Source organism: Tachyglossus aculeatus, chromosome 4 (assembly GCF_015852505.1).
Source record: "Tachyglossus aculeatus isolate mTacAcu1 chromosome 4, mTacAcu1.pri, whole genome shotgun sequence".
NCBI classification, from domain to species: domain Eukaryota; kingdom Metazoa; phylum Chordata; class Mammalia; order Monotremata; family Tachyglossidae; genus Tachyglossus; species Tachyglossus aculeatus.
This window is the reverse complement of record NC_052069.1, coordinates 104,580,700-104,818,379: the sequence shown is the minus strand read 5'-3', so window position 1 is coordinate 104,818,379 and position 237,680 is coordinate 104,580,700. Positions and strand designations below refer to the sequence as shown.

The following is a 237,680-nucleotide window of genomic DNA, read 5'->3' as shown; positions in this document are numbered from 1 at the left end:
AAATCCATGATCAAGAAGTGGATGGGGGCTTTTAGAGGGAAAGTTGGGGTTGTGTATAGTCAAGAAAAGTTAAATAGATTGATGGGTGATAGGTTCACGTTAGACTGTTAGAGAGAAAGGATAGGGGTATTAGAAGATCCACCCCTAATTTTTTTTTTGGTTTCATAAATGCTTACTATGTGCCAAGCACCATTATAAGCACTGGTGTAGATACAACATAATCAGTTTGGACACAGTCCCTGTCCCAGTGGGATTCACAATCAAAGTGAAATAGATTGATGGGTGATAGGTTCACATTAGACTGTTAAGGAGAAAGGATAGGGGTATTAGAAGATCCACCCCTAATTTTTTTTTTTGGTTTCATAAACACTTACTATGTGCCAAGCACCATTATAAGCACTGGAGTAGATGCAACATAATCAGTTTGGACACAGTCCCTGTCCCATATGGGATTTACAATCTAAATGAGAGAGAAGGATTTAATTCCCATTTTACAGATGAGGAAACTGAGGCATAGAGAAATAGGTGACATACCAAAATCCCACATCAGAGAAGTGGTAGAGCAGGGATTAGAACCCAGGTCCTCTGACTCTCAGGACACGGCTCTTTCCATTAAGCCACGCTCCTTCCCATCTTGGGGGCAGGTGGCAAGGAAGACAACCATTGCACTATTCCTTTGGGGACGGACACTGTTGGGGACCCAAACACTTGCCTGGAAGGACCTCTGGCCTGATCCAGAAAGGCATGCTTAAGGTACTTATGAATCAGTAGAAGGCCAGTAGAGGTAGGATGAAAAAATGAAATTCAAATTTGTAATTTCTAGTTATTGACTGCTAATCTTGCCCAGTCACCCAACCCATTAATGCTTTTCTAGGGAACTCAGACCACTAGGAATCTTCCTCCCACTTGGCTATTGGTGACAGTCCTGCTAGGGAGTGCGGGGGCAAGGGGGGAGGGGTTGTGTTTTAAAATTCAAGCACGCAAGGAATACTACTTAGCAACTCCCGTGGCCTTTTAACAAAGGGTGTGGATCTAAGCCTTTCAGAGTCTGGCTACCTGTTATTGTGGGAAATCCGGTCCTTCCCCTCAGTCCCCTGAAAGATTGAAAGTTGGCTGCACTCCTGCACTTAAAGGCACAGTCAGCAGAGAACCATTAGACCAATGGGAAAAAATAAACAATGCATTGGAATGAAGAGTTGGTCTGTCCTCCTTTCTAAAAGGCCAAAGGGGATTGTTTCAATGTGCAAGGGTATGTCCTCCCCCTGGTCACTCCCTTTCCCCCGGACTCAGGCCTGTTGATTAAGCAACATCTGTCAATCATGCTATTATAGCCAAAGGATCCAGGGCCAGACTGATGTTGCTTCATTTTCTTTCCCTGCACTTGGCCTGATGCTTCAAGAGATTTTTTTTCCACCTTGTCTAGTGAGGAAAATTCAGGACAGGGAGGGTTGTCCATGATTCAGGACTCTGGGGAGTTTGAAAAGACACGTCCAGACGGTTGCCTCCTCTGTACTCTAGGTGTCTGGCTGTTAAAATAGACCAACATTCCAGAGTCTTAGCAATTCGATCAAGCTTGTCGATCGGGTGGTTTGTTCACATCAAAAAAGCCATCACCGTTTTACACGGGTGAACTTGGTTTCTGATCCCAGATGTTCAAAAGCAAGTTTACGCAAGCTCAGGTGATTTTTCTCCTCCATGACTCTCACCCCTTGTTATTCAAATGTCACGATTTTTCCACTTGGTCTTCAGAAAGGGTTTTCCGTACATTAAGCAATAAAAGATGCTATGGGTCACGTCAGGTAAATTGTACTTTCGATGGCAAATCAATTGCTAGTGACCAGACTGTGGTGAGTCTCTGTGTGCAAGGCATGCCAGCAGTTGGCATTTTGGAAGAGCATACGATAGACAGACCTGTAGCAAGTGAAGGTGGATATTTGATGGAAGAACTTACTGGGTCCCACCACTCGCAGTAGGTGGACGGCGGGGTGGTTCCAGCCTACACTGAACTTTCTCTCCTGTTGGGTTTCCTGGATGGGAAAGTGACTAGTCAAAAAGGAGGATGTTGGTAATACGAAAGTTTCTTGGCAGTGGTGTTCTCTTGGGTTGGGAGGGGTGGGGTGGTCACCACTGGACTCAGGGGAAGCCCCTCCTGATGATAAGCCCCGAAGGTCACCCGGCGTTCTGGGATAGTTCGGCTGCAGACCAGCCTCTTCTCATCTAGCAGGGCCAGGTGATGTTCACACAAGTCGATAAGGGAGGCCACTTGCTTGTGAAGGGGTGGTGCCTTGAATTTCCTCTGGGCCAAGTAAAAGAAAGCTTCCACGAAGGCCTGCAGGCACATCCCTGGGAACAGAAGAGAGCTGAGGTTAGAGAAGCAGCTGCAGAGCCCCTGACCGGGCCACGTTACCACCTGGGTGGTGGGAACTACAGCCCTAACCAGAAACATTATGTTTTTAAAGAAATAACCTTTAAAATCAATTATGCCCACTGTCATGAATAGTCCAGCCTCCCCGTCTATCATCAATCGTATTTATTGAGCACTTACTGTATGCAGAGCACTGTACTAAGCGCTTGGGAAGTACAAGTTGGCAACATATAGAGACAGTCCCTACCCAACAGTGGGCTCACAGTCTAAAAGGGGGAGACAGAGAACAAAACCAAACATACTAACAAAATAAAATAGAATAGATATGTACAAGTAAAATAAATAGAGTAACAAATATGTACAAACATATATACATATATACAGGTGCTGTGGGGAAGGGAAGGAGGTAAAATGGGGGGATGGAGAGGGGGATGAGGGGGAGAGGAAGGAAGGGGCTCAGTCTGGGAAGGCCTCCTGGAGTAGGTGAGTAGCTTCCTCTCTAGACTGCCACTTGTCTGCTGTATGATTTTGGGCAAGTAACTTAACATCTCTGTGTTTACCTCATCTGTAAAATGGGGAAGAAATCCTCCTCCCTCCAACTTAGACTGTGAGCTTCATTTGAGACATGGACTGTAACCAACATAATTATCATGTATCTATTTCAGGGCTAAGTATAGTGCCTGACACATAATAATAATAATTATGGCATTTGTGCTTACTATGTGCCAAGCATTATTTCTAGTGCTGGAGTAGATACAATCCCACATGAGGTTCACAGTCTTAATCCCTATTTTACAGATGAGGTAACTCCACGTGAGGTTCACAGTCTTAATCCCCATTTTACAGAAGAGGTAACTGAGGCACAGAGCAGTTAAGTGGCTTGCCCAAGGTTACACAGTAGACAAGTGTATATTTGTGTATATTTGAATATATTTATTACTCTATTTTATTAATAATGTGTATATAGCTATAATTCTATTTATTCTTATGGTACTGACACCTACTTGTTTTGTTGTCTGTATTCCCCTCCTAGATTGTGAGCCCGTTTTTGGGTAGGGACCGTCTCTACATATTGCTGATTTGTACTTCCCAAGAGCGTAGTACAGTGCTCTGCACACAGTAAGCACTCAATAAATATGATTGAATAAATGAATAAAGTGGAGGAGCCAGAAACAGAACTCAAGTCCTCTGACTCCTCTGACTTCTCTTAATAAGCTCTTTACAAGTTCCATTTGAAAATACCATTTATTGATTACCTTGTCAAGTAGGAGAGGAGAGGCTGTTGACCTTACTGTGTCCCAAAAGACCATGTGAAGTTTAGGTACTAATAGTAATTATTATCATTATTACTACTCTATTACTACTACTAATAAATTGCGGCATTTGTTAAGTGCTTACTATGTGCCAACGACTGTATGCTGTGGGAGACACAAGATGATAAAGTGTCCCTCACGGGGCTCACAGTTATTCATTCATTCAATCGTATTTATTGAGCGCTTACTGTGTGCAGAGCACTGTACTAAGTGCTTGGGAAGTACAGGTTGGCAGCATATAGAGACGGTCCCTACCCAACAGTGGGCTCACAGTCTAGAAGTCCTTACAAGGTAGGCTGATCTTCACCTCAGTTTAGCTATGACAGTGCTGGGATTTTATAGGTCACCCCAGGACACTTCGCAAAATTATATGAATGTCATAATTGGGTCTGAATCAAGTAAACAGATCTTCCGATCTTTCCCAGCTGCTCAAATGATTGAATGCCCACATCGAAGTTGGAGCCTACTCGGTACATGGGCAGCCCAGTCCCCAGAATTCTGGGACTAGAATGGAGTTTAGAGTGGAGGGTCCAGAATTCTCCCTATTCTTTCCTCCCTTTCGCCCCACCTTCCACCCCCACCACAAGTCACCGAAAGGGTAGAGGCAAACATGTATATTTTGCCTCACAGTTCTGATGTTCTGGGTTTCCACAACACTAACTTGACCAGCCTGGGATTTAACCCATTTATCCTTATTGGCTGATTATGATGATGGCATTTATTAAGCACTTACTATGTGCAAAGCACGGTTCTAAGTGCTGGGGAGGTTACAAGGTTGTCCCACGTGGGGCTCACAGTCTTCATCCCCATTTTACAGATGAGAGAACTGAGGCACAGAGAAGTTGTGACTTGCCCAAAGTCACACAGCTGACAGTTGGCAGAGCTGGGATTTGAACCCATGACTTCTGACTCCAAAGCCAGTGCTCTTTTCCACTGAGCCACGCTGCTTCAAGTTCTCCAAGCAATGGCTCCACCCACCTCTTCCCCCTTGTTGAGTAGGCCCGGTGAGCAGTAACTGCTCTGTGGGTGTTGACGATGGTGAGGAGGAAGTGGCCTTGGAAGCCCAGAGCACGCAGTGTGGCTCAGTGGAAAGAGCCCGGGCTTGGGAGCCAGAAGTCATGGGTTCTAATCCCAGCTCTCCCACTTGTAAGCTGTGTGACTTTGGGCAAGCCTCAGTGCCCTCATCTGTAAAATGAGGATTAAAACTGTGATCCCGACGTGGGACAACCTGGTATCCCCCCCAGTGCTTAGAACAGTGCTTTGCACATAGTAAGTGCTTAATAAATGCCATCATCATTATTACTATTACTGCCCACCCCATCTCCAGGGGCCTCCTCCAACCCTGCTTCGATGCAGCATGGCCTAGTGGAAAGAACACAGGCCTGGAACCCAGAAGACCTGGGTTGTAATACCAGCTCCACCCCTTGCCCACTGTGTGACTTTGGGCAATTCACTTACCTTCTCTGGGCCTCAGTTTCCTCATCTGTAAAATGGGGATTAAGACTGTGAGCCCCATGTGGAGCAGGGACTGTGTCCAGCCCGATTTGCTTGTATCTACCCCAGTGTTCATACAGTGCTTGGCACATAGTAAGTGTTTAACAAATATAACATTATTATTATTACTATTATTCCTCCCACTTAGTTTGCAAGCCCTTCGTGGGACCTGATTATCTTGTATCTACCCCAGTGATAAGACCAGTGCTTGGCACATAGAAAGCATTTAATAAATATCACAATTATTATCAATTACTATTTAGCAGAAGAGGCCTGAGTGTCTCTTCTGCCAAACTGGCCCTTAGTGGACTGGCTCCGTGGTAATCACCCAGGCTGCTCCCTGGAGATTTCACCCTGCGGCCCTGAGAGGTGATTTTTAAAGGAGTGCTAGAATTTGGACAGGACATTCACCAAGAAAGCTGGAGTGTTTACAAGATGCTTCAATTTGACCCCACAGCCTGGCACTGAAGTCATTGGTCACGGTATCTGCTGATGGTTAGAAGCTGTGAAATTGAACTGCCACAGGATTAGCCTTGCATCCTTAATCCTGGTTACCTCAAAGGAGGAAACTGAAGACTGACAGCTGTCTATATGTTGACTTTGAGGGAAGATTATCTGCCTGAAGGCAGGTGTGGGGGTGGAGGAAAATGGATCCTCCATGGAGACCTAATCCTACTACACACTATGGGGGTGCTGAAATAAACTGCTGTGAGAGGGTGGTATGGCTTATAAGAGAAAACTATCTGGCTCAATCGCCAGTAATAAGGACCTACTGGGTGCAGAATAGTGTACAAACTGCTTGGAAGAGCACACTTGAGTTTGTAGAGATGATGTCTGTACAGGGGAAACAGTAGACATGATCCCTTCCCTCAAGAAGTTTACAATCTAATGGGGGAGACGGACACTAGAGGCAATAATAGAACACAAAGATACATTTATAGGTATGGTTGGGGGGTGGATTTGGGGTGTGTGAGTAGCTAAGTGCTTAGGTAGTGGCTGAAGTGGCCATTGGGATGTAAAATGAGGAGATGAGAAATTAATCAGGGAAGATGTCCTGGAGGAGATGTGCTTTCAGAAAGGCCTTAAAGATAGGAAGAGCAGTGGCCTGACAGGGAAGGGTGTTTCAAGGAGGAGGGAGGGTGTGAGCAAGAGATTGGTTGCAGGAGAGATGTGAGTGAAGCACAGTGAGTAGGTTAGCTTAAGAGGAATGATGCATGTGAGCTAAGGTATAGTAGGAGAATAGAGTAAATGAGGAGGATAGAGAGAGCTGATTAAGTGCATTGAAACAACTGTCAGGAGTTTCTGCTTGGTGCAGAGAGGAATGTGAAACCATCGGAGGTTTTTGAAGACGTGGGGCAGACATGCAGAATGACATTCTAGAAAAGTTATCTGGGCAGCAGAGTGAAATTAGGACTAGAGGGGGGAGAGAGACTGGAGGCAGGGGGATTGCTGAGAAGGCTGATGTGTCTGGGCCAATGTGACGACCACGTGGATGGAGAGGAAGGGGCAAATTAAAGCAGAGAGGCAGCATGGCCTAATGGAAAGAGCACAGTCCTGGGAGTCAGAGGGCCTGGGTTTTAATCCTGGCTCCTCCACTTGTCTGTTGGGTGACAGCGTCACTTTACTTCTCTGGCCTCAGTTTCCCCATCTGCAAAATGAGGATTCATTACCTGTTCTCCCTCTTAAGCTGAGCCCACATAGCACCTAATTATCTTGAATCTATCCCGGTGCTTAGTTCAGTGCTTGGTACATAGTAAGCTCTTAACAAATACCATAATAATAATTGCTATTACTATTATTATGTTATGGAGGAAATACCAAGAGAATTTGGTCGCAAACTGAACTCGGGGGTTGAAAGAGAGAGAGGATTCAGGGAAAAGACCAAAGTTACCAGCATTATCCAGAATATGTTCAAATTGGTGAGTGGGTGAGGGGCAGTGAAGCAGGAAGCCAACTTAGTTGAGGAGCAAGAGGAAGTTGGGGGCCATTAGAAATGTCCAGGTGGGTATTGAAATCTCCAAGGAATGGTGTAAGAAGAGAGAAGGAAGTTAAGAAAGACAAAAAAAAGACATGATTTGGAAGTGAGGAAGAGGGTGGTGGTAGATAAGTCATCTGGGCACTGAAAACCTGTCCTGCCCAAGATGTTCCCAATACTGTAGACAACAACACCGTTCTCCCTGTCTTACAAGCTCACAACATTGGCATTATCCTCGAACCATCTCTCTCATTTGACACACATATTCAGTCCGCTACAAAATCCTGTTGTTCGACAGTCTCAACAATCCACCCCTTCCTCTCCACCCAAACTGCTACCCTACTAATCCAAGCATTTATCCTATCCCATTTTGACTTCAGCATCAGCCTCTTCACTGGCCTTCCTGCCTCCTGTCTCTCCCCTCTCCAAAACAGATTTCACTTTGTTGCCTGGATCATTTATCCAAAAAAAAAAAAAGCTTGGTCTTTGCCTCCACTCTCCTCAAAAACTGCAATGGTTGTCCATCTGTCTCCATAACAAAGAGAAACTCCTTACTATCAGCTTTAAGGCAGTCGATCAGATCTCCCCCTCCTACTTTAAGCTCACTCATCTCCTACAACAATTCAGCCCCTACACTTTGCTCTTCTAATGCCAACTTACTCAATGTGCTTTGATCCTTTCCTTCTTACCATCAACTCCTTGCCCATGACCACTCTCTGGTCTGGATCTCCCTCCCCCTTGGTAAGTGCTTAACAAATATTACCATTATTATTATTATATACCATGGAGTGTATCACTGTAGTAAAGCTCCACAATCACCAAAGGACCTAAAAAAGAAAACATTCTAAGGTGGAAAGTAAGCTCGTTGTAGGCAAAGAATGTGTCTACTAACTCTGTTATATTGTACTTGCCCAAGCACTTAGTACAGTATTCTGCACACAGTAAGCACTCAATAAACATGATTGATTGGTTGATTTATTGAAAGGCATTAGAGAAAGTCTTTAAAGAAGGGGAGAGGAGGAGAAAAGGTATGGAAGTGGTGAAGGCAAAGACAGAGGTGATGGCTGTGGTCGCTGAGAAATTTCAGGGATTTATTCTGTGGTGGATTGGTCCTCCTGCCTTGTCTCTCCGAGTTCCCTTGTGACCTTGTTCTACTAGAAACGGTGGTTTGGTAGAAGCTTAGGAATGAGGACCCGACTGCTCACAACTATCATCTCATGCCTTTTCTCTGTTATTAAATCAATGGATTTTCCCCAATTTTCCAAATATTCACCTGTGCCAGCAGTAGTTGTGCATTTTAACTGCACCATTTCAAAAGCCCCACAGAGGAACCCAGCTCGAGTCTTTACTTGGCCTGCTACCAGCTCTGTGCTCAATCATATTTACTGACTACTTTCTGTGTGCAGAGCACTGTGCTAAGCACTTGGGGGAGTACAATATAACAGTGTTGGTAGACACATTCTGTACCCATAATGAGTCTAGAGGGGGAGACAGACATTGATATAAATACAATTACAGATATGTTCATAAGTGCTATGGGGTTGAGGGAGGGGTGAACAAAGGGTGCATATCCAAGTGCAAAGGTGATGCAGAAGGGAGCGGGATAATTTAAGCACTCCAGGGTATTCACTCCCTCCCCATTCCCACAAAGTTGAAGATAACAGTCGTTTCAGTCCTCAAACACCAGAATCATTGTAGATGGTTCCTAAGAATCATGCTGGTTCAACACCCCTCTGAACTAGGGAAGAGTTGCTGTCGGGCAAAACCAGGTCATCGCCCCTTTGCCATCCGAGGTGAGAGTTTAACCTCTCAGCGGACGCAGGTGGGCTAAGTGAAGACTTGACTATTATTACCACCCTGCTGGGCTGTGCTTCAGGCTGAGAACCAATGTGCAATGGCAGAAGGGCTTGCGGCTTGACATCGCTAAGTGATGGAGATGCCAAATCCTACAATGGATTTATACAACAGCAACATGTGGTCTGCCTTAGCTTTTGCCAAGCTTCCATTTGGGGTGGCAAGGTACTTGGCTGCTGCCGTTGCTATAGCAACATTCGTGCCGGGGGGTCAAGATTGGCTGCCATGTGCTCGTGACTGGCTTCCTTGTCTCACTTGCTACTCCTCTTGACTATAAGCTCATGTCTATCAACTCTGTAGTACTGTACTCTCCCACGCATTTAATAATACTTAACAATTATCGTATTCATTTAGTACAGTGTTCTGCACAGAATAAGTGCTCAACAAATACCAATGATTGATTCTGTTCCTGTCTGTTGCACATTTAATTATCACCTTGGTGCCTGCCCTTCCCTGTTTCTCTAGTGCAGGCCCTCTCTGTTCCTTAGGGTCACTGCCTTAGGATGAGGGAGAGATTTCCGGCAAGTCTTTCTCTCTCTCTCTGCCTGCTCAGCCCCACTGGATGCTCACAGACCCTGGGATGTAACCCCACCTCCTTTCCCAGAGGGAAACTTAACAGCCTTGGAGGATCCCAGGCCCTGCAGAGGGGGTGTGCTGTCACCTAGGGTATCTTCCTCAACCATACTCCTTCCTGTCCAGACGGGCCCCTGCAGGAGGCCAGCCAGGCATCTCTGGAGAGCAGGTTTAAGGATCTTTGGATCACACCATTTTAATAGCTGGTTACAATAACTCCTTTAAAGAGGAGGCGGAACAGGTATGTTAATTCCTGCAGTTTAGATCTTGGAATGATATCCTATTTAATGCCTAATTAGAGACCTGGGAGCTCTGAACTGCTGCCGCATGTGAGGCGGAGGGACCTGATGTAGCTGGGTGGGCTTGAGTCCGGCTGCCAGATAGAGCATGGGCCTGGGAATCAGAAAGACCTGGATCCGCTGCTTGTCTGCTGTGTGACCTTGGACATGTCACTTAATTTCTCTCTGCCTCAGTTTCCTCATCTGTAAAATGGGGATTAAGACTGTGAGCCCTGTGTGGGACGTGGACTATGATTCACCCAATTATCTTGTATCTACCCCAGCACTTTATACAATGACTGGGACATAGTAAGCACTTAATGAATACTACAGTTATTACTTAGGGGTGATGGCTTTAAGACAAGAAATTGAGCACTTCCTCTCGACTTAATTTCATTTTATTGATGGGGTAGGGACGGACGCATCTCTTAAAACATTATGATTCCGGTCTGAAGTACAATTTCTCTAAACTCAGCCTGCAATTGGGGTCATTTCCCAGCTCCTTTGGCAAAGCAGCTTGCAGGGAATGTGCTGGGTTATCTGAGAGCAGCAGCTGCCAGCTCGGGAAATTATTACATCCGTCATGGTGAGCTCTAATGTGAGAGAAAGGGTTCATTCCGGATCCTAATTCCTCTTCCAATAAGTGACCCTCATGCCGAGCATTTAATGAAAAAAGTTAGAAGCTCCTGTTTTACAATTATAGCAACAGCTACTGTGGGGCTTACAGCTAGAAATGGGACCTGTCAAAGCCCGATCACTGCAGACAGGAAATATTCTGCATGGAATAGCAAAGTATTTTCTCTTTTACCTAGAAAACATCTGGCTTCCCTCGTTATTCATCTCGCCCTATACTTCCGGAGTTGGTAACCTGGGGCTTAGAGGTCCACGGGCCAATTTTCCTTTTTTTCTCCTCCTTCTAAGCCCGATTCCTCATGGTCGGCCAGAGTAAGGATTTCAGGCCCAGAGTGAAACTTGTGGGGAGGAAAGACGCAAATTTGCATTGTTGGAGGGAAATGGGATTGAACAATCTTGAATGTAGTTTGCTTAGTGATTCTTAGTTGTGGAGTGAAAAGCCTCTTGGAAAGAAGGAAAATCAGTACTGGTGCTATTTCCAGCCTTATTAACCCTAAGACTGTGGCTATGAGTCATGCCATCTGTTTTTTTCTTTTTTCCCTTTCTCAAACCTTCCAGAGTACAACACAGACAGCTCTCACAGGCAGGCTAGTTCTGCAAGATGGACAGTTGCGAGGTGTGCCTGACCAGGACCAATCATTCATTCACTTAATAAATAATATTTAGTGAGCCCCTACTGTGAACTGAGCCCTGCGCTCGCTGCGGCCTCCATTTAGCTTGACTGCAGGGTTTTTTTTCCATGCAAACAAGTAATTATGCTTTAAAGGGTTCTAACCTTTCACACCCCTTTTGCTTCTCTTGAAGATTTGGGGAGGGCATAATTAAAGCTAGAGAACTGGTCTTTACCTTCAAGGAGCTTATACTCTATGGAAGTGGCCTGACAAACACAAATTGCACACCTTCATTCATTCAATCGTATTTATTAAGCACTTACCATGTGCAGAGCACTAGTGCTTGGGAAAGCACAATACAATAAAAAAGAGTGACATTCCCTGCCCACAACTGAATAAGGGGAAATTCACAGGTGCAACGAATAACAGCAAGAGTTCGAAAGAGTAAATGGAGTGTTCAAATCAAAAAACACCTGTTAGGTGGTGGCTGTTGGCATGGTGTGACTAGTGGAATTTAGATGAGGTATGCCTCCTGAAGGAGCTGGGTTTTCAGGAAGGCTTTGCTGCTATGGCCTGATGGATTTGGAGAGGGAGAGAATTCTTAGCAGGAGGAAAAGCATGGACAGTGTGTAAGAGACAAGATTGAAGAGTGAGGTATGATAAGAAGGTTAGCTTGGAGGAGTCTACAGTGTGAGCTGGAGTGTAGGGGAAGAGAAGATATGTAAGGAGGATGTTGTGGGTAGGGAACGTGTCTGTTTATTGTTACATTGTACTCTCTGAAGTGCTTAGTACAGTGCTCTGTGCTCAGTAAGTGCTCATTAAATTTAATTGAATAAATGAATGAATGAGAGGACTACTGAAGCCAATAATCAAGAGCTTCTGTTTGATATGTAGCAAAATGGGAGGCCATTTGAGGTTTGTGAGGACTGGAGTGATGTGTTCTCAATGGCATTTTAGGAAGTTAGCCCTGGCAGCACACATGTTCTGGAAAGATGTTGACATGTTCAGAAAACTAAATTACAGATGGTGCAAAAAGCCCCAGATTCCTGGGTAGAGTGGACTGGACATACTCATCTAGTTTGATTCATGTGCCCAACTTGTTTCCTAAACAGGACTGTAACCACTTAACTGGGGAGCAATCCTGTTTTCAAAGACCCCAAGAGAAGGAGGTTTCGCCTTGTCTCTGGATGACAGCCACCATGTTGGATCAGACACTGTCTGTGGCTGGGGCATGTCATTAACCCCATTGGGTCAGTTGTTCAAATGTATTTTTACAATTGGATAGAAATGAGGGTGGGCAGTCTTGGTGCTGGTGGACATTATAGTCATGGGGGCCTACCCTCTCAGAGCAGTAACAGCTACAAGCCCCATAGGTTTCCAACTGGACAGGGTGGCAGGAGTGGGGTGCTTGACCACCTGGCCTTTGGGACTGGACTCCAAGCCTCACTTAACCCATCATCAATTGTATTTATTGAGCACTTACTATGTGCAGAGCACTGTACAAAGCACTTGGGAAAGTACAATATAACTGAGTTGGTAGCTATGTTCCCTACCCACAAGGAGCTTACAGTCAAAAGGACCTCTAAAAGGCCTGGAGCAGGGCTGAAAAGAGCTAAGAATTTCCAAATCCTACCTTCCCACAACCATCTCAGTAATTCATTTGGTCCAGCTGCCTTCAGCATTATCTACCTACATGCTCTCCTACTTAAACTCTTATTCCTTCACTTATCTTTCTATTCTCTTGTATCTCCTAACTGTAAAGAATATCTGTGTTGCTTGTTAGACTGAGCCCCTTCCTTCCTCTCCCTCTCATCCCCCTCTCCATCCCCCCATCTTACCTCCTTCCCTTCCCCACAGCACCTGTATACATGTATATATGTTTGTACATATTTATTACTCTATTTATTTATTTATTTATTTTACTTGTACATATCTATTCTATTTATTTTATTTTGTTAGTATGTTTGGTTTTGTCTCCCCCTTTTAGACTGTGAACCCACTGTTGGGTAGGGACTGTCTCTATATGTTGCCAATTTGTACTTCCCAAGCGCTTAGCACAGTGCTTTGCACACAGTAAGCACTCAATAAATACGATTGATGATGATGATGATGATTGTAAACTCTTAGAAGGCAGACTCCTTTGTGTCTTAAACTACTACTGTGGTCTTCCAAGCACTTAGTGCTCTAGACATGATTGGCACTCAAATTTAAATTTTTTTTTAAAGATGGAACCAAAAAGGTCTGGGGCTTTTGAATACATTAGATTTTTGAAGTCTGCTGCCACCCCCAAGCTCTGCCCCTTTCTCACCCTCACCTTTGAAGAGTTAGAAGCAGTGAGGCCTGGTGGAAAGAACGTGGGACTGGGAGCCAGAGGACCTGAGTTCTAATCCCTACTCCACCACTTGTCTGCTATGTGGCACTGAGCAAGTCACTTAACTTTTCTGTGATTGTTACCTCATCTGCAAAATGGGGATTAACACCATGAGTCCCATGAGGGACACTGACTATGTCCAATCTGATTATCTTGTATCTACCTCAGAGCTTAGTCTGGCATGTAGTAAGTGCTTAGCAAATACCATTTAAAAAATGAAAAATTGGCACTTCTTTTTATGGCTTAAGTTCATGGAGGGCTAGCTGCTTCTCACCTCAGGTGGTCATTCCTCTTGTGAGCAGAGGGGTCATTCCAAGACCCATCCAGAGCAATGGGTGATTGATCAATCAATGGTATTTATTAAGTGCTTACTGTGTGCACAGCACTGCTCTAAGCACTTGAGAGAGTACATATAACAGGGTTAGTAGACACACTCCCGGCCCACAGTGAGCTTACAGTTTAGAATGGGGCAGACATTAATATCAATAAATAATGTAAAATATATAATTTATAGATACGTACATTAGTGCTGTAGAGCATGTTTCTTGGGCATGATGGTGGTCTTCCCTAAAACCTGGCCAAGTCCTTCCAGCTCTCATTACATAATCTGAAGCCTAAACTGTCAAAAAAGCCAGCCTCACTTTAGCTCTGTCTGAGGACATAAATTCCAGGCAGCCATTATATTTAAACCATTACTGCAACAAGAAATTACTCTCACCTCTATATGCTTCTGTATGGAGGAATTAATAAGTGTCAGGACTTCAACGTGACCAGACCTTGTAGGGAAATCATTACCGCAGAAGGCTGCACTGCCAAAACTAACAAACAGAATCAGCGGAGCAACTAACTACTTCATCATTTCATTAAGGGAGGCACAATCCAGCTGGTTAGGCCAGGCTGGTAGGCAAGCAGGCAGGCCCCTTCCCAGCCCAAAGGGTGGTTCCAGTCCCATTACGTTCCACACTTTATTCTGCCAGAGTACGGGCCCAAACTGTGTGGGCAGGCAGGGTTTTTCAATGTCTCTATTTGTTGCCAAATTGTACTTTCCAAGCTCACAGTACAGTGGTTTGCACACAGTAAGTGCTCAATAAATACGATTGAATGAATGAATGATGTCACCACTGGCTCCAATGACCTCTGGTTCTGGATTTTTTTAGAAAGTGATGAATGGTTCAGGAAACCCATTCCTAAGCCCAGTGATGCCCCATTGGCAGCCAGGATGTGAAAGTGCCCTCTGCTTAAAAATAACCTATCTGCTCCCCCAAGAATGGGAGGCTAACTGGGGAAGGTGGGGAATTCCCTTTAAAGTTCTCTTTTGTTTCATGAAACTCTCAGGATGCAGTGAGAAGTTGATGAATACTGAAAAGCCAAGGTTCTCCCAGCTCTAACAGATTATAGGTTGCTACTTCTTCCACCCACCCAACCCCTACGTAGTTACCTAGGTTGACGCCTGCAGGGGATCAATCAATTCATCAATCAATGGTATTGAGAGCTTACTCTGTGCAGAGCACTGTACAAAGCGTTTAGCAGAGTACAATAGACAAAACCCCTACCCTCAAGGAGCTTAAAATCTAGTGAGGGAGACTGATGGTAAAATAAATTGCAGATAGGGGACATAGTAGAGAATAAGGATATGTCCATAAGTGCTGAGGAGTTGGTGGTAGAGGCGAGTTTCAACATGCTTAAGAGGTGCAGATCCAAATATATTAGTGACGTAGGAAGGAGAATAGAGTGGGGAGAAAAAAGTTTAGTCAAGGAAGGCTACTTGGAGAAGGTGTACTTTTAGCAGGACTTTGAAGGTCTGTGCGTATGAGTATGGAGGGAGTTACAGCCCAGCGGGAGGACATGGACAAAGGGTCAATGGCAAGAGAGAAGAGATGGAGATACAGTGAGTAGGTTGGCATTAAAGGAGCAAAACTTATTAACTTATAATAATAATAATAATGGCATTTATTAAGCACTTACTATGTGCAAAGCACTGTTCTAAGTGCTGGGGAGGTTACAAGGTGATCAGGTTGTCCCATGTGGGGCTCACAGTCTTAATCCCCATTTTACAGATGAGGTAACTGAGGCCCAGAGAAGTTAAGTGATTTGCCCAAAGTCATACAGCTGACAATAGGCAGAGCTAGGATTTGAACCCATAACCTCTGACTCCAAAACCTGGGCTCTTTCCACTGAACCACGCTGCTTCTCTGTATCTAACCCAATGCTTAGAATGGTGTTTGACCCATAGTAAGCGCTTAACAAATATCATAAGGAAGTGTGTGCACTGTGTTACAGTGGGAGATGAGACAGATTAGGTAGGAACGGTGAGAGCTGATGGAGTGCCTTGAAGGGGATACAGAAACATCTGAGGGTGGGGTAGGGCCCCCAATTGCTAGCAGGGAAATCTCTTTTCTTCAAGGAGAGACCCTGTATGTCAAGCTCTTGCAAGGAAAACCTGTCACTGAGAGCATAGATGGGAGGCAGATCTGTGTCAGAAATAAAGGAGAGCTGTAGGTTTCAACCTGATTTGCATTAAAAATGTCATTTTATTGCACAAATTAGAGGGAAGAGAAATTTTCTTTTATGCCGCAGTTTATTTTTGTCACTGTCAGTGAGAAATTGCAGCCCTGAGGGGCATTAGAATTACCCAAAACATTAACATGCAAATTGCTTTCTTTGGAAAAGGTAATTTTATTACTGCAAAAAAATACTCCTTTTGCTGTGTGCATGCCCAGCTGAGCTGCCATCCTTAGTGTCATTACAAATGGGTCATCCAGGACACACCCTCTGTCTCCTTGAAGAAGCCTAGTTAGGGATCCTGCTTTAGTAGGCATTGTGTGTGTGGGGGGGGGGGGGGGGAGGGGGGGGAGAGGGGAGGTGGACCTGCGCAGAGGGAGTGAAGGGAGGAAGGGTGCTCAGATGGCAGAAAACCATGATTAAAGATGGTTGCTGCTAGGCAAACCTCTCCAAACTCCCTGAGCAAGTTTTCTAGACCCACTGTCTCAAATTCCTCTCCTCTAATTCTCTCCTTGACCCCCTGCAATGTGGCTTCCATCCCCTTCACTCCACAGAAACCACCCTCTCAAAGGTCTTGCCTAATCCAATGGTCTATACTCCATCCTAATCTTCCTCAGCCTCCTTGTTGCCTTTGACAATGTCGACCTCCACTTTCTCTTGGAAAAGTTATCCATTTTGGCTTTGCTGAAACTGTTCTCTACGATCCTCCTCTTATCTCCCTGCTCATTCTCAGTCTCCTTCAGGGGCCCCTCTGCCTCCCAACCCCTAACTGTGGGGGTCCCTCAAGGTTCAGTTCTGAGTCCCCTTCTATTCTCCATCTACACTCACTCCCTTGGAGAACTCATTCACTCCCATGGCTTCAACTACCACCTCTATGCAGATAACATCCAAATCTACATCTCCTGATCTCTCTCCCTCTCTGCAGTTTTGCACTTCCTCCTGCCTTCAGGACATCTCTACTTGGATGTCCTCCCATCACCTCAAGCTTAAGATGTCCAAAACAGAACTCCTTATCTTCCCATCTAAATCCTGTCCTCCTCCTGACTTTCCCATCACAGCACCATCATCCTTCCTGTCTCACAAGTCTTAGTGCTATCCTTTCATTCAGTTGTATTTATTGAGTGCTTACTGTGTGTAGATCACTGTATAAGCACTTGGGAGAATACAATATACAAACAGACACATTCACTGACCACAATGATCCTTGACTCCTCTCATTCAATCCACATATTCAATCCATCACTAAATCCTGTCAGTTCCACCTCACAACATCACTAAAATCCACCCTTTCCTCTCCATCCAAACTGCAGCTGTATTAATACAGTCACTTATCCTCTCCCGCCTGGATTACTGTATCAGTCTCCTTGCTTACCTCCCAGCCTCCAGTTCATTCTTCACTCTTCTGCCAGATCATTTTTCTACAAAAACACTCAGAACATGTTTTCCCACTCTTTCAGAAACTCTAATGGTTGCCCATCCACCTCCGCATCAAACAAAAACTCCTACCATTGGCTTTAAAGCACTCAATCACCTTGCCACCTCCTATCTCACCTTACTACTATCTTACTATGACCCACCCTGTGCACTTCACTCCTCTAATGCTAACCTTCTCACTGTACCTTGATCTAATCTATCTCGCAGCCAACTCCTCACCCATGTCCTGTCTCTGGCCTGGAACACCCTCCCTCCCCAAATGCAACAATTACTCTCCCCCACTTCAAAGCCTTATTGAAGGCACATCTCCTCCAAGAGACCTTCCCTGACTAAGTCCCCCTTTCCTCTTCTCCCTTCAGCGTCACCCTGACTTGCTCCCTTTATTCATCCCCTTCCCAGCCTCACAGCAGTTATGAACGTGGCTGTAAATTATTTATTTATATTGGTGGCAGACTCTCCCTCTCGTCTGTGAGCTCGTTGTTGGCAGGGAACATGTCTGTTTATTGTTATATTGTACTCTCCCAAGCCCTTAGTACAGTGCTCTGCCTGCAGTAAGTGCTCAATAAATACAACTGAATGAATGAATAGGCATTTGCAATGAAAGGGCTCAACAATAGTGACCCAGAGCCAAGTAGCTCAGTAGTACTGGGCTCAGACCTCAACAAGGAGCACAGACAAGATACTGAGGACCAACCATCATTTCCTGGAAAGGTGCCCAGAACTGCAGTGACATCTACCCCTGCCATCATCAGTTGGGTGGAGAACCAGGGAGCAGGGAGTTAGGAGCCTTACTTACTTGTCTGCTCTGTGACCTTGGGCAAATCACTTCATTTTTCTATGACACAGTTACCTTATCTGGAAAAATGGGGATTAAGACTGAGCCCCATTTGGGAAAGGGACGTGTCCAATTCAATTGCCTTCTATCTACCCCAGTGCCTAGTACAGTGCCTGGAACATAGTAAGCACTTAACAAATACCACTATCATCATCATCATTATTATTATTCCTTCAATTTTATTTGAGTGCTTACTGTGTGCAGGGCACTGTACTAAGCACTCGGAAAATACAATTTGGCAACAGATAGAGACAGTCCCTACCCAACAACGGGCTCACAGTCTAGAAGGGAGAGACAGACAACAAAACAAGTAGACAAGTGTCAATACCATCAAAATAAATAAATAGAATTATAGATATTATAAATAGAATTATTCATTTTGTCTTACTGAGCAAGGGAAAGTATGCGCGCTTTCTACCCACTTTGTGCCCATGCTGTGACAGGAGGGAGGGAGCTTGGAACAATCAGTCCTTCAATCATATTTATTGAGCACTGACTGAGAACTGTACTAAGAGCTTGGGAGAGTACAATATAACAAAGTTGGCATGTTCTCTGCCCACAACGAGCTTATAGTCTAGAGGGGGAGACAGACATTAATATAAATGAATTATGGATATGCACCTAAATGGTGTGGAGCTGAGGGAGGGGTGAATAAACAGTGCAAATCTAAGTACAAGGGTGATGCAGAAGAGAGTGGGAGAAGAGGAAAGGAGGGCTTAGGGAAGGCCAGTCAGCCAGATCTCAGGTTGCAGCTGCAATGGGTGCCCCCCACCTCTGCTCCCCATAACACTGCTTTTTGTTTGGTTCAGTAACACCGGCTCCACCATTTGCCAGAAGTTGATTGATGCTCCCCGTGTTCTGTGGCCACAGTGAAATAAGCATTCACTTTAGGGGGGCTGACGGATGCCAGCAGTGGCATCACTAAGGGTGGAAACCATATTCAATCCTCAGAAATGACCTAGCAATCATGGAGATAAAACATCTTGGTGCTGGAGTTGGGGGCATACTTCAAGTGTTTTGGGTTTTTTTAATGGTATTTGTTAAATCCTTACTATGTACTAAGCACTGGGACAGATCACGAGCTAATCAGGTTGAACACAGTTCGGAGCTCACATGAGGCTCACAGTCTTAATCCCCATTTTACAGATGAGGTAACTGAGGCTCTGAGAAGTGAAGTGATTTGTGCAAGCTCCCACAGCAGGCAAGCGGCAAAGATGGAATTTGAACCCAAGTTCCGAGTCCCAGGCCTGTGCTCTTTCCTTTAGACCATGCTGTTTCTCTTCTCTAGGGTTAGTGAAGGACTGTGTCATAAATATGCTAAGGCACTCTAGGGTGTCTGCATTGGCAAGTGAGCGTGAAAATTTGCCTGAGATTCCAGATTCAGCATGGGGGTTGACCTTATGCAATAGTCAAGCCACCAGCGATATTTATTGAGCACTTAATATGTGTAAAACACTGTACTAAGCACTTGGGACTGTATAAGAGATTTGCCTGATACAATCCCTGCCCCCAAGAAGCTTACAATCTTGTAGGGGAGAAAGACAATGAAAGAAGTTATAGAAGGGTATGTACCTAAGTGCTCTGAGGATGGGAGTGTGGTGAATACCAAGTGCTGAGGTGATACGGATGCAGGTGCATAGGTGACACAGAAGGGAGGGAGAACAGGGAGGGGAGATGACGAGACGATAAAAATGATAATTGCGGCGTTTGTTAAACACTTATATGCCAAGCACTATACTAAGTACTGGGCTAGAGGCAAGATAATCAGCTTCCACATGAGGCTTGAATTGTACTTTCCAAGAGCTTAGTACAGTGCTCTGCATACAGAAAGCGCTCAATAAATATGATTAATGAATGAATGAGGCTCACAGTCTAAGTAGGAGGGAGGAGAGTATTGAATCCCCATTTTGCAGCTGAGGGAACTGCAGCACAGAGAAGTTAAGGGTGGCTTGCCCAGGGTTTCACAGCCGACATGGGGTAAACTGTGGCTCAGTGGAAAGAGCCCAGGCTTTGGAGTCAGAGGTCACGTGTTCAAGTCCCAGCTCTGCTAATTGTCAGCTGTGTGACTTTGGGCAAGTCACTTAACTTCTCTGTGCCTCAGTTCCCTCATCTGTAAAATGGGGATTAAGACTGTGAGCCCCACGTGGGACAACCTGATCATCTTGTATCCCCCCAGTGCTTAGAACAGTGCTTTGCACATAGTAAGTGCTTAACAAATACTATCATTGTCTTCTAGACTGTGAGCCTGCTGTTGGGTAGGGACTGTCTCTATATGTTTCCAACTTGTACTTCCCAAGTGCTTAGTACAGTGCTCTGCACACAGTAAGTGCTCAATAAATATGACTGAATGAATGATTAGAACCTAGGTCCTCTGATTCCCAGGCCCTCGCTCTTACCAGTGGGCCAAGCTGTTTCCCATGGAGAGAAATGTGTTAGATGAAATGGGTAGGTACTGTCCATCATAGTTCTTTCATATTGGCTACCTAATGGATTTATTAAAATAAAAATAATTAGTGGTATTTGTTAAGCCCTTACTATGTGCCAAGCACTGTGCTGAGCAATCAGTTGTACTTACTGTGCAGAGCACTCACACTCTGTCTCGCACCTAGAACTCATTCCCCCTTCAAAGTCAACGGACCATCATTCTCCCCATTCTCAAAGCCCTATTGAAAAATCATATCTCCTTAGGAAGCCTTCCCTGACTATCCATCCTGATTATCTTGCGTCTGCTCCAGTGCTCACTGAACCAACCTACTCACTGTACCTGGATCTCATCTATCTCGCTACTGACCACTCGCCCCCATCCTCCCTCTGGCCTGGAATGCCCTCCCTCCTCATATCTGACAGACAAGGACCCTCCCCTGCCTTAAAAAGCCTTACTGAAGGCACATCTCTTCCAAAAAGCCTCCCTTGACTGAGCCCTCCTTTTCTCTTCTCCCACTCCCTTCTGCATTGGCCTGACTTGCTCCCTTTATTCATCTGCCCTCCCAGCCCCACAGCACTTATGTACATATCTGTAATTTATTTATTTATATTAATGTCTGCCTCCCCCTCTGGACTGTAAACTCGCTGTGGGCAGGGAATGTGTTTATTATATTGTGGTCTCCCAAGTACTTAGTATAGTGCTCTGCACACAGTAAGAACTTAATAAATACAACTGACTGAGGAGAGGGGAGATGTGCACAAGACAATTAAAAAAATGACTGAGTGAAGAGTGAATAGAGTGAAGTATGGATTGGAGAGGTGAAAGACTAAAATCCAGGAAGTCTGCGAGGAGCCTGATGCAGGAGTGAAGGTGGGATATGACAAGTGCTTGGACCAACGTTGTAGCAGTTTTGATGGAGTGGAAGGGGTAGAGTCTAGAAATGTTGAGATGGCAGAACCAACAGGATTTAATGAAAGACTAAAGATGTGGGTTGAATGAGAGAGATGAGTCAAGGATAACAGGAAGGTGGTGGGCTTGTGAGATGAGGAGAGTTGTGATAATGTTTACAATGATGGAAAAAGTCAGGGGAGGACAGGGTTTGGTGGGGTGGGGGGAGATGAAAGGCTCTGATTTGGACATGTTAGATTTGAAGTGACATCAGTTGGCAGGGAATGGATCTGTTTACTGCTATACTGTACTCTCCCAAGAGCTTAGTACAGTGCTCTGCACACAGTAAGTGCTCAATAAATGTGATTGACTGACACCCAAGTAGAGATGTTTTGAAGGCAAGAGGAAATGTGAGGCTGCAGAGAGGGAGAAAAGTCAGGCTGGAGAGGTAGATTTGGGAATCATCCACATAAAGATGGTTGTTGAAGCCATGGAAGTGAATGAGTTCCTCAAGGGAGTGGGTGTAGAAGAAAGATAGAAGGGGACCCAAAATTGAGTTTTGAGGGGCTCTCACAGTTAGTGGGTGGAAGGCAGGGGAGCGGTCAGAGACTGAGATGGAGCAGTCAGCAATAGGAGAGTAATAGAATACAGTGTCAGTGAAACCAAAGTTAGATAATATTTTCAGAACAAAGGGGTGGTCCTTAGGGCCAACAGCAACTGAGAGGTCTAGGGGGATTAAGATGGAGTAGAACCCATTAGATTTGGCAAAGAGGAGGACACTGATGACACTGTAGAGGAAAGTTTCCATTTGATGGAGAGGGCAGAAGCCAGATTGCATGGGGTCGAGGTGAAGAGTTTGAGGAGAGGAAGAGGAGGAGGAGGGTATAAATCACTCTTTTTTAGTGTTTTTGTAGGATACACTAGACTGTAAGATCATTACCGGCAGGGACCATATCTATCAACTCTGTAATATTGTACTCTCCCAAGCACTTAGTACAGTGCTCTGCAAGCATAAGTGCTCAATAAATACGATTGTTTGAGGGGGGATACGTGGCCTTGTACAAAGATTCATTTAGGCTAGTCAAGGTCTAAACAGTTGTCTAAAATAAACCTCAATTTATTTTAACAGCTGTTTAAATTATCAGTACTTAGGGAAGACTATTTTGAAATAAAGGCTCAAACAGAGCCAAAAATTACAGTTTTAAGAGTGGTCCCGGCAAGTAAGGAGTCCTCTTACTTCTTCAGAGGCAATTAATTGAACAAAGGTTAAGAATGACTTGATTCTCTAGCTTTTCCCCTTAGACATACAAAAGATTTTGGTGATTTTGTCAGAAGATAAATGGAGGGCTCTGACAATGAACCAAGGTTTGCTAATGTTATTTTAATCCTTTATCAGAAGCAAGAGCTAGTGAGCACAGCAGGACTGTCCGCTTTAAGAACATCAGGTCCAGACTTAACCTGAAATTCCTTGGAACGATGTCCTTGGAAAGATGGATTGCATTTACTTGGACTGTAGTTAAATGTTAGGAAAGTCTCCTACCTATCATTTATTTTAGTGTCTCTCTTCCCCTAGATAGTTAGCTCCTTGAGGGCAGGGATTGTTTCTACTTTATTGTACTCTCCCAAGCGCATAATAATAATAATAATAATAGTAATAATAATAATGGTATTTGTTAAGTGCTTACTATGTGCAAAGCACTGTTCTAAGCATTAGGGAGGTTACAAGGTGATCAGGTTGTCCCATAGGGGGCTCACAGTCTTAATCCCCATTTTACAGATGAAGTAACTGAGGCCCAGAGAACTTAAGTGACTTGCCCAAAGTCACACAGCTGACAGTTGGCAGAGCTGGGATTTGAACCCATGACCTCTGACTTCAAAGCCCGTGCTCTTCCACTGAGCCACGCTGCTTCTCCACTGAGCCATGCTGCTACAGTGCTTAATACACAGTAAGCACTCAAATATCATTGACCGAACATTCAGACATCAAAGACAACATTAAAATCCTCCATTTCTTCTGTGACAGGGCTTGAATAGCACAATAACTTGTAAGAGTGAGCTTTATATATCTACCATCCTCTCTGTTTCACAAGCCCCTAATCTTGTCATTATCTTCAACTCATCTCTCAATCAACCCACATATTCAATGTGTTCATTCTGTCCACAATATTGCTAAAATCCACCCTTTCCTCTCCATCGAAACTACTACCACTTTAATCCAAGCATTTATCCTATTCCACCTTAACTACTGCATCAACCTCCTTGCTGACCTCCCTGCCTTCTGTCCTCCCTACTCCAGTCCATACTTCACTCTGCACCTGGATCATTTTTCTACAAAAACCCTCAGTCCATGTTTCCCCACTCCTCAAGAACCTCCTGTGGTTGCCCACCCACCTCTGCATCAAACTTCTTACTATTGACTTTAAAGCACTCAATCACTTTGCACCCTCTTACCTTACCCTCACTGATCTCCTGCTACAACTCAGCACATTCACTAGACTTCTCTAACCCCAACCTATTCACTGTACCTTCATCTTGTCTATCTCCCCACCAATTCCTCACCCATGTCTTACAACTCCCACCCCCTTCATATTTGACACATTTATTCAAATCACATCACCTTTAAGAGACCTTCCCCAACTAAACCCTCATTTCCCCTACTCCTTCTCTCTTGTGCCACCACTCTTGCACTTGGATTTGTGCAATTTAATCATCCCACCCTCAGCCCCACAGCACTTATGTACACAGCAATAATTTCTTTATATTAATATCCATCTCCCCCTCTAGACTGCAAGCCCTTTATGGGCAGAGAACATTACACTGTTCTTTCTTAGTATAGCACTCTGCACACAGTAAGCTCTCAATTACTTGTTAATTGTGGTATTTGTTAAGTGATTATTATGTGCCAGGCATGGTACTAAGTGCTGGGGTTAATACAAGCTAATCAACTTGGACACAGTCCATGTTCCCCATGAGGCTCTATGGTCTTAATCCCCACTTTACAGATGAGGTAAAAGGCGTAGAAAAGTTAAATGACTTTCCCAAGGTCACACAGCAGACAAATGGCAGAGCCTGGACTGGAACCCTGGACTTTGACTCCCAGGTCTACGGTCTAGGCACTAAGCCACGTTACTTTTCTACGTTCTTGAAATTTCTTGTGCAAAAAAAAAAAGAAAAAGGAGGAAACATCTGTAATTCTGTTCTGCTGAAATCATTGCAGGCACCATACTGTAGTTTCTAACACACAAGTCTATAAGATCTTTTGATGGCTTAGCAAAACTTGGCAGGTGTTTGTCCCGAGTCTGGAAAGACCCCCCGATGGTAAGACCCCCATCTAAGTTTAGAGTCGGAAATGACTTACAAAAACGTGTGTCGACATGAATCATAAGCGTGTTTGACAAAGAGACTAACCGGCTCTCAAACTCCAACCTCTCATTACCATTTCTCACCATGGGGAAAAAGTAATTACATAAAAGGCAGCCTACCCTTTAGAGGGAGCAGAAGGTAAGAGCCTATGCAGAGAGGGAGAAAGAAGGAAAGGGGAAGAAGGAGGGAGCTGGGGTTTGTCAGGTTTCTTGTATTAAAAATAATGTATAAGGAGACTATGCTACGAGCCAAGGGCAATCATAAATAACAGCGCACCTGATTGCAAGATCATCTCAAGGCTTGAAAATGTCACTTATGCCAGACATACTACAATACATTACATGAAGTCGGTCTATTTATGTGCTGGTTCTACATATTTTAAAGGCAGCGGCTGTGGCTCTAATATATGTACGTGTATGGCTTCACTAGGCATTCAGAACAAAAATAACTTTCACTGTTTTAATGTCAGTAACCAAAACACATGTCCATATGGTTCCTTTTCAGAGGAATAAAACACATAAAAGTGAAGTGATCAGGCTACAGGGTGGCAATAAATCAGGGAAAAAGCTGTAAACAGAATCTGGCATCCCCCTGAGTCTGCACTACTTAAATGCAGCATCTGGAAGCCGATCCCCCAAACAGAGCGGCATGAAGCGGAGAAAGGCCCCGGCCGAGCACCCATCAGCTTATGGAGGTCCAGCTTCTCCACGGGGCCACTGCCCTTGGATCTGCCATTTTCCCTTTGGCTCTGGGACCTGACTGATGGACTTTCCCTCAAGCACATGGGGACAGCAGAGAGTTCATAATAATAATTATAATAATAATTGTGGTATTTGGTAAAGTGCTTATGATGATGATGGCATTTGTTAAGCATTTACTATGTGTCAAGCACTGTTCTAAGTGCTGGGGGGGATACAAGGTATTCAGGTTGTCCCACGTGGGGCTCACAGTCTTAATCCCCATTTTACAGATGAGGTAACTGAGGCACAGAGAAGTGACTTGCCCAAAGTCACACAGCTGACAAGTGGCGAGGCTGGGATTAGAACCCATGACCCCTGGCTCCTAAGCCTGTGCTCTTTCCACTGAGCCATGCTGCTTCTCTGGAGTAGATACAAGGTCATCAGGTTCGGCGAAGTCCCTGTCCCACATGGAGCTCACAGTCTTAATCCCCATTTTACAGATGAGGTAACTGAGGCCCAGAGAAGTTAAGTGACCTGCCCAAGGTCACACAGCAGACAAGTGTCAGAGCTGGGATTAGAACTCAGGTCCTTCTGATTCCCAGACTCACACTCTATCCACTACACCACCCTGCTTCTTATGCTCCTACTATATGCCAGGCACTACTCTAAGCACTGGGGTAGATCCAAGATAATCAGGTTGGACATCGTCCCTGTCTCAGATGGGGCTCACAGTCTAAGTAGGAGAATAAACAGGAGAGCTGAGGCACAGGGAAGTTAAGGGATTTGCCCAAGGTAGATAAGAGACAGAGCTGGGATTAGAACCCAGGTCCTTCTGAGTCCCAGGCCCCTGTTCTATCCACTAGGCAATATTGCTTTACTAAAAGTTCATGCCAGCTTTCGTCTGTGGCCTGGATGCCACCTCCCTTATGATGGACCCATTAACTTGCTCTTAAGCTTGGATCAAATGAATGGGCTGCAGGTCAGCGTGTGGCCAGAGTTGGATGGGGGGAAGGAGAGTGGAAGGCCTCACCCAGCCCATTCGAGCTCTGAGAGGCTCTGAGTCTCATCTATGGCAGCCATCAGGAACGTGACAAACCAGGAGCCCAGCAAGGACCTCAAAGGAGGGCTAAAGCATGAATGGTCTGTGCATCTTCCCATTCCGGTTGGCTTCAACTTAATCTATCAATCAGTGATATTTATTGAGCGCTTACTGTGGTCAGAGTGATGTACACAGCAGTTAGGAGAGTACAACAGAATCAGTTGACACGTTCCCTGCCCACAGTGAGCTTCGGGTCTAGATGGCGACACAGACATTAAAATAAATTCACAGATACTTACATAAGTGCTGAGGATGGGGCGAATATCAAATGCTTAAAGGACAGAGGTCTAAATGCCCACGTGACACCGAAGCAAGAGGGAATTGAAGAAATGAGGGCTTAGTCAGGGAAAGCCTCTTGGGGATGTGATTTTAGTAGGGCTTTGAGGGTGGGGAGAATGGTGGACTGTCAAATGAAGGGGAAGGGATTTCCAGGCCAGAGAGATCGATGTGGCCTAGGGATTAGGGGTGAGATGGATGAGATCGAGATACAGTGAGTGGCGTTACAAGAGTTAAGCTGGCAGGTTGAGTTACAGAAGAAGGTCAGTGAGGTAAGGTAGGATGGGGAGAGCTCATTAAGTCCTTTAAAGCCAATGGTAAGGAGTTTCTGTTTGATGCAGAGATGGGTGGGCAACCACTGGAGGTTCTTGAGGAGTAGGGAAACATGGATTGAATGCTTCTAAAGAAAAATGATCTGGGCAAAAGAGAAGGGAGAGACAGGAGGCAGGGAGATCAGTGAGGGGGCTGATGTATTAGTCAACTCCCAAGGAACCCCAAACTGAAGCAGACACTTAGATACATGTCAGCTGCTGCTGCCTGAGCCAGGATCAATCGTGGACTTGTGACCACACAACCACACCTATGCAGACAGCAATGTCTTGTGTCTATGTAAAAAGGCTGCCCCACCCTCAAATCTCTGCAGCAAATAACTGGGTACTTTTGTTTTGTTTTTAAATTGGGGTTTGGAAGGGAGATTCTGAATTTTTCCATGCCTGCTGAGATACAGTCTGTGCAGATTTCATCCTGGTATGTCACAGTGCAGCTATGTCTGTTTCATAGATGAGAAGAGCTAATGAAAGAGGTAGGTAGAAAAAATGCTTCAAATTTCACTAAGCAGCCCAGGCTGACTCCACACTGGGTCAGATTGGTGTTTGCATCTTCTGGCATGCTTGGCTGTTCCCAAACAAATGATCTTTGGCATCTGAGATCATTTTTCCTTCCTTGAGGCTGGGAGAGAATGGGGCTGTCTGTGCTGAGTATAACACAGCCTAATCTTTCCCCAAGAGGTGAAAAAAATCACTGCTTATGGCTGTGGCTATTGTCTCATTTGGTTTGCCACTGTGGTTCCACAGTCCAGAGAAGGCAGGCTCTACTCTGCATAGACAAGTGACTCCAGGAAAGCCTTAAGAGTTGGAGATGCTCAACAAGTGACCCAAACATGTGCTAGATGCACCTACACTTTGTTAGATTTGTTTTCGGTATTTGCCTGAATGCAGTTAGGGAGCTTTAAACCCCTAGTTCAGTTAACAGTGGACTAATTTTGATTTTAATTTATCCTGGAAAATTGACATCTGAAAAGTAAAATGTCACCCTTTACATTTGTTAATAAAGTGACAACTTTGCTGGCAAAAAAAGAATGTGAAGGTTGCATGGGACTTAATTTCACACGTGTGGGGCTTTGATTTGTCTTTTAAACCTACTTTCTCCTTTGCATAAGGCAGACGCAGTTTCAATTAGGTAACTGTCTCCTCCTGCAGGTTTATCTTCATTTATAAAGGCCCTGAATGTAAGAGGCCTATTTAGCTCAGGAAGCACACACAGGTCCCATTATGGTTGACGTAAGTTCTGTGCCTACATCCAGAAAGCAGTGAATCTCATTAGCACTCATAACCATTTGTGGTGTATCCCGGAGGTGAACCCTTCCTGTGGCCATTCAGTATATTATAGTGGATATCAAGGAGACAGAAATAAGTTCTTTACACTGCGGGTTGGTGGGAGGTTGGTGTGTGGAGAGAATATCCACTCCAAAAAGGGATTTTCACAAAGAACAAAGCCCATTCACCACATTGACAGCCTTGTCTGTTCTGCTCCCATTTATCTTTAATATGAATTAAATGCTGGTGAATCAATCAATCAATCCATGGTAATAATTGAGGGCTTCCTGCGTGCAGAGCACTGACTAAGCAGTTGGGAGAGTATAATGTAACAGAGTTGGTAGACAGTCTCTGCCCACAGTGAGTTTGCACTGTAGACTGGAGCAAGCCAAGAATCCTCATAAGCATGATCTGATGCAAACAGGAAGGGTACAAAGCATTTCCTGCATTTAAAACCCTTTATATCCTTCATGACCTTCAAGGGATCTCATTGTTAAATGCCAAAGCTGGAAATAATATCAAAAGATCATTTGTCCCAGTCCCTTTCTCAGGGCAGATAAATGGCAAACCATCCAGGGCAGAGAAGTTCCTCTCCTGTAATTTCCAGTAATCATAAAGCCACCCAACTCCAAGGCTGGAAAGGTCTTCCAGCAGTCATCTGGGTTATCTCCCCACTTTCTCTAACCCAGAGACCTTCAATTCTTTAAGAGAACAGGTGGAATTTTGTCCCCAAACCAGACCAATGGAGACACCTTTCGATGGGCTGCAAGAACAGCCAGTAAATACAGGCCTAAAATGACACTTCCAGGGACCTAGTCAACAGTAATCAACCCTGTCGCATGAGCAACTGAGAGGGCAAAAAGATTCCTCTCTTCCTTCCTCAGGAAAGCAAACACTAGCATTGTCAAACCTAAAAGAACAAGCCAAGCACCAGCTGGTTTTCTGTACCCATGGTACTGGTTCTAGTATTCATGAAGGAACCACGCTCATTTCACCAATCCTGAGAGAGATTTCCTTAAAGAATCTCAAACTAAGCTAATTCCATAACCTTGTTTGGTGATATGCTCTAGATGGTAAGCTCCTTGAAAGAAGGGATTATGTCTTCCAACAATATGGTACTGTCCCAACTTTAGTACGGTGCTCTGCACACAGTAAGCACTCAAATATCATCGATTGGTCCAGTGACTCACTCCCATGACAATGAAAAGTTTTCCCCACTCCCTAATCAATCAATGGCATTTACTGAGCATTTACTGTGTCTCACCTTGATCCCTTCTGCTTCTGTCAGCCCATTTCCTCTCCTTCTGTCCTCAGAGGAAGTGGACCCCAACTCCCTTCTAACTACCTACTGCCAGAGACACTTTTGTCCTGAATCTGCTGGAACACAAACATGTTTTCACTTGTCGTGGGTTAAAGGCCCACTGTCAAGAAGTCAGCAGTAAACAGGGACTCTGGTGGGCTACCCCAGCCCAATCACTCCAAGGGAACAATGAGAGCTTAGGCTAAATGGCCTATTCAGTCAGTCAATCGCATTTCTCGAGCACTTACTCTATGCAGAGCACTGTTCTCAGCATTTAGGAGCGTACAATACAACAGAGTTGGTAGACACATTCCCTGCCCACAGCAAGCTTAAGTCTAGAGGGGGAGACACTTTGAGAAGCAGCGTGGCTTAGTGGAAAGAGCTCGGGCTTTGGAGTCAGACGTCACGGGTTCAAATCCCAGCTCCGCCAATTGTCAGCTGTGTGACTTTGAGCAAGTCACTTAACTTCTCTGTGCCTCAGTTACCTCATCTGTAAAATGGGGATTAAGACTGTGAGCCCCCCTGTGGGACAATCTGATCACCTTGTAACCTCCCTAGTGCTTAGAACTGTGCTTTTCACGTACTAAGTGCTTAATAAATACCATCATTATTATTATTAATGTAAATAAATACATTATGGATATATACATAAGTGCTGAGGAAGGGGTGAATAAATGGTGAAAATCCAATTGTGAGGTTGGAGGTGCAAGAGGAAATGAGGTCTTAATCAGGAGGAAATGTGCCTATTCTGTTGATTCTCCTCAGAGAAGGAGGAGGCTGAAAAATTTCCCGTGATGGGGACGCTATCCAGCAACTAATTTCCACTGGGTCATCAACTGGCCATCCAAACCCACGGTGATCACTTCATTGGCTCCTGGGTGGTATAGCCTCCCCCTGGGCTGTTTCCAGCCTTCTCAGCTAAACGAGGCCCTTCGTGTTCCGTGTCCGGCAACGAGAGTGGTGGGAGAGCTGCCCAGGAAGCATACCTCATGATTCCGCTCATTACAATGGGCTAAAAATAAAGATTTCTTCTCAGTTACTGGGCTTGGTCAGCGAAACCAAAGGCAACACAGACCGAAAGAAGATTACCGCAGGCACCGTTTCAAAAACAGACTATGCAGATTCTGCTTATTCACGGCCATTTAAGATTCAAACAAAACATGAAAAGCTAATCCAGAATTAACAATGGGCCAGATGGTAATGTTTGTTTGAGGAAATAAACATGAAAAATGGCTTCCTACTGTTACTACCGATCAATTTCAGTATTTAATAATTCTCTGCCTCTCCCCGCAAAGTGCAGCCCAAGCCTGTTTTCCTGGGTACTCAACTTTGGAGTTGAATGCTTTATTTCTGCCTTGCTGACACATCAGCAAAAATTTTTAAGAACCAGTTTGCAACACGAGAACTCTTAGGCCTTAAAATGATAATTAATCTGAATACTTACCCTGACAAGAGCTGAATTTAAACCTCTCTCTCTCTCTATTGCCAACAAAGAAGCTGTAACTTAGCTGCCAACTGCAGCACTCTGATAGAAGCACTCACCTTGTTGATCCAGCGAATTGCACCATTCAATGAATTTTGCTCTTGACAAAAGGGTGCATCTGGTAATCATTTTCCTTCAGAGCCAATTAGCCGAGTTAACAGCTGAACTCAACCATGATTCTTGGCTAGAGCAGCCCCTGCCTTCTTTCCTCGTGGAAACCGAGGGAATAGTAGGGGTAAGGCCTAGTCTACACAGGGAGGAGAGGGGAGAAGTCACATCAACAGCCCCAGTGCCTCTGTGTCAGCGAGTCAATAATTGGGGCAATAATTGCAGTATTTGTTAAGCACTTACTATGTACTAACACTGGGGTAAATACAAGACAGCAGTCCCACATAGGACTGATAGTCTTTCAAGTAGGAGGGAGAAGAGACATTGAATCCCCATTTTGCAGATGAGGGAACTAAGGCACAGAGAAGTGAAGTGACTTGCACAAGGGCACACAACAGTTAAGTGGCAGAATTGGGCTTAGAACGCAGGTCCTCTGCCTCCCAGGACCTTGCTGTTTCCACTAGGCTACACAGCTTCTAAGCAGTGAGGTCAGCACTACATTCCAGCCCGTAATGACGAGAGAGATTTGCACCTTGGGAGTCCAGAGTTATGGGATTTCTTTCCATTGCCAGTAGCACACACAGTTCCCTTTCCTCTTCAGCCCTGTCCCAGCCAATTCTGCCCCCCGTGCCCAAATGTCCCCACTGAGAGTGTTTGGAAACCTTTTCTGTTCTAATCCACCCACAATAAAATCTCCCTGTAGCCACAACTGTTGAAACCCTTGTTCCTACTTTGAAACATTTCTGCTACCACTGATATTTCCTCTTGGGGATAAACACTTTCCCTGTTAAGACCATCCCTAGAGAAGTCGCATGGTCTAGTGGATAGGGTCTTGTGCTTGGGAGACAGAAGGACCTGGGTTCTAATGCCACCTCTGCCACATCTGCCATGTGCCCTTGGACAAGTGGATTCACTTCTCTGTGCCTCTGTTACCTCATCTGTAAAATGGGGATTGGCTATGAGCCCCATGTGGGACATGGACTGTGTCCATCATGATTAGCTTGTTTCTACCCCAGTGTTTAGTACAGTGCCTGGCATATAGTAAGCACTTGATGAGAAGCAGCATGGTTCAGTGGAAAGAACACAGGCTTTGGAGTCGGGTCATGGTTTCAAATCCCAGCACTGGCAATTTTCAGCTGTGTGACTTTGGGCAAGTCACTTCTCTGTGCCTCCGTTACCTCATCTGTAAAATGGGGATTAAGACTGCGAGCCCCCCGTGGGACAACCTGATCACCTTGTAACCTCCCCAGTGCCTAGAACAGTGCTTTGCATATAGTAAGCGCTTAATAAATGCCATCATTATTATCATTACCTAAATACTATAAAAAAATCCACCATCCTCTTACAGTGTTTCAAATTTGAAAATGGAACTATGTCAAAAATAGCTGGGATTTTTATTTCACCCCAAACCACCAAGTGGGTGGCCCAGATTGGCCATGAAACAGACCCCATAGATTCAGACCCCTTCCGATCCACTGACATTCCATTAAGGGGGACAAAGCCCTATAGGGAGTTTCTATCACATAATGAGCAACTGTTTGAGATAGTACAAGGTTACAAAACTTCACACTTTGCCTGAGGGATGCAGGATGAGCTCTTCTTCATCAGAACACTCTGAACCTGGGGAGTACAAGAGCAGAAAGAAACCTAGCCCTGGAAAAGCTATCAGAAAGGCTACTTAGAAAAGTACCTTCTCAATGTACCCGCTTTCTGTGGGTCTCCAATCAATCCCACTCACTTCACAGGCCTGGAAGGATTTTGCTGCCTTCCCCTCCAGAACAGGGAGGACCTGAGCTGGACACCAGCTCTGCAGCTCTGTGTAATATCATCAGAATTGATGGTCATAATCTAATTGCAAATCTGGATTTCTACTGGTGATGTCAGAAGCAGGAAAAAAAAACAGGTGGTTCTTCGGAAATCAAATTTCTAGGACGCTAGCAAGCCCAAATGGCTTGTCCTTATAAGTTCTGGCTGTCTGAGCTGGATGCACACTTATGGAGAAAATGGGTAGGTTCTTCACCCAGCACTGCTTTGGCTGAGCAAAAAGCATGAGGAGGCAGGAATGTGAAGCAGATGGATTACCTGAGTCTCGGTGGTCGAGTCCCATGCTGTTCCACCGCCTTGTTATTTCAATATACAGAATATCTACGGAAGCCATTGATAGGCTGCTGCTGCTCAGCCTGCAGTTCCTGTGTAGAGATGGCAGAGGAGAGAGACAGTGTGAGAGCAGAGATTGGAGCAGGACTGGGACATCCCAAGACATAGCAGGGTAAACAAGCACCAGAAAGGATTGCCCCCACCCCACTGGTCCCCTTGCCCACCTCCCTGGGCATGGAGAAGAAGTTCGAAGGATTCAGCACTGTGGTCAGAGACTGGAAGAGCAATAACAATTACTGTTAGTGTGGGATTTGTTAAGTGCTTTCTATGTATCAAGCATTGTACTAAGCGCTGGGGTAGAGACAAGATATTCAGATCAGACCCAATCCCTGCCTCTCTTCAGGCTCAGTCTAATTTAGGAGCAAGAACTAGTGGTTAATCCCCGTTTTACAGATGAGGAAACTGAGGCATAAAGCAGTTAAGTGACTTATCCAACATCTCGAGGCAGAGCCGAGATTAGAACCCAGGTCCTCCAACTCCCAGGCCTCTACTGTTTCCACGAAACCAAGCTTTCCCAAGTCACACTTTCAGCCTGCCCACCCAGAATGCTGGAGACAGAGAACATCTTTTCTCTGCTCCTTCAGCATTCTCTGATCTTAACCAGTGCATAATTTATTATTATTATTACTATTAATAGTAATCATAGTACAGTATTTCTTGAGTGTTTACTATGTGCCAGGCACTGTACTAAACACTGGGGAAGATCCAAGGTAATTGAGTTGGATATAGCCCCAGTCCCTCATAGGGCTCAAGGTCTTAACCCGCATTTTACAGATGAGGTAACTGAGGCACAGAGAAGTGAAGTGATTTTCCCAAGTTCACACAGCAGAAAAGTGACAGAACCAGGATTAGAACCCAGGTCCTTCTGATTCCCAGGCCCATGCTTTATCTATTGGGCCATGCTGCTTTGTAAGTAGAGAAGCAGCGTGGCTCAGTGGAAAGAGCCCGGGCTTTGGAGTCAGAGGCCATGAGTTCAAACCCCAGCTCTGCCAATTGTCAGCTGTGTGACTTTGGGCAAGTCACTTAACTTCTCTGTGCCTCAATTACCTCATCTGTAAAATGGGGATTAAGACTGTGAGCCCCCCGAGGGACAACCTGATCACCTTGTAACCTTCCCAGCGCTTAGAACAGTGCTTTGCACATAGTAAGCACTTAACAAATGCCATTATTATTATTGTTACGGAGGTGCTAGGGCTCAGGTGAGCAGCAGCGGCGCAAGGCTCCAGAGGTGGCGGGATTGTGAACTGCCAAGTACAGGGGCACTGGAGCTCAGCCCTGGCAAGCCCCAACACACGCTAAGCACCACCCCTAACTGAACCACGCTGAACCTTTGCAAGTGAAGAGCACATTTATTGCTGTGCAATAGTCCATGGACCTGTTAGTCTCTGCAGCCTTCTGCACAGGACTCTGGTGCATTTAGGATCGAGGGGGTTTGTGCGATTTGGGTAGAAAGATGTCCAGCAGTAGGCCACATGCATACCATCAGTTAGTTCTGCATCCTAGCAAAATCTTTATCTTGGGCCGCCTTATCCATTCTTCTATGAAAACAAGTCAGACGATCATTAAGTGGTATTTATTGAATGCTTACCATGTGCAGAGTCCTGTTCAAAGTGCTTGGGAAAATACAACAGAGTTGGTAGACACGTTCCCTGCCCACGAGGAGCTTACAGTCTAGATGGAGAGATAAACATTAAAATAAATTATGGATGCAGTAATCAAGGTAGGATGTACAGTGCTTAGTACAGTGCTCTGCACACAGTAAGTGCTCAATAAATATGATTGAATGTGATAAATCCTAGGGTTAACAGGGTAGCAGTTCAGATGGAGAAGAAAGGGAGGATTTTAGTGAAGTTGTGAAGGTTGAACAGACAAGATTTGGTGACAACTGGAGGGAGCCGTGGGGTCAAGGGTGGGCTTTTGTTAGGATAGGGGAGACATGAGCCCATTTGAAAGCAGTGAGGAAAAAGCCTTTGGAGAGTGAACAGTTAAAGATCAATCAGTCAATTGTATTTATGAGCACACTTGGGAGAGCACAATACAACAGAGTTGGCATACACATTCCCTTTCCACGGCGGGCTTAGAGTCTATAAAGGAGGAAACATAAATAAAAATGAGTAAATTATGAATATGAGGTAAGACAGGAGTGATTAAAGAGAGAAAAATTCATGTGTAAGGGCGACACAGAAGGGAGTGGGAGAAAAGGAAATTAGGGCTTAGTCAGGGAAGGCCTCTTGGGGAAGACATACTATCAGAAAGGCTTTGAAGGTGGGGAGAGAGTATCTGTCAGACAAAAAGAGGGAGGTTGTTCAAGGCCAGAGGTTGGTGGTGAGATACACAAGATCGAGGTACAGTGAGTAGGTGGGCACTAAAGAAGTAAAGTGGTGTGGGCTGGGTTGTAGTAGGAAAGCAGCAATGTATGGCAGGAGGGGAAAAGGTGATTGAGTGTTTTAAAGCAGATGGTAAAGAGTTTCTGTTTGATGTGGAGGTGGATGGGCAACCACTGGAGGTTCTTGAGGAGTGGGGAAACATGAACTGACCATTTTTGTAGAAAAATGATCTGGGCAGCAGAGTGAAGTATGGCCTGGAGTGGGGTGAAGCAGGTGGCAGGGAGGTCAGCAAGGAGGCTGATACAGTAATCAAGGCAGGCTAGGATAAGTGCTTGGATTAACGTGGTAGTTTGGATGAAGAAAAGGTGGATTTTAGCAGTGTTGTGAAGGTTGAACTGACAGGATTTAATGGTGGACTGAATATGTGGGTTGAATGGAAGATGAGTTGAGGATAGAGAATTGAAGGGGACCCAAAACTGAATCTTGAGTGACTCCCACAGTTAGAAGGTAGGAGGCAGAGGAGGTGCTTGTGAAAGACACTGAGAATGAATGGCCAGAGGTAGGAGGAGAACCAGGAGAGGTCAGTGTCAGTGAAGCCAAGGTTAGATAATGCAGGAGAAGGGGGTGGTTGATAGTGTCAAAGGCAGCTGAGAAATCATGGAAGATTAGGAGGGAGAAGAAGGTGTTGGATTTAGCAAGGAGGAGATCATTGGTGACTTCTGAGAGGGCATATTCTGTGGAGAGAAGGGTAGAAGCCAGATTGGCGAGGGGGGTCATGGATACAACTGGAGGAGAGGAACTGGAGACAGATGACAGTAAGGGAGGGGACAAGTGCTTTGATAAGGTGCAAAGGTGTGGGGTCAGAGGCACAGGTGAAGGGGTTGGAATTTGAGAGAAGGCAGGAGATCTATTGAGATACTGCTGGGAGAAATGGGAGAGTTGAGGTGAGAGTTGAGAAGGAGCAGGAATTGGAGGCCTGGAGAGGAGCAGCAGAGATTTTAAGGAGGTCACGCCTGATGGTTTCAATTTTCTCAAAAAAGTAGGTGGCCAGGTCACTTGTGACAAGAGATGGGGAAGGCAGGAGAACAGGGCATTTGAGGAGGGAGTTAAATGTCTGAAACAACTGTCTTGGATAATGGGCAATGGGAATCAACAAGGATGGAGAAATAATGTGCCAGGCAGAGGAGATGTAAGTGTTAAAGCAAACAAGATGAACTTAGATGGACCAGATCAGTCTGATATCTGGATTTCTGCCAGTGGCGCTCTGCAGCTTGTGAACTGGAGTAAAGGAAGCTGACTGTAGAGGTGAACCAGGGCTCTTGGTTAGTCAGCCAGTCAATCATATTTATTGAGCACTTACTGTGTGCAGAGCACTGTACTAACTGCATGGGAGAATATATTATAACAATAAACAGACACTGACCAGGAGGTGAGTGGAGTTGAGTAGTGATAGAAGGTGATTAGCAGGAGGGTTCTCAGGGACTGCCATACGGCCAGTCCCCTTTTCCTCAGCTCCCCCTCCCCTGAACTCGCTCCCTTTGCTCTAACCACCCCCACCATAGTACTTGTATACTTGTACACATCTACAATTCTATTTATATTAATGCCTGTTTTACTTGCTTTGATGTGTATATATATCTCTAATTCTATTTATTTATATTGATGCCACTGATGCCTGTTTACTTGTTTTGATGTCTGTCTTCGCCCTTCTAGACTGTGAGCCGTTGTGGGCAGGGATTGTCTCTCTATTGCTGAATTGTACTTTCCACATGCTTAGTACAGTGTTCTGCATACAGTAAGCACTCAATAAATACAATTGAATGAATGGATGGATGCAATCCCCAAAGATCAGTGTAGAGATGGAGAAAGAGGGAAGGAATGTGAGAAAGAGATCAAAATGGTTAAAAAAGTTGGAGGTGGGCCTGACTAGCATCTGGAGAGGATGATAGAGGCAGATGATATGTACTTCAAAGGAAGGGAAAGAGAGGGATGGGGGGAGTGGAATGGTGTGAAAGAGGCATTGGGGAGAGAGAAGGAAGTCAAGTCCTTCTTTCCCAGTGAGTCTGGGAGAGTGGGAGAAGATGTGGCCCCTACTAGAAAGCTTGGCAGGGGAGATAGTGTCATCTGGGGGAACAAGGACTGTCAGGAACAGGTCAAGGATGAAGGGAAAGTTTCCCATTTATTGGAGCAGGATTCCACAGGCCATACTTGGCTGAGGCACTGACTGGAGGGAGGGGAGACTGTAAGATCATTGGGGGCAGGAAATGTGTCTGTTTATTGTTAAACTGAACTCTCCCGAACACCTAGTACAGTGCTCTACACACAGTAAGCGCTCAATAAATATGATTTAATGAATGAATGATTTAGGGGGCATCATGAGGTCAGAGAAGTTTGAGGGTTGTAGGTGAGATTGTCTACAGCAGTAACTGCTTAATCAGGTGGTTCAATGATTAAATAGTTGAATTATATGCAGATCCTTCAGAGTGAAGAGGCTAATGTTCAGGAGTAAACAGAGGGGTTGGCTGATTTAAAGGTAGGCAATTGTTGATATGTAAAAATCTGGGTCATTATAACCAGGGTGTCATTGTCACCAGGGTTTCAGACAGCCACACCCATTCTGTGTTCTCCACTGTGAATTCAGGTCGGGATGCAGGGAGAGGGAAGCTGAAGGAATGGCCACTACTCAGTCACAGCAGTTTGGGAGTGAAATCTGTGTGTCCTGGTGGGCGGATAGGAGGCAGTGGTTCCAATGTTTGATGTCCTCGGCCAGCTGATCTCAGTGGCGTTGAGCAGCTCTCTGTCCCAGGTGATGTTCAATGGTCTGAGCCAGCTAAGGCAACTCGACAGGGAGAGAGATCTCAGTTCTCCAAAACAGAACTCCTCATATCCCTCTCAAACCCTCTCCTTCCCTTGACTTTCCCCAACACTGAAGAGATCACCACCATCCTCTCTATCTCCCAAGCCCGAAGCCTTGATTCATCTCTCTCATTTAACTCACAAGTTCAATTGGTCATCAAATCCTGCTGGTTCAACCTTCATGACAATGCTAAAATCTGTCCTTTGCTCTCCATCCATACTGCTACCACATTAATCCAAACACTATATCCTATCCTGCTGTGACTTCTGCACTCTTCTTGTTGACCTCCCTGCCTCCAGTCTCTCCCCACTTCAGTCCATACTTCACTCTGCTGCCTAGATCATTTTTCTACAAAACCATTCAGTCCATGTTTCCCCACTCCTAAAGAACGTCCAGTGGTTGCTCATCCTCCTCTGCACCAGAAAGAAATTCCTTGCCCTAGGCTTTAAAACACTCAGTCACCTTTACCCCTTCTACCTTACCTCCCTGATTTCCTACTAAAACTGAGCCTGCACATTTCAGTCCTTCAATGCTGAACTATTCACCATACCTTGATTTCATCTACCTAACCACTGACCCCTCGCTGATTTACTGACTCTGGCCTGAAACACCATCTCTCTTCATATCCAACAGAGGATCCTTCTCCCCACCTTCAAAGCTTTATTAAAAGTACATCTCCTCCAAGAGGCTTTCCCTGACTAAACCCTCATTTCCTCTTCTCCCACTCCCATCTATGTCACCCTTGCACTTAAATTTGCACCCTCTATTCATCCCTCTCTCAGTTCTACAGTACTTATCTACATATCCATAATACACTTATTTATGTTAACGTCTGTCTCCCCTTAAAACTGAAAGCTCACTGTGAGCAGGGAATGTGTAGCCTACTCTGTTATACTGTATTCTCCCAAGCACTTAGTACAGTATTCTGCAAACAGAAAGCACTCAATAAATAGGACTGATAGATTGACTGATTTACAGATGAGGTAACTGAGGCACATAAAAGTTAAGTGACTTGCCCTAGTTCCCACAGCAAGCACTTGGCAGGGTCAGGATTAGAACTCAGGTCCTCTAACTCCCAGGCCTGTGCTCTTTTCACTAGACCACACTGCTTTCCATGCCTCACAGGCCACAGCTGCAGGCCTCTGAGCATGGCAGTGCTACATAACTGAGTCTCATTTCCAGTGTGTCAATGCAGGGAGAACTTATCAGCCTTGGATTCCCATCACCTCAGCTTTGACAACATCTCTACGCAGATGATACCCAAATCTACATCTACATCTCCTCCCCTGATCGATCTCCCTCCCTCCCAGCTCACATCTCTTGCTGCCTTCAAGCTATCTCTACTTGGATGTACTCCAGCCACCTCAAACTCAACATGTCTAAGATAGAGCTCCTTATCTTCCCTCTTAAACCCTGTCTCCTCCTAAACTTTCTCTTCACTTTAGATGGCACCACCATAATTCCAGTCTCACGAGTCCATAACCTTGGTGTTATCCTTGACTGTGCTCTCTCATTCAACACACATATCCAATCTGTCACTAAATCCTATTTGTCTCACCTTCACAACATGGCTATAATCCGCCCTTTCCTCACCATGCAAACTGCTACCACATTAATACAGTCACTCATCCTAGCCCACCTAGATTACTGCATCAGCCTCCTTGCTGATCTCCCAACCTCCTGCCTCTCCCCACTCCAGTACATACTTCACACTGTTGCCCAGATCATTTTTCTATAGAAACGATCAGAACATGTCACTCTCCTCCTCAAAAATCTCCAGTGGTTGCCTATCTGCCTCCATATCAAACAAAAGATCCTCTCTATTGGCTTTAGAGCACTCCATCACCTCTCCTTCTCCTACTTCACCTCACTTCTCTCCTTCTTCAACCCAGCCCACATACTTTGTTCCTCTGGTGCTAACATTCTCACCGTACATTGATCTCCGCTGTCTCACCACCAACCCCCGGCTCGCATTCTACCTCTGGCCTGGAACACTCTCCCTCCTCAAATCCACCAGACAATTACTCTCCCCACTTCAAAGCCTTTTGGAAAGCACATCTCCTACAAGAGGCCTTCCCAGACTAAGCCCCACTTTTCATCTCCTGCTCCCTTCTGCATCACCCCAACTTGCTCCCTTTGCTCTTTCCCCCATCTCCCTGCCCCAAAGAACTTAAGTATATATCTGTCATTTTATTTATATTGATGTCTGCTTTTGTATCGATGTCTGTCTCCCCCCATTTAGACTGTGAACTCATTGTGGGCAGGGATTTTCTCTCTTTATTGCTATATTGTACTTTCCCAAGCACTTAGTACAATACTCTGCAAATAGTATGCACTCAATAAATATGATTGAATAAATGAATGAATGAATGAAAGAATCACCTCTATGGCTGCCTTTGGTGTTGATGAAAATTAAATCTCCCACAAAGCCTCTCAGCAATTTTAATTGCTAATTTTCAAAACATCATTAGTGGCAGTTACATATTTTGTTTACTTAGCAGATCTGTGTTCTCAGCCCTGACTGGAAACCTGGTTCTGTGATCTGTGGAGTTTGTTCTGAGGATTAATGGAGTATAAAGAGTAAACCCTAACTGACCGCAGGTGTACAGTCATTTTTTCTGACAGGTAGAAAATAGAAGTGTCAACCCTTCAGCAGGAGCAATAATTTGCCAAAGAGAATTCTCCATTTATTGCTTGGCTGCTAGAACAAATCCCTCCCGTGATACTTGGCAGGTGGATAAGATAGGTTGGGATGAGGTGGAATGGGACCATTCTGATCTAAACTGAGGCACATTTTTCCTCTTTTAATGCTCCCCTTTTCTTGCTCCTTACCTCCTCCAGGCCTCGCCCTTTGGAGGCACTTCACTGGGGCCAGAGACCAAGAAAGGGACACTGATTCAGAGCCTTGGTACTGCTCCCCGTAAGCACTGACTTCTCCCAGGGGCATGAGGCCACAATATTGTTGGGATCCTTCACCTTTTGTTTCCCCATTGCTTTCCCAGTACCCTGTGAGCCACATCATCCTTTTACTGTCACAGCATTGCTAAAATCTGCCTTTTACTCTCCATCCAAACTGCTATCACATTAATATAATCACTCATCCTATCCTGCCTGAATTACTGCATTATCCTCCTTTTTGACCTCTCAGCCTCCTGTCTCTCCCCTGCCTGGATCATTTTTCTACAAAAACATTCAGGACATGTCACCCTGCTTCTCAAAAAATGCCAGTGATTGCCCATCCTCCTCCACATTAAACAAATACTCCTCACCATTGGCTTTAAGCACTCCACCACCTTGCTCCCTCTTACCTTACCTTGCTACTGTCTTTCTACAACATAGTGTGTGTTAGTCCACACACTTCACTCCTCTAGTACTAACCTTCTCACTGTGCCTCAGTCTCGCATATCTCGCTGCTGACCTCTAGCCCACATCCTGACTCTGACCTGGAACACTCTCACTCCTCGAATCCAACAGACAATTACTCTTCCCACCTTCAAAGTCTTATTGAAGGCACATCTCCTCCAAGAGGTCTTCCCAGACTGAGTAGCCCTTTTCCTCTTCTCCCACTCCCTTCTGCATTGCCCTGACTTGCTACTTTTTTTCTTCCCCCTTCCCAGCCCCATAACCCTTACATACATATCTATAATTCATTTATTAATATTGAAGTCTGTCTCCCCCTTTCTAGACTGTAAACTTATGGTGGGCAGGGAATGTGCCTGCTTATTATTGTACTGTACTCTCCCAAGAACTTAGTACAGTGGTCTGCACACAGTCAATGCTCAATAAATACAATTGAATGAATGAATGAAATGGCTTTGTCTCCCTGTTGAGAGTGTAAGCTCTTTGTGACAGGGAATGGGTCACTTTTTTTATTCTGTACTTCTCAGACTTAGTACAGTACAAATCACAAGTGGGTATTCAAATTCTGCTATAACACCCACTATCAATCGATGATATCTGAGTGCTTACTTTTTTATTTTGGTATTTGTTACATGCTTACTATGTATCAAGCACTGTTCTAAACACTGGGGTAGATACAAGGTTGGACACAATCCCTATCCCATATGGAGGGATAACAGGTATCGAATCTCCGTTGTTTTTTTTTTGCAACTGAGGAAACAGGCACAGAGAAGTTAAAAGATGTGCCCAAAGTCACCCAGCAGGTAAGTTGGAGTCAGAATTAGAACTCAGATCCTCTGGCTCCCCAGCATCTGCTTTATCCACTAGGCCACACTGCTAACTGTGTGCCAAGTGCTGTACTAAGTACTTGGAAAAGTACAATAGAGTTCATAGACATGATCCCTGCCCACAAGAACCTTACAGTCTACAGGGGAAGACTGACATTAAAATAAATTACAGATAGGGGTAATACAACCTGTACTACTACTATCTTAAAAGGTCAATCTCTGTCTTTGTTCTGAAGTTCTTAGACTTAACTTAAATACAAAAAAGAGTGTTGGGGATGCAGTACGTGGACATTCTAGACTACAAATAAGTGAAACCACGGAAACTCCAGAGGATAAGCCAAAAGGATCTGCCTGATCCTGAAAAAAATGATTTGGCTGCTGCCAAAGTATGGCAGGAGATAATTGTAAATAATTACAGTTTACTTGGAATGAAAATAACAGTGGAATGTGAAATTAGCCTGCATTCTCTCCTTTTCTTCAAAGAGTTGCTGACATCTCATGGGAAATTCAGAAGCATTTGTTTTCATTTATCAAACCTCCTGCTTACATTATTACTGTCTCCTTCACACACTCCAAGAAATGCCTGAAAAGAGGCTCCCTGGTCTTCTCCAGGGTTTTAGACCATTGTTTCAGACCATGGAAGACAGAAGAATAGGTGGTGCCTGGCCGGTCCACAGCCACATTAGACGACAAGCAGTCTACTCAAATCCTCAGCCCTGTAAATAGCAGGCCGGTGTCTACCCTTACAAATACCAGACAAGATGCCTGTCACAACTTGGGCATGATCCTCAAACATTTCTCTGGCTGGACCACAGAACCTCCTCTCAATTGCTCCAGGGCCACTGTGTCCTGTCCTAGGTCTCTGTGAACTCTAGCATCATTTCTGAGCTTTGGAATTCAGCAATAGGAGCCAAAGTGGAGGGAGGCTGGAGGCTGAAAATTTTGGGACACGTACAAGAATCCAATTCTTTCTCAACAGCAGACAGGTGACCTATCTGCTGAAAGCCAGACTGCCCCGTATAAACCGAACGGATGGCCACCCGAACTGTAAAATGGTAGGAGACAAGCAGTTCGAAAACCCTCTTCCTGGCAAAACTCGATTCCTCTGGATGCCTGAGACCCCTTAGGACAGAGTGGCAAGGAAGGGATGGTCACAGCCAGCAAAGGGTCACACAGAGGCCTGGGACTCCATCCAGCCCAGCCGAGGCCCCAGTTCTTTGTGACACAAAATCAAGCTGGGAATGGGGAGCCAGAGGAGCCACTTCCAGGTTTGCTGTATTTCCCGATCCTCTCTAACCCAACATGGTGAGGGAAGTAGAAGCAGTGTGGCTCAGTGGAAAGAGCCTGGGCTTTGGAGTCAGGGGTCATGGGTTCGAATCCCGGCTCTGCCAATTGTCAGCTGTGTGACCTGCCCAGCCACTTAACTTCTCTGTGCGTCAGTTCCCTTATCTGTAAAATGGGGATTAAGACTGTAAGCCCACCGTGGGACAACCTGATCTCCTTGTAACCTCCCCAGCACTTAGAACAGTGCTTTGCACATAGTCAGTGCTTAATAAATGCCATTAAAAAAAGTACCTTAACCCACCAGTGATTCAAGGGGCCCCCTCAGAGGACAAACCTTCTGAAAGGCTTAGTTCAGTGTTATGCACCCAATAAGTATTCAATAAATGCCACTCATGAATCGATCATTTGGTTGACTGAAAGCAGATCTGCTGGGTCCCTTCCTCCCTCCCTCTTCTTTCTCATGCTAAATGAGGTCTCCTGGAGAGGAGGGCAAGCAGGAAGACAACACAGCTGAAGGCTAAAAGATTAAACGATTCCTAGAACCATGAAGACAGAGGTGCCCTAAAAGCTGACCCTCCAGACAAAGTCACGTCCTCTTCCGGAACAGCTCTGCCAGACACCATTCTGGGCTAGAGAGACTCTGAGTGGCCCATGTAACAATGGCAAAATTGTAAACGATCTCGAGGCACTTGCAAACAGAAAAATAACAATAATTATGGTATTTGTTGAGCAGTTATGTGCCAAGCATGATTCTAAGCACATAGATCTTGTCTATTCTATTGAATTGCCTCTGACCCAAAAAGATGCCATGGCCATCTCTCCCAGAATGTCCCACTTCCATTTGCAGGCACTCTGGTAGTGTACCCACAGAGTTTTCTTGGTAAAAATACAGACATGGTTGCAGATTGCTTTCCACTCACTAACCACTGCCCAAGCTAGGAATGGAATGGATATGCCTCTGCTTGACTCTCACTCCTGCAGTTGAGACTGGTAGAGTACTGGAAACTCTCCAGGTGTGACCTGAGGGGGAAAGCATTTAGATAAGAATAATAATAATTGTGGCATTTGTTAAGTGCTTACTATGTGTCAGGCACTGTACTAAGCGCTGGGGTAGATATAAGATAATTGGGTTGGACACAGTCTCTGTCCCACATGGAGCTCTCATTCTTAATCCCCATTTTACAGATGAGATAACTAAAGCATGGAGAAGTGAAGGGACTTGCCCACGGCCACACAGCAGACAAGTGGCAGAGGCAGAATTAGAACCTAGGTCCTCTGATTCTCAGGCCTATGCTCTATCCACTACTCCATGCTGTTTCTCATCGCTTTATCTCCATATTCATCTGGGCCTGACTCACTTTGACACAGTACCTGTCCCACGTGGGGCTCACTGACTTAATCCCCATTCTACAGATGAGGTAACAGGCACAGAGAAGTTAAGTGACTTTCCCAAGGTCACACAGCAGACGTGGTGGAGCTGGGATTAGAACCCAGGTCCTCTGAGTCCTAGGCCCGTGCTCTCTCTACTAAGCCATGCTGCTATCCTAAGAAGATATTTTTGTTCCTACTGTTAGAATTATAAACTCCTTGCGGTGAGGGGGCCATGTCTTCTAACTGTATTCTCCTCTCTTGTCTGCTTAATATAGTATGCTCTCAATATATACAATCAAATGAATGTTCCCAGTGCATCTCCATCCCCTTAAGGGAGACTCATCTAGGAACTTCTACTTAGGTTGTAGGTTGGCAGACCAAAGTAAGAGCAAAAGTAGATCTAGATTGGTCATTCTCCCACATGCTACTTGGCATTGGCATTTAATCAAAATAACCCCCCCACCAAAATGTCCAGAATGCCTCTCAAAGACATAATCACCTCTCTTTTCTCACTATCCTGGAGTAGGAAAGAAGGGCAGGCATCAAGTAGAGGAAACTGAGGCCCCTAGAGGATGAACCCAAGGTCACAGAATTGATGGCAGAGAGGGATAAGACTTCTGATTCCTGGCCTTGTCCTCTTCCAAATTACAGCAAGTTACCATCCCACATTTCAAAACTCTCTGTTACTCTGGGTTACTACAGTGGTGGTCAGAGTCTTTGTCCTGGGAAACCATTTATTAGCAGACAGGTTCCATGGACAAATTCTGTTTTCCTAAGCAGAGATCTATCCCCACAGATCTGCCATTTCTAGACTTCTATTAGAGTAAAACCTGACCGCTCCATAAAGATCCATTTTAGAGTTATTACATTACTTCTCTTAGAATGTGTTATGCATTTTGCACTGAATGCAATGGCAAAATTAGAGCATGTCTCCCTGCCCCCCATTTCCCCTGTCTCTCTCCACCTCCATCTCCCCCGTTTCAAGCTATAATTTGATGTGGTTTCAGAAGACATGGTCATGTTCCTGTATGGGACATTGAACATGGGGAAGCAGCATGGCATTATTGGAAACAGCCTGGGCCTTGGAGTCATAGGACCTGAGTTCTAATCCCTTTTCTGCCACTTGTTTGCTGGATGACCTTGAGCAAGTCACTTAATTTCTCTGTGCCTTGGTTTCCTCATCTGTAAAATGGGGATTAAATCCTACTATCTCTTACCTAGACTGTGAACCCCATGCGGGACATGGACTGTATCCAACTTGATAACCTTGTCTCTAACTCTAGCACTTAGAACAGTGCTTGGCACACCGTAAGCACTTAAATATCATAATTAATGGAGTACTAAAAAATGAGTTTCCCTTACTGTGATTACTGTAAGATAGCAAGTTCATGTTATAGGGTTTGCTTTAGCTTGTCAAACTACTGGAAATGTAGCGCATAATCCAATTCCCCATGCCTCAAATACTTCCAGTGTTTACTCATTCCTCTCTGTACCAAGCAGGAATTCCTGAGTTCCTGACTTTACGTTACACCATTAGTTCTCTCCCACTTAGTTATTCATTTTCTTCTCTCACTACACTTCAGCTCACACTCACCCTGCCACTCAGGGTCACCTTCTCACTGTATCTCAATCTCATCTCTCCCTCCCCTCACCACTCACATCTTGCCTGAATCTCCCTACTTATTTCAAATCTACCAGACCGCAGCTTTCCCCATCTTCAAATCCCTTTCAAAAAAACCAACTTTAGGAGTCTTTCCCCAATTAATTTTTCTTCTCCCTGGGTTATAGCTTCCCAACTACTACTTAAGCACTTTTGTACATATCAACTTCATCTACTCCCCTATTTTAAGCACATATTCACCTACAAGGAAATGGGATGCAGAGTAGGTGTGAGGGAAGGAAAGAATTCATCTCACCTTCAAAAAAACACATTTCTGAGAAGACAGATCATGAACAACCACAAGAACACTGGGGTTAAATGGAGCTAGAAATCAGAAAAATCAGAAAGGGAAAATGCATTAACAATTAAACAAATCCTGAAGGGGCAAAGACATTTTCTATTGGTTTCTGTAGAAAAATAAATTTGTTAGTGGGTGTTTACATCTTGGCTCTTAAGTAATAGAAAACATATATGTTGAAGAGAAAGACCACCCAACATCATTTAAACATACCCCTCGCCCCCTGCCACCAAAATTAATCATCTTATCAAAAAGAAGAAAAAAGTCCATTTTCTTTCAAAGGAAGCTGTCAAACTGCAGGCATCATCTTTCTACAGATTTCTTTTCCATTTTAAGATTCAAGAGAGGAGGTTTCTCTACTTCCCAGCAGCCGAAAAAGAGGTGTTTAATAAATAATGTGCAAATCTTCAATCCCTACAGAGAGGAGGATATAAAAATACAGCTTCCAAAGTTAAGTCTAGACAAGAGACTCAGACACTTCATTATTTCTCATTTTACTGGGAGAAAAGAAAAATATAATACGGCCAGACTGACATTAGTATAATTCACTCTCAAATTGCTGAGCTATGCAGCCCATTACCAGAGATGGACAATGAAAATAAATTAGACTGGAATGTTTATTTTTGCACTCAGTCCTTTCTAAGGGGGAAGGCAGCAGAGGCCATGACAGGTCAGGATGAAGTTCAATGTATCCTGGTCTACAGCTGTATCTCTAAAATGACTCTGCCCATCCATCCTGAGGACTACGACTCCTGAACGGCACTCTCAGAGAAGGGAATGACAAGTAGTTGTCCTCTGCAATTGGTCTAAATATTCGTTTATAAAAAAGTAGAATTTAAACCAAAATGGCACATGGGGAGAGAAGCCTGTTAGCAAGAGCAACTACTTGTCATTGAATTCATCCAGCAAATAGCTTTAGATATTCAGAAGAAGCTAAAAGCAGAGGAGCTGGGCTCTTTTCTTTTCACAGAGCTACTGCTCTCTCTTGGTGCATTTTGAAAAGGAAAACCTATCATCAGATTGGCAATATTTTCTCCACTTCTCCTCACATTCTTAATTACCAAAGTCATTTAAAAAGGGGGAGGGGAAGAGGAAGAGAGGCATTGTTGGAATCCTTCTGTTGGCATGGTTTGTCCCCCACCTGAAGCTATCAACCTAAACCCTCAGATGTAAGATCATTTCCACCAACACATGCACAGCCCTAGATTAAGAATGCTGACTGCAGGAACTAATAGACTCTTAAGGAACAAAAATAGTTTTTTCATGCAAATGGCTGTAATTATAGAGAACAAAGGCATACGCATTCAGAAAGAAGATCCTGCCTAGACAGATTTGTAACTATGTCTTCCCAACCATTTCCCCCTGGGGAAGTTTCAAACCCTTCTTTTCCAGAATTGCCATCAGTGCCTGCTCATTTTTGACATCCCTCCCCCAATTTCTGATTTCTGAGGACATGCCTTGAGGCAGTAGCCCTTCTCCTTTGTACTCAACATTTCTAAATACCTTCAGGAGTATGTAGTCCAAATTTTCCCACACTTTCCCCTCTCTCCTACCCCTCAGATCCCCATTCTTTTGAGCTAGTAGAATCTTCATTAGTTATAAAGAATTAAGATGACAGCTTCCATATACCACGGAACCTCTATGCTCTGCTCCTGGAATAAAGTCTCTCCATCCCCCCATCTTACCTCCTTCCCTTCCCCACAGCACCTGTATATATGTATATATGTTTGTACATATTTATTACTCTATTTTACTTGTATATGTCTATTCTATTTATTTTATTTTGTTAGTATGTTTGGTTTTGTTCTGTTTCCCCCTTTTAGACTGTGAACCCACTGTTGGATAGGGACTGTCTCTATATGTTGCCAACCTGTACTTCCCAAGCACTTAGTACAGTGCTCTGCACACAGTAAGTGCTCAATAAATACGATTGATTGATTGATTGATTGATTGTCACAGAGGCTTTTGCTAATGAGATGGACTTCCCTGCCAAGAGGAAGCCAACTTTACATGGTCCAGGACACAAGGACAGACAAAACAGAGTGGGGAAGGGAGTAATTTGGGGACAAGTAACATGGTAGTACAGGTCTGAGTGGAAAGTTGAACCCATACTTTGATTCTGGGAGTTAATTTCTCCCTCTGTGAAACTGAGCTATGTTTATTTACCTTTCTTCCCGGAATGTAGTGAGAAAATTTATTTAAGGCTGCTTAAGTCTAAAGGATCCTTTGCTTACTCCTGTTCCACCTCTCACGCCCTATCTGTGGGTTACCCTCAGAGTTCTGTTTGGGGTCCCTTCCTCTTCTCATTTTATACTTGCTCTCTCAGGGAGCTCAGCTACTAAAACCTCTAAGCAGATGACTCCCAGATCGATCTGGCTAGCCCCAACCTGCAATCTTGCATTTCCTGTTGCCCTCAAAGCGCACCCATATGGATGTCCTGACGGCCTCTCCAACTCAATCTGGTCAAAATTGAACTCATCTTCCCTCTGTTCTACTCGATTTTCCTATCACAAGTGACTGTCTCACCTGTCCCGCCGTCGACCCCCGGCCCACGTCCTCCCCCTGGCCTAGAATGCCCTCCCTCCACACATCCACCAAGCTAGCTCTCTTCCTCCCTTCAAAGCCCTAGTGAGAGCTCACCTCCTCCAGGAGGCCTTCCCAGATTGAGCCCTCTCCTTCCTCTTCCCCTCCCCTACCTCCTTCCCCTCCCCACAGCACCTGTATATATGTTTGCACAGATTTATTACTCTATTTTACTTGTACATATTTACTATTCTATTTATTTTGTTAATATGTTGTGTTGTGTTGTCTGTCTCCCCCTTTTAGACTGTGAGCTTGTTATTGGGTAGGGAATGTCTCTATATGTTGCCAACTTGTACTTACGAAGAGCTTAGTACAGTGCTCTGCACACAGTAAGCATTCAATAAATAAAATTGAATGAATGAATGAGTGAATGAAAGTGACAACACCACCATTCTCCCTGTTCCTGATGGGTGCAGCCTCCTCTGTAGACTGTAAGTTCCTTGTGGGCAGGGGTCACGTCTAATCAACCCTATTATATCGTACTTCCCCAGGAGCTTAGTACAGTGCTCAATAAATACCACTGATTGATTGGCATTACCCTTGGTTCCTCATTCAAGTCTCACATCGAGCCCGCTGTTTAATCATGCTGGTTTTTCCTCCCCGGCATTTCCCAGATTTGCTCTTTCCTCTCCATCCAAATGACCACCACCTTGGTCTAGTCTCATCATACCTATGCTTGACTACTCTATCAGCCTCCTCACTGGCCTCCCTGTCTCCAGTCTTTCCTCTTTCCTGTCTATACTTCATTCTACTGCTTGGATTATCTCTTTAAAGTATATCACAAATAAGTCTTTCCACTCCACTTTCAAATTGTCTTTACATCAAAAAGCAGCTCTTTGATTGTTGGCTTTAAGGAACTCCCTCAGCTCTTTCCCTCAGATCTATCCACTCTCTTCTCCCTTCTAAATGCATACTTCCTATTCCTCCCAAGCTCATCTTCTCACAATCCTTTATTCTCAACTATTCTACCTCCAAACCTGGTTCATACACTTCCTCTTGTCTGGAACTTTCTCCACATTCAAATCTGCCAGAATTCAGCTCCCCTCATCTTCCAAACCCTTCTGAAATCCCATCTACTCAGGAGGTTTTCCCCCATTAATTTTTCTTTTCCCTAGATCAAATCTTCTCTTCTATCCTCCCAGGATGTTTGCATCACCTTTAGCACTTTTGAACATTTGTACACACTGTTTTATGTACTCTGGTGTATGACTGCTGCCTCCTCCAATTTATAAGGTATTTTATATGTGTTTCCCCTTTAAGATTGCAATAATAACAATAATAATAATGGCATTTATTAAGCATTTACTATGTGCAAAGCACTATTCTAAGTGCTGGGGAGGTTACAAGGTGATCAGGTTGTCCCATGGGGGCCTCACAGTCTTAATCCCCATTTTACAGATGAGGTAACTGAGGCCCATAGAAGTTAAGTGACTTGCTCAAAGTCACACAGCTGAAAATTGTTGGAGCCGGGATTTGAACCCATGACCTCTGACTCCAAAGCCTGTGCTCTTTCTACTGAACCACACTGCTTCTTGAAGGTAGTTGTCTTCAGTTGTACTCTCTGAAGTGCTTAGTATAGGGCTGTGACCACAGTAGGAGCTTAATATATTCACCGATTATTTAGCAAAATATTTTAAGGAAAAGTTGTGTGTGGCATTGCAGGCTTTGGATATTATAATTCATGAGCAGGAAAGAAATCAGGATGTCATATATAGGATTATCACCTCTCTGATGAGGGTCTGAGCATTCAAGAGTAGACACGGGACAGAAAAGATGCCCAGGGACAGCGTTCTATTTGGAAAATATGGAAGGCCACATTGATTGATTGAAGGATTGATTCTTTGTAGCGATTATCACATTTGATGTAAAGCAGTGCAGCCTAGTGAAAAGAGCACGGGTCTGGAAGTTAGAGGACTGGGGTTATAACCCCGGTTCTGCCACTCACCAGCTGTATGACCTTGGGAAAGTCATTTCACTTCTCTGTGACTCTTTCCTCATTTGTAAAATGGGGGTTCAAAACATGTTCACCTTCCCTCTTATACTGTGAGACCCATGTGGGACAAGGAGTGTGTCCAACAGTATTATCTTGTATCTACCCCCAGCACTTTGTAAGCAGTTTGTAAGCACCTTGTAAGCAGTTAAATACCACAGTTGTTGTTATTATTTAAGAAAGCTAAACATTCCAACACTAACACACTCTTCTGGTGACCCACTTCTACTAACAGTTCAGAAAACTCCAGCAGATATACAAGTCTCGGGACTTCAACCTACCAGGGGATGTGTCATTGTCATATTGTACTCTCCCAAGTGCTTAGTACAGTGCTTTGCACACTAAGTGCTCAATAAATACAACTGAATGAATGAATGAACTCTGGGCCTTGAAAAAGAGGGGTCTTGTCTCACTGAATGCAGAGGTGCAGTCAAGTCTCACCTCACTGACCTGATAAACGTTCGGAAACCCGTCGGTCCCAACTTTGTCGTCCCTTTTATCCCGAGGAATCGGATGAACAAAGCAGCCAATTTGTCCACCAGGCGCAGATAGCTGAACTGTTTCGCATACTTGGGGAAGACTTGCTTGAGGCAGATAGAGGGTAAGTTGGCTTCGGGATCCAGGCTCCTTTCCTGACTCAAATGTTTGGTTAAGTCTGATTCCGGTTCCTCTCTGGTTTCCAGCGCTTTCTTGAAGTGTTGAGAGCTGAAGCACAGAACAGAAGAAACTTCACTTACTATTACTTATGGTGGAGTTACTCAGCAGCTGACATCGATTTGGGGTGCAGACTGTGGGTTTACCTCAGTCCCACTCTCTCCAAAGGAATTCTGTCAGGGGACTTAAAGTTGTCACTGGGATGGTGGCAAGAAGCAAGGAAGGCAATTTTGAGGGAAGTTTGCTTTCGGAAAAAGAGAGAAATTGACCGAATTCTGGGATTGGAGCAATCAATTTTATTTATGAGTGCTTACTACAGAAAGAGCACTGTACAAAGTGCTTGGGAGAGTACACTAGAACAGAATTAGTGGACAAGTCGCCTGTCCATAACGAGCTTACAATAAAGAGGGAAGAACGGGATTGTTTGGATTTAGCAGAGTTCATTTTCACATTCGAGCAAGACACTTGCAGGATTTTAATGGAAGCAACGTGGCTTAATGGAAAGAGCACAGGCTTGGGAGTCAGAGGACATGGGTTCTAATCCTGGCTCTGCCACTTATCTGCTGTGTGACCTTGGGCAAGTCAGTTAGCTTCCCTGTGCCTCACTTACCTCTTCTGTAAAATGGGGATTATGACTGTACGCCCCACATGGGACAACCTGATTACCTTGTATCAAGCCCAGAGCTTAGAACAGTGCTTGGCACAAAGTAAGCAATTAACAAATACCATCATACTTAATATTTTTAATTTTAAAGTGAATTTCAATAAAAATGAAACAAACACTGTGACACCAACCCCAGGGCTGATGAAAGTAAGACCAGGGTAGCTTCCTGCTTCAAATCAGCAGCTCTAAAAAGAGTTTGAATGCATGTATGAAAGAAAGTTTCAAAATATAAATGTTGGACAGTACATCCTAACACTGTTGGATGTCAAGGAAGACAACCCTGGTTCCCCTTTACATCCTTTGATACTGCTAAGGAAACAGAACATTGGGCTGGATGGACCATGGATCTGAGCCAAAGAGGATCTGCTCATAGTCTCATCTTCTCCCTGCTCCCCGAGGGCCACCAAACCTCAACCTTGGATACCCTCTTCATTGAGACAGAACCAGGCAGCCACGCTTCCACCTGAGACCTAAAGTGGTTTGGGAAAACCGGTTATGACTGAGTCAAAGAGGCTGTAAACTCAGCTACCTGTATTCCAACCTCATCAAATTTGGAGAAGAACAGGCCTCTATTGGCTTGTGAAAGAATCCCATTCAAGAAAGGGTACGGTGCTCTGCACACAGTAGGCACTCAAAAAATACCACTGACTGATAGATCCCCTTTCCACTGAATTTTCTCTTCAGTCAGGTCCTTCACAGCATCTATGTGGCTGGAGGAAGTATCACAATAGCTACCAGGAGAAAATCCGATTTTGACCACAATCTCAGCTCAAATGTAAATCTTAAACCACTTTCCACTCAAAGTACAGTCAACAGAGAATTGATCTACCTGGCAATGTCACTGGTGGAGTACTTGCTCTTTTTGTAGCAACCTGAGAAGCCAACTAACTCCTCTGAAGTGTAACTCTCTAGTGTAAATCAAAATTTTTTTGTCATATTAACAATCTCCAATAAACTGACTTCTCCAGAAGACAATCTTCTTCAAAAGCAAGAAATAGCAAAGAGTAAAGCCACTGAAGCAGGTAAGGAAGTTTATTTAAGTTCACAAAAAAGCTTATTTTTTTCAGAAAAAGAAGTTTTTTAAGTTTTCTCTTACAAACTGCATAGAAAGGGGTACTCTGGAGAAGAAATTATTTCCAGGAGCTTGCAGTTTTCTTGAAGCAAAAAAATGGAATTTCTGGCAGCTCACTGAACTTAAGTAAATAAAAATTCCCTTGGTTGTTTCCCTTGGAAACTGAATGTCTTTCCTTTAAAGTGACAGGAAGGATGGTAAAATCTAGATTGCTCCCTGTCTACAGCAGTTGGTGTTTGCATTTTTTGATACTTGAAATGAAGAAATTATAGCTTTTGCATACATTTCCAAATGGCAACTGGTAAGTGGCCCATAGTCCTCTCAAAATGGCATCTACAACTGGAAGAGATAATGTACTCAGCTTTCAAGACATAGAACATTTCAAGTAAATTTGAGTGCTACTGAAAGGAGTCAGGAAGCCTTAACTAGAACAGAATCCTCAATCCTATTTAAAGCAAATACCCAGCCAGTAGAGCAGGACCAACTTCCTGCACAGAGCAAATAACTCAATCTCAAGCCTGCTTGCCATGATGGGAGATGGATAAGGGAGAAGGGCTTTAGATGAGTCTCTGTGCTCTGTTTGGTTAAAGGAGCCCTCTTGTTGATCCAGTAGAAAGAGCAGCGAGTAGAGCAGAAATATGAAGGAGAGGAAGTAGAAGCAGTGAGTAGACAATTTAGCTTAATACAGGGGTCTGTTCACAGGACGTGCTCAGTAAATACAATTGATTGCTCGAACTAGCTCAGAGAGTTTGGAGAGGAGTGGCAAGAGGGTCTTGTCTTATGCTGTCGAGTCGTTTCCGACCCATAGCGACACCATGGACACATCTCTCCCAGAACATCCCGTTCTCCCTCTACAATCGTTCTGATAGTGTATCCATAGTTTTCTTGGTAAAAACATGGAAGTGGTTTAACATTGCCACCTTCCGTGTAGTAAACTCGAGTCTCCATCCTGGACTCTCTCCCATGCTGCTGCTGCCCAGTATGGGTGAGTTTTTACTTGTAATCGATTGCCTTCTATTCACGAGCCACTGGCCAAGCTAGGAATGGAATGGGTAGGCCTTTGCTTGACTCTCCCTCCCATAACCGAGACTGGTAGAGTAGTGGAAACTCTCCAGGTGCGACCCTGGTGTGTGTGTGGCGGGGGGGGGGGGGGGGGGGGCAGGAGGGTAATGGGTGATAACTGGAGGGTGCCGTGAGGTGAAGGGAGGGTTATGTTTTAGGAGAGCGGATAAATAAGCATGTTTGAAAGCAGTGGGGAAGGAGCCATGGTGAAATGAACAGGATGATGAAGAGGAGAGTTGGGTAAACAAGGTACAACAATGGTGTATTAAGACCCACAGTAAACTATAATACTGGGAACTTCAGATACACTTGTGTACCCAAGCATGGATTAATAAGACTCAGTGTCCCCACTGGGGACAGAGAGGAAGCAAACCCAGAACTTCCAGAAAAATCTTGGTAGATAGAGACTGCAAAGTCTATGCCTTTAGATGACATAACAGATCTGGGGATTCCATAGATTTCTGAAATTTCCAGCATATAATCAGTAGCCCTGGGTCCTGTAATTACATGAATCAATAGTTCTTATAGTACAATGATTAGTAATATAATGGATATAGTATTTATAGTACAATGCAGTACAATACCATCAAGAGTATTTATAGTACAAAGATTATAAATATAAATATAACTGGGGCAGACCCAAGATGATCAGATCAAACACAGTCCCTTTTCCACAATCTAAGAGGAAGAGAGAGCAGGTGTCATCCTTATTTTACAGAGGAGGAAACTGAGGCACAGATTTGCCCAAAGTCATACAGAGGCAGAGTAGTAACTAGAACCCAGGCCTCCTGACTGCCAGATTTGGACTCTTTCCACCAGGCCATGCTGTGTCTCTTCAATCGGAAACTACAGAATTTATGGGTATGGCTCAGGCAGGACTCTCCTTCCTCAGTCCAACTTCAGCCTCTTCCAAAGAGCTACTTTGGAGGATAATTCAAGGCTTCAATTAATTAATGGTATTTATTGAGTGTTTACTATGTTCAGAGCACTGCAATAAGCACTAGGGAGAGTACACTACAACAAAATTGGTGGGTGTGATCCCTGCCCACAAGGAGCTTACAGTCTACAGCGATGACAACATGGATAGGGGAAATAATAGAATACATGTGCTCTAGGGCTGGGGTGAGTATCATGGTGCTTAAGGGGTACACAGCCAAGTCTACAGAAGCAGCTTGCCCTAGTAGATAAAACACGAGGCCTGGGAGTAGGAAGGACCTGGGTTCTAATCCCGGCTCTGTCACTAGTATGCTGTGTGACCTTGGATAAGCCACTTCACTTCTCGGTGCTTCAGTTACCTCATCTGTAAAATGGGGATTAACACCACGAGCCCCATGTGGGACAGGGACTGTGTCTGACCCAATTTGCTTGTTCCCACCCCAGCGCTTAGTACAGTGCCTGGCACATAGTAAGTGGTTAAGAAATACCACAAATATCATTATTATTATTAGTATCATTAGAGTCAATGCAGAGCGGAGGGTGAATGGGAGAAATGAGGGCTTAGTCAGGGATTCTTGCACTAGCAAGGCAATTGCCCTCTGGGCCTCCATGATGAATTAACTAAGAACTATGTCAGACAGGTGACAACCTAGAAATAAAGCCTTCAGGTGACAACCTAGAAATAAAAGCCACGTAGTTATCCCCAGTTCCTTCTGTCAACCACATAGATCATTTTTCACTGTATGTAAGCCTCTGAGATCTATATGAAAATGGTTTTATTCCAACAGGGAAAGAGTACATTGAAAAGGTATGTACGGTACTTATAGGAAAGAGAAAACCCAAAAATAGAAACACAGAGATTCTGGTGAAATAGTACCTGGTTGCAGTATGGTGATGATGCTAATCATCAGACCAAAATCTCAGAAATCCCAAGCCCTGTTATGGGAACCAGAGTTTTTATAGACTTAAAAATCTCTCTAGGGCTTGTCTCCTTCTGGAAGATTTGTGTTGTTTCACAACTCCTGCTTGGATGGATGAAACAGAACATATGTCTTAAATTTCTACAAATCCACAAGTAAAATTAAAATTCTAGTTCAAGTTGGCTTGAATTCCTTTTTTCTTTTTTTATGATATTTGTTAAGCACTTCTTATATGCCAGACACTGTACTAAGCACTGCAATAGGCACAAGTTATTCAGGTTGGGCACAGTCCCCATCCCAAATAGGGCACATAGTCTTAATCCTTATTTTACAGATGAGGTAACAGGCACAGAGAAGTGAAGCAACTTGTCCAAGATCACCCAGCAGACAGCAGAGCTGTGATTCTCCCAGGCCCATTCTCTATCCACTAGACCACACTCTGTCTCAGTTCCCTCAGAATACATTATTATTTGGCTTTTCATCCCCTCCTTCAGCCCAGGCCACCAATGCTGCATTCAGAAGAGCCTGAGTTTTCTTTAAAGCCCAACCTCTGTAGCAAATCTTAACAAGCAGTTTGGATTGCACTGGCAGAAGGAATCCAATTTAACAGCAGCCCCTTCAGTTATCTTATCTTTATTCGTTCTCTCCCTCTTCAACTTTGTGATTTCCGCTCCAATCCTACAACTTGCCCAAAGGGAAATGGGGCTTTGTGAATAATGAGAAGTTCACTGCACGGCTTTCAGAGCCAAAGAAGAGGAATGGATAGATAGGTAGGCCACACTACAAATAAACAGATCCAAGGAGAACCATTCTAGCTTTGTCACTTGATAAATCTATGTCATCAGTAGCCTCTCTTGCTTTGACAGGAGAAATCTGCGATTCTGGTACCTGGAGAGAAGCAGGAAGGATGAAAACTGCAAAATACACCATTGTATCTTGCTGCCATAATGATTATTTCAAGCAGATCCCAGGCAGTTTGGAAGGGGAGAGGAAATCACAAGGAGAGTAATTCTGCCTGCCACCCTATTCTCTGCTCTTTGTCCAGCACCAAGTCCAAGCTCTCATTAATCAGGGATCCCTGAAGCTAGTTGGAAGAGCAGAACACACTGCGATGCCATTGCTGGTGCCTTCTGAGGACCTGCCATTCATGGCTGTTTCTTTAGTAAAGCGGTTGTTGTTCATAACAATTTGTTCGAACAGCATCCTTCACCCCATGACACCAAAACTCACATCTTCCGGGAAAGCATCCCAGAACCACCACCGCACCCTCTCAGTATGATGGTTGAAAGCAAATGACGCAAAAATCTGCCAGATCTCTCCTTTCTCCTGCTTCTCTTTATTCTCAACTACCTCCTGCAAAGAGGGCTCCCGTTTAATGTCTTTCTGCATATTTAGGCTGTCAAATCCCTGGGCGGGGATCGTGTGTGTAATTCTACGGCAGGTGCACTGCCCAACATTGTTCAAGTGCCAGGAATTTGGTTTCCTAATAACAGTGCTCGTCCATGCACTGTGCCAATGCTAACTCCAGTGCCTCCCGCCCCCGCAATGGGAGGTGTCATTCAAATTTCACAGATGGAGGAAACCACTGCCCAGAAACTAAGATTTGCTTGTGTTCACTTAGCAAATGAGTGAAGAGTAAGTCCACGGGATCCAGCCCCAGTCTAATGCCCCCGCTCCCATTTTTATGATATTTGTTAAGCTCTTACTATGTGCTAGGCACTGCATAAGTATGCTGGGGTAGCTACAAGCTAATCGGGTTGGACACAGTCCATGTCCCACATGGGGCTTGCAATCTTATTTCCCATTTTACGGATGAGGGAACTAAGGCACAGAGAAGTGAAATGTGTGGTCCAAGTTCACACGGCAGACAAGTGGCAGAGCCAGGATTGGAATCCAGTTCCTTCTGACTCCTAGGCCCGTGGTCTATCCAGTAGGCCATGCTGCTTCTCTGCTTCAGGTTCTGATTCGCAATTAACTGCTGGGAAAGGGTCAGGCTTCTCTCTAAAGTGTCTCATGCCCAGGGTCTTACAGGGTACGTTGGGGGTGGGATACTGGGGTGGGACTCTCCTTGTGAAATCTCAAAACAGACTGTACAGCATAATGCTGCTCCTGTTAAGAGTTGACAAAGTCAAAGATTTCATTTCCCTGCATTATAAGCTCAAATTTCTCTGCTACCCTGTCAGTGTGATTTGACACCCCATGTGTGTGACAGTGTGTGTGTTGGCGCACATATTGCAGCAACTCTCACTGAAGTCTCCTTTTCCCAGCTCCCCCCACAGCTTCCTAGCCCAGAATAAAATCTCCCAAACATAGAGAAAAGCGATCACAAATGAGGAATGGCGTGCCGCCCCCCAAATACCGTGGCTCTGAAAGGTCTACCCCGTTAATCAAAATGTAATTAGGACAGCTTTTTGTGACCATTACATTGGGGTCAGTGTCACTCAGGCATGCGGGTCAAACAGCACACACAGGCCTGGAGACTGCCAAACTTCAGACATTCCCAGCAATACCATTAACGGGCTTCAACTACCCATTCACCCTCTCCTCTCTCTGAACAAACTTCATTTTTGTTTGTGGTAGGAACAGCAGGAGATAAATCATTCGCAGCATGAGCCCAGAGACACCAAGATTTGCCACAGATGGGCTCCACCCAATCCAGCTAATGGCAAGCTCCCACAGTGCTAACCGTCCAGGGTGGGAATTGGATAGCTGCCTGGAAGGAAAGGAGGAAAGCAAGGTCAAATACTGAGTCTGCAGGGGAGAGTCTTTTGCCTTGGGCAAGAGCGAGGGGTCGTTTTTCCCAGCAATATGGCAAATGGGTCCCAGTCAGGAAGTCGGCAAGCCTCAGGGTGCCCCACATGCAGAGATGAAGACAAGCAGTGGACATTATTATGATTTCCTTCCTTCTCTAGATGAGAGCAGCAGGGTGTGGGGTTTCTCTCACCAAAGCATGTGTTTTCATCCTGAGAGTGAGTCGGATTCTAAAACTCCACAGATTCACTTCCTTCTGAGCTGCCCTCCATTTCTCTTTGGGGCATGGATATGAAATTCTGACCAATGCTGGACTTGACGTGAGCTAAGTCTGAACCTGGGAAAAGGAAGGTTTCCTAAGGGCTTTGTCACACAAGTCTGAACCCATTGCTGCAGCAGTGGCCCCGCATGCACAATACCAGGGAGGGGTGGCTTAGGGCCTGCAACAGTCACTTGGATCACAAAGGAACTCTCTTAATGAATCAGCTCCTCCACACATGTTGGCATACAGAACATTTTCTTCAATGAGTCAATCATATTTACTGAGTGTTTGCTGTGTGCAGAGCTCTGTACTAAAAGCTTTGGAGAGTACAATATAACACATTTGGAAGACATGTTCCCTGACCACAATAAGACTAATACTGTTAATGATAGTGACATTTGTTAAGCGCTTACTATATGTCAGACACTGTTCTTAGCACTGGGGTAGATACATGGCAAATCAGGTTGGACACAGTCCCTGTCCCACACGGTGCTCACAGTCTCAATCCCCATTTTACAGATGAGGTAATGGAGGCAATGAGGACTTGCCCAAGGTCCCACAGCAGACAAGTGGTAGATCCAGGCTCTGTCCACTAGACCATGCTGAGGAGACAGGCATTAATATAAAATATGGATATGTACGTAAGTGCTGTGGGGCTGAGGGTGGGGTGAATTCCAACTGTTCAAAGGGTACAGATCCACATGAATACATGACACAGAAGGGAGAGGAAGTTGGGGAAAGAGGGCTTCACTGGGGGAGACCTCTTGGAGGACAAGTGGAGAAGCAGAGTGGCTCAGTGGTAAGAGCCCGGGCTTTGGAGACAGAGGTCATGGGTTCAAATCCCAGCTCTGCCAATTGTCAGCTGTGTGACTTTGGGCAAGTCACTTAACTTCTCTGTGCCTCAGTTACCTCATCTGTAAAATAGGGGATTAAGACTGTGAGCTCCCCGTGGGACAACTTGATCACTTTGTAACCTCCCCAGTGCTTAGAACAGTGCATTGCACATAGTAAGTGCTTAATAAATGATATTACTATTATTATTATTATTATTAAGTGATCTTAACAACACTTTGAATTTTGAGAGCATGATGGTCTGAAATAAATAGAGGAGAGGGAGATCCAGGACAGAGGGAGGATGTGGGAAAGGGGTCAGATATGAGATAGATGAGATCAGGGCACAGTCAGCAAGCCAGAGCTAGAGGAGAGAAGTGTGCAGGCTGGGTTGTAGTAAGAAATCAAGGAGGTAAGGTAGAAGGGGGCAAGGTCACTGAGTGCTATAAAGCCAATGGTAAGGAGTTCTCTTTAATGAGGAGGTGGATGAGCAACCACTGGAGGGATTTGAAGAGTGGGGAAAACATGGACTGAGTAATTTTGTAGAAAAATGATCCAGGCAACCGAGCGAAGTGTGGACTGGAGTGGGGAGAGACAGGAGGCAGGGAGGTCAGTGAGGAGGCTGATGCAGTCTTCAAGGCAGGACAGGGTAAATGCTTGTATTAATGTGGTAGCAGTTTGGGTGGAGAGGAAAGGGCAAATTTTAAAGCAGATAATTGAAGCCATGTAGAGATGGCTTTATACCATCTGTGTAAAGATTATGGCTGAAGTCATGGGAGCATATGAGTTCTCCAAGGGAGCCTTGAGAGATCTCCACTGACAGAGTGTAGGAGGCAGAAGGGGAACCTACAAAAGAGTCTGAGAATAAGCAGCCAGAAAGATAAGAGGAGAACCAGAAGAAGACAGTGTCAGGGAAGCCAAGGTTGGACAAAGTTTCCAGGAGAAAGAGTTGATCCACAGTGTTAAAGGCAAGTGAGAGGCCACTGGGATTAGGATGGAGTAGAGGTCATTGGGTTTGGTGAGAAGGAGATCACTGTTACCTTAGAGAGGCCTGTTTGTGTGGAGCGAAGAGGGGGAAACCACATTGGAGGGGGTCAAGGAGAGAATTGGAGTGGGCAGCTTTGGAGACTGGGTGTAGACTAACTCGCTCGGGGAGTTTGGAGAGGTGGGGAGATAGCTTGAGGGAGCTGTGGGATCAAGGGAGCATTTTTTTAAGGTAGGGGATATGTAAGCATGTTTGAAAGCTGTAGGGGAGGGGTCACTAGAGAGTGAACAGTTGAAGATGGTCTGTTTGAAGTTTGGTGTAAGTGAAGCCAAAATTAGATAATACTTCAGGGAGAAGTGGGGGGTCCACGTGCCGAAGGCAGCTGAGAAGTTAAGGAGGATTAAGATGATGGAGTAGATTTCATTGGATTGGGCAAAAATGAGATCAACATACTTCAACACACTCTGCCCCACAGGGTATTTCCTAAACAGAAACAATGAACCCCAGAGAGAGGGACTTTCTCCTCATTTTAGTTCATCCCAAAGCCTGTAATTTCCTTGCTGTTCTTAATATTTAAACACTCTACAATGCTGTTTGCTCTCCATAGACCCTCCACATCACTTTAGCATAATGTGAGCCAATTTGGGAATGAAAATCCAGCAAAAGCAGGAAGGGTCTCTGCAATACCTCGATTCAGTTCATTTAACACTTCCGCCAATTCACTCGTCTTTCCTAAAAACAAAACTTTCAAAATTGCACTGTGAAAGGCAAATGGCATTTCAGGCTCCATTAAGTGCCTTAGTCTATCAAATTATATGCTGCTCAGTCAGTCGTTCCCCATTGTAAATAGGGTAAAAAATGGAACCTGGGTGTGGTCCAGAAACCGGAGGCATCAGTAGTTCATTTTTCAAGGAGATATTCAAGTCCATCTCCCGGGGCTGCTGCAGCAGAGGTAGGATTGCTCTTTGGTCCAATTCTTCAGAATTCTGTTCTGCTAGAGGTCACTGAGTTTGTTTAGAGGATTGAGAGAGCCACTGACAGCTGCTCTGTGCCTAAAGTCCCTTTCTGGATGACCCTTGGTACTGAGACAAGGAGATCTGGTACCTAACCAAACTTCTCTCGAAGAAGAATAAAAGTCTTCAGGTTTTTCACCTTTCTCCATTAAAAAGATCCTATAAAGTACTATGTGGATTTAAAATGAAAGTTAAACACACCACTGGAAGTAGGGAAGCAGTGTGGCCTAATGGAAGGAGATTGGGCCTGGGAGTCAGAGGACCTGAGTTCTAATCCTGACTCTAACACTTGTCTGCTGTGCGACCTTAGGCAATCACTTAACTTCTCTGTGACTTAGTAACCTCGCCTGTAAAATGGGGAGTAAGACTGAGTCCTATGTGCAACCTGATTATCTTATGTAATAATAATGATGGCATTTGTTAAGCACTTACCATGTGCCAAGCACTGTTCTAAGTGCTGGGGTAGACAGAAGGTACTCAGGTTGTCCCACGTGGGGCTCAGCCTTACTCCCCATTTATAGATGAGGTAACTGAGGCACAGAGAAGTTAAGCAACTTGCCCAAGGTCACCCAGCAGACAAGTGGCAGAGCCAGTATTAGAACTCATGTCCTCTGACTCCCAAGCCCATGCTCTTTCCACTGGGCCATGCTGCTTGTATCTACCTCAACGCTTAGTACAGTGCCTGCTGCATAGTAAGCACTTAAACAGCATTTAAAGAAAAAAAGTTGCATTTTATTCCCCAGATTCATTCATTCAATGGTAAGTATTAAGCACGTACTGTACTGTACAGTGCAAAGTGCTGTACCAAGCGTGTGGGAGAGTACAATATAACAGTAAACAGACACCTTCCCTGCCCACAATGAGAAGCAGCATGGTATAGTGGATAGAGTATGGGACTGGGAGTCAGAAGGTCATGGGTTCTAATCCCAGCTCCTCTGTTGTGTGACCCTGGATAAGTCACTTTACTTCCCTGAGCCTCAGTTACCTCATCTGTAAAATAGGGATTGAGCCTGGGAGACCCACACTGGGACACAGACTGTGTCCAACACAATTTGCTTGTATGAACCCCAGAACTTAGTACAGTTCCTCACATGTAGTAAGCGCTTAACAAATACCGTAATTAGTATTATCATTATGTCATTTAAATTCTAGAGGCTATTCGAGTCTGTATGGAAACCAGAAGCAGGCACTGGGCTATGCTCAGGTATCATCTGAGATAGATATTACTCTCCTGAGTTACATACTCGGGTCAGAGATAAGGGGATATTTGCCCCACACCCCCACTGGAGGTTCCTCCTGCTGGAGAAGCCAAGTGGTCCTCTAAAGCAGAATAATAATAATAATGGTATTTGTTAAGCGCTTACTATGTGCCAAGCACAGAAGCAGCCGGAATCTGTTCCTCGGGTCCAGAAGACCGTCGAGAGCACCTCCAGGAGCTACAGAGAGGAAACCAGCTTCCCTTATTCTCTCTCTGAAGCCGGCATGCCGAAATGCCCCCACTGTTCTGCGCTTTCCTCTCACCTCCCCATCAGACTCCCACAGTGTGAGCCATGCAGGAGTGTGACCTAGTGAAAAGTGTACAAGACTGGACATCCAGACACCCAGGTTCTAATCCCAGCTCCACCATTTGCCCGCTTTGTGGTTTTGGGCAAGTCACTTCACTTCTCTTTGCCTCAGTTTCCCCATCTGTAACACGGGGATTCAATGTCTGTTCTCCCTTCCCTTTGGACTGTGAGCTCCAGGAGGGACTGGTACTGTGCCTGAACTGACTGTACTGACTGCAGTGCTTAGTAAATAGTAAATCCTTAACAGATACCACTACTACTATTACTATTATTCACAGCAAGTCAATGTATGAGGATTAGCAATCTGTACTCTGCTGTCCTTTTTCCCCCAAACAACTCTGCTGTCCTTCTGTTTTTCAGCCACTGACACATTATTCTATCAACCCCTGATCCGACAAGCACTTAGTACAGTGCTCTGCACATGGTAAGCGCTCAATAAATACGATTAAATGAATGGAGGGTGGACCTGGTTTAAGATCAGGTCAGATAGGCTAGGGAAGGAAGGCCAGTGGAGAGGCTTTAATTTGACAAAATGTCTCTTTACAGTTTGGAAAAAAAAAATCAGAGTGCCACAATTTCTCCTAAATTTGGCATTTCCTGGGTACAGTGGAAGGCAGGTCTCCATCTACAGATGATCTTGTCACACAGTGACACGAAGTTGGCTGGAGCAAGCCTTCTTCAGGGCAGCATGGAAAATCTTTGGGCAGTGTGCAAAATAGGTGGGGAGGAAAAGGTAGGGTTTGCATTATAGAGTTGGTAGACAAGATCTCCACTCTCAAGGAATTTACAGTCTATTTCTGTTATACCAAATCATAGTGTGAGATAAGATACCTATCCTCTTTCTCTCTCTGCATATTTGCTTCTTTTCCCCTTCTGCCCTCTGAACTGTAAGTTCATTATGGGCAGGGAGCATGTCTGCTAACTCTATTGTATTGTACCCTCCCAACCGCTTAGTACAGTGCTCTGCACTAAGCGCTCAATGAATACCACTGATTGATTGATTTTTTCCCTCTTAGGTGAGCTAAGACAGGAGAAACTATTGGACTCAGTAACTGCGATGATGATAACAGTTCATTCAATCATATTTATTGAGCATGTACTGTGTGCAGAACACTGTACTAAGCACTTGGGAGAGTACAATACAACACTAGACACATTTCTTGCTAACGTCATCCTGTAATCAGTACAGATTTATGGTAGAGCACTTTGATATCCTCTCAACATATGTGGAAGAAATAGGTATTGTTCTTAACATTTTACAGATGAGGATCAATCCGCTTGGATAGACTCTCACTGTAAATCATGACATGAAGGACAGCTAAACCTATATGGGAAACAAAGGCACAGAGAATCCAAGTGATCTTCTCAAAGACACACAGCTAGACAGAGGCAGTGACAGAGCTAGAAAACAGGCCTCTTGACCCTCAGTCAAAAGCTCTCTCCACAAGACCACCTAACCTCCTATTTTAAACCTAACCTTGTCTTGGTCATATGACCTTGTTATTACCTGGAACTTCAAGATGCCACTGAGAATTACACGAACAATCATCCCCAAAGATGGATGGCACAATCTACCTGCCAGCTGGCTACATATGGAGTTAACCATAGCATGAACGAACTAGATAAAGGACAGGCCCTGGGGATATGACTTTTTCTGGAGGCCTCTCTTCTCCAGAGTGCTACCCCTCCAATGTATTTGCAATTAAACAGTCCTTAGTCTCCAGCCTTCCAAATCTTCCCTGAAGCTGAAGTGGCCAACTGATGGCCCTAGACCAACCTCTAGAGCAAAAACAAACTATCAAAAAAACACTTTTCTTCCATCGTATATTTCAATGACAAGTAGCAACAAAGAGAAAGAAAAGTTCTATAAGGACCAGTACGGGCTCCATTTTTGCTTATCATCATCTTGATTCCAAAACCTAGAAATGAATCATCATGATTTAATGAAGCAGCATGGCCTTGTGGAAAGCCTGTGGGCCTGTGAACAAGATGATCTGGGTTCACTTTATGTTTGGGGGAGCTCAGTTTTCTCATCTGTTCAATGGTATTTAATGACCATTTACCATGTTCAGAGCACTGTACTAGGCCTTGGGAAAAATACAAGTCAAAAGAGTTGGCAGACATGTGGGGACAAGAATAATTAATAATAATTACGGCATTTGTTAAGTGCTTTCTATGAGCCAAGCACTCTACTAAGGGCTTGCTTGGATATAAGCAAATCGGATTGGACACAGTCCCTGTTCCACATGGGGCTCACAGTCTTCATCCTCATTTTACAGATGAGAGCACTGAGACACAGAGAAGTGAAGTGACTTGCCCAAGGTCGCACAGCAGACAAGTGGTGGAGTCGGGATTAGAACCCATGACGTTCTGACTCCCAGGCCTATATTCTATCCACTGCGCCACGCTGCTTCTCATAATGATGATGGCATTTTTGATGGCATTTTTTTAAGCACTTACTATGTGCAAAGTACTGTTCTAAGCGCTGGGGAGGTTACAAGGTGATCAGGTTGCCCCATGGGGAGCTCACAGTCTTCATCCCCATTTTATAGATGAGGTAACTGAGGCCCAGAGAAGTTAAGTGACTTGCCCAAAGTCACACAGCTGACACTTGGCGGGGCCGGGGTTTGAACCCATGACCTCTGACTCCAAAGCCCGGGCTCTTTCCACTGAGCCACGCTGCTTCTCATAAGATGCAGGCGCTCCCTCTATCATAGATTGTGAACCCCAGGTGGGGCAAGGACTTGTCCTATCTGATTTACTTACTAATTACCCTATGGCTTATCATGCACTAAACATCTAAGTAGCATGATTAGAGCTGCTATAATATTGAAAAAAGTCATGGAACTCCAAACATTTAGATCATTAAATAGCTAATAGGTCTACTTGGGTTGAATGAATATGCCAAACATCAATTTGTGATCACTAACCCCATCTTCTGCTTCCCAAAAGAAAAACAGGTAACATGGATGCATCCAAAGTCATCTCCCAGACTATACCATCATTGGTAGATGCATAGACCCTGCAATCACACAAGAGGCCAAGTGATGGACTAACCTTAGACTCATGTGCTTCCAATTTAACCTATCAGTAAAACCGATGCACTGAAAAGCAACATCATTCATTCAATCATATTTATTGAGTGCTTACTGTGTGCAGAGCACTGTACTAAGTGCATGGGAAGTACAAGTTGGCAACATATAGAGATGGTCCCTACCCAGCAGCAGGCTCACAGTCTAGAAGGGGGAGACAGACAACAAAACATATTAACAAGATAAAATAAATAGAATAAATATGTACAAATAAAATAGAGTAATAATACGTACAAACATATATACATATATACAGGTGCTGTGGGGAGGGGAAGGAGGTAAGGCAGGGAGGATGGGGGGGAGGGAAAGAGGAATGAGGGGGCTCAATCTGAGAAAGACTCCTGGAGGAGGTGAGCTCTCAGTAGGGCTTTGAAGGGAGGAAGAGAGCTAGCTTGGCAGATGTGTGGAGGGAGGGCATTCCAGACCAGGGGGAGGATGTGGGCCAGGAGTCGATGGAGGGACAGGCGAGAACGAGATACAGTGAGGAGGTTAGCGGCAGAGGAGAGGAGGGGTGTGGGCTGGGCTGTAGAAAGAGAGAAGGGAGGTGAGGTAGGAGGGGACGGGGTGATGGAGAGCCTTGAAGCCGAGAGTGAGGAGTTTTTGCCTGATGCGTAGGTTGATTGGTAGCCACTGGAGATTTTTGAGGAGGGGAGTAACATGCCCAGAGCGTTTCTGCACAAAGACAACCCGGGCAGCAGCGTGAAGTATAGATTGAAGTGGGGAGAGACAGGAGGATGGGAGATCAGAGAGGAGGCTGATGCAATAAACCAGTCAGGATAGGATGAGAGATTGAACAAGCAGGGTAGCGGTTTGGATGGAGAGGAAAGGGCGGATCTTGGCAATGTTGTGGAGGTGAGACCAGCAGGTTTTGGTGATGGATTGGATGTGAGGGGTGAACGAGAGAGTGGAGTCGAGGATGACACCAAGGTTGTGGGCTTGTGAGACGGGAAGGATGGTAGTGCCGTCAACAGTGATGGGAAAGTCAGGGAGGGAGCAGGGTTTGAGTTGAGTTTTAGAGTTTTTTGAGTTTTAGATGGTGGGGAGACATCCAGATGGAGATGTCCTGAAGGCAGGAAGAGATATGAGCCTGGAAGGAGGGAGAGAGAGCAGGGGCAGAGATGTAGATTTGGGTGTTATCAGCGTAGAGATGATAGTTGAAGCCATGGGAGTGAATGAGTTCACCAAGGGAGTGAGTGCAGAGAACAGAAGGGGACCAAGAACTGACCCTTGAGGAACCCCTACAGTAAGGGGATGGGAGGGGGGCGAGGAGCCCGCAAAAGAGACTGAGAATGAACGGCTGGAGAGATAGGAGGAGAACCAAGAGAGGACAGAGTCTGTGAAGCCAAGGTTGGATAGCGTGTTGAGGAGAAGGGGGTGGTCCACAGTGTCAAAGGCAGCTGTGCCATCCAAAGCAAAGCCAGGAAACACAGAAAAGGGCCTGGATTTAATGGCTTTCCTGTAGAAATTTACAAGCAAGAAAGCCTAATCCTCAGATGTCAGCACATGATTTTCCTCAACATGTGGAACACGAGAGAAATGCCACAGGACTTCAAAAGACACTACAATAATCACCGGCCTCAAGAAGAAAAGTAAGACAGCAGATTATGAAAACTAGACTATAAGCTCCTGGAGGGCTGGCATCACATCTACTAATTCTATTGGACTCTCCCAAGCATTCTATACAGTGCTCTGTACCCTATAGGCATTCAATATGTACTACTGACTGATTGAACCTTACTGCTTTTCACTGTGGGCAACATTTTTGCAGAATCCTTCAGCAAAGGCTACTGAAGAAAATAATCAATAAAGCATAACCTGACTCACAGTATGGCTTAAGACCAAAAGAGAGCATAGCAGAAAGGATCTTCATAGTGCAACAAAAACAGGAAAAGCACAGCGAGTAAACCCCAAGACCTCTGTACTATGTTCATGACTTTACAAGCAGTCTCCATTCTCAACAGACTATGGCTGGGGCTTTGCTGACCATAGATCCTTAGGATACCATGATTTATATATAGGCCACTCCACAACACAGTCATAGGTCAAGTCATTGGAGTCAAAAGTTCCCTGTAGGTTCCTTTAGAGTGAAGCGGGGCTGTTTGGCAAGTCCAGTCCCATTTAATGGATTCTATGCTGCTGTGTTTAAGGTTGCAACGAGAGACCTGGAAGCTGAAGTTAGAACATGCTTTGGATCTTCTGGGAAAATCTTCCAATTCAGGAGGCTGCAAACCCCATCAAAAGTCTTTAAGACTGTAGCTCAGGAACTGTTTTATGGAGGCGACTGTGCTCTAGAAGCCAGATACATACACATGGCCAATATGGCAGTAATTATGAAACTCTCTGTAGACTCAACACAGCACTATGTACTGACAATGAATTTGAAGAAAACCAACTGTGGACCATTCCACACACAACCGAAGATCTTCATTGACAACATAAGAACTAAAGCAGTCACCAAAACCTAATAATAAGGCAGTACGCTGCCCGATGATGTGATAGATCAAGTGGTAGAAGACAGAATTTTTTTTTAAAAAAGGCCAGAACAGCTTTTGGGAGACTGCAAGGCAGAGAATCATGATCCTGAGGAAGCAGGTTCTATGTGAAGTTCAAGGTCTATAAGGCAGTTTTGGTGTCCAATAATGATAACAATAATAATAACAGTATTTGTTACTATTATTAATAATAATTTCATTTATTAAATGCTTACTATGCTCCAGGCACTATACCAAGTGTTGGGTTGGATACAGGCAAATAAGGTTGGACACAGTCCCTGTCCTACATAGGGCTCACATTCTCAATCCCCATTTTACAGATGAGGTAACTGAGGCCCAGAGAAGTGAAGTGACTTGCCCAAAGTCAAACAGCAGATAAGTGGCAGTGCTGGGGGATTAGAACCCATGACCTTCTGACTCTCACGCATTTGCTGTATCCACTATACCATGCCGCTTCTCCAAGTGCTTACCGTGTCAAGCACTGTTCTAAACTTCAGGGTAGGTACACGTTAATCAGCTAGTACACAGTTTCTGTCCCACATAGGGCTCATAGTCTAAGTAAGAGGGAGAACAGGTATTGAATCTCCATTTTACAACTGAGGAAAGTGAGGCACAGAGAAGTTAAGTCATTTGCCCTAGGTCACACTGCTGGCAAGTGGCAGAGCTGGGATTAGAATCCAGGTCCTCTGATTTCCAGGCCCCTTGACCTTTCCACTAGGCCACACTTTTATTTTAATGGCATTTATTAAGTGCTTACTATGTGCAAAGCACTGTTCTAAGGGCTGGGGTGATTACAAGGTAATAATGATCAGATTGTCCCAAGGGGGGCTCACCGTCTTAATCTCCATTTTACAGATGAGGTAACGGGCACAGAGAAGTTAAGTGACTTGCCCAAAGTCACACAGCTGACAATTGGCGGAGCTGGGATTTGAACCCGTGACCTCTGACTCCAAAGCCCGGGCTCTTTCCACTGAGCCACACTTCTTCCCCTGATGGTCTCAGTTATGCTTCCTTACTGGAAAGAGGGCACAACCAGCCTGAACAATGTCAGTGGCATTACCTAATGAATCAAAGCCAATGGCAGGATATGGTTACCAGCCAGGAGCTCCCAGAATGCTATGGTGTTGGTCAATAATAATAATGGCATTTATTAAGCGCTTACTATGTGCAAAGCACTGTTCTAAGCGCTGGGGAGGTTACAAGATGATCAGGTTGTCCCACATGGGGCTCACAGTCTTAATCCCCATTTTACAGATGAGGTAACTGAGGCCCAGAGAAGTGACTTGCCCAAGTCACACAGCTGACAATTGGTGGAGGCAGGATTTGAACCCATGACCTATGACTCCAAAGCCCGTGCTCTTCCCACTGTGCCACGCTGCTTCTCTGCAATACAGTTCTTCTGGGCAGGACATATACAGAGAATGCTGGCAACAGGACAGCCAATCAGCTGCTGGGTGCTGAACTGAAAGGGGGAACACAGATGCTAGCAAAATAACGATTTAGAGACTGAGTGAAGTAACGTCTCAAACAACAGGGGCAATGAACTGTTGGGGGACTATTGCGGCTGATAGACCTGCTTGATGGACAGCAATCAGGAGTACTCTCGCTGAGCCAAGATTTGGTGAAGACTGGGCTTTCAAAATGCAGTGTTGAAAACAGACAGACCCTTTAGAAGACAAATATATCAGCACAGCAGGAAGGGAAAACTGTGCAGAGAAACATGTCACACTTGCACACATGGGTTCTATCTCCCCAGCGGTAGTGTCATCTTTAAAAACAAGTCATATATTACTACACAACTGGATTTCAAAGACAAAAATCTCCCAGACTAATAAATTAGGGTATACATTAGAAATGTTGTTGAGAGAGGTTGTCTAACTTTATTTGTGCTGTTTGAATTCCCTTGACATACTGTTGTTGTCAAAAGCCATTACTGTGTTTAATTTATTTTGTCACTGCCCAATTCCCTAAACAGCCACCCAAACAGCTCAAGGCAGCATGTCTCCTCCCTTCAACATGTTTACTTATCATGGTGCATGTTGCAATCACTTTCTCCCTGGTGCTTCAGGATTTGGCTAAAGGTGCTACAAGGTCAAGTTCCCAATTCTGAAATCCAAAGGCTCTGATTTTGAGCCCACTCAGTGCACTCCCATTTTCTCCTCCTTCTCAGCGTAGGTCATCGAAAAAAAGTACATTCCCCAGTGGGAAATGGAGAAATTACAGCTTTTATTATGCTGATCTTCGGTACTTGTGACTCAAGTTGGTGCACCTCATAAAGTTCAGTTCAAGCGGAGGCTTGCCAAGAACATATCCTTCCTCCTCCCACAGCACTGGGTAAATCGAGTCCTGCCCAGGCAACATGTCCAAAGTCTACTGCCATGCACAGAGGTTGGGGGAGGTGGGGGAGAAACAGGCCACATTCAATCTCAGAGCTAAGAAAAACAGCTAAGTAATCCTGTTGCTCTGATTCCCACCATCATTGTCGTCATCATCACTTTCCAGGGGGAGCCAACGGGAGTGAGTGGCTCAGAACAAGAGGGTTTCCCAAGTTTCCTTTATGTTTGCCTCCCACAATTAGTCCTGCTTTCAATTATTTTCTTGGCCAAGCACTTCTTCAATGCTTGCTGTAGGAAACTGAAGGCTTGTGAGGCTCTTTGAAGTCCCCCTCAAAGTGAAACGTGGTTGTAGCCCTTCAAGTGCAGGTTTTATTCTTTAAAGATCACCTGGGGTGACTAGAGAAACAGCCCTGAGAAGTCGGAATATTTGATTTATGAAACTCCTGGTTAAGGTTTGAGGACAAAGCAAGGGGCACAATGAAGTTTCCTTGCCAAAGAATTTTAAAAGCATCTTCTGAAATGAGAGAAACCCCAACCCCTTCATGGGAAGCAACGTGTAAGGAGCATGGGCCTGGAAGTTAGAGGACCTGGGTTCTAATCCTGGCTCGGCCACTTGTCAGCTGTGTGACCTTGGCCAAGACACAACTTCTCTGTGCCTCAGTTCTCTCATCAGCAAAATGATGATCCGTTCTCCCTCCTAGACTGTGTTCCCCATGTGGGACCTGATTATCTTGTATCTACCTCAGCACTTAATACGGTGCTTGACACATAGTAAGCGCTTAACAAATACCAGAATTATTATTACTATTCATGGCAGTTAAAACTGAGGCTGACATTACACTCCTCTTGTAGCCGTCATCTACCACCCCCCGGCCCCACCTCCAACTTCTTTAATGATTTTGACCCCTTCCTCACCTTCCTTCTCTCCTTTTCCATGCCCACTCTAATCCTCAGAGACTTCAACATCCACATGGATATACCTAGTGACTCCTCTGCCGCCCGCCCTCTATCTCTCCTTGACACTGCCAACCTCTTGCTCCACCCCACCTCGCCCACTCACCAACTTGGTCACACCCTCGACCTCATCATCTCCTACCACTGCACTGTCTCCATCCTCACCAACTCTGAAATCCCTCTCTCTGATCATAACCTTCTCACCTGCCTCCTCACTCACACTCCTTTTCCCTGTAAATCTATATTACTTCCTCTCAGAGACCTCCGCTCTCTTGACCCCATCCATCCTTCTGAGTGCCTAACACCCCACCTCGCCTCCCTTTCCCCTCTACCCAATCTTGATGATTAGATTACTGCTCTCAACTCTACCCTCTCTTCTCAGCTCGACTCACTCGCTCCCCTTTCCTTTCGCCGCTCTCGTATCACTAACCCACAGCCCTGGATCACTGCCACTGTCCACCTCCTTCACTCTTATGCTCGAGCTGCTAAACGCTGCTGGCGAAAGTCAAAACACCATGCCAACCTCGTTCACTTCAAGTTTATCCTTTCCTCCCTTAACTCTACCCTCTCCTCTGCCAGACAAAACTATTTCTCCTCCCTTATTGACACCTATGCCCATCATCCAGGTCAGCTCTTCCGTACATTTAATTTCCTTCTCAGGCCCCCGGTTCCTCCCCCTCCTCCTTCCCTCACCTTCAACGATCTGGCCTCCTACTTCATTAATAAAATTAAATCCATCAGGTCTGAGCTCCCCAAAGTCACTCCCCCCACTTCTCTAACTCCCCATCTCTCAACGCTCTCCCCTACTCTCCCATCCTTCCCAGCAGTATCCTCAGAGATATCCTTCCTCCTCTCAAGTGCTACTCCAGCCAGCTGTGCTTCTGACCCTATTCCCTCTCATTTTATGAAATCTCTCACTCCGTCCCTTCTCCCCTTCTTAACTTCCATCTTCAACCGCTCACTATCCACTGGTTCCTTCCCCTATGCCTTCAAACATGCCCACGTCTCTCCCATCCTAAAAAAACCCTCTCTTGACCCCACCTCACCTTCTAGTTATCACCCTATTTCCCTCCTACCATTCCTTTCCAAACTCCTTGAACGAATCGTCTACATGCACTGCCTCGAATTCCTCAATGCCAACTCTCACCTCGATGCCCTCCAATCTGGCTTCTGTCCCCTACATTCCATGGAAACTGCCCTCTCAAAGGTCACCAATGACCTCCTGCTTGCCAAACCCAACGGCTCCTACTCTATCCTAATCCTCTTTGACCTCTCAGCTGCCTTCGACACTGTGGACCACCCCCTTCTTCTCAACACGCTATCCAACCTTGGCTTCACAGACTCTGTCCTCTCCTGGTTCTCCTCTTCTCTCCGGCCATTCATTCTTAGTCTCTTTTGCGGGTGCCTCCTCCCATCCCCTTACCGTAGGGGTTCCTCAAGGGTCAATTCTTGGTCCCCTTCTGTTCTCTATCTACACTCACTCCCTTGGTGACCTCATTCGCTCCCACAGCTTCAACTATCATCTCTATGCTGATGACACCCAAATCTACATCTCTGCCCCTGCTCTCTCTCCCTCCAGGCTCACATCTCCTCCTGCTTCAGGACATCTCCATCTGGATGTCTGCATGCCATCTAAAACTCCATATGTCCAAGACTGAACTCCTTATCTTCCCTCCCAAACCTTGCCCTCTCCCTGACTTTCCCATCACTGTTGACAGCACTTCAATCCTTCCCATCTCACAAGCCTGCATGCAACCTTGGTCTCATTCTCGACTCTGCTCTCTCATTCACCCCTCACATCCAATCTATCACCAAAACCTGCCGGTCTCACCTCCGCAACATTGCCAAGATCTGCCCTTTCCTCTCCATCCAAACCGCTACCCTGCAGGTTCAATTGCTTATCCTATCCCAACTGGATTACTGCATCAGCCTCCTCTCTGATCATCATCATCCTCCTGTCTCTCCCCACTTCAATCCATACTTTATGCTGCTGCCCGGATTATCTTTGTGCAGAAATGCTCTAGGCTTGTTACTCCCCTCCTCAAAAATCTCCAGTGGCTACCAATCAACCTATGCATCAGGCAAAAACTCCTCAGCTTCAGCTTCAAGGCTCTCCATGACCTCGCCCCCTCCTACCTCACCTCCCTTCTCTCCTTCTACAGCCCAGCCCACACCCTCCACTCCTCTGCCACTAATCTCCTCACTGTGCCTCATTCTCGCCTGTCCTGCTGTCCACCCCTGGCCCACGTCATCCCCCTGGCCTGGAATGCCTTCCCTCCGCAAATCCGCCAAGCTAGCTCTCTTCCTCCCTTCAAAGCCCTACTGAGAGCTCACCTCCTCCAAGAGTTCTTCCCAGACTGAGACCCCTCCTTCCTGTCCCCCTCTTCCCCCTCCCCATCCCCCCCGCCTTACCTCCTTCCCCTCCCCACAGCACCTGTATATATGTATATATGTTTGTACGTATTTATTACTCTATTTTATTTGTACAGATTTATTCTATTTTATTTTGTTAATATGTTTTGTTTTGTTGTCTGTTTCCCCCTTCTAGACTGTGAGCCCACTGTTGGGTCTCTATATGTTGCCAACTTGTACTTCCCAAGTGCTTAGTACAGTGCTCTGCACACAGTAAGCGCTCAATAAATTCGATCGAATGAATTGAATGAATGAATGAACAAACAATATATCGAAAAAGTGTGTAAGGAAGCACAGGGAGGTAGCTGCATTTCCGCTATGATTTCAAGTGAAGAATAAAGAAGCACCTGGGTAGCACAACCAATACTGGACCAAAAAATATACTAGGATAGAGTTAAACTTAATGGTGAGTTTGTCAAAAATAACTGGTATTTGTTAAGTGCTTACTATGTGCCAAGACTGGAGTAGAGAAAAAATAACCAGGTCCCACATGGGGCTCACAGTCTAACTAGAAGGGAGAACAGGTACTGAATCACCATTTTGCAAATGAGGAAACTGGGAAACAGAGAACAATTATAACTGTCGTATTTGTTAAGTGTTTACTGTGTGCCAGGCACTGCACTATGTGCTGGGGTGGATACAAGCAAAATGGGTTGGACAGAGTCCCTGTCCCACATGTGGCTCACAGTTTTAATCCCTGTTCAACAGATGAGGTAACTGAGGCACAGAGAAGTGAAGTGACTTACCCAAAGTCACACAGCTGACAATTGGCAGAGCAGGGATTTGAACCCATGACCTCTGACTAGCAGGTGTGTGCTCTTTCCATTAGGCCATGCTGCTTCCTTTGTCAATGGTGAGGGTCAGAACCATGAAGCCTGGGAAATCTACCATACAACAATGGTGGATAATCATCCCTTTGTTTTCTGGCTTTTTGTTCTTCCTTCTGCTCCCATTATTTATAAACACTTTTTGTCTGTCTCCCTCATTACATTCTAAGTCCTCTGGACAGGGAGCTCCTTTTGGGCCAGGAATGTGTCTACCACCTGTATTGTATTGAACACTTCCAAGCACTTAAACCGTAAGCACTCACTAAATACAACTGAGCTCATTATGGGTAGGGAACTGTCTTCTAATTCTGTTGTACTTTCCCAAGCACTTTGCTCAATCCTCTGCATACAGTAAGTGATCAATAAATACCATTGATTGGTTGAAGTTCTTTAGTGGCTGGAAAGTACCTCTTGCTTCTCTTGTCCTCTAAGCATCTAAGCTTCTAGACTGTGAGCCCGCTGTTGGGTAGGGACTGTCTCTATATGTTGCCAACTTGTACTTCCCAAGTGCTTAGTACAGTGCTCTGCACACAGTAAGCGCTCAATAAATACAACTGACTGACTGAATGAATGAATCTAAATACAACTCCTCACGCTGGGCTTCAAGGCTCTCCATCACCTCGCCCCCTCCTACCTCACCTCCCTTCTCTCCTTCTACAACCCAGCCCGCACCCTCCGCTCCTCCGCCGCTAATCTCCTCACCGTACCTCGTTCTCGCCTGTCCCGCCATCGACCCCCGGCCCAAGTCATCCCCCGGGCCTGGAATGCCCTCCCTCTGCCCATCCGCCAAGCTAGCTCTCTTCCTCCCTTCAAGGCCCTACTGAGAGTTCACCTCCTCCAGGAGGCCTTCCCAGACTGAGCCCCTTCCTTCCTTCCCCCCTCATCCCCCTCTCCATCCCCCCATCTTACTTCCTTCCCTTCCCCACAGCACCTGTATATGTTTGTACATATTTATTACTCTATTTATTTATTTATTTTACTTGTACATATCTATTCTATTTATTTTATTTTGTTAGTATGTTTGGTTTTGTTCTCTGTCTCCCCCTTTTAGACTGTGAGCCCACTGTTGGGTAGGGACTGTCTCTATATGTTGCCAATTTGTACTTCCCAAGCGCTTAGTACAGTGCTCTGCACATAGTAAGCGCTCAATAAATATGATTGATGATGATGATGCAAAGCTTCACACTCAGTGAGTGCTCAAACCATGGCCTAGTGGATAGAGCATGGGACTAGGAGTCAGATGGGCCTAGGTTCTAATCCCAGCTCTGCCACCTGCCTGTTGTGAAACCTTGGCAAATCACAACTTCTTTGTACCTCAGTTACCTCATCTGTATCTTGCATCTTACCTCGTAACAACATCAATCGTATTTATTGAGCGCTTACTATGTGCAGAGCACTGTATCTACCCCAGTGCTTAGAACAGTGCCTGGCATATTCATTCATTCATTCAATCATATTTACTGAGCACTTACTGTGTGCAGAGCACTGTACTAAGCGCTTGGGAAATCCAAGTTGGCAACATATAGTAAGTGCTTAACAAATACCATAAAAGAATAAGTACCATGGATTGACTGATTGATTGACTTAGTCCTGCCAAGGCAACGGGTTGGCGAAAAGCTCCTTTAAGAGCGTTAGAGTCTCGTGAAATTCATCAGAGGGAGAGAGGTGAAATCTTCCAATATTTTTCGATCATTTGTCTTGCCGGTTCATTTCAGTTGTCTTGAGGAATCTCAAATATATTCCATACACTGGTTGTGTTTGCCTTGAGAAATTAAAACTCGGAATCCAAATGCCAAAAGCAAGGAGAAGCGTGAATATGAAGAACGACTGCAAACTCGTGTAAATGCTTTGCCCAGCCTCCTGGAGAGCCTTGCTATTGTCAGTGCCAGGCCGTCTCCTGCTCTGACGAGCCTGTCATGCCGGTTTTCACAACACATCTGTTTAGGGAACAAGACTGTTGTTTCATGCAAGCTCTGGAGATAATAGTATGTTTCTGGTAAATCCACCCCATGACATGTTCACTGAAGCTGAATATTTTGAGATGTGACCGATTTCTTAAGTGGCAGAAGATGATCAAAAACTCCCCCAAACCTATCATACCCAGGCAGCTTTGTGTGTCTCCCTCGCAGGAAATGGCCTGAATCAACACTCTTTCTGCCAGACTGGACCCTAGAGAAGTTAAATTGTCCTCTAAAACTGGAAGGCAACACCTATTTTTTTCTTCTTTTTTTTGGCGGGGGGCAGGGGTGGAGGGAAGGGGACCTTAATTCTTGAAGCTTCATACATATAGATCAAGGCACTTACTTGCCAATCACCTACAATTTCTCATCACCAATTTACTCAACTCCAGTCGGCCACTGTAAATTTGACTAGAAAAGTTTATGCCAACTCATGTACCAATGATCCTTCTGCTACAAATAGAGATGCCATGGATTTCACTCAATCTCAAGCTGATTCAAGAAAACAGAGATGCATTTTCCCCCATAAATAAACATAATGTTCCTTGGCAGGAAGGTGGATGGTTGACCAGATAGACATCCCCTGCCACCCGGCCTGGTTAGGTGGAAGAGCCAAAAATTAGAACCACAGCAGGATTCTTTTTCCTTGCCCCTAGTACATCACGATCAGGGAAAACATGTTCAAGGCTCAGATAGAATAAGGCTCAAATAAGACTGCGGAAGGTCAGAATGAGAAAATTCCTCCCAATTCTCAGGAAGCAACTTCATTAAAACTGGAATCATCATGACTAAGTCAGAGAAACAGATGAGAGAATGCAGTTTCAAGCTTTCTGGTACCCACTTTCAGGCATAGCTAAATATTGTTAAATAACAAAAGAGTCAGTTGAAGGAAGAGGAAATAATTTCAAGTGAAGTGGGCCCTGCACAGAGTAGACAGTTATCCTTTTCCCTGAATTATTCAGGAAGGCCATCTACACAGTGCAGTCTCACTGGAAGATTATATGCACTCCATCAGCGCTGATTGACCCTGACCTTGGGCTATTAGGGAGGCCCCGGGAACAGCAGTGTGAAACACATGAGAAGACCCATTTCTAACTACAAGATAAACATCACTAGAGTACACTTCATTTCCTACACTCTACCAATATTTCCTAGGCAGAAACCTGAAGAAGTTCCCTTTTATACAGATCTCTCACATAAACCTGGATAATGTTTAAATCGCTTAAGTAAATGCAAAGCTGTAATTTGGGGATTTCTTGCATAAAGCATCAACTGCCTGGAGTCTGCTGCTCTTTCTGCTTAGCAAGTGGCAAGGGAGTGATGGAAGCGTGCAAATTAGTTGCCATGTCAACTCATTCTTTTCTGTGCCTCGCTAAGAATGAATGCAGTTCTGAAAGAGGGTGGGGCAGCACCGGCTTCTCACTAACAAGGAACTCTTTCTTGACTCTTAGGTTAAATGTAATGCAGTTTCCCTGGACTGAATCAGACTAATCCCTAAATTAATAATGGTTGAAATGGCCAACTGGTAATGTACCACTAAAATCAGGATGACAGTTCTACTTATAAACCTTGGGCACAGGCTGCAATGACCAGAAGGAAAGAACTAGGGAAGAAGAGCCTGAAAGCCAATTCACTCCTCACTAAATTTCCCCACTCCAACCAGAAGAGACAGAATGCAGGATTTGGAGAAAGCGTTTTTTTGTGGCTTTCTTGGGTTCTGGAGGATACATTGAGCCTAAATTCTTTTCCAGGACCCACCACCTTAATGAGTTTGATTTCTGAGAAGTAATGATATGAATAAAAACTATTTAAAATAACAGATTGACCTACATTTTCTTCTCAGACCCAGACTGGCACTGGAAGAACAGGAACAGGGATGAATGATTGACAAATTTCCATCTCAACAGCTAACACGATAAGGAGCTGCCTGAGAAAAATTCAGGTTGAAACTGACAGCTCAAGGTTCCTGGGCATAATCCATTTTCCTTCCGACTGATTCCACTGGCCAAAGTCCTTCTCTTGTTTGTCTTCTCCCCCGTAGCATGCTGACCTCTTTCACCCATTTTCTCAAGAGGGGATCCCTATCTTTCCCCGTGTTGATATCCTATTCTACTGGTCTAATTTAGACCAACATTCTTGGTTGTCCTTCCTACCATTATGACCCTGTTTACTTGTAACTCTCAGCTTTGTCTTGCAAAAATAACTTCAGTATTTAGGAGATGGACTTTGGGTGCTGGATTTGATCATATTTTGGTAAGCCACTTACCCTCTCTGTGCCTCAGTTCCCTCATCTGTAAAATGGGGAGAAGATATCTGCTTTCCCTCTTAAATTGTGAGCTCCATGTGGGACAGAGATTAATAAGATTATCAGGGAAGCAGCGTAGCCTAGTGGAAAGAGCATGGGCTTGGGTTCCAATCCTGATTCCACCACTTACCTGTTGTGTGACCTTGAGCAAGTCACTTCACTTCTCTGTGCCTGTTATCTCATCTGCAAAATGGGGATTCAATACCTCTGCTCCCTTCTACTTAGAATGTGAGTCTCCTGTGGGACCGGATTGTCTTTTATCTACTGCAGTGTTTAGTACAGTGCTTGGCACATAGTAAAGGCTTAATAAATACCATTATTATTATCATCATTTTATATCTACCCTTTCATTTAACACATAGTAAGTGATTAATGATTATACTGATTATTCTACCTCAAAACTAATAATAGAAGGAAGAAATAGAGTTCTCAACCTACTGATCACATTTCAGCTTGGCATCACATTATACCAGTCATATGGGCTTGAACTGGTGTAAAAGGGAGCATTGTGACCTATTAGAAAGAGCACAAGCCTGAGAGTCAGAGGACCTGGGTGCTTATCCTGCCTGTGACTTTTGCCTGCTGTGTTACCTAGGACAAGTCATTGACATCTCTATGCTTTTGTTTTCTCATCTTTAAAAATGGAGATTCAATACCTGGTCTCCCTCCTAATTAGACTGCAAGCTTGATGTGGAATAGGGAATGTGTCTGATCTGATTATCATCATGTATCTACCCCAATGCTTAGTACAGTGCTTGGCACAGAGTAAGTGCTTATCAAATACCACCATTAGTACAGTATGTTATTTCTGCCCCTTTCATCCTAAAGAATTTCTCCAAGTTGTCAAACTTGACCAACTAACATTCAAACTATTCCTTAAGGGGACTTGGATAAATGGAGCTCCCTCAAGGGTAGAATGGGGAAGAGGCAGCCAGGTAACACTTGGGCTGCAAGAAGGGATTTAGAAAGACAGGAAGGAGATGATCTTAAATGGTCGCACACCAGAATCCTGGGGCTGAGGTTCCAACTTGGGAAAAATGTCATTTGCCATCATTGATATTCAGCATTCAAATGCTTGGCCTTACATTTCAAAGGGAATGGCAAAACCTTATGACATATAGAGAAGCAACATGACTTAGTGGCAAGAGCGTGGGCTTGGGAGTCAGAGGTCATGGGTTCTAATCCCAGCTCCGCTGCTTGTCAGCTGTGTGACTTTGGGCGAGTCACTTCACTTCTCTGGGCCTCAGTTCCCTCATCTGTAAAATGGGGATGAAGACAGTGAGCCCCATGTGGGACAACCTGATTACCTTGTATCTCCCCCAGCGCTTAGAACAGTGCTTGGCACATAGTAAGCTCTTAAGAAATACCAAAATTATTATTATTATTAAAAAGATAGCCACAGATTTCCATTCTTTTGTCTTATCCCTCTACAATACTTATGTCTACTGGCAAAACTATCTGCTAATAGATTTTATCTGTGAGTAAATAAACCCAGAATTAAGAAAAAAACCCAAGCCATCTTGAATCCCATATAGCTTAGTATCACTAAATGTAATGGAAACTGCTCATCTGGAGAATACCTGACTACAGAAAGCTGTGAAAAATGAAGCTTCGATGGTGACACTCTGCCAGAAACTGGTGGAAATCTGTGTTTTCTGTCCATAAAGATATCTGGAAAGCTGAAATCAGAAAGCATAGAGAGGCTATTGTTCACATTATAAGCATCAAATTACTTTAATAAGCTGGTAAGCACCTATTAGCCTATTCTCCTCTGAGGTGTTTCCATCCCCAACTTGTCTTCAGTGCTTTTGGGGCACAAGGAACTCCAAAAATTACTTCCAAGTGAGGAAAAAAAAATCTAGCCAACATCAAAATTTTAATCTTTTGGTCTCTCGCTCAGCTGCTTTTTATGAGGTATTGCTGAACCATGGGAGTAAATAATCAGTTTCGCCTGAAATTTTCTCTAAGCAAAGATTGGCAAAATGATGCCCCTTGAAATTCTTTATTTTAAAAAATTTTCATCCTCTTTCCAAGACAATTTAACCCACACCAGATCCCAGAACTGTGATCACTCTCTCTGGGAGAGACATTTTTTGAGGCTTTTGAAGAAAGCTTTTTTTTTTTGAGGGGCAAAGAAGTGAGAGGAAGTGGCTTCCTTCCCAGATGAGAAGGGGTGGGCAATTCACCCAGATATTTTGTTCACCAATCAAGTAGTCATCAAGAACAGGGAACACAGGACAGTTCTGCCATAGTAGGGTCACCCTTCCTGAGACGTAAAATTCTCAATCTTGGGGCATGGCCCCATGGCTCTTTGGCAAGGGAATATAGAGAGCTGACTTGAGTCAAAAATCCCATTAGCACCTTGACCTGACTAAAACATTGCCAGCAGTAGGACCTAGCAAATCTGCCTTTGATCCCTGCCCAGAACTCCCTCCCTCTTCCAATTCATTCATTCAGTCATATTAATTGAGCTCTTACTATGTGCAAAGCCCTGTACTAAGTGCTTATCCATGTACCCAATCCACCAGGCCCCAGCTTTCCCTATTTTGAAGGCCTCCTGAAAATCTTCCTCTTCAGGGAGGCTCTCTCTAAGTTCAACTTCACAGATGGCTTCCATCCACCTGCACTTAACACATACACATATTCATTTTTTTGCCTTTATTTATCTACATATCCTTTCATACACCTGCTTACGGCAGTTATTATTTCTTCTCCGGTCTTTTGGAAATGGCTTACGTTTGTCAGTCTCCTTCTTTGGATTGTAAACTCCTTGGGAGCAGGAACTGTGTTTCTTATTCAGTTGTAATAAATCCATCAATGCTATTTAGTTAGCATTTACTGTATGCAGAGCACTGCACTCTGTACTGTCCCAGAGCAACTGGGAAAGTACAACACAGTTTGTAGATATGTTCTCTGCCCTCAAAGAGCTTACAGTCTAGAAGGGGAGACTGACATTAATATAAATTACAGATATGTACATAGTTGCTGTGGGGCAAGGGCTTTAAGGTTACAGATCCAAGTGCATAGGCAGTCATTCGTACAGAGCACTTATTGGGTGCAGAGCACTGTACTAAGTGCTTGGGAGAGTACAATACAACAATAAACAGCATGAGAAGCAGCATGGCTTAGTGGAAAGAGCACGGGCTTGGGAGTCAGAGGTCATGGGTTCTAATCCCTGCTCCGCCAATATCAGCTGTGTGACTTTGGGCAAGTCACTTAGCTTCTCTGTGCCTCAGTTACCTCATCTGCAAAATGGGGATTAAAACTGAGCCCCAAATGGGACAACCTGATTAGCCTGTATCTACCCCAGTGCTTAGAACAGTGCTTGGCACATAGTAAGCACTTAAATACCATCATTATTATTATTATTATTATTATTAATTAAAAACAGACATTCCCTGCCCACAACGAGCTTACAGCATAATAGTCAAGCTTATCGTCTAAGCAATGCAGGAGGAAGAGCAAGTAGGGGATATGAGACATTAGTCGGGGAAGGCCTCTTGGAGAAGATGTGATTTTAAAAGGGCTTTGAAAGTGGGAAGAATCACATGTGAATTTGTCAGCTAAGAAGGGAGAGGGAGTTTCAGGTAAGAGGGAGGACTTGGGCAAGGCATCATTGGTGAGATAGACACGATTGAGATTCAGAATGGGTTTTTTTGTTGTTGTTTTTAAATGACACTTGTTAAGTGCTTACTCTGTGCCAGTCCCTGTATTAAAGCACTAGGGTAGATAAGAGCCTAATCATATTGGACATAGTCCATGTCCTACATGGGGCTCACAGTCTTAGTCCCCATTTTACAGATGAGGTCACTGAGGTACAGAGAAGTTAAATGACTTGCCCAAGGTCAAGCAGCAGATGTGGTGGAGCCTGTATTAGAAGCCAGGTTCTTCTAACTCCCAAGTCTGTGCTCTATCCACAAGGCCACGCTGAGTAGGTTGGCTTGGAGTCAAGTATACAGGCTAGGTTTCAGTAAGAAGTTGTACTCCTCCTCCAGCACTTAGTACAGGACTCTGCACACCACACGTTCTCAGTAAATATTATTGATTGACTGTCTTTTCTCCTTCAAATTTCCCTCTGTTTGTGGCTCAAATATTACCTTCCAAGGAGGCAATATTACCCCTCAATCCTTCAGCAAGAACGTATAGATGCTGAGGGGGAATTCCTTCCCAGGTGATAATGGCCTCCCTGAAGAGAATTCCTCTCCTCAGCTTGTTTCAGTGCTTAAATTAGAAATCTTGATATAGTTGAATTCTTTAAACATTTGGCATTTACTCTAAGCAAATATGATAAAATAATAATAATGAATATAAATAATAAATAATGGATAATATAAAAATATTCATTGCAACTTGACACTAAAATCCCACCCTGTTCCATTTCTTGTTAAGATCTCAAATAATTACTATTTATCTCTAACATCTTTGAGGATTCACTTCAGAATTCAACTACCTCATCCATAGCTCTAAATGAGACAGCCTAATTCATGAGACAAACAGCCTTTACTAAATCACTCTAGATTCCAAGTAGAGGGAAAGGTTAAACCAATATTGTAAATGACACCAAGATATCTTGGCATCCTTTGGAACTTTCCCGAGCCAACAATTTATCTTCTTTCTCTCCCGCTCACCTCGTCTCTATACCAGATATTTTTCTGACAAACAACGATCTCCTTCTCTGGATATTTTAAGAATTATTCATTCAATCGTATTTGAATGCTTACTGTGCATAGAGCACTGTACTAGCACTTGGTGGAGTACAATACAACAATAGATTCCCTGCCCAAAGTGAGCTTACAGTCTATAGCAGGGGGAGACAGACAGTAATATAAATTACAGATATGTACCATGTGAGCTTCCTCTCCCATCCAGGTGCTACTAGGGCATAAAATCATGAGCAATGGCACCTTGACTAGACTCACGACCCATTAGTCCCATATTCTGTCACCAACAGCGGAACGAAAGGACACACAGAGGCTGCCATTTTCCACTTAGCTTCTTGTGGGGCGAAGAAACTGAAGCCCAGAGAAGGTGAATGACTTGCCCAAGGTGTGTACGCGAGCACATGCACGCAACACACACACACACACACACACACACACACACACAGGCCTGTAACAATTAACAGAGCTGGAACTTGAATCCCAGTCTGAATAACTTTAGGGGATGATTTGAGCATTGTTCCTTCAAGAGACAGGAGGATGGACTGATTTATCTCTAAGGTTATTTTTACTGCCATTATTCTATGATATAAAGAGTTTGAAATATAAAAGGATCCCCTGGGAGGTTTTTAGCATTCTCTCCCCCAACCTGGTCTGAATATTAGTGAAAATTATGTTTAAGAAGCTATATGAACATGTTTCTATGGTAAATGCATTTTAATGAACCTCAGGGTTGTGTTTGTTAATGTGAAAAGTTGTTATATTGAAATCATCTCAGCTTAGTTTAGGAACACAAGGAAACCCTTCTAGACTGTGAGCCCGTTGTTGGGTAGGGACCGTCTCTATATGATGCTGATTTGTACTTCCCAAGCACTCAGTACAGTGCTCTGCGCACAATAAGCACTCAATAAATACGATTGAATGAATGAATAAACTCCCTAATGAAAATGATATTTTTATCAAAATTAAATTGAACTCTACTTTGTTTTAACTTACTGCTGATACTAACACTAGCAATATAAAAATGAATCCATGAGCATTCTCTGATGCTTTAAAATCAAATTTTAGGAATATCAAGAAAGAAAAACACAAGTTTTGGTAAAACTACTTCATTATCAAAATAACATTTGAAAAATGTGTAAACTGCTTTTCTTTACTCTATGCTGCAAATGTATTAATAGTCACCCAATTAAACTAAATTCTTTTTATAGCAGCCAAGTCTTGTTTTCTAAACAGAATAAATGTAATAAAGGTCAAGTTTGAGGTAGTATTTCTGCTGCTGTAATGAAAAACAAAATGTAATTTATATTCTGATGTCTACCTCCATTGCAATAATTTCTCTAATTCTCCAATTCATGATAGAACTCCATGCCAGAAGGATCAATGGAGAAAATAGTAACTACATGTGAAAAAACAATTTCAATTTTAATAAAGCTTATGGAAATGGGATCTAAGACTTCTTATCTTTTATACATGACCACTAATTTATTAGTATTTTTCCCCATCTGTGAGCTACCCCCTTTTATCCTTGCTGGTCTTAATCTTTATGCAAATAAAGGCTGTTAAGGACAAACAAATTTGCAACCACTAATTAACGGCTTGAAAATCTACAACATTTGATGTACCACACATTTAGGCATTGAGTTGAAAATTAAACTGGGTGGGCCCTGTCTGTTAATATTGTCTCAGATTTCTGCTTCGGTCGGTTTCACATTGGGGTTCTATTACAGGTTAGGATTAAGTAAAATGCTCTCTATTACCCCTCCATCACTTTCTAAAGGAAAAGAAAAGAAAATGTGTTATTTGGGCTTTAAAATCTCCACCCCTTTGTCCTGATTCTCCAAGCAATGCTAGAAATGGAAAAATGAACTTGATTTCTAAGTACCTTGTTGTATGGAATGTAAAATTAGAATGTCAGCTCTTCAAAAGACTTTCCGTGGATTAGGAAAACGCTTTTAATATTACAGGCAGGCTCATGCCTACTCAGTTCTGAGAGGAGATAATGGCGTTCACCCACGCTGGAAATGAAAATGAGAAGTCAGAGGAAACCGAACACTTCCAGAAAGCGGCATATGTCGGGGGCAGCCTTAGATTCTCAGCTGGCAGGCCTGACAAAATCTAGAGGGGTGAACAATTAAAAATCAATCAGGTTGGCTTTGGGGAGAGGAGAAATCTGACTGAAAAGGGGACCCTGACTCAGAGGGAGGCAAGTAGATTAAATTAAACCCACAGAAATGCAGTCCTACTGTTGTCAGCTCCCTCTCAGTATGCTCTAAATTCAAGGCCATTGCTCAGAAATAGTGTAAAATAACAAAGTCCAGAAATAAATAGGCAAAGGCCATTATACGTCTATCTACTCTCAATTTATATCCTAGTCATTACCAACACTTTCATTCGGAAGTAATCTTCTAAGAGTAGGACCTCTTTGAGCTCTAAGATCTTTCCATAATTTTCCCTGTGATCTCTCGCTTGCATTATGTTCTGACATACAGAATGCATTAGCTCTGACCAAATGGATATTAATAAATAACCATGCTGCTCATAATTGATAAAAATAAAAATAGTAAAGGTCTCAAAATTGAGCAATGCAGCCTCTTTCAAATGACATGCTTACTCATTAGCAGGATCTGGACGCCCTAAAGAAACCATTTATTTTTCCACTGAGGAACAAGTAGAATTCCTGATTGAATTTTCAGTAATAAAGTGCTTTCCTGACAAATATTCAAGAAAGGTGAGCGTATCCATCCAGGCCGGGCTGACCCTATACATGAGAGCTATAATTCTATTTGTTCTGATGATTTTGACACCTGTCTACATGTTTTGTTTTGTTGTCTGTCTCCCCCTTCTAGACTGTGAGCCCATTGTTGGGTAGGGACCATCTCTATATGTTGCTGACTTGTACTTCCAAAGCACTTAGTACAGTGCTCTGCACACAGTAAGTTCTCAATAAATGCAACAATGAATGAAGGAGTGAATAAGAGGAAAAGATCCAGAAGGTTCTACAACAGAGGACTCCCCACTCCTCAGGGCCCCACCCAGGGGGAAAAGTCTTTTTCGAGGGGTGGCAATTTCTCACCTGGAACATGGCCAATTTCAGGGGAGGGAGGAGGAAGCCGGGAAGATGGGAAGGAGCGACAGAGACATGAGGAGAATCTATGCTAGGTGTCCAAAGGATATGGGACTCTGGGGTGTTCACACTGGGCAGATGGGATTCATCAAGAGCTCTTAAGTAGCAGTAACAATAGTATGGCTCAGTGGAAAGAGCACAGGCTTTGGAGTCAGAGGTCATGGGTTCATATTCCAGCTCCGCCAATTGTCAGCTTTGTGACTTTGGGCAAGTCACTTAACTTCTCTGGGCCTCAGTTACCTCATCTGTAAAATGGGGATTAAATCTGTGAGCCCTCCGTGGGGCAACCTGATCACTTCGTAACTTCCCCAGCACTTAGAAAAGTACTTTGCACACAGTAAGCACTTAACAAATGCCATCATTATTATTACTATTACTTTTTGAGCATCTGAATGAAATACAACATACTAAGGGCATGGGAAAGCTCAACAGAGCACAAGACTTGTCCCCTACCCACAAGGAGCTCACACTCTAATAGGGAAGACAGACGTAGCAACAGACAAGCGGGGTCATCAAAATGAATAAATCTGAATGTTCAATCATATAAATATAAGTGCTAAGATAGACACCCATATATATGCCTATATATATATATATCCATATATACACCTATTTATATACCTAAATATATGTTCATATGTGTGTTTATATACACCTAATCAGCCAAGTATACAGATGTGTCTAAAAAGGTTCTAATTCTACTCTGCAACTTGTCTGCTATGTGACCTTGGGCAAGTCACTTAACTTCCCAGACTGCACCCCCTATTCCTCTCTTCCTCCCCATACCCCCACTCTGCCCTACCTCCTTCCCTCCCCATAGCACTTGTATATATTTGTACAGATTTATTACTCTATTTTACTTGTACATACTACACTATTTTGTTAATGATGTGCATATAGCTATAATTCTATTTATTCTGACGGTTTTGACATCTGTCTACATGTTTTGTTTTGTTGTCTGTCTCCCCCTTCTAGACTGTGAGCCCATTGTTAGGTAGGGACCGTCTCTATATGTTGTTGACTTGTACTTCCCAAGCACTTAGTACAGTGCTCTGCACACAGTAAGTGCTCAATAAATGACAATGAATGAATGAACTTTTCTGTACCTCAGTTATCTCAGCTGTAAAATGGGAATTGATACTGTGAGTCTTATGTGGAACAGCGAATTACAACCTGATTAGTTTATACCCACCCCAGTGCTTAGTACAGGGCCTGGCACATGGTGAGTAAGCACTTAAATACCATTTAATATGTAAAAGCAAGAAGTGGTTGAAGGGTTGATGAGCGATAAGGATGAGGCATTTATGAGCAAGTTCCTGTTTTTTTATGGTATTTGTTAAATGCTTACTTTGTGTCAAGCACAGTTCTAAGTGCTAGGGTAGACATAAGGTAGGTTGGACACGGTTCCTGTCCCACGTGGAACTCAAAGTCTAAATCAGAGGAGGATTTTATCCCCATTTTACCGATAACAGACACAGAGAAATTAAGTCAACCAGCAGATGAGTGGTGGGGTTGGGATTAAACCCATGTTCTCTGAGTCCCAGGCCCATGCTCTAATAGGCCATGCTACTTCGCATTGCCCCCATTGCCTGAAACTCCCTTCCTTCAAAAATCTGACAATTCACAGCTCTTCCCATTTTCAAAGTCCTTCTGGAAATACACCTCCTCCAAGAGGCCTCTCTTGATTCATTTCTGTTCTTCCCTCTTTATAGGTATCCAACAGCCACCTTATCACTTACAAATTCTCAGTCTTTAAGATGCACTTCAGAACATATTTTATAGACCCCATTACTTAAATCACCTCTCAGGGCCGCATCTGGAGAGTTTCCAGTATTCTGCCAAATCTCGACTATGGGAGGGAGAATCAAGCAGAGGCATATCCATTCCATTCCTAGCTTGGGCAGTGGCTAGTGGGTGGAAGGCAATCTGCTACAATTCAAAATTCACCTGTGCTGGGCAGCAGCAGCATGGGAGAGTGTTGAGGACGGAGACTCGGGTTTACTGTGAGGCAATGGTAAACCACATCTGCATTTTTACCAAGAAAACTACCAGAATGATTGCAGATTGAGGTAGGGCGTTCTGGGAGAGATGTGTCCATGGCATTGCTTTGGGTTGGACAAGACTTGATAGCATAAGACAACAACAATTAAACACTACCTTACGTACATACCCCCACCTTTCCTTCTTCCTCCTATTAGTAATTTATTTTAAATATTTGTCTACCCCACTAAATTGTATGCTCCTTGAGAGCAGAGACAGTGTCTACTAATTCTATTGTACCTCCCCAATGCAGTACTCTGACATCAATCATTCCATAAATGCTACTGATCTATTGATTAGTTGGAGTGGATATAGGCAAGGTGAGAATGGGGCACACTCAAGAGATGGATGGCCTTGGGAAGATCAAATCATGTAGCAGTGAGTTTGGGGAGGCGGGTGAGGGTAACTCCAAATGTGTCTGCCAAATCTATTGGATTGTACTCTCCCAAGCACTTGGTACAGTGCTCTTCACACAGAAAGTGTTCATTAAATACCAATGATTGATAGGTCACAGTTTCTGTTGCTGTTGAACCTTTTGACAAAGTCAATTCTGGTTATTGGCTTCTAACCAAAGAGTATGCCTCAGTGATCAGTGTGAGATTTGCCGTGCTTCCTGGGGTTTCGAAAGTGCTCCAGAACTAATTGTCCTGAGATGGTGGTAGCAAAATGCTGAGACAATCTCAGGCCCACTGGGACAAGTCCTAAGAGCACACCTATCCCAGGGGTAAATCAGCAGGTGCTAGGACCCTGGCACAAGAAACTGTGGCCTAGTGGAGAAAGCATGAGCCTTGGAGTCAGAAATATAATAATCGTGGAATTGTTAAGTGCTTACTCTGTGTCAGGCACTGTACTAAGTGCTGGGGTGGATACAAGCAAATTGGGTTGGACACAGTCCCTGTCCCACGTGGGGCTCACAATCTCGATCCCCATTTTCACAGATGAGGTAACTGAGGCACAGAGAAGTTAAGTGACTTGTCCAAGGTCACTCAGCGGACAAAAATGGCAAAATGGGAAAGGTGAGGGGCTCTAAGCTGGAGCAGCAAGGAGGGAAGAGGAACAGTGGATAGAGTATGAGCCTAGAAGTCAGAGGGACCTGGATTCTAATTCCAGCTCTGCCGATTGCCTACTGTGTGACCTTGGGCAAATCACTTAACTTCTCTGTGCCTCAGTTTCCTCAACTGTAAAATGGGGATACCTGTTCTCCCTCTGATTGAGACTGTGAGTCCCATGAGGGACAGGGACTGTGTCCAACCTGATTAACTTGTCTGTACCCCAATGCTTAGAACAGTGTTTGAAATATAGTAAGCACTTAAATACCATTTTTAAAAACCCAAAAAATTAAGTACCTGACATCAGAGGGATGGAAGCATCATGGTGAGATTTGTGGGGATTTTCTGACATCCAAATTCTTGGTCTGGATTTCACTTCCTTGGACTCTAGTTATATTCATTTGTTGAAATCCCTTAGGAAGTCCCCATCAGTAATTTTTCATGGCACGTACTGAATTTTCTTATGTTCTTATAAGAAGAGAGGACACTAGTCTGTAAATTCTTTGTGGACAGGGATCATATTTACCTACTCCACTGTGTTGGACTCTCTTAGCACTTAGTACAGAGCCCTGCACACAGTAAAAGCTCAATAAATACCATTGATCAACTGGCGGATTAGTCACTCTAATCATAACCATGGGGATGGTTGTTTAGGAAGGTCCCCAAAGGATTCCTCCTAAGAACCAATTGTGTCTGTGAGTCCAAGTATCAAGTTGGTCTGATCTAGTTAAGACACTGGTGTTGGTCTTTTATGGCATTTGTTAAGTGCTTACTATTTGTCAAGCACTGCGCTAAGCACTGTGGTAGATACAAGTTAATCAGATGGGACAAAGTCCCTGTCCCATGTGGGTCTCACAATCTAAACAGGAGAGAGAACAGGTATTTCAACTCCATTTTACAGCTGAGGAAACTGAGGCACAGAGAAGTTAAGTGATTTGCCCAAGGCCACACAGCAGGCGAGTGGTGGAGCTGGGATTAGAACCCAGAGCCTCTAATTCCCAGGCCCATGCTCTTTCAATTATTATGCTTATATATCTTCAATGCATAGCACAGATGAGCTTAGTTTATAAACATAATAAATGAGCCATACCCAAATGCAAACTGGGGCACAAATAGCAAACATTTAACTAGACAGTGTTGGTATTATAAACCTCAGTTTTCCCTTAAAAAAAAAATTGGTGTTGCATATGGCCAAAGCAGAAAATCTTTTAAACACAGTTTGTATATTCAGGAATGTGCAGTCACTGTGCAGGACAAATAGTCAAAGATAAAATCCAAAGCCCGACTTTCAAACGCTAGCCATACAAGTATGCTAAGTCGAATTTCCAAAATCAAAAACAGAAAATGTTTCAGGAAATAAACTATTAATTTCAAAGTGTCCTAAGAGCCTATGCTTATCATTCAAAAGCAAACCCTTTCAAAGGGAATTATTTCTTTCCACCTTAAATTTGATAGAAACTGGGATTCCAAAATGTTTTTCCAAGGATCCCCACAGGTCAGCTGTCACTCGCTCCATTTTCCTATTAACCTGGAAGTCTGCCAGGTCTTCTAGGGCTGCCTGGTGGAAAGTTAGCAAGAAACATTAGTTCAGTAGCAATAATATGTTGGATTTGATGGGCCTGTTTCCCAAAGATTTCAAAACACTCTCTCATCAATCAACAGTATTTATTGAGCACTTACTGTGTGCAGACCACAGTACTAAGTGTTTGGGAGAGCACAATACTCCAGAGAATTAGTAAACATGTTCCTTGCCCACAGTGAGAACAATGCTTTGCACATAGTAAGTGCTTAATAAATGCCATTAAAAAAATTTAGAGGGGAAACTGACAATAAACTACAGTTATGTACATAACCCCTGTGGGGTTGAGTGTAGGATGAATAGTAAGTGCTTAAAGGTGCAGAACCAAGCTCATAGGTGAGGCAGAAGGGAGAGGGAGTAGGTAAATGAAGTCTTAGTCAGGGAAGGCCTCTTGGTGGAGATGTGATTTTAATAAGGCTTTGAAGGCGGAGAGAGTGGTGGACTGTCATATATAAAGGGGGTAGAGGATACTAGGCCAGAGGAAGGATGTGAGCAAGGGGTCAGTGGTGAGATAGATGAAATTGAGGTACAGTAGGTTGGTGTTAAAAGAGCAAACTGGGTCATAGTAGGAAATCAGCAAAGTAAGGTAGGAAGGGGTGAGGTGATTGAGTGCTTTAAAGCCCATGATAAGGCATTTCTGTTTGACGTGGATATGGATGGGCAATGATTGGAGGTTCATGAGGAGTGGGGAGATGTGGACTTAATGTGTCTGTTTATCGTTGTATTGTACTCTCCCAAGCGCTTACTACAGTGCTCTGCACACAGTAAGCACTCAATAAATACTATTGAATGAATGAATTCTTAGAAAAATGATCCATGCAGCAGAGCGAAGTATGATCTGGTGTAGCGAGAGACGGGAGGCAGGGAGGTCAACGAGGAGGCTGATACAATAAGAGAGAGGCAGCTCTGATGATTCCCATTTAACAGACCAAAACATTAGTGGCAGAGGTCAAGAAATTTCTCCCAAGTTCCACAGCGAGTGGTACTGGCAGATGTGTTGGAAGGGAGCCACTTGAATACAACTGATAGAAACAAAAGTAGAAACTAAAGTTTCTATTTTGCTTGGGAAATGCAGGGCTGTATACTTCTGCATCCCTCAGACCAATGTTTGCAGAGACTAATGTTTTATTAGGTAAATAATTTATCATGTAATCACAACCCTGGACTACTTCCTGACCCTAGCACAAGGTACCAGGGGAGGCTATCTTCTCTCCCAGAAGGAACCATAGGAAAGACTGATAAAGTTTAATACTTAGAACAGGACTTGGGACAGAGTAAGCACTTAACGAGTACCATAATTATTAATTATTATTTTAAAGAAGACTGTGACAAAGGAAAAGATTTGAGATACACAATCAGGAAGTCTCAGGCAAAAATTCTTAAGAATGAAGGAGATAAATGGGAGGTCTCACAAGGGACAGGGACTGGGCCCAAGCTCATTTCCTTGTATCCACCCCAGTGCTTAGTACAATGCCTAGCACGTGGTAAGCACTTAATGAATACCACAATTATTATTATTAGGTTACCACAGTGTCTGGATAACTGGCAACCAGTAGTCTCCTGGCAACATGGCTGGGGTAGAGAAAAATCATTCATGCTTTTAACGTCCCTAGATTAATTAGGTAATTGCTTGGCACCACTGCCTGGTTCGCCAAGCAAAATGATTACTGAGCTTCAGCTTGTGAAATATTCTGCCACTTTTTATGGCATTTATTAAGTGCTTACTATGTGCAAAGCACTGTTCTAAGTGCTGGGGAGGTTACAAGGTGATCAGTTTGTCCCATGGGGGGCTCACAGTCTTAATACCCATTTTACAAATGAGGGAACTGAGGCCCAGAGAAGTTAAGTGACTTGCCCAAAGTCACAAAGCTGACAATTGGCAGACGGAATTTGAACCCATGACCTCTGACTCCAAAGCCCGTGCTCTTTCCATTGAGCCACGCTGCTTCTCTAACCTAAAGTACGAGCTTAGAGCAATCACCAGTGGCAGTACTGTTGTACGGAAAAGCTATAAAATGTCAGACTAATGAGATAATAATACTTTTTATTCTAATAGCGGCTTGCCCTAATTTAGTTCTTGAAAAGGATCTTTGCCAACACTATTTTAAAAAGCCCCTGAGAAAGGTCTAACTTTCCTGGACTCTCTTCCTGCTGACTGTAAATGGACTAGATTTTGCATAACTATTAGTGGCCATAACAAACTTGTGATAAAACATTTTCCTGTTACTTGCTCAGTCCTTCTGTTTCTTACCACTACCAGTTCACCCGAGTGTAACTATACTCGTCATTTTATTCTGAGGAGGTGGCTCCATTTATTAAAGTAATTCAAAAAACATCTGCAAGGAGCATTTGAGGTCTTCTCTAATTCTATGACTTTATCATTTTCACCCTTCTTAAACATAGCAGGAAGAATGTTTTGAAAACAGAAGGCCATCTTAGGCTGAAGTATTCATTTTTGGTAAACTGAAGTATTGGCTTCTTTGTGTAAATATTTAACAGTGAGAATTATAGTTTTTTAAGCTACTGAGATGGGAGCAAATAAAATAATTATTTGAGAAATATTTTAATGTTGGATCATGTAGATATAACCTTAAATGATTTTGCTATATTTTTAAACATTTCCTGAATAACACAGATAAGTGCTTCCCGATCTCTGTGAGGTATTATAAAAATGAAATTGTTGCTTTATTGTTGTTCATTCTAAAAATGAAAAATGAAATTGTTGCTTTATTGTTGTTCATTCTAAAAATGAAAAATGAAATTGTTGCTTTATTGTTGTTCATTCTAAAAATGAAAAATGAAATTGTTGCTTTAACCAACTGGTCAGAGGAGCAGCGTGGTCTCATCGATATTGCATAGGCTTGGGAGTAGGAAAGACATGGGTTTAATCCCAGCTCTGCCACTTGTCTTCTGTGTGACCTTAGGTAAGTCATTTAACTCCTCTGTGCTTCAGTTACCTCATCTGTAAAATGGGGATTAAGACTGTGAGCCCCATGTGGGACACGGACTGTATTCAAACTGATTAGCTTGTATCTACCCCAGAGCTAGAGCAGTGCTTCACAAATACCATTATTATCATTATTGGCAAACCAACTTAAGGATATCATTTTCAAATGAAATCATGCTGTTTTTATATTTGGTGTAATATATTTTGTCTTATTTGAGAGCTTAAAATATATTGCTTTATCATTTTAGAATTCTTTATAGGTGTTTTCTACCTCTGATGTAGAATAGAGATTTCAAGCTGTCATGCTTTATCATTCAAAGGGAATCATGTGTTTCTTTTTTTAAAAAAAGAACCTTATAGTGGTACTGTACTGAAGGTTTTGGAAGTTTTGGAAAGGGAAAAAAAAATCTACAGATCTGATTAATACTTCACATGGTTCTGGACATGGTGATTTCCTTCTCTCTTGGAGGACTCCTTCACTCCCAAGGTTTCCACTCATTCATTCAATTCAATCATATTTACTGAGTGCTTAGTGTGTACAAAGCACTGTACCAAGTGCTTAGTTCATCTCTATGCAGATGATTCCCCAATCTACCTCTTCAGCCCTGATCTCTCTCCTTCTCTGCAGTCTCCCATTTCCTCATACCTTCAGGACATCTCTATATGGATGTCCCCCTCTAGACTGAAAGCTCATTATGGGCAGGGAACATGACTACCAACTCTGTTTTATTGTACTCTCCCAAGCATTTAGTACCATGCTCTGCCCAGACTAAGTGCTCAATAAATACGATTGATTAATGTTCCATGGACACCTCAAACGAAACAGAAGTACTCATCTTCCCACCCAAATTCCATCTCCCCAATCTTTCCCATCATTATAAACACCACCTCCATCCTTCCTTGTCTCACAAGGCTGTAACCTTGGCATTATCCTTGACTCATCTCTTCCATTCAACCCAGTCAGGCTGTCACCAAATCCAGTCAGTTCTACCCTTCATAACATTGTTAAAATCTGCCCTTTCCTCTCCATCCAAACTGCTACTACATTGATCCAAGTACTTCTCATAACCCACCTTGACTATCAGGCCAACCTTCATGCTGACCCTTCTCCCTCCTGCCTCTCCCCACTCCAGTCCATGCTTCACTCTGCTGACTACATCATTTTTCTAAAAAAAAAATGTTCAGTCCACATCTCCCCACTCCTCAATAACCTCCCATGGTTGCCCGCTCACCTCTGCATCAAACAGAAATTCCCTATCACAGACTTTAACAGCACCCAATCAGATTTCCTCCTCCTATCTTACCTTGCTGGTTACCTACTATAACCCAGTTTGCTCCTCTGACACCGACCTATTCACTGCTCCTAAATCTTGTCTATCTCACTGCCAACCCCTTGCCTGCATCCTCTCTCTAACCTGGAACTCCTTCCCCTTATTTGCCAGATCTCCACTCTCCCACCTTCAAAGCCTGATTAAAATCCCAACTCCTCCAAGGAGTCCTTTCCAATTAGGCCCTCATGTCCCCTATTCCCTCTCCCTTCTGCATCACCTACACATTTGAATCTGTACCCTTTAAGCCCCCACAGCACTTATGTACATGTCCATAATTTACTCATATTAATGCCTCTTTCTCCCTCTATACTTTAAGCTCCCTGGGGGCAGGGAACTTGTCTAACAACTCGGTTGCATTGTACTCTCCCAAGCGTTTAGTACAGTGTTCTGTCCACAGTACGTGCTCAATAAATACCATTGATTGACAGCTGCAAGTCTTAAGAAAAAACACCTAAAATTCAAAAGCCAGAAATTTGATATAAAATAGGCTTCAACACAATATAAAAACCACTTTGGGTAAAATATTTAACCTATTAGGCAATTTATAGAAAGTGTCCCACAGAACAAAGCCAGCCTTTCCCCTGTGAAAATAAAGAGGTCAGAAAGATCTTTAGCGTCTGTCTTGTGCTCCTCCAACTTTCTCCCCAACCTATATTCCTAGATTTTGAACCCATCGAGGGACAGGGTCTGTGTCTAATTCCTATCTGAAAACTCTCAGTGCTTAAAACGGTGCTCTGAACACTAAGTGGTTCATGAATACTATTACTACTACTATTACTATTTCCATTAGAATGGGCTTGGACCCCACAGCCTCTCAACAATACCTTCTTAGGTGCATAGCTCAGGATTATGGTTTTGGAATGGCTCAACCACTTCACACGGAGGTGGAGGCCAGCGACGATTTATTACCGTAAATGGGTCAGCTACATCCTTTCCCTAAAATAAGATTGGCAGTCCAAACTAAATTATATATTTCACGACTGCCCCCATACATTCATTTCTGTCATACTGTCAGTGTTAAAATTTACAGTCGATATAATCTCTTTGAAGGGGGATCAACTCCTAGAAAATACAAGCTCAGTTTTAAATAGAATTTTAATTTTAATGAAAGCTTCAGGGAATGCTGTTTATGCTGCTCATCTTTCATACCTGGTGATTAAGTTAATTTATACTTAATGGAAAAGGATATTTCTAATCCCCAGACAGGCTCAACATCTGTCTGTGGCTATGTTGTTGGAAGCCTAAAGCTGCTAGTGATTGATGTAATAAAACCTGAAAACCGTAGGCCTGACACCTGAAGGATGTTGGTAAGGGGTGGGAGGGATGGGATTCGCTGGCTCAAGGCTCGTGATTTAAAGCAAGACCATGTCCAAAACACTCCTTTTTGTCCTCCTCTTAAAACTCACATCTGGATTCCCTTCCCAGTGTTGCGTAGGCCAGGTTGGGAGTAAGTAAACAGTGTCCATTAGCAAAGGGTTTACCTAACTGATGTCTGCATGGGGCCATGTCGGAGACTGGACCACCAAGGCTTGGTTGGTTTGCAGCTGGTGACAATGTCTGATCTGAGCACCGGGCAGGGTTGAGAAGATTGCAGCATGGCCTAGTGGATAGAGCACGGGCCTGGGAGTTAGAAGGACCTGGGTTCTAATCCCGGCTCCGCCACTTGTCGGTCGTGTGACCTTGGGTAAGTGACTTCACTTCTCAGAGCCTAAATTACCTCATCTGTAAAATGGGGATTAAAATTGTAAGACCCATGTGGGATAAGGACTGTGTCCAAACCTGATTAGCTTGGACCTATCCCAATGCTTAAGACAGTGTCTGGCACATAGTAAGTGCTTAACAAATACATTTAAAAAAAATTGACCACTGCAGCAGGAGCAGGGGTGATCCCAATTTGGGCTGCTGCAGCTCGAGCTCTGCCAGCTGGGCACAGAAAACTGCCACTGCATACAACTTCAGGAGGGTTGGGAGCCAGGACTTTCTCATTGAGGTACAGAAAGCTGCCACCACTGCTACACCTAGGACTTCAGAAAGGATGGGAGCAGGGGCTCTCCCAGAGTTGGGGCCACAGAGAAATGCCACTGCTGCTGCTCCCACTGCCAGCTCAACCACCACTGCTGCATCCAGGACTGAAGGAGGGGTGGGAGCCAGCGCTCCTTCAGTGGGGCATTTCAATGCATGCAGGAGTCATGGAAGGCAGACCCCAGGCCAGGGTCAGATTGTATCATAAAATTGGGGAAGGGGGGCGGTGGGGCCGTGTTGGGTCATAGTTCAACCCTTTTGAGTAGGGATTGGTAGAACTGATAGGACGCCCAAACAAATGTGTAATCCAGCCAAACACCTCTTAATGCAAACTATACCCCGTTGCAGACCCGATAAAACGTTAGTGAGGAATTAGCCAACGTTCTTCCAACAATGTGTGTCTTCACAATGTCAGAAGAAAGTCACACGCATATACTTATGCAATCATTGGAGTTAATCAACTATGCATACTATAATCTTAAAACAGTGTTTGTCTAGAATGTAACCCCAGTGTTATAGGAGGACTGGGTGTACGTGATAAAATGGGTCACCAATTAGGTCACCGGAGCCGGTACTGGGGAAGAAAAATGGGGAATGGGAAGCGAAAGGACAGGCCTGAAAGCAGACCTGAGCAGACCACAGGTCCACAGAGGCTGGGTCTTAGGCTGAAGGAAAACTGGGGCTAAGGCCAGGAGCATGCTGGGACTGAGGCAGGGGAACAGTCTGGTGCCATGGTGTGGGAGGGGATTGCCTGAATTTGGTTGGGCTGGGATAACACAAAATATGATTCCTTTATAAACTCTGCTTCTTTTCGGGACTTTAAATTTGTGGACAATGAATGTGTCTATCAACAGTGCTCAATTAACCATATTTGTTGAGTGCTTACTGTGTGCAGAGCACTGTTCTAAGTGCTGGGGAGAATATAATACCACAGAGTTGGTAAACAGATTCCCTGCCCACAAGGATCTTACAATCTAGAGGATTGTAAGCTACCATTGATTGATTGGGAGGCAGATGGTGCAGCTCCAGAGACTAGAAAACTGGTTAAGAACAAAAGATGAGTCAGGAGCAGAGGAATGGCCCTCATCACCTTTCTTTGCACTCTGTTTAGAGAGGCTCAGCCAGTTACTTGACCCTAATCAAGAGAAAACTTTCTTTTGGACCTTAACTATCTTGAGATAAACCAGGCAGTTGCTTTCTATAGCCCAAATAGCAAGATCTACTCCATCTGCAAAATGACTCACTTTTCTTTTTTTCAACAAGACCAACACTCCTCTCCAAAAATCCCCAAAAGCTAATAGAAAGAAAATTGCAAGACACTTGGTCCTTCCCCAATTTCCGTGAACCCTAAAACTAAGGGTAAGAACAATTTTCATTGCCTCCCTCTGTTTTCTTGGAACTTTATGAAAAAGTAAAGCAAGCACTGGAATTTTCTCAGCTTGTTCTCAGTCTCCAAATAATGTTTGTAAGAAAGATTGGAAGGAAAATCCCCCTGGCTATTTCTGAGTTACAAGTGTGTGAATGAAATTCAGTTTCTTCTACTTAAATAACAGAGTTGAGACTTTAGGACGCCAGTAACTAAACAATGGAAGTGTTAGACCCTAAACTGGGTTTTTTTTTAATGGCATTTATTAAGTGCTTACTATGTGTCAGGTACTGTTCTAAGCACTGATAATTTGTCCTTAATGAAGCCATGCATTCTTCCATCTCCTCTTACTCCTTGTTTTGCTATTGTATTATTTCAGCTGCTGGACCTGGTTTGCTAATTGTTCAGTGTGGAGGGGTTAAGATAGTTAAGATAAATGCTATCATTTTCAGTGGCTGGTGCATTCCAATTTGCATCTTGACAGCTGTTTCAACATTTATTTTAATAACAGAAAAGGACAAAAATGCATTGAGTTGGGAGTGGAAGGGGTCAAGTGACCAGTCGGTCTAGAGCAAAATGGAATAAGATTTGGTCAAGGAAGAAATGATTGAGTGATTTGCAGCCCAGAAGATAAGATCAAGAAGCTTGAATTGACTGCAGAAGATGATGGGAAGTCAGTGAACAGGCCCATTGAGTGTGCCAATGGGCATTTAAGGGTCAGAGTTAAATTGCATGCTTCCCAAAGGAGAAAAGAAGGCCAAAACTATTTGCCCAAGAAATCCCTGTGGGGATAACAAGCAAATTTTACCTGAGTGCAATGAATCAGGTCCACACGCTTTTATCATCTAAAGCCCATTCCTGAGATTTTTTTTCCAGCCAATAAAATAAATCTTATCGTTCCTCCACATGATCATTTGTCAGAAGAGGTTTGATGCTCACTTGCAAACCTGAATTCCATATAATGAATTGAATAGGAGAATATTGATTTTTTTCCCTAAAGTCTTTGACTAAAACTGCCTCTTTTGCCTCTTTTCATTGCACACCATTTTTCAGGTCCTATCTATTTCTTGTATTTTGGCCAAGACAATTACCCCAGATGATTGAGAGGGGAGAATGAAACTGCTATACTTAGTCATCAACATCAGTGGTATTTATTGAGTGCTTACTATGTCAGAGCACTTGGGAGAGTACAACAGAGCTGGCAGACATGTTCCTTGACCACAGTGAACTTAAAGGAATTTTAATAGATAAATAGCCCCAAAGCCATAATTTCAATTCCAACTTGCTGCCATCACATTTCTGAAAAGAAATTGCAAAAAGAAAATAGAAGCAAGAGGATAGGTACATTTCCAAAGGCCCTTCTCTTTAAAAACACAAACACATATACACACACACACTCTAGCCCTAGCCTGTGCTCAATAGGGGCATTCAACCACTAAAGCCAACCCAACTGGCAAAGACAAGGAGGAACTGTTCCCTGGTATCAGCAGGAAAGGGATACGGTGACTTTCTGGAAAGCAAAGTTTTTTCTTTTTTCCACTTCTTCCCCCCTTAGGCATGTGTGCCCCACTCCACCCTCCGGCATCATCACCACCACCAAAATTCTGTTCTCTCAACCTCCTCTCATTTCTGTTTTCTTCCCATAATGAAATTGCTGCTTCATAGGACATGAACATTTAAGGTCACTTGGCTTTTTTGGGGTTTCCCTCAAGGCTCAAGCCAGAAAGATGACTCACATCAGCTTTAATGTTCCTCTCTTCACTGGTTCTAACTGAATGCGGCCAATAATTTTAAGATGTAAAAGGCTTTAAAGGGCTTAGAGATTCCCTGCTATGGGACTTTACACTTGCTTCAGATCATCCCCCTTTTGACTGACTTTGCTGTTGAGCCACATCTCTGGTTTTCTCTCCACTGTTTTCATTCATGAATTGTTAAGCCACTTAATCTGTGCCAACAAGGTTTGTGTGGTTCAGTGTGAAATTCCTCTATAAACTCTAAGACTCGCCAACAAGCAGAAAGCTTCCTGCTCCTGGGTCGATAAAGAAACCCACAAATTTTCAAATGAAAGTGAGTGAATTTGGGTCTGAAGTTTTACTATAGGGTCTCTCTCCTCTATCAATCTGTTCACTGTGCTTCAATCTTGTCTATCTAGCCAAAAACCCCTTAACCATGTTCTCCCTCTGGACTGGAACTCCCACACTAGACCACCACTCCCTCATCGTGAAAGTCTTCCAAGAGGCCTTACCTGACTAAGCTCTCAATTCCCCTACTCCCTCCCTCATTGCCTATGCACTTGAATTTGTACCAAGCGCTTGCTTTTCACCCCACTCTCAGCCACACAGCAGTTGCGTATATATCCGTAATCTATTTATATTGTCTGTTTTGCCCTACAGACTATAAGCTCCTTGTGGGTGGAGATTGTGGCTACCAACTCTTTCATGTGTCTCAAGCACTTAGTACATTTCTTTGCACACAATAAGCACTCAGTGAATACCATTTATTGATTGAGGCAGGGATCAGGTCTAATTCTACTCTACTTTCCTAAGCACTTGGTACAGTCTTCTGCATGAAGTAGGTGTTCAATACATAGTATTGATTGAAATCGGAACATAACAGGTTTTCAGTGGTAAAGGGAAAAAGCCTATCCTGTCTCTGCAATCCCATGGCGAGCTGGACTGTTTCTCTGTTTCACCTACAGGTCAGCTGGACAGTGACCACACATTTGAGGTCCCAACAATGAAATCCTGGAATTTAAGGTCAATGCTATCCTCCATATCTCTTCAGAAGCAGAAATGAGAGAGAGGAAAATAATTGAAATGTGAAAAAAAAAATAACAGATCTCTATAACCTCCTCTTCACACAACCAGGAATATTAGAACAGTACCTAAGTGGAAAAAAAAGAAAAAGAAAAAATGCTACACACAATGGTTTCCAGGAAAACCACACATATCTTAGAGAAGCAACATGGACTAGTGGATAGAGCACAACCCTGGGAGTCAGAAGGACCTGGGTTTTAATCTCAACTCCACTACTTGTCTTGTGAGCCTGGGCAAGTCACTTTACTTCTCTTTGCATCAGTTACCTTACCTGTAAAATGGGGATTAAGACTGTGAGTCCCCTATGGGACAGGAACTGTATCCAACCTGATTAGCTTGTATATACCCCAGTGCTTTGTACAGTGCCTGGTACATAATAAGCACTTAAATATCATAAAAAACTAATGTTCATGTACTTGGCACATTTGCCCAGAAACAGGAGTTAGGAAAGATATTTTGCATTCAGCAATTCTATTTACATGCTAAGTCCATATTAGACACCTAGCTAATGTTAACAGGGATGGCCTGTGCAGACTGCAATGAACTCACAACCAAGCCCAACTCTGCCATTAGTAGGAAATCCAGCATACTCAGAGTGCATTTCAAGATTTCCCTCTCTCCCCTCATCCCTCTCCTTCTGCCCTACTGCCCTCTTGGAAGCCCCGGAATATTCCTGGTAGAATATTCGTGGTAGAAGGGGGATATGGAGGATTTACCCCTGGCTGCCCAACTCAAGAAACACAAGTCAAAAATGGGGTGGTCAGGGGAGGGACGACTGCAGCAAGCAGTTGGTGCTGCTTCTTTCTCCTGGATCCTGGGGATGGATGACCACTAAACCCTAGCAAGATGATAGGGGACAACATGGGAAGATTTCCCTACTAGTGGCCAGTTTCCTCGTCCAGATTTTTTGGCCCTCTGATGGGGCCAATTCTGCAGTTACAGGATCAATTCCTCTCTAGCTCCCACTCTCTCCTAGCCTTGTAGTTCACTCATTCATTCATTCAACCATATTTATTGAGCGCTTACTGTGTGCAGAGCACTGCACTAAGCGCTTGGGAAGTACAAGTCGGCATCATAACATATGGCAACATTTTGGTTGCCATAGGTGGCCCACCACTATGCCCAGCCTTATGCATGCCCAACATCTGCCCAGGTCAGATAATAATAATAATAATTAATAATAGTAATTGTGGTATTTGTTAAGCACTTACTGTGTGCCAGGTACTAAGTGGTGGGGTAATACAAAGCAAATCAGGTTGGACGCAATCCCTGTCCCATGTGGGACTCACAGTCTTAATCTCCATTTTACAGATGAGCTAACATTCCTTGCTCACAACAAGCTTACAGTTTAGACAGGGAGACAGATGTTAATATAAATAAATTATAGATATGTACATAAGTTCTGCGAGGTTTCACCTAATTCACTTTAATGACTCTCTCCCTCACTAGGTTGCAAGCTCTTTGAGGGCAGGGATCATTTGTTCCCTCTCTACAGTATTGTACTCTCCCAAGAGCTTACTACAGTGTTCTACACATAGCAAGTGCTCAATAAATACCACTGATTTAATCTCCACCCCTGAAGCATTTAGTTACTCACCCCCTATCCTCCACAGCACTTATGCACATATTTTTAAACTCTTGCCTCTCCCCCATCTGTAATTTATTTTAGTTTGTCGCCCTCGTTAGACTGTAACTTCCTTGAGGGTGGAGAACAAGTCTACTACACTGCATTATTCCAAACTCTCAATACAGTACTATTGATCAATTGATCATAAAGCCTAGAAGACTATCAGAGTGGTGGCAACATGGCATTCATTCAATCATATTTATTGAGTGCATACTGTGTGCAGAGAACTGTACTAAGTGCTTGGGAAGTACAAGTTGGTAACATATAGAGATGGTCCCTACCCAATAGCAGGCTCACAGTCTAGAAGGGGGAGACAGACAACAAAACACCACATATTAATAAAATAAAATAAATAGAATAGTAAATATGTACAAGTAAAATAGAGTAATAAATATGTACAAACATAAATACATATATACAGGTGCTGTGGGGAAGGGAAGGAGGTAGGGCAGGGGGATGGGAAGGGGGAGGAGGGGGAAAGGAAGGAGGGAGCTCAGTCTGGGAAGGCCTCCTGGAGGAAGTGAGCTCTCAGTAGGGCTTTGAAGGGAGGAAGAGAGCTAGCTTGGTGGATGTGCGGAGGGAGGGCATTCCAGGCCAGGGGGAGGAAGTGGGCCAGGGGTCGACGGTGGGACAGGCAAGAATGAGGCACAGTGAGGAGGTTAGTGGCAGAGGAGCGGAGGGTGCAGGCTGGGCTATAGGAGGAAAGAAGGGAGGTGAGGTAGAAGGGAGCAAGGTGATGGAGAGCCTTGAAGGTGAGAATGAGGAGTTTTTGCCTGATGTGTAGGTTGATTGGTAGCCACTGGAGATTTTTGAGGAGGGGAGTAACATGCCCAGAGCGTTTCTGGACAAAGACAATCCGCAGCACTGTGAAGTATGGATTGAAGTGGGGAGAGACAAGAGGATGGAGATCGGAGAGGAGGCTGATGCAGTAATCCAGTCGGGATAGGATGAGAGATTGAACCAGCAGGGTAGCGGTTTGGATGGAGAGGAAAGGGCAGATCTTGGCAATGTGCGGAGGTGAGACCGGCAGATTTTGGTGATGGATTGGATGTGAGGGGTGAACGAGAGAGCAGAGTCTAGGGTAACACCAAGTTTGCAGGCTTGTGAGACAGGAAGGATGGTAGTGCCATCAACAGTGATGGGAAAGTCAGGGAGAGGGCAGGGTTTGGGAGGGAAGATAAGGAGTTCAGTCAGACATATTGAGTTTTAGATGGTGGGCAGACATCCAGATGGAGATGTCTTGAAGGCAGGAGGAGACATGAGCCTGAAGGGAGGGAGAGACAGCAGGGGCAGAGATGTAGATTTGGGTATCATCAGCGTAGAGATGATAGTTGAAGCTGTGGGAGCGAATGAGTTCACCAAGGGAGTGAGTGTAGATAGAGAACAGAAGGGGACCAAGAACTGACCCTTGAGGAATCCTTACAGTAAGGGGATGGGAACGGGAGGAGGAGCCCGCAAAAGAGACTGAGAATGAATGGCCAGAGAGATAAGAGGAGAACCAGGAGAGGACAGAGTCTGTGAAGCCAAAGTTGGATATCGTGTTGAGGAGAAGGGGGTGGTGCACAGTGTCGAAGGCAGCTGAGAGGTCGAGGAGGATTAGGATAGAGTAGGAGCCATTGGATTTGGCAAGCAGGAGGTCATTGATGACCTTTGAGAGGCCAGTTTTGGTGGAATGTAGGGGACGGAAGCCAGATTGGAGGGGGTCGAGGAGAGAGTTGGCGTTGAGGAAGTCGAGGCAGCGGGTGTAGATGACTCGTTCAAGGAGTTTGGAAAGGAATGGTAGGAGGGAGATAGGGTAATAACTAGAAAGGGAGGTGGGGTCAAGAGTTGGGTTTTATTTTGGATGGGGGAGACATGGGCATGTTTGAAGGCAGAGGGGAGGCATCAAACTTCAGACCAAATGGGAATAATGTACAACCTTCTGAGTGACTGGATCCTCTATGTATGTAATTTGCACTCACATCTGGACCCACATATTTGTATTTTTTACGTCATTCCATGGTTCCTTTTTTCCACATAGCCTCAACTTCACATGATGATCAAGAATCTGTTGATGGTGAAACCAAAGATAGAGCCCTCGATTCTGTCACTGGCAGGGAAGGAGATGCTTACAAATTTTCAGGGGGACTTAACTTGTAGAAACTCTCTGCTACCTAAGAAGTCTTTAGCTCAATGACTCCATAGAGTCTCCAGAAAAAGCACTTGAGCCATCATCTGTCCACTAGCTCCTCTCTAGACAAAATAAAATCAAAAGAGTCTTTTCCCCCCCGAATTATACAATTATGAATCACCAATCTCATAGCTCAAACCATCCCTGAAAAGGCAAAGAAACTACAATTGCTGCAGAAAATTTTAAATCTGCTGCCCTATTTCATTCCAAGTAGCTAATTTTGTGCACTAAGTTTCTATGTGGGAAAACCTTTGGGAGGATTCAATAATCTAATCCATTCATTCAACTTCATTCTAATATTAATTGGTAATATCAGAGAGTTCAAAGGCCCTATTTTGCAGGAACAATTTGTGATCTACTTTCCTCTGCAAGGTCACATATCTTAGCCCTGCACCTGGCTGGTCTATTTACCATAAAACTGCCTGAGCTATAGTCGCCCTAGTTTTTAAACTTGGTGTGCCTTTCTGGAGAGGGCCAACGTGCTCAGGGGTTGAGAACACATGCTAATGCTGCAAAACCACATTAAACATTTTGAGAGCCACCTGCAGGCAATTCAAACAAGTTCAATTTTCAGAGAAGTGAAAAGAGGGTTACAGGGATAGAATATACCATTTTATTACAAGACTTCTCATTTTTGGCTTACTATGCCCTCAAATCATTTTTCTTCTGAGCCTCTGCCAACTAAGCAAATACTTCTACATGGAAGTATTCGGCCTGCGCTTCAAAGAAAACCACAATAACAACACAGCAGAGTTTGACACTGATTCCATACTTACCTGAAGCATGGGCTAATTCGCTGCGGAAAATGTATCAGAAGTGTATTACCCAATATCAATCAACTAATTATATTTATTGAGCACTTACTGTATGCAGAGAATTGTACTAAGCACTTGGGAGAGTACAACATAACAGAGTTGGTAGACATTCCCTGCAATATGGGATGATTATCTGGTGGTGCCACATACTGCTGAAAGTTCAACCAGAATATAATTATTACAGCCACTTTCAGGTGACTGCAAGTCCCGAGAGAACAGGGACTGCATCTTTTACCTTTTTTTAATGGTATTTGATAAGCACTATGTGCCAGATACTGTTCTAAGCGCTGGGATAGATACAAGCTAATCTGGTTGGACACAGTCCATGTCCTATATGGGGCTCAGAGTCTTAATCCCCACTTTACAGATGAGGCAACTGAGGCACAGAGAAGTGAAGTGACTTGCCCCAAAACTAGGTCCTTCTGACACCCAGGCCCATGCTCTATCCACTTAGCCACTCTGCTTGTTCTCAAGAGTCTAGAGTACTGTTTCATGTAAATAGGCACTAAATATATACAGTAACCATCAGACTATTTCTCCCAGGGTTCTTTTTGCCACCAGAATCCTAGAATGGCTTGCATAGCTTTGTACACTATCCTAATGTCCTGAGGGTGGAAAGGGCAACAAATGCATCAAGGCCCAGCCTGTCATTCTCTTGAAGGATTAAAAGAACAGTAAGAAGAGGAACAGATCAAATTCAGTTGAAAAGCAGGATAATGACCAGCCCCAAATGGAGACTTTGAATCAGGTGGGTAGCCTCAGAGAGGTTGGGTGGCTGGTAGACTGTGAGCCCGTTGTTGGGCAGGGACTGTCTCTATAAGTTGCTGATTTGTACTTCAAGAGCTTAATACAGTGCTCTGCACATAGTAAACACTCAGTAAATGTGATTGAATGAATGAATGTGACACCAGTTGTTGAAGTGAATCTAAGTAAAACCCCACTTTTCCTCATCTCACTCCCTTCTTTGTCACCCTGACTTGCTCCCTTTGCTCTTCCCCCCTCCCAGCCCCACAGCACTTATGCATGTATTTGTAATTTTATTTATTTGGATTGATGTCTGTCTCCCCCACCACCCCACCCACCCCCCCAGACTCTAAGCTCGTTGTAGTCAGGGAATGTCACTTTTTATTGTTGTATTAGACTTTCCCAAGTGCTCAGTACAGTGCTTTGCACACAGTAAGCACTAAATAAATGATTGAATAGATGAATAGTAAAAGCTCAATAAATACAATTGAATGAATGAATGAATAAAGACAAGTGTTGCTGAGGATGTCAAAGTAAAGGCAGGGTCAGTTTTCAAGAACTCTGATTCCTGATTATGGTAGAGACCAGACTCCTCTAGACCTTCCTGAAGTTGCCCTTGAAGAACAGCATGGTACCCACTGGGACTGCCATTAGTTGCAGACTTTATGAGGGCTTTGAAAGTGAGGAGAGCTGTGTCTGTTGGATTAGTTTGGGGGAGTAATGTAAGCAAGGGGACACGGTTGAAAGAGTTGAGAATGAGGACCTTAGGTTAGCTTGGGAAGAATGAAGAAAGAGCTGGAAAGTAATGGATAAAGAGGGCTAATATATAAGATGAGGAGAGGCTTGAAGTTGTTCATGAAGGGTCTTGGCTTGATGCGGAGGGAAATGGGAAGCCAATGGAAGTTTTTGAGGAGACTAGAGAAGGTGAGGTGCAGAGAGACACTTTGAGAAGGTGAGCTGAGGAGCAGTATGTAGTATAGATTTGAGTGGGAACAGGCTGGAGGAAAGGAGATCAGCAAGGAGGCTATGATTGTCTAGCCATGATATGACAAGAGCTCGGGCCAAGGTAGCAGCAGCCTCGGTGGAGAGGAATGAGTGGATATAGGAAATGTTGTGTAGGAAATACTGACAGGATTTAATAGCTTGAGTGAGAGAGTTGAAAGAGTCGAGGATGACCCCAGGGTTGTAGGCTTCTGGGTAAGGGAAGGTAGTGGTGTCAGACAGAAATGGGAAAATTGGGAGGAGAAAAAGATTTAGAAGGGAAGACAAGTGATTCTGTCTATCATTGTCTAGCTCATGTGGCATTTATTAAGCACTATGTACTACGCGCTGGGGTAATAAGATAATAAGGTCAGACGCAGTCTCTTCGACACAAGGGGTTCTCAGAGTAAGAGTGGGGAAAACCAGATACCTTACTCTCAATTTACAGATGAGGGAACTGAGTTACAGAGAAGCTAAGTGACTTGCCCAAGATTACCCAGGAGCCAGTGGCAAAGATGGACTTTAGAAACCAGCTCTCTTGATGTCCACACCAGGGCTCCTTACACTAGGCTACACTGCCTCTCTAGAATGAAGGTACCTAGCTGGTAATGGCCAAGTAATTCCTGAGAAGCAATGTGGTCTAGTGGAAAGAGCACAGGTCTGGGAGTTAAGGAGCCTGGGTTCTAATCCCAGCTCTGCCACTTGCCTGCTACAGGACCTTGGGCAAGCCACTTAACTTCCCTGTGTCTCAGTTCTCTGTAAAATGAGGATGAAATACCTCTTATCCCAGCTTAAGCTGGGAGCCCCTTGTGGGACAGGGACTGTGTCTAATATGTATGTATTGTATCAACCTTAGTGCTTAGTACAGTTTTGGGCACATGATGAACTCATTATTATCATATGCCATACAACATCTTTCATGGTGAGACAGGGACTTTGGTTGTCAAGACAATGCAGGTAGCAAATGTAACAGTATAATCAAGAGAGTGGTATTCATAAATCTCATATTGGTATTTTGGACCAAGCTCAAAAATCATCATAAGTAGCATTATTGTCAAACCTTTGACAGCCTACATGTACATATTAATGAATCAGCCAGTAGACAAGGTGAAACTCCATAAGCTCTGTGGCAATAAGCCATCATACACTAGCTAAAGTCTATGCATTAAGCTGGTTGTAATATGAAAGACCTATCTCTAATGCTTCTATGGGGAAATCCGGTTTAACAGACTTTAAATGTAAGTAGCACAGTTGGCTGGCAGTGCCGAAGAGCCTACTTTTTGTGAAAAGAAAATTGGCTAATGAAATTGTCCAGCTTCAGGAGATCACAAGAATAAGTACTGGTTAGATTTAATAGAAGTAGTAGTAATAGTATGGTACGTATTTAGCACCTACCATGTGCACTATACTAAGAGCCAGGAAAGACAGACAGAGATCTAGGCACAGATGGCTCACCTGGCTATAGTATTTCAGAGGAAGTGAGGAGGAGGATGATCACGCAGTGGCATTTGAGGGCTTAATGTTTCAAGAGTACTGTATTAAACGCTTGGGAGAGTACAATACAAACAGAGTTGGTAACTACTTTCCCTTCTTAAGCACTTTCCATGTGCTACAGACTGGGGTAAATACAAGACATTCAGATTGGATACAGCCCTAGACCCACAGAGGGCTCATAATCTAAGAAGGAGAACCAGTATTTTGTTACTATATCACAGATGATAATAATAACGATGATAATGGCATTTAAGTACTTACTATGTGTCAATCACTGTTCTAAGCATTGAGGTAGATACACAGTCCCCGCCCCACTTAGGGCTCACAGTCTAAGTAGGAGGGGGAACAGGCATGGAATCCACATTTTACAGTTGAGGAAGCTGAGGTAAAAAGTTAAGTGATTTGCCCAAGGTCATGCAGAAGGTAAATGGCAGAACCCAGGTCCCCTGGATCCCAGGCCCATGCTCTTTCCACTAAGCCACTGTTCTGCTGATGAGGAAACTGAGGCACTGAAAGTTTAGGCGACTCTCCTGAGATCACACGGCTATTAAAAGAGTGAATGTGAGTAGGAGCTTGTATAAAGGGAAAACTGTATAAGAATAATTTTAAGAAGATGAGCATATTTAGACCACAGACAACAATGATATTCATCTCAGGGTACAACAAGAAAGTCCCTACAAAGCCACTAGATACCATTTGAGAATTGAGGAGGGTTGGGAGGTATCTGTTACCAAAATGTACTTTTCAAGTGCTTAGTACAGTACTCTGCATATAGAAAGCACTTAATAAATACAATTGAATGAATGAAAGGTGGGCTGAGCTATGGCTTCCCGTCCTGCCTCTAAAGCAACTGTACCCGCTTCTTCCCTAGCGAGGTGGTGCATATGCTTGGAAGAACAGTGTGATAATCACCTCCTTGACATCTAGCTTCATGGCTGGGGATGGACTTACCTTTCCTACTCTTTCCTTCAAATCATGAATCTCTAGTCCATGAATGCATTCAACTCCTTCCTTGATCCTATGGATATTTTTGAGCTGCACAACTTCTGGGAGAACAAATTCTACTTGCTTGCCACCCTCATGTGAAGGACTGTTTCCATTTGTTTGTTTTGAAGTGATACCTCCAAGCTGAGGTAGATGCCCCCTAAATCCTTGAATTGTGGGATTTGATGAATGCCAATTCCATTTTAGCCTTTTCCACAGCTTTTGTGATTTTTGTCTTCCAGATAAACATTCTGCTTCTGTATTACAGTGTTAATGAGACAATTCTCTCCAAAAGAAAGATACAAGCAATCAGTGGAAGGCCAGAGCCTTTCTTTATTGACTTGCATGTAACCTACAGACCTGAGGGTAGGGAACCGTTTCAGATGATTGAGAACTCTGAAAACTATTTCACTGTACTTATCTTCAGAGTTTGGCCTCCACCTTGAGCTTCAACTCAGCAAGAAGAGGATTCAGGAATAAGGTAAAAGATGACCAGGAAAGCCAAGAGATACACGTAATTGAAATGAAACCCAAAAAGAAAGGGGGGGGGGGGGGGTGGAGAAAGAGAAAGAATGGGGCACATCCCATACATTCCCTGAGAATAAGCAACATCTCTGATGGCTAAACATTTTTACTCTCAAGTTGCTTCATGTTATCCAGTTCACCAGACACATCATCTCTAAAATGGCTTCACTTCTGTGACATTCAATTTAAAACTAACAGACTCGCTGGTAAAGACATTTTATCAAAAGCCTCATGGATTTCGCTCCTGGCACAGGTTGAACATCTATGTAGCCATATTCAACCAATCACTTAGTGTCAATGAAAAAAAAGTCACACTAGCCTGCCATTTCCCTTGTTCTATACATCTTACAATTTACCCGTTCAGTGAAAAGAAATCTGAAGTATCTTTTTTCCTTCTCTCTCTTAGGAGGTGAAAATAAAATTTTAATTAGATTAGTTTCTCAAATTAGGATTCAACTCTAATTGGACCAAACAGGTCTCTCTCTTCACATTCTTAACACAGAAATATAGGCTGGAAGTATCTCGAGAGAAAGGGACATCTCATGTTCCAATTACTGCAGGAGGATGCTCCATTTGGGGGCCGATTAATTTCACAGTGCTGAAAACTCCTGCATTTAAAAACCTGCGACACACACCGAATCTTCTCCATTAAAAAATTTAAACGAAACGTGGCTTCTCACCACCTTTCTTGCTTAGGTGGGCTGGTGAGCATTTTCTGCATCCCGAAATATAAGAATAGTCCCTGCTTTCCTAAAATGCTCTCTCTCTTCACCCTTCATAATTTGGAGGTGAGATTTAATTAACTGTTGGAGTAAGAGAGAAGCATTCAGGGAACTTGACATAAAGGATGTGTGTGGGCAACTAAACAAACTGTTTCGGGTGGGCACAATTCCAAGGCAATGGTAAGATGGCAGCCCTGAACAAACCTATAGCCCAGCAACTTAGTGGAACACTTTTTGGTCTCTCAGGCTTTTCCAGGACCAAACAGAATAACACTCACGATATGAATGAAACTGGAGAAAATCTTATTTCCTCCATTTTTGTTAATTCCAGGCCAAATGGCTCCCATTAAAGAAAGACTCCTTTGGAGAAAGAGTCCAATTGTCTCTCCTCATTTTACCTTTTCATGAGCAGCACCCTGGTTGGTGCAAAAAGCTTAAAGGGAGAAAGGAGATATGGTGTCAGCGACCAACTGATGGTGTGGCATGGAATTTGAAATCACCCAAGAGCAATTCTGAACAATAATGATTAAGCCAGAAACAGGAGAAAATAGCAAACATCAGCACTCAGCCAAATGAACAAAATGAAAAATGTAGCCTGAGAAGGTTTTCTCCTCTATGAATAATCATTAAAGATTTTAGATAGGCTTACTCTGTCCTTGCCTTTGAGGCAATTTCGGAATTGTTCTGCTATACTAGGGAAATATCAATTTCATTCCTTTATTAAATGGGCCAAATGGAATAACAGTAATTGGGGGTATAAGTTTTATTAAACAGCAGTAATTTAGTACCATGTGAGAAATAATTTGATTTTTAAAACAGCTGTATTACTTTCCAGATGATCCTCAAACCATAATTTATTTTTCATTGCGTCATGATAGACTCATCATAGGGCAAAGGAGGATCAAGAAAAAATTCTTGGCAATATATCCTTAATTAACCCACTGTGTTTCCTTCTAGGGCTAAATCATTAGTTACATTTTTATGCTGAATATAGAAGTATTTCAGTGATCAGTCAGTCTGGTATTGGGCAGTGAGAATTAGAAAGTGGTAATCCTCAATTTTCTCTGGATCAGAGACCTATTCTTGCAGTAATAAAGAATCACCTAGGGCTTTATCTGATAAAAAGGTGGGGATCCAGTAGGAACTTTTGCAAACCAATCCCAAATGTTCACTAAATTAGTCTTCCTTGTTGAAAGTACCAGGTAACGATATTGTAGTGCGAAAAGCATAGCGCCAAATAAATCTTCCCTTTTGTCATTCAGCCCCATCACTCAGTGGCCTATTTTTAGCTACTGAAAGAGCAAATGTGAGTAGGAGCTTGTATAGAGGGAAAACTGATAAAAGAATAATTTTAAAAAGATGAGCATATTTGGACCACAGACAACAATGATATTCATCTCAGGGTACAACAAGAAAGTCCCTACAAAGCCACTAGATACCATTTGAGAATTGAGGAGGGTTGGGAGGTATCTAAATACTGGAAAGAATTAAAAAAAAAAAAAAGCTTAACATTTCTACCAAAAAAGTCACCGCCAAATTAATCTGAAAACACTTTCAACTGAGAAAGGTATCAGGCTTTGCAAATGTGGAAGTCCTGTTAAGGGTGGTGATCTAACCTGCAGGAATTGTCGGGCTGATAGATGAATTTTGACAGCACAGACTGAGAGCCTTCTCTATATAGTGCACTGCCATAGATGCTTGAGGAACATATGGAAGTAAAATGTGGACATCCTTGCCTTCAAGGATTGTACAATCTAATGGGGGGGAAACAAAAAAGATAAAAGTTTACCCAAATAAGAATCTACCAATGGTATTTATTGAACACTTCCTGTGTGCAGAAGCACCATACTGGGCGCTTGGGAGAGTACAATACCACAGAGTTGACAGATCCGTTCCTGGCCACAAGGAGCTTACAGTCTAGAGTCTACAAGACAGCATACCAGAACAAGGTAGGGAAAATAGATACAAATTATGGACCCAAATGAATAGAGATAAATGCATGAGTGAAGAGATAGCTGATGGGAGAGCATGTCTGTCAGGGGGTTGGTGGGATTAATCAGGGCTTTGTAAGAGAGGAGCATTGTGATTTGGTTAAGTTGAATGGGGATGGTCTTCTAGGGCTGGGCAAAGATTAGGCAATGGGTCAGAGATAGGAGAGTAATGACAGAGGAACAGCTAGGAATTTCCTTGGGAGGAGTAAATATCATAAATTGGGGCACAGTGGTAGAAGAGAGCAGTGAGAGTAAATCTATATTGACTTCTGTTCACATGATCTACCTATTTACCAGGAAACTATGGAGGGAGGAATCACACACAAACACACACACAATTAGATGGGTGCCAAACAATAGTATTAATTGAGCAGCTGCATACAGAGCACTGTACTAATCAATTGGCATCATCTGCATAAAGGTGGTAGTTGGAACTATGGGAGCAGATGTGCTCCCCAAGGGAGTATATGGAGACAAGAAAAGGGGAACCGTACCAGAGCCTCCAGTGACACCCACAGTTTGGGGATGGGAAGCTGAGGAAGGGCTACAGAAAAACACTGAGAAGGATCAACCAGAGAGGTAAGTGGAGATTCAGGAGAGAACTGTGTTAGTAAGACCAAGATTTCATAGTCATCCTAGGAGGGAGTATTGGCAAAAGGGTCATTGTCAACAAGTCAACAGAAGGCCATGCACTATGTAAGTCAGTAACAAAGTACCCTTTTTTTAAAAAATACGCACACTACTGTGGTGCCTCAATTGGAGTACAGTGTGGAGGAAAGGAGAGATCAATGTACTAGACACCAGCTAAATCTGCAAATCCACTGAGGGCAGGGCAAGAGCAAATAAGCTGACACTGCACTGGGGCAAGTTGAACCTAGATACAAGGCAGCCTGTCCTGGAAAAGTCTTTTGAAGGAGAGGCAGAATCTCTCTTTGTTGTGGCCTTTAAAACCATGAGGGATTCTCACCTATCTGGAGTAGTTTAAGAACAGTCAGGCCTGAAGAGGTGGAGTTTGAGTGAATGAACTTCCTCCCATCTCTATAATTGTGATGTTTGGATAAGTTGACCCTAGTCAGATAGCACAATTCCATTCTAGACTGTCTTCTAGATTGTGAGCCCATTGTTGGGTATATGTTGCCAATTTGTACTTCCCAAGTGCTTAGTACAGTGTTCTGTACACAGTAAGCGCTCAATAAATATGATTGAATGAACGAATTCCATGAGGATTTCAATCACCTTGTAAATTAGACTCAGCCTGAAACAGCAAATACTGATTAAGATGCCCAGAGTGGCATGCCTTCGTGCAATCCGTCTGTCGAGCATGGTATGGTATCTCTCTCTCTCTCTCTCTCTCTCTCTCTCTCTCTCCCCAGCCTTTGTGGCTCAACAGCTTAAACTAAGAAAACAAACATTTTGTAGACTTTGTCTTTTTTTCATTCCATTATTGCCCATATTGGTGTAGCTCCAACACAAAATCCCTAACATTTCCTACTTCAAGAACAACAGTACTGACTCACTGAATTTGCTAACTCTCTGTGACTAAGCAGAATGACTCCTGAAACTTAGATTCAAGTGGTCCCCATTGTACACAGTGATTGTTAAATTTTCTCTCACATTTTCATCCATTGTTTGCTCAGGATGGTTCCCAGATCAGATCAGCTCTCTAGTGGTAAAAGCACTTGTCTTAGGGGAGCTATTTTTTTTTTGAGATGAGGTGAACTCTTTATCTCTGACACTTCTTTCTAGAGGGAGAGAAAAATTCAAATGGAAAAACCTCAGCTGTCAGGAACTGTAGTTTGTTTACTTCCCTGGCTGGCAAGAAACAGCAAATGAATTAACTGTCTTTCCTCTACAGTGCTGTAGTGATGTACACCATATCAGCTGTAGTGATGGAGAAAATCTCTTTGAGTTTCTGCATCAAGAAAATGATCCTGTGCCTTACCTAAATAATAGTCCGTTCCACCAGGATAACTGAAATGAGGAAGTTATTTTGCTCGGGTCAGTGCAATCTTATTGGAAGCATTAATTAGTATTGACCTAGCAAACTTGAAGAGGTAGGGATCTACTCAAATGCTAGCTAAGAAACTAAACACCTTCAAGGACCACTGCCTACCGAAGACCCAGGGTTCAATTCTCCTACATCCAATCCTTTGCCTGTGCCCTAAATCCTGCCTGTAAATGTCTCAGACCACAGCTCTCCTCATGTTCAAATCCCTCTGGAAATACCACCTCCTCCAAAAGGCCATCTCTTATTACATTTTCTTCTCCCCAGGTCACATCTTCCAAACTAGATTGCAAATTCTAGGCTGTAAGCTCCTCCTGGGCAGAAATCATACCTACCAATTCAATGTATTGTACTCTCCCTAACATGTAATACAGTGATCTGAGCAGAGTAAGCACTCAATTAAAAAGAAAAAAAATATCAGTCTGTGGTATTGAGTATTTAGTGTGTGCAGAGCACTGTACTAAGTGCTTTGGAGAGTACAACAGAATTGGTAGACACAGTCCATGCCCACAATTCATTTATTCAATCGTATTGAGCGATTACTGTGTGCAGAGCACTGTACTAAGCACTTGGGAAATACAAGTTGGTGACATATAGAGACGGTCCCTACCCAACAATGGGCTCACTGTCTAGAAGGGGGAGACAGACAACAAAACAAAACATGTGGACAGGTGTCGTCAGAATAAATAGAATTAAAGCTAAATGCACATCATTAACAAAATAAACAGAATACTAAATATGTACAAGAAAATAGAGTAATAAATCTGTACAAACATATAAACAGGTGCTGTGGGGAGGGGAAGGAGGTAGGGCAGGGAGTGAGCTTACAGTCTAGAGGGGCACAGGCATTAATATAAAAGTGTCAGTCAATTGTATTTATTGTGCATTTATGTACATAAGTGCTATGGGATTGAGGGTGGGGTGAATACCAAGTGCCCAAATGGTACAGATCCAAGAGCACAGAAGATATAGAAAGGAGAGGGAGTCAAGGAAAAGACAACTTAATCAGGGAAGGCCTATTGGAGATGTGACTTAATAAGGCTTTGGAGGTGGGGAGAGAGGTGGTCTGGTGTATATGGAAGGGGAGGGAGTTCAGGCCTGAAGGAGGACATGGGAGAGGGAGAGTGGTCAATGGAGAGCTTGATGAGATTGGGGCACAGTGAGTAACCTGGCACCACAGGAGCAAGTGTGCAGGCTGGGCTGAATGAAGTAAGGTGGGAAGGGGTAAGATGATTCAGTGTTTTAAAGCCACGGATAAGGAGTTTTAGTTTTTTGTGGAGGTGGATGGGCAACCCCTGGAGGTTCTTGAGGAGTGGGGAAGACATGGACTGAGCTTTTTTTTAGAAAAATGATTCAGGCAGGAGAATGAAGTAGGGAGAGAGACAGGAGGCAGGGAGGAGGCTGATGCAGATAAATACCATTGATTGATTGCTTTATAGACAAAGATCCTTGGGGCAGATCAGGTCTGTTAATTCTATCCCGATTTCCCAAGCACCTAGCACAGTGCTCTGCACACAGTAGGTGTTTAATAGATAGAGAAGAAACATGGCCTAATAGAAAGAGCACAGGCCTGGGAGTCAGAGGACGTGGGTTCAAATCCCCAGTCCACCACTTGCCTGCTGTGTGACCTCAGTTTCCTCAGCTGCAAAATGGGATTCATTACCTGTTCTCCCTCCTACTTAGACTGTGAGCCCCATATGGGACGGGACTGTTTTTGACCTTATTAACTTAAGCACTTAGTACAGTGCTTTGCACACAGTAAGCTCTCAATAAATACAATTGAATGAATGAATGAACTTTTGTCTACTCCATTGCTTAGAAGCTTAACAACTACCATAGTTATAAACATATGTACTATTTTTGGAATACAGCAAGGTTTCCGTGATAAAGGGAAAAATTCTTAGCATTTACAGCTATCCATAGCACTTTTGTAAATACTAATTAACAACTCCACCATTTCAATGGTTTTTTTTAACCTAAATACCTATCCATTCTCATTTTCCTCCTTTATGTAAACTTTGTGTCAATCTCTCCCATTAAGCAATCAATGGTATTTATTGAGTGCTTACCATGTGCAGAGCACTTAAGTTCTTGTGAGAGCACAATGTAACAGAACTAGAGAAGCAGCGTGGCTCAGTGGAAGGAGCATGGGCTTTGGAATCAGAAGTCATGGGTTCAAATTCTGGCTCTGTCATTTGTCAGCTGTGTGACTTTGGGCAAGTCACTTAACTTCTCTGTGCCTCAGTTGCCTCATCTGTAAAATGGGGATTGACTGCGAGCCCCCATGGGACAACCTGATCACCTTGTAACCTCCCCAGCACTTAGAACAGTGCTTTGTGCATAGTAAGTGCTTAATAAATGCCATCATTATTATTATTATTATTAATATCTGTTCCTGCCCTAAACAAGCTTACAGTCTAGAGGAGGAGACAGACATTAATATGAATGAGCAGTTTATAATCTATGACAAAGATATGTACATTAGATTACAAACTCCTTAAAAATAAGGAAGGTGTCATTTACCTCTATTGTATTTTCCCAAGGGTTTAAAGTGGTCTAATAAGACACAAGTGTGATAAATACCATCGATTGAATTCCTGGAAAAATGTCTTGACTAGGAAAAAAAGCAAAGTAATATAATAATAATAATAATTTATTTATTAAGCGCTTACTATGTGCAAAGCATTGTTCTAAGAGCTGGGGACGTTACAAAGTGATCAGGTTGTCCCACGGGGGGCTCACAGTCTTAATCCCCATTTTACAGATGAGGTAACTGAGGCCCAGAGAAGTTAAGTGACTTGCTCAAAGTCACACAGTTGGTAATTGGCAGAGCTGGGATTTGAACCCATGACCTCTGACTCCAAAGCCCTTGCTCTTTCCACTGAACCATGCTGCTTCTCTGCATACACCCATGGTACACCCTGGGTTTGGATACACCAGCCACCGCCAGGCATAGTTAGCAAACAGGCTAGAATGAGGACACCAGGGTGACCCAGGGAAATGCTGAATTTCTGCTGGTGAGACTGGCTGGGACAGTGTAATCTGATCTAATAATAAATTAAAATACTGGTATGTTAATCGCTTACTATGTGCCAGGCAATGTACTAAGCTCTGGGATCATACAAGCAAACTGAGTTGGGCACAGTCCCCATCCCACATAGGGCTCACAGTCTTAATCTCCATTTGACAGATGAGGTCACTGAGGCCCAGAGAAGAGAAGTGACTTGCTGAAGGTCACACAGCAGACTAGTGGTAGAGCCAAAATTAGAACCCAGAGAAGCAGCGTGGTTTAGTGGAAAGAGCATGGGCTTGGGAGTCAAAGGTTGCGGGTTCTAATCCCAGCTCCACCACATGTGATCTGCACAAAAGAATTCAATAAATACCTCTGATTGATTGAAGGGGTGGTGGGTAGGGAGGGCTGGGAAGTGGCAGAAGGCTGCTGGGAGCTAGAGGATGAACCAGCGGGCCCCTGGAGATTGAGCCAACCTCAGGAGGGTAAAATGGGGGAGCTAAGAGGTGGCCTAGAGGAGTTGGGAGCCAGTGGAAGGTAGTCAGGTCCAGATGAGCCCCAAGGAGAGGAGGTGAGGGAAGAGGAGCAGAGGCAACCAGGCCCGGGGAATGGAGGGAGGAGGTCAGGGCCACGTAAAGAGTATAAAGTGACTATGGCTGCCATATCTCAAAGCAAGAGGGTGGCTGACCTCTAAGGGCACAGACTCCTGAGACAGGGCTCCAGGGATGAGGCCAAAGGGCAGGAAGGAGGCAGCAAAAACAGAACAAAGGAGATGGAAGCGGTCTCAATACAGACCCAAATGCAATTAATAAAAAATAGAGGAAACCCAACTCCAGCCCCACCTGCAAGACCCAGTAACTGACAATGACAACAGTAAGGCATCGCAAACAGATTATTGGCTTCCTCTCTCCAGATAGAATCATCCTTCAAATTTGAAGACACCACTGACACTGAAATACTGGTAATAAATGGAATGCTCAAAGTAACAAATCAACCCATGTTCCTCTAGGAACAGGGAAAACTACTTATGGTACAGTGGGCCCATTGCTCACATCCAGGAAGGACCCAAGCAATGACACGATGCAATTGCCAACATCGGATCTCCAACACAACAGTTCCACTTGTTTCTGGATCTTGGGTCTGGGATGGGTTGGGGGGAGCCTGCCTGGAAATTACACTTCTTCCAAAAGTGTCCTCAAACCACGCTCCCTCCCCCTCAAAAATAAAAATAAAATCACAGAACACAGAGAAAGCACTTATAAATCTTCCACAAGGTTGGCCCCACACACTGGTTCATTTCTTTTTGGTATTTGCTGAGCACTTACTAAGTGTTAAGTGCTGGGGTAGATACAAGCTAATCAGTTTGGGCACAGCCCCTATCCCATTCCCATTTTACAGATGAGGTAACAGACACAGAGAAGTGAAGTGACTTGACTGAGGTCACACAGCAGGAAAGTGACAGAACAGGGATTAGAACCCAGGTCTTCTGACTTGCAGGAGGCCTGTGCTCTATCCACTATGCCATGCCGCTTCTCTATTTAAGGGATTCATTTGCTCTGTGGTCCTAGTACATTGTGGGGGGCGGTGGGGAAGTCAAAAGTGTTCCATAATCAGAGGAAATAGTTCTTAAAGTCCTCTATCCAACTATTCTGTTTCCATCATGTGTTTTACATGACAGCAAGTGACAGAGTAATTACTAGCAGGCTGAAACTGTTTCTACCATGAAGTATATGATTTGAGAAAATAATGAAGCTCAGTGAAGGGTATTATTTGAGAAAAAATGAGTGTGGTTCTTTCTACACAGGAATAACGGTATTCTCCCTAATTACCAGTTCTGCTGGATGAATTCCGGATTAGGAGAAAAGCTGTCCACCGTGTATATCTAAATGATCATAATGGAGCCCATAATAAGTACTGAGATTAAAACGGCAACCAAAAAAAATAGGCTTTTGTGTCCCTAACTGTTTTCTGAGAAACAATCCCATTTATTTTCTCCAAACTAATTAACGTTAATAAACCAGGATTCCAATATTTCCTTTTTACACAACATAGAAGCAAATCATTACTGCTAGGAGCAAGGAACACGATTAGCCAAGTGATTTAAAATAAAAAAACCCAAAAAGCAAAACACTGTTTAGCACATATACACCCTAAATGATATACATAACTTCCAATTCAGTACCAATCGAACATTTTGCATTTTATGCCTGATAGTTTTAGATTTTGAATATTTTTCCAATTTAAAAGGGTGCGCTCCATTCCCATATTCTAGGTTTTTCCTAAAGGAAATAGATGACATGCCATGGGATAATTACCATTTGCTAAATACTTCCCATTTCAATCCTCTGCACTTATTACTTATTTAACCATGACATCCTTCCTCCTCCCAACTCCCCTTAAGCATAACATTAGAGGATGAAAAGTTTGTGAAATCTAGAAATCGATTTTCAATTTGAATCCCCAATTGGGGCAATGATCTGCATCGGTAATTATCTTAATTAAACTACTGCTGATGTGAGCAAAGTTGATTCACAACATTCTTGCTCAACTTCATTAAATTGACCATTTAACTGAAGAAATTTCCTTGAGCTCCAATCTCACTCTGACAAAAGCACATGCAATCTATATGGGGTTGGCCTGAGGGGGAAACTGCACATATTTGAATTGAACAGCTCCTATCTAATTGTTACAAACACACAGCAGTACAACTTCCCTTTCTGGCAGGGATATTTCTAAATATAGTGGCAGGTGAGCAAGAAAGGGGTGTCTTCACTTGCTAGCACAGGCAAGAACATTATAGACGAGCTCTGATGCCGCCCCAGATGAGCCATTTTTACCAGTTTTTCCTTTACTCACCACACCAATCTAGAGGCAGCATGCTGACCGCCTTCACAGAACCCAGACATTGAGAAGCAAATGACGTCACATGCATTACATAATTTTGGGTGTGAGACTGTCATTTGCAAAGTTTTATGGAAGTCCATGCAAACCTCTCCTTTAATAATAATAATGATGGCATTTGTTAAGCGCTTACTATGTGCAGAGCACTGTTCTAAGTTCTGGGGGTGGATACAAGGTGATCAAGCTGTCCCCCATGGGGCTCATAGTCTTAACCCCCATTTTACATATGAGGTAACTGAGGCTCAGAGAAGTTAAGTGACTTGCCCAAGGTCACACAGCAGACATGTGGCAGAGCTGGGATTTGAACCCATGACCTCTGACTCCAAAGCCCGTGCCCTTCTCCACTGAGCCACGCTGCTCCCCTTTGCTCCAGAATCAGTGCATTCCCCTCCCAGGACCAGGTAAACATGGGGCATCACTTCCAAACCATGGGGCTCAATAAGAGGAGCCAAAACAGGAAATCTCAGTAAGAAAAAAAAGAGTTTGGTGCCTTGATAAGAGCTGGGGAAAGGGCAGACCGACTGAAAACCAGACTGCCCAATATGACAGTGATTGACCACCTATGCTATCTCTTCAACCTCCCAACAACCCCCTGCCTTCAAATCTGTTGCTCCTCTGCCTCCCACAAAACCTGAAACCTGCCTCTTTCACCTACCAATAGTATATACTGAGCACTTACCATGTGCAGAGCACTATACTAAGCACTTGGGAGAGTAAAATAGAATGGGTGACCCAATCCCCACCCTCACAATTACAATCAAGCATACTTCCTCAAGCACAAGCATACAATCAAGGTTACAATCAAGTATACTTTCCCAAGCACAAAAATACCATAAATACCATAACCATCATGAAAATACCATTAAAAACACAGAATACACTTCTCAACTCACAGTAAGCACTCAGTAAATGCCAGTGATGTATTTTTTTAATATGGTATTTGTTATGCACTTACAATGTGCAAGGCACTGTACTAGGATGGGGTAGATACAAGCTAATCAGGTTGGACACAGTCCATGTCCCACATGGGGCTTACAGTCAATCCTAGTTTTACAGATGAACAAAGAAACAGAGATAGACATTAATAAGATATGCACATGAATACTGTGGAGGAGAGGTGAGAATCAGAGTTCTTGCGGGGTATGGATGCAAGCGCATAAGTGATTCAGAAAGGAAGGAGAATAGGTTGGGGAGATGAGAGAATAGGTCAGGGAAGGCTTCCTGGAGAAAATAGGTTATTAGTGGGGCTTTGAAGATAGGAAAAGTGGTGGTCTGTTGGATATGAGCAGGGAGGGAGCTTCAGGCAGGAGGGAGAGTAGTAACTGTGGTATTTAGGTGCTTCCTATGCACCAAGCACCTTAGGATAATAATGATGGTATTTGTTAAGAGCTTACTATGTGCCAAGCACTATGCCCCCAGTGCTTGGGCCTCACTCAAACTGTAAGTTTATCCCATGGGCCTTTTAAAAAACAAGCTGGTCCACCTCAGCTCTGTGTTGTTTCCCTTCCAGCCCATATCACTGGGACACCTAAAGCACAGGGTTGTGGGGGTGGAACTGGTGCACGGATGTCCGATAGGGGACAACCTTCGTCCTCCCCTTAACCCCACCTCAGATCCCTCCCATTTTTCATTCAATCTTATTTACTGAGTGAGCACTGCACTAAGCACTAAAAAAGTACAATTTGGCAACAAATAGAGAAAATCCCTACCCAACAAAGGGGTTACAGTCTGGTCCACCTACACACGATAGATCTGAGGTTTTCAGGATCCTGCCCAAGGGTGGGATGGTAGGGGAGCCTCAGGACAAAATTTTAAGGGGGGCAAGGTAGAGGTGGAGGAGGGCAGGGCAGATGTAGAAGCACTTTCTTTTTAAATGTTCATCCTGGCAGCAGGTGGTAACCGCAGGTTTATACCTTTGAACAAAACAAACAAAAAGACACCTGGATCACAATGCTGCCTTTGCCTGCAACAGCAAGGGAAAGAAACTCAGCTACTGTGGATCTGCAGAGACTTATAAATGATGCCGAAATGCTCATTCTTTGGGTATGCTGTTAAGAGTGCTCTTCCTTGTTTGTGAAATAAATTGACTGCCCTTCCTGGCTCCCGGATAAACGTGAAGCGTGTTGCTTTTCACCCACTGCTAAAATCCTCACTATAAAAGTGGCTGAGCGATGACAAAATGTAGTAGAGAAATCCATTTATCTGTGACTGTGTTAAATATTCATGCTGCAAGAAAACATATTCATGTTTTCAATAATTAAATGGTTGAAATCAGTAACCTGATAGATTTACTGTTCCCAAATGATGTTATTCTATAACTCCATAGGTTCAAATCAGAAGCCCTCCAACCAGCTGTGCCGTAACACAAAAATCAAACAAATAGCCCTGAAACTCTGCTCTTACTGAGATTGAGTTCATTTTTTACTATTTGCTGCAATTGTCGTGAGCCTCTGAATCAAAATTAAGCATGCATCCAACTGAGGAGATTTTCTGATACCACACAGTAAAAGCATCAAGGAAAAACTCTTAATTCTTCCCTCATCAGAAGATATATTTAAAACGAGTTTGATACCTTGAATGTTAGATTTTATAACCACTTTATTTTGGTTTTAAAGAGCCAACAGTGTAGCATTAAACATGGATTAAGCAGAACACGAATTCATGAAGCTGCCTTGAGTTTCTGGTCTGAAAAAAAGAATATGTAGTCTTTTTGGTTCTGTAGTCACTGATAGTCACATGCAGAATTGCGTTTAGCACCTAGTCTAAGGTTAGTTTTCAATAGGAGTGACAGCCTTCGGAACGAAACCAGTCAGCACTGGATTTACCCTATTCGCTTCTGTTTACCTTAAGCACTTTAATCCTCACCACAGGACTAATGTACCTATCCTTATACTCCATGCTTCCCCTATCTGTAGACTGTAAACTCCTTAAGGGCAGGGACCGTTTCCATCACTCCACTGTACTGTACTCCCCCAAGCATTAAGTACAGTGCTCTGAACAAGGTAAGTACTCAATAATACAATTTGATATGATTTGGTCCTGCATACAAGGCATCCAGAATTGGGGAAAGTGGACAACATCCTAATGGAGACCCCAGAAAGCCCAAGACCACCAGGGATTCCTCAGAGCCAAAACTTGGCAATGGGCAAATTTGGAGATGCTGCCAGCACAAATTCTTTGAGGAACCCATATAGTTTGAATGAAATGAGAGACCCATCAATACCTTTCTTTCCTCACTTCTGGATACCTTGTGTTCCAGGCTAAATGTTAAGTGATCTCTTGCCCTCTAGAGAAAACCCCAATCCCTAAATAATAATAATTATGGTACTTGTTAAGTGCTTACTATGTGCCAAGCACTGTTCTAAGCACTGGAATAGATCCAAAGTCGCTCAGGTTGAACACAGTCTCTGTCCCACATAGGCCTCACACTCTTAATCCCCATTTTTTACAGATGAGGTAACTGAGACCCAAAGAAGAGACTCACCCACACAGCACACATGTGTCAGAGGCAGGATTAGAACCCAGGTCCTTCGGACTCCCGGGCCCGTGCTCTATCCACTAAGCCACACTGCTTCTCTGTTGACAATGGCTCCTCTGGGGCAAAGACCCCAGTGAAAGACGACTCTCACCATCAACTCAGCAGCTGCTCGGAACTAGCCCACGTGGACGCTGCCACAGTGAACGAGGCACGGGACATTTAAATTCTTGCTAAGTAAATTTAGTCAATAAAACCTTTTAAGATCATTCACTTTAGTTGGAAACAAAGCACTTCTTTATTTATTTTACTGTTGTACTGGCAATCCCAAAATGTTCTTGGCTCTCAGGGGATCTACCTACAATAAATTCCACTGAGTCCCTTATACAACTTAATAGTCTTTGTAAATACCTCCCTGTCTCAGTGCCAAAAAAGTCAATGATTCATAATGAGAAAAAAATAAAATTAAGCTACAGAATATTTCAGATCCATTAATTTTTCTTGATAATGAGGCATTTTAGGATGATTTCTAAAACTCACTTTAATTTTTATGCTTCATTTATTTTAATCTAGTAGATAATTAGAGGGAAATCAAATCCATCCCCACAGCAGAAGATTCACCTGTCAAGTATGCAGTTCATTTACAGCTTAGTTTTCTTCACTTTTTTTCTTAAGTGTTCAAACTGTGAAACAGATACTGCTAAACTTTATTTAAATCAATGTCTACTAGGCACTTACCACAAAAAAATTAAAAATCTTTGGATTTTGCACTTTCACTTCTTCCTGAAATGGAATCTTACTTCATTGGCTTTCAGATGTAAAGATTTTCATGCATTCATGAATGTGGCTCGATTAGTGAGTCTTGTTTAGGGGCCATTTTTTTAATGATAATTTGTCACCATCAAGCCAAGCCCAGTATACAAAATGATTGCCTATCATAAATGAAAATGCTCATTTCTTCCAAATTCATTGTTGTAGTTGTATTTTTAAAAAATTAAAGGCACCTTAGCACTAAAATTACATTCTGAGAAATGGTTGCAATTTTTCATGAAGATCACCCCTCCTGCCACTTCACAGTAGGTTTAGGAAAGAGAAGGGGCTGGACCACAGAAGGTGTAAGCAAGTGTGGAGGTAAAAGTTCTGTTCCAAAGCAGCCCCTTCATCTGAGGGCCCCCTCCACAGAAGGAGGGTACCCTGAGTAAATGTGCCATGAAAGCAGCCCACCACAGTGCCGACCAGCCTCAAGAAGGACCCACAACCACTCTATGCCCAAGATTTTCACGCCACTCAGCATTCAATCCCCAGGGACCAACTGGAAGGTCAACCTTACCCTCCTTACTACTCTCCCACCTCTCCTCAGTAGAGGCAGACAAGCTAGACGGCAAGCTCCTTGTGCGCAGGGATTGTGTCTACCAACTCGGTGGTATTGTACTCTCCCATAAACTTAGTACAGTCCTCTGCACACAGTAAATACTACTGATTGACTGATGTGGCCTCAGGAGTCAAGCTGTAGGAAGTAATTAAGTCACTGCCAAGCAAAAATACTTGGTCTGTAAGACCTCGACCAAATCTTTTCCAACCCTACTCAACCACAGAATGGTAATTGCCAAGCCCTTTTTATAAAGCTGAAAGCACATTAAGAAATCAATCCCTTGCCCCATCTACCACACCTTGCTGCGCTCCTACTACAACCCAGCCTGCACACTTTGCCCCTCTAATTCCAACCTACTAACTGTACCCCAGTCTCATCTATCTTGCTGCCAACCTCTCACCCACATCCTGCTTCTGGCCTGAAATGCCCTTCCCCTCCGTATCTGACAATTATTCTCCCCACCTTCAAAGCCTTATTGAAGACATTCTCCTCCAAGAGGCCTTCCTTGATGAAGCCCTCATTTCCCACTTTCTTCTGCGTCAGCCTGATTTGTTCCCGTTACTCACCCCTCATACAGCACTTATGTACATATCTGTAGTTTAATTTATATTAATGTCTGTCTCCCCCTCTTGACTGTGAGCTCATTACGGGCACGGAATGTGTCTACCAACTCAACTGTACTATACTCTCTCAAGCTCTTAGTACAGTGCTCTGCAATGAGTGCTCAGTAAATATGATTGATCAAGATTTAGATGGGAAATCAATCAATCAAGCTCAAGTTTTGCTCTGGTACTTTTCCCTTAGTGGGCACAAAGAGAAAAGGCTGAAAAATTGAGAAGTTTGGAGAAACAGCAAGGCCTAATGGATAGAGCATGGGCCTGGGTGTCAGAAGGACCTGGGTTCTAATCCCAGCCCTGCCATTTGTTTGCTGTGTGACCTTGGGCAAATCAATTCACTTCTCTGTGCCTCATTACCTCATCTGTAAAATGAGGACTAAGACTGTGAGCCCATGTGGGACATGGACTGTGTCCAACTCAATTAGCTTGTATCTAACCCACTGCTTAATACAGTGCATGGCACATAGTAAGCACTTAAGTAGCATTTTTTAAAAAGAGGTATTTAAATCATTTTCTTTTACCATAGGCAGGTCGGCTAATATTGACACTCAACACTCTATAACTAAACCATTGTTCTTGGTGATATTGCATGGTGTATATGTTCTCATTATCCAGACCAAAACATCTGTGTCTCTCCAACAATACACAGATAATTCAGGTCCTGAATTATCCAGATCATTAATGCTAAGGCCCAGCCATGTTATTGGTGATATCATAACATTAAAAAAGTTTGGTTCACTTAGCTAATTTGCCCTTGTAGTTTGGCACATCATATGAGGCTTTAGTCATTCTACTCTTGACTAACATGTCAAGTGAAAGAATGATTTCTGTTCCTAGTCTCAATATTGCCTCACAAGAGACAGGTTAGGACATTTAAAACAAGTTATAATTGAAAGAGCCAACCAAACCTTCAAAGGGTAAACTACTCTAGCTGTACAGTGAACATAAAAATTAAGCAGTCAGAGAGTAACCAAAGAAGACATTTCTAAGTAAATATGTAATCTAATTTCTTCCTGGAAATACTAGGGGGAAGAGAGAAAGCCCACTTACTGAAAACTGCAATTTCTCTGCAATGGCCTATATCTGTACATTTGTTTGCTTTCCATCTGTTGTTAATTTATTCAAAAGCACGCACACCTACCATTGAAGAAAATCTGTTCATGTCTAATGAACTTCAGAAATTATCCAATAAAACCATCTCAGAAAAACTCAGGATCACTATAATTCCAGAAAATTGTTCCATTTCAACAAACTCCTTCCCCAAAGGGAAGATGGGATCAAAGTTTTTACTGTTTATTCAGAACCCGACATACATGAAAATTCTTAGTAGCCAATCTTTTTATATATATATAAAAGACAAATGGGGTTATCCTTTTCAGACTTTCTTTCAAGTCTCTACCCTAAACAGCCCTTCTCTCTTTTTTTTCCATTCATATCATCCCCCAGATTCAGGAAAAATTTATAATTGATCTACAAAAAGTTTAATATGTATCTTGAGGTAAATTATCTTGTATTCTACTTACTTAATGAGCTCCATTACAATAAATGACCTGTAATTCCTTTCCCTCAGCAACTGTAAAAGCAGCAGGAAGATCATGGAGTTAAAGCCCCCTGTCATTCCAGGATATTTGCACAAGAACTCTCAGCATTCCATGGTGCCTAAATAAAAATGTACTGAGCCACCCTCCAGCCTGGACGTAAGCCTCCAAGCATTTAAACTGAACAAGAACAGCTGGAGAGAGAAGCTAGTGCAGGCTAGCCCCACATAGATAGAGAGAGAGCCCTGCACTTTCTAGGATAGAAAAACTACTCAGGCCAAAGCTGTTTTGAGTATAATACCAATCACTCAATTAGTGGCATCAGTTGGGGCATGGTGGGGAGGGATGATTTGGGTGAAGGAGAGAGGGCAAGAAATTGGTGGGTGAGGGGGAGAAAAGAGAGGCAAGAAATTCTATGTAGAGGATGAGGAAGACAAAATATTCTGACATTCATCTGCCTTTGACCATCTCCTTCTACAGCCCAGCCCGCACCCTCTGCTCCTCTGCCGCTAATCTCCTTACCGTACCTCATTCTCGCCTGTCCCACCATCGACCCCCGGCCCACGTCATCCCCCGGGCCTGGAATGCCCTCCCTCTGCCCATCCACCAAGCTAGCTCTCTTCCTCCCTTCAAGGCCCTGCTCACCTCCTCCAGGAGGCCTTCCCAGACTGAGCCCCTTCCTTCCTCTCCCCCTCGTCCCCCTCTCCATCCCCCCATCTTACCTCCTTCCCTTCCCCACAGCACCTGTATATATGTATATATGTTTGTACATATTTATTACTCTATTTATTTATTTATTCTACTTGTACATATCTATTCTATTTATTTTATTTTGTTAGTATGTTTGGTTTTGTTCTCTGTCTCCCCCTTTTAGACTGTGAGCCCACTGTTTGGTAGGGACTGTCTCTATATGTCGCCAATTTGTACTTCCCAGGCGCTTAGTACAGTGCTCTGCACATAGTAAGCCCTCAATAAATACGATTGATGATGTTGATGATGATGATGACAGTGTCAGCCTAGGAAAATTCTACTGGTAAGTAGAGTTTGAAAGAAAGCAAATTCTCCCCAAATAGAGTATTTCTAAACTTACCTTGGTTTCTTTGTTAACCTTTTTACCTATAAAAATATGCTGAATCTTTCACAGGCTGCCAGTCTAATTCAATTTACTAATGTACTGAATTCATGAAAATACAAAGGGCACAAAGTTAACCATTTTCTTCTTTGCTCTTTAAGCATTCAAAGGTTTGAGGTAAGAACGAGTCATCTGGAGTATGACCCAAGTGAACTTTTGGCTCTATGGAAAAAAGCAATTAAATAATGTCCTAGCAATCAGCATTAGAAATGAATAATTGCTTTCCACTTCTAACTCAGATCAGCAGAACAAGAATGATTTCGGCAAAGGTTAATCTCCTTACTCAAACCCTGCTCTCCCTTTCCATCTCTCAGGATCCTGAACAGTCAGATATTTATTTAGATGTGTTCTCCTGATCCACCATTTTGGATCAGGTCATGTCTCTGTTCCCGCAATCCAAAACTTTCTCGAGTAAAGGTATTTTGGGCAGACTATGCCTTTGGGTAAGGATTTTAAAGTTCAAGTAAAACTTAAATTCTGCTTCTTAAAGCACTATAGAGAACACTGCTCACAAAAGACACATATCACTCCATTCTTCAAAAACCCTCCACTGCATCAAGCAAAAACTGCTCATAACCCCACCTTATATATCTGCCCTTTCTCCTGCTATTCCCTAACTCACTCTCTTCCTTCCTGATAAACTAGCTTTCAAACTGTACCTAGCTTTCACAACTCTCCTGCCTCTAACCCCTCACTCACACTGTCTCCCTGCTTGGAATTCCTCCCTCCTTCCCCTCAACCAAGCTCGATAGCTCACACAGCCCTCCCCCTATTCAAAACCTTCACCCTCCATCACGTCTTCCCCAATTAACTCCAAACAGAGAGAAGCAGTGTGGCCTAGTGGAAAGAGCATAGTCCAGAGAATCAGAGGACCTGGGTTCTAATTCTGACACAGCAACTTATCTGCTGTGCAACCTTCAGCAAGTCACTTAACTTGCTTGTGCCTCAGTTACCTCAACTGCAAAATGGGGATTAAGACTGTGAGCCCTATCTGGGACAGGGACTGTGTTGAACCTGATTATCTTGTATCTACCTCAGCACTTATTACAGTGACTAGCACATAGTAAGTGGATAACAAACATGATTAAAAAGGAAAAAAAGTCATATAAATAATTATGGTATTTGCTAAGAACTTCCTATGTGCCAGGCACTGTACTAAGCACTGGGGTGGATACAAGCAAATCTGGTCGGACACAACCCTGTCCCACGTGGGGCTCACAGTCTCAATCCGCATTTTACAGATGTGGTAACTGAGGCACAGAGAAGTGAAGTGACTTGCCCAAGGTCACACAACAGACAAGTGGTGGAGCCAGGATTAGAACCAATGACCTTCTCACTCCCAGGCCCATGCTCTACCACTACAGCATGCTGCTTTTCACTATATCATGCTGCTTCTCATCAGCCAACTCAAGCTCTTATGTACTTATTTATAATCCATCCTCAGAATTTAAGTAAATACATGTATTCTAATGTATATTCAAATACTTTTACGCCTGCCTCCCCCATTAGAGGAAGTACTCTTTGTGGGCAAGTAATGTGTCACTTACTTGTTTTGAACTTCCCTTAAACTTAGTACAGTTAATTGCACTTACTGGGAACTCAAATGCTATTATTGCTACTACTCAATTAAGGCTGGCCATTATATGCTTACAATCTGACATCCTCTATGCCCACAACCAGAAAATAAATGAAACTTTTTTCCATCCTGCAGAGAAAATTAAACATATAAAACACACGCCAACAGGAGAACTCATATTCTTGCTGCCACTGGATTGTATTAAACAATGGACAGGATTGAGGAATCCCTTTCCCTGGGATTTTTGTCAAAGGCTTGGTGCAGAAGGCAGAGTAGATCTTCATCATCACGATTTAGTATCAATATTTAGCTGATATTCTGAGGTGATGTCTAGAGGTCTCTTCTAGTTCAGGTTCCAGCAAAAAACTCCAACGACTGAGACATTTGTCCTTCCTTGCACTCAGCCAGGGTGACATAAGCACCAATTTGAACAACAGGATAATTTAGCAGCAGAATGTAAAAAGGGTGGCACTTTCTCTGAAAAGAGAAAGTGCCCTCCCTCTCAAACTATCAAGTTGTATTTATATGTTAATGTGTTGGAAACAATTTCAACCTCTTTCCCCACATATGATGAATACAATCATCTCTAGGGGAAAAAAACAATAATCAGAGAAAGTGCTTATAAAGTACATCTAGGAAATAGCAAAAACCATGCATTCATTTAAGATGCATACGGTAGAAAAAAGGACTTTTCATTACAAGCGAAGCAACATTCTTGAAGTACTTCAATTTGTTGGTTATCGCTTCTGAGGGCAAAAATAATTGCTGTACATGGTATGTAGACAGGTCAGTCAGTGAGTCAATAAGTCAATAGTATTTATGAAGCACTTAATGTGTGCAGAGCACTGTACTAAGCACTTGGGAGAGTACAATATAAAAATAAACACACACTTCCCCTGCCCACAACAAGCCTACAGTGTAGAGGGGGCACAGACATTAATATAAATAAAACATATTGTAGTAGGGATGAATAAGGGGAGCAAGTCAGAGTGACACAGAAGGAAATGGGAGAAGAAAGGAGGCTTTAGTCAGGGAAGGACTCTTGGAGGAGATGTGTGGTCAATAAGACTTTGAAGAGAGGGAGAGTAACCCCACTTAATAAAGTCAATCATCTGAAAGACAGTAATTTTTCCAAAATAGAGCTGAAAGCCCCTAATTTGATTAACTCACCAGGTTTCATCTTTTTTTTTATTAATCACCAAAGAAAGTAGAACTAGCCCTGTAATCTCTCCAGTAATAAGGAAGTTTTGATTTGTGGGGTCCGTTTATTTGGCAGTTACTCAGAACACATCACATCAATGAGTGTCTACGTACCATTAAAAATTGTATTAGGCTGCTGGTATAGTCAGTTCTGATGGGGTTCAGGTGAAAGAAAACTTTGGCTAGTAAGTGTTCCTCCAGAATCATAGTATAAGGATAATAATAACAATGATGATATTTGTTAAGCACTAACTATATGCCAAGCACTGTTCTAAGCACTGGGGTAATAATAATGATGGTATTTGTTAAGTGCTTACTATGTGCCAAGCACTGGTCTAAGCACTGGGGGGGGGGGATACAAGGTAATCAAGCTGTCCCACGTGGGGCTCACAGTCTTAATCCCCATTTTACAGATGAGGGAATTGAGGCACAGAGAAGTTAAGTGACTTACCCAGAGTCACACAGCTGATAAGTGGTGGAGCCAGGATTAAAACCCATGACCTCTGACTCCCAAGCCCATGCTCTTTCCACTAAGCCATGCTGCTTCTTGACACTCTAGGTGAGAAATAGTCAGCATAGCCAAACCCCAAGACATACATCTCCCTCTAGAATGTAAGCTCCTTATGGGCAGAGTACATATCTACCAACTCTGTAATATTGTACTCTCCCAGGAGTGCAGTGCTCTTCCCATAGTAAGCACTCAATAAATAAAATTGATTGATTGATACATGAGAAACACTTCTTGCAAGGTACTCTCTATTCCAAAGGGATACTGACCAGTGGGGCTGGTGAGCCAGGAAAGGAAACTTTCCTTTCTAAGGCAGGGAACTCTCCAATCTCCAATCTTCAGGAGCAGCAATTGGCTCCCTGGAAGAATAAATGCCTCTCCCACAATATTGATTTATTCCTAGGTAGTTTTTTCTAGACCTAGCCCTACCTGGCCCAATCTCCTCTACACCCTAGGCAAGAGGTGAAGATTCATATCTCACTTTGACTCAGTGACCAAAGAAAATGGTAGAATCAGCTCTTTCCCTCCCCAGGGTGTTGTAATGAGGGCTCCTAAAACTGCCAATATACTGTGATCCTGAAAGATAGGCCTTTCACCACACAGAAGATATCCTGGGGCTATTAACTTGCAAGAGATCTGAAGAGAAAAAAAAATTTTTACAAGCAATTTTATCCAGTTTGTATCCTTCATGGGGGCAAGTAATTCTTCAGGAGCACCCCCCACACATTAAATTAATATGCAAATCTGCCCTCTCCCGATTCGGTGAGCACTCTGGTTGCCTAGAGACAGATACTTTAAATGGCAAATAACATTAGATTATTGGAAATGCAAATCCAGCCCACAGTGTAGTCACTTAGATATTTTCAAAACAAGCCAGAACATGTTTTTTTAATATTCCAAATATCTTAACTTACCTGTTGGAAACATTAGCAGATGCCTAATGATTAAAGCAAATAGTATCCAAATACTTACTGATTATCACTTCTTTTCTTCCTAAGTGGGTCCATTAGGCGGAGAGTATCTCTGATCACAGCCACTTTAACTTCTTCATCTACCAGGCTTGGGACATTTTCAAACACCCCTGGAGAAAGCTTTAATTTACAAATGATTCTGTGTTACAGTGAAGGCAGGGATTCAGGGTCGAACACACACACACACACCCTCCCCCCCCAACCCCCCCCCACCCCACGACATTTCATATTCAAGTTAGGGGTATTCTTTACTTGCAGGTTATGAACTGCTGGCAGAAATTGAAATTACATTTACACAAAATTATTTTTGTAATTGTTTTTACGATGTTCTGGAAAATGGCAATCCTATACAAATGAAAAACCAAAATAAAAGAAAAATGATAGCTATTCATTTCATGTTTATGATTCAGCCACATCAAAATGTCTAAATCATTTTCACATGAGTGCAATTAGCTTATCATCTGGGGCCCAGTAATACATTCATGCCAAACTTGTTGGGCAGATTTAGCATATTTCATAGGTTTCAAGAGTTTGAAAACAACATGAAAGGAAAAGTGTAAAGGGACAGTCTTATAAGGCTTCTCATTGCAAATAAGAGCCCAAGTTCCAAAACATTTTAAAGTCTTTGCTTGCTCACCCACAAAACCCTTGATGAGATGAGGTAAACCTCTTACCTCTTGCTCATGTTCTATTCTCATGCTGGGGTTTGCATTCACTTCAAGGAGCATTGGCTTCAGATTTTTCATTAGCAGAATGTCAAAACCTAAAATCTGGGAGCAGTACACACGATTTAGAATGGTTTTTACCATGTAGGCTAAATTTTCAAGTGCTGACTGTATTGTTATGGATAAGACCAGGTGCTGAAATCAGCTTTGAGCTTGTGCCTTGGAAACAAAAGAATTTCTCCGATTCTCTTGTGAGAGGCGGGCCTGCCCTCAGCCAAGATTTATAAGGACCTCGTTAACATGATGGTCTCTCAGAGAACATTTTGCATAGTCGGTGTCATCTGAAATGTTACAAGTCTATGGCCTCTTTCTTCTTTAACAGATTTTCTATTATGCTAAGTGTCAACACCAATCAATCAAAATACACACACACGCACACACACACACATACACTAATACAATTGCTGCTTTCAGTTTCTCTGAGAGTAGATGCCTATATTTGAGGAGCACAGTCCTTCAAATTCTTGAACCAGAATCAAGGTGCATAACAAAATTATAGCTAAAAATCTTTATGATTCTTTTATATGCCACTCTCAGGGCATTGTTCTTTCGGGGAATTCTGCCCCTCTAGGGCTAATTCTTTCTTTCTGCTCCAATTTCAAACACCAGTTTGGCCCCTGCCAAAATACTTAATTTCCAAATATTTCTCAGATTTCCAGCCTTGAGGAGCAGTATTACATAGTGGAAAGAGCACAGACTTGGGAGTCAGAAGAACTGGGTTCTGATTCCGCCTCTGCAAGTTGCCTGCTGTGTGACCTTGGACAAGTCACTTAACTTCTCTATGCCTCAGTTTCCTCACCTGTAAAATGGGGATTCAACACCTGTTCTCTCTCTTACTTAGGCTATAAACCCCATGTGGCACAGGGACTGTATCTGACCTGATTAATTTATATCTACCCCAGGACTTAGAATAGTGTTTGGCATATAATAATAATAATAATAATGACATTTATGAAGCACTTACTATGTGCAAAGCACTGTTCTAAGTGCTGGGGAGGTTACAAGGTTGTCCCACGGGGGGCTCACAGTCTTTATCTTCATTTTACATATGAGGTCACTGAGGAACAAAGAAGTTAAGTGACTTGCCCAAAGTCACACAGCTGACAACTGGAGGAGGTGGAATTTGAACCCACGACCTCTGACTCCAAAGCCCGTGCTCTTTCCACTGAGCCATGCTGCTTCTCTAAGCACTTAGAAATATAATAATAATAACAAACCAGAGGTTAAGAGAAACCTCAAGCCTCCAAGCACTAAGGAAAAAAGATATGGCTGCCTCATTTCTCTCTCTGGGCCTGTAAGGAAGGATGAGGGAAAAATCCATGTTCTGCTGTCGGTGCCTATTTGCTAGAAAAAATGAATCAGCTTAGATGTACTTGTCTATAGAGCATTTATTGGAGATTTAGACACTAATTATTAAATTGCAGACTCAGTAGAGCTCTTTCTAACTTTAATGATACCATTTGTTAATACAATCACAGGCAGTGTGACTGTTTTCCGGTGACTGACTAAATTACAGTTCTGAAGAGTTCGTTTTAGGATGGAAATTTAGTGAGGCTCTTATCTTTCTCTCTCTCTCTCTCTCTCTCTCGCTCTCTCTCTCTCTCTCTCACACACACACACACACACACACACACACACACACACACACACACACCCCTTTTTCTCTTTTCTCTCCCTTCTGCCCACTTCCACTACAGCTCTTTCATCTCTAAATTTATACCAGATAAAGGTGGAAAATGTAATGTACTACAGATCTTTACTAGTGGATAACAAAAAAAAATTAAAAATGATTACAGCTACAATGAGGTATCTACCTGGATACTTCAGCCAGGCACAGCCTGAGAAACAAGGTGCAAAAATTAGTGTAGAAGTTGAATACTGACTGGGAATTCTCATATTTTTTAACTGCCAAACTAAAGACTTTCCCCTTTCGGGGCCAGCACTGTGCTCACTGAGGAACTGGATAAATATTTGTTGACTGGATTGGACTGGCTTATATTGCCTAGGGAAAAGCAAAAACATTTTTGAAGAAAAGCTCCCAAACCCTGGATTTCTTGAAGGCAATAATGCATACAGTCTTGCCTCAAAGCGTAAATAAGAGGATTTTTGTCTCCATTTTTATGAATACTCTAAATATGCCTTCCAGTACTATTTTAGTACCTGTCTCCCCTGCTAGATTGTAAATTCTCTGAGGCTAGGGATCACATCTACTAATTCTAATGAACTCTCCCAAGCACTTGTTACAGTGATCTGGACAGAGTAGGTGCTCAACAAATACTAGTAATTGGTTGACTGGTTAGTAGTTAAGGCATTTACTTGGTGCATTGCACTGTACTAACTGGGAAATTTCAATAGAAGCATTAGACATGTTCCCTGCCCACAAAAGAACTTATACTCTTACAGGGAAGACAGGCATAAAAATATTTACATAAAGGGTAACTAGAATAAATAAATTGACAGTATTATCAACTATACATAGATGATGGAGGTTATAAATAAATATGCAAGTGCAAGAAGTGGCTGATGAGGGGATGTGATGGGGTACTGGGAGTTAATCAGGGAATAAGTGCTTAGTACAGTGCTCTGCATACAGTAAGTGCTCAATAAATACGATTGAATGAATGAAGGAAGGAAGGCTTTTTGGAGGAGGTAAATTGGTATGAGGGCTTTGAAAGTAGGGAAAGCTGTAGTGCATTGGATTTGGCTTCCCTTCTCCATCTTCACTCAATGCTAGGGGACCTCATCAGAATCTTCTTATTATCACAACCCTGCAATGCTTCTTGTCTCTGAAGCCTGTAATCTTTGTATTGATTCTAGACTGTAAACTCGTTGTGGGCAGGAAAGATGTCTACCAACTCTCTCTCATATTGTACTCTTCCAAGCACCTAGTTCAGTGCTCTGCACATAGTAAGTGCTCAATAAATATCAATGATTGATCGATTGATTTTGGGAGGGAGGGGGTGGAAGCTCAGGCTGGTGGAACAGCGTGAGCAAGAGGATTGAGACAGGAGAGTTGAGAACGAGGTCCCCTAGAAGATTTGCTTGAGAGGAATGAAGGGAGCGAGCTGGAAAGCAATAGGGTAAAAAGGGTGACTATGCAAGATGGGGAGAGTTGGGAGAGCCTTGAAGACAATCATGAGGGGTTTTGGCTCAATGCTTGAAGTCACTGGAGGGTTTTGAAGAGCCACATTTAAAGAAGATGACTTCTGTGACAGCAGAGATCAGGGAGATCATGGGGAGAGGCTGGAGGCAGGAGACTGACAATTATGCTAATACTACAGTCTAGCTGCAAAATGATAAGAACTTGGACCAAGTGGTAGCACTCTGAGTGAAGAGGATTGGGTGGATGTGGGAAATGTTGTGCAGAAAGAAGCAACAGGATTTAGCAGTGGGAGAGTGGGGAGAATGGTGGTGCCATCAACAGAGATTGGCAAGGTGGGAAGAAGAATGCATTTAGGAGAGAAGATGTCATTCAGATTACATTTTTGAACCAACTATTTCTTGCGAAGTGGTGCCATCTTCTCTGAACTCAATCAATTAATTATTGAGCACCTGCTGAGTGGAAAGCACTGTACTGCGCACTTGGAATAATAATAATAATAATAATTCTGGTATTTGGTAAGCACTTACTGTGTGCCAGGTACTGTACTAAGCACTGGGGTGGATACAAGCAAATTGGGTTGGGCACAGTCCCTGTCCCACATGGGGCTCACACTCCTAATTCCATTTTACAGATGAGGAAATGGAGGCACAGAAGTGAACTGACTTGCCCAAAGTCACACAGCAAACCCATCATGTTCCTGCTGGCCAGATAACAGCCAGTATTATCTGGAAGAGTAGTGCAGAAGCAAGATGCTCATTCCCTGCCTTCAAGGAACTTACAATTTGATTACCTATAATAGAAGGTAAAAGGGAATTTGGAATCCTCACACCAAGCTCTAGTGATGCACGGGATATTGGTTCCCCTCAGCTATTCTTTTGATTTTCAAATAGAGTACAAAAAAAGGTAGAGTGATAAACTGAAGCTAATTATTTAATCTCTGAATACCTGAGTGTGGCTGGGTCTGCCCAGGCCAAGTGAAATGAAAAACCATATAGTTATATATGGTTATATGATTTATGATATGATATAGATATGGTTTATGATTTATGACATATGATGGTTATATGATATATTAGTTATGTGATTGATTTGATCAACCCAAACAGGCAATCCAGGCTGCAAAATGTACATTCTAAAACTGAAATGTCCATTTGAGTTGTCTACATGGACTACATTTCCACTCTCTCTATATGAAGTCTCCCTCACTCTAGACTGTAAGCTAATGGTGGGCAGAGAATGTGCCTGTTTACTGTTGTACTGTAATAATAATAATAATGATGATGGCATTTGTTAAACGCTTACTATGTAACTATACCAAGCACTATTCTAAGTGCTGGGGTAGATACAGGGTAATCAGGTTGTCCCACGCAGGGCTCACAGTTTTAATCCCCATTTTACAGATGGGGTAACTGAGACACAGAGAAGTTAAGTGACTTGTCCAAAGTCACACAGCTGATAAGTGGTGGAGCCAGGAATCGAACCCATGACCTCTGACTCCCAAGCCCATTCTCTTTAAACTGAGCCACGCTGCTCTCCCAAGTGCGTAGTACAGTCATATGCACCCAGGATGCACTCAATAAATGTGATCAAATGAATGATTGAATGAATGACTGCTCAACACTGTAGTGCACTTGGACTCTGTAGACCCAATTTGTGAATTTCCAAAAGGTCTCATTGTACCTGAAATTTAAACCCACTAAAATTTTTCTTGTTCCCTTTATAGGGCCAGCTCCCAGAACTGACAAAGTGTCATCCCCTTGGCATCACCCCACTTCAACGCTTACCTGGAAGCACGTTGGTCCAGGCTTTCCCACTGGAATATCAGACTGGTAGAAAACTTTGAGTTCTGGAGTCAAGGCAATGATTGTCTTTATCACCAAGGAAATTATATCAGACCAGACTTTCTTGATGTCAACCCCCTTGGAAGAAAGTCTACAAAGAATGCTGGAGAAGGTCCTTTTGCTCCCTGTGTTTACATTGTCAGAATGAATGAAGTTCCCACTGTGGATGTTCAGGGAATAGTTGGTTAAGTGCATAAATACATGATGCAAGTTTTTGAGGTTAGGCTCCTGATACTGTTCTGTACAAAATCTAGAGAGTCCATCTTTGGCTATATAAATCTCTAATGGTTCTAAAGACTTTAGTAAGACGTACAGTCGAATATCGAACTTCAGCTTGTCGATGAGGAGAGGTTTACAGATGTATTCCTGGACCACAGACGGCCTGCTCTGGAGGTTACCTGTCAGTCTAATATCACTGGGATCATTAATGAGGTAGATTCCGTCCCCTTGACAACCACCATCAGGTTTTACAATGAAAGTGGGCTTCCAAGAGGGGTTCCCATCTTTCACCATTCTCACCTGAAAGACACGAAAGAAGAAAAGAGATTAATAAGGACAGTCATCTCCTTGGCTCTGACAAAGAAACCACTTCACACACAGCAGCCAAAGGAAATGCTTATTTGAAACAAAATGGCAGTTAAGAAGTGAACAGAAGAAAAGTAAAGGGAAAAGGCAGTAGGACACCCTCAGGCATGCCCAAGAATAGGTCCCTGAAATGGGATGGGGAAGAGGTGGCATTTAACACTGATGTCATTTCCAAAAAGTGACCATATAACTGACCTCAAGCATTGTTTTGTAATGCCATGAAACTCATGTCTGTTTCTTTCCAGATTCAATGCACACCCATGTTTAAGGCCCCTAGAGGTTTATTTTTCCAAAAGAGTTGTACTGTGTCTGCCTCATGATTCCTGTTAATATAAAGGGGCACACTCTTTGCAAAGTTCAGCCTACCTGTTTCCCTCACTTTGTATTCCCAGATAGAGAGAAATGGAGGTTTTCTCACATTTTCCAGGGACTCTAAAACTAGTCAGCCAACGTGGACTTTGATGTCTGTATTATCCAACCTTACTCAAATTCACTGTCTCAGTCTTTCCCTTTGGCTGGCAAAACAGTGGATCTTTTTCAAAGGAATTAACTCAAAGATTGAGGGAGCAGACAGAAGACAATGGGAATAATAATGATGGTATTTGTTAGGTGCTTACTATGTGCCAAGCACTGTTCTAAGCATTGGGGTTGATACAAGGGAATCAGGTTATCCCACGTGGAGTTCACAGTCTTAAACTCCATTTTACAGATGAGGCAACTGAGGCACAGAGAAGTTAAGTGACTTGCCCAGTCACATGGCTGACAAGTGGTGGAGCTGGGACTAGAACCCATGATCTCTGATTCCCAAGCCTGTGCTCTTTCCAATAAGCCTCACTGCTTCTCCTAATGTGAAAGCTAGTTTAAAGTTGGGAGCCCTGAAGATAGTGTCAATCTGCATGAGCAGTTCTAACAGTCTCACTTTTCTAACCCAGAGAATGATGTGTCTTTCATCCTCAAAGGTTTGTTTCATTTTGTTGTTAAGGTGCCCACTGACAGCCCTTATGGATACCACGTGGACTCACATGATGTCACTTGCATTACACAGGGCCCACAGGTAATGTAATGATGCCACATGCCCCATTTTGCCAGACCACCAAAACCTAGAGAATTTCTAGGTTTGCCCTGTCCCCACTTTTGCTTGCTGCAGAGTCTTTATATTCCCATCTCAGGTCCCTATGAACACAGACACTCTTCTGAGCTGTACAACTTGATAGTAGGAGCTAAGGCAGAGAGAGGTTGAATACTTAAAATTAAAACACCCAACTTAAAGGCAACCGGTATCATCTGTATAGCAGAGACCACGCTATGTGTGAGCCCATTATTGGGTAGAGACTGTTTCTGTATGTTGCAGATTTGTACTTCCCAAGTGCTTAGTACAGTGTTCTGCACACAGTAAGTGCACAATAAATATGATTGAATGAATGAATAAATTAATATGTGGTCCTCTGGTATATTAAGATGAGGCATCTTAGCACATTGTATTGGCCAGAGGATGTAACTGCTAATTCTGATGTATTGTGCTCGCCCAAGCACTTAGTATAGTCACATAGTGAGCATCCAATAAATACCATAGGTTGATAGATTGATTGATTGAGCACCAAACTGGGGCCTGAATTTTTGCTGTGACAGTTCAAGAGGAAATATATGCTTTGGGCTTTAGCCAATCCTTTTGTCTGTTTGCATTTCTAGCACCTACCAATTCCTTGGGTGCTACCAGATACATCAAGCTTGTAGAAGAGTATTAATAAGGAAGAAATGTCTAATGACTCGCATCAGTTATTTCTCCCTGTCAGCAAGATTCTAGAATGGAATGTCATGAGAAATCAATTTAATTCTACTGGGTCCTGCAATAGAGAAGCCTTTCTTAAAACTGACCTTGAAGTTTATTTGGTTATTTAATATTCATCCAATGCAAACATATGTAAATATCTATATAACATGCTAGACAAAAGGCAATCACAGAACCGAAAATGAGAAATTCAAAGTTTGCCAAGATGGCTGATTTTTCCCACAATGAACATAAGCACTGCTATGCTGAAAATATTAAAGAACCTCTCAAAACCAAAGTTTTCTTCTTTGAACCCATGCCAAATGCCCCAAGAAAATTAGACTTTATGGTCAATAACTACAGTCATTTGGTGAATAATTAAATACTGAACTTCTTGTGATCTTTACAGGAAAATGCCTTCCTTATTATTCTTATTACTACTTCCAAGAATAATAATAACATAGTAAAAATTAATCAAGCTTAAAGTTTTGCTTTATTTCTGGCAGATATGGAGAGAGGTTCTTTTCAAGTATGGGTCAGAATTAGCATTAGAGATTTCCCTTCACTAGTATTGATGATGCTGGAGTTATCTCTACAGAGTCTTTTGGTCATAACAATCAATCATTCAATGGTGTTTACTGAGTGTTTACTGTGTGCAAAGCACTGTACTAAGTGCTTGGAAGAATACATAGAATTGGTAGACATGTTTCCTAGCCTCAACGAGCTTACAGTCTAGAGGGGAGTTTCCTCAAGTGGAAACTCAGAGAGAGACTCTAGTCTGCCAAGTTATTTTCCATGTCGGTTATCTATATTCTGCCACTTTCACCTTGAAAAGGAGGAAGCCACCCTAGCATGTATGTTTATTCTTATTTGAAATTGAGCTCAAGGAATTGCTATATCTATCTATATATATTATATCTATACATGTATTTATATAGATAGATAGATATTTTAAAAAGCAATGTTTAAGTTTTCTCAGACCTAAGTTAAATAGACACGCCATTGCCCTTGACAAGATCTAAGGAGCTGAATGAAGTTTTACACAGTCAGGGAAAGCAGGAGACTCAGCAAGGTGAGCATTTAGTCTGGGGCTTGATTGAATCTTCTATTTGATCAAGCCATGTTGAATCTGAAATCCATTATCTCCTAGAGGAGTCCAGTACGTGGCAGAAAAATTCCAGTTAGTTTAGAAGACTAAACTAACCTCTCTCTCTCTCTCTCATATCTCGTTTGGAGATTCACGGGTAATATAGTTCCCCCTAGTGTACATTAAAACAAAAGCTATGTCTGGAAAAGGGCTGGCTACTCTTTAAGCACACATTTGCTAACAAAAAACACTAATTTTCTTAAATAACACTGCCAAAATAGTTATTTCTGTCCTGGATAAATGTATGCTTGTGCTATAAATGGCACTCTGCTGTTGAAATAGTAGGTCTAGCGTGCAGATTTGCTCAGTAGGTCTGGAAACAAATGATGGTCCTGGGGGACTGAGGAGGGGGGTAGGCTCTTTATTTTTTCAGTTGATAACAACTTGCCGTCTCTCCGGCTGATGGAATGTTATTTGTAGAGCGAACATTACTTTTCATCATCCTGGGAAAGGAGGTGTGACAAATGAGCGAGTGACACTAATCATTTGAAAGCCAATACTGTTTTGATAAGCAAGTCTAGAAGATCAGGGAGTGGTGAGGTGTTTGGATTTGTGATTTATGATGCTAACTGCTGACTGAAGTCAAGCTGGCTGGCAGACCCATATTCAAAGAACCGTAGCTGCTGAAACGTATTATCCTAGAGACACTCAGCAGCCGGAATTCCACACCTTCAAGCCACATGAAATGTTAACTAGCCAAATGTTAAGAAATATTCAGATGAATCTCCTAACCCGACCCTCTTCATGTAACTGCGGCCTCCCTTCGGATCCTTCCCTTAGCTTCTGGTGGGCAGTTTCAACAGTGGCATTAAGAGATGCATTTCTTTCCACCAAATGAATTTGTCAGCAAAGTTCATTCATTCATTCTATCGTATTTATTGAGTGCTTACTGTGTGCAGAGCACTGTACTAAACACTTGGAAAGTACAATTCAGCAACAGAGACAATCCCTCCCCACAACAGGCTCACATGGATGCATCCAAATATTGCAGCTCATTGTGGAAAAATCCAGGTCATTTGAGAAGCAAAGATTAACCCCTACATGAGCCTTCTCAAAAGCTCTTGGCATTCTCCATTTTTCACATCTTATCCTACTTGCATGTTTGCCCTCTTGAATTTACACCTTTTTTTCTCCTTTTTACTCAACAGCCTCTGCCTGAATGAAACCTGCTTGAATTTCCTATACACCCTATATGACCACCCTCCGCTAGACCATAAGTTTCTTACGGGCAGAGATCTTGTCTATTTATGCTTATACTCCCAAGTGCTTAGCACAGTGCTCTGCACACAATAAGACCTCAATCAATGTATATAGATGTCCTTTATATAAAGAACCTGCAGTAGGGTGAACATCCAAAATCTAATGTACATCTAACATCCAAAATGAGTAACTAGTTCTCATCTTATTTTGAATCTTAAATAGTTACAATTTCTTCTTTTTTATGGTATCTGTTAAGTGCTTACTACGTACCAGGCATTGTATTATGCACTGGGGAAGGTAAAAGTTAATCCTGTTGGACACAGCTCAAGTCTCACCTTGGGACTCTCAACCTCAAACCTCATTTTACACATGAGATAACTGAGGGACGGAGAAGTTAAAATACTTGCCTAAGGTCACAAAACAGACAACTGATAGAGCCGCTTAGAACTCAGCTCCTTCTGTCTCACAGGCCCGTGCTCTATCCATTAGGCCAAGCTGCTTCTCTAAAATGAAATTCACCTTGCTTGGCCTTATATCCCAGTGACAGGAGTTGCACTCATCTGTTTGAGGGAGAAACAGATGATTACTGACCAGAAGAATCAAGTCCAAGTCAAGGCCTTTCTCATGATTAAGGTGGTGACCAGCAGGCACTGGTAAAGGTGGGTTCTCCGTCAAATGCCGCATGCCCTGATGCCTTAGCATTCCTCCCTTGCTGCGGGATGTTAATAACCCAGAATGGTAAGAGATTCAAATGCTCTTGTTTCAACTTAAAAAGAGCCTGATTGGCACTCAGACCAAATCGCTTATCCATGAGCAATTTCAAGCAAGTTTAAGAGCAACACTTAGCAGAAAATGTTCTCTGAACCATGAACGAAAATAGTTCTAAACGAACATTCATAATCAAGGTGGCAAATGAAGGTGACTGCCTTCTGTCTGCTGTTCCCCTTTTCCTTTTGGTAATAAAGAGATTTCTTTATGCTTCTCTTTAGTTTTGTTGTTATTTCTTTACACAGTACCCTGGAACATTTGCATGAAAACTGGGTCTCTGCCAAAGACGTTCTCCTGCTCCTTCTGCTAATTGGGCACTTAAAATTACTGTATAGTCTGTGACTTACAATTTGGATTGCTGTGAAGATGATTGCAATGTCTTACAATTGAGCGAAGAGTAGCTCAGAATAGAACTGCTCCTTCCGGTATTCACGCAAACGCCTTTTGTAGCCAAAGATGAGGGATAAAGTGCTGGGGAAAATAATTTATTAGGAATGCATCTAAGGAGTCTTTTCATGGCTAATACAGAAGCTTGCTTTTGGCTTTAATCGCAGAGCCAGCCAGATGTATTAAATAGATTGATATGGGAATTGTGACTTCATGGACGAGTGACACGTCACTATCTTCTCTTCTGATTTGTTATAAGCAGAAATAGCAAAATGAGTTGGCCAATTTTTTTTCTCCTATAGAATCAGTTATTTTAGCATTAAGAAACTTGTAGGCAGGGAATATGTCTTTTATACTGTTGTGCTGTACTTTCCCAAGCACTGAATACAGTTCTCTGTATCAATAAATCAATAAATACGATTGATCGATTACTCTGCATACAGTAAGCACTCAATAAATACGATTAATTGAGTCTTTCCTAATATGGAGCTCTAATACTGGGCAGGACCCAATGTCATGATATAATAGGCTGGTTTAATCTCAAAGACTTGACTAACAGGCAACGTGGCCTAGTGAAAAGACCACATGAGTGGAATCAGGAGTCCTGGGTCCATACCTGGCTCTGCCACTTTCATTCATTCCTTCAGTCGTATTTATTGAGTGCTTACTGTGTGCAGAGCACTGTACTAAGTGCTTGGGAAGTACAAAGTACAAGTCGGCAACATATAGAGACGGTCCCTACTCAACAATGGGCTCGCAGTCTAGAAGGGGGAGACAGACAACAAAATAAAACATGTAGACAGGTGCCACTTGCCTGCTTGTGCCCTTGGGCATATCACTTAACTTCTCTGACCTTCAGTTTCCTCATCCATAAAATGGAAATTTCATGCCTGTTCCCCCTCCCCCTTTGCAGGAAGAGCTCTGGGTTGGGCAGGGACTGTTTCTGATCTGGTTGTACTGTATCTACCCCAGTGCTTAGCACAGTGTTTGGTACATAATAAAAACTTAACAAATGCCACAATCATTATCATTGTTAGGCACAGGACTAATATTGTCTTCTCCCCATGACTTCCCCATCACTGTAGACAGTTCCACCATCCTTCCTGACTCACAAGCCTGTAACCTTGACGTTATCCTTGACTGCTCTTTCATTAAACCCACATAGTCACATATTCAATCTATCACTAAATCTGTCAGTTCAGCATTCATAACACTGCTAAAAATCTTCCCTTTCCACTCCATCCAAGCTGCAACCAGGTTAATTCAAGCACTTATCCCATCCCTCCTTGATTACTGCATCAGTCTCCTTGCCGACCTCCCTACCTCCTTTCTCTCTCCAATCCAACTCCGCTACCCGGATCATTTATCTACAAAAACGTTCAGTCCACATTTCCCCACTCCTCAAGGACCTCCAATGGTTGCCCATCCACCTTGGCATCTAACTGAAACTCCTTACCATCGGCTTTAAGGCACTCAATCACCTTGCTTCATGCTACCTCGCTTTGCTACTCTCCTACTATACCCAGCCTACACACTTAGCTTCTCTCATGCCAGCCTACCTTAATCTCATCTATCTCACCTCTTATCCATGCCCTGCCTCAGACCTGGAATGCCCTCCCTCTTCATATCTTGCAGATATGAAGATATCTTACTCTCCCCACCTTTAAAGCCTTTTTGAAGGCACATCTACTCCAAGAGGTCTGTCTTGACTAAGCCTTCATTTCCTTTTCTCCCACTTCCTTCTGCTTCTCCCTTTATTCACCAGCCCCACAGCACTTATGTACATATCCATAATTTATTTATTTATATTAAGGTCTGTCTCCCTGTATGTGTCTTGTCTATACTGTAGGCTCAACATGGGCAGGGAATGTGTCTGTTATATTGCTATATTGTACTCTCCCAAGCTCTTAATACAGTGCTCTGCACACATTACATGTTCAATAAATATGATTGATTGATTGTAGTTGGTAAAAGGGATGGCTTCTGCAGAGGGAAAAGGATTCTCAACAGGATTTTTTTATAGTATTTGTTAAGCACTTACTATATGTCAAGTACTTATATTCTAAGTGCTGGGGTAGATACAGGATTCGTCTCGCCTAGGATATTTTCCCATAGTGTTTAGGTATAATGCTCCCTTCCCTAATGGAATTCAAAATGCTGTTACCAATCACCTCAGAGATGATGCATTCATTGGCTAATGAGAAAACATACCATTTCTAATGAGAAAACATACCATTTTTCAAACCCAAGACATGCTTCAAGCTGAATTATACTATGAAATCAGAGAAGTGGTGATAATGATGATTTTTTTCCATGTGTTTTAGGTTATAATGCAAAATTCCAGATTGTTGTCAAAACCATTTATTGTATCTAGCTTTCAGCTAACAGCAACCTTATGCTGGTCAAGATTAAACCTTTCTTAGTAAAGAATAAAAAGGCAATTCTTAAATTTACCTTGAATTATAAAGTTTGCAAAACAGGGAAGACATACAAATTATGTCTTGGTTTGACCAATAATTTAGTTCAGCCATTAATTTTGCTTTCCAGACTTGCATTAATATTTCTCCCTTAGGAGACAGGTGAAATTTTCATCAGGCATTTGCTTACCTCCTGTACTTCTAAATAAAGCATAACCTTTACAGCTAAAATCAATTTTCCAATACTGAGGATTTTCCGCTAACAAATTTGCCAAACAATTCTTATCCGTTTTCTGAATTTGCACAACCAAATTAGCCAAAGGAAGAACAGCTGAGATGTGACTTAATGGCTTTCTTTCTTAGGACTCTTCTTTCTTTTTTATTTAACAATACAATAGATGTGGGCAGGGAACATGCCTATCAGCTGATACACTGTACTCTCCCAAGTGCCTAGTATAGTGCTCAGCACACAGTAAGCACTCAATAAAAACCAGTGCTTACTTGATTGATTGAGTCCCTGCCCACAATGAGGTTACAGTCTAGAGGGGGAGGCAGACATTAATATAAATGAGTTATATAACATTGTTATGTACATAATTGCGGTGGGGTGAATATCAATTGCTCAGATCCAGTTGCTTCTACTTTGGGATGTGCCCTTAGGTTTCAAACCACAATTACTACCCCATCCTCCCGGCCCCTCTAAATCTTGCCTAGCTCCTCCCACCCACAAAATCTGCTTCTCAATTTGGGAAGATGAGATTTCTGCCTGGCTGACAGGGGACACTTTCTTCATCCCTGGCCAGCCCAGCATGGACCAAACCTAATGGCCACTGGAAACAAACGTTGTCAATTCCTCCTAATGGTGTTCTCAATATCTGGCCCAGCTAACAACAGCAGGACTTGCTATTCCACCCAGTTCACTTACCACACGAGGGTTCTTTCAAAACCTTGCGGTTAAGGAAAAAGCGCACTGAAGTACTCACCCTTTCTGACTGCTCACATGGGCACACAGGAGGTTTTTTTTTTGACAACATGGCATGCCGAGCCCAACTAGGCTGGTGTTGTTTTCCTAATTCCCTAATTGTATTCTGGCCAAAACACATATTAAAAACATGCTGTGACAGAGCTGAGTGTACCAGTTTCATTACAATTCTGTCTGGAAGGCTACCTGCAGCAAACAGAAATCCAAATTCCCAAGACAACCTAACCAAAAAGTCAGAAGAAAGGGGGCACAGAGTTTATCTCTGTTTTAGGCCTTTGGCCTCCTTTACATCTGCCCCCATTCCATCTTGGACCTGAGCACATAATTGAGAAGGTGCTGAAGGAAGTGCTGTTATGAGGATGTTACCTGATTTTGTTTTGTTTCTCTTTTCAGTTTTTTTTTTTTGGTGCTTACTGTGTGCCAGGAACTGTAACAATAATAATAATAATAATAATGGTATTTGTTAAGTGCTTCCTATGTACCAAGCACTGCTCTAAGTGCTGAACTAAGGGCTTGGGAAGATACAAGGTAATCAGGTTGGACACAGTGCATCTCCTACATGGGGCTCACAGTCTGTATCAACATATTACAGATGTGGTAACTGAGGGATATGGAAGTGAAGTGACTTGCCAAGGTCACACAGCAAGGCAAGGCAAATAGCGGAGCCCTGATTAGAAGCCAGGTCCTCTGGCTCCCAGTCCATGCCACTTCCGTTGTTGAATATCCAGAAGTGGCTCAGTGGAAAAAGCATGGGCTTGGGAGTCAGAGGCCATGGGTTCAAATCCCGGCTCTGCCACTTATCAACTGTGTGACTTGGGGCAAGTCACTTAACTTCTCTGTGCCTCAGTTACCTCATCTGTAAAATGGGGACTAAGACTGTGACTAAGACTGTGGGACAACCTGATCATCTTGTATCCTCCCCAGCACTTAGAACAGTGCTTTGCACATAGTAAGCACTTAACAAATGTCATCATTATTATTATTAGTAGTAGTAGGTTTGGTGTTTTGATTATTTATTTTTAATAGTATTTAATAAGTGCTTACTAGGTGCCAGGCACTATACTAACACTGGGGTAGAAACAAGATAATCAGGTTGAATATAGTCCATGTCCCACATGGAGCCTGCTTTAATCCCCATTTTATAGATGAGGTAACAGACACAGAGAAGTTAAATGTCTTGCCCAAGGTCACACAGCTGACAAATGGCAGATCTGGAATTAGAACCCAGGTATTCTGACTCCCAGGCTCGAGCTCTGTCCACGAGACCACATTGCTTCTCATTTCTTGTTACAAAAAATGGGCCCCAGTTACTGGACAGGGTGGCTAAGAGGAATATTTTGTAGTTGACAGAACCCTGGATCCAAGGAAACTCTAGCCCCTTTCCAACATTTCCAATTTGTCATTAAGGGCAACGTATCACTTGATGTGGATGTAGTAGTGACAGCTTGGGTCATGCCATCATCGCATTGACAGATTTCAGGTTTGAGACTATCGGCTTCATCCGCCCTCTACTTTTGTCAAGAAGCAGGACTTGTGTCACAAATTCAGAATGATTCTGCATTCCCTCCAGACAGACGTGACTGTGAAAATAGGACAAGGCAATGAAATAAGGGAACGTTCTGTTTATTCAGATCATCTGGAAACCACATAAACTCCTTGTGAGCCATGATTGCATCTACCAACTCTATTTTATTGTATTCACCCAAGCACTTAGTGCAGTGCTCTCTGCACACAGTACACACTCAGTAAATAGCATTGATTGATTAATTGGTTAATTAATTCATGATGGTATTTGTAAGTGCTAAGAGCCAAGTACTGTCCTTTGCACTAGGATTGATACAAGTTAATCAGATCCGACACAGTCCCTGTCCCACATGGGGCTCACAGTCTAGAGGTTAGCGAGAACAGGTATTGAATCCCCATTTTCCAGATGAGGAAATTGAGGCACAGAGAAGTGAAGTGACTTTCCTAAGGTCACATGGCAGGCAAGCGGCAGAGTGGGATTAGAACACAGGTCCTCTGATGAATCCCAGTTCTATGATGTTTCAACTACGCCATGCTGCTTCCAGAGAGCAATCCATTCTCAAGCCCTTCTCTGGGCCAGTAGCACGTAGAGTGAAGTTGGGGGCCGAGGGGCAAAAATCAAGGTTCTGATAATGGCCCTGGTAATGTGAAGGAGGGGAAAACCAGTCACCTGGCTATTCCCATATGCCTCTCAGACCCTGGGGCCAGAGAAGCAGTGCAGCCTGGTGGATAGAGCATGGGTCTGGCATTTAGAAGGACCTGGGTTCTAATCCCGGCTCTGCCACTTGTCTGCTGTGTGACCATGGGCATGTCACTTAACTTCTCTGGGCCTCAGTTACCTCATCTGTAAAATGGAGATTAAGACAACGAGCCCTACATGGGACAGGGACTGTGTCCAACCTGATTAACCTGTATCTACCCCAGTGGTTGTTACAATGCCTGGCACACAGAAAGTGCTTTGCAAATACCATTAAAAAAATGATAACTTGCCTCCAAGGAGATGGAGAAAGACTCTGTATCCCATGTCACCATAGAACAGCAACAACATCAGGGTACCCCAAAGTATTCTGCAGTTCCATGGTCAGTTACAATTTCCAGGAAAACCTCAAAGTGTTGACATTTAAGGAATTACTATAAAATGTCTCTGATCTCACTGCAGCTTTAAGATACTGTATATGTGTGTTCCAGTTGTGAGCCTGGAGGGCTGAGTTTTTGAAATGACTCCCGCCGTGAGGCTGGAGGCCAGTTATGTAAGACACTTTGCTTTCTAATATTGTCTCTTTTTTCCCTTGACTCTTTCCTTTTAATCAATTCCCAGATGGAAGAACTCCAGGATTCTTTTATTAACCTTTCATCAAGTGAGCCCAACAAAATTGAATATGGATTATGTGTATTTTTGAAAGGAGAAAATTCAAAAAAGCCCATGGCTTTTGATATGACTTCGGAGGGCTGTGAAGGAGAAGCGTCTATAGTATAATATCTGTATTTCATGAGGTAAATCGACGGATTAAACTACACCCACTTAATGTACGTCTATCAAAAATAATTTCATTTTAGTTCACTTTTTGGGCAGATATTTGTGATTGACTGTCAGGAGAAGATGAAGAAGGAGGGAGGGAGAAAAAGAGGGAGGGAAGGAGGGCATATGTTTGGGTGGGAGGAGGAACAAGAGAAACATTTCATTAGCATTAGATTTGAATCGCGGCATCCTCTTAAACTTGGATATCTACTTAGTCTCTCTCCCATTATAACTACTCCAAAAAGCAATTAGATTGTAAGGAGATTCAGCCGGAAACAGAATTTGAGAGCTTTCTTCATATCTTTTGAAGAGAAGAAGGCTGATGTAGGCAAACCAATTTTCGTAATTTCCCTTTGAAGTAGTAGGAGCCAGCTGAACACAACAATTTCCTTCAAAATGCATAAATGTTGCCCCTTTATCTACTTAACTTAGCTGATATCTTTAATAAGAACTTTTTCAAAACCTTACAACGCAAAGGTTGGGGGGAGAAAAAGCTAACATTTATTGGCTTTGAAGATGCAAGGGTTTCTTCAACAGGGGTCATTTCCTTTTCCTTTAATTTATAATCGGCTACATCCTTAAGGGGATTGAGAAAAGCGGATTAAATAAAGTAGCAGACCTAAAATTTTCCAAAGGCTTGCCGTCACTTCTGGGCCCACATGAGAACATGCAGAGGACAGCTGGGTGTGTAGCCAGCAGTGATTTATCCCAGTACTGGCAACAGTCAAATCACAAAATCCTTCAGGGTACCTAATGGTCTTGGTTTCTATTAAACTCTGGTTTCGTGCCAAAATTAACTCGAAATTCCTGCCATTACTGAGTTTTTATTTTGCACTAAAAAAAGATCCATTTTACTTTATGTAACTTTGCAATGGAGATGCTACAGAGTCCACCTGAACAATTGGCAAAAAATGGGGGCACCTATATTGGACTTCTATCAAAAAAATTGAATGGTAATAATAGTGATGGTATTTGTTAAGTGCTTACTATAAGTCAAACACTGTGCTAAGCACTGGGGTAAATACATGCTAATCAGAATACATGCTAATCAGGTTGGACACAGTCCCTGTTCCACATGGGGCTCACAGTTTAAATCCTCACTTTACAGATGAAATAACTGAAGCCCAGAGAAGTGAAGTGATTTGACCAAGGTCATACAGCAGGCAAGTGGCAGAGCCGGGATTAGAACCCAGATCCTTCTGATTCCCAGGTCTGTGATCTATACTAAGCCATGCTATCTCCCCAAAGATTTGTGAGGTCCCCGCAAAGGGAGACTAAAAGGATTCTGTTCCCCACTTTCCAAAGAGGCAGAGAGAAGGTACAGACAAAGTTCCCATTCCAATTCCCAACTTGGTTAGCTGGAGGGGAGTTTGCCACAGGGTTGCAGGAATAAGAGTTTAAGATACAGTATTTCATCTGCCTTGAGTGTTCCAATCGACCGTTCAGGAAAAGCAGTTCCTCAATACACTTCCTGCTTTGTTTTCATCTTCTTTATCTGCTGTTTCTCTGGCCTAAGGCTTCAGTGACTTAAGTGCTAAAGGAAAATGATTGATTCTTTAAGTTCCTTTCCACTCTGCATCTGAAACCAGGGCAGTGGAAATCTTTCCAAGCACAATTTTAACCACAGCACAGAGGGCTTTCCAGAAGGGCCTAAAAAGGAAAATCTTTGGGAAAAAGAACTAACAAACAAGACACACATGTGCTCTTCCACAAAGAAGTCACTTCTCTAGTTTCAAATGACATCATTTTCCAAGAAAAAAATAGAATTTGAGCTGCTTGGTCAGGGGTTCATGACCAGTGTGATTATCTGTACAGAAGGAGAAGAGGCCAAAGAGATCTAATTTGAAATAAGTACAGCGCTGAAGTCAGGAATCAAGCAATAGTATTTATTGAGTGCTTACTGTGTGCAGAGCACCGTACTAAGTGCTTGGGAGAGTACAATATAAGACACTTTGCTCATGAAACAGGAAAGTTCCTGATTTTTCCTTAGCTGCCTTATTTATTTCTAGACCTACACTTTATTTTTCCATAACTTATTTTATTTATTTTAATATCTGTCTCCCTCTCTAGACTGCAAGCTCTTTGTGGGCAGCGAATATATCTACCAACTCTGTTGTATTGAACTATCCCAAGCATTTAGTACAGTGCTCCATATACACCAAGTACCACTGATTGACTGATTAATATTTAATGGCTTATTTTGACCATCCAGAGTAGTCTGAGACACAATTCACAGTGGTGCATTTGCTGAGAATCAGGAGGGGAACATAGGGAAGTAGAGTGGCTGTTTGTTTTGCCAAAATGGAAACTACACCAGGATTGTTGCCCCTAATTCACTATGTTGAGGTAAAAATCAATCAATCCATCAACCAATGGTATTCATTGAGCACTTACTATGTGCAGAGTACTGTACTAAGCATTTAGGAATATACAATACAATGGAGTTGATAGACACTATCCCTATCCACAAGGAGTTTATTTCGGAGAGATTTTGAACCAGTGTTACTTATCGAGCCCTTACCGTGTGCAGCCCTTACTAAGTGCTTGGAAGAGTACAATATAACAGAGATGGTAGACATTTTCCCTGCCCACAAGGAGCAGGTCATTTTCCTCAATTAGAAACAGCCCCTGGATTAACATAACCCGTTGAGGATGAGCGTAGAAAGTGGAAGCTACATGGGCTGATTCTCCAACCCAATCAATTGCAAAGGTCTGCAATATCACATTTTTGCTTTTTTATCGCTAATTTCTACCGGTCAAAAGTAGAAGTCCTTTCTACATCAAATATATTGTTTGATAACAAAAACAGGACTTTTCTCAAATACACAGACGGGAGAGCATATGCAAAGCTAACTCCAAAGGGTTTTTTGGGGGTTTTTATATTGGCCATCTGCTCTCCCTGGAATGCAATCCTCAAATCTCCAGTCCTAACAAAATTTTCCTTTGGAGAACGCTACTTGTGTAGCCACATCCCCACCTCGTGGTTACATATGGGTGTCGTTTTCATAACTGGAGCCAGAGAAATTTGAAATTTACCCCACTTCTATCCATTCTCCTTAGTCAATTGAAATCGAATGCTAATCTGTGTGAGTTGAATGAGGTCCTATTTCAAAGCACTGCACAGCTTTGCAGGTTTCCCAAATATACAGTACGAAGTATTTAATTAAGGGAATGAGGTATCATTTGAGTTTCTACTCAAAGGGAATCATCACTAAGCTACTTGAAACTCAAATGAACTAATATGATTTAGCGTAAATCCTCAAAACCAGCCTAAAACAAGAACACTTCAATCAACTGAGGGAGGTAAAAATCGTTCCTTATATAAAATACCCACACTTTTACATCAACCTCATTGAGTGGATCATTTGCCCACTATTGGGTAGGGACTGTCTCTATATGTTGCCAACTTGTACTTCCCAAGCGCTTAGTACAGTGCTCTGCACACAGTAAGCGCTCAATAAATACGATTGATGATGATTTAAAGAGGTTCACATATGTACCTTCGCAATCTCAAGAGATGGACTGATGATTTGATCCATTTTCACCTGAGGAAAATTTTGAAAGTCTAACTAAACAGTACGAGACATAATAAAATTAAAACTAAATTAAAATTAAAATTTAATTAAATTAAATTTTTCGAAACTCCCTCCAAAATGATGTACTAGAATTGTGGGATTTTTTTAAAAAAACAGAACGTCAGATTTGGGAAGCAAAGATGTTTGTGAATCAGCGCAGAGCTGAAATCAACCACTTCTCTATGTGAATTGTTTCTGAAATGCCACTTCTCTTTGGGTCAATGCCATACGCTAGTCCACAGGCTGTTGATATACTCAGTCTCCAAACACAGGACTTTCAAACAACGTAATTTGCAATCCACCCTCTAAGAAACACAGCTGTTTTTTGGCGTAACAGCCTGAAAATTCAGTCCTCAACACTCCAAGACTTCATCCACATTCATCTGGCTGATGGTTCATATTCATGTTTGTGGACGAGAATAGCATGACATATGTTCACAAAGAGAAAACAGTATGTCAGTTTCCCTCGAGCACTAGATTTTAAAAAAGAGGAAAAAACAACTCCTCACTCAGGAGACCACGATTATCCACCAAATGGGAAAGCAGGTGCCATCTGGTTGATTCATCTCCCAGACAACAGAACTTCCTTAACCTGACTTGACCCAATATTATAAATGTTTGTTATTTTTCCAACTTCCCTCCCAGCTCAACTGTTGTCATGGAAATAAGTGTAGTGCTGATAAGTTTTCAACCCCTGATTTTAGTGTTGATGTGACAGAAAATCAAAATGGACAGAGATATAATCATTACTGGTTTAAATTCAAATACAGGGAGTAATTACCACATCGTGAGAACCCATTGGAAAAAAAATCAAGTGATGTAGAAAAGCAGATTTGTGGATACACTTGAGATCTGGTCAGTTATAGACTCTCCCCCAGCAAGGAACTTTCCTTTTCAAATTATCACTTCAAGGTCAGTTTTTGTTTTTAATAAGCATTACTTTTTATTACGTTTTATACATTAAAAACAAACCAAAAACAATTTGGCAATACAAATATTAGTTCTCTACATATAATGAGATATGACATGTACACAACACTGTTTAGATCAGGCACCTCGAAGTATACATGACAATTAATTAAAATGACAATAAACATCTCAGACAAAAACTTTCCAACTTGCTCCATTTCACACTCATTCATTCATTCATTCATTCAATCGTATTTATTGAGTGCTTACTGTGTGCAGAGCACTGTACTAAGCGCTTGGGAAGTACAAATAATATATGCATACAGACATATAATGCAAGCATACATTACATATAAAATGCATGCATATATAACATATGCATACATATATAATATATGCATATGTATGTATGTGTGTATATATACGCATATACATATATACACACACACTTTCAAGTGTGAAGGGCCCCAATATACACTTCCACTATGGGAAGTCAACTGTCACTCATCTTCAGAGTGGTTCTAGGACAGATTAAAAAACAGAACATGCTTAATATAAAAATAAAATAGAAGATGCTTTGGAGAGAAAATGCCAAAACCCAATATCCACAGCAATAACAAGGAGAAGGGCAGGTCTGGTCCTATCGTTTTTTGCTCTCTCCATTATTTGGGCAGTAGGGAAAGATATCTACCTGAGCCACAAAGAGCTGGAACTCGTCGGGCAGAATCCACGAACGAGGATAGAAGTTATACTCCTCCGGAAACAGATCCTGCATTATTCTCACTGCGCGGCTCAGAGTGATTTTACGCACCATCTCTGTCATGCCTGAGGAGGAAAAGAAGATTCTATGAGCCTTCAGCAATCGGGGGCACTAGCCACAAAACAAAGTCAGAGCTTTATGATTGAACAGGCAGTGGACAACACCTGACATTAACCATTTTCAAGATGGGAAAAAAAAGTGTTGGTTGACATTTACTGCATGTGCTCAAATTTTGTAAGTCTGACACATCCTTGATAAGCTTTTACAGAACACTGAAGGGAACTGTATTTCTCCTTATCTACCCCATTACCTCAGCGAGGATGTTGTCTCATTATCAGAAACTCCTAGGCACACACTGGGAGCTTCTGACCAATCAACAGTTAACTTCCCTCTCTAGGTCCCACCCCACTCCAGGATCAATCAGTCAATCGATGGTATTTGCTGGGCACTTACTGTGTGCAGATCACTGTACTAAGTGGTAGGGAAAATCCAATATCAACAGTGTTGGTGAGACATGCTCCCTGCCTTCAGGGAGCTCACAGTCTAGATGGCAAAAGGAATAGGGGGGAGAGAGTTAGGGAGCTAGGGCGAGGCTGGAAGAAGGGGCAAGGTTCTCCACAGCCACTCCTCTTCCCCCCGACCTTGTTGTTTTCTTCTTCTCTGAGTCCCATTGGGCCAGGGTCTTTCTCACCACTGCGCTCCTACCAAAGCTGCCACTGCCACTTCCCATCATTTTCCAAGGCCCTTAGCCTTGAAAAATTTAATCGGATTTTAAAACAGGGATTTTTGCCCATCTTACCAGTCTGCTCTTCACTAGCACTTGACAGTAAGGATGAGCCAGAATCATTTTCAGTTTGAATTTTAACTTTGCCTCTTTAGAGATGAATATTTGCCCTCCTTCAATTATGTCTCCCACTACACAAAGACCTGTGATTTCTTAAATTTTTTCACCTAGGAGACTATCTCTTTGCACTCGGATTCCCACTGCATATCAATGAGCAAGGGCAGTTCTTGAAGTACTATAACTTCATCCACTACCTCTCACGAGAGGTACCAAAAGAGGAAGAGATCACCTCGACCCTTTCTGGCTAATTCCCTCATTTCTGGGCCCCAAGACAGATGTGGTGAAAGACACCCAGGGAAAATTGCTTTAACAATCAAAAGGCCTTCACAATTTTATGAGTTTGAGGTGTGCCTGATCCCCCTTCTAAATTCAGGAAGCAAAAAGTGAAGCTAAGCAGCAAAGTATTTTTAACAGATGGAATTTCTTCACTCCTACAGTATGTATACCAGCAGCGGCAATAAATCGGCAGTGAAGGGCTTAGAGAAGGCAATATCCAGGCTCTTAACTCTTGTTTAGAGGGTGATAGGTAAGGATTAAGTAAGAAATAAAGCAGCTTACAAAAGTAGACTAGCCATAACAAGCTGAGCTCTAATATGGACTCCTCAATATTAAAAAAATCCACTGAAGATCCTTCTTGGAGCATTCAGAAGACCAGATCAAAGTTCAATGCACTATAACAAATGGTGGGGTTTTCTTTTCTTTTTAAAGGAAACAAGATGATATTCTGAATTGACAGAATTACACCCGTGCTGGGTCCAAACTAGCTTATAAAATTAAAATAAAATCATACTTTTCTAGGCCAGTTAGGCTATAGTTAGGCAAAGGTTTTTCATTTATTATTCAAGGCTTGCTGTTCAGCTAAAACTTTTGTATTCATAAAGAACATTTTAACTAGTTACTGCGATTTTATAAAAAATATTTAAATGGCTCAGTGACATCAATCAATTGTATTTTTGAGTGGTTACTGTGTGCACAACACTATACTAAACACTTGGGAGAGGATACTATAACAGAGTAAGTAGCCACATTCCCTTCCCACAATGAGCTGGAAACATTCTCTGCACAGCAGACCAACTCTGTCAACATCAGTAACTGTAATAGGATAAAATATCAGTCTATCTTTATAAAGACTCAACTGAAGTTTGGCCACAGTAATTCCTTTTATCTCCTACATTAAGTTGCCCAGAGAAAATCACTAAAATATGGTGCAGAGACACAAGCAAACAAATTAGGTGGCAGGTGCTTACTCGAAAGTTCTCAGTTTATTCAACAAACAAAATGTTTACACTTGCCTGGCAAATCCACTGGAGATACCTGTTAGTGATGTGAAACGTGTCCATTTTAGGGAATGCATTTTTTAGAACGCCTGAATTTGTGGGAGACCTAGAAATTTAGCTTCCAGACAGAATTTCCAATTACTAGACTTCAGGGAGTTTCTGCCTTCAGAAATACCACTGATTGACTAATTCATTCATTCATTCATTCATTCAATTGTATTTATTGAGCACTTACTGTGTGCAGAGCACTGTACTAAGCGCTTGGGAAGTACAAGTTGGCAACATATAGAGACGGTCCCTACCCAACAGTGGGCTCACAGTCTAGGAGGGGAAGACAGACAACAAAACAAAACATATTAACAAGATAAAATACATAGAATAAATATGTACAAATAAAATAGAGTAATAAATACATACAAACATATATACATATATACAGGTGCTGTGGGGAGGGGAAGGAGGTAAGGCGGGGGGACGGGGAGGGGGAGGACAGGGAGAAGAAGGAGGGGGCTCAATCTGGGAAGGCCTCCTGGAGGAGGTGAGCTCTTAGTAGGGCTTTGAAGGGAGGAAGAGAGCTAGCTTGGAGGATGTGCAGAGGGAGGGCATTCCAGGCCAGGGGGATGACGTGGGCCGGGGTTCGACGGCAGGACAGGCGAGAATGAGGCACAGTGAGGAGATTAGCGGCAGAGGAGCAGAGGGTGCAGACTGGGCTGTAGAAGGAGAGATGGGAGGTGAGGTAGGAGGGGGCGAGGTGATGGAGAGCCTTGAAGCCGAGGGTGAGGTGTTTCTGCCTGATGTGTAGGTTGATTGGTAGCCACTGGAGATTTTTGAGGAGGGGAGTAACATGCCCAGAACGTTTCTGCACAAAGACGATCCGGGCAGCGGCGTGAAGTATGGATTGAAGTGGGGAGAGACAGGAGGATGGGAGATCAGAGAGGAGGCTGATGCAGTAATCCAGTCGGGATAGGATGAGAGATTGAATGAGCACGGAAGCGGTTTGGATGGAGAGGAAAGGGCAGATCTTGGCGATGTTGCGGAGGTGAGACCGGCAGGTTTTGGTGACGGATTGGATGTGAGGGGTGAACGAGAGAGCGGAGTCGAGGATGACACCAAGGTTGTGGGCTTGTGAGACGGGAAGGATGGAAGTGCCATTAACAGTGACGGGAAAGTCAGGGAGAGGGCAGGGTTTGGGAGGGAAGATAAGGAGTTCAGTCTTGGACATGTTGAGTTTTGGATGGCGGGCAGACATCCAGATGGAGATGTCCTGAAGGCAGGAGGAGATGCGAGCCTAGAGGGAGGGAGAGAGAGCAGGGGCAGAGGTGTAGATTTGGGTGTCATCAGGGTAAAGTTGATAGTTGAAGCCGCGGGAGAGAATGAGTTCACCAAGGGAGTGACTGTAGATAGAGAACAGAAGGGGACCAAGAATTGACCCTTGAGGAACCCCTATGGAAAGGGGATAGGAGGGGGAGGAGGAACCCGCAAAAGAGACTGAGAATGAATGGCTGGAGAGATAAGAGGAGAACCAGGAGAGGACAGAGTCTGTGAAGCCAAGGTTGGATAGCATGTTGAGGAGAAGGGAGTGGTCCACAGTGTCGAAGGCAGCTGAGAGGTTGAGGAGGATTAGAATAGAGTAGGAGCCGTTGGATTTGGCAAGCAGGAGGTCATTGGTGACCTTTGAGAGGGCAGTTTCCGTGGAATGTAGGGGACAGAAGCCAGATTGGAGGGGGTCAAGGAGAGAGTTGGCGTTGAGGAATTCGAGGCAGTGAGTGTAGACAACTCGTTCAAGGAGTTTGGTAGGAGGGAGATAGGGCGATAACTAGAAGGTGAGCTGGGGTCAAGCGAGGGTTTTTTTAGTATGGGAGACACTTGGGCATGTTTGAAGGCAGAGGGGAAGGAACCAGTGGAGAGTGAGCAGTTGAAGATGGAAGTTAAGGAGGGAGCAAAAGATTTCATAAGATGAAAGGGAATGGGGTCAGAAGCACAGGTGGCCAGACTAGCACTTGAGAGGAGGGAGGAGATCTCCTCTGAGGATACTGCTGGGAAGGATGGGAGAGTACCAGAGAGGGTTGAGAGCCAGGGGGTTGGAGAAGTGGGGGGAGTGACTTTGGGGAGCTCAGACCTGATGGATTTAATTTTATTAATGAAATAGGAGGCCAGATCGTTGGACTGATATCATAGTGGCACTGGGCTTCTATCTGAAGATTTAAGGGGGAGGGCTGCCTGTCATTAGGTGCTAATTAATAGCTCCAAGGACAGAGAAAATTGATGACCCTAAATCTTCACCATCTCCCTCCCAACTTGTGCCTGACTGAAAAGCCTTATCTGAGAATATGAGTGGGACCTAGACCATAAGCTCCTTTTTATTTTATTTTTTTTATGTGGCATTTGTTAATCGCTTACTATGTGTCAGGCACTGTTCTAAGCACTGTGGTAGGTACGAGTCAATCAGGTGGGACATAATCTCTGTCCCATGTGGGGCTCACAGTCCAAAAAGGAGGGAGAACAGGTATTCAATCCCCCTTTTACAGATGAGGCAATGGAGGCACTGAGAAGGGACTTGCCCAAGGGCACACAGCAGGCAGTCGGTGGAAGCGGCATTAGAACCCAGGTCCTCCAACTCCCAGCCCGAGCTCTTTCCACTAGGCAACACTGCTTCCTTGTGGGTCAAAATGTGTCTACTAACTCTGTAATACTGTATTCTCCCAAGTGCTTGGTACGTGGTACTCTGCATACAGTAAGATATATGATTGATTGGTTGATTGACTGCTGGAGATGGGGTAAGCAGGCAGTCACACATTGCTATGAGCCTCCTGGTCCAGCAATAAGCCATCGTTGAATTGGCCTACAATACCATTCCTGCCTTAGGGTTCAAAATGACAGGGGAAACTTCACTGCCAGTGACAACAGAGGCCCTTGATCATGAAGAACTGTTTTAAGAAGGAAGCCAAGTGGTCTTCTTCAGTGTGCTTCTTTGAGAAGCAGCATTGCCTAGTGGATAGAGAACAGGCCTGGGAATCAGAAGAATCTGGGTTCTAATCTTGTCATTTCAATCAAGTCATAATAATTCTAATCAAGTCGTTTCACTTATCTGTGCTTCAGTTTCCTTATCTGTAAAATAGGAATTAAGGCTGCGAGCCCCAACGTGGGACAGAGACTGTGTCCAACCTGATTAGCTTGGAGAAGCAGCATGGCTCAGTGGAAAGAGCACGGGCTTTGGAGTCAGAGGTCATGGGTTCATATCCTGGCACTGCCAATTGTCAGCTGTGTGACTTTGGGCAAGTTACTTAACTTCCCTGGGCCTCAGTTACCTCATCTGTAAAATGGGGATTATGATTGTGAGCCACCCGGGGGACAACCTGATCACCTTGTAACCTCCCCAGCGCTTAGAACAGTGCATTGCACATAGTAAGCGCTTAATAAAAATGCCATTATAATTATATCTACCCCAGGGCCTAGCACACAGTAAGCACATAAATTATCATTATTATTATTATTATTATTAAGTGCCATCAAGTCGTTTCTGATTCATAGCAACTCCATGGATATACTTTCTTCAGAACATCCTGTCCTCCACCGTAATCCACAGCCTTTCTAATGGTTCTTCCATAATACCATATTTTTAAAAATGTGTAACCAGAAGGCAGTGGAAGAAGAGTGGAGGATGTTGATATAGGAAGGAGGTGAGTGCAACCCCTGCCAACAGCGGAACACGAAGAAGTCAGGAGCAAAGTTGCTAACATGGACTTAGGGTTTAATGACTGAGATAAAAGGTCGGTTGGGAGCATGGGACAGGAGCCCCCCGTTAAGAATAAGCCTAACATCTGTGGGCTGAGGAAGCCGCTGAATAACTTCCTCTCCTGTGCCCTCATTTCGGGCTGGGAGAATGGCAGCTCACGAAAAGTGTGAGGTAGGGAGTTCAGGAAGTAACAATTAGGTGAGGAGCGGGCTTGAGTGATTGCCTGATTCTGATCTAAGTCAAGCACCTCGTTCTCCAAGAAGCCGACATCCAGGTCATTTCAACCATTGGACCACTTATCCTGCCTACAGTACCTTTTTCTCTAAATGTATGGGACAGGATTAGGGAATTCACATTTTCCCTTCCTGAGATGAAGCGATGCCTACCCTGGCTGGGTAAATCCACCTGTCCACTGGCTAGCAGGGGAGTCTAGGGAGGAAGAACTTAAGTACATATCTGTAATTTACTTATATTAACATCTGTCTTCCCCTCTAGACTGAAAACCTGTTGTGGGCAGGGAATGTGTCTGTTATACTGTTATATCATACTCTCCCAAGTGCTTAGTAATAATAATAATAATAATAATGGCATTTATTAAGCACTTACTATGTGCAAAACACTGTTCTAAGCACTGGGGAGGTTACAAGGTGATCAGGTTGTCCCACGGGGGGCTCACAGTCTTCATCCCCATTTTACAGATGAGGTAATTGAGGCACAGAGAAGTTAAGTGACTTGCCCAAAGTCACACAGCTGAGAATTGGCAGAGGCAGGATTTGAACCCTTGACCTCTGACTCCAAAACCCGGGCTCTTTCCACTGAGCCACGCTGCTTCTCAGTATAGAGCTCTACACACAGTAAGCACTCAATAAATATGACTGATTGATTGACTGGAAACAGGGCTCTGCGTCATTCAATAGGCAATCAAGGAAAGTGGCATTGCTTCCAGCCTAGAGCTTTCTCAAGGCATCCATCTAATCTGGACCATTTAATTTAATCTGGAGAAGCATCACGGCCAGGAGAAGCAGTGTTGCCTAGTGGGTAGAGCATGGGCCTGGAAATCAGAAGGACCCAGGACCTAATCTCAGCTCCACCACTTGTCTGCTGGGTGACCTTGAGAAAATCACTTAACTTCTCTGTGCCTCTGTAAAATAGGCATGAAGACTGTGAGCCCTTTGTGGGACAGGGACTGTGTCCAACCTGATTAGCTCATATTCATTCATTCATTCATTCAATCGTATTTATTGAGCGCTTACTGTGTGCTGAGCACTGTACTAAGCGCTTGGGAAGCACAAGTTGGCAACACATAGAGACGGTCCCTACCCAACAGTGGGCTCACAGTCTAGAAGAGTCATATCTATCCCAGCGCTTAGTACAGTGTCTGGCACATAGTAAGCTCTCAACAAATACCTTTAAAAAAAGACCATATAGTCATTCGTCTGCCTGTAGGCAGGAGGCCGGGACAAATGTTGTTAAGGTACCTTCAAGCTCTAGGATTCTACGAGTTCCTTTCTCTCCTTTCAGCAAAGCAATTACCCAACTACCGCCTCATTATATCACTAGGCCCTGGGTCTACAAAACCTCTAGTGGTTTGCGTCATGACTGTCTCTGGATTCAACTCCCTCCCAAGGTAGTATCCGAGCAGTAGAGCTCACTCAGGAATTCCAATTAGCGATCCTCAGGGTTGATCCTTAAACACTATCGTGTTTTCTTTTGTGAACTCCGAGACTCGGCAACAAGAACCATTTTTTAAAGTTCAACAGTAACTTTAGGTACCTGGAAACTTGTTCACTTGACCTGAGAAGATATCATTATCATGAAATGAAACTCCATGCCAGTAGATATCGCAAGGCTGGCGGCGGCCGAAAGGAAACTGGAAGAAAAAGATGGGAAAATTACACTTTCAAATCCACCTGGGGCTGCTCCACTGCACTTTGGTTCAGGGAAACTTGTTATAATGAGGGTTTTGAAAGACTTCCATAATAAACTGCATTTACAGTTCATATTTCTGCTAGTCCTCACTTCTCTGTCCTCAATGGTATAACCAAATCCTTGGTCGAATGGACTCCTATGGAGAGGGAGAAATCCCAGAAAATTCAGATTTTTGTGGAATCAGCAGCAGTTGGTACTTCTGTATTTGGAAATACTTTAGAAGCAGTGTTGCCTAATGGGAAGAGCCTGGGCATCAGAGGGCCTGGGTTATAATCCCAGCTCTGCTGGGTGATCTTGGACAAGAAACAACTTCCCCTTGTCTCAATTTCCTCATCTATAAAATGGGAATTCAAATGCCTGTTAGTGTTTCCACTTTCTCTGTGAGCCCTGTGTGTATCTACCGCAGTGCTTAATATAATGCTTGGCACACAAGTGCTTAAGAACTACCGCATTCATTATTATTACTTTAGCACCCATTAGACAGCACCCATTACTATTACTACTACCTTCCAATTAGATTTTCTCTTAATGCTTTGGGTTGGAAACTACAATCGCTTCTTATGACACATACACTCATTTTACATGTGAGGAAACTGAGGCACAGGGAAGTTCATTTACTTGCCCGAGGTCACACAGCAGACAAGTCATGGAGCCGAGATTGGAACCTGGGTCCTCCGACTCCCAGACCCAGGCTGTTGCTTACAATTTCATAGGGAAGAAAAACAAACATAAGTTGCCACATATGCAGTAAATAAAAGGGTAAGAACATGGATATTAAGGATAAAGACAAAACCAGACAAATAGCTATTTCAATAAACTATATATCCCTCCAGGCTCATATCTCCTCCTGCCTTCAGGACATCTCCATCTGGATGTCAACTCAACATGTCCAAGACTGAGCTCCTTATCTTCCCTCCCAAACCCTGCCCTCTCCCTGACTTTCCCGTCACTGTAGACGGCACTACCATCCTTCCCATCTCACAAGTCCGCAACCTTGGTGTCTTCCTTGACTCCACTCTCTCTTTCACCCCACTCATCCAACCCGTCACCCAAACCTACCGGTCTCACCTCTGGAACATCGCCAAGATCCACCTTTTCCTCTTCATCCAAACTGCTACCTTGCTGGTTCAATCTTTCATCCTATCCCAACTGGATTACTGCATCAGCCTCCTCTCGGATCTCCCATCCTCCTGTCACTCCCCGCTTCAGTCTATACTGCACTCCGCTGCCCGGATTATCTTTGTACAGAAACACTCTGGACATGTGACTCCCCTCCTCAAAATTCTCCAGTGGTTGCCTGCCAACCTTTGAATCAACCAAAAACTCCTCACTCTCGGCTTCAAGGCTCTCCATCACCTCACCCCCTCCTACCTCACTTCCCTTCTCTCCTACAGCTCAGCCCGCACACTCTACTCCTCTGCTGCTGCTAACCTCTTCACTGGGCCTCCTTCTCGCCTGTCCCGTCGTCGACCCCCAGCCCACGTCCTCCACTGGCTTCTCAATAAGTACAGGATTATACATGTCAACAATTACTGTATGCAGAGCACTGTATTAGGCACTTTGGAAACTACACTATAATCAATCAATCGTATTTATTGAGCGCTTACTATGTGCAGAGCACTGTACTGAGCGCTTGGGAAGTACAAGTTGGCAACATATAGAGACAGTCCCTACCCAACAGTGGGCTCACAGTCTAGAAGGGGGAGACAGAGAACAAAACCAAACATATTAACAAAATAAAATAAATAGAATAGATATGTACAAGTAAAATAAATAAATAAATAGAGTAATAAATATGTACATGTATACAGGTGCTGTGAGGAAGGGAAGGAGGTAAGAAGGGGGGGATGAGAGGGGGACGAGGGGGAGGGAAGGAAGTAGCTCAGTCTGGGAAGGCCTCCTGAATGAGGTGAGCTCTCAGTAGGGTCTTGAAGGGAGGTAGAGAGCTAGCTTGGCAGATGGGCAGAGGGAGGGCATTCCAGGCCAGGGTGATGACGTGGGCCAGGGGTTGACGGCGGGACAGGCGAGACCGAGGTACAGTGAGGAGATTAGTGGCGGAGGAGCGGAGGGTGCGGGCTGGGCTGTGAAAGGAGAGAAGAGAGGTGAGGTAGGAGGGGGCGAGGTGATGGAGAGCCTTATAGCCGAGGGTGAGGAGTTTCTGCCTGATGCGCAGATTGATTGGTAGCTACTGGAGATTTTTGAGGAGGGGAGTAACATGCCCAGAGCGTTTCTGGACAAAGACAATCCAGGCAGCAGCATGAAGTATGGATTGAAGTGGGGAGAGACACGAGGATGGGAGATCAGAGAGAAGGCTGATGCAGTAGTCCAGATGGGATAGGATGAGAGCTTGAACAAGCAGGGTAGCAGTTTGGATGGAGAGGAAAGGGTGGTAGACACATTCTCTGCACATAATGAGCTTACGGTTCAGAGTTAGTACAAATACTATATTATCTGCATTGCATTTCGGATTCATTCTTTTGTGATTGTTAAACTTCAGATTGTAAAAATGAAATGCCAAAAGAATTTAAATTAGGTAAAGCGGGGCAGAATTTTCTAGATTTCTTCAAATTAAATGGAGTGAGATATGGTGTTGATTGACATCCAATACTATTGGCTTCTTGATATGTACACTCACTCACTCAATAGTATTTATTGAGCGCTTACTGTGTGCAGAGCACTGTACTAAGCACTTGGGAAGTACAAGTCGGCAACATATAGAGACGGTCCCTACCCAACAACGGGCTCACCGTCTAGAAGGGGAAGACAGACAATACAAAACAAAACAAGCAGACAGGTGTCTGATGGTAATACCATCAGAATAAATAGTACAGTATTACATATGTCAACATTTTATATACTGTTTACAAATCTATCATGACACTTTGGCAAGTTCATAATTTACACACTTGAAACCACTAAAATGACAAAGGAACTAATGCTAATCTTCAAATGAAAGAGGTAGGTCAAATTACCCATTTTCCAAAACCAATTAGTATTTATCTTCAGTTACTAAGCCTCATAAACATTTTTATAACTCAATAAGAAATTTCCAAATAAATGGATCATTTAGTATTCATCTCTTACTAATTGATAGTTTCCCTAAATTACCATTGCTTAATTACCCAAAAGATAACATTCTGAAACTCCCTCAAATAAATAACAGAACATAACTAGCACATCAATACACCCATATTACCGGTATTATATATCGACAACCCAGACGTCAGAACATGCCTCTATCTGAAAAGGAAACAACAGCCTCTGAACATGATAGCCTCTGAGCATGATTCATAAGATAACACATAAATCTTTAGTTGGGAAGACTGTTACTACTACTACTGGTACTACTCCGTTGATCACAAACTTGCAGGGGTTGCTCCTCAAATTATGGTTTTCTATCAGTAAAAGCAATGTAGGGGCCCTTAATCTTTTAATGATCATCAGGTTATAGAGGCACAAGTGCTCAAATTAGGCATGGAGGATGTCCTCCATGTCCATTCTTGTGTCCCTATCCTCGCCTCTACAATTTTATATTCCTGGATGACTGCATCCAGCACCTACAATTTCAATAAGAGTATGTTTAAATTAAGCTTTCTATATGGTCCTTTCTTGTGTCTGAAACTCAAAGCTACGGAACAGATATGACTCAGTTTCTCAAACCAAATTTAAGATTTTCATTATGAATTACGCTTTAATGTCATTTTCCCATTTCCAAACTTAAGCAATTAAATATGACACAAAATAATCATTGTGGTAGTTGTTAAGCATGTATAGCAACTGTTTGTTAACTGATAACAATTGTTAACAACTGACAGATTCTTTTTGCGGGGGAACACCTCTGAATAGTCTTCACCCTATAATGAAATTCACTAAAAAGGAAAACACTCATTATTTTAAAAAATAAATATAATTGTTCAGGGCCAATCATCCTCAATGATTTTAACTACAAGTCAACATCCAGTCCCACTGGCTTCTCAGTAAGTACAGTATTATACATGTCAACATTTTATACACTGTTTTCAAATGTATCATCACACTTGGGCAAGTTCATAATTTCCACATTTGAAGAACTGCTAACAAGTTGTTAAGTTGTTAAGGATGTACATACACCAAGCGCTGTACTAAATGCTGGGGTAGATACAAGATAATTAGGCTAAACCCAAATTAGTCCCTGCCCAACATGGGGCTCACAAGTCTGAGGAGGGAGAACAGGTATGTAATCCCCATTTTACAGATGAGGAACCTGAGGCACAGAGGTGTTGAGTGATTTACTCAGGCTCCCATAGTAGGCAAATGGCGGAGTCAGAATTAGAACCCAGGTTCTGTTACTCCCAGGCCCAAGCTCTTTCAACCAGCTGCTTCTCTAGCATACCACTGTGTTTTCATGACTTTTCCTACCCTGATTGCCATCTTCAAGTGTTCACTCTGGGATGGCTCATTTAACTCTCCTATCAAATATGGCTATGGCTCCCCAATCTTCAAACCACTGTCTCTGGATCCCACTGCTGTCATCCAGCTATCGCCTCTTCTCCTTCCTCCCATTCCTGCCCAAAATCCTCAAATGGATGTATACACCCGCTGCCTCCGCTTCCTCTTCTCCAACTCCCTTCTTGCTTTTTTGACCTTCTTGCCTCTCTACAATATGGTTTGCACACTCTTTGCTCCATTGAGCATGCTCTCTCTCCAAGACTGCTAATGACCTCTTTCTTGCCAAATCTCATTCATTCATTCAATCGTATTTACTGAACGCTCACTGTGTACAGAGCACTGTACAGAACGTTTGGGAGAGTACAACATAACAATAAACAGGTTCCCCTGCCCACAGCAAGCTTACAGTCTGGGGGGGTGGGGGGGAGAGACAGACACCAATATAAATTAATACATTACAGCTATGTACATAAGTGCTTGGGGCTGGGGGGGGGGATGAATAAAAGGAGCAAGTCAGGGTGTCACAGAAGGGAGCAGGAAAAGAGGAAAGGGAGGCTTAGTCAGGGAAGGCCTGTTGGAGGAGATGTGCCTTCAATAAGGCTTTGAAGAGGGGGAGAGTAATTTTCTGTCAGATTTGAGGAGGGAGAGCATTCCAGGCCAGAGGAAGGATGTGGGAAAGGGGTCAGCAGCAAGATCGAGGTACAGTGACGATAATAAGAATAATAATAATAATGGTATTTGTTAAGCACTTACTACATGCAAAGCACTGTTCTAAGCGCTGGGGGGCGGGGTACAAGATGATCAGGTTGTCCCACGTGAGGCTCACAATTTTAATCCCCATTTTACAGATGAGGGAACTGAGGCCCAGAGAAGTTAAGTGACTTGCCCAAAGTCACACAGCTGACAAGCGGCGGAGCCGGGATTCAAAGCCATGATCTCTGACTCTGAGAAGGTTAGCATTAGAGGAGCGAAGTGTGCAGACTAGATTGTAGATTAGGAGAGTAGCAAGGAGAGGTAGGAGGGGGCAAGGAGTGCTTTAAAGCCAATGGTGATGTTTTTGTTTGATGTGCAAACACTGGAGTTTTTTGACGAGTGGGGAAGCAAGCCCTGAACGTTTTTGTAGAAAAATGATCCAGGCAGCAAGGTGAAGTATGGACTGGAGTGGGGAGAGACAGAAGGCTGAATCTACTGGACACCACCCTATCCTAATTCTTCTCAACTGCCTTTAACACCGTGGACCATTCACTTCTCCTGGAAATGCGATCCAACTTGGATTTTACTAACACAGTTCTTTCCTGATTCTCCTCTCACCTTTCTGGTCATTCCGTTTCAGTGTCCTCCACTGGCTGAATCAATCCGTGGTTTTATTTAGTGCTTACTGTGTACAGAAAGACTACAATACAATAGAGTTGATAGACATAATTCTTGTGCTCAAGGACCCTACAATGTACTGGGGGAGATGGACATTTAAATACAGTTAAGTGAAGGGCAGGCTTTAAGGGTCTTCCTCTCTCTCTCAAGTCCCTCAGGGCTCTGTTCTGTGTCCCTTTCTCTTCTCACTTTATGCTTCCTCCCTTGGTGAGTTTCATCTGTTCCCACGTCTTCAAATACTACCCAAATCTACCTCACTAGTCCTGACCCCTTTTTTTCTCTGCAATCTTACATTTCCTCCTATCCTTCACAGACATCCCGCCAGCACCTCCAACTCAATATATCCGAAACTGAACTTCTTATTTTCTCTACCAAGTCCTCTCCTCCACCTAATTTTCCTATCACAGTTGATAATACCACCATCCTTCAAATCTTTAAAGTCTGCGATTTTGACACTTTTCATGATTCCTCTCTCTCTCAACTCCTCTATCAGGTCTGTTGCCAAATCCTCCACAATATTTCCAGGATCCCACCCCTTCCTTGCGATCCAACAGCCACCACGCTAGTCCAGACCCTCATCATACCCTAGCTTGACTCCTGTGTCAGCTTTCTCCCTGGTTTCCCTGTCTCCAATCAATCAATCAATGCTATTTAGTGAGCGCTTACTCTCCAATCTATACTTCACTCTGCCACCCAAAACATCATTCAATCAATCAATTGTATTTATTGAGTGCCTACTGTACTAAGCACTTGGGAGAGTACAAGATAACAGACTTGATAGACACATTCCCTACCCACAACGAACTTACAGCCTAGAGGAGACAGACATCGATATAAATAAATACATTATGGATATGTACATAAGTGCTGTGGGGCTAAGGAAGGGGTGAATAAAGGGAGGAAATTCAAGTGCAAGGACAACACAGAAGGGAATGAGAGAAGAGGAAATGAAGGCCTAGGTAGAGAAGGTTTACCATTATTAATAATAATAATAATAATAATAAAATAATGGTATTTGTTAAGCACTTACTACGTGCCAAGCACTGTTCTAAGCACTGGGGTAGATACAAGGTAATCAGGTTGTCCCACGTGTCAGACTGCCCCACAGTCTTAGTCCCCATTTTACAGTTGAGGTAACTGAGGCACAGAGAAGTTAAGTGGTTTGCCCAAGGTCACACAGCAGACAAGTGACTGAGCTAGGATTAGAGCCCATGACCTCTGACTCCCAAACCTGTGCTCTTTCCACTAAGCCACACTGCTTCTTTAACAACTTCAGCACAAGTATTCGCAAGCTCTGTTACACTATGTACAGATCCTTACAGTCTATTACTTCCACTTTTCTGAAATTCAGTGTTTGTCTCCCCCACTAGATTATATGTTCCTTGAGAGCAGAGATCATATCTACTAATTCTACTGTATTATCCCAAAAACTTAGTACAGTCCCCTGCCCACAGCTGGTGCTCTACTGATTAACTGAGTGGCTGAATTCATCCTTTAATAAATGCAAAAAAATACACCAGTAGGCCACATAATTTAATCAGGTTTTCCAGAAAATCACTACTCTGAACCATAATCTCCCATTTTCTCCTCTAGTCTTTATAAATGACTTTTTTCTCATTAGTTATTTTCAGCTAATTAAGGCATTGATCATTCACTGAATTAGTTAATCACCAAAAGATGTTGGATACTTTTATTAAACCACTTCATAATCACTGACTCATAAATTAAAGATGGGAAAAATGGAACAAGGTATTTAGCCCAGTTTGCTTCTGCTTCTAACCACAAAACTTTTAATGAAACCCAAATTGCTATTATACAATTTAACCATGAAAATCACTCCTATCAGGAGGACACATAACATTGAACCCATAAACTCAAAATGCATTACAAAACTCACCTCTGGCTGTTTTGTCTAGAATCTAATTTCCCACCTAGAAAATAATCCTTATTAGCATTAATTAATCTGGGCAACAAAAAAACTTCATAAACTTTTAAAGGGATTTAGTTCTGTTGCTTTCATCTTTAATTAAAAGCCCGGTTTATTCAGTAAGCAGTTGTTTTGAAAAAATTTGATACCAATTTAGCAACACTTTTTTCCAATTACGCATTTATAAGGGTGGATAGGAACTCCAACGTAACAGAGTTATTTGAGTTCTACTTTGTTGGGTTGTAATTCAGCAATGAAAAGAAGACATGCTTTTGATTTAACCCAGACTTATAAATTAATTCCATTTGATAACAATAATAATAATGGCATTTATTAAGTGCTTACTATGTGCAAAGCACTGTTCTAAGTGCTGGGGAGGTTACAAGGCAATCAGGTTGCCCCACAGGGGGCTCACTGTCTTTATCCCCATTTTACAGATGAGGTAACTGAGGCCCAGAGAAGTTAAGTGACTTGCCCAAAGTCACACAGCTGACAACTGGTGGAGCCGGGATTTGAACCCATGACCTCTGACTCCAAAGCCCGTGCTCTTTCCACTGAGCCACGCTGCTTGTGCCAAGCTCTGCTCTAAGTGCTGGGGTAGATACAAGCTAATCAGGTTGGACACAGTCCCTGTCCCACATGGGCTCACAGTCTTAATCCTCATTTTACAGAGAAGTGAAGTGACTTGCCCAAGGTCACCCAGCAGATAAGTGGCAGAGCTGGGATTAGAACCCAGGGCCTTCTGACTCCCATGCCCCTGCTCTATCAGCAACTCAGGGGTCTTCATACCCCAACCCCACTCACAGTAAGTATATCTATGTTGTTAATTGTGCTCTGGACCTCAAATTACATACTCATCTCCCTCTCTTCAAATCTCTAAATGGTTGTATTTCTTCTATGAAATTTTAGATAACTCATGTCATCTAGTTTAGCTATCCCCGTCACTTCAGAGATTATATTCATTGTTATTTGTAATAGCAGAGCTCAGAAAACCACACATTGGCATCAAACTCTTCCCAGAGGCCTTAGGGAACTGCGGAAGGGGTGTACACTGAGTCAGTGAATTATATTTACTGAGCGCTTACTGTGTGTAGAGCACTGTACTAAGTGCTTGGGAGAGTACAATATAACCATATAGCAGACACGTTCTCTGCCCACAATGATCTTACAGGCTAGAGGAGCAGATGTTTCATGACTTGTGCTTGCCTTGGTTCTCTTGTAGCTCTGGGACTTCTGGATTACACCAGACCAATCTTGGACACGGTCCATTGATCGTCCAAGGCTACAAGGCACCAAGGCTCTTCCCAACAGTGCCAAAGTTCCAAAACAAGTCCCGTGATTCTCTTTCTGAAACTCAGGGTTTTCCCTCTGAAACCCGGGGCAGATAAAGCACAAATTTCATATATAATAATTAAGCGCAGATAAGATCCATCTGAAATTAATTTGAAGGTTTTCCTATGGGAATAATGGGGCCATCACCTTCTGGTCTCTGGGACCTTGTATTGTACTCTCACAAGTGCTTAGTGTGGTGCCTATCACAAAATAAGTACCAGTGATTAACTGATTGATCGGTGGATCGACGGATGGAAGAAGTCAGAATCTGGAGATCTGCTGAAGATCATGGGAGTCTAACCCTTTCCAACAATAACCCCAGGGAACGAAACTGTGGGTCTCTGGATGAGATAAAAAGCAGCAACGGAGTACTAATTCACACTAGAGAAGTTTACAAAAAACAATCCTAAAGTGGAAACTGTCAAGCTTTAAGGTGACTTTGGAAAAATCGTCATCTTTGAGCTGAAACAATAACCATGTGGCATGAGGAAGCTGTTCCCTCAAAGAGGAATGAAGTTCTCAGTCAGGGCCGGCAGTTTTGAGCAACTAGCTGTGACTAGATTCCTCAAACCCTTATCACGTAAAAAGACTGGGTTTTTTTCAGAGGCTACAAAGAGAAGAGATTTGTTTACAAATAATCAATCCGGTCAACATCTCTGCTTCTTGAATTAAAGCCAGAAATGTCAGACTCCAACAGATAACACCAGTTGCTCCATTAATATAGAGGACAAGTTTAATGATCCTTGCTTTACTTTAGCTTTCTGTTTTTACCTTTGGATTCAAACGGTTTCCATTCCTCTGCCACATTTATAAACACTGGGATCTTATCACCCAGAGCTAAGTCACTCCTCCAAAGTAAAACAGGCAATTTGGGAGGCTTTTTCATTCTCAAACCACCAGAGTGTCTTTCAGTGCACTAAAATAGTCACGAATGAATTAAGACGATGGTTCATTCAATGAAATGTTTATTAACAATTGGCTATGAATAGGTTTTTTCAGTTATTTTACATTTATCATGTCCTTTGGTATCAATACTTGTCCTTTGGTATCAATACTTTGGTAAATTAATTGCATGTTTGATAACTTGATATAGTCAATTAAATTTAGTGGATGAAGGAACTCTCGTGTCCAGGAATCATGGCTCCTTCAGTAGTCCTCTTGACTACTGCTGCTTCAGTACTTAATTGGGAAGAATCTTGCCCCTTTAAGCTTAAAACTATATTTTAAAGTAGTGTTAAAGCACAAAAGACTAAGCTGTTGTTGTTTTTTATACACACCTCTAATCAAAATATTTTCAAGCACGTAGCATTTTTGTCTACTAGGAAATGAATAAGATGGTCCAATAGATTGACTTGAAGCTCCTGACCTCCGCAGATCATTCTAGAAATAGTAAGCGTATAATAGCCCAGAAGACCATTCCACAGTGTTAAAACTTTCTTGGTGGATACTATTTGAAATGTACAACCAAACTGCCAGTAAAAATAGCCAATGCCCAAAACCATTCAAATTCTATCAATGCTCTCATCAGTATGTTCTGTCTGTTCTTAACTTTGTAATAGGATTGATAGCTCATCTTTTCCTCAGCCCGGCATTTTAAAACTCATTATATCTCCTGTTTTAAGAACTACCAACTACCTTGTATGCAAGTTTCTCCTGATCTCTACATTATTATTAATGTTATTATTAATATTATTACTACTTCTACAATTCTCCCCAAAAGGGCATTTAAATGATCTTGTTTACTGGCCCATCTTTGAACAAACAGAATCCATAACAGTTTGAAATGGCAGTCAGGGACTTCTCTGATTACTAGCTAACAAGGCAATTACATTAAAGTTGTGTCACACTGATCACATTCGCATGCTCCATTAAGTTAAAGCTAAAATGCTTCACCCTTGGCTTCCATTCACCTTATCCTGTTATAATATTTCTAACTACCTCTGTGCCCTAGCAATCACACAGCAGTATATGTTCTACTGGTCACCTGAAGGAAAGGAGTTACAACATTTTAATTTTAAAAAAAGTCCTGTTCTTGGCTGAGTGAGAGGTAACTGGGGGAAAAAGAAACTGAGAAATGATTCCCCTTAACACTCCAAAGAGTGAGCCAGAATAAATTAGCTCAGCTATAAATCAATTACTTCTAATTACAGAGGACAACTGCATTATATATATAGTATTTCATATATTTTACATATTTACAGTGTAGATATGAATATTTTGTTGCTGTTACTGTGTTTCTTTTTTGTTTCAAGTTTTTCCCCTGAATTATTATTATTATAGTTCTTACTATGTGGCAAGCACTGTAGTAAGTACAGGCGGAAAATACAAGATATTAGGGGTGGATACAGTCCCTACCTCTATTAGGGCTCAAACCCTAAGCAGGAGGGAGTAGGATTCAATCCCCATTTTACAGATGAGGTAACTGAGGTCCAGAGAACTGAACTGACTTGCCCAAGGTCACACAGCAGACAAGTGGCAGAACCAGATTTAGAACCCAGGTCCTTTGACTCCCAGAGGACCAACTAGGCTCCTCGTTCTTGCCCCTCCCACTGAACCCCTTCAATCACACTGTTCACCTAGCCTGTGGAACTGCCCCAAATCTGCCAGACCAAAGCTCTCCCCAATTTGAAAGCCCCCTTAAAACTCACCTCCTCCAAGACTTTCCTGACATTCAAAATACCGGAGTATACCCCACACCCACCCTTAGCCCCTGGGTAATTAATCAATCATTTAATCAATGAGTACTTACTGGGTGCAGAGCATTTGCTAAAAGCTTGGTAGAGTAAATTACAAACGAGTTGGGACACATAATAACAATAATGATGATGGTATTTGTTAAGCGCTTACTATGTGTCATGCACCGTTCTAAGCCCTGGAGTAAATACAAGCTAATCAGGTTGGACACAGTCCACGTCCCACAGGAGCTCACAATCTTCATCCCTGTTTAACAGATGAAAGAAGTGAGGTTCAGAGAAATTAAGCGACTTGTCCAAGGTCACACAGCAGACAAGTGGCAGAGGCAGGATTAGAACCCATGACCTTCTGACTCCCAGGACAATGCACTATCCACGATGCAACACTGCTTTATGTTCTCCGCTGCTTCTCAGGGACATATGGTCCCTGCACTCAGGGAGCTTACAATCTAGTGGGGGAGAAAGACACTAAAATAAATTGCAGATAAGGGAAAGAGCAGAGTATGGCATATGGACATAAGTGCAGTGGGGTTGCCGGTGGGAGGAGTTTCAGAGGGCTAAAGGGGTACAGATTCAAGTGCAGAGATGATGCAGAAGGAAAAAAAGGTTAGTCAGGGCAGGTTTCTTGGAGGAGATATGATTTTAGTCAGGCTTTGCAGATGGGGAGAGTGGTGGTCTGTGGTGACTCCAGGCCAGAGGGAGGAGGTAAGCAAAGGGTCAGTGGTGAGAGAGATGAGATCAAGGCACAGTGAGTATGTCAGTGCTAGATGAGTAAAGCATGCAGGCTGGGGGGAAATCATTATCCTTTGCATTCACGTACATGTATGTGCTTTTATTTATTCATATGTTTTTTTCATATATTTATCTGTACACTTATTAATAGGGAGCCAACAAACCCCAATCCTCTTCAACTCCATTAAAACATAAAGAAATGAAGAGGAGTGCTAACATATCTCCTGGGTAAAAACTTTAAAAATTGAAGGATTTACTCTGACCTACTAGCTCAGCTGTAAGTGAGATTTGGCTTTAATCCCTAAAACTAATTAAACAGTTAACAGTCACAGCACACACCACAAACACTGATGCCTTCCCATTCTCTCTGGCTGAGCTTCTGTAAGGCTGTAATGGCTTTCACCCTTTAAAACTGAGTTGGGAATCTATATTGTCATCCCGCAGCAGGGCCTAGTTAGAGCATGGGCCTGCGAGTCAGAAGGACCTGGGTTCTAATCCCAGCTCTGTCACTTGTCTGAAGTCACTTCACTTCTCTGAGCCTCAGTTCCCTCATCTGTAAAATGGGAATAAGACTGTGAGTCCCATTTGGGACAAAGACTGTGTCCAACCTAATTAGCTAGTATCTACTCATCTACCCCATTGCTTAGTACAGTGCCTGACCCTTAATAAATGCTTAGCAAATACCATTTAATAGAAAATATGAGTCAGCTCAGATGAGGTAAGTAGATCTCCTGGGCAGAAACGAACTAGGAGAGATGAGCATTGGGCAGATGCAGGCTGGTTTGGATCATCATCTGTGGGTTCAGGTTGGGTTTGAGTCTAAATCATAATATCTTTAGAGGTATGTAAAGGGAATTTTTAAAATAAGCTATCATGAGGAGATCACTGAAAACTGAATAAGCCTTGGGGAAATTGCCCTAACAAGGGTAGACTAATGGTGGGCCGAGATTTTCAAATTTAATTTGGAAGAGAATGCAAAAGAGCAATTTTTTTAAATCATATTCATTAAGAACTTACTGTGTGCCAGGAACCGTACTAAGCGCTGGGATAGATACAAGATAATTGGGTTGGACACAGTCCATGTCTCACATGGGGCTCATAGTCTTAATCTCCACTCTACAGATGAAGTAACTGAGTCCCGGAGAAGTTAAGTGGCTTGCCCAAGGTCAGACAGCAGAAAAGTGGCAGGGCCAGGAATACACACCAAGTACTCTGACTTCCAGGCTTGTCTTCTTTCCACTAGCCCATGCTGCTTCTCTAATAATAACAGTCCTTAGGTTTATAAAGGGACACTACAAAACAACAGTTGGTAAAATATCTTCTCCATTCCCACTGACAACGGGAAGAGATGGCATGGACATAAATTGAAACGTAAAGATTTTAGATTGGGTATTGGATTGAACTTCAGGGTGAGCCTCCTGAAATATGTCCCCATTGTTGCTGGAAAATGACCTTCTCAGGAGATTTTTAGAAATGGAAAGTGCATCCTTGGTTTAGTTTAGCTGCAAAGCTTGCCACATGAAGAAATTGTCAGATGAACCTAGGAAGTCCCTTACAGCCCTATTATCCGAAATACCATGTCTTCAGGATTTGCTAAAGATTTTTGGACTCGCCTCATCTGGTTTTTAGACTGTTGTCTGAAAACCTTACATGATGTTTGTCAAAACAAAACAAATTACACTCCCACTCCAGAATGCTTAGTGGCACTCTGAATACTTAGAGTCATTTATAACAAAGACAAGTTATGAAGAGCAGCAAAGGAAAAGCTGGTGATAAATAACAATCCTTGGCATTTGTACAAACAATAAATAAAAACTGCCAAGCAAGGGACAGTTTCCAATGATCACACCTGATAAAAACAAATATGTGTAGGGTCACTGATTTCAAATAGGCAACTTACAAGCATTACTGACCCCTGATGAGCACTAGTCTATTCTATATAAAAAGTAACTGATTTGATTTTTCAGGGTCCATCCCTCCTCAGGGTTAGAAAATAATAAAATGTGTTTAGTGTGATCCCCTGAAACACTTTCCCAAGGCTGCTGGGAGATTTTTTGCTTTAGGCAGGGAACTTGTTTCACAACTCTGCTATGTTGTACTCTCCCAGTGATCAGTATAGTGCCCTGCACACAGTAAGTGCTCGATAAATATGACTGATTGATTGATTTTTAGGAACAGGGAAGGCATGCCCTTGGTTAAGTTTAGCTGCCAAGCATGCCAGGTGGAAAATGAGGCCTTTAAGCTGTAAACTCATTGTGGGCATGGAACATGCCCATTGCACTGTACTCTTCCAAGTGCTTACTATAATGCTCTAAACACAGTAAACACTCAATAAATACCATTGTTGATGATGATGACGAGGGATAGAGGGGTATATGCTCCTACCGATAGAATATCCAAATCTGTCATGAGTAAGAGAGTGGCATAACAGGAACCAGGAAAGAGCACAGTGGACCTACAAAGTATTGGAGTTTTGGAGACTGTACTGGACAAGAGGAGGAGAAGCCTGATAAATGCAAAAGGTTGGAAAAATAAAGTTCAGCTCTCTTCTGATGTCAACCAAAAACACTATTTCCTAGTCTCTTGTCACTCTTACCCACCAAAAAGGAAGACACCCAACTCCTGAGGGAAGCCCTCTAAATAATAATAATAATAATAACGATGGTATTTAAGCGCTTACTATGTGCAAAGCACTGCTCTAAGCGCTGGGGGGATACAAGGTGATCAGGATGTTCCACGTGGGGCTCACAGTCTTAATCCCCATTTTACAGATGAGGGAACTGAGGCACAGAGAAGTGAAGTGACTTGCCCAAGATCACACAGCTGACAACTGGCGGAGCCAGGATGTATTCTTAGAATGAATTGGAAGAGTTAGAGAGGCAAATTGCATTCAGCTTATCTCCAAAAGATGCAAATCTGCTAAAAGGTGGAACTCCCAGGAATATCCCAATTTCCTGGATCACTCGATCAATCAATTGTATTTATTAAGCACTTACTGTGTGCGGAGTATTGTACTCCGTGCTTGGGAGAGTACAATGTAATAGAGTTGGTAGGCCTGTTCCCTGCCCACAATCTAGAGGGGGAGGTGGGCATTTGATTGTCCTGCCTGGATGTGGTTTGGTACAAGGTGCCCAGCCATGTGGATGTGGGAAGCCCAGAGTGGGGAGCAGCAGCAGCAGCACATAAATGAAGAGTGATAAACAACAGATGCACACACCCTCACCTAACACCAATCCCACTGGGCCACCAAAGCTTCAATGTCAGCCTTGCCTCTACTGCCATTTCCACCAGTAAATTCTCCAGGGCTTTCCAGCATTTCCAGAACTAAGTGCAAGGCAATAGTGTCAGCCATGCAATAAATTTCGGGAGGAACAGTCTGAGATGGCAGCTGCTTCGATCTGGGCCAGGGCAATCTACTATTACTAATAATGATAATTGTGGTATTTGTTAGCACTTACCAAGTGCCAAGCACTGTTCTGGCATAAATACAAACAAATCGGGTTGGGCACAGTCCCTTTCCCACATGGGGCTCACATCTTAATCCCCATTTTACAGATGAGGGAACTGAAGCACAGAGAAGTAAAGTGACGTACCCACGGTCCAACAGCAGATAAGCGGCAGAGTCAGGATTGAAACCCAGATCCTTCTGACTCCCAGGTTCGTGCTCTATCCACTAGATAAATCTGCTTCTCAATGTGTAACAGTTGTAACTGCAGGGAGGTGCAGTAGTTGCAGCTGGGGGGACCTATAGCAGACCCAGCAGTAGGGGAGGCACAGCCTGGCTGACATTCATTCTCTCCATTACCCGCTTGTCTGCCTCCCTGAGTTTCTATTTTTCTGGGTGTGTGGGTGAAGGGGATTCTCTCTATTTCTCTCTAACTCCCTTCCCCACTTTATGTCTGTCTCTTTCTTTCTACTTGAAACTCCCTCTGTGCATCTGGCTCTTTCTACTGGTGTAAGAACATCACTGTTTCTCTCTCTCTCTCTCTCTCTCTCTCTCTCTCTTTTCCTCTCCACCCTTTTTGGTTTCACACCCTGGAGGCTCTGTCCCCTACTCCACGTTTAAAATATAAATGCCTTAAAATCCCCATCTCTAGACCAGAGCTGGATTAATGTCTCCTTGGACCCAGGGTTTAATAAAATTGAAACCATCAGGTGTGATCTCCCCAACTCCTCTCCAGTCCCTCCTTCCTTCTGTGTCTTCTTTGACAAAACCATCTTTCCCAGCAATATAATAATAATAATGATATTTGTTAAGCACTTATGTATCAAGCACCGTACTAAGTGCCAGGGGAGTTATAAGGTATTCAGATTGACACAGTCCCTGTCTCACATGAGGCTCACAGTCTAAGTAGAGGGAGTAGGACTGAATTCCCATTACACAGATGACAAAACTGAGGGATGGAGAAGTTAAGTGACTTATCAAAGGTCACACAGCAGACAAGTAGCAAGGCCAGGATTAGAACTCAGGTCCTCTGACCCCCAGGCCGGGACTCTTTCCGCTATGCCACACTGCTTCCATATCTCAAAAGATCTCCCTCTTCCTCTTCAAAATCTACTCCTCCACTTGCGCCTCCGTCCCCGTTCCTTCACGCCTACTACCTTCTTCCCTTCCTGAGTGCCATCGTCAACATTCACTTTCCAGTGGTTTCTTTTCCCCTATTTTCAAACATGCTCATGTATCTATCCTCTATCCTGAAAAAACACAACACCATAGCTCCTTCCAGTTATCGCCCCATCTCCCTCCTATCATCCCTCTCCAAACACCTTGAGTGAGTTGTCAACACCCACTGCCTCCACTTCCTCTCCTCCAATTTTCTCTTAAACCCCTCCAAATTTGGCTTCTGCCCCTTTCGCCCCAAAGAAACTGTCCTCTCTAAGGTCACCCACAAACTCCTTCTTGCTTCTTTTTACTCCATCCTAATCCTCCTCAGGCTCTCAGCTGCCTTTGACACGATGGACCAGTTTCTCTTTGAAACATTTTCTAACCTTAGCTTCCCTGACACTGGCTTCTCCTGATTCTCCTCCTATCTTTCTGGCCACTGCTTCTTAACCTCTTTCGCTGGCTCCCCCACGGCTTCCCACTCTCTGCCAGTGGAGCTCCCTCAGGGCTCAGTTCTGCATCTCTTTCTATTCTCCATTAACACCCATTCTCTTGGAAAACTCATTCACTGTTCCGGCTTCAACCACTATCTTTAAGCAGATGATTCCCATAAATACCTCTCACAGGTAGTTCTCTCTCCTTCTCTGCAGACTCGTCTTTCCTCCTGATTTCAGAACATCCTTACTTGGAGGTACCACCAACAGCTCAAATTAAATATATCCAAAACAGAATTCCTCATCTTCCCGCCTAAACACTGTCCTTCCCCTATCTTTCCGATCACTGTGGAAAATACCACTATTCTTCATGTCTCACAAGCCTGCATTCTTGGCATTATCCTCAACTCATCTCTCTTATTCAACCCACATATTCAATCTGTCACCAAATCCTGTCAGTTCTACCTTAATAACATCACTAAAATCCACGCTTTCCTCTCCACCCAAACTGCTATTATGCTGATCCAAGAATTGGTCCTATCCTATCAGCAGCATGAGCTAGTGGAAAGAGCACAGCCTTGGAAGTCAGAGGACCTGAGTTCTAACTTCTGGAAGTCAGAGACCTGAGTTCTAACTCCAGCTCTGCCACATGCCTGCTATGTGACCTTGGGCAAATCACTTGACTTCTCTGGGCCTGTTACCCCATCTGTAAAATGGGGATTAAATCCTACTTAGACTGTGAGTCCCGTGTGGAGCAGGGACTGTGTCCAACCTGATTAACCTGTATCTATCCCAGTGCTTACAACAGTCTTGGCACATAGTAAGCCCTTAAAAGGTACCATAATTATTATTATCGGCCTGCCTCTTATCTCTCCCCACTCCATCTCTACTCACCCCCCTCTATTTTACCTTGCTGATTTCCTGCAATAACCTTGCCCTCACACTTTACCCATCCAACGCCAACCTACTCACTGAACCTCAGTCTCATCTATTACACTGCCAATCCCTTTCCCATGTTCTCCCTCTAACCTGTAACTTCCTCCTCATTCATGTACATCAGACCACCACTCTCCCCACCTTCAAAGTCTTATTAAAATCATATCTTCTCCAAGACCCCTTCCCCTACTAAGCCCTCATTTCCCCTACTCCTTCTCAGTCAGCTATGCACTTGGATCAGTACTCTATAGGCAACTGGGATTCACCCCACCTTCAGACCCATAGCACTTATGTACGTATCCACAATTTATTTCAATGTCTGTCTCCCCCTCTAGACTGTAAGCTCCTGCTGGGCAGGGAACAACGAGTCTATCAACACTGCAGTACTGTACTCTCCTAAGTGTTTAATACGGTGCTCTGAACACAGTAAGCACTCAATAAATACCACTGATTGACTGGGGTCCCTATGCGACGCTAATAGCAGCATGGCCTAGTAGAAAGAGCATAGGGCCGAAGAATCAGAAGATCTGGGCTCTAATCCCCGGCTATGCCAGTTGTCTGCTGTGTGACCTTGGGCAAGTCACTTAACTTCTCTGTGCCTCAATTACCTTAGCTGTAAAATGGGGATTAAGGCTGTAAAACAAATCCCTGTGTCCAGTTCGATTATCTTGTATCTACCCCATGGCTTAGTACAATGCCTGGCATATTTAACAAATACCACTTTAAAAAAAGGAAATCATACTGCTTATGATGACATTGGAGCCACCTTCCAGATTTGCCCATCTCTCACATAACTCGCCCAATCCACAGAGGATTAATCAATTCTGAGGCCAAGTGTCTGACCTCAGGCATTGCTCCTATTAGCGGTCGCTAATCCCCCATCAATTAGCAAGTACAATAAACCAATTAGCACTTAGAGAACACTTGTTAAGAGATGGAGCTATTAGACAGTGCTAATAGGGTATTATGTTCCAAGGCCATCAGGGCCTCAGTCTTCCAGTCAGCTCCCTTGAAGGCACGGTTTGGGGAGAAGGGGAAGTGAGGACTGGTGTGGGAGTAGTCCTGAGCTACTACTTGTCTCCCTGCAGGTCTGGGGGCTCTCCCCTTCCCCGCCCCATCAAAGATAAGCCCCGCTTCTCCTGAGTCGGTTTGGCAGGGTCAGCACTGGGACTGTAGCTGTTTGCCCCTTATTGCATCTGTCCCCAGCAATAAGCCAGAGCTGCTGGGGAGACAACTAAATTCCAGTACTGGAGAGAAAGCGATTTGTTGGGGGGAGGGGAGGAGGAGGAGAGGAGTCTCTTTCACCCAGCCTGAAAAAGGGTGGCTTTTAGCAGGTGTGGGAACAAGGAGGGCACAGACTTCAGTGTCTGCCTTGTTAACTGTATCAGCCTCTTTGCTGACCTCCCTGCCTTAAATCTCTCCCCACTTCAGTTCACATTCACTCTGCTGCCTGGATCATTTCTCTACAAAAACGTTCGGGCCATATTTCCTCCTCTCCTCAAGAACCTCTTGTGGTTGTCCATCCACCTCCTCATCAAACAGAAATTCCTTACAGTTGGCTTTAAGGCAATCACGTTACCCTCACCTCAACCCAGCCCACGCACTTCACTCTTCTATTGCCAAACTACTCACTGTACCTCAATCTCGTTTACCTTGTCCCCGACCCCTCACCTACGTCCTGCCCCTGCCCTGGAACACCCTCCCTCTTCATATCTGATAGACGATCACTCTCCCCACCTTCAAAACCTTATTGAAGGCACATCTCCTCCAAAAGGTCTTTCCTGACTAAGCCATCATTTCTTCCTCCACTCCTTCTGCATTGTCCTTACACTTGGATTTGCTTCCTTTATTCAGTCCTTTATAACCCCACAGCACTTATACACATATCTGTAATGTATTTACCAATATTGATGTCTGTCTCCCCCTTTTAACAGTAAACTCGTTGCAGTCATGGAATATGTCTACCAACTCTGTACTTTACGAAGGATTTAGAGTGCTCTGCACACTGTAAGCGGTCAATAAATATGATTGATTGATAGTAGCTCATGAGGCTGGAGGACCCATTGTGGGGGTTTTCAGGGCCTTCCTGGCCCTAAAACTAGTGTCCCCTGGCTTTCAGCTCTGTGAGCCCTCTGTTACGCTGGCCTTGCTTTTGGAAGCAGTGTGGCCTAGTGGAAAGAGCCTGAGCCTGGGAGTCGGAGGAACTGGGTTCTAATCCCCGTTCTGCCATTTGTCTGTTGTATGACCTTGGGCAAGTCGCTTCACTTTTCTGTGCCTCAGTTACCTCATCCAGAAAATGGGGATTAAGCCTGTGAGTTCCACATGGGGCACAGATTGGGTCGTACCTGATTATCCTGTGTCTACCCCAGGGCTTAGTATAGTGCTCAGCACAAAGTAAGAGTCAAACACCGCAATTATTATTGTCGTTATTATCACCCAGCTCAGGCAGCCCAGGCTAGCAAATTCAAAAGATTTTCCTCATTCTAATGTCAGTGGGAACTGCCCTCTAGGGTGGTAAGGATTTAAGTCTGTACACTGCAAAGCTTGGCTTGTTGAGTTCTTGGGAATAAAGAATGCTAAGTGCAGGGCTTTATTTTTCCTGTATTTACATACTGCAGCTCTATACGTTCTGATTTAACCTTGAATCTTTCTCAACAACGGATCAAGTTGAAAAATATCATTCGTTATTTAATGACCCATCGTCCATTGAAGGCTTTATTAAATACCAGCATGATACTTATGAAAATGATAATGACGATAACGCAACTGGAATCCAAATTTTTCCCCACAGCTTGGCTCATGGAGAATTGAGCTAGACTCCCCCAGGAAAATACGACTGAATCGAATTTAGTTTCTCCATCCCTGCCAGGGTTTGATTGAGATGGGTGTCCCAGACACTTACTTTCCCCATCTCTCTCTTTTTGGTCTCTTTCTCTGTTGTCCCCAGTTCCACTCCTTCCTCTCCCGTCTGCCTTACCCTGAACGCTAAACCCTGGCCCTCATCAGCAGCCTGAGATAAAAAGGCCAGAAAGCAGCAAAGGCTAATGCCAAGTCAGTAAATAGGCTGGTATTAGCAATCCCTCATTAATGTTGTCGGTTCATAAAATAGCTAATGCTCCCTTGCAACTCCTGTGCTCCTGTCGAACTTTGCTTCAACAAGATTTTCGAAAGGGCTGGATAATCCATAGACAGCTGTTCTCTGCAGAAAGTTCACTCAGGTTTCCTGCCTAAATCCTGCACTGAAGTGTCTTTAATTTAAGTACAGTGCTGTGCACATAGTAAGCACTCCATAAATACTACTGATCGATTGAATGATTGACTAAATAAGCCAAATTCAATGTCTCTGTCTACCACCTACTCTGCTTACCATCATCAACAGTATTTATAGAGGGCTACTATACGTTGCCATCAGTGATTTCAGGAATCACGTTCTTGTCTTAAAATGCTTCGTTTCTGACTGGATTTGTCTGGCGTGACTGTGCCTTGAGGAGGGAGCCAGGCTAGGTTCCATGGAGCGAAGGAACACAGGCGGGCGAAGGTGTTGATTGAGTCAGGGCTGGGGATGAGAAGCTGGGATCATTTACATTTCCCTGACATGATCATAAGAATGATGAAATACCATTGTATCCATAATTACTGAAGACTATAAAGACTATTGAAGACTATGAAGACTTTAAATAGCACAGTCAGTCAATCGGTCAATCGTATTTATTGAGTGCTTACTGTGTGCAGAGCACTCTACTAAGCCCTTGAGAGAGTACAATATAACAATAAAGCAGACACATTCTCTGTCTGCAACGAGCTTACAGCCTAGAGTGCCCCAGTTCTGAGCATAAGCAGCAAGTGACCCAATTCAAATGGAAAACTGAGAAGCAGTGTGACCTAGTGTTACTTTACCTAACGCACAGGCCTCGGATTCAGAAGACCTGATTCTAATCCTGGCTTGGCCAATTCCCTGTTGTGACATCCTGGGCAAGTCATTTAACTTCTCTGTGCCTCAGTTACCTCCCATAAAATGGGGATTCAACACCCATTCTCCCTCCAATTTAGACTGTGAGCCCCGTGTGGAACAGGGCGTGTGTCCAACCTGATTAACTTGTATCTACCCCGGTGCTTAGAACAGTGTTTGGCATACAGTAAGCACTTAACAAGTAGCTACTGTCCAACTCTCACACTAAGTCTGCTGCCAAATCCTGAGGGTTTTTTTTTTTCCTGCACCACATTCCCCAATCCGCCCAAACTGCTAGGAGCCTGGTCCAAGCTCTGGTCTTCCCTCGGTTAGACTACTTTACTAGCCCCTTCTCTGGTCTCTCCCCTCTCCAATCTACACTCCATGCTGCTGCACGAGATCATCTTTCTGAAGCATCAATCAATAAAATTTATTGTGCGCTTATGGTATGCAAAGCAACCTTTATCTCTCTTCTCCTTGAAATCCTCCACCACCCGCCCCCCCCCTCCCCATCGGGTGTCTCTTTGCACCAAAACAAAAACTCCTTCCAATCTGCTTCAAGGCTCTCCACCATGGATGCCCCACCTGACCTATCTGCTGTCTTCACCCTCTATTCCCCAACTTTCTGCCTTTGCTCCTCCTATGCCAACTTTCTCACTACACCTCACTCTCTACTCTCCCGATTCTGTCTTCTCCCTCATGCTGTCCCCACTTCCTGAACTCTCTCCTTCCCCTTGTGAGGCAGACCACAGCCATCCCCACGTTGGGATCCCTCCAGAAATCCCGTCTCCTCCAACAAGCTTTTCCTGGTTTAATTTCCCAGCTCCCTGAGTCATATCAGCCCTTCAGTCACCTCTTCAGTCATCACTTAGGAATATATTTATACCCTCCTTGGCACTCAGCTATTCGATTTAATTGGACAATGTTGTACATATTTTTATGTCTGTCTCCCTTCCATCTCCCTTTTTAGAGTATAAGCTCCTTGTGGGCAGGGAATGTTTTACTTTGTTATTTGGTACTTTCCGAGTGTCTAGAACAGTACACCACACCAACTATGTGCTCAATAAATGCTGCTGCAGTTACTGATATTACTACTAATGTGCATTCAAGTGTCCATAAAGTCATAATTTCTCAGTATATGAATCTGAAGTCTTCCACAACTAAAACATTTGCTACACTACCAATTAGTAGTTACAAACCAGTTACTATTTAGTGACAGGTACTGAAGAAACATGGCCCAGTGGAAAGAGCCTAGGAGTCAGGGGACTTGCATTCCCATCTGCTACTTGTCTCCTATGGGACCTTTGGCAAGGCACTTAACTTCTGTAGGCCTCAGTTTCCTTATTTGTAAAATAGGGGTTCTCGCACTTAGGACAGGGACTGTGCCCAACCTGATTATCTTTTATCTATCCCACTGTATCCTTTAGTAAGTGAGGGGTACTAAAAATACCATTATGCTTAAAATACCATTATAATATACATTTATACTTACACAAAAATATGTCTACGCTATAACAGACACAAACTATAGATTAGTTATATTATAATGACATAATAATAATAATAATGATGACAGCATGGCCTAGTGGAAAGAGCATGGGCCTCAGAGTCAAAGGCCTGGGTTCTAATTCCACTTCACCACCTACTTGCTATGTGACTTCAGGCAAATCACAGCTTCTTTAGGCCTCAGTTCCCTCATCTGCAAAACAGGTATTTAATACCCGTTCTCCTTCCTACTTAGACTTTAAGCCCCATGTGGGACCTGATTATCTTTTATTTACCCCAGTGCTCACTAGAGTATTTGGCACATAGTAAGCATTTTACAAATACCATAGTTAATTATTATTATTGTTATTATTATTGCTAATAATACATAACAATTAGAATTGGAGCCTGGGATAGTTAGATTCCTTCTGCAGGAATGTTATTTGGGACACTCCGTAGTACAGGGGAAAGAGCACGGGCTTGGGAGTCAGAGGTCATGGGTTCAAATCCCAGCTCCACCACTTGACAGCTGTGTGACCTTGGGCAAGTCACTTAATTTCTCTGTGCCTCAGTTACCTCATCTGTAAAATGGGGATTAAGATTGTGAGCCCCACATGGGACAACTTGATCACCTTGTATCCCCCCCAGGGCTTAGAACAGTGCTATGCACATAGTAAGTGCTTAACAAATACCAAAATTATTAATTATTATTACAGGGTTGGGCCAGCACAAGCCATTAGAAGCAGCATGGCTCAGTGGAAAGAGCACAGGCTTGGGAGTCAGAGGTCGTGAGTTCTAATCCCAGCTCCCCCACATGTCTGCTGTGTGACCATGGGCAACTTCTCTGAGCCTCGGTGACTTTATCTGTAAAATGGGAATTAAGATTGCGAGCCCCATGTGGGACAACGTGATCACCTTGTATTCCCCCCAGCGCTTAGAACAGTGCTTTGCACATAGTAAGTGCTTAACATATGCCATTATTATTATTATTATTACATTACTATTATATTATATAATTATATTATTATTATTATAAATAAGACCCTGCTATCCAAGTGACAGAAGCATCTAAATCCTCACTTAATATCATGGAAAACCTTGCACTTTGGGGAGCATTTCTACTAGCCCACCCTAACACTCTCCCACAGCCTCCAGAGAAAAGGGCTCAGGTATAAACAGCTAATCCATTAAATGTTTAACAAGTCCTCTAGTTAGAATCTTGTTTCCCCCTGCCCCCCTGAACTAATATAGTCAGTCGGTAAGGGAAGAGTCATTTGTAATGAGCTTGGAGAAAAGAGACTCTATTAATGAGTAACATGAAAATCATTAGCACCCAGCTGTTTACTGTTGAAAGGTTAAGGTGTTGTTTTTTTCATTTGCAACAAACAGCAGTTTCTAAACTGAGACAATTAAAGAATAACTCCTTATACCCCTATGAAATACTTCAGATAAATGTGCTACGGAGAGGATTTTTTCTGAAAAATATAGTTGGTGGACTCACTAGGCAACTATTGCTGATTCTAGGTGTGTTCTGTATAAAGGGAGGGAAAACACCACTAAACGTTTTCATCTTATTAGGGCTGAAAAGTCCTTGGAAGAATTAAAAACAGCTGGGGATAAATAGAGCAGACCAAGCCAAAAACATTGATGCCTCAAAATATTTGTGAACATTTGGTTGTAAGATCCTAGAGAGCCAGGTTCTTATTCACCCAAGTGCTTAGTATAATGCTCTGTACTCACCAAGCACTCAATAAAGACCATTGATTGAGCTACAGATGAATATTTAAGAATGGGAAAGAAATATTAAGTTGGAGAAATGGAGAGAAAAGCATATGGATAACAGGGAAAATCTCTAAAGATCCAAACTATGAAGCTGTCCAGACAAACGTGAGCTAATGGATGGAGCATGGGCCTGGGAATCAGAGGACCTGGTTTCTAATCCTGCCTCTGCTCCTTGTCTGCTGTATGACCTTAAGCAAGTCACTTCTTTTCTCTATGCCTCGATTATCTCATCTGTAAAACGGGACGGATATTGTAAACCTCATATGGGACACAGAATGTAACTAATCTGATTAGCTTGTATCTATTCCAGTGCTCAGCACAGTGTCTGGCACATAATAAATGCTCAACAAATACCACAATTACTATCACTTTTCACTACAGCATAATTAACATTATGCATTAACAGAAACTCATCCCTGGAACACAGCCATTATTCCCCTTGCTTGTGGATAGAAAGGATGTGTGATGAGGTTGGGGGATGAGCGCAAAATGCACTATATCAGATTAAAGAAAACACGGGGATCCATGGAATTCAAGTCATGGAAAACATATAGTGCAATTGGCGATGTAAAGCAATAATGCAAAAGCCAATGTACTTGGTGCTTGACTAGAACACTGAATTAAACTTAGAAAACAAAATAACACAATTAACAAAAACCCTTAAAATCTGGGTTTCCCAGAAACCAGTAGATTATATTGAAGAAATGGCATACTAGATGCAAATTTGTGTCCATGCTCCATTACAAGCACTTATTCATTAATATTAATCAGTTTTTGCTGACAACTCTAGAATATAACCATCCCCGTTATAACATTCTTCTTTTACACTCTTTAAAGATAGTCCCTCTGAACTTTAATGCCAATATCACTAATAGCAGTCTCACTTCAAAATAAGGCTGCAAAAATGTACTTTCCTTCTCCTCTCTTCAAATATCCTGTCTTTCTTGATGAAATGAGTAAAGACCATTTCAGTTTTGCATAGACAATGACATCCATTTTCCAGAGATTACAGCAGACGGGACTTTAACATAGTTCGGATTCTTTTAATACGTCTTTTTTCCTCTTGAAACATGAAAAAAATCACTATTAGCATTTGAAAATGCTCTTATTTCCACAACTACATTAGTACTGTATGCTTCAGAGCAAAGAAAGTAGATTTTGCAACTGTATCACCTGCAATTTTTTTATTTAACTTACTGTAGTTGTGGCACAGAACAACCTTCTTTGATTTATTACCTTCTTCTAGATTCATGAAGCTACTTCCCCAGTAGCATCGTTAAAATAGTAAATCACAAGTGAATAGCGATTCTAATGGTATGACTCTGTTTTAACAGGTAGAATTTTAGTGGATTATAAACATTTAGAAAATAGTTCTCCTGACAGAAAATATAATGAAGTATAATATAAACTGTCAATAAAATTCAAAGCTTTTGAAAATAAGTAAATCATAGTCTTTGTCAAGGAAAAGTTTAAAGTCCCCAAAACTGGGAAACCAATTCCAAATATGAATGTGTATGAAAGGAACTAAGCTCATGACTAATCGAATAGTACTGTAAACAGTACCACGGATTCAAACTATAATGAGAACCCAATGCTCACTGTCCCAACAAGGGCTTCTTTGGATTTCCTTTATTTTAATTTTGTTGTTGTTGCTGACCTTATTAATTAGAAACGAACCAGAACGACTGCAGATGGAGGTGGGGCTTTCTGGAAAGATGTGTCCATGGAGTCGCTATGGGTCGGAGATGACTCGACAACATAAGACAGAGACAAAATACTTTCTGGGGAGATGAACCTTTCTGACTGTTCCACTCAATTTATTTTTACTTTCTCATTTTTTGTCCAGTTCAGATAGGACATCCTGGTCAATTCCTGATGACATGAATCCTGTCTACTAATCCATTGCACTCTCCCATAGAAGGTGATCAATAAATACTGATTGACTGATCATGGAGAAGCAGCCTGGCTTAGTGGAAAGAGCACAGGCTTGGGAGTCAGAGGTTGTGGGTTCTAATCCCGCCTCTGCCATTTAGCTGTGTGACTTTGGGCAAGTCACTTAACTTCTCTGTGCCTCAGTTCCCTCATCTGTAAAATGGGGATTAAGACTGTGAGCCCACGTGGGACAACCTGATAAGGTTGTATCTCCCCCAGCGCTTAGAACAGTGCTTGGCACATAGTAAGCTCTTAAATACCATCATTATTATCATTTAAATAACCAATTCGGTTTTTCAAGGCATAGTACAGATACTCGAGAACCAAGCAGTGTTTTGCAAAGAATACTGGTAACATTTATGGAGTTCCCACAAGTGTGCAAAGCATTTTACTAGCTGCTTGAGAGAGTACAATGGAATTAGGAGACTTGATCCCTGTCCTCAGGGAATTTAGAGCCTAGCAGGGGAGACAGATGATTATACATAACTGCAGTTATCATATATATAACAGATAGGGGGAAATAAGGGAGTATCTAAGATATATACATAAGTGCTATGGGAAGTTGTGGGTTTTTAAGTGGTTAGGTGGCTCAGAAGACTGAAATGACATTTGGGAGATGTAAAATATGGATAATAGAAATTAACCTGGGAAGGCCCCCTGAAGGAGAGCAATCTAAGAAGGTCTGAAGATGGGGAGAGCTGTCAGATAAGAGCCAGGAGGTAATTCCAGGCAGGGGATGGATGGGAGCAACAGGGTGATGGGAAGAGAAAGACAGGAATAAAGCATGGTAAGTAGGGTAGCTTGAGAGTAAAGAAGAATGTGAGCTGGGGTGTAGTGGGAAAAGAAAGTGGAAATTAGTAGGGAGGGAGTTGACTGAGGGCCTTAGGAGCAGTGGCCTGGAATTTCAGTTTGACGCGGAGAGGAATGGGCAAACAATGGAGGTTTTTGAAGACTGGAGAGACAACGTACAAAATGATGTTTTAGAAAAACGATCTGTGATCCGAGCAAAGTAGGGACTTGTGAGGGAGACTAATTCTGTTGTAGTGTACTCTCCCAAGTGCTTAATACGGTGCTCTGCACATAGTAAGCGCTCAGTAAATACCACTGTTTGACTGACTGATTAATAATAATAATAATAATGATGGCACTGGTTAAGCACTTACTATGTGCAAAGCACTGTTCTAAGCGCTGGGGAGGCTACAAGGTGATCAGATTGTCCCACGCGGGGCTCGCAGTCTTCATCCCCATTTTTACAGACGAGGTAACTGAGGCACAGAGAAGTTAAGTGACTTGCCCAAAGTCCCACAGCTGACAATTGGCGGAGCCGGGATTTGAACCCATGGCCTCGGGCTCCCAAGCCCGGGTTCTTCCCATTGAGCCACGCTGCTTCTCTGATTGATTGACTGATTGACGTAGGAAGGTCAGGGATACAGCAATTGAGTCAGGGTGCGTGGACCAGTGTGGTGTGGCTGTTTAGATGGAGAAGAAGGGAAGGATCCTAGAAATGTTGCGGAGGAAGAATCCTTACAAGAAAGTTTTAGTAATCAGCGCTTAGAACAGGGCTTGGCACATAGTAAGCGCTTAACAAATACCACCATCATCGACATCATTATTATATGAAGTAGCTATCTCCCTCTGCCTTCAAAGCTGTACTGAAGGCACATCTTCTCCAAGAGGCCTTCCCTAAGTCTTCATTTCCTCTTTTCCCACTCCCTTCTGCATCACTCTCTGACTTGTTCCCTTTATTCACCTCCCTCACAGCTCCATAGCACTTACGTACGTATCTGTAATTTATTTCTTTATATTAACGTCTGTTCCCCTGCAAGACTGTGAGCTCGTTGCGGGCTAGGACTGTGTCTGTCATATTGTACTCTCCCAAGCACTTAGTTCAAAGCTCTGCATACAGTAAGCACTCAATAAATACTGGACTGAGCGCTTAGCACTGAGAAGCAGCGTGGCTCAATGGAAAGAGTCACTTGGGAGTCAGAGGTCATGGGTTCAAATCCCGGCTCCGCCACTTGTCAGCTGGGTGACTTTGGGCAAGTCACTGAACATCTCTGCGCCTCAGTGACCTCATCTGTAAAATGAGGATTAAGACTGTGAGCCCCCCGTGGGACAACCTTCATTCATTCATTCAATCGTATTTTTAGACTGTGAGCCCACTGTTGGGTAGGGACTGTCTCTATACGTTGCCAACTTGTACTTCCCAAGCGCTTAGTACAGTGCTTTGCACACAGTAAGCGCTCAATAAATACGATTGATTGATTGAGTGCTTACTGTATGCAGAGCACTGTACTAAGCACTTGGGAAGTACAAGTCGGCAACAGATAGAGACGGTCCCTACCCAACAACGGGCTCACAGTCGAGAAACTGATCACCTTGTAACCTCCCCAGCGCTTAGAACAGTGCTTTGCATTGAGTAAGTGCTTAATAAATGCTATCATTATTATTACTATTCAGAAGGGTGCTTTGCACATAGTAGGCTCTTTAAGAAATACCAATATTATTATTCAATCGTATTTACTGAGAGCTGACTGTGTGCAGGGGGCTGGACTAAGAGCTTGGGAAGTACAAGTCGGCAACAGATAAAAATAATAATGACATTTGCAATGGGCTCCCAGCATTGTGGCTCAGTGGAAAGAGCCGGGGCTTTAGAGTCAGAGGTCAGGGGTTCAAATCCAGTCTCCGCCAATTCATTCATTCATTCATTCATTCAATCGTATTTATTGAGCGCTTACTGTGTGCAGAGCACTGTACTAAGCGCTTGGGAAGTACAAGTTGGCAACATATACAGATGGTCCCTACCCAACAGCGGGCTCACAGGCAAGAAGGGGGAGACAGACAACAGAACAAAACATGTGGACGGGTGTCAAGTCATCAGAATAAATAGAATCAATCAATCAATCAATCGTATTTATTGAGCGCTTACTGTGTGCAGAGCACTGTACTAAGCGCTTGGGAAGTAGAAGTAAAGCAAGATTTATTCAATCGTATTTATTGAGTGCTTACTGTGTGCAGAGCACTGCACGAAGCGCTTGGGAAGTACAAGTTGGCAACATCTAGAGACGGTCCCTACCCAACAGCGGGCTCACAGTCTAGAAGGGGGGGACAGACAACAAAACAAAACATGCGGATGGGTGTCAAGTCATCAGAATCAATCAATCAATCGTATTTATTGAGCGCTTACTGTGTGCAGAGCACTGCACTAAGAGCTTGGGAAGGACAAGTTGGCAACATCTAGAGACGGTCCCTATCCAACAGCGGGCTCACAGTCTAGAAGGGGGAGACAAACAACAGCACAAAACATGCAGACGGGTGTCAAGTCATCAGAATAAAGAGAAGTAAAGCTAGATTTGTTCAATCGTATTCACTGAGTGCTTACTGCACTAAGCACTTGGGAAGAACAAGTTGGCAACATCTAGAGACGGTCCCTACCCAACAGCGGGCTCACAGTCTAGAAGGGGGAGACAGACAACAGAACAAAACATGCAGACGGGTGTCATCAGAATTTATTGTACTTCCCAAGCGCTTAGTACAGTACTCTGCACACAGTAAGTGCTCAATAAATATGACTGAATGAATGAATGAATTGAGCACTTACTGTGTGCAGAGCACTGCACTAAGCGCTTGGGAAGGACAAGTTGGCAACATCTAGAGACGGTCCCTACCCAACAGTGGGCTCACCGTCTAGAAGGGGGAGACAGACAACAGAACAAAACATGCTGACGGGTGTCAAGTCATCAGAATAAACAGAAGTAAAGCTAGATTTGTTCAATCGTATTTATTGTACTTCCCAAGCGCTTCGTACAGTACTCTGCACACAGTAAGTGCTCAATAAATATGATTGAATGAATGAATGAATGAATTGAGCGCTTACTGTGTGCAGAGCACTGGACTAAGCGCTTGGGAAGTCCAAGTTGGCAACAACTAGAGACGGTCCCTACCCAACAGTGGGCTCACAGTCTAGAAGGGGGAGACAGAGAACAGAACAAAACGTGCGGACGGGTGTCAAGTCATCAGAATAAACAGAAGTAGAGCTAGATTTATTCAATCGTATTTACTGAGTGCTTACTGCACTAAGCGCTTGGGAAGGACAAGTCGGTAACATCTGGAGACGGTCCCTACCCAACAGCGGGCTCACAGTCTAGAAAGGGGAGACAGACAACAGAACAAAACATGCGGACGGGTGTCAAGTCATCAGAATAAATGGAAGTAAAGCTAGACTTATTCAATCGTATTTATTGTACTTCCCAAGCGCTTAGTCCAGTGCTCTGCATACAGATAGCGCTCAATAAATACGATTGAATGAATGAATGAATTGAGCGCTTACTGTATGCAGAGCACTGGACTAAGCGCTTGGGAAGGACAAGTTGGCAACATCTAGAGACGGTCCCTACCCAACAGCGGGCTCACAGTCTAGAAGGGGGAGGCAGACAACAAAACAAAACATGCGGACGGGTGTCAAGTCATCAGAATAAACGGAAGTAAAGCTAGATTTGTTCAATCGTATTTACTGAGTGCTTACTGCACTAAGCGCTTGGGAAGTACACGTTGGCAACATCTAGAGACAGTCCCTACCCAACAGCGGGCTCACAGTCTAGAAGGGGGAGACAGACAACAGAACAAAACATGCGGACAGGTGTCAAGTCATCAGAATAAACGGAAGTAAAGCTAGATTTGTTCAATCGTATTTATTGAGCGCTTACTGTGTGCAGAGCACTGTACTAAGCGCTTGGGAAGTCTAAGTTGGCAACAACTAGAGACGGTCCCTACCCAACAGAGGGCTCACAGTCTAGAAGGGGGGGGACACACAACAGAACAAAACATGCGGACGGGTGTCAAGTCATCAGAACCAATCAATCAATCAATCAATCAATCGTATTTATGAAGCACTTACTGTGTGCAGAGCACTGCACTAAGCGCTTGGGAAGGACCAGTTGGCAACATCTAGAGACGGTCCCTACCCAACAGCGGGCTCACAGTCTAGAAGGAGGGGGACGGACAACGAAAGTAATATGCTCTGGGCATATCACTCCCCTCCTCAAAAATCTCCAGTGGCTACCAATCAATCTGTGCATCAGGCAGAAACTCCTCACCCTGGGCTTCAAGGCTGTCCATCCCCTCGCCCCCGCCTACCTCACCTCCCTTCTCTCCTTCTCCAGCCCGGCCCGCACCCTCCGCACCTCTGATGCTAACCTCCTCACCGTACCTCGTTTTCGCCTGTCCCGCCATTGACCCTCGGCCCACGTCCTCCCCCGGGCCTGGAATGCCCTCCCTCTGCCCATCCGCCAAGCTAGCTCTCTTCCTCCCTTCAAGGCCCTACTGAGAGCTCACCTCCTCCAGGAGGCCTTCCCAGACTGAGCCCCTTCCTTCCTCTCCCCCTCGTCCCCCCTCCATCCCCCCATCTTACCTCCTTCCCTTCCCCACAGCACCTGTCTATATGTATATATGTTTGTACATATTTATTACTCTATTTATTTATTTTACTTGTACCTATCTATTCTATTTTATTTTGTAGTATGTTTGGTTTTGTCTCCCCCTTTTAGACTGTGAGCCCACTGTTGGGTAGGGACTGTCTCTATATGTTGCCGATTTGTCCTTCCCAAGCGCTTAGTCCAGTGCTCTGCACACAGTAAGCGCTCAATAAATACGATTGATGATGATGATGATGTCTCCCCCTTTTAGACTGTGAGCCCACTGTTGGGTAGGGACTGTCTCTATGTGTTGCCAATTTGTCCTTCCCAAGCGCTTAGTCCAGTGCTCCGCACACAGTAAGCGCTCAATAAATACGATTGATGATGATGATGATGATGATGATGATGTCTCCCCTTTTAGACTGTGAGCCCACTGTTGGGTAGGGACTGTCTCTGTATGTTGCCGATTTGTCCTTCCCAAGCGCTTAGTCCAGTGCTCCGCACACAATAAGCGCTCAATGAATACGATTGATGATGATGATGATGATGATGATGTCTCCCCCTTTTAGACTGTGAGCCCACTGTTGGGTAGGGCCTGTCTCTATATGTTGCCGATTTGTACTTCCCAAGCGCTTAGTCCAGTGCTCTGCACATAGTAAGCGCTCGACAAATACGATTGATGATGATGATGATGATGATGATGTCTCCCCCTTTTAGACTGTGAGCCCACTGTTGGGTAGGGACTGTCTCTATATGGTGCCAATTTGTCCTTCCCAAGCGCTTAGCACAGTGCTCCGCACACAGGAAGCGCTCAATAAATACGATTGATGATGATGATGATGTCTCCCCCTTTTAGACTGTGAGCCCACTGTTGGGTAGGGACTGTCTCGATGTGTTGCCAATTTGTACTTCCCAAGCGCTTAGTCCAGTGCTCCGCGCACAGTAAGCGCTCAATAAATACGATTGATGATGATGATGATGTCTCCCCCTTTTAGACTGTGAGCCCACTGTTGGGTAGGGCCTGTCTGTATATGTTGCCAATTTGTACTTCCCAAGCGCTTAGTCCAGTGCTCCGCACATAGTAAGCGCTCAATAAATACGATTGATGATGATGATGATGTCTCCCCCTTTTAGACTGTGAGCCCACTGTTGGGTAGGGACTGTCTCGATGTGTTGCCAATTTGTACTTCCCAAGCGCTTAGTCCAGTGCTCCGCGCACAGTAAGCGCTCAATAAATACGATTGATGATGATGATGATGTCTCCCCCTTTTAGACTGTGAGCCCACTGTTGGGTAGGGCCTGTCTCTATATGTTGCCAATTTGTACTTCCCAAGCGCTTAGTCCAGTGCTCTGCACATAGTAAGCGCTCAATAAATACGATTGATGATGATGATGATGTCTCCCCCTTTTAGACTGTGAGCCCACTGTTGGGTAGGGACTGTCTCTATGTGTTGCCAATTTGTCCTTCCCAAGCGCTTAGTCCAGTGCTCCGCACACAGTAAGCGCTCAATAAATACGATTGATGATGATGATGATGTCTCCCCCTTTTAGACTGTGAGCCCACTGTTGGGTAGGGACTGTCTCTAGATGTTGCCAACTTGTACTTCCCAAGCGCTTAGTCCAGTGCTCCGCACACAGTAAGCGCTCGATAAATATGATTGATGATGATGATGATGATGATGTCTCCCCCTTTTAGACTGTGAGCCCACTGTTGGGTAGGGACCGTCTCTATATGTTGCCAATTTGTACTTCCCAAGCGCTTAGTCCAGTGCTCCGCACATAGTAAGCGCTCAATAAATACAATTGATGATGATGATGTTTTCCCCTTTTAGACTGTGAGCCCACTGTTGGGTAGGGACTGTCTCTATATGTTGCCGATTTGTCCTTCCCAAGCGCTTAGTCCAGTGCTCCGCACACAGTAAGCGCTCAATAAATACGATTGATGATGATGATGATGTCTCCCCCTTTTAGACTGTGAGCCCACTGTTGGGTAGGGACTGTCTCTATATGTTGCCGATTTGTACTTCCCAAGCGCTTAGTCCAGTGCTCCGCACACAGTAAGCGCTCGATAAATACGATTGATGATGATGATGATGATGATGTCTCCCCCTTTTAGACTGTGAGCCCACTGTTGGGTAGGGACTGTCTCTATATGTTGCCAATTTGTCTTTCCCAAGCGCTTAGCACAGTGCTCTGCACACAGTAAGCGCTCAATAAATACGATTGATGATGATGATGATGATGATGATGTCGCCCCCTTTTAGACTGTGAGCCCGCTGTTGGGTAGGGACTGTCTCTATATGTTGCCAATTTGTACTTCCCAAGCGCTTAGTCCAGTGCTCTGCACACGGTAAGCGCTCAATAAATATGATTGATGATGGAGCCACTCACCTCCCTCCAGCGGAGCTGCCTGAGGCTGATTTTCAGCGCCTCCAGGGAGGTCCTGGCCTTGGAGCTGTCCACGGTGACGGCTCTGCGGGATGCGCGGCCCGCGTACACTGCGCGGCCTCGGCTGCGCGCCTTGGCCCCCGGGCCGCCGCCGGCAGAGGGCGCTGCGCCGCCGCCGGCAGAGGGCGCCGCGCCGCCGCCGGCAGAGGGCGCCGCTCCGCCGCCGGCACAGGGCGCCGCGCCGCCGGCAGAGGGCGCCGCGCCGCCGTCCCCCCGCTCGGCCGCCTCCGCCTCCGCTTCGGCCTCCTCCGGCTCGGCCCGTCGGCGTCGCTCCCCCAGCTCGGGCTCGCCCGCCGCCTGGGGGTCGGCCGGGGACGCGCGGCGGGGAGGGGGCGGCCGCGGCATGGCGCGGGCGCGCGCGCCGCTCTGCGGGCCCGCGCGGTTGCCATGACAACGCCCCCCCCTTCCCCGGACGGCGCGCGGGAAGGGACAATCGGCGCCCACGTGACCGCCCTGTCACAGAGCGCGGCCCGGCGTTGCCCGGGCGACGCCCCACTCATTCAATCAATCAATCAGTCGGTCTGTGTGCAGAGCACTGGACTAAGCGCTTGGGAAGTACATCGTCATTATCCATCGTATTTATTGAGCGCTTACTGTGTGCTGAGCACTGTGCTAAGCGCTTGGGAAGTACAAATTCGCAACATAGAGAGACAGTCCCTACCCAACAGTGGGCTCACAGTCTAAAAGGGGGAGACATCATCATCATCATCATCAATCGTATTTATTGAGCGCTTACTGTGTGCAGAGCACTGTGCTAAGCGCTTGGGAAGTCCAAGTTGGCAACATCTAGAGACAGTCATCCTCATCAATCGTATTTATTGAGCGCGTACTGTGTGCAGAGCGCTGTGCTAAGCGCTTGGGAAGTACAAACTGGCAACATACAGAGACGGTCCCTACCCAACAGTGGGCTCACAGTCTAAAAGGGGGAGACATCATCATCATCATCAATCATATTTATTGAGCGCTTACTGTGTGCAGAGCACTGAGCTAAGCGCTTGGGAAGTACAAATTGGCAACATACGGAGACAGTCCCTACCCAACAGTGGGCTCACAGTCTAAAAGGGGGAGACATCATCATCATCATCAATCGTATTTATTGAGCGCTTACTGTGTGCGGAGCACTGTGCTAAGCGCTTGGGCAGTACAAACTGTCAACATATAGAGACGGTCCCTACCCAACAGTGGGCTCACAGTCTAAAAGGGGGAGACATCATCATCATCATCATCATCATCAATCATTTATCGAGCGCTTACTATGTGCAGAGCACTGTGCTAAGCGCTTGGGAAGGACAAATTGGCAACATATAGAGACAGTCCCTACCCAACAGTGGGCTCACAGTCTAAAAGGGGGAGACATCATCATCATCATCAATCGTATTACTTGAGCACTTACTGTGTGCAGAGCACTGTGCTAAGCGCTTGGGAAGTACAAGTTGGCAACATATAGAGACAGTCCCTACCCAACAGTGGGCTCACAGTCTAAAAGGGGAGACATCATCATCATCATCAATCGTATTTATTGAGCACTTACTGTGTGCGGAGCACTGTGCTAAGCGCTTGGGAAGTACAAGTTGGCAACATATAGAAACAGTCCCTACCCAACAGTGGGCTCACAGTCTAAAAGGGGGAGACATCATTATTATCATCATCATCATCAATCGTATTTATTGAGCGCTTACTATTTGCAGAGCACTGTGCTAAGCGCCTGGGAAGTACAAATTGGCAACACATAGAGACAGTCCCTACCCAACAGTGGGCTCACAGTCTAAAAGGGGGAGACATCATCATCATCATCATCATCAATCGTATTTATTGAGCGCTTACTGTGTGCAGAGCACTGGACTAAGCGCTTGGGAAGTACAAATTGGCAACATATAGAGACAGTCCCTACCCAACAGTGGGCTCACAGTCTAAAAGGGGGAGACATCATCATCATCATCAATCGTATTTATTGAGCGCTTACTGTGTGCGGAGCACTGTGCTAAGCGCTTGGGCAGTACAAACTGTCAACATATAGAGACGGTCCCTACCCAACAGTGGGCTCACAGTCTAAAAGGGGGAGACATCATCATCATCATCATCATCATCAATCATTTATCGAGCGCTTACTATGTGCAGAGCACTGTGCTAAGCGCTTGGGAAGGACAAATTGGCAACATATAGAGACAGTCCCTACCCAACAGTGGGCTCACAGTCTAAAAGGGGGAGACATCATCATCATCATCAATCGTATTACTTGAGCACTTACTGTGTGCAGAGCACTGTGCTAAGCGCTTGGGAAGTACAAGTTGGCAACATATAGAGACAGTCCCTACCCAACAGTGGGCTCACAGTCTAAAAGGGGAGACATCATCATCATCATCAATCGTATTTATCGAGCACTTACTGTGTGCGGAGCACTGTGCTAAGCGCTTGGGAAGTACAAATTGGCAACATACAGAGACAGTCCCTACCCAACAGTGGGCTCACAGTCTAAAAGGGGGAGACATCATCATCATCATCAATCGTATTTATTGAGCACTTACTGTGTGCGGAGCACTGTGCTAAGCGCTTGGGAAGTACAAGTTGGCAACATATAGAAACAGTCCCTACCCAACAGTGGGCTCACAGTCTAAAAGGGGGAGACATCATTATTATCATCATCATCATCAATCGTATTTATTGAGCGCTTACTATTTGCAGAGCACTGTGCTAAGCGCCTGGGAAGTACAAATTGGCAACACATAGAGACAGTCCCTACCCAACAGTGGGCTCACAGTCTAAAAGGGGGGAGACATCATCATCATCATCATCATCAATCGTATTTATTGAGCGCTTACTGTGTGCAGAGCACTGGACTAAGCGCTTGGGAAGTACAAATTGGCAACATATAGAGACAGTCCCTACCCAACAGTGGGCTCACAGTCTAAAAGGGGGAGACATCATCATCATCATCATCATCAATTGTATTTATTGAGCGCTTACTGTGTGCAGAGCACTGGACTAAGCGCTTGGGTAGTACAAATTGGCAACAGATAGAGACGGTCCCTACCCAACAGTGGGCTCACAGTCTAAAAGGGGGAGACAGAGAACAAAACCAAACATACTAACAAAATAAAATAAATAGAATAGATAGGGACAAGTAAAATAAATAAATAAATAGAGTAATAAATATGTACAAACATATATACATCTATACAGGTGCTGTGGGGAAGGGAAGGAGGTAAGATGGGGGGGGATGGAGAGGGGGACGAGGGGGAGAGGAAGGAAGGGGCTCAGTCTGGGAAGGCCAAGCTGGCAACATATAGACATATACATTTACCTCCCTTCTCAGGCCCCCGGTTCCTCCCCCTCCTCCTTCCCTCACCCCCAACGATCTGGCCTCCTACTTCATTAACAAAATTAAATCCATCAGGTCCGACCTCCCCAAAGTCACTCCCCCCCCCCCTTCTCCAACCCCCGGGCTCTCAACACTGTCTGCTACTCTCCCATCCTTCCCAGCAGTATCCTCAGAGGAGCTCTCCACCCTCCTCTCAAGTGCTACTCCGGCCACCTGTGCTTCTGACCCCATTCCCTCTCATCTCATGAAATCGCTCGCTCCGCCCCTTCTCCCCTCCTTAACTTCCATCTTCAATCGCTCACTCTCCACTGGTTCCTTCCCCTCTGCCTTCAAACATGCCCATGTCTCTCCCATCCTAAAAAAACCCTCTCTCGACCCCACCTCACCTTCTAGTTATCGTCCCATATCCCTCCTACCATTCCTTTCCAAACTCCTTGAACGAGTCGTCTACACGTGCTGCCTCGAATTCCTCAACACCTACTCTCTCCTCGACCCCCTCCAGTTTGGCTTCTGTCCCCTACATTCCATGGAAACTGCCCTCTCAAAGGTCACCAATGACCTCCTGCTTGCCAAATCCAACTGCTCCTACTCTATCCTAATCCTCCTCGACCTCTCAGCTGCCTTTGACACTGTGGACCACCCCCTTCTCCTCAACACGCTATCCGACCTTGGCTTAACAGACTCCGTCCTCTCCTGGTTCTCCTCTTAGCTCTCCAGTCGTTCATTCTCAGTCTCTTTGGCGGGCTCCTCCTCCCCCTCCCATCCCCTTACTGTGGGGGTTCCCCAAGGGTCAGTTCTTGGTCCCCTTCTGTTCTCAATCTACACTCACTCCCTTGGTGACCTCATTCGCTCCCACGGCTTCAACTATCATCTCTACGCTGATGACACCCAGATCTACATCTCTGCCCCTGCTCTCTCCCCCTCCCTCCAGGCTCGCATCTCCTCCTGCCTTCAGGACATCTCCATCTGGATGTCTGCCCGCCACCTAAAGCTCAACATGTCGAAGACTGAACTCCTTGTCTTCCCTCCCAAACCTTGTCCTCTCCCTGACTTTCCCATCTCTGTTGACAGCACTACCATCCTTCCCGTCTCACAAGCCCACAACCTTGGTGTCATCCTCGACTCCGCTCTCTCGTTCACCCCTCACATCCAAGCCATCACCAAAACCTGCCGGTCTCAGCTCCGCAACATTGCCAAGATCCGCCCTTTCCTCTCCATCCAAATCGCTACCCTGCTCGTTCAATCTCTCATCCTATCCCGACTTTGGAGTCAGAGGTTATGGGTTCAAATTCTGCTCCAGTTGTCAGCTGTGACCTTGGGCAAGTCATTTAACTTCTCTGGGCCTCAGTTAACTGTAAAATGGGGATTAATACTGTGAGCCCCCTGTGGGACAACCTGATCACCTTGTAACCTCCCCAGCGCTTAGAACAGTGCTTTGCACATAGTACGCGCTTAATAAATGCCATTATTATTATTATTATTATTCTCTGGTCCTCAGGTCCCTCATCTGTAAAAGCAGATTAAGACTGTGAGCCCCCCCGTGGGACAACCTGATTATCTTGTAACCTCCCCAGGGCTTAGAACAGTGCTTTGCACCTAGTAAGCGCTTAATAAATGCCATTATTATTATAGTAGAAGAGTGGCGTGGCTCAGTGTCAAGAGCCCAGGCTTGGGAGTCAAAGGTCGTGGGTTCTAATCCCGGCTCCGTCACTTGCCGGCTGTGTGGCTTGGGGAAAGAGCAGATATGGGATTGCATGTCAGACTAAAAGTTAAAGAGATAGATTTGGGAGTCATCTGCATAGAGGTGGTAGTTGAAGCCACGTGGGAGGACGGGTAAAGTGAAAGAAGTAGGAGATCTAAAACAGAACAGACCCTTGGAGGACATCCACAGTAAGAGGATGAGAAGCAAAAGAGTGGACAAAACTCAAAAGGAGCGGTCAGAGAGGTAGGAGAAGAACCAAGTTAGCACCGTGACAGCAAAGCAGAGTTCTGAGAGGATTTTTGAGGAGAAGAGAGTGACCTCCAAAGCAGCAGACTGATTGATGAGGATCAGGATGGAATATAACGCTCTACAAACTCAGTTATATTGTACTCTCCCAAGCTCTTAGTACAGTGTTCTTTCTGCACATTCATTCATTTAATCGTATTTTTTGAGTGCTTATTGTGTGCAGAGCACTGTACTAAGCACTTGGGAAGTACAAGTTGGCAGCATACAGAGACGGCCCCTACCCAGCAGAGGGCTCACAGTCTAGAAGGGGGAGACAGACAACAAAAGAAAACATATTAACAAAATAAAATAAATAGAATAGTAAATATGTACAAGTAAAATAGAGTAATAAATCTGTACAAACATATATACAGGTGCTGTGGGGAGGGGAAGGAGGGGGCTCAGTCTGGGCCCCAGACTGAGCCAGTGTAAGTGGGGTACTTACCACATAGTAAGTACTCAGTACATATGATTGGTTGATTTGATTAATTTGGCTCTCTAAGAAGTGATCACTAGTCCCTTTGACCTATTCTTGCAAGTTCGAGTGCCAAAGGAGCCATTTTCCCCTCTTAACGAGCATCGAGGGGGTTGGGTTCCAAGAGTGGAACCAGACAGGAATTTTAACTGCCAAAAAACATGTGAAAAGATTCCAGAGGAAACGTTTCCTAACAAAAGTCGTTCTCTTAAAGGTCAAAAAATGATATCCTTCTTGCCAAATCCAACGGCCTCTACTCCATCCTAATCCTCCTCGACCTCTCAGCTGCCTTTGACACTGTCGACCATCGCCTTCTGGAAATAATATCCAGCCTTGGCTTCACTGACACTGTCCTCTCCCGATTCTCCTACCTCTCAGGCTGCTCATTCTCAGCCTCTTTCGTGGAACTTTTCCTCTTCCACCCACCCCCAACTGTGGGTTTCCCTCAAGGTTCAGTTCTGGGTCCCCTTCTATTCTCCATCTACACCCAATCTATTGAAGAATTCATTCGCTCATATGGCTTCAACTACCACCTCAATGCAGATGATACCCAAATCTACATCTTCAGCCCTGATCTCTCTCCCTCTCTGCAGTTTCGCATCTCCTCCTGCCTTCAGGACATCTCTACTTGGATGTCCTGGCGTCACCTCAAACTTAAGTCAAAAACAGAACTCCTCATCATCCCACCCAAACCCTGCCCTTCCCCTGAATTTCCCATCACTGTAGACAGCACCATCATCCTTCCTGTTTTATAAACCCGTAACCTTGGTGTTATCACCTATCTACTTGTTTTGTTTTGTTGTCTGTCTCCCCGCTTCTAGACTGTGAGCCCGTTGTTGGGTAGGGACCATCTCTATATGTTGCCAATGTGTGCTTTCCAAGTGCTTAGTACAGTGCTCTTCACACAGTAAGTGCTCAACAAATACGATTGAATAAATAAATGAATGAATCCTTGAGTCCCCTCTCTCATTCAACCCATCTTTTCAATCCATCACTAAATCCCGTAGGTTTGACCTCCACATTACTAGAATCTGCCCTATCCTCTCCATCCAAATTGCTACCACATTAATTCAAGCACTTATCCTATCCCATCTTGATTATTGTCTCAGCTTCCTTGCTGACCTCCCTGCCTCTTGCCTATCCCCACTCCAGTCCATACCACACTTTTCTGCCCAGATCGTTTTTCTACAAAAACGTTCATTCAGTCCGTATTTCCCCACTCTTCAGGAAGCTCCAGTGGTCGCCCATCCACTTGCACAAAATAGAAATTCCTTATTATCAGTTTAAAAGCAGTAAATCACCTTGCCCTATCCTTCCCCTTCCTCGCCTCATTATTCTACTACAACCCAGCCTGCACATTTCACTCCACTAATGCCAATCTACTCACTGTACCTTGATTTCCTCTATTTCGCTGGTGACCTCTCACCCAAGTCCTGCCTCTAAGCCTAAAACATCCTCCATCTTCATATCCAACAGACAATTACTCTCCCCACCTTCAAGGCATTATTGAAGGCACATCTCCTCCAAGAGGCCTTCCCTGACTAAGTCCTCATTTCCTCTTTTCCCACTCCCTCCTGTGTCGCCCTGATTTTTCCCTTTATTCACCCATCTCAGCCCCACAGCACGTACATACATATCCATTATTGATTCATTTATATTAAAGACTGTCTCCCTCTCTAAACAGTGAGCTCGTTGTGGGCAGCAAATGTGTCTGCCAACTCTGTTGTACTGTACACAATAAATACAATTGAATAAATGAATGAATGAATCCGTGAGTCCTCTGTCTCATTCAACCCATATATTCAATCCATCACTAAATCCATCTACACCCAACCCATTGAAGAACTCTTTCGCCCATATGGCTTCAACTACCACCAAGCGCTTAGGACACTGCGCTGCACACTGGAAGCAGTCAATAAGTACGATTGATGTTTTATCTTAACTTGGCCCTTGGTTGACAAATCGCTTTTTGAGGGGTGTTTTTTGGGGGGGGCTTTCAACCATTTTTGTATACACATGTACAGTCTTGTTTGCTGCCTCAGAAAGAACTATCCCATTATTTCCAAGAATAGGATTGGAACAAGCTTAACCTGAGTACCTTTTTTATTTTCACGAATCCTTTTTTTGGTTTTGCCTACGATAGCAACAGCCAATAGATGGCTCCAGAGTTCAAGCTTCTGGAATATTGGTTCGTGAAAAAAGGGAGGGACGGGATAGGATTTCAGTTCAACACCCAAGTAAAATTCAACAGCTGTTCTCTAATGTCATCTAAGCTGGCAGGTGGCCAACCTCCTCGAAAAAAAAAAACTTTTCAAACTGCGGCAATGTTCCTTCGGCCTCTGGATCTATGTCAAGAGACAGATGTGATGTCCTAATACAGAGCTGGTGAGGTGAAAAGAGACCAGGAATGCGAGGACTTCAGCTGGTTTGCACTTCTTCCACGTTGTCAGTACTGCACTTTGCTCATCCTTCTCCTCCCTCTGACTTTCACCACGCCCACCACTTTCTTTCCCCCCACCCCTTTGGTTCTACTCTGTTTTTGCTTTTGTTTTCATTTTGATTTACTTTCCCCAGTCTTCCTGAACTCTTCCTCTAAATAATAATAATAATAATAGCATTTATTAAGGGCTTAGTATGTGCAAAGCACTGTTCTAAGCGCTGGAGAGGTTACAAAGTGATCAGGTTGCCCCACGGGGGGCTCACAGTCTTAATCCCCATTTTACAGATGAGGTAACGGAGGCCCAGAGAAGTGAAGTGACTTGCCCAAAGTCACACAGCTGACAATTGGCGGACCCGGGCTTTGAACCCATGACCTCTGACTCCAAAGCCTGTGCTCTTTCCACTGAGCCATGCTGCTTCGAGAAGCGGCGTGACCTAGTGGACTCAGCACAGGCCTTGGGGTCAGAGGACACGGTTCTAATCTCAGCTCCACCGCTTGTCTGCTGGGTAACCTGGGGCAAGTCACTTAACTTCTCCATGGCTCAGTTACCTCATCTGTAAAATGGGGGTTGACTGTAAACCCCAGGTGGGAAATGGATTATGTACAACCTGATCATCTTGAATCTACCCCAGTGCTGAACAAATACCATTTTAAAAAAACCTCTTTTATTCAGGGCTTTTTAGCCTCTTCTTCTTGCTTTCCCATCCTCTGCAATTCTTGCACTATCTTTAAAAGGCCTCCTCCTCCACCCTCTTGCTTTCTGTATGAATTTTTTAGGCCTTACTTGTGAACATCCAAATATGATCTATGCCCCAACCACCCAGTCTGTTAGATTCAAGTGCTTTCAGATCCTCTTCCTCCCCACCTCTAGCAAAGTACAATGCTGGAACATAGGCCCACGCTTTTAAAATGTACATCTTGTCCTTAGCAGTCCCACATCAAACATTCCCCAGGAGGTATTTCTAACCTATTCCATCTTCCCATCCATATTCCAAATCTGTTCAGGATTTTTTCTGGTTCTGTTCAGGAATCAAAATCTCTCTTGATCCAAAGTTCAGGTATTCTCCTGGCTTTCTTTGTTCAGAAGTATAGTCATTCAATCAGTCAGTGGTATTTATTGAGTGCTTACTGTGTGCAGAGCACTGTACTAAGCACTTGGGAGAGTATAACAGAGTAGCTAGACATGTTTCCTATTCACAGGGAGCTTACAGTCTGGAAGGGGAGACAGATAGACATTAAAATAAATTACGGATATGTATATAAGTGCTATGGGGCTGAGGGTGGAATAAATAAAGCATACAGATGAGGAGCATGGCCTAGTGGATAGAACACACCCCTGTGAGCTCACTGTTGGGTAGGGACCGTCTCTGTATGTTGCCAACTTGTACTTCCCAAGCACTTAGTACAGTGCTCTGCACACAGTAAGCACTCAATAAATATGATTGAATGAATGATTGATTGATTGATTGATGAACACAGGCCTGGGAGTGAAAAGGATCTGTGTTCTAATCCTAGCTCCACCACTTTAATTCATTCATTCAATGGTATTTATTGAGCGCTTACTGTGTGCAGAGCACTGTACTAAGCGCTTGTGAAGTACAAGTCGGCAACATATAGAGACGGTCCCTACCCAACAACAGGCTCACTTGTCTTCTATGTGACCTTGGGCAAGTCACTTAACTTCTCTGTGCCTCAATTTCCTCATCCGTAAAATGGGGATTAAGAATGTGAGCCTCACAAGGAGCAGGGAGTGTATCCAACCTGATTAGCTTGTATCTAACCCAGTGCTTAGTACAGTGCCTGGCACATAATAGATGCTCAAATACCATTAAAAAAAGTGCAAAGGCAATGAAGAAGGGAGAAGGCATAGGGGAAACGAGAGCTTAGTTGGGCATGGCTTCTTGGAGGAGATGTGATTTCAATAAGGCCTTAGGTATAATATAACAATGTTTTTCCAAGCATCCTTTCCTTTCTCCTGCTGCCTTTTCAATGCATAATCATTTGCTATTGCCAAATTTAAGTTCAAATCAAATTCTCTGGAGTCCATCCTCCATGCTACTGGCTTGAAGCCCCTCAGCTCAATCCTGAGCAGTGCTGCAATAACCAGAATGTACACTTCATACTCTTTGTGAGGGCACCTGAATAGTAATAACCATTATCATCATTATCATGGTAATTGTTAAGCTTGGGAGATTACAGCACAACAATATTTCAGACACATTCCGTGCCCACAGCAAACTCCACTCTATACGTTATTGCCACATTTCTTATTTCTTGGTATGTACAGAGTCCCAGATATAATTCCAGATATAAAAAAGTCTAAAGAAAAACTACAGATTTTGTTGAGGGGTCAGATCTCATAATGACCTTTTTCATTCTTCAGGTTCCTAATCCTTTCCGAGGCAAATTAATATAGAAGAAGTACATTGCTGAATCATAATAATGGTGCTATTTGTTATGCACTTACTACATGCCAAGCACTATACTAAGTGCTGGAATAAATACAAGATAACCAGTTTGGACACAGCCTCTGTCCCACTCAGGGTTCACAGTCTAAGTAGCAGGGAAAACAATTATTGAATCCCCATTTTACAGATGAGGTAACTGAAGCACAGAGAAATTAAGTGACTTGTCCAAGGTCAAAGAACAGGCAAGTGGAGAAGCTGGATTTGAACCCAGGTCCTCTGACTCCCTGGACCATGCTCTTTCTCCTAGGCCTCGCTTTTTCTCAACCCCTGCACTGCTGACCTCCAAACCATGAAACTTCTACTTCCCATCTGAGTCTAATAATAATAATAACTGTGGTATTTGTTAAGTGCTTACTACGTGCCAAGCACTGTACTAAACACTGGGATGGATACAAGCAAATAGGGTTGGACACAATCCCTGTCCCATATGAGGCGCACAGTCCTAATCCCCATTTTACAGATGAGGTAACTGAGGCATGGAGATGTGAAATGACTTGCCCCAGGTAACACAGCAGATGAGTGGCAGAGCTGGGAAAGATGTAGCCAAGTCTAGATAAGGAGCTCAAAAGTTAGGCTTCCCCCAAATGTCCCACTCACTGAATTTTTCTAATGCTTCATCAGCGAAACCTTTCCTGGTAAAATGAGAGAATTAAGCAGCGGTGAGAAAGGGAATCTAGATGGATAAAAGGAGAAATGGAGCTCAAGGGCCTCTTTGGTTTCTCTCTGCAGTGATGCGACTGATTTAACCTGAATAAAATAGGGTTCCCAGAGTAAGTGACTTCCATTTCCACCACTGCAATTATGAAGCAGACAGAATGATCAAGGATTATCTGTGGTATTCATGGGCTGAAATATAAGATAATAAAATATGGCTTGGGAAGTAAAATGACTGACAAAATGTGACTACTGCCTGTATTCTCTGGTGGCATCAAAAGAGAATGTGGAATTTTAAATTGGTGTTCTCTAAAAAGGCCAAGAAAAGTTGAAAGTTATTGGGTTCTCTTCTTAACAGGCTCTTCTCTTAGAGAGCTATCCTGGTTTGAAAATATTCTATGAAACAATCTGTATGTAATCAAGGAAAATGCCTTGGCAGGGCCAGAGAACCAATGATGTAGTTCATAAGTGGAGAGCTGGTGGCAGCAAAATATTTCTGCAAATTCACATGAACCCCTCACTTAAAAAAATAGAACACAAGCCGCTTGTTATCCACAATTTGGGAGAAACCACATTGCTGAGTACAAAGTGTGGCTTGAGGAATCCCATTAGTTTCTCTTTCCCACATTGGAATGCAAATGCTCCTCTATGTTGGGGTTTTCTTTCTGAGAGACCCTCTCCACCGAATCACCACCCAAACTCACTGATCAGCACTTGAAAAACAAAAGAACAGAAAGCAGGAGGCCTTTAGTGACCCTTCTCCACCCGTGGCATCTGATAGATCAAGAGAAAGGTAAGGGCTGGAAAGGAGGAAAAACTACCTATCATCATCATCATCAGTGGTATTTATTGAGCACTTACTGTGTGCAGAGCATTGAACTAAGCACTTGAGAGAGTACAAAACAACAGAGATGGTAGACAAGTACCTACTCTCCTTTCTCTCTTTGCTCAATCAATCAATTTGCTCTGTGCAGAGCACTGTTCTAAGCCCTTGGGGAAACCTCAGTTTCCTCATCTGTAAAATTAGGATTGAGGCTGTGAGCCCCACATGGGACAGGGACTGTGTCCAACCCGATTTGCTGGTATCCACCCCAGTGCTTAGTACAGTGCCTAGCATATAGTAAGCAGAGAAGCAGCATGGCTCAGTAGAAAGAGCACGGGCTTTGGAGTCAGAGGTCATGGGTTCAAATCCCAGCTCTGCCAATTAGCTGTGTGACTTTGGGCAAGTCACTTAAGTTCTCTGTGCCTCAGTTACATCATCTGTAAAAAATGGGGATTAAGACTGTGAGCCCCCCGTGGGACAACCTGATCACCTTGTAACCTCCCCAGCGCTTAGAACAGTGCTTTGCACATAGTAAGCACTTAATAAGTGCCATCATTATTATCATTATTATTAAGCACTTAAATACCACAATTAGAATATAAAAGAGTTGGTAGGCACATTCCCTGCCCACAGGGAGCATGGGAAGCAGCATAGACTAGTGGATAGAACACGGACATGGGAGTCAGAAAGACTTTGGTTCTAATCCTGGCTCTGCCACTTGTCTGCTTTGTGACCTTGGGCAAGTCACTTCACTTCTCTGTGCCTCAGTTATCCCTTCTGTGAAGTGGGAATTAAGACTGTGAGCCCCCTGTGGGACATGGACTGTGTCTAACCTGATTAAGTTGTACCTTAAGTAACCTGATTAAGTTGTACCCAGTGCTTAGTACAGTGCCTGCCCCATGGCAAGTGCTTAACAAACACCATTACTCCCCCCACCCCACCAAATCTCCCCATCTCTCTGCCCTCAAGATTTCTTTTAAACAATTAGGAGAAATGTACTTTTTACATCCGGTCAGAATTTGAGTTTAACTTGTCTGATGACATTTGTGTCTTCTGGGAGGGCCAAAGAGTGAAGATTGGATATGCAGAAGTACTCAACATATGGGAAGATTTGTTTGACACCGGACTAGACTGATGTGATTGGGGAATTTCCTTCCTAGAGTTGTGTCCGGAATGACTTAGATACATTCCTGACAAGAGGCAGAGGGATGGACTGGGTGATATTAAGGCAGAGAGGGAAGGGGATTATTAAAAAAAGGTATTTATTAAGTTCCTGCTATGTGCCAGGCACTGTACTAAGCACTGGGGTAGATACCAGTCAGTCAGGTTGGACCCAGTCCAGGTCCCACATGGGGTTCACAGTCGTAATCCCCATTTTACAGATGAGGTAATCAAGGCACAGAAAAGTTAAGTTTTTGTGTTTACCGACATGATTTCTTCCAGCTGTTCCATTTTTTAAAAAATGTTTATTTCCCATTGACTAAAAAAATGATAGTAGAAAAAAAGAGATGGCAGAAGGTTTCCAAAATTAACTTCATCTTAAATGGTAGTAGCTGGTGAGTTAACTGTGGAAGAGAATGGAAGATCACGCAAACAGACAAGTGGCGGAGTCAGAATTAGAACCCAGGTTCTTCTGAGTCCCAGGCCCCTATTCTAACCTCTGGGCTATGCTGCTTCTCAGCTGCATTGATTAGATGAACTCTGGATGCCCCTTCCTGCTCTGTGACTTTTGAGTTCTGTGACTTCTGGATGAAAATTTCAACTCACAAAATGCTCCAATTATTCTGTCCTAAGGCCTAATCCAACAGTCCCCTGGTCCTAAAGAGACACTAACAAGGCCTTTCCAAACACCATCAAGTGACACTTGCCCAGGATTATCCACCTGGTCACCTTGGATTTCTGGGTAGCTGATACCCTTGTTCACTGCTCAAATTTTTGGAGTTTTTGGTGTTTTCAAATTCTTACTGTGGACAAAATACCACGCTAGACATTGGCTTGAGAAATCTTGAAACAGAAATTAAAAAGTCAGTTCTGGCCTCAAGAAGCTTCCATTCTCTTCCACAATTAACTCATCAGCTACTACCGTTTGAGATGAAGTTAATTTTGGAAACCTTCTGCCATCTCTTTTTTTCTATTCTCATTTTTTTTAGTCAGTGGGAAATAAACATTTAAAAAAATGAAACAGCTGGAAGAAATCATGTCTGGTAAACACAAGCTTTGGAAAATACCTCTGCTATAATTGCACAGTTCAGATTCACTGCTTTAAGTTAGCTCCCTAAAGCCCTCCGTTTACTGTTTATGTTGGGATGCTGCAGCCAAGTGGTTGACCTACATATCCAAACAAAACATTCCCTGCATACTTTACATTAAAAAAATTTGCATGATGGAAGATGATAGCCAGCATAATTATTAGTAACACTTTTCAACTAGAGTACTTTTGAGCCCAGACCATGTATGAAAGCGGCCTAACCGGCAAATGCTAAATAGTAATAGCTTTTATTAAGCACTTATTTTGGGCAGAGCACTGTACTGAGCACTGAGAAAGAATATTCAGGTGGGATTTAGGGAGCTATTCCGGTTCCTCACAATCTAAAAAGGAGCAAGTGAGGAAACATGCAGTAGTCTACTTGCAATATGACAAGAGCTCATGCTGATGCAGTAGAAGTTTGGGTTGAAGAGGAATGGGTGGATCTAAGAAATGTTGTGTAGGAAGAATGATTTAGAGGTAGACTGAATGCAAGTGTTGAAAGAGTAATAATAATAATTATGGTATTTGTTAAGCACTTACTATATGTCAGGCACTGTACTAAGCGCTGGGGTGGATACAAGCAAATCAAGTTGGACACAGTCCCTGTCCCACACAGAGCTCACAGGAATCCCCATTTTACAGATGAGGTAACTGAGGCACAGAGAAGTGAAGTGACTTGCCCAAGGTCACACAGCTGACAAGTGGCAGAGCCGGGTTTAGAATCCATGACTTTCTGAATCCCAGGCCTGGGCTCTGTCCACTCGGCCATGCTGCTTCAAGTACAACAATCACCCTGAGGGTATCTAGGACAGAGTGGTTGGTGATATTATTGACCTCTAGACTGTAAGCTCCTCTAGACTGTAAGCTCATTATGGGCACATCACCTCCTATCTAGATCATCCTCAATGGTATTGATTGAGTACTTATTTTGTACAGAACACTGTATTGAGCACTTGGGAGAGTACAATTCAACAGAGTTGGTAGATGTATTCCGTACTCAAAATGCCTTCTTGCTGCTCTCTCTAATTCAGCCTCCTCCACTCTCTTCAGTCCTACCTATATACAACTGCTCTGTTGATCTTTCTGAAGCCCCCTCCTTAAAATCCCTCCAGTGGTAATGTTGTTCTCTCACTCCTACCCATTGGATATAAGGATCCCCACCAGCTGTCTCCATGTCTATCATCTATCCTGTCTTCCAGCTACACTCCATCTTTCACTCTCGACTCCTCCCAAATTTAGGCCATTCTTTCCACATAGAGCTCCCTCTCACCGTAAATCCCCAAATCGAGTCCTTCCTTACAGCTACATTCCAGCTCGCGCTCTTCATTCTTCCCAAATTTATGCCAATCTTTCTCATGGAGCTCCCTCTCCCTGTAAAACCCCCAAATAAAGTCCTTCCTTACCTTCAAAGTTCTCCTAAAAAATCACCTCCTGAAAGAAGTGCTCCGTAATTAATTCCCATCTTCCTGTTGTGTCCTCCCCCAAAACACCTCAGCATTCAGGTGTAATTCTGTGTATCTAGTTGGCTACTTTTGTTTTATCACTTGTGTCTAATAATACTAATAATTGTGGCATTTGGTAAGTACTTACTATGTGCCAAGCATTGAACTAAACACCGGAGGAGATACAAGATCAGGTCCCACATAAGGCTCACTGTATAAGTAGGAGGGAGAACAGGTATTGACTCCCCATTTTGCAAATGAAGGAACTGAGGCACAGAGAAGTTAAATGACTTCCCCCAAGTCAACCAGCATGCAAGTGGAGAAGCTGAAATTAGAACCCAGGCCCCTTCTCTTTCCACTAGGCCATTACTCTCTCTTAACCATTGTATGTTTGCAACTTGTGTCTGTTTTCCTCTGTTAGAGTGGAAACTCCTTGAGGATAGGCACTGTGTCATTTTCTTCTACAGTGAGTTCCCAAGTTCTTTAAGGTGCTCGATAAATGCTGCAGCTACTGCTGCTGATGGGTCTCATCTGGGATGTCCCAAAAGAAGCCAGAGGAGAGGGAATTTACAAAGATCTGATCTGATTTGGTTACAGAAGTGAAAGACAATGTACTTTTGTCCATCTGAATCCTGAAGTGTCACATAAAGAACAACTGGCTTATTCATTTGTAAATTTTCCCACTGAGACTCATTTCAGATTATTCTCAGAGGTTTTCAGTGGGGTTTCTTCTGAGAAGTCATTTGGCTTAAATGTAAACCCAGGATTTTCTAGCCCACTAATGCTGGGAAGCAGCATAGCATAGTGGATAGAGCATGGGCCTAGGAGTGAGAAGGTCATGGGTTCTAATCCAGGCTCTTCCACTTGGGCAAGTCCTTTCACTTCTCTGTGCCTCAGTTACCTCATCTGTAAAATGTGGATTAAGACTGTGAGCCCCATGTGGGCCAGGGACTGTGTCCAATCTGATTTCCTTGAATCTACCACCAGAGTTTAGAATAGTGCCTGGAACATAGTAAGCATTTAACAAATACCAAAATTATCATTATTATTATCATTATTATTATTATTCATCAGGGGGCCTCACAACCTCCTGTTGATATCGAAGGGAATGCATCAGTCACAGGTCTCAGCCCTGACTCTACTGAAGGCAGGGAACATGGTGTTTTTGAGTTCTAGTTTCCAATTCTAAATCAGAGCACCGTCATTCTCTCTGGTGCTCCTTGTGATTCTTCTCTGTTCTTGGCCTCACAGCTGGCAAATCAAACCCAAAAGAAGCTGACAGTTTTTCAATCTCAATGACTTGGCAAAACCAAAATGAATCAAGCTTCTAAGCTAAAATAAACAACAGTTTGCAACCCTGAGGGGAACAAGGAGCCAGGGCCGGCAGCAGAAACCTGAGGATTCTCTTTTCTTTGAACTGGAAACCATCTTTTGCATAACCTATCTTTTTCGGGCCATTCCCTGATCCGCAGTAAAAATTCTTAGTGGGGTATGGAATTCTCCTGCCAGATTCTCAAAGGAGAAGGATTCACTTTTAGAAACAACCTCTGATAGGGTGCTTTAATCCTCTCCTTCTTGCCTTCCCCAAGCCCACCATCAAGCATCTATTCATAGCTTGCATTTGACCAGGATGCTGTGCTAAAAATGTTTAGTACCTAAGAATACCGTAGAAGAGAAGATACTTTGCATATCATGTTGAGATCTTGGCCAACCCACAGCAAGATGCCACTTTGCTAAATAAAACCTTTGGTCTCCTAACTGCTGATAAATGAATTATGCTTTTCAGTCTTACAAAAACTCCAGCTTAATATTAGTGGAAATCCGGTGGAAAAGATTCATTCATTCATTCAATCAATCGCATTTATTGAGTGCTTACTGTGTGCAGAGCACTGTGCTAAGCGCTTGGGAAGTACAAGTTGGCAACATATAGAGACGTTCCCTACCCAACAATGGGCTCACAGTCTAAAAGGGGGAGACAAACAACAAAACAAAACATGTGGACAGGTGTCAAGTCGTCAGAATAAATAGAAGTAAAGCTAGATGCACATCATTAACAAAATAAATAGAATAGTAAATCTGTACAAGTAAAATAAATAGAGTAATAAATCTGTACAAACATATATACAGGTGCTGTGGGGAAGGGAAGGATGTAGGGCGGGGGAGTGGGGGGGGGAGAGGAAAGAGGGGGCTCAGTCTGGGAAGGCCTTCTGGAGGAGGTGAGCTCTCGGTAGGGCTTTGAAGGGAGGAAGAGAGCTAGCTTGGTGGATGTACAGAGGGAGGGCATTCCAGGCCAGGGGAGGACGTGGGCCGGGGGTCAACGGCGGGACAGGCGAGAACGAGGTACAGTGAGGGGGTTAGCGGCAGAGGAGCGGAGGGTATGGGTTGGGCTGTAGAAGGAGAGAAGGGAGGTGAGGTAGGAGGGGGCGAGGTGATGGACAGCCTTGAAGCCGAGAGTGAGGAGTTTTTGCCTGATGCGTAGGTTGACTGGTAGATGATCATCAACCTCAGTATTTATTGAGCACCTGTGGTGAGAAGGGCAGTCCACTAGGCACTTGGGAATATGGAGGGAAAAGACCCTGTCCTGGGCATAGAATCTAATGTGGGTATGCAGGCACAGAGAGGACACATGCAATGAGAACAAAAGGTATGGCAAAAGTAAAAATAATAACAATATTTGTTAAGTGTTTACTATTCATTCATTCAATTGTATTTATTGAGCGCTTACTGTGTGCAGAGCACTGTACTAAGCGCTTGGGAAGTACAAATCAGCAACATGTGCCAAAGCACTGTTTTAAGCACTGGGGTAGAGATAAGATAATCAGGTTGTCCCACGTGGGGCTTTCAGTCTTAATCCCCATTTTATAGATGAGGTAACTGAGGCCCTGAGAAGTGAAGTGACTTGCCCAAAGTCACAGCTGATAAGTGGCGGAGTCGGGCTTAGAACCCATGACCTCTGATTTCCAAGTCCGTGCTCTTGCCACTAAGCCAAACTGCTTCAAGGCAATCAAATCAGACAGTGATTTGACAGTCCCTGTCAAAGCAGCATGACCTAGTAGTGGAAAGATTACGGCCCTGGAAGTTGGAGGTCCTGGGTTCTCATCCCAGTTCTGCTGCATGTCCGCTGTGTGACCTTGGGCAAGTCACTTAACTTCTCAGTGTCTCAGTTACTTCATCTGTAAAATGAGGATTAAGACTGTGAGCCCCCTGTGGGATAGGGACTCTGTACAATCTGATTAGCTTGTATCTACCCTAGTGCTTAGAACAGCATTTGGCACATAATGAGGACTTAACAGGTACCAAAATCATTATATGACTCACAGAAAAGATCATGAATAAACAGATTAGGCAAACCAATGTATGCAAAAGTGCTAAGGGAGGCTGTTAGCATGACATAACCAGGGTGGAGGATAATAACCAGAGAAATACCTCTCGAAGGAGTTAGCTTTTGAGAAGGGCTTCGAAAGAAGAAAGTCTAGGTTTGGCTGGTTTGAGAGGGATGGGTATACACAGTGGGTCAGAGAAAGGACACTTGTGTCTCCCTTGTCCTCCAGGCTCCCTCCAGTTGTGGCTCAATCTCTCTCCTACCATTCCTCTCCAAACTCCTTGAGAGAGTTGTCTCCACCACCCATCTCCACTTTCCTCCAATGCTTTCCCCGATCCCCTCCAATCTGATTTCCTCCTTCATTTCACATAAACTGCCCTCTCTAAAGTCATCAAAGACCTTCTTCTTGCTAAATCACTTCTACTCTATCCTAATCCTCCTCACCCTTTCAGCTGCCTTCAACACTGTGGATCAACGCCTTCTCCTATAAACATCAACTAACCTTGGCTTCATTGACACTGTCCTCTTCTTTTTCTCCTCCTATCTCTCTGAACACTCATTCTCAGTCTCCTTTGCATGTTCCTCCTCTGCCTCCCACCCTCTGACAGTGGGGGTCCTTCTAAGCTCAGTTCTGCATTCCCTTCTGTTCTCCTTCTACACCCACTCATTTACTCCCAAGGCTTTACACGTATGATTCCCAAATTTACCCCTCCAAACCTGCCCGCTCTCCTTCTCTGCAGTCTTGCATTTCTGCCTGCCTTCAGGACATCTCTACCTGGATGTCTCACTGACACCTTAAACTTAACATGTCCAAAACTGAATTTCTCATCTTCCCACCCTGTTCTCCCCTCGCTGTGCTATTACTGTAGCTAATGCCGTTATCCTCCCTCCCTCACCAGCCCAGAGCCTCGGCATTATCCCCAACTCATCTCTCTCTTACGACCCACACAGTCGATCTGTTACAAAATCCTGTCTGCTCTACCTTCACAACATTGCTAAAATCCACACCTTCCTCTCCATCCAAACTGCTATTACATTGATCCAAGCACTTATCTTACCCACTCTCACTAGTGGGTCAGCCTCCCTGCCTGCTGTCTCTCCCTACTCCAGTCCATACTTCACTCTGCTGACTGGATCACTTTTCTAAAAAAAAAACTTCAGTCCACATCTCTCCACTCCTCAAGAGCCTCCAGTGGTTATCCATCCACTTCCACATCAAACAGAAACTCCTTCTCAGTGGCTTTAAAGCACTCAATCAGCTTGCTCCCTTTTATCTTATTGTAGCAAGAAGTGTGGCTCAGTGGACAGAGCATGGGCTTTGGAGTCAGAGGTCATGGGTTCAAATCCCAGCTCCGCCAATTGTCAGCTGTGTGACTTTGGGCAAGTTACTTAACTTCTCTGTGCCTCAGTTACCTCATCTATAAAATGGGGATTAAGACTGTGAACCCCCTGTGGGACAACCTGATCACCTTGTAACCTCCCCAGCACTTAGAACAGTGCTTTGCACATAGTAAGCGCTTAATAAATGCCATCATTATTATTATTTATTATTATTATCTCTTACTACAGTCCAGCCTGAACACTTTGTTCCTCTGGAGCCAGCTTGCTCACTGTGCCTTTATCTCTTCTATCTCACTGTCGACCCCTTTCCCAAGTCCTCCCTCTGGCCTGGACCGTCTTCCCCCTTCTTATAAGACAGACCACCACTCTCCCCACCTTCAAAGCCTTATTAAAATAGCATCTTTTTCCAAGAGGCTTTTCCCAGCTAGGCTCTCAATTCCCCTATTTCCTCTCACATCTGCATCTACTAGGCACTTGGATCTGTAACCTTCAAGCTCACGATATTCACCTCACTTTCTGCCCTCTAGCACTTTTGTATATATCCATAATTTCATTCATTCATTCATTCATTCAATTCTATTTACTGAACACTTACTGTGTGCAGAACACTGTACTAAATGCTTGGGAGAGTACGATAGAACAATAAACAAACATTCCCTGCCCACAACGAGCTTACATATTTATACTAATATCTGTCTCCTCCTCTAGATTGTGAGCTTGCTGTGGGGAGGGAACGTGTCTACCAACTCTGTAGTATTGTACTCTCCCAAGCTCTTTTTACAGTGCTTTGTATACAGTAAGTGGTCAATAACTGCCATTGATTGATTAACTGATTAATTTCAGGACAGGTGGACAGGGCTACCCAAATGGTAGGAGACTCAATACTCTGAAATAAGTGTCCAGGATTGGCGTATCTCATATATTTCATCAAGGGGCCTCATTTCCCCCCATTTGTTAAATCACATTTTCTGTATCACTTTTAATGATCCCAGCACTTATCCTATCCTACCTTGACTACTGGCATCAGCCTCCTCACTGATCTCCCTGCCTCCTGTCTCTCCTCATCCCGAGTCCTTACTTCACTCTGCTGCCTGAATCATTTTTCTAAAGAAAAATTCAGTGCTCTTCTCCCCACTCCTCAAGAACCTCCATTGGTTGCCCCGAACACCTCCGCATCAAATAGAAACTGCTTACCATTGGCTCTAAAGCACTCAATCACCTTGCCCCTTCTTACCTGACTTCCTGCTACAACCCAGACGGCACATTTCATTCCTGTAACGTCAGCCTACTCAGTCACTGTACCTTAATCCTGTCTATCTCGCTGCTGACCCCTTGTCTACATCCTCCCTCTGGTCTGGAACTCCCTCCACCTTCATAAATGTCAGATCACCTTCCAGGTCTTATTAAAATCACATATTTTCCAAGAAGCCTTCCTCAACTAAGTTCTCATTGCCTTAACCACTCTCCTTTCTACATCACCTATGCACTTGAATCTGTCCCCTTAAATACCTGATATTCACCCCAATCTCAGCAGCACAGCACCTATCTAATGTACAAATCCATATTTTACTTTAATGACTGTCTTCTCGTCTAGACTGCAAGCTCTTTGTGGATGGATAGCATGTCCACCAACTCTGTTGTATAGTACTTTCCCAAGAGATTAGTGCAGTGCTCTGCACACACAGTGTTCAATAAATATCATTGATTGATTGATTGATTGATATTAACAGAAAAACACTCTTTTGTCAGACTAGAGACTAGAGAAATAAACCCGAACAGCATAAATGCTGCTCGATTTTGAAAATTGTCTTTTCTTTAACTGGCTTCAGGTTGCACTGACCTTGAGGGCTTCTGAAAGATTGACCAGTTTTTACTCAAGAATAATTTTTCTCTGCCTCTTATGTAGGTTATGTTGGTCCATTTCCTGGCAGCTGAATACACTATGCTTCTTTATGAAGTTATCTTGGGCAGCCTAGTTAACTGCCAATCAGAGTAAAAAAACACAGGCTTTTAGCTCAGGCAGTCAGCTTACCATTCTATCCAACAGGAACATATTTTCTTCCCTGCAATCTTCAAATAAAACATCAAAGTAAAACCAAGCCACCAGGAAAGAGCAGAGTGCCATGAAGCACTGTATGTACGTAATGATAACGTACTTGAAAAGAACTGTTCAGTTTGTGACTCCTGAAAATGACTTTTCTCTTTAATTGTCAGACAGAACTCCTTGAAAAGCCCATCATTCAGATAATAGCCAGATTCCTGCAAATGAGAATCCTGTAACCAGGTGGGTCCCTGGAAATTCAGAGACCCTCCTCCAGCAGCTCTATATTGCCTTCAGAGGACAATGGTAATGTAGTTTTATGTTAAAGCCAAAAAAATTGTGTGTGGGGGGAAATATGAGAGAACAGTCATGGGGGCGGGGGTGGGACAGCTTTTAGAACAGGGCGTGACACAAAGTAAGCACTTAGTACCATTAAAAAAGAAAATCTCACAACAATCCCCTGCCACACAAGCGGTGGCCTTAAATATCAACAGTCAGTCAGCCATTTTTATTGAATGCTCATTATACACAGAGCACTACGAAGCACTTGAGAGAGTGCAATATAATAATACAAAAAATACATTCCCTGCCCACAGCAAGCTTACAGTCTAGAGGGGAGATGAGCTTTAAAGCACAGGCAAGAAACTTGGTCAAAACTAAAGACTTTTCAGCAATGCCTCGGCTGTATGACCTATGGTCATACACTACACAAACTGAGCTTTCCCTTCCTCCCGCATAAAGGGCTGAATCAACCCACCAGAGGCTGAAATTTCCAGTTCCAGAGAGTCTGGGTATTTTGCAGCTAATGGGCAGACCACTAAGGTTTTTCTTCCAGAAGTACAACCAACCACTCTTCTTAGATACAGTCTCAAATAGAGATGCCCAGGCTTGCATTAGGAGCAACTTAAATTCCAACTATGTTGAAAGAGAATATTCCTGTTTGAACTTCCTAAACACTCACGAGACACTCTATTTCAGCAATATGCAACCCATAATAATAATAATGATGGCATTTGTTAAGCACTTACAATGTGCAAAGCACTGTTCCAAGTGCTGGGGGGCGGGGGGATACAAGGTGATCAGGTTGTCCCACGTGGGGCTCACAGTCTTAATCCCCATTTTACAGATGTGGTAATTGAGGCTCAGAGAAGTTAAGTGACTTGCTCAAGGTCACACAGCAGATGTGGCAGAGCTGGAATTAGAACCCATGACCTCTGGCTCCCAAGCCCGGGCTCTTTCCACTGAGCCACGCGACTTTTCTGCACCACAGCCATGCCCTTTTGTTTTCTAAATGCAGACATTGTGGAAGGGAATAAGTCTGCTTATTGTACTGTATTCTCCCAAGCTCTTAGTACAGTGTTCTGCACATGGTATGTGCTCAATAAATATGATTGAGTGAATGAATGAATGAATGAATGAATGAAACTAAAAGCTCCCTGAGGGTAAGAACAGTGTCTACCAACTTCGCTGTATTGTTTTCTCCCAAGTGTTTAGTATAGTGCTCTGCACAAAGTAAATACTATATAAATGACATCGATTGATTGAAGAACATCCCAATTACACAGCTCTTTTGAAGAGGACCAGCATGTCCTAGGGGAAAGAGCCCAAGCGTGGGAGTCAGAGCACCTGGATTCTAATCCAGGCTACACCGCTTACCTGCTGTGTGACTTTGGGCAAGTCACAGCTTTTTTGTGCTTCAGTTTCCTCAGCTGCAAAATGGGGATTCAGTACTCGTTCATCCCACACACCCAATCTGTCACCAAAACCTGCCGGTCTCACCTCCACAACATCGCCAAGATTCGCCCTTTCCTCTCCATCCAAACCTTTACCTTGCTGGTTCAATCTCTCATCCTACCCCAACTGGATTACTGCATCAGCCTCCTCTCTGATCTCCCATCCTCCTGTCTCTCCCCACTTCAGTCTATACTTCACTCTGCTGCCCAGATCATCTTTGTGCAGAAATGCGCTGGGCATGTTACTCCCCTCCTCAAAAATCTCCAGTGGCTGCCTGTCAACCTATGAATCAAGCATAAACTCCTTACTCATGGCTTCAAGGCTCTCCATCACCTCGCCCCCTCCAACCTCACCTCCCTTCTCTCCTTCTACAGCCCAGCCCGCACCCTCTGCTCCTCTGCCACTAACCTCCTCACTGTACCTCATTCTCGCCTGTCCCGCCACCAACCCCCAGCCCACGTCCTTCCCCTGGCCTAGAATGCCCTCCCTCCACACATCCACCAAGCTAGCTCTCTTCCTCCCTTCAAAACCCTACTGAGAGCTCACCTCCTCCAGGAGGCCTTCCCGTACTGAGCCCCCTTTTTCCTCTCCTCCTCCCCATACCCCCCACCCCACCTCCTTCCCCTCCCTACAGTACTTGTATAGATATTTGTACAGATCTATTACTCTATTTTACTTGTACATGGTTATTATTCTATTTATTTTGTTAATGATGTGCATAATAGCTTTAATTCTATTTGTTCTGACAATGTTGACACCTGTCTACATGTTTTGTTTTGTTGTCTGTCTCCCCCTTCTAGACTGTGAGCCCATTATTGGGTAGGGACCATCTCTATATGTTGCCAACTTGTACTTCCCAAGCGCTTAGGACAGTGCTCTGCACACAGTAAGCGTTCAATAAATACGATTGAATGAATGAATGAATGAATCCCCATTTTGCAGTTGAGGAAACCGTGGCACAAAAAAGTTAAGTGACTTGTCCAAGGTCACATAGCAGGTATGTGGTGGAGCAGGGATCAGAACCCAGATCCTCTGATTCCAAGGCCTGTGCTCTTTCCACTAGGCCACAAAGCTTCCCAACAATGCATAGGAACAATGCAAAATTGTTTATCCTGATACAAAATTGAAAGAAAAAAGACATGTTGCAGCTACTATGGTGTTTGAGTGAACCTAAGAAGGCTGTGGCTATTTCAAGCCACTTTAAGCAACCCATCACCTCTAGCCATTGGCATACCTTCATTTGCTGGGATCCCCTGGCAGAGAAGTGCACGTAGCTAGCTGGGACCCTGTATCACCCCAGAGGCTGAAGACCAATGCTAGTTGTAGATAGTCTGTTCCAGCCTCTCCACAATTTTCAATGATGACTAAATATGTAATATGTTCTCAGGCCTATAAATAAAGACCATAGGCTTAACACCTCAGTTTATTCTGGAAATGGAAATACAATGGAGGAGGGGGAAAAAAAATCTGCTGACAATTTTAGAATCAGTGAAGGCCTGGAACAGATTAGAAATAATCATTTGGTTACTTTTTTAGGCTCTATTATAATTTCATCCCCTCTAGAGAGACTGCAATGCCTTCCTGTCTACCTTTAAGCTCCTTGTTGATGGCAATCGTCTATACCTTCTCTGTTGTACTCTCCCAAGTGCATAGTACAGTGCTGTGCTCGCAGTAAGCGCTCAATAAATACCACTGATTCATTGATTGGTCCATCTTTCTCGGCTTTGGTAAGGAATAGCTGATGCCGAAGAAATGTTTCTCTTTGGTTCAAAAGATCAGGAATCGTGCTTTTGTGTCCTTAGTGGGCCAGGCACCTAAAGAGGTTGCTTCATAGCAACAGAGTCTAGCTGCATTGCTCTGTTTATGTTTTCTTTCCCTTCTAGGGCCTCGGGACTGTCCTTCAGCCAAAGTATATTATACCATACTGAGCAGGAACGCTTGACTGAAAAATGACAGTAGTTTTAGGGGAGGCTCCTGCTTGAACTGTGTTCATTTTGGACATGAGAGTTGAGGTAGTTGTTTCCCCACTTGAAGAAGGTCCCTCGGGCTTTTCCTGGAAGGGGCCGTGTTGGGGTGAGTTTAGAATTCAACTCTCCAGCTTTGAAGGGAAAGCTTTCACCATCCGACCATTTCTGATACCATCCTGATGCAGACCCATGGTCTGCCCAACACTGCACTGTCTCCGACTGCCCTCGTGGACATTCATCCAACATCCATTATGTTGGAAGCCTGTCTTGGGGTTGGGAGTGACCAATCAACAGATTGATGGTATTTATTGAGTGTTTACTGCGTGCAGAACACTGTACTAAGTGCTCGGGAGAGTACAATATATCAGAGTTGGTAGACACATTCCTTGCCCACAAAGAGCTTACAGCGTAGAGGGAAATGTGTGTGGAGCACCATACTAAGTGATTGGAAAGTACAATTCGGTAACAAATAGAAACAATCCCTACCCAACCATGGGCTCACAGTATAGAAGGGGGAGACGGACAACAAAACAAAGCAAGTAGACAGGTATCAATAACATACTAAAATCCTGTCTCCTCCAGGGACCCTACCCTGACCAACCACTCATCTGCCCACCCTATTCTCCCTCCCTTCCACGTCACCTACGCACTTGGATCTGAGCTTTTGTGGGCAGGGAATGTGTCTATTTATTATTATATTCATTCAATCTTACTTATTGAGCGCTTACTGTGTGCAGAGCACTGTACTAAGTGCTTGGAGAGTATAATTCAGCAATAAAGAGAGACAATCCCTGCCCACACCAGGCTTACAGTCTTGTGCTCTTCCAAGTGCTTAGTCCAGTGCTTTGCACATAGTAAGTGCTCAGTAAATATGATTGAATGAATGAATGAACACCCCAAAGGTTGATATTCACCTCACTCCCACTACAGCACTATTCACATACTCTGTTGCTTCTCCCCTACCTGCAATTTATTTAATGTCTCTCTGCCCTGGAGGATTGTCAGTAAGCCCCCTGAGGGCAGGAATCTCATCTTCCAGCTACATTATATTCTTGGGCAACTCACTTAACTTCTCTGTGCCTCGAGTTCCCTCATCTGTAAAATCGGGATTAAGACTTTGAGCCTCATGTGCAACAGTGACTCTGTCCAACCTGATTAGCTTGTATCTACCCCAGTGCTTAGAATGATGATGATGGCATTTATTAAGCACTTACTATGTGCAAAGCACTGTTCTAAGTGCTGGGGAGGTTACAAGGTCATCAGGTTGTCCCACAGGGAGCTCACAGTCTTCATCCCCATTTGACAGATGAGGTAACTGAGGCACAGAGAAGTTAAGTGACTTGCCCAAAGTCACACTGCAGACAAGTGGTGGAGCCGGGGTTTGAACCCATGACCTCTGACTCCAAAGCCTGTGCTCTTTCTACTGAGCCACGCTGCTTCTCTGCTTAGAACAGTGACTGGCACATAGTAAGCACTTCTCAAATACCATAATTATTATTATTATAATTATTAGAACAAGTCAACAGTGGACTGTAAGTTTCAAGAGGGCAAGGATGTGTCTGCCAACTCTAGTTGGCAGAAGCAATATGGCTTAGTGGCAAGAGCATGGGTTTGGGAGTCAGAGATTGTGGGTTCTAATCCCTGCTCTGCCACTTGTCAACTGTGTGACTGGGCAATTAACTTTTCTGGTGCCTCAGTTACCTCATCTCTAAAATGGGGATTAAGACTGTGAGCCACATGTGGGACAACGTGATAACCTTGTCTCTACCCCAGCAATTACAGCAGTGCTTGGCAAATAGTAAGTGCTTAACAAACACCATTATTATTATTATCATTATTATTAGTGCACTTTCCCAAGGGTTTAATACAGTGCTCCGCACATAGCAAGCTTTCAAGGTAACACCGCTGATTGTCTGATTAGGTGCGGGAGAAGAAAGGGGTAGGGCCAGGCCTCCTATCTCCTCTTCCTCTTTCCTTCTCCTCCTCTTCCTTTCTCCTCCTCCTCCTCCTTTCTACTCTTTCTCTCTCTTCCTTTCTCCTCCTTTCTCCTTCTCCTCCTCTCCCTTTCTCCTCTTCCTCTCTCTTCCTTTCTGCTCCTCCTCCTCTCCTCCTCCTCCTCCTCCTCTCCTCCTCCTCCTTTCTCCTCCTCCTCCTTTCTCCTCCTCTCTCTTCCTTTCTCCTCCTCCTACTCCTCTCCCTTTCTCCTCCTCCTCCTTTCTCCTCCTCTTTCTTCCTTTCTCCTCCTCCTCCTTTCCCCTCCTCCTCCTCCTCTCTACTCTTCCTCCCTTCCTTTCTCCTCCTCCTCTCCCTTTCTCCTCCTCTCCTCCTCCTCATCCTCTCCTTCTCCTTTCTCCTTCTCCTCCTCTCTCCTCCTCCCTCTTCCTTTCTCCTCCTCTCTCCTCCTCCCTCTTCATTTATCCTCCACCTCTCTTTTTCTCGTCCTCCTCCTCCATTCTCTTCCTTCTCCTTTCTCATCCTCCTCCTCCATTCTCTTCCTTCTCCTTTGTCATCCTCCTCCTCCTTTCTACTCCTCATTTCCTCCTTTCTACTCCTCCTCTCTTCCTTTATCCTCCTCCTCCTCTCCCTTTCTCCTCCTCTCCTCCGCCTCCTCTTTCCTTTCTCCTCCTCTCCTCCTCCTCCTCTCTCTTCCTTTCTCCTCCTCCTTTTTCCTCCTCCTCTCCCTTTCTCCTCCTCCCTCTTTCTTTCTCCTCCTGCTCCTCTCCTCCTTTCTCCTCCTCTCCCTTTATCTTCCTCCTCCTCCATTCTCTTCCTTCTCCTTTCTCCTCCTCCTTTCTCTCCTCGTCTCCCTTTCTCCTCTTCCTCCTCTCCCTTTCTCCTCCTCTCTCTTCCTTTCTCCTCCTCCTCTCTTCCTTTATCCTCCTCCTCCTCCCTTTCTTTCTCCTTCTTCTCCTCTCCTTCTCCTTTCTCCTCCTCCTCCTTTCTCCTCCTCCTCCTTTCTCCTCCTCCTACTCCTTTCTCCTTTCTCCTCCTCCTTTCTCCTTTCTCCTCCTCCTCCTTTCTCCTTCTCCTGCTTTCTCCTCCTCTCTCCTCCTTTCTCCTCCTCTCTCCTCCTTTCCTCTCCTCCTTTCTTCTCCTCCTCCTCTCTCCTCCTGCTTTCTCCTCTCTCCTCCTTCTTTCTCCTCTCTCCTCCTCCACCTTTCTCCTCCTCCTCCTCCTCTCCCTTTCTCCTCCTCTCCTCCTCCTCCTCTCTCTTCCTTTCTCCTCCTCCTTTCTCCCCCTCCTTTCTCCTCCTCCTCCTTTCTCCTTTCTCCTTTCTCCTCCTCCTCCTTTCTCCTTTCTCCTCCTCCTCCTTTCTCCTTTCTCCTCCTCCTCCTTTCTCCTTTCTCCTCCTCCTCCTTTCTCCTTCTCCTGCTTTCTCCTCCTCTCTCCTCCTTTCTCCTCCTCTCTCCTCCTTTCTTCTCCTCCTCCTCTCTCCTTTCTCCTCCTCCTGCTTTCTCCTCTCCTCCTCCACCTTTCTCCTCCTCCTCCTCTCCCTTTCTCCTCTTCTCCTCCTCCTCCTCCTCTCTCTTCCTTTCTCCTCTCCTTCTCCTCCTTTCTCCTCCTCCTCCTTTCTCCTCCTCCCTCTTTCTTTCTCCTCCTCCTCCTCTACTTCTCCTTTCTCCTCCTCTCCCTTTCTCTTCCTCCTCCTCCATTCTCTTCCTTCGCCTTTCTCCTCCTCCTTTCTCCTCCTCCTCCTCCTTTCACTCCTGGTCTCCCTTTCTCCTCCACCTCTTCCCCCTTCCTCCTTTCTTCTCCTCCTCCTCTCTCCTCCTGCTTTCTCCTCTCTCCTCCTTCTTTCTCCTCTCTCCTCCTCCACCTTTCTCCTCCTCCTCCTCCTCTCCCTTTCTCCTCCTCTCCTCCTCCTCCTCTCTCTTCCTTTCTCCTCCTCCTTTCTCCCCCTCCTTTCTCCTCCTCCTCCTTTCTCCTTTCTCCTTTCTCCTCCTCCTCCTTTCTCCTTTCTCCTCCTCCTCCTTTCTCCTTTCTCCTCCTCCTCCTTTCTCCTTTCTCCTCCTCCTCCTTTCTCCTTCTCCTGCTTTCTCCTCCTCTCTCCTCCTTTCTCCTCCTCTCTCCTCCTTTCTTCTCCTCCTCCTCTCTCCTTTCTCCTCCTCCTGCTTTCTCCTCTCCTCCTCCACCTTTCTCCTCCTCCTCCTCTCCCTTTCTCCTCTTCTCCTCCTCCTCCTCCTCTCTCTTCCTTTCTCCTCTCCTTCTCCTCCTTTCTCCTCCTCCTCCTTTCTCCTCCTCCCTCTTTCTTTCTCCTCCTCCTCCTCTACTTCTCCTTTCTCCTCCTCTCCCTTTCTCTTCCTCCTCCTCCATTCTCTTCCTTCGCCTTTCTCCTCCTCCTTTCTCCTCCTCCTCCTCCTTTCACTCCTGGTCTCCCTTTCTCCTCCACCTCTTCCCCCTTCCTCCTCCTCTCTCTTCCTTTCTCCTCCTCCTCTCTTCTTTTCTCCTCCTCCTCCTCTACTTCTCCTTTCTCCTCCTCTCCCTTTCTCTTCCTCCTCCTCCATTCTCTTCCTTCGCCTTTCTCCTCCTCCTTTCTCCTCCTCCTCCTCGTTTCACTCCTGGTCTCCCTTTCTCCTCCTCCTCTTCTCCCATTCTCCTCCTCTCTCTTCCTTTCTCCTCCTCCTCTCTTCCTTTCTCCTCCTCCTCTTCTCCTTCTCCTTTCTCCTCCTCCTCTCTCCTCCTCCTCCTCTCCCTTTCTCCTCCTCTCTTCCTCCTCTCTCTTCCTTTCTCCTCCTCCTTTCTCCTTTCTCCTCCTCCTCCTCTTTTCTCCTTCTCCTGCTTTCTCCTCCTCTCTCCTCCTTTCTCCTCCGCTCTCCTCCTTTCTTCTCCGCCTCCTCTCTCCTCCTCCTTTCTCTTTTCTCCTCCTCCTGCTTTCTCCTCTCTCCTCCTCCACCTTTCTCCTCCTACTCCTCTCCCTTTCTCCTCCTCTCCTCCTCTCTCTTCCTTTCTCCTTCTCTCCTCCTCCTCCTTTCTCCTCCTCCCTCTTTCTTTCTCCTCCTCCTCCTCTACTTCTCCTTTCTCCTCCTCTCCCTTTCTCTTCCTCCTCCTCCATTCTCTTCCTTCGCCTTTCTCCTCCTCCTTTCTCCTCCTCCTCCTCCTTTCACTCCTGGTCTCCCTTTCTCCTCCACCTCTTCCCCCTTCCTCCTCCTCTGTCTTCCTTTCTCCTCCTCCTCTCTTCCTTTCTCCTCCTCCTCCTCTACTTCTCCTTTCTCCTCCTCTCCCTTTCTCTTCCTCCTCCTCCATTCTCTTCCTTCGCCTTTCTCCTCCTCCTTTCTCCTCCTCCTCCTCCTTTCACTCCTGGTCTCCCTTTCTCCTCCTCCTCTTCTCCCATTCTCCTCCTCTCTCTTCCTTTCTCCTCCTCCTCTCTTCCTTTCTCCTCCTCCTCTTCTCCTTCTCCTTTCTCCTCCTCCTCTCTCCTCCTCCTCCTCTCCCTTTCTCCTCCTCTCTTCCTCCTCTCTCTTCCTTTCTCCTCCTCCTTTCTCCTTTCTCCTCCTCCTCCTCTTTTCTCCTTCTCCTGCTTTCTCCTCCTCTCTCCTCCTTTCTCCTCCTCTCTCCTCCTTTCTTCTCCGCCTCCTCTCTCCTCCTCCTTTCTCTTTTCTCCTCCTCCTGCTTTCTCCTCTCTCCTCCTCCACCTTTCTCCTCCTACTCCTCTCCCTTTCTCCTCCTCTCCTCCTCTCTCTTCCTTTCTCCTCCTCCTTTCTCCCACTCCTTTCTCCTCCTCCTCCTTTCTCCTTTCTCCTCCTCCTCCTTTCTCCTTCTCCTGCTTTCTCCTCCTCTCTCCTCCTTTCTCCTCCTCTCTTCTCCTTTCTTCTCCTCCTCCTCTCTCCTCCTCCTTTCTCCTTTTTCCTCCTCCTGCTTTCTCCTCTCTCCTCCTCCACCTTTCTCCTCCTCCTCCTCTCCCTTTCTCCTCCTCTCCTACTCCTCCTCCTCTCCCTTTCTCCTCCTCTCCTACTCCTCCTCTCTCTTCCTTTCTCCTCCTCCTTTCTCCTCCTCCCCTCCTCCTCCTCTTTCTTCCTTTCTCCTCCTCCTTTCTCCTCCTCCTCCTCTCCCTTTCATCTCCTTTCCTCCTCCTCCTCTCTCTTCCTTTCTCCTCCTCCTCCTCTCCTTCTCTTTTCTTCTCCTCCTTTCTCCTCCTCCCTCTTCCTTTTTACTTCTCCTCCTCTCCTTCTCCTTTCTCCTCCTCCTCTCTCCTCCTCCTCCTCTCCCTTTCTCCTCCTCTCCTCCTCCTCTCTCTTCCTTTCTCCTCCTCCTCTTCTCCTTCTCCTTTCTCCTCCTCCTCTCTCCTCCTCCTCCTCTCCCTTTCTCCTCCTCTCCTCCTCCTCTCTCTTCCTTTCTCCTCCTCCTTTCTCCTTTCTCCTCCTCCTCCTCTTTTCTCCTTCTCCTGCTTTCTCCTCCTCTCTCCTCCTTTCTCCTCCTCTCTCCTCCTTTCTTCTCCTCCTCCTCTCTCCTCCTCCTTTCTCCTTTCTCCTCCTCCTGCTTTCTCCTCTCTCCTCCTCCACCTTTCTCCTCCTCCTCCTCTCCCTTTCTCCTCCTCTTTTACTCCTCCTCTCTCTTCCTTTCTCCTACTACTTTCTCCTCTGCCCCTCATCCTCCTCTTTCTTCCTTTCTCCTCCTCCTCCTCTCCTTCTCCTCCTTTCTCCTCCTCCTTCTCTCTCCTCCTCCCTCTTCATTTCTCCTCCTCTCTCCTACTCTTCCTCTCTTCCTTTCTCCCCCTCTCTCCTCCTCTTCCTCTCTTCCTTTCTCCTCCTCCTCACCCTTTCTCTTCCTCCTCCTCATTCTCTCCTCCTCCCTCTTCATTTCTCCTCCTCTCTCCTCCTCTTCCTCTCGTCCTTTCTCCTCCTCCTCAACCTTTCTCTTCCTCCTCATCCATTCTCTTCCTCCTCCTACTCCTCTCCTCCTCCTCCTTCCTACTCCTCTCTCTTCCTTTCTCCTCCTCCTCTCCCTTTCTCCTCCTCTCTTCCTTTTTCCTCCTCCTTTCTCCCCCTCTTCTCCCTTTCTCCTCCTCTCCTCCTCCTTCTCCTCCTCCTCCTTCTTCTCCTCCTCCTCCTCTCCTTCTCCTCCTCCTCCTCCTTTCTCCTCCTCCTCCTTTCTCCTCCTCCTCCTCCTTTTTCCTCCTCCTCCTTTCTCCTCTCTCCTCGTCCTCTCCCTTTCTCCTCCTCTCCTCCTCCTCCCTCTTCCTTTCTCCTCCTCCTCTCCTTCTCCTCCTTTCTCCTCCTCCTCCTTTCTCCTCTCTCCTCGTCCTCTCCCTTTCTCCTCCTCTCCTCCTCCTCCTCTCTCTTCTTTTCTCCTCGTCCTCTCCTCTTCCTTTCTCCTCCTCCTCCTCTCCTTCTCCTTTCTCCTCCTCCTCGTCTCTCTGCTCCTCCTTTCTCCTCCTCCTCCTCTCTCCTCCGTCTATCTCCTTTCTCCTCCTCCTCTCTCCTCCGTCTATCTCCTTTCTCCTCCTCCTCCACCTTTCTCCTTCTCCTGCTTTCTCTTCCTCTCCTCCTTTCTTCTCCTCCTCCTCTCTCCTCCTCCTCCTTTCTCCTCTCTCCTCGTCCTCTCCCTTTCTCCTCCTCCTTTCTCCTTTCTCCTCCTCCTCCTCCTTTCTCCTCCTCCTCCTTTCTCCTCCTCCTCCTCCTTTTTCCTCCTCCTCCTTTCTCCTCTCTCCTCGTCCTCTCCCTTTCTCCTCCTCTCCTCCTCCTCCCTCTTCCTTTCTCCTCCTCCTCTCCTCCTCCTCCTTTCTCCTCCTCCTCCTTTCTCCTCTCTCCTCGTCCTCTCCCTTTCTCCTCCTCTCCTCCTCCTCCTCTCTCTTCTTTTCTCCTCGTCCTCTCCTCTTCCTTTCTCCTCCTCCTCCTCTCCTTCTCCTTTCTCCTCCTCCTAGTCTCCCTGCTCCTCCTTTCTCCTCCTCCTCCTCTCTTCTCCTTTCTCCTCCTCCTCTCTCCTCCGTCTATCTCCTCTCCCTCTCTCCTCCTCCTCCTCCTTTCTCCTCCTCCTCCTCTCTTCTCCTTTCTCCTCTCTCCTCCTCCTTTCTCCTTTCTCCTCCTCCTCCTCCTTTCTCCTTTCTCCTCCTCCTCCTCCTCCTTTCTCCTCCTCCTTTCTTCTCCTCCTCCTCCTTCTTTCTCATCCTCTTCCTTTCTCATCCTCCTCCTCCTCTCCTTCTTCTCCTTTCTCCTCCTCTCTCCCCCTCCTCCTCTCCATTTCTCCTCCTCGCCCTTTCTCCTCCTCTCCTCCTCCTCTCTTTTCCTTTCTCCTTCCTCTCCTTCTCCTTTCTCCTCTTCCTTCTCCTCTCCTCCTCCTTTCTCCTCCTCTCTCTTCCTCCTCCTCTCCCTTTCTCCTCCTCTCCTCCTCCTCCCTCTTCCTTTCTCCTCCTCCTCTCCTTCTCCTCCTTTCTCCCCCTCCTCCTTTCTCCTCCTCCTTTCTCCTC

The 237,680-nt window shown here is 43.9% G+C and overlaps 1 protein-coding gene and 1 non-coding gene across 2 annotated transcripts; one reads left to right on the top strand and one right to left on the bottom strand.

The window, feature by feature from the left end:
• Positions 1-589: 589 nt before the first annotated feature.
• On the bottom strand, positions 590-203,360 carry TTLL11 (tubulin tyrosine ligase like 11). Its single transcript, XM_038745662.1, has 10 exons — positions 202,959-203,360; positions 167,394-167,490; positions 159,695-159,828; positions 142,166-142,741; positions 137,228-137,323; positions 136,555-136,673; positions 82,841-82,939; positions 52,611-52,874; positions 33,538-33,644; positions 590-2,343 (listed from the first exon to the last, which is right to left on the bottom strand). Exons 1-10 carry the CDS (start codon positions 203,358-203,360, stop codon positions 2,048-2,050), a joined length of 2,190 nt encoding a protein of 729 aa, XP_038601590.1. The 3' UTR covers positions 590-2,047.
• LOC119927834 lies at positions 90,844-90,982 on the top strand. The gene has a single exon (XR_005450802.1). It is a non-coding gene; the product is annotated as a small nucleolar RNA SNORA7 (small nucleolar RNA).
• Positions 203,361-237,680: the final 34,320 nt, after the last annotated feature.

What these genes read in the sequence shown, in the direction of transcription:
- TTLL11 (XM_038745662.1), bottom strand. Translation starts at nt 203,360, where the DNA reads ATGCCGCGGCCGCCCCCTCCCCGCCGCGCGTCCCCGGCCGACCCCCAG. An exon ending in TCAAGTGAACAAGTTTCCAG is followed by an intron (nt 159,829 to 167,393) that starts GTACCTAAAGTT and finishes TTTCCTCCTCAG; the next exon opens with GCATGACAGAGATGGTGCGT. An exon ending in CTGGACCAACGTGCTTCCAG is followed by an intron (nt 137,324 to 142,165) that starts GTAAGCGTTGAA and finishes TACTGCTCCCAG; the next exon opens with ATTTTAGGTTTTGACATTCT.